Consider the following 265,613-nt stretch of genomic DNA (forward strand, 5'->3'; position numbering starts at 1 on the left):
AGCCTCCCTCGCAGATGAGAAGAGCCAAGAGGGAGCTCGAGAGCACTGTGATGTGTGCTTCAGAGCTCAAATGGTTTGATGAGTTTCTACATCTTATCAAGCTGCTGAAATGAATTTCAGCTTTCATTTTTTAGTCATTTAAGAGAAAAAAGTGTAATTCTCCCTTGTTGAACGAACAGAACAGCTAGGGCAGAGCAACCTTTGCTTTCACTTTTTGAGCATGGGTTGAGATGGAAAGCTATCATCGGAGGCCTTCCAGATTTCCAAGGCACAAAAGAAAGACTCCAGAAGGCTATCGAATCAGTCCATATTCTAAAAAGCAAGAAGGAATAACTAGAGAAGCCTGTTAGAGAGACCTTTGTCATTTCCACATCAGGGGATATTCTAACTTATGAAACTTGCTGTGGGAAGAACTGTTAGAGCTCTCTGGACTGACCTGTGCTAGCGTCCCGCTCAGGAGACGGAAGCCCAGGCATGTGGCCTTGGTTGTAGTTAAGTGTGAGGCTGGGCTTCAGGGTGAAGCCTGTGCCAGGAAGTCAGGGCAAGGAAGAGACCTAGAGAGTCTCAGACACCTGAGAGGACACGTGTGCTCAGGGTAGTCAAGGTGTCCCCTTCCTGAGTGCACAGCTACTTCCACCGAGTACAAAGTACCCATGGGCGCTGTTAAGAGTGCCCCAAAATCCTTCCGTCAACTTTTGTTCTTCTGGGATGGTCTAACACTACCTATCCCCAGAATATTGCTTATATTTTCCTAACAGACTAGTGAACTGTTTGATAGTATGGAAATAAACTTTAATTTGTCCCTTCCTGTACAATTCTAAATTAAAGGGGGATTCCTAGATTCACAAAATAGGTGTCATCAAATTTCCTCATAGTTTTCTTTTGCACTTGCTATATAAAATGGTATAATCACCGTGATTCCCGTATTTACTATTTTAGGCACAGGTGTGGAATTAATGTGATTTTTAACATTAGTTTAAAGCAAGTTTACTATGCATTTGTATTTGATCTTCAGTTTAAAACGTAGCTTCCACTTACGCAAATAGCAAGATGAATGCCTAGATTTTAGTAAAAATAATATGAAAAAAAACCCCAATTTAAAGTAGATAGGAATTTAATCTCTTCAATTTAAAATCTCTTAGCTTGAATCCCTCATTAGAAGGGCTTCATAAAAACAAGCTGTAAACATTCTCAATAATGAAGCATAAATATATGATCTATGATAAAGCTTGGCCCTGAAGCCATATATATTTAAATATACAAAATCCTACTTTAACTTGATTCCCTCTTGTTATTTTATTAGCATCATCCTCCAGTGAAATGCATTTGTGTGCCTAATTATCTTGTGCCTATGCCTCGACCACAGACCATATTAAAAAATGTATCTTCCCATAAACTGTGAAGTATTCATTGATAAGCCACAGGGAACTTACACTATACATGTTCTTACCAATTAATGCTGTTGACTTGGTTTATGAGGATTGAATTATTCATCAGAATCTTTTTATATCCTGTCCCTGCAGGCTAAGACTCCGAGATGTTAGAGCACCAACAGGATGAAGAAAACAGAATGATCTTACTTAAAAACCAGTCACCTCTGTTAGATCGCTGTACTTTCCATACTCCAAATGATGATTTGTTCCAAGCCCCACCATGTACAAACACGGAGGAGTAGTTATGACCCCCCCAAAATGTCCCAATTAAACTGCGGTTTTGTGAGGTAGGGAAAAACCCTGCTTTGGGAGTCACAAGGTGTGGGTTTCAGTTGGTTCTACTTTTGTTACTAACTAGGACTGTGACCGTCAGCAAGATCCTTAGCCTCTGTGGCATTGCTCCTATAAATTCTAAAACGAGGGGCTTGGCTTAGTGGAGGATTCACACTTGTTTGGTTATAAAATTTCATTAGGACTCTGTAGTGTTTGTTAAGAAAGTACAAAGACAACAGCTGGTCTATTTTGATGCACGCTAGAAATAACAAGTAAAAAAGGCATATGACTTGAAATATTCAGGGAAATGAATAATGTGCAATCCTCTCTCCCCACCTCCAAAGCCCTTTGGTTCTATCAGGTTTGGTATATGAAATTTTGATCACTTAAAACAGTTGCAGTTTGGGATTAGAACAAGCATCTGCCAGAGGGGTAAGCAGATAGAATAAATAAGATGGAAGCATTTCACGTGTGCTTTTTAAAAACATGGTTGGCGTCTGGTAAGATGTAGGAATTTTCATCACTACCCACTTGGGATGTCATGAAATTCGTCATTTAGGTAATATTTTTACAGTGTTTTTCTTTACTTCGTATTAAAAGTAGAATTAACTATAATTAGAATGTTCTATATCATGTCTTATTATAGAAAAATTTCATATACAGTGTCCTCAAACACTGTTCTGACTAAAACTGAGTACTTCCTAACTCCTCCCTCTCCTATCTGTCTTCTAAGAGGAAGGGGTGGGGGTTACCTGAGCACCGCTCAGGGACCGCTCATATCCACAGTGGCTGACTTTCAATTACCTTCAAGAATTTTGCTTTCCTTTACTGAGGAATGGCAGAGGTAACTGGAACTAAGCCTAGCCTTCATGGGTTTTTTTCTTCTCTTAGCAAGTTCCTTAGTTCCCTCGGTTCTTGATTCTAAGTCAGCAGGGTGGTTATAAGGGCGGTGATTTTAAGGTGACGGAAGACAGAGGCTGAATTCCTTACTTTTCAAGAAGCATGATTTAGGATCTCAGAAGAAGGCTTAGATCCTCCTCTGAGCCCGGGGTGAGTTCCCACATGACCCTGGACCTAGGAAGAGGGGGCGGGCTTTGGGACCGTGTGTGAGGATGTGTGCACACATGATGAGATGAGCAGAGCGGAGGACTAAGCAGCCCCTCTTTAACCCCATTCTACCACCATGGCTAAGAGAAGGAGTCGGCTTGCACTCTGTTCAGAGAAAGACAAGTAAAATATATATTTAGCTGACAATCAAGATATAATTTCAAGGGAGAAAAAAAAAAAGAGAGGTGGTTGAAGAAAGCTGAGAATAATGAAGGCAAAGAAAGTATTGTTCTTGTCTTTCTGGGAAAACATTTGGTTTTCCTATGTAAGGGGAATGATGTAAATGTCAACAGTGGTAATACCATAATCCCACCGGAGCACATCTTATGTCACAGTGAAATATATGTCTGAGAGCTGTCCAATGAGTAACTGTCATTTTTAAGAAAGCTATCATCCACACAAAGAAAACAGGCACTGACAAAAGATTGCCTTCTCAAACATGCGGACTCCATAGAGAATGGAGTATTTTACAACCTGAATTGAAATACAAGAATGTAATCCAGAAATCACTCAACAGGTTTGGAAGTTTCAATGTTATAAATGGTTATTTTCAAACAAGGGTCATTTAATAAAATGCAGCCCAAGTAAATAATAGCTGGTGCTGGGCTTTACACCCCCTGCCACCATCTCTCTCTCTCTACAGCCTGACGACACAGAATGTTCCATGGGATTTGTCAGTTCACTTTTAACAAAGTGCTCAATCAGAATGGAATTACAGTTTTCATACAATATTTAATGGGACTATACTGAACATTTAGTCACCTTTAATATAATTATTTAAGAGCCTCGTAGATGAAATTGCATTTCACAGAAACAAGGATAAGTTGAGATGGAGACACAAGTATGTGTTCTGAAGCAGTGGGAAGCACTTGCTCACTGTAATAAAGATGGCCCAAGGTTTCCGACCTGGTTAAAAATAAGGACTCATATAAGAAATGGCTTTATTAGAAAAAACGTAGTGTACACGTGGCTAATTTTTATCATCAACAGACCTCGTGGCTACTTTATAATTAAAATCTGATCGAGGGTTTAAACTTCTTTAGAAGTTAGTGGCATTTCTTCCTATTCTGATATGTGACTTAGGTAAGGTATGTGACAGATACCCTTTATTTCTTTCCATAATTACAATTAATCAATCAGTAGTTTAGCACTGGCACAAAACATAGAGGACATCATTCGGGTAGTGCTTTATGGTAAGCTACCCACACTTCCAGTCCCAGAACCAGGCACGGGTGTGCCGTTTTATAGTCTTTCGATCCCCTGCAATCCCTCCGGTCCCGCGTTATTATTACCTAGTAGTCATGAAATGAACGCGATCATCTGTAACCTAACAACACCGCTGAGTGAAGTTTCTCTCTTCTCCTTTTTTCCTCCTGTTAGGTGTGCAACTCCAAGCAAATGTGCAGTACGACTGCCAGTCCCTCTTTCAACTCCTTCATGTCTGCGCTATTACACCGAGACAACCACATCAAGATAGAGTCTGTCATATGATTCCCTGAAGCACAGAATGAGGAGGAGACTGAGCAAACACGACCCGGGAAGGCACCAGTTGAACCAAGACAACTCTGGAAGACAAAAACATGCAACTGTAAGCATTCAGATGTCAGCAGCAGAACCACCTGTAAAAATCTATTCCTCCAAAGGTGGAGGCGGGGGGAATCAATCACCTTTAGATGTTTGTTCGCTATTTTTAAATGCCCTCTATCACTATCACTCTTGTCTCTGTTTAGAAATATCTGACAGTTTAGAAAGACAAGTAAGAAAAGCACCTGAATTTGGAGACAACACTTTTAGATTTTCTTGGATAGAAATATCTAGTTCTCAGCAAGCAGTCATCACTGTAAAACATGTTAGAAAATACATTTAAAAAACCGAAGTGAAATATAACAAATTAATCCTAATTCTACCCTCAGAGAAACTGCTGTGAATATTTTGGTTTATTTCTTTCTAGTTGTCTTTTCTTCCCCCACTAGCATAAATGTACGTATGATGCCAATTATCCAAAAACCTACAGGAATTATCTAAACAGGCAATTCTGTCATTACTCAGTTTAATGGTATCAAGAACATGCTTTTTCAAAAATGCTGGCTCATGAACTCAGGGCTGGCCCACAGGCCAGCCCCAGCCTCATGCTACCAAGACACGTCAGTTTCCTGTGGCCACCTGCCTCCAGTGGCCCTGGGGCCGTGCATCTCTTCTACCTCCTTCGACCAGTCCTCCTTGCCAGGCAATCCTGAAGCTCTGGGTGCAAAGTGAGCAGCATCTTAGCATGAAGGGGCTGTGTTGTTGGGGGGAGGGGATAATTTCCCTAGTTTAATATCCATTAAGCAATTTCCATTAAACAAACAACGGAATGCCTGGGTGGCTCAATCAGTTAAGCGTCTGCCTCTAGCTGGGGTCATGATCCCAGGGTCCTGGGATCAGCCCTGTGGCGGGCTCCCTGCTCATCAAGGAGTCTGCTTCTCCCTCTGCCCACCACAACCCCAGCCCCATGACTTGTGCTGTCTCTCAAATTAACAAATAAAATCTTAAAAAAACAAATGAGGGAGAAAAAAATGAGGGGGAAAAGCTCCCTTGTACATTTTCTTTCCTTTGGGCACCGCTATAGGTTTATATTTTCTTTTTGTACTCCTATAGAATACTAATACTGGCTTAATCTTCAAAAATCATCCTAAAGATTTCTACACTGCTGCTTTAGTTCAATCCATAATTCATATGGTTAAAAGAGCAATTTATGCTCTGAAATGGAAATCAGAAAACCAAGTGGTAAGAAAAGGTGCTGAAAGACCTTTTTTCTGTAATATGCTTACAAAAGCAGCCTCCCCACATCTCAATTTTACATTTTAGAAGTCAGACATGCTATTCTATAGCATATAACAAAGACATATATTTCAGTGGTATTTCTCTGCAAAGCTGTTTTCTGTGCTTTACTTGGATTGACTATAATCTAAACACCCAGGAAGGCTGTGCCCCTAGAAGCTTGTCTTCATTCCGACATTCCCTGAAATGACACACCAGAATTGTCAGCTTTTGTATTAACCATACAGCTTCTGGATTTCAGATAATAATTTAACCAGGCAAAAAGAAGCAATAAAATAAAATAAAATAAAATAAATAAGCAGAGAAAAGACAGTAAAATAGAACAGCATACTATTTGTATTTAAAGTGAGCATTTTGACTTTAAGGTCAAATTTTAAGCAATAGCTAAAAAAAAAAGTATGGCTTGACAAAGTGCTCTACAAGAAGGACATTTTCTAAATCTCAAAGAGATTGTATTTTATGGGGGGTTAGAGCAACATACATGTAGCAACATCCAACTTGTCCTTGCTCCCCTGAAACCCAGAAATTTACCAAACATTGCCAAAGAGACCTTTTATTTCATCAGTTATAAAATCATTCCTTCTCCCTGGGTTCAGATGAAAAGGGTTATGGTTTACAGGCTGGTTTTTACTATTGTGCCCCACTCTGAGAAGTCAAATTCACCTTTCAGTTAAGTTCACTTGGCTCAAGCAACTACAACTGTTCTTTGAAATTACTGGCCTTTTCAGAGGGCAAAAAGATACACATCTCTACATTTTCCCCCTGCAAACCATTCACATCATTCACAGCTTAGGTGCTCTAATAAGCAGGAAATGGCTTGCTTAAACATTTCATATGATTTTACAGTAGCAAAGTCACCTGCTGTCCTTTATGAGCCTGGTGTCCTATGACATAATTGAACCAACAGGGTTCTGACTCAATGAAACTTTCTTATTCTTAACCATTTTACGCTTTTCTTTTTTTTAAGATTTTATTTCTTTATTTGGGCGAGAGAGAGCGAGTGAGTGTGCGGCCCCTGAATCTTTTGAGCCACCATGCAGCCTCAAATTCATGGTCAGCTACTTAAAAGTGAAAGGCCTGAGGTGTAAAAAACCTTTAGTGCATTTAACCAAAACCTTCTAGAACAAAAAATAGCGAACAATACAAACTTCAGAACAAGTTACAAACAAAAAAGAGAACATTAGAATATATTTCACAAGCAGAGGGAGTGTCAGGCAAGAGGGAGAAGTAGGACTCCCACTCAGCAGGGAGTCCAACATGGGACTCGATCCCAGGAGCCCAGGATCATGACCCTAGCCAAAAGCAGATGCTTAACTGACTGAGCCACCCAGGTGCCCCAACCGTTATACCTTTTTAAAGAGGGCATGGTTTTCTAATATTCCTTTTTTTTTTTTGGTCTTTCACTAGAGAAATTACAAATCCATACTTTAAATCTGCCCCTCTCTCTACTTCTACTGGTTCTTTGTCATTTATTATATATAGTGCATCCAGAATAGTCTTTGCTAATTTGGACAAGCACTGTGTCTTACTTGGTGAAGCAGACTCTGCACCAAATGGTGCTCCTTTGGGTCTTTTGGGACTGAACTAATCAGGATTTGACTCATCCTCTTACCTTTTTCTTCTAGAAGTACTCTTACACTTTTTAACCTCATCTTTCTCTTTAATGATGCCATGCTTTCAGTTTCTACCACCTTCAAGTACTTGTCTGGTCTCAGATACCACCCTCCAGGACCGACCTTCTACCTTCTTTGGGGATTTAACCAGAATTAGGATGATTTAACAAAACTGTCTCCATTTTCATTCAAAAGGAGCCGCATGACCTCATGATTTCATGGTGTAATGCCCTGCTTCCTTCACTCCCATTAACTACCCAACAGATCTGACCATAACATTGTGTAATTAATTATTCCCTACTTACAAAATTACTCCTTACTAGTCCACATCTGGGGAACATGTTCTGGTAACCAACAGACAAAGCCTTACTCTTCAGCCAGGCCCCTGAATCTTTTGAGCCACCATGCAGCCTCAAATTCATGGTCAGCTACTTAAAAGTGAAAGGCCTGAGGTGTAAAAAACCTTTAGTGCATTTAGCCAAAACCTTCTAGAACAAAAAATAGCGAACAATACAAACTTCAGAACAAGTTACAAACAAAAAAGAGAACATTAGAATATATTTCAGAGCATATAAAGAAAATAACAGCATCTTCAAACTGATTTTATATGTGAAATTATTAGGATAGAGTATCACTGTACTGCCTAGAATAACTCAGAGATTCTCCAAGCAAACATTACTGGAAGCAACTCAGTTTTACAAACAAGCTTGTATTAGGGAGCAAGTAACAGTTTGTGTGTGTGTGTATGTGTGTGTGTGTTTTAAAGTAACCTTGAAAAACCCAAGACAGAAAAACTCTAAGAAACTTCTGATACTGTTCTGATACTCCAAACAGAAAGAGAACAGGACATGGGGGATCCTGCGTCCAAGAAGCCAGCAGCACTGGCATCGAAGCCGGTGTGATGTCTACCATCCATGATGGCAACGGCCATAATCTGCAAGCAAATCACCAGTGGAGGCTTTCTTGCTAGGCAAGTCATTCTAATGGGGTCATTTTGGGGCTAGTCTGTACAGCCCTGAGAAATTATCTCTTGACAGTCACCCACTAAGAAGCACACTGTGGGGAAATAAATGCTAGTCCGGAAGATTAGTACTTTTTTGAGAAGTGACCCACGAAACCACAGATCTTCATGATAATTAAAAAGCAGACCTTCTAATCATGTAACTGACAGAATTGAATCCTGACACATAACTAACTTCTGGGTGAGTTTTTCACGTTCTAGCATGACCAAATTATGGTGTTTGAATACTGGCTGTAATGGAAGGGAATTCCATTTATCCCAAGAAATGTTTAGGGTACTAGGTCGTGGAGCTAAAAGTTATTTTTAGGAAATAAGTTTGCAGAATTTTCAGATGTCGCCTGTCCTCAAACCTCAGTCACAAGGTGTGAGGGCTTCTGCTGAAGGACTTTTGAGGCAGGATCATTGGGGCAAGGGTAAATCATTTCTACATGAAAGAGCCTCAACAAGGTTGTCATTGTTCTGGTAATCTTGGCCTTAGAGAGATGTGGGCATAGTTGTGTGCAATTTATTACACACATTCACACATAAACAGGTAAAAGCATCCCCTTAAAGTAGAAGCCTAGATATTTAAATTCCTACTAGAAGGAGCAAATTATCTAGAAGGAAACAAGACAAACATTTTGTGAGTGCCAGGGACGACCTGGCCTCGGCTCTTTCACACAAACCTTCTGATTAACTCTCTAAAATGTCAAAATGTACTGGGATATTTTTTTTTTTTCCTGAAAATCACCTTGCTGGATTAAAATTAATTATTAAAGCTTCATTTTCCACAATAATCATGGAGATAAGGCAAAAGCCTTTAACATGGACACAGATATGTATATATACAAACACGTGATCGGAATCCAACAAAAAAGAGGGAAGCTTTTTTTCCCCCAGCTAGATAGATCCTTGATTATATCAGTGAGATAGGAATTAGCAGAAATACTGCCACGTGTTTGTTCTGCTACCTATGCCAGAGAAACAAAAACATCTGCTTGTATCTGGTCACTAGGAATCTGCAAAATTGGCGGGGGGAGGTGGTGAACACTGATTGATGCTTCACCCCAGACTCATCTCTGTTGAACAGATTGAAAGCTGCGGGTGGACCAGCGGAGGGACACAGACACTCTACTGGCCAAGCAAAATGATTAGGAGTACACTGGGCTCTTCAACACTCAGACAGTGGAGGGGTACTCTCTGCCTTAAATGGATTAATAAATATATGATATATTTTAGAGACCACATGCAAGAGGTTTATTTATTGGGGAATAACATTATCTGGCCTCTACTGCTTTTATATACTGGGAAAACAAAACTCTATTTCCAGCAGACAGAAAAAAACACACTCTAGCCAGGCTGCAGGGATCACTTAGCAAAGCTGTGCCCATGAGCTGGAAAATTGTTTCTACCACCTGAAGAGGCAACGCTGCCATCCGCACACTTTACCATGCAGATATAGAGAGGCACTGAGCCTCTTAATTTCAAATGTGACATACGGAAGTGGATTAAAGCTCATGTGTAGTAACTGTTTATTCTATTTAGAGTTATTTGTTCTGTTTTAGAAAACACATTGGAAGCAAAGACCTTATTCCAACACCTCTTGATGGCATTTTCCCTGATGGGAACACATGTTTCCAGGAGGACTGTAACCATGGGCTGACTTCATTAATCTCTGTCCTTCCTATGTAAAAAACTCAACTCAGACCAAGTTTAGGAAGGTTAGAACCTACAATACCTGCATTACTGATTGATGGAAATAATCTAATCTGTTGTTAGATTGTTAAGAAGTTAATACATCATTCAGATCCCTTTTGCTGTTAAGTGAAAATGCTATGTCCGAAGTTGTTCAAAACCTAGGCCAGACTGTTTTATCAGCTTTGGAAAGTTTCAAAAATTTACTTTCCAGTCAAGGTAATTATCATGGCTATTATTTCTATTATAAAACCTGTCGGAAAGTTTCCTATAAACTTAGATTGTCACATTTTAGAATGTTTCTTACATTTGAATCTTATAAATTAGATTCTTCCAGGTACAAATTATCTGAATTTACTGGTATTTTGATAAGCAGTTAAGAGAACAGCAAATAGGAAAAAAAGGTAGTAATAATGAATTAAGATGAGGAAATAAAATAGGATCCAAGCCTAGTAGAAATTAATAAAAGTTTTACATTCAAGAATCCCAAGTATAAGTACTTATTTTAATATGCAAAAAAAGAATACCAGAAAATTATACTCAAATTTTCCAAAACAGTAAGACAGATTTTGGGCAGGAGAAGAAAGAATATCAGAGAAAACCAAACAACCATGCAAAACGGAGTCACTACAAACCCAGGGACCCCAGCATGAGACAGGCCTGCCTTCGACCTGCCCAGCAACTTTTCCAGCTGTTCCCATAGCATCTCTTTCCACTCCGCAAAGATAATTTTAATGCTCCATTCTCTCTGTAAGCCCTTTCTCCACTATCTTCCCACCAGCTCTTAACAGATTAGCTTGTAAACAGAAGTTGGTGCCATCAAAGAGCTCCTTCATTGATCTTCCTGGGAAACATGTCTGCTTTTCTGCCCACGCACGCTGCTTCCTCTCCTAATTCCTTTTGTCCAAGGCTAACTCCTCCAGCTGAGTTCGGGACCCCATCCTCTCTCTTGCCCCTTTTCTTCACATGTGTACTCTTGGGTTCTCACTTCAACCTTCTCTTACTCTCCCCATGCTACTAATTCACTAGCCACTAGCCACATGTAGCTATTTAAACTTAATTAAAATGAAATTTGAAAAATCCAATTCCTTATTTGCACTAGTTTCATGTGGCTAGCAAAACTGTATGGGATAGTACAGATAAAGAGCACTGCCATCATCATAAAAAGTTTCATTGGACAGAGCTGTTCTATACATTCTACACACTCCTTAGGCGACCTCACTCATCTTTAAGGCTTTACACTACAAATATACCCTAGACATTAATTTATATCTTATGTTAAGACAGTAGATTCTAAGCACCTTTTAAAAAGCAACAGCCCAGTGGTTCTGAAGGAAACTGCATATTAGAATCACCTGAGGGACTTTTAAAAATACAAATGCAGGGCCCAGTCCAGGTTAATGAAACCAGAACCTCTAGGGAGCGAGGGTGCACTAGACAAGGCTCAGAATGCATTTCAAGAAAAACAACTGAGGATTTTTTTTTTTTTAAACCAGCACATGAAAGCTCAAAGTAATTTGCTTTGCTAAGAATTCTCCATATAAATTCCCTATACATCAGCACCACAAACCTCTCTCATAACACATTTAGCTAGGAGATAAAAAGTCAAATTTCTTACCTGTGTGATAAAATGTGAGAAAAAATAAAAGTACTCCCATGAACATATTACTTAGGAAAGTGACAACTCCACAAGTAATTCCTTCTGGAACTGGGTAGACAGTTTCCACAAAAAGCTCAAAAAATATAGGTATACTGCTATTCAGGAACACTCCCAGGAGAATGCAGGAGGCATACAATGTCACTAAAATAAAAACACAAACATTTTAGTTTCATGGCAGCAGCAGGGAGTCCTAGCGGATAGATCTTCTGGGTATTCTCTTTCATAAGTAGTAACTCTGGAATTTCACATATTTTCAATGGCAGCTGATAAAGTTTGACAAAGTATCATTATCTGTCAGCTCTTTGCTCAGGTTTTGTGGAGTGATAGGAGAAAGTTCTGTTGCTGGATGATAGATAACCAGTTTATTTGCTTTGTCTTTTTGGTATGGATTATTCCAAAGCATGGAAAAAATTTTGCCACTATAATAATAATTAAAAGGATTCTTCTCCCTTAGTCACACTCCTGGCTGATAGATGCTTAGATAAAATATAGCAACTTAATTTGAAATCTAAACTCATTCTACAATTTTAAAGAGAACTTAAAATCTAAGAGTAAGTGTAAGATACATTAAGTGTTATGGAAAATTACATACTTAAAAGGACTAGTTAGGAATCTCCCTCAACTAAAAAATAAAAATATCTAGTATGTAATTCCTGGAGACGCACTTAAAATAGAGTTAATCTTCATTTTGGAGTGAATTTTATGTCAACAGTTTAAAAAATATATATATTAAGTTTCTTGGAACACAAAAAAATTTCACCCAGAGATGTAATCAATAGTGGTTAGGATCTCAGGTTAGCAATAAAAAGCCCATTAACTGGATTCTATAGTGAAATCTTCGAATAAGGACATTATTCTTATTCTTAGAAGAATGTCTAGGGAAATGTACCCCACTCCAAATAGCTATGTCACAGCTACTGCCTGCATACAAACCTTCATTACCTTAAATTTAAGGTGAAAAAAAACCAATGAGGGAAAAAAATGATATCCTACAGAAAATTAAAACACATCCCTTATAGACTAATACGTATATCATATCCACAGATATAATAAAGAGTAGAATTTATTCTAAGCCTAAGGTTATTGAGAAAATGTTTATTTTTTGTTTTTAAAAATTCTGAAGATCTAAGGTTATTGAGAAAATATTTATTTTTTATTTTTAAAAATTCTGAAAATCCAATTAGCTTTATTTAACGGTTCAGGAACTGAGCAGCATCTCATCTAGCATGTAGAGGGAAATTCCCAGGAAAATACTTATTTTTTATTTTTTCTCAGAAGAATATTTTAAATAAAAATACCTGTTAAGGAAAAAAGTTTCTGTATAGTAACCTCAACTCCCATTTCTTTTTCCAAATATACTATTCTTCCAGGATTATAAAATATTTAATAATTCTATAACACAAATGGTGGTGATCATATTTTTTCTTTGACTAGAAAGTACACATGAAGAGAGAGAACAAAAGGATGACAGAGAATAGAGAACACACAGCAGGCTAAAGCAGTGACCCAACTATTCACAGAATTAAATGGGAAGCATCTGCTAGTTAAAGTAAGTACCACTTACAATATGTAGTAATTTTCAAGATTCTTAAAAACAGAACCCCTCATGCTCACTATGTACTTGCCAGACATAGATCCCATAAATCAGTCAACACACTCCCCTTTACACGTGACTCATCAGTGGCACATGAGGAAATGGAGGGATGGAATGTCTCTGGCAGCTTTGATAGCATAATCTCCCTACAAAACACTTGATAATAATTTATCAGTCAGTCAGTGGTGGCTACTGACCCAAACACGGATGGGTCCAGGAATCTGAAATATGAAAATATTGAAAAAAATAACAGTAAAAATCAAACTCTTAAGACCCGGGACATGCTACTTCGAAGGATTCACAACCCACAAACAGAATAAATGAGCTGTTTTTAGGGAACATGTCTGGAAAGAATCCTTTTGACATTTTTCTTTCTGAAAGAGATGAACTCTCACATGTAATTTGTAAGCAGGCAAGTTAAAATAACTGAAAAATTACCATAATCTGTATGGTATATTTGCATGTGGTAAAAGAAGGAAGAGTGATACTATAATGATGAGGACATACAGAAAGAGGACTATCAGTCTGAAGACTTGAAAGGAGAGGTTTGGTTTTACTGTTTTTTAATCAAGCATGGTACTGAGACAGAGAGTGAGCGAGCGAGCGAGCGCGAGAGACAGGATGTCTCAGAAAAGTAAGAGCCTGGTGAGACAGGCGGCCCTGTCTGAAAACCCCTAACACCACTCCACTCCCTTGGCTTCACTGCATGCTCATTAAAAATCTTCTGATTTTGGTCTCCTAGGTATCTGATTTCAGGGAAGGGAAGAGGAAATCTTTATCATGGGAAAGACACAATTTCTGTTGTAAATTAAACCTTGTTGATGGAACTGTAAAGAGCTGATCTTCTGACAGGTCATTTGAAAATGCCTATCAAAATAAATAATGCACTTACTCTTCAACCCAGCAATTCCACTTCCAGGTATTTACCCTATAGCCATTAAGGTATAAGAATATAGAGAACACTCACTGCAATATTGTTTGTAGTATGAAACGATAAAAAACAAGTTAAATGTCCACCAATAGGGGGGTTGGTCATTTGAAAATTTATCAAACACCCAAAGGTGTATTATTGCAACCATTCAAATTGGCAGTAACTCTGTTTATAGTGATATTAATGACATCTAAGGTACGTAAGTGAGAAAGGTGTGGGACAGTGTGTTATTTCTTTATAAAGGACAGACACATGGACACACACACACAAACACACACAGACACCCATTTGTAAATTTATAGAATTCTCTGGGAAAATACCCATGAAACGGACATTCAGGGTTACACCTAAAGAGAAAAACTGGAAGCCACAGGAGGGTAGACATTTTTTATCGTATACCTTTTCACTACTAATTGAATTTGGATTATTTATTTTGTGCACATCTTACCCATTTAACAACAAAGAGAACTTGATTGTAAGCTAATGATACAGCGGTTGATCCAACTCCCCTCATGCAAATTTCTTAGCTCACAGATTCAAAAATGGTTATCACTGGGTGGTCTGACCCACAGACTTCCCCCCAACCCCCTGGGAGCCACGTAATCCAGCCCCTGCGCAGAAACCTTGACACAAATATTCCCACTTCATTTTGTATTACACATAAGATAATGGAGCTGAGATGCATGAAATAACTTCACAGGCTAGTAAACAAAAAGCTTGTATTTTCATTCAATTCATTCAATTCTCTCACTCTTGGGGTTTGTTTTTTGTATTATATAGAAATGATGACCAAGACGGTGTTTTACACTGGATGAACGTACTGCAATCACCTGTTATTCCATAAAGAATCAAAATCATTTATACAGGAAAGGGTTAAATTAGGATCATAATCAGAATGGGAAAAGCAGCTGTGTTAGGACTGATTTCATAGGCTCTGCGGAGCTCTGGGACACGCATACATAAAGCAGAGGCTGATTTGAATTTCACTTCCATTTGAGTTTTCAGTTTAGAGGCTGATATAGTATCTTTATACACTGGTTTGGCAGATCCAGTGGGTGAATGTCATCTATTAAAAGTCAGGCAGACAAGATAATTTCCTGCTCATCAGAGAGGGTTCAAACTACATGATTGTTAAATATTTCTTTGGCTTTTCTATAGTGCTGATACTAAAATTATAATAAACTGCCTTTCAATTAAAAAGTCAAGGTAATTTAGCAGAACAAACACAATGCTGATGCAGGGTTTTTTTCAGAGAAGTTAATAAAATTTCATGGGCCCACAATTTAAACTGTGAAAAATAAAGTCTTGTGTAGTACAAAATGCAGTTACAATGGATATATTTCAAGAACATGAATTGGGTCATAACACTGAAAGTACTACTTATCCCATTCTTGCTCCCAATGATGAACTAAATTAGTAAACTTTAGGGAAATAAACTAAGTTTAAAATACATTTTTATTAACCCAAACACTTGAACCTTAGATGTTACAAAACAAATGACAAAATTTCAAATTAAGAACTATTTCATTCAGGGGCACCTGGGTGGCTCAGTCGGTGAAGTCTCCGCCTTTGGCTTACTCAGGCCATGATCTCTGGGTCCTAGCATCAAGCCCTGCGATAGTCTCCTTGCTCCCTAGGGAGTCTGTTTCTCCCTCTGCCCCTCTCCCCACTCATGTTCAAACTCTCTCTCTTTCAAATAAATAAATAAATAAATAAATAAATAAGATCTTTAAAAAAAACCTATTTCATTCAGCATTTAATGAGATTCTCAATATATCATTAATAACAAAACAACTTCCAAACTTGGATGTATATAATTTTTAAAACACTTAAAAAACTGCTTTCAAATATATTTTCATATTTGATCATCCTACTGACTCTTTGAAGCAGGTAAGGCATTTTATAGATGAAGTGACCAAAGTTCTGAAAGTCAAAATGACTTATTTAAAAACAATGTAAATTAGCGTTGCTAAAAACAACATATTTGGGGCACCTGGGTGGCTCAGTGGGTTAAGCTTGCCTTCGGCTCAGGTCATGATCTCAGGGCCATGGGATCGAGCCCCGCATTGGGCTCTCTGCTCAGCAGGGAGCCTGCTTCCTCCTCTCTCTCTCTGCCTGCCTCTCTGCCTACTTGTGATCTCTCTCTGTCAAATAAATAAATAAAATCTTAAAAATAAAAATAAAATAAAAATAAAAACAATATATTTAAAGTTTACAGAATCTAGTGGGTTTTCAGCCACTGTGTCAGATTGAAAAAAAAAAAAAAAAACAACAAGACTTGATATTTCTTTTATTCATTGGTATTGACACAAAAGGCACACTTCCCAAATCTGTCTTGAGCACAAAAGCTGGAAGTCATTGCACATTAAGACAGATGACAAAATAAAAAATAGAGCACCAAAAAGTTACAAACAAGATGATGAACTTTAGTCACGATAAATGTAAAGTGGGTTCAAAAATTAGTGTTTAGGTACGTGATAGGGAAAACATAAGCTTTTCTTCAAAATCATTTATCAGGCACCTACTATACGTAAGCTGCTATGCTGGAACCATAAATAGGACATATTACTCCTCATCAGTTTATCTCTGTGGATAAACTTTATATGCTCTTGCATACCTAAAAGCTCTTGCTCATCTAAAACAACATGATCCACATCTATGGTTTAGCAGCCATCTACCTGCACAGTGCTAAGAAGATAATTAGACTTCATTCTTTTTTTTTTTTTTTTAAATCTATGTCTAGTCAAGAGCAATAATAGCCTCCAGTATTAGGTACTGAGTACAGCAGGAAAAGTATGCTAAATTCTAACAGAAACAGGTTTTCAGGAAATCCCCAACAAGCTATAGTAGGTTTGAAGAGGCTGACTTGGGGCACCTGGATGGCTCAGTTGGTTAAGCATCTCCCTTTAGCTCAGGTCATGATCCCGGGATCTTGGAATCAAGTCCTACATCTGGCTCCTTGCTCAGCGGTGAGCCCGCTTCTCCCTCTCCCTCTCCTGCCTGCCATTCCCTGTGCTTGTGTGCATGCTTTCTCTCTCTCTACCCCCGTGACAAATAAAGAAATAAAATCTTTAAAAAAAAAAAATAGAAGAGGCTGACTGTGCTGGCCAGTGCTGGGAATCCATGTCTGATGAGGACAGCTTGTGAGAACCGATGGATGCTGAGATTAAGGCAAAGGACAGATATGACAGGACTAATATTTTGAGAATGTCAGTGGAAGAGGGAGGGAGCTGACTTGCCCTGTAAGCTGTGTTGCTCCAAATCCATGATCTCAATAGGAGGAAGAATTTCCCAGGACCCAGAACCGACAAACAATGGGACAGGGAATAGCTTCCTCTCTGAGGCAGTATTCCAGTTGCAGTCAGATGGACATACATCTGGATTGTAATGGAAGAGATTCATTTACTGAAGAGATAAGTATCAGATGATAACTAAGGTTCATTCAAAGATCAATAACAAATACATTTAGGTAGAGACCTTAACTAGGATATTTTAAGATTTTATTTTTATTTATTTGCCAGAGAGAGAGAGAGAGCACAAGTAGGTAGAGCAGCAGGCAGAGGAAGAGGCAGAGGGGGGAAGCAGGCTCCCCACTGAGCAGAGAGCCAGATGTGGGACTCGATCTCAGGACCCTGAGACCATGATCGGAGTCAAACGCAGTCATTTAACCAAGTGAGCCACCCAGGTGCTCTTAACTAGGATATTAAAAACAAAAATTTTAAAGGTGTCTCTAGGTAGGTGTCTCTAGGTAATCTCTAGGTTTCTTTCTGTATGTTAAGACTTACAGAGAATTTATTTACAGTTTTATTAAGACGTATGACACGTAAGAAATAAGGATTATAAAATAGTACAATAAATGTTTACCATGAAAAGTTTAAAGGATTAGAATCGAGTTGGTTTATAATATTAATATACTTTATTGGATAAATTTTATTATTATGCATGCTGGCTGAATTTTATTTTATGATAAAGTGAGGAAAGATAACTAGGAATTATTAGATTAGACCTTTATTAAAAAATATTTCTACAATCTGAGTTAAACTTGATATTGCAAATGAAAATGCTCCTTCAGGAAATAAAGACACATGTAAAAAAGAGAAACTGTAAACATTCACAGTGTTTGTTAACAGCAATTTTTTCCATCGGTTCTGGGTGTGCCAAATATATTGGATACAATTCTATACTTCTGAGCTGTGCTTCTCCTCTCAGCCTCACATTTTCTCCTTAAAAATATTTGCTGTGGCCTTCATGATCTGCTGCTGATTAAAATATGCTACTGCATATTTCATGTACTCATAAAATATGAGGTCCAAAAGAGGATAGCGTGTATTTTGCTGCAATAATCATTAATGGTGCTGATTTTCTTTCTGCATGTTATTATTTTGCGGATATCCTTTGTTTAGCTGCTTTGTTGGCTCAGTTTAGTCCTATAAAGGCTGACAGTTAGGTTCAGAGTCTCTTCTGGCTAGAAGGCCAAGTGGTTGTATCTCACAGAAATTTGAAATGTTGGGCCCAGAGTTGAGATGGATTGTGCTATCAGATATCACAGGTATAGGTTTATCAGTGACTTTTAAGTTCCCCAAAAATTACTCATGGTTCTGTATAAGGCAATACATGGTTATATCATAGAACACTGACTGATCACCTGGTCAAGCCCTCCATCTTCCAGAACCAGGGTCTGCTTAGAGACTTGTTCCTCTTCTTGAAAATCTCTGTGGATAAACTTGATATGCTCTTGCCCAATAGGCCCTATCAACATTTCAGGATTCTTACATTTAAGATTTTTCACAAATCCATTCCCTTCTTTTAATCCACATTCTATTTTTAACTTCTTGATCTGACAGTCACGAATGTAAGTAACAGTCATGTCCATTCATAAAGGTGGAAAGAATAATGAAGTCACTTAGCTTTCTTTCCTTAAATCCCTTATTTCCTTAAAAGTGTGCACATCTTTGGGGTGGCTAGGTGGCTCAGTCAGTTAAGCATCTGACTCGATCTCAGCTCAGGTCTTGATCTCAGGGTTGTGAGTTCAAGCCCCACGCTGGGCTCCATGCTGGGCATGGAGTCCACTTAAAAAAAAAAAAAAAAAGTGTGCATATCTTTAATCATGCTCATCATCTCCTTCTGGATTTTCTCATTCCTATTAAGAGGATCACCCTCTAGCTTATACATGTCACATGCCTCTCAATACAACCGAATATGTTTTCTTCCCTCAAATGCCTCTTGACGTCAGCTTGTAGTCACCTATCACTCTCATGGGGCTCACGTCTAGCTTATCTGCCCCCCCTTACTCCCCACTCACTATCTGTTTCTGACCTTGCTGCTGTGGTCTTCCAGTAACTTGAGTTAGATGAAGAACCTCCCAAGGCAACTTCCGCTAAAACCCAAATTATATTGTTTTAGCAAACTCAACACCAAAGTGCTAACATTTTTCAAAATGCCATTTTCAAAGCGTTTTTATCTGTTCAGTGAAAAATGACTGTGTGAGTTGTGGCTAACAGGACTAGATACCTACTTTTCAGATAAGGTGAAAAATGTCTTTTCATAATTTTGTATATAGAATAAGCTTCAAGATTTTGAAACTCACATTATCTAGTCATGAATTAATTTATCTGCCATATTGAAGACACCTGAATTAATAAAGACATAATGCAATTTTAAATTCTGAGTTTCCTCAAAGAAATAAAAGCATACTACTGATATCCTCCAAGGGGATGTATATAGGCAAGTACGTGTATCAAAACAGTCCACCTCTAGATAGAATGGAATGATCCTGTTTTTTTTTTTTCCATAGAGATGGCAACAATAATATCAAGATCAGCAGATCACAAAAAATACTGCAACAGATGGTTTTAATAGTACCAGCACTTATAACACATGGTTAACAAAATTAACTAGCTTTTACTTTATTATGTCAACAATTATAATTAATGCATATATTTTCATATTCTTCATGTAGATTCTTCCGTTATTTAAAAGTAACAACAGGAATACTAAATTTACTAGAAATGGGAAAAAGACTAGATATTTTCCTCCTTAAAAAAAGAAGAATGACTCTGGTAAAAAAGAAATACGAATCTGCCGTTACTGGCTTTAAATATCAGTCTAAAGGTCTAGATTTGTCTATAATTAGATTTTGTTGTAAGTTCCCTTTCATGAAACCTCTTTTACTTAAAAGGAATTAGGTCAGATTTTTATAAAGGCAGTAAGAGTATCTGTGACAGATTTATTCAAATTCTCCATTGGTTCCATTAAAATGTGCCCTTTTGCCTGCATACAGCTAGTGCTGAGTAACAGAGTGACCACGGTTGCTATTACTTGCAATAAGTCCTATCTACTGAGATTCAAAATGGAGATAATATACACTTCGTTCATTCATTATTCACGGCTTGTGCTAAGTAGTAGGGCGAGAGCTGGGGTCAGAACTGATAAGGCACAAGTCCATGCTCCAGATTTTCAGATTGGCAGGGGAAATAAGACGCACTCGAGTAAGAGTTAGGTGGTAAGTATCAGGAAAGAGAAAAAAAATACCCACCATGATCATTCAGGAAAGAAATGTGAAAATCTAGTTTTTAAAGCAGTATAAGTTAAAAAAGTATCTACCAGGAGTTTCTTTTTTTTTCTTTCTTTCAGGAGTTTCTAAGTGACATTCAAAAACTGACCTGCAATTGGAAAGAACAGTAGAATTATAAATTCAGTGGTAGTGAAGATGGCTACATCAGATTCAACCTTTCGGTTCTGGCCTTAATTTAATTTAGAATCCTGCTTTCCTTTCTGTCCAACATAATTATTTTCAAGGACAGACTGGAAAAACATAGTCCTGACCAGGGTCACCTATATCAATTTTCCTTTAAGATTTAAAAAGATGTATACTCAAACATAGTGATCCGAAGGGGCATGTGCACCCGAATGTTTATAGCAGCAATGTCCACAATAGCCAAACTATGGAAAGAACCTAGATGTCCATCAACAGATGAATGGATAAAGAAGATGTGGTATATATACACATACACACACACACACACACACACACACACACACACACACACACACAATGGAATACTATGCAGCCATCAAAAGAAATGAAATCTTGCCATTTGCGATGATGTGGATGGAACTAGAGGGTATTATGCTTAGCGAAATAAGTCAATTGGAGAAAGACAACTATCATATGATCTCCCTGATATGAGGAAGTAGAGATGCAACGTGTGGGGTTTGAGGGGTAGGAAAAGAATAAATGGAACAAGATGGGATCGGGAGAGAGACAAACCAGAAGAGACGCTGAATCTCACTAAACAAACTGAGGGTTGCCAGGGGGAGGGGGGGAGGCAAAGGGGGGTGGGGTTATGGACATTGGGGAGGGTATGTGCTATGGTGAGTGCTGTGAAGTGTATAAACCTGGCAATTCACAGACCTGTACCCCTGGGGCTAATAATACATTATATGTTTATTAAAAAATTTTAAAAATTATTTAAAAAATAAATAAAAAAGATGTATACTTTTCAACATATTTTTTTCTGATTATACAAGTAAAACATAAAAGAAACAAGTAAAAGTAACACACTCATTATTACAGATCTAGACAAAAAAGGAGGTAAAAAATAAATTTTCTTGATGCCCCCAACCAGAGATAAAACTGTTACTTTTCTCATAGCAAATAGAAAACACATAAAATTTCATGAACGTAATGTCATGAACGTAATTCAAGGGCAAATATATGTTCATTATGTACTCACAACTTTGTTCTTGTAGAATCTAACAGATATGTACTTGACATACAGTATAGAATCTAACAGATATGTACTTGACATACAGTAACACACACACACACACACACACACACACAAACACATCCGAGTGTAACGCACTCAAAGGGCTGCAAACTAAAACTATTCCAACAGAATGTTGTGCAACTGCTAAATTATGAAATCATACCCGAATAAAAATAAAATAAAACAAAAAATTCTGGCTCAGAATACTTGCCAAAATTGTTCCAAAACCATAATGTAGGAATGTTAGAATATAAAAAGTACACATTATCCAAAAGCTATTACTCTGGACGACTGGGCTTTACAGGCAAAGCAATAAAAATTAAAGAGAGGGATTCCTGGCAGGATGGTACAGGGTAGAAATTTCCAAACCTGCCTTTATAGCACACTTAGTGCCTCAGTATGTCCAAGGCCAAGAGAAATAAGTAACCATTCTGTTAATTACATAGTTGGGGCCAAACCATTTAATAAATGTGTATGTCCCAACAATTTAGTGGCCATTTAAAAAATAATACCCATATATTGAAAGAAATATATTTTCATTGCATTCTCAAATAACCACAATCACTTACTAATGAGGTATGGGCAATCTGATGGGCACTGCATGACTTCTCAAATCTTGGAATCAAACCTGAGAATCAGACTGACACCCACCCTTATATCCTGTTCCTGATTTTTGTGCAGTATTTACTTTTTATCACAGCCACTGCAGGAAACCAAACTTTTCAAAGATATGATGTTATCAAAAAGAATGTAGCAGGGATCTAATGAGGAGACTGGACACTCTCTCGAGCTAGAGGTTCACAAAGGGTCTGACAGATAGGGAATATCCCTGTGTTTCCTTCAGAAATTTAAAATAAGCCATGATGCCCTTGTGAATTTGCTGTGGTATTCCAGGGCAGATGGATATCTAAAATAAAGGTTATCTTTGAAAAATTTGATACATAAATTGATATATAAACTGATATATAAATTGCTGGTCATTTTATTACAGAGCACATATATGCAAATTGGGATACTATGACAGATCATTTTATAGACCAAGAGAGCTCTGTTATTGCTTTTCCCTTTCCTTTCCTTTAACAAAAGGAATTCTGCTAAAGATGCTGATTTTTTAATCCATCTGCAAGTAATAGCCACCTATGGGATTATGTGTTTAATTATGGCTTTATTTGTTATAAGGGTAGACTGGAGGACTGTAGGATTATTTGTTGTAACAAGCACTTGCATGGATAAGAGTACATGAGAGTCTGAAAGTAGCTCTACAGGGACCAAGTGCCCAGTGGCATGTATGTTTTATGGGGACTCCATAGGAGGAAGGTCCCTTTAGTCTATGTATGAGTAAGACCGCAGATGGAATTAAGATTGCTAGTCACTTGACCTTAAAATGCGGAGATTATCTTGGATTATCTGGGAGCACTCAAGGTAATCACATGGATCCTTAAAAGTGGAAGGCAGGGCAGAAGATGAGAGCTCAGAGGAAGATGTGACTTGGAGGAAAGGTGCTGGTGTGTTGTATGAGAAGAACTTGACCCACGGCTGACTTTACAGATGGAGGAATGGTGCCACGAACCCAGGAATGTCGGCAGCCTCTGGAATTTAGAAAAGGCAAGGACGTGGATTCTTCCCTGGAGGTTGACTCTTGCCTAGTGAGACTCAGGTTGGACTTCTAACCGACAAATGTAAGACAACCTAAAAATTTGTGTCATTTTAGGCCACTATATTTGTGGTAACTTGTTGCAGCAGCCATAGAAAGCTAATGCAGACTCCCAAAATGATACTATTAATAACAGTACAATAGCAACTATAAATATTTCAGGTCAATCAGATGAGCTAAGTAAGCTGCCTATAATATACTTCTAATAGGTATTTGCCAGTAAGTTTTGTTTTATATTAATGATATAAGAAGACTGAATAACCTATAGGTGTTGGTGGAAGAAATTTTACTGGTATATACTTCAAACATCAAAGCTTTATGCCTTTACTCATTTTCCTTATTTCTTAACAATGATGTAATGGCTATAAAGAAGATAAAAATCTCTGTATTATGCTCTGATATGAATTTTAAAAGAATATAGGCTTTTCTATGCTATATATAAGTTTAGACTAAAGATTATACTTCTTTTCCATAGGTAAAATACCAGTGAAAGTATTTTTCATTATTTCTTGAACTCTTTTTATTTTTAAGATTTTATTTATTTATTTGACAGAGAGAGATCACAAGTAGGCAGAGAGGCAGGCAGAGAGAGAGGAGGAAGCAGGCTCCCTGCTGAGCAGAAAGTCTGACGTGGGGATCGATCCCAGGATCCTGAGACCATGACCTGAGCCGAAGGCAGAGGCTTAACCCACTGAGTCACCTAGGTGGTCCTTGAACTCTTTTTAGTTAGGAAGATAGTTTGATGCCTGGACTTGGGAAATATTTTTTTACATTTATTAGTTTTATAATTTTTATAGTTTTATAACTATAATTACTTATTCTATTTCTATAGAATAGAAAACAAGAAAAATTCCTACTTTTGGGTTATATATATTTTCATGAACTGAAAATATCTATTCAAAGTTCAAAATAGTCTCTGTTTACCTGTGGTTAAAGGCAGGTGAGTAATGCTGTTCAAACAGGTCAGGGTGAACCACGTGGATGAGAGGGTAGCTCCAGAAAACAGGAGGAGAAGAATTAGTTTCAGCATACCCCTGATAAAATCTGCAAACCTGAAAAGAAACAACATTCTATTATAAGCCTACCCAGATTTTGAAGATACTATTTAAATTAATGACACACTTTCATTAAACAATGCTTTCTTGAAAAAATTTCTATGAGTTCTTTTTAAAGCAAGTAACAAAACTTTTTTTAACTGGTACCTTTTATTTTGTATGTATGTGATAAATGTTACTTTGTGGCAGGTATTTTTTTTCCTCTTACAAAACACACAAAATGTGATCTCTGCTCAAGATCTGTAACTGACAGGATGGATTCTGTGTTTTTATTATTTATTTACTTATTTATTTAAAGATTTATTTATTTATTTGCCAAAGGGAGAGATCACAAGTAGGTAGAGAGGCAGGCCAGAGAGGGGCGGGAAGCAGGCTCCCTGCTGAGCAGAGAGCCTGATGCAGGCTCAATCCTAGGACTCTGAGATCATGACCTGAGCTGAAGGCAGAGGCTTAACCCACTAAGCCACCCAGGTACCCCTGGATTCTGTGTTTTTAAATGCTACTTTTACTTTCCTCAAATATTTTTCTATACTTCCCAAAATTCTATAACGAGCACCTACTATTCTAGTTTTAGAAAACAGTCTAACCTGTTGACACAAACTGGCAAAGATGGCTCTCCCCAAATTCAAACTCAGAGAATACAAATGCTTACCCCTAGAGCCCCTTGGGCTCCTATATAATCTGGTCTCTGCCTCCATTCTCCCTCCACCTAACTATTCTCCAGTTGGACAGCCCTGTTTCTGTTTCTTGTACAAGCGAGGGTTGTTTCCCACAGCAAGATGTAGCTTTTGCCTTTGTCCTGTTTGCCTGGAATGCTGGTTCCTCCCATTCCTGATGTGACTCACTCCGGCTTACTCCACAGGTCGTTCAGGTCTCAGTAAGTTCAATAAGACTCTCCATGCTCATGGAAGAAGTCCTCACCATTCATCCCATCTCCATACCCTGTTTCTTCACAGCATTTATCTCTATTGGCATTTCTCTTGTTTTGGCATGTGTATATTTTTTGTCTTCCGATTAGACTGTAAGCTTTTGAAAGCAAGAATGTAGCTCTGGAGTAACAAATACTATCCTATAAAGGTTGTAACTTATGTTTCATAGCATTTTAAGTTTTCAAAATTCCTGCTTTTCTCTGAATTAACATGAAATAAAAAGGCAAACGGTAGAGATGCTTATTATTTAGTTAAGACCCACAACTTTTCTATTTGCCGACCACTTTTCCTCACCTATAGTTGTTGGCTGTACAGGCACAATTCTCTGGCTGTGCCAACATACAACTTACTCTGTCCTTGAGAATTGTTTCTATTGTAGAAAAAGCGATTCTATCCCAAATATAACACCTACCATGTTTCCTCTACTTTGAAGCTTTAAAATTGATCTTAATTTTTATTGTAATTACATTAGTGTCCCTCTTAGAATTTTCAATACTATCTTTTGTGTTTCATGCTTATTTGATGTGACAAGGTTAATCATGTTTGTAAGCCTTATCTAGGCTAAAATAGCTTCCTATGACAGCTGATGCCATCTTTTGGTGGAAAAAATTGATGCATCTTTGCCCAATGACTTAGGTTTGTTCTCGACTATGAAAGTTCACTAGCAGAAAATTCTTAAGTACTCTGAAAAAGGTTCTACAGCGTGGTAGAAATTTCCCTCAAGAAAATCCAAAAACTGTTATAATTTCACGCCCACCAAACACTTTTTTGATTTATGTTTTGGTATGCTGCAAGAATGTACTTGTCTCACAGGCAGATGGCGAGGTATGAGAGAATAAAATAGTTTTCTGGTACAATCAGAACCGAAAAAAGTTGAGCAGTGAGGACATTGACAGGGCCAGATCACACAAGAATAAGCTAACCACTGTGATCTTATCTATTTTTGTAAACCTAGTCCTTTCTTTTTTTTTGTTTTGTTTTAATTTTAAAATTTTTTATTTTTTATAAACATATAATTTTATCCCCAGGGGTATAGGTCCATGAATCGCCAGGTCCACACACCCCACAGCACACCCCACAATGTCCATAACCCCACTCCCCTTCTCCCAACCTAGTCCTTTCAAATGGGTTAATACCATTTGAACAGTGTAACTATTAGGACATTTGCTAGTGACCTTTAGTACCATAATTACAAAAAAAATCACCTAAGCACTAATGTCTTTAAGGAGATTCTGTTCTAGGGATCCCCCAAATGGTGTTATGAACATAACTTTAAAATTGATTCTAGGCCTAGCAAATAGCTACAATTGATTTCAGATCCCAAAGTAAGGGTAGTATTTTTTAAAGAACTTCCATTTCAACAAATTAAAAACAGAAATGTCCTCACTCTCAGTTTCTCCTCTAGCTCTATTTCTATATAGATAAAATAAAGGGTTTACAGAAAAAATATAAAGTGAAAGGTACACGTGAGATGTCATTTTTGATACATCTTAGTTCCCTCTTTGACCTATGTGGTGTTCAGAATAGGATTTGGTTAATGATGACTCACTATAATTGGCTTGGAGATTTAATTAGAAAAATTAGGTAAGATTCTGTCAAATGTGACAGGTCAATGTATTTCAGTATCCATGTAGTGATTTCCCACAAATGCTCCCTGCCTATTCCTCTTCTTTAGCTTTTAGATTTTATTCTTATATTTCCCTAACTTGTAAAAACCTTAGAGTGATTTAGAAATTACAGTGTCAATTTATTCTTTCATTATCCCAGAAACACTATGTAAACTGTAAGGTCTAGCTATAATATTATCCTGTGTCAATTATGTTTAAGTATTTAGAAATTGAGATGATTTACATATCTTATTTGATCTCCCCCAATATGTAATTAGATTCTTCTCTTTCTGGTAAAGTTGATTGCCTAATTTTGTTTTTGATGAAACAAGGTAAATGATTTGGGAAGTGAATGAGTATTATCTCCTTGGAAACACCAAGAATAGTTTTACAGGCAGTCATCTGGATAAGTGATATTTCCATTCTTTTTTTTTTTTTTTAGAAAGAAATGAGACTTTTTCCTTCTTCTGACTCATTCTAAAAATGTGTTGTCATAATGGGTTAAGATCAAAGGGAGTTTGGTGAAACCGGAAGTCTTTATGTGCATTTTTCAGCAAAAGGGAATAAACAGGGATGTACCTGCCAAAAAAGACTGAAAATAAATTTCTGCTAATCAGATCCTCCCTTTTCATGGAAAGTTCTAGAGATGCTCTTACAAATAGTTCATTTCAATTCTTCTCTATTCTCAATTAAGTAATCAATTTGTTGTTATTATTGTAATGCTTTTCTCTGGGTTCCACTTGTAGATCCTGTTCTCCAATAATGTGGGAGTAAGGCAGCTTACACTGGAAATACATCTCCATCCTCCAAAAACATTTTAGGACAGATTACTCCTGAGAAAGGTTTCTTGTAGCAGGAAAATTCTTACTGCATATGAATTTTCTTATAGTCTGAACAAGTGCCCTTCTCTGACCTTTGCCTGTTTTATTTTTCCCTGAATCTTAACATTTATCAAAAGCAGTCATTTTTCTGGTTTTTGGTTTTGGTTCAGCCCACTCACAGGGTTAACGTAAAATATTCTCACCTTGCCATAGCTATTCCAACAACACAGCCTCCAACTATGGACCAAAATCCAATCCAGCCAGCATCTACCTGTGGAGAAAGTGGCAGACACATTTAATATAAGACTATAAGGCTGCAATTAAGAAAGCATGAAAAAAAGATCTTCTCTAATCAATACATAATTCAATATATATGTATGCATTTCTATATACATGCATAATTCAATATTTTATCAATAACTAAATGGCAACAAATCTCGGAAATACTATTTAAAAAAATGAATAAAATAAAAGGATTAATGTGTGACTAATCTAATTTATTTAAGTAAGTATATTCTTGATTAACTTTTATCGGAATATTTAAATCAACAAAATAATCAGTTTCACAAATAAATGTTTTCAAGTATGTACTACTTTGTACTAGAACCCTTAAGAAAACAGGAAAAGGACAGAAGACAGTCACTGACCCAAGAGTTTTAAATATAACCAACATACAGGAAACTACTGGGAAATAATCAGGTGCTCAAACATCTGGCAACAATTAAAGATGTACCAAGAGTCACAGAAGAGAGAACTCACAGAAGAGAAAGCAAGTGAGAGCATGAGAAATGGGGGTTAAGCACCTAGGGAGACTACTGAAAGACAATTTGAGGTGGTTTCAAATATATAGCTCATTGCACTCGTGGGAAAACATTTCCAACCCTGCCATTTAGCAGCTTTATGACCCTGGACAAATTATGTCTTCTTACCCATAGAATGGACTAAATGAGATAATTTGTGTACAGGACTTAAATCAGTGGTCAGTGTACAGGAAGTGCTCAGTAAAGGCTGTTACTACCACCTGATGATGATTCTCCATCTATCTAATAATGTCTTTAAGTCTTTCCTCCGCTCATGGCCAAACTTTCTCGAGCTATCTACAAATACTGCCTAGATTCACCCATCACTCACGTATTTTTAACTCCTCCTATGACTTGGCTTCTGTCCCAATTCATACTCTTAAGTCTCAGTTTCCTCATTATTATAATGAGGATAACAAGGGTTCTTTTTTTTTTTTTTTGAGACTTAAATAAGCTAACATGTTCAATACATGTTACTGGTTACCATTGGAATTCCACGTATCCCTAATAGTATCAGTGCATTTTGTCTCCTCTTTCCCTTCCCATGGCCACCATGCTTGCTTATTACCTTATTTCTTACTTCTAGATTCCTGTAATAGCTTCTTAAATGGTCTCCACAATCTATTCTGCCCACTATTGCCAGAATAATTATCCCAATCATCCCACTTTCCTGCTCAGAAATAGTTACTGGCTTTCATTGTGGTTACAGGGCCAAGTCCAAACTTGACCTGTTAATTGAGAGCTGCCCAAACTAAATTCTACCATTTATTATTTTCCTAGTCATATTTCTCATTACACCTCTTCACCAAAATGTTCCCTAGGTAGAACCTAGGCACTCAGGTGGACTGTATGTCTTAGCGGTCATTCAAACACATGGGACTATGCGCACAAGTTCTCAATGGAAGTGGGCAGAATGAAAGTGTGCCACCACCAAGCAAGAGCCTGGAAGACGGCTGTAAGCTCCTCCGGGATTCCTTTCTCTTTCCAACCACTAGAATCGGGATGTAGTCACCAGCCTAAACCATGCATACAATGACAGGGTCATAGGCGACAGGATTGTTGCAGAGTGGAAGCAGCCTGGGTCTCTAAATCAGTGGGAGCAAAAGAGCTATCCGAACTGTGGACAAATGTCCTAGATTGTTATGCAAACCGTCCTAGATTATGATGTAAATGAGAACTAAATTCCTTAAGCCTCAGAATTCTGGGATTCTACTTCTCATAGCAGCTTAGCCTACTCTAAGTAATACAATTACTTAACAGTGTTTGGTGCCAGAACAAAGATAAGTACTCTCTGGAGAAAGAGAACAGCCTGAAGCTTAATTTAGCTCCACATTTTTTTTTTTCATCATTGGCATTTGGGGCCAGAGAATTCTCTGTTCTGCAGAACTGCCCCCTCTCCCTGCAGAGCATCTAGTATCCATATATAATAATATATTATATTATATCCATATATAATAAATGAAAAAAATGAAAAAATGAAAAAAATAAATAGGGCTATTAGGCCCTCCCGAACATTTCCATCTATCCCCTGGGTGAGGGGGGCCCTGTGTCAGGCGAAGAACCACTGTGCATCCAACTGTAGGAATCCTGGTCCTTTTAGGCCAGTGGTGCTTTTCTGCTTCCTTTGTTCATGACATTTGCTTTAATTAATAATATTCTACCCACTAAATTATTACAATTTTTCTTTAATTCTTAAATAAGATGTATTTTAGAGAGAGTGAGTGCAGAGGTGGGGGGCAAGGGAAAGGGAGAGACAGAATCTTAAGCAGACTCCCTACTGAGTGCAGAGCCTTGCTCAGGGCTCGATCCCAGGACTCCAGGAACATGACCCTCAGCTGAAACTGAGAGTTGGTCTCTTAACTGATTCATCCAAGTGCTTCATTCTTCCTCATTTAATTTTAAATTTCACTTTATTTAATACCTGGTGTGACTCCTCATGTCTCTCTGAGTGTTTATACAGAGAAAGACACTTGAAAGGGTGTCTTGAGATTTATAATGAAAAGCATAAAATCTGCAAAATCAGAATTTTTAAATGGGTGCTACAATAGGGAACATAGCCAATGGTACTATAATAGTGTGGTATGGTGACAGACGGGAGCTACGCTTGTGGTGAGCAGAGCATCATGTACAGACTTGTTGAATCACTATGTTGTACACCTGAAGCTAATGTAACATTGTGTGTCAACTATACTTCCCCAAAAATGGATAAATAATAAAATTTTTAAACAGAGGGCTGAATAAATATATAACAAATGAAAAAAATAAATAAATGAGTGCTACACTCTTCTTTCTTGGAACTGAGCATGCTTGGAATACCTGCCTCGGAAGGAAAAAAAAAAAATTGACTTCAGGGCCTATTGTAGGATGGGTGGCCTTGTAAAAAAAAAAAAAACCCAATCTTTATTTTTATTTTTTTTAAGATTTATTTATTTATTTACTTGACAGAGAGAGTGCATGAGAGCACAAGCAGTGGGAGCAGCAGAGAGAGAGGGTGAAGCAGGCTCCCCGCTCTGCAGGGAGCCTGACGTGGATGTGGGATCATGACCTGAGGCAAAGGCAGACACTTAACTGACTGGGCCACCCAGGTGCCCCAAAACCTCAGCCTTTAGATGGTGACTTTGAAGGGCTATTACCTAAGATACCACACACTCAAAATAGAATAGTATTTTGTGGGACTGAAATGCAGTTACCTCAATTCCTAAAACTGGATTCCTGGATTCCTGTAAGAAAAAACCTAGTTCTTTCTCAGGTTAAATAACATCATCTTGATGCTTAAGTGAGCTCTACAATTTTTTATATACTATGTCTGGCACTCAGTCAAAAATAAAGGCACACCTCATAAAGCGATAAGAAAACATAAATGGATACCACAAATATAAAGAGACCCACAGGGGATCCAGATCAAGAAATTATGAGACTTTAAGCAACTATTTTTAATAATTCAAAAAAGTTAAAGATTGAGTACTTCTATAGAAATTTGTAAACTATGAAAAAGATTCAAATAAAAATGTTATAACTTCAGAATACAAGTGAAATTAACAACTTAGAGAGGAGTTTAACAAAAATATTAGAGCTGAAAACTGAAACAGTGAGTTGAAAGAAAGGCTAGATGAAACAGCGAGTCTGAACCAGAGAAAGGCAAAAGGACAGAAAATTCAGAAAAGGGATTAAGAGACATAGGGCATATATAAAGTGAAAGTATAACATACAGAGTCCCCAAAGGAAATTAGAGAAAATAGAACCTAAGAAGGTTAATTTTTATTTTATTTCATCAACTAATTGAAATTTCTTTTTTTAAAAAAGATTTTATTTATTTATTTGAGAGAGAGAGAGAGAGCACAAGCAGGGGAGGGGCAGAGGGAGAAGCAGATTCCCCACTGAGCAGGGACCACAACATGGGGCTCGATTCTAGGACCCTGGGATCATGACCTGAGCTGAAGGCAGATGCTTAACTGATTGAGCCAGCCAGGTGCCCCACAACTAATTTAAATTTCAAATTAAATAGACACAAGTGGGCCAGTAGCCATTTTACTAGACAATGTAGTTGTAGAAGTTAACATAGGGGAATTTATTAATAAATGTAGTATATGGCTCACAAAGAAATTAATTACAAAGAAGTTAATTCTTGAACTGATTTTGGAGATTCAAAAATTTCTAGCCAAAATCTCAATAAAGGGGTGTATTTATTCTATAAAATACCGGTTTATTATAACACTAAAATACTTGAGACATATGGGTAGATAAAAGTGATAAAAGATAGGCAAATAGACTGGAGGGAAAAAAGTTGTTTAAAAACGCATCTGTGGGGGCGCCTGGGTGGCTCAGTGGGTTAAGCTGCTGCCTTCGGCTCAGGTCATGATCCCAGGGTCCTGGGATCGAGCCCCGCATCGGGCTCTCTGCTCAGCAGGGAGCCTGCTTCCTCCTCTCTCTCTGCCTGCCTCTCTGCCTGCCTGTGATCTCTCTCTGTCAAATAAATAAATAAAATCTTTAAAAAAAAAAAAAACGCATCTGTGGGGCGCCTGGGTGGCTCAGTGGGTTAAAGCCTCTGCCTTCCGCTCAGGTCACGATCCCTCGAGCCCTGCATCAGGCTCTCTGCTTGGCAGGGAGCCTGCTTCGCTTCCTCTCTTTCTCTGCCTGCCTCTCTGCCTACTTGTAACCTCTGTCTATCAAATAAATAAATAAAATATTAAAAATAAACGCATCTGTGCATATAAGGGCACTTCAATATGACAAAGATGACACTAGAGAGCAAAGAGAAAAGCACGATCTTTTAAAACTGATACCAGGTTAATGGATACCTATATGGGGAAAAAAAGAAACTGAACTCCTACCTTATAACAAGCACAAAATTCAATTCTAGGTTTAAATGTGAAAGGAATAATGATAAACCTATCCAATGGTGCGTTCTATGATGACAGAAATGTTCTGATCTGCACTGTCCAATATGGTATGTATGGTATATTTATTATATATATAAATAAACTTCAAGCAAGCAAAGATAGTTCTCTTTCCTGCATTTCTGTGCTACATTCAACATGTACCTCTGAGTTGGTTTCTATTCAGTACTTCCTCTTTATAAATTCGGGTCACATTTTCCTGTTTGTCTAATTTTTTTTTTCTTTTAACAGTAGGGTACATGCCGTGGATGACATAATATAAAGATTCTGGATCCTTTTATCTTTCTCTAAAATGGTTCATTTTTGCATTTTGTATTAGTCTGCAGTTCAATTAATAACTGATCACCTTGAACTTGTACAGGCTTAATTTTGTGTTTTATTAAGGTATGTAAGTAGAAACCACAGTGTTTCCCGAGCTCCCCTGACTTGGTAGGACTCAATCTCCAAATTGTCTCCTCAGCCGATTTTTTTCAGGGCTTGCGTACTGTGGGTCTAAGTAGAACAGGCCTTATTTTATCTAGAGTATGGTTCTTGATTCTAAATTCTGGCCTAGATTCTTGTGTCTCAGAAGAAGCCCAAATATATTAACAAGGTATTAATGAGGACTTACCATTCCAGCGGAGCGAGAATCTAAGAGCCCAGCACTGCTTGCCCTCTACTCTATTCGTTCTGCTTTACACCTCCTGGCCATCTTTCCGTTAAGCCTCTGGGAGCTCTACCCTTTATATGTGCAGTCCATCTCTCAGCCAAGGCTTGCTGAGGACCCCACATAGTCATAGCCTTCTGGGGAGGCCCCTTCTGCACAGCTCTCTTCTTTATAATCAGTAAGAAAAAGGCAGCCCAAGAGTGGGCAAGAGACTTGAACAAGTGTGTCACAAGAAAGGATATTCAAATGTTCAACACTTAAAAAGATACCACTACAATGACATTTAACTGCAGAGCCATTAGCATTTCTAACTTTAAAAAAGACTAACACTGCCAAGGGTTGGTGAAGATGTGGAGCAATGAGAAACTTCACGTAGGACTATAAACTGATACAACCACTTTGGGGAAGTTTGGCATCATCTATTAAACTGGGCATATACCATCACCAGTAATTCTATTCCTAGCTAGATATCCAAACAGAAATATATATAGAGGTGCCTCAAGAGCGTATGAGAATATTCCTACACCTTGTTTGTGACAGTCAAAAACCATACACAATCCAAATGTTCATCATAAGCAGAATGAGCAGATCATTTCTCATTCATACAGTGGGACGGCATGCCCGTGTGCTGGACTTCTTCCATTTGCCCCTTCGAAGCCCTCTGTGCCCTTCTACCATGCTACCTAGAAATGAGGAGAAGGAATATATGGCCTGAAGCATATAGGTGAAATAATTTTAAAGAAATGAGATTACTTTTAAAGAAATGAGATTCTGAGACTAGAGAGATAGTGAGAAATTAAAAAGACAAAGTAGCCATATATATGACAATGGGATCGTGAATCTTTATAAACTGTGAAGCAAGATTAGGATGCAGTCAACAAATGAAGTTTTCCTCCTCTATTCTTCTGTTTATTAACATCATTAACAGCAGCCAATAAATGTAGATAAAGTTCATGGCTGTTAACAAAATCCAGGAAGAAAATCAGTATTATTTTTAACTATCTCCTAAGGATTTTGCTTTTGCAAATATGGTATCAGATAATGTTTTACCCAGGTCTTGAAGTTTAAACCAAGACATACAGACAATATTTATAATTTAAATGAACTAAAAATACCTACAACATATAAAGAAATAAAATGTTTACCTGGCTGACATGCACTGGTGTTAAAATTAAGTCCAGAACTCCAGACCAACCAGCAAATACACCAAGTGGTATGGCATACGCTAAAGCAATCATCAAAAATCTCATGTTGCTGTAAGAGAAGTAAAAGAAAATATTATTACAGATTCAAAATCTTGATTTTAAATTCTTAACTCATGAAAAATGTAAGTCCTTTGGAAACTAGAATACCAGAATCACAAATAGAAAATATTTGTCAATTTCTTAATAAATTTAAAGTTCTTTAAATTTTTTTTTACAAAAATCCTTTTCATTTATATTGTTTAAAGTTGTCAGTATTTATTATATAAATGAATTACCAACATTATTTCATAGAGTAAATAGGTAGGTATAGTTAAAAAAAGCTTTTACTTGAAAGGATAAATTATTCTCCTTTGAATAAGGTGGAGGGGAAAAAAAATCAAAGCTTAAAAGAAATATATAATTTGCTAGTTTTATTATTTTCAGAGAGCAGTTTTAATTTTTATTTTATTGCTATTAAAGTCTGAATTAGTCAATGATTTTTAATAGGCAATACACTGCAAATGGCTCAAAACCAAAAAGTATAAAAATATGGGGAAAACATGTCCCTCTTACCCCATTCCTCTCTTCCCACAATTATTAGCATTAGCATCAGAAACAGAAATATACAAGCTTATATATATACACAAATGTGTATATTATATATTATATAAATTTATATATTATATTCTTTTTTTTAAAGATTTTATTTATTTACCTGACAGACAGAGATCACAAGTAGGCAGAGAGGTAGGTAGAGGGAGAGGAGGAAGCAGGCTCCCACTGAGCAGAGAGCCCAATGTGGGGCTCGATCCCAGGACCCTAACGTCATGACCTAAGCCGAAGGCAGAGGCCCCAACCCACTGAGCCACCCAGGCGCCCCTATATATTATATTCTTATATAAGAGTTTATATATTATCATAAATTTGTACTTACATAGAATTTATTATATATAAAATTTTGTATACTCTTTATATAAATTCGTATATATATTATAGATATGTACATATTAATATATATATTCTCAACTGTGTGTGTGTGTATATATATTCTTTCCCCAATCTTTCTATATAAATGGTAGCATATTGCAACCATTTGCTGAATTTTACTTTTTAAAAAAATTTTTGTTTTTTCAGTGTTCCAAGATTCATTGTTTCTGCACCACACCCACTGCTCCATGCAATACATGCCCTCCTTAATAGCCACCACCAGGCTCACCCAACCCCCACCTGCACCCCTCCAAAACCCTCAGTTTAACTTAATAAGTCTTAGAACTCTTCCATAGTCAATAAAGAGTTTCCTTCTCTTTCAGAGCTGCGTAGTCCTCTACTATGTTGCTAAATCACAATTTATTTAACCAGCACTCACTGAGAGATCTGTATTTTATTACACATATAATATATAAAGATATTACACACACACACATATAATTTTTTTCCTTTGCTCTTAACAGTCATTTCACATGTGCACTAGTACATATGGGCAACTGCCACATCAGAAGAATATGCGTATTTGTAACTTCAATAGATAATGCCAACTGCCCTCTACAGAGACTGTACTTTTCTACATAACTATCAAAATGGTTAAAACAAAAACCAAGTGATAACACTAAAGTCTGGTAAAGATGCACAGAAACTAGATGACTTGTGTATTGCTTACAGTAATGAAAAATGATATAGCTGTTCTGGAAAATAGGCTGGCAGGCTTTAAAAAAAAAAACCAAAAAACTAAATATGCAACCACCACATAATCCAGCAATTGCACTCCTGGGCATTTATCCCAGAGAAATGAAAACTTATGTCCCCACAAAAAACCGCATATGAATGTTTATTTGTAATTGCCAAAACACCCCTAGAATCAACACAGATGTCCTTCAACAGGTGAACAGTTAAACTGTACATCCACACCATAGTATTAGGCAAGAAAAAGGAGTAACACAAAACAACCTAGTTGACTCTCCAGAGAAACAGGCTTTTTAAAAAGTTTTTACTTAAATTCCAGTTAGTTAACAGTGTAATACTAGTTTCCGATGTAGAGTTTAGTGATTCATCACTTACACACAACACTCAGCGCTCATCACTAAAAGTGCCCTCCTTAACCCATCACCCATTTTATCCATTCCCTGCATGCTTCCCTTCCAGCAACCCTCAGTTTGTTCTCTGCAGTTAAAAGTCAGTTTTCTGGTTTGCCTCTCTCTCTCTCTCGTTTTAAAAGCCAATTCCCAAATTTATGTACTATATTATTCCATTTATATAACATTCTTTTTCCTTTGTTCAAGATTTTATCTATTTATTCATAAGAGACAGAGAGAGAGAGGCAGAGGGAGACACAGGCTCCCCACTGAGCAACAAGCCTGATGTGGGACTCGATCCCAGGACTCCGGGACCATGACCTGAGCCCAAGGCAGATGTTTAACCATCTGAGCCACCCAGGCGCCCATGTATAACGTTCTTGAAGCAACATTATAGTAATGGAGAACAAATCCGTGTTTGTCTGTAGAGCGGAAGGGATGTAGACGTGGCTACAAAAGGACAAAAAAACGGGATCCTTGTGATGATGGAAATGTTCTTTATTGTGACTACCAATGTTAATTTTCTAGCTGTGATACTGTACAACAGTTTTTAAAGTTGTTATCACTGGAGGAAACAGCATAAAGAGCCCATGTCATCTGTATTATTTCCTACAACTGCATGTGAATCTACAATTATTCAGGCATCCTTTGAAGGGCCAGAGAAAATTACATTGATAGGCTCGGGCGGGGAGCATGGCAGGTCCAAAGAACTCCCCTAGAGAGGCTTCCCCTAGGGGCAATTCTGAAGACAAATAATGGAAGAAATGAAGGAAAGTTAGGCATTGGTGAAAAGGGTGTTTTATAGAGAGGAAAGATCTTATACTCTATGGTTTTAACAGAGAATAGTGATCTTGACTCTAGAGTAATTAGAAGCAAACACAGGGCATTTACTGTGGTCAGAGTGATAATTTTATGTTGTTTTTCCTTGTCAGAACAATTTTTTACAGAACTCATTCTTCAGTGACTTCTCATTTTCCACAGACTAGTCCAAATTACTAGCCTGGCATAGTATGACCTAATCTACCTTTCCTGATTGCTATCTAAACTCTGGTGCTGTGCAGGGAAGAACTTAAATAGCATTAAATTAAAAAAAAAACAACTATCATTTTGAACAATCACATGTATGTGCCACTGGTCACCATCCAATTTAACAAACATTTTTATTTGCCTATTATGTGGAAGGCAATATTCTACATGCTACAGAGATGTGATTTTTAAAACCTTTTTTTTTTTTTAAGATTTTTATTTATTTATTTGACAGACAGAGATCACAAGCAGGCAGAGAGGCAGGCAGAGAGAGAGAGGAAGGGAAGCAGGCTCCCTGCCGAGCAGAGAGCCCGACACGGGGCTCGATCCCAGCACCCTGAGATCATGACCTGAGCCAAAAGCAGAGGCTTTAACCCACCGAGCCACCCAGGTGCCCCAGATTTTTAAAAACTTTTTGCTGTATTCCAAAGTAGTATATTTTTACATTGTGATCTCCCCACATATACATAAATACATACATTCTGAAACAAAAACTATGTACCCTTACTACATGTGATACAATATTTCCATTCTAGATTATTTCATTCTACCCTTTTTTTTATTTTTTAAGATGGTCTACCTACTGAATTAGGTGGCTGTGAACCAAAGTTTCAAAAATAGTGTTACCTAGCTATTCTAACTTGGTAGGCACCAGCCACATGTGGCTTTTGAACATTTGAAATGTGGCTAGTACAATGGAGAAACTGAATTTTTCATTTTATTTCATTGTAATTAATTTAAACCAAATTTTAAAACAGAAGCGGTGAAAAGTACTTCCCTATTAACCACAACTTTATTTTTTTGTAGGACTACATTTCACTTTAACTGCTGCATCAGGTAAGATTTTATTGTAATGTGCCGGCTGTAGCATGTGTTGTTTCTAGTATTATAACCAGTCACTGATCTTGATGTCAATGAACTGACTCAGTTCTCATTACTTTTTTTCTACACAGATATAACTTTGTAATTTGCTTATTTGAATATTTATGAAGAAAAAATTAGAGAGTAGAAGAAAATTGCAAATTTTACAATGAATGGCAACTGCAATTTGTTGCAGCAGAGCAAAATGAATGCTGTGTAAAAAAATTTTTTTAGACAATTAAGTGGACAATATTAAGGGATATGTTCAACAAATACATAGTAAATTTTATAGGAGGTTTCTTCTTATCAGCCTTACCCAAAATCAGAATTAAATAAACATTAAAAATTTTTTTTTTTCCCACAGACCTGAGTTATCACTTTGGCCAGCAATGAAGTGGTTTGGATTACTCTACAAAAAGAAAACAATTTTTTTATTAAAAAAATTTTTTTTAGTTTTTATTTATTAATTTGAGAGAGAGTGTAAGCATGAGCAGGGTGGGGGGCAGAAGGAGAGGGAGAAGCAGACTCCCCACTGAGCAAAGAGCCCAAAGCAAGGTGGGGCTTGATCCCAGGAGCCTGGGATCATGACCCGAACCAAAGGCAGATGCTTAACTGACTGAGCCACCCAGACGCCCTTGTTATTGGTGATTTTTAAAAATAGATATCTGATAGGGGTGCCTGAGTGGCTCAATCAGTTAAGCATCTGACTCTTGATTTTGGCTCAGGTCATGATCTCATGGGTCTTGAGATCTAGCCCCACAGTGGGCTCCACATTCTGCCTGGAGTTGGCTTGGGAATTCTTTCTCTCCCTCTCCCTCCACCCCACCCCCACCATGCACGCGTGTGTGCTTTCTCTCTCTCTCAAATAAATAAATATTAAAAATAGATTTCTGATAGGAAACCCCTCTAAAATATATTTAATCAGTATTTTATCGGTTATTTGTAACCTGATTAATGGGTTGCTGAAAAATTATCACTCTAAATTATCTTAAATAAATGTGAAATTATCTTGAAGATAGTAGTCAAAACCACTCAGCAATTCAAAGTATAGTTACCTTAATAATCTACAAAAGCTCCGCCGATAACTCAGCCGCTGGCTAGCTGCAGCAACACTGGGAGGAAGTGGAGGCCGGGGTGGGAAATAAGCTAGTGTTGCAGAAAATAGTAAGCAGACAACTCCAAATTCTGGGGACAGGGGAGGGAAAAAAAAAAGAATAAAATGTTAACCAGACAACATAAAAGTTCAATGTTTCAAGTATTTATTTATCTAACAAATCGTTACCCAAGATGTAGGCACAAAAAGATAAGCAAAATATAGTACCTAGCAAAATTAGTTGTCTTGTGAAAAAAAAATAGATATTTAAAGATATAAATTTCAGCAGGTCACAGGCAAGAAGTTATACTACGCTGCATTACGTAGATGAGAAGTTCGAGGAAGAAACAAATGTTATTCTCTGGAAAAAAAACCACGAGAAACCAACAAAATTGTAGTATCAGATTTTGAAATGGATCTAAGATGATTGTCTAGTAAGTATGGTATTCAGAAAGAAAGTATGATACAGAAACTATAGTAACAGGATAGAAGAAGGTTTATTTAATCAATGACTGGATATTCCAAAACATATTTCCAAAGATAATCCATCAAAAAAATGGGATATTCCAAAACACAGTGCAGGACAGACTCAATTTACAGGCTATATGGGGAATCTGAACACAACAGGAAAGCATCCAAAAACAAGAAACCAAGAAGCAGAAAGCAAAATTTAATGAATAAAAAGACTAACTATTGTAAAATACTAAACAATTACAAGTAAAATGACCATCCACAACCTTAATTTGGTACCATTAATAAGAAAAAGATCCTAGGAATCCTGATCATTCCCTCCAGAGTTCTGACACTTCTCAGTCCCAGCTTTTGTTGTATCCAATTTAATAGAAAAGTGTGACTCCCAAAAGAAAAGTTAGGAAACTTGGAGTGAAGACTGCCTATGCCATTAATTAATTTTTAATTTGAATGAATCCTTTATTCTTTGCTGTCCATAAAGGGATTAGACTGAGTGATTTCTTGAGTCTGCTCAGTTGGATAATATTAATTATAATTCTAGGGCTATATTCTTAACAAAAGGTATAATATTCCTATAAGACACTTAACCATAGATAATGTCTTTGTTCTTTGTCAGTCTGAGGAGCAATAAGAAGTTAATGAACTGTTTTAATTTACAGATCTTCTAATTAACAACAATGAATGAGCACCTTCCATATACTTATCAGCCATTTGTATCTCTTCTTCTGGGATTGCCTTGTCTGTACTCTCTCTACTGGCACTTTTGCAAACAGCTTCAGAGAGATAATTTGCACAACACAGTACTCACACACTTAAAGTGCACAATTCAGTGATTTTAGTATATTCACAGAATTGTGCAACCATCACCACAATAAATTTTAGGACTTTCTCATCCTCTCCAAAAAACCCTCTGTACCTATTACCCACCCCCCCCCCCCATCCCAAATTCTCCCAACCCCAAGCAACCATGCCTTCGTCTTTCAGTCTCCCTGGACTGGAGTGTAATGGACATCTCACATAAATGGAATCACACGTGGTCTTTTTGACCTGCATCTTTCATTTAACATGTTTTCAAGGTTCAACCATGTTGGAGCATGTATCAATACTTTTATTCTTTTCTGTTGCCAAATGATATTCCATGTAATGGATAAAGCACATTTTTTATCCACTTAAACTGATAGATATTTGGATTATTTCTACTTTTTGGCTATTATGAATGATGCTACTATGGACATTTGCATACAAATTTTGCATGGATGTGTTTTTACTGCATTTGGGTATATACCTAGAAATGCAGTTGCTAGGTCATATGATAATATATGTTTTAACACTTTGAAGAACCAAAGTGGTTATGCCATTTTACTTTCCTACCAGCAATATATGAAGATTCCAAGTTCTCCACTTGTTCACCAACATTTATTTCCCATTTTTTAAAAAAGATTTTTACTTTTTAAAAATTTATGTACTTGAAAGAGAGAGAGAGAGGAGAGAGAGAGAGAGAGAGAGAGAGCACGAGTAGGGGGAGGGGAAGAGGGAGACAGAAAGGAAGAGAGAATCTCCAGCAGACTCTGCTCCCGTGCAGAACCCAGTGTAGGGCTCAATCGTATAACCCAGCAATCATGAACTGAGCTGAAACCAAGAGTCAGATGCTTAACTGACTGAGCCACCCAGGTGCCCCCTGAAAGATTTTATTTTCTTAAGTAATCTCTATATCCAGTGTGGGGCTTGAACTCATGACCGAGTTCAAGAGTCACATGTTCTACCAACCAAGCCAGCCAGGCAACTCATCCTGTTTTATTGATGACAGCCATCCTACTGGATGTGAACTGTATAGCATTATGGTTTTAATTTGTATTTCCCTAATGACTAATGATGACAAGCATCTTTCATGGGCTTCTCGGCCATACGTATATCTTCTATGGAAAAATTTGAGTCCCTTGCCCATTTTCTAATATGGTTATCTTTTTGTTGAGCTATGAGAGTTCTTTATATATTCTAGGTATAAGTCCTTTATCAGATAATGATTTGCAACTATTTTCTCCCATTCCCAAAGTGGGTTGTCTTTTCCCTTTGTTGATGGGTATCCTTTGATACACAAAAGTTTTTCATTTTGATGAAATCCAGTTTATCTGTTTTTTTTTTTTTTCTTTTGCCCCTTGTGCTTTTAAGATTTCAGACCTAATCCAAGGTCACAAAGATTTACTCTTATGCTTTCTTCTAAGAGTTTTTAGTTTTTGCTCTTATGTTAGGATTATAATCCATTTTGCATTCATTTTTATGTATGATGTAAGGAAGGGGTTCAAAAGGATTCCTTTATATATGGACATCTAGTTATTCCAACAACATTTGTTGAAAATACTATTCTTTCCCCATTGAATTGTCTTCTTACTCATTTTTTTTTTTTTAAGTTTATCTCTACATCCCATATGGGGCTTGAACTCATGACACCAGGATCAAGATTTGCATGTTCTTCTAAGAGCCAGCGAGGTGCCCTGAATTGTCTTGGTACTCTTATGAAAAGTTAGTTGACCATAAATATAATGGTTCATTTTTCGGAATCTCACTTCTGTTCCATTGACTTCTGTCTATCCTTATGCCAATACCCTGCTGTCTTAATCAGTGAAGCTGAGTTTGTAGTAAGTTCTAAAATTGGGAAGTGTGAGTTCTCCTGCTCTATTCTTTTTCAAGACTGCTCTGGCTATTCTGAGTCCCTTGCATTTCCATATAAATTTTGGGATCAGCTTTATCAATTTCTGCAACAAAGGTAGATGGATTATACTGAATGTAAAGATCAATTTGGGGAATAGTACCCATATTCACAATATTAAACTTCTCCACTCACGAATATGGGATGTCTCCATTTCTTAAGTCTTTCTGTAATTTCTTTCAACAGTGTTTCACAGTCTTCAGAAAGCAAGTTTTATATTTATTTTGTCAGTTATTCCTAAATATTGTATTCTTTTTGAGGCTATTGTAAATTGAATTGTCTTCCTAATTTCATGTTCGGATTGCTCACTGCTAATGTATAGAAAGAAATACAAACACATTTTCTTGCACCTAAAATCTGTGATTTTAGGATGAACTTGTTCATTCTTGCTGAACTTGTTAGATCTGGTAGTTTTATAGTGGATTTCAGAGGATTTTCTATTATGATCAAGCTGTTTTCAACAGAAATCATCTTACTTCTTCTTTTGGAATCTATAGGCTTCTTCTTTCTTTTTCTTACTTAGTGACCCTGATTAAAACCTCCAGCATAATGTTTACACAGGGCAAGAGTAGACATACTTGTCTTATTCCTGATCTCAGGGGAAATGCCTACAGTCTTTGACCACTAAATATGCTCTTCTCTGTGGGTTTTTCATAGATCCCATCTGTTAGGTTGAGGGAGCTCCTACTGACTAATTTGTTGAATGTTTTTATCTTGAGAGGGTATTGGATTTGTCAAATGCTTCCCCCTCCCCCTATTTTTTCCTCCTTTATTCTACTGATATATACATTAGTTGAATCTTAAATATTAAACCAACCTTGCATTCTAGGAATAAATCTCGTTTGGCCATAGTATATAATCCTTTTTAAATATGTTATTAGAATTGGTTTGCCAGCATTTTGCTCAGGAGCTGTGGGTCTGTAGTTTACTTTTCTTATGATGCCTTCTAAATAATTTAGAGTCATTAATCTTTTAATGTGGCAATTCTAGCAAAATGTTTTTAATGGAATGAAGGGTCATGGGACAATATCTCAGGAAAACAGGTTGGCAAATATGAAAGCACTAAAGCAATAATTGGGAAGCTCTGAGTAGAGGCTTCGGCTTCACTGGAACCATGAACCAGAAGGATGTACAGCATTAATACCTGCCCAATAATGCCTAAAATCCAGTCATTTAAAAGACACTATTATTGTATAAGTTTTCAATAAAAAGAACAATGTAACCAAAATAAAGTTTAAAATTTATGTGACACTGCTTTCAGTTTTACTTATTTACATTTAAATTTCATTTTTTCTTTATTTTTTAAACAAAGAAAAATTTCTTTATTTTATATTTTTAAGTATTTTATTTTTAAGTAATCTCTACATCCCATGTGGGGCTTCAACTCACAACACCAAGATCAAGAGTTGCACACTCCACCAACTGAGTTCAGTGAGGTGTCCCTCAATTTTTTCTCTTTAAAAGGAGTTGTTTGGTGGGGGCAGTGCGGTTTAAAAGCTTTATATATGCCACAGCCTCTGCTTTTGCTTCATTCCCTCTAAAACATATTCTGAAATGTAAATCTCTTGTATAATTCTCTGGTGTAAAATTCTTCAGAGTATGGCCTTTGCCTGCAATCTAATCAATTTCAAACCCATCAGCTCAAACCCATCATACAAGAATGCTTGTATGGTCTGGCTTACCTCTCTAGCTAATTATCTGTCATGACTCTCACCAAGCTGAAGCCACTGTGGGCTCTGAATTGCTTGAATATGCCAAGCTCTCATCCCTTACAAGGCTTCTTCTCCTCCATGGCTCCCTCTCTTTTCAGTATGTTCTGTATTTGGCTAACTTCCTCTCATCCCTCAGGCTCCACCATAGATGCTGCATCTCCAGGAAGTTCTACTTGGCCTCCAAAATCTAAGTGAGCTTCCTCCTCCTGAGGTCTCAGAGCAACTGTCAGCCTTTGGCTACAGCAATTACCACCCTGTTTTACAACTATTTTCCTGTCTGCTGTTTTACAACTATTTTCCTATAAGTTCTGTGAGAGCAGGAACCATGTCTACCTCGGTGCCTTGCACGGGGACAGATACACAGGAGGTCAAAATATATGTGTTCGATGAATAAGTGAATAAATTAATACAAAGTTCATCGTAATATGGTCCCGTTTCTCTCCAGCCTCATTTTCGGCCACTTGTCACCTACACCCAAGCACACATATTTACACTACTTCAGCCATATGAAATTGTGTACAGTTCTTTGGACATACTGAGCTCTCTCATACCGTATCTGCCCCTGAAGTGGCTATTCCTTCTATACAGAATGCCCTATCTCATTTGAACACTTGCTGAAGTCCTATGAAATTCTTAACTTTAATGATCACATCCTTGATGAAGCCTTCCACACCTCCTCAACTTTTCTCCAAACTCAGGCAAATTAGGTCTCTCAAACTCTGTATATCCATTTGTATTGCAACGGTCTTCTCAGTGATCTCACCAACTCCCAGTGCTTAGCACAGTGCTTAGTATATATATAAACTTACAAAGAGTTTTCTGAATGCAGAAGGAAATAACAAACAGGCATAGAGGGTCAGGGAGTGTGTAAGAGACTGTAATGTAAGTGTGGAGTAGGGCTTAAACCTAGAAATAAAGGGAAAGGACCAAGAAAATGGAAGGGTCTATCCCTTATTAATAGGCTAGAGAGGATAAGAAATGAAGAGAAGAGTAAACTGTGCATGACCAGGGTTTACCAGGTCAGAGAGGAGTGGGGAAATTGCAAGGGCGAAAATGGGTTTAAAGGCTACCAATAGATGGTTGACAAATATTTACTGTGAACCATGATATTTAGTTTTCTGTTCTCATAAGATATCAAAAAAGACACTAGACATTGTGTTCTACAGTGCTTAGTTGTAAACGGATGGGAAGAGTAAAATTAAGAAATAAACTTCCTCTGCCTGGCTCTCTGCCTACTTGTGATGTCTGTCAGGTAAATAAATAAAATCTAAAAAAAAAAAAAGAAATAAACTTCCATGCAGCGATGATACATTTTAAACTTAATAACTTCCTGAAAAGGGTAAGTTTTAAAAAGGCATTTTCATATTGCATCACAAGAAAAGCACACACGTGCATATGTACCCATTGGTCCTCGTAAGTATTTCATAAGAAGGGATCTGGCATATAGGGTTGAGTAAAGAGGACTGGGATAAAGACAAAGTAGAGCAGGAAGAAAATAAACTGCAAAATACCTGCATACAATACAGTCTCTATGAGATCTTTAATGTGGGTCCTGCTCATCTCCGAAGCAAGAAGAGGTGACGTCCCATTGGGGGCTGGAACAACAAGGGGCCCCACTAAAAACGCGCATGCTCCACCAAGATAGCTGAGCATGGATGCGATGGCTGTGGCAGTGGCCCGTTCGTCGGCAGAAAACCACGTCGTAGAGAGGAACGGAGCTGCATTCATCACCGTTGGGCCTGCCAATCCATTCAACAACTGTCCTCCGTGGATTAGCCTGGAATTTAAAAAATTGGAAGGCTGTGAAGCGGCTGAAGCAGACATTTCTATACAAGAAGAAGCTAGCCAAACTGCAGTTTAACTCTGGCATTAAGGACACATATCTGTAAAAAACAGGACACGTCTGCAGGTGAAGCATGTCGACTCCCCATGAGGGAGACCAAACACAGTAATAGTTACCCCTTATTCATTTCACAAATATTTACTGAAACCTCTGGCTTATGTCACACTCCAAACCAAACACGCCAAATAACCTTGTTTCATTTGTTACAACTACCCTATGTGGTAGCTATTATTAGCTTTATTTGTTGAGATGTTAAAGTCTCTGTTTAGAAAAATTAAGGTACTTGCCCAAGTGCTACTGGGCAAAGTGGAGATTTGGACCCAGGTTGACTCCAATATCCGTATTCTTTCTACTAGACTGCCACTCATAAACAGACCTAGTAAGTGCCACCAGCCACTCACATAAATAATAAGGTTGAGCTCAAAATGTTTTAAAATAAAATGGTATTTTAAAAAGTACAATGAAACAGCATTCAGCCATAAAAGGAATGAATGAAATATTATCATTTGCAATGACATGGGTAGAGTTAGACAGTATTATGCTAAGTGAAATAAGTTAAGTCAGTCAGAGAAAGACAAATACCATATGATAACACTCATATGTGGAAACAAATGAGCAAAGGGAGGGGTTAAAAAGAGAGACAAACCAAGAAACAGACTTTTAGCTATAGAGAACAAACTGATGGTTACCAGAGGGAAGAAGAATGGAGGGTGGGGGAAATATGTGATGGGGATTAAGGAGTGCAATCGTCAGGATGAAACAAATAATAATAAAATGAGATAAAACATTTCATGCCTACTCTGTGCCAGGTGATGGGAATTTTAAAAAGAATTAAAAAAAGAAAACCATCATTATTGTATCTTCTAGTAGAAAAGGAAGTGGTTGAGGAATTGGAGTACTTGGGCTCTGGTCCAGTTCTGCAACTAACTAGTTGAATGGTTCTGGGCACTAGATCTTTGTGGGATTCCATTTCTTCTCCTGCAAAATGGGGTATGTCTACATTCAATACCCACTTATTGAGTATCTGTTAGGTTAAACTACTATAATTACAGGAGCACTGCATTCCTTCCAGTCCTAATACTTTGTGGCTTTAATTGCAATGGTTAGTGAAGAGTAGTTTCTTGCTTCTATTCCAGTAGTTCTCTTGCTCATCTCTTCTCAGTATCCTGTTTAGTGCTCTATCCTGTTCCTTGCCAACCAAACCCTCTTCTCCCCTTGCTCCTTCTACCTCCAACATACACATTCTCACTCAAGAGAACCCTGAAGGGGAAGAGAAACCAGAAGTCCAAAAATCATATCCAAGAAAGGGAGGCAAGTCAACCTCTCCTGCTCGGAGGCAGAGGGAAGGAACGGTGTATGTGACACATATGTGACACTACTTTTTCCCCCATTTTGCTATTCAATTACCATGAGGTCAACCCCCCCCCCCACCTTTTAAATAACTGCCACCTTAAGAGACTCAGAAAAAGTTTTTTAGGCATATGAGGAGAGGTATGGCCTTACTACAGAGGCATAAGTGAGTGGGAAGTGAAATATGTGAATTAGGGCCGCTCAAATCTTTGTAAATGTTGGAAAACTTATTGTGAAGGCAAAAAGAGCTCCAAGAATCATTACTACTACTAAATTAAGACCGAAGACATTTCAAAATCTTCTTGTGAAAGGGGAACCATTTTCTAGATGACAAAAACAATTTAAACTGTTTATGAAACCAAATTCCTACTCCAAATCCCAGTAGAGCCCAAGCTGTAACAGAGTGTTTCATCACAGAAATACTCTTCCATTTTCACCGAGGGGTTTTACTCATGATTTGTGATGGCACAACAGACTGCATGATGGCATGTAGAGTAACTGCTTTGATATTTAATACCTTTAGTGAGGTGTTCCTGAAAGACTCATCTCATCTAGGAGGAGAAGCACTGGAATCAGTAAATTTTATTATGCCTAAAAATGTTAAGAGTAGAGAGTGAACACAGAAGAAACAAACTATCAACAAAACAAAACACGATAAAACATTATGAATCCTTTTTTTATTTATTAGAGAGAGAGAGAGAGAGCAAGAGAGCACCAGCAGGGGGACTGGCAAGCAGAGGGAGAAGCAGGCTCCACGCTGAGCAAGGAGCCTCATGAGGTAGTACTCGATCCCAGAACCCTGGGATCATGACCTGAGGGGAAGGCAGACGCTCAACGCTCAACCAACTGAGCCACCCATGCACCCCGAAGAGACTGTTTTTTAAGCAGCAAATGTGAGTTACAGAATGTGTGAGATTATGATAAAAATAGTATCTGAAGTAGGTATATAAGCACTAGAGACATTTCAGATGGGTTCTAAGTCCACAAGATCACTGAACTTGGGCGGCCAACCTAAAACATGAATTACCATAGTGAAGTCAGCTAGTGAATTAAAACATGCTGATTTGGTATTTAAAATTATTCTAATGATTGTGTGCATTTTATATTAAAAGTCATCATGCACAAACACAATGCTCACAAATGAACTCAGTAGTGCAACTGGACTCATAGGATCTTGGGGTTCCCCTCTGAATTCATGGGAAACCTGGCAGGGAAACCCAGTCCCTGCTCTTCCCAGCATCTCTACATTTTCCAGATAGCCTTGCTCTTTGTCATACTTGTATTCCAGAGTCCCTCAGGATGTGGCAGTTATTTTATCTTATTTTTAAAAAGATTTTATTTATTTATTTGTCAGAGAGAGTGAGCACAGGCAGACAGAGAGGCAGGCAGAGGCAGAGGGAGAAGCAGGCTCCCTGCTGAGAAAGGAGCCCGATATGGGACTCGATCCCAGGGCCCTGGGATCATGACCTGAGCTGAAGGCAGCCGCTTAACCAACTGAGCCACCCAGGCATCCCAGGATGTGGCAGTTATTAATATAACTAGTTATAAGAACTACTGTCCTGCTATATCAAGATTTTCATGTTTGCCTGACCCTGTTTTCTGTGACCTACCGTTAACTTACCCTATTTTATGAAATTAGTTTGTAAAAATATATTTAAAAATAAAATTCAGTTTTATATCTAAAATCTAGTTTTCCCATTTAATGATAATACAAAATTAGAGGGGTTTTTTTTCTGGAAAAAAAAGGGCAGTCATGAGACTAAAATCATATAAATATTACAATAAACTATAATGACAATAAAGGAAATGGAATAGTTATAAATGGTTCAATACAAGCTGTGTTATTTAACTTATTTGACAAACATGTACTAAGTACGTGTATTGGGTAGGCATTGTGATAGGCGTAAGCATATGGGAATATAAAATTAAAGCCCTTGCCCTTAAAGTCCTTACGGGTAGTTGAACCATCGCCTATCAGCATGTACCAGGAATATAAAGAAAAATAAGGTAACAATTAGTCCTGCCCTTAATGCTTGTGGAGCCAGTGATAAGAGTAGTAATGGAGGACCTTGTATATCCTCCTTCTCTTCTGACTTCTGGCTCTGGTTTACAACACTGTCACATATATGCATGGGGACCTGAAGGTCTTTCTTCCAAACAGCTGCCCCTTGGTGACTCCTTGAGCCTGGGGAGTACACACCAGGAATGAGGTCTACTCATAGAAGAGATTTAGAAAAAGGCCTGTTGCAGGGACATCCAAAGTCCTGTGTAGCTAGAACATGATGAGCAGGCTGGGCATATCTCCTTGGCCCTACACATTCCTCAGCACATAGGAAACAGTAAAGCTGAAGGAAAGCCAGAGTGGGATACTCTCAGGCATGAGTCCAGGACAAAGACCCTATGGCAGTATTGGCAAGAGCAATAGTGGAGATATGGAACAAGGGATGGTTTGGAAGACTGTTCTTAGCCATACAATAGATATGGCTAGGTGAATGACTGCATATTGGGAAGGCATCCATTACTCCGTAAAAAAGTAAAGTAAGTAGTTGAATATAGATCAGAAGCTAAACAAAGAGGTCTGAACTAAGCAACATATTGGGGATGGGGGAAAAAAAAAACACTGGAAAATAACACTATTTTTTAAATAGAGGAAGAGGAGTTTAGAAAGACAGCTGAGAAGGAGCAATTACAGAGGCAAAAATGAATGAATGAATGAGCAAAGACTGGAACCACAGCAGAGAGAAGCGTTTTGAGGAGAGGAGAGTGAATGGCTGATAGTGTCAAGTCATATAGAAAGATCATCTGGGGGGCGCCTGGGTGGCTCAGTGGGTTAAAGCCTCTGCCTTTAGCTCAGGTCATGATCCCAGGGTCCTGGGATCGAGCCCCGCATTGGGCTCTCTGCTCAGCAGGGAGCCTGCTTCCTCCTCTCTCTCTTCCTGCCTCTCTGCCTACTTGTGATCTCTCTCTGTCAAATAAATAAATAAAATATTAAAAAAAAAAAAGAAAGATCATCTGGTAACTAAAACGTAACCACCGGATTCAGCAACAAGGAGGGTCATTCCTGATTTGAGAAGAAGGAGTTTCAGCAGAATTCTGAAGATGAAGTTAAGACTCGTGAGGAAATGGAAATTGGGATTTAGACTATATTAGTAGTTAGAAACAGATGCTAGAACAAAAATTAGGTATATAAGCTTGGCAGTGTGACAAGAAAAAACACCCAGCCTAAACGAATTGTCTGGATGGAAAAGTGTTGCCTTCGCATACTGAAAGTTAAATGCCACTCATTGTGATTGTCCTAATGCTTTCTTAGCACTGGAAAGAAGCTGGCTTTCAAAAATTAACACCTATTGATCTGGGCTGACTGTCAAGAAGAGTGATTCACATTTTCAGTAAAGGGAAGTAGATCCCATAACTTAATGTCAATTTTTCTGCATCATCATTATATGTTTCAATTTTGTTTTGCAAGTAAAAGTTCATTGCAGATAAGGGAAATGGCTTCTAAATTCTCCAGTGTCTCACGAAGTGTGGATGCTCTCTAGTGCCCAGAACACAGACTGATTCAAGCAAAGCGGTGTTGCTGAAATACACAACTAACACTATAAAACTCTCAGTTACCAACAAAACAAAACAACTCTCAGTTATCTAAACACATACATCAGCTTCATTTACAAATTTTATTTTATTTATTTTTAAAAAGATTTTCTTTGAGAGAGAAACTGAGAGAACGAGCAGTGGGGAGGAACTAAGGTGGGAGGGATGTAGACTCCCTGCCCAGCAAGAAGTCCAACACAGGGCTCGATCCCAGGACCCTGGGATCAAGACTGGAGCTGAAGGGAGATGTTTAACTGAGTCACCCAGGTGCCCCCATTTATAAATTTTAAAAAGCCTAAATTCAGTGATACAAAAACCAATGTCATTAATAAATATTCCAGAAATAAAGCTTTTAAAACAAGCAAACAAACAAGTCAACATTGAGGGTGGTCCAAGCATGGCCAGAGCTTTATTCACTTTATTCCCATCTTGAGCCAGTGGCCCCGGGAAGGGTGGGCAGTAGTTAGGAACAAAGGCAGCCCCTGGGCAATAAGCCCTGCAGCAGAAAGGAGGCTCTCTGGAAAGTGGACTTGTTAACTCCAGGGCTCTAACTCCTGCTTCAAACGCCTGATGATGTCCAGTACATGTTCACAGTAAGGGGACTGTAAATTTCCAGCTTTGCAGGCCAAGCTGTGACAGATCTGCCAGGGGGCCGCTGTGCTGCCCTCTTTCTTCATCCCAGTCTCCTCTCCTTGCGTCCTTGATTGACTCCCTCTCTCCTTCGCCCTCTGGTCTTTTCCCCTTTTCATTTTTAACTCCTACCTACCTCCTCCCTACTTCTGTGTTTGTACCATTCCCACAGGCCAGGTGGGAAAATGGGCAAGATTGTAATTTCCCGAGCTGGCTGAGAAGATAGTAAAGACCCGGAGCTTCTCCGTAGCCGAGATGGGAGAGCCGAAGACCCGGTGCTGCCCACTAGCACTGTGGGGTGGGGTGCGGGGTTGTTAGCCTTCTGCAGGCCTGGCAGGAGGAGGGGAGGGGGGGATGGGGACTAGACATGACAGACTGATGGAAACTTCATGAAGTCCTGCCCTCCCTGTGCCCCTTCACCTTCAGCCCTCAGTTAGTACCCTGCCTCTCGCCCCCACCCCAATGGCTGAGGCCTCAGCGGCATGTGGTATGGCATTTGGGCACAGCTGCATTCCATTTCATATCACTCCATATACTATCGCTTTTCAAACAAATGCCAATAGCTAAAGTTCACACTGAAGATCTACAGTTCATGGTTTTCTAATGTACTTGACATTTTAGTTTGTATTTAATGATATTCCAGTATCCTAACCTTTTGCTTTCTGACATCCTGGAACAAATACCTATGATTCCTCAACTATTTTCTACTTGGAATAGGTTTTAGAATTAGAATTTTTATAGCTGGAAGAGACGTCAAACCTCACCTAGATAACCCACCTCTGCATTTTACAGATATGAAAATTGAGTTCCAGAAAGGCCAATATTACATTTAAAATCACACTTATAATTTTATAACTTTCTTTTCTCCAAAAAGTAAGGGCGGAGCGGGGGGAGCTCCAAAGTCATATAATTTAGCTGATGTCTACACCAGGACTGGAAATCAAAATCAGGGCTTATTTAATTGGTTTACAAATCTCTCTACTCTTCCAACATGGTCTCATTCTGAAGGTTCTCTGTTGATAGTATAAATAAAAATCATTGACTGTTAAGATAACTCAAGGTTCACAGATCCAGAGGCATGCAAGTAGCTGGAATATTGTGATTCCCTTTAGAAACCTTTAGTTTATTATGACTAGCATTGGTGACAACATTAGAAAACTGGTTTAGAAACTGAGCAGATACTTCCTCACTGTAAGTTCAGCATTCTTTTTTAAATGATTTTATTTATTTATTTGACAGACAGAGATCACAAGTAGGCAGAGAGGCAGGCAGAGAGAGAGGGGAGGAAGCAGGCTCCCTGCAGAGCAGAGAGCCAGATGCAGGGCTCGATCCCAGGACTCTGGGATCATGACCTGAGCTGAAGGCAGAGGCTTTAACCCACTGAGCCACCCAGGCACCCCAAGTCCAGCATTCTTAACTTAAATTCTATGTATTTTTAATATGATGTAATTTGGAATCCAAAAAAAATACTTATCTCTAATATTCAATATGCCAATGGTTCACAAACATTTCCCAATTCCTAATTATCCTGCATCAGAATAAACTGGTATGTTACACCATTTCCTGGGTATTGAAAATGGCAGTGTTAAAAATAGTTTTCCTTTATTTAGTCCAAGAAAATATAGGGCAAAAAAAGGGTCAGAGATACTATGAATTAATTATAGGAAAAAGAAAGTTAGGAAGGAAGAAACAGAGATAGTAGTAGAAAGGAAGAAACCTTTTAGGGACTGTTGCTATAGTCTGTTTTTTTAAAGAAACTCGATTTCACTTCTTTATCCTTTAATAATCTGGGCTAATTATGATTTGACTAGAAATATCTGTTCAATGTCTACTATGGTCAAGGAAACTATAGCTAGACACTAAAGGGAATATAAAGATGAATATTATAGTCTTGGCACTAAATAAACTCATAATAACATCAAGTACCAGTTACAGAGAGCACATAAAAAAACACAGTGAAGAGTATTAGATTAGGTATCAGAAAACTCAGTTTCTAGTCTGAGCTAAATTTATTAACTGTGTAATCTTTGGTGAATCGTTTATTCTCTTGCTGTTTCAATTTCTCCAAAGGTACTTTATGTCACAGGGTTTTTATTAAGGCCAAATGCAATCATCTCTTGGGCAGGAAGAGGGGAAAAAATAGATGTCTGCCTCCCCCCAATTTGTCTCATAGGTTTTTTTGTCTTATAACTTTTATTTTGTTCTTTTAGTTTAAAAATATATATACTCATACTAGAAAAATGCATACAGAAAATAGCCATAAATTCAATAATTCAATTAAATAACCCAACCACTACTACTGTATTTTTTAGCTTTTTTTCCAATGCATATTGAGAGATGCATGTTTGCCTGTTTTATGATTATTTTCCTTTTTTACATTGGAGATTCTTTCCTGCTTCGTCGAAGATTAGTTGATTGTAGAGTTGAGGGTCTATTTCTGGGCTCTCTATTCTGTTCCATTTATCTATGTGTCTGTTTTTGTGCCAGTAGCATGCTGTCTTGATGATGACAGCTTTGTAATAGAGCTTGAAGTCCGGAATTGTGATGCCACCAACGTTGGCTTTCTTTTTCAATATCCCTTTGGCTATTCGAGGTCTTTTCTGGTTCCATATAAATTTCAGCATTATTTGTTCCATTTCTTTGAAAAAGATGGATGGTACTTTGATAGGAATTGCATTAAATGTGTAGATTGCTTTAGGTAGCATAGACATTTTCACAATATTTATTCTTCCAATCCAGGAGCATGGAAACATAGGTAACTAGATACCATATTGAATATAGTTTTATGCACTAAATTATTTTAACTTTATAGCCTGTAATAAGCATTTTTCTCATTAAAGATTCTTTATAATCATAATTGTTATGGCTCTGTGACAGTCTACTGTATAAATGTATAAAAACTTATTTAACCATTTTCCTAATGTTTGCTATTTATTTGCTAATATAATAATCCTGCTGTGATAATCTTTCTAACATAAATATTTGCTATTTTCCAGGTTACTTCTTTAGGGTCAAAGGATACTAACATTTTAGGCTTTAGGAAAACTACTCTCACATTGTTTTCAGAAGGATTTGTAGTAATTTCTATTCCTGTCAGTGATCGACAGTGCCTGTCTCACCAGTACTGTCATTATTTTAAAAAATACTCAAACACATGCACTCAAAAACTTGGCATTTAGTTTTCTATTGCTTTTATAATGAATTATCACAGAACTAATGGCTTTAAAACAACACAAATTTATTATCTCACAGTTCTGTAAACCAGAAGTCCCTGGGTCTCAATGAGCCAAAATCAAAGTGTCAGCATGGCAATGCTCCTTTCTAGAGGCTCTAGAAGAATCCACGTCCTTGCCTTTTTCTAATTTCTAGGGGCCACCTGCAAACCTTGCTCATCGTCCCCTTCCTCCCCTTCCTGTCTTCAAAGTTGGTAAGAGATGAGAGTCCTAGCATGCCACATCTCTCTGATTTCCTTTTCTGTTTCTCTTTTAAGGACTTTTGTGATTACACTGGGACCACCTGGATAAACCAGGATAATCTCCTTATGGTCAGCTGATTAGCAAGTTTAATTCCACCTGCAACCAAAGTTCTCCCTCACCATGTAATGTAACAAATTTACAGGTTCCAGAGATTAAGACATGGATATCCTTTGGTGATGGGAGCATTCTTATTTCTCCTTTGGTTACTGGTCTTTCTTATTGGTGTACTGCAATTTTTCTCTTTTTGAATGAATGCTTTATATATTTGTCTACATTATCTATCTGAGTTTTAATTGGGTACATGGCTGCTGAGCTACATTTCCAGCCTCTTACAGACAGCATGGCCATGTGACTACGTCTGCACAGGTGGATCTGAGGACAGATGACATATACAACCTCTTAGTCATCACTGAACGATGTAGTCATTGCCCTACACATTCACCTTCCCCTTCCCGTGGGCTAGAATGAGAGTAGGATTATGAGCCAGCTTTGACCACTTGGACAAGGAATCACCCTACGAGATCTTAAAGCAACAGAAAAGAAACTTGGGTCCTTGGAGGGCCTTGTGAAACAGAGCTGCCTATAAGCAATCCACTATCTGCTAGGCTTTTTTCAGAGAAAAATAAACTTCTTTCTCATTGAGCCCACGTATCTTTGTATCTTCATTACATAGCTTAACCTATACCTTACTAATACATGGGCTGTCAAATCAATGTTGACCGTTGAATTATGAATTTAAAGGATGAAATCTGGAAACCAACATTCGTTATTTATGTCTACTATACCCAGTTTTCCATTCACTTTCCTAAATTCCTTATATAGTTTTATATTATTTTATCCATTATCTATCATACATGCAACACATTTTTCCCAGTTCATGTTTTGACTTTGACTTGTTTTGAAGCCTAAAGGTTCAAATGTTTATGGAGTCAAACCTATCAGCTTTTCCCTTGGTGATGTCTTTCATTATTTTTATGCTGGGAAAAAGGTAATCTCTTTAGGGATAAGAATAATTTTCTCTTATATGGTCTCATTTTTTAAATGCACAGCTCATCAATCCATCTGGAATATATTTTGATGCATGTAAAGCAACCAAATAGCTAAATGATTTTCCCAAACACATATTAGATAAACCTATTTAATAAAATATGATTTAATAGTCCTACTAACCTAAGTGTTTTTCATTACATTAAATTATTATCAACATCTACTTCTAGCCTATTTTGTATGATGATTTTGATGCAGATAAAATAAGGTTTTAATTGTTTCTTCTTTTTGGTATTAAGAGAAAAAAAATCTAGAGTAAATCTTTATTCGGGAGAAAAAGAGATTTACGATACACTTTGAATGTATTCTTCCTAACTTCCTAACTTTCCTAACTTCCTAACTTTCAACTCCATCTACTTCAAAAACCCTATCAACATGTGTGATTATAATTATGTACAGTAGGGAAGGAGAGGGGTATGATGAGGGAAGGACCCATGGGGAGTTCTAGAATTCTAAATTGGGTAATGGGTACATGTTTGCCTGCTTTATGACTATTTTCCTAAAGTATATGTATATGTTTATGTACTTTCTATATGAATATAATATTTAATCTAAACAATGTAAATAAAAACATTCATATAGCTACTGCATGGGCCCTTGGAAGAAATGTCTCAGAAATAACTATATCCTAAGGACAACCAAAAAGGGAAAAAAGTATTTTCTATACCTCTCTACTCCCTTTTTTCACTCTGTTTAATGCTAATCAAGATGAGTTATCCCCGCTACCAATCTTTCTCATGTGAAGCCCATATTACCACCATGCAGAAATAGTTGTGAAACTTGACCCCTGACATTTAAGAGTCAAATTAGGGCAAATAAAATTATTGAATAAAGGCTAAATCTTAATCTTGCTTTAAGACATTAAGTATATTATATGATTATACTGTAGGATGGGCAAGCACAATGCAATTTGCTTAATCAGTTACCATTTAAAGTTAGGATACTAGTACTTAGGGCAGTAGTTCTCCAACTTAAACAAGCATAAAATTAACTAAAGGAGCTTGTTAAGATTGTTGATTCTGGGGATTCATTCCAGAGACTACATGAGTGGAACTGTGGGGCGGGGAAGGGGGGGTGCCTGGGATCTGTATTTTTAATAAGTAGGTAGTGTGCAGACCATACTTTAAAAAAACATTGACCTAGGAAAATCTGAATCTTAATGTATTTTACAAAGAAGAGTCTTGGTTTTGAAATCTACCAACTGTTCACTTTTACATCATAAGCTTTCTATTTCTACACTGGGGAAATCTGCGTATAACCCTTGCCTTTCCTTCTCTTGTTCTCATTACTGAAACTCTCACATGATCATTTTAGTTTCACTTAACTAATGTCTTCAGTAAAAAAGGTAATATATGCACACAGTAAAAATATTCCCAAGAGTAGGAAAGAGCACAAAATAAAAAGTAAATCTCCTTCCCACCCCAGACTTCTAGTTCCCCAGACCTCAGAAACAACTAATGGTAATGGTTTCTTTCAGAAACAGTCCTTACCATATACTGGAACATACATAGATCCCTCCTACTTTTTCTTTGAATAGGAACATTTTAAATATAACATGTTACATTATATGTAAACTGCCTTCTTATAAAACCGGACAATATCCTGGAGATATTTCCATTCAGCATGTACAGAACTTTTACTTCCTTTTCATAGCTGCATACTATTTCACTAACATTCTGCCATGACCAGTCCACTGTTGAAGACACTGGCCTTCTTCCTTTGTTTTTTTTTTTTTTTTTTTTAAGTTTATTTATTTATTTGAGAGAAAGAAAGAAAGAGAGAATGAGAATGGGGGGGGGGAGGGGAGAGGGAGAGAGAATCTTCAAGCAGACTCCCCACTGAATGCAGAGCCTTCCAGAGGGCTCCATCTCAGGACCCATGGGATCACGACCTGAGCCGAAATCAAGAGTCAGATGCTTAACCAACTGAGCCATCCAGACGTCCCAAAGACACTGGCCTTCTGACAATAGCCTTCTACTATTACAAGCAAGGCTGCATAAACATGGTTATCCCTGCAAACTGGTAGAACTTCACATATGGGCTAATTTACTGGGTTAAAGCATACTGCATTTTGAATCTAATAAATACTGCCAAAATGTCCTCCAAATAGGAATACCCCAAACTACTCACACATCAGTGGACCTGTATTCCTACCCCAAGCAACATATGTTATCACACTTTCTTATCTTTGCCAATAAAGACAGCTACATACTATTTTCATTTTCATTTCTTTAATTATGACAGAGTTGAGCATCTTTCCCTAAGCTTATGACATATGTATTTTAATTTCTGTAATTACTTGCTCATATCTGTCACTCATTTTCCTACTAAGTTGCTTTTTTAATTGCTTTGAAGAAATTCTTTTCAACTAAGGAAATTACCCATTTGTTTTACTGCTGCAAATATTTCCCAGCTTTTAACTTGTCTTTTGACTTTGTTTTATAGTATATTTAATCATGCAGATATTCTAAATTTTTATTTACTTAAATGTATGAAGCCTTTCTTTAATAGCTTCTGGGACTTATCTTTTAGTAGGAAGATTTTAGTAGGAATCTTTTCTGGTATTGTCATTTTTTAAATTAATTAATTAATTTAAAAAGATTTTATTTCAGGAGTTCTACACCCAACATGAGGCTCAAACCCACAACCATGAGATGAAGAGTTGCATGTTCCATTGACTGCACTAGCCAGGCCCCCCTGGTATGGTTGGTCATTTTAAATGTAATTTTGTCAGCTGCAAGCTTTTCAAAGTGAAATATATCTCTTAAAAAAAAAAAACTATGTTTACTAGAACCATCCTATTTAACTATATAGCACATTAGTAAATGTTACCTATTATTTATATTAATGAAAATTAATTAATTAAAAGATAACATGACATGTGTTACAGGGATCACTGACTACATCTACAATTAAAGCAGATAAAACTTACTGCAAGTTCACCTTCCAGAAATCTTTAAATGGTTTGTTTACTGGACATGCAATATCATACTTCATGCTACAGAGCCATGTCATCCAGTGCTATATACAGCAATGCCATCTGAAATACTTTTGGTATGATTTGTTTCTTGATCATAGAAGAAATGCCTTATGGTGCATTAGTCTAAGTTCCTGATTCATCCATGATGTCACTAGAAGTAGAAAATAATTTTCCTGGGGCGCCTGGGTGGCTCAGTTGGTTAAGCGGCTGACTTTGGCTCAGGTCATGATCCCAGGGTCCTGGGATCAAGTCCTACATCGGCCTCCCTACTCAGTGGGGACCCTGCTTTTCCCTCTCCCTCTGCCTGCTGCCCCCACTATTTGTGGGCTCTCTCTCTCTGTCAAATAAATAAAAATCTGAAAAGAAAAGAAAAGAACTGAATTTTCCTGAATTTTTACTGGTACTATGCAGGTAAAAGAAATACTGATACTATGCAGTGATAGAACACCATTAAGAGGTGGTGAAAAGAGTCTTGGTTGAGGAAAGAGCCCATCAGAAGCTGCTTTTCTCACGTCTGGAGACCTACTGAAGCTAAAATACAGGAAGCCAAGGGTGCAGGGACACTATTCTAGAAGCTGGGTCTGAGGCTCAAAAAGTGCCAAGCAAAACAGGGGCACAAAAACGCAGATTGCCAAATACTTTTCAGTGCTGGCCAAATGGATGTTACAGGTCTTTACCCCTTCCCGCTGAGTATCAGATGGAGATGGAAGCTTAAAAGTGGTGATCTACTGAACCTACTAGTCAAAAACACAGATTTTAATTGTAGCATTTTCATTTTAACAGCTGCATATGCATTGTTAATACTACTGCTTAAAAGAGATACTGCATGGACATAAAACAAAGCCTCATTTTAAAGGGCTAATATTCCTACATTCTTTATAGCTGAACACGCAATGACTGAAAATTCAATTTATACTCTCTTTTTATCAAAGATCCAATCTCTCTGAACTCTTTATTTTAGCAATTCTCTTTCATCTCCTCTATCTTTGTTTACATTTCTTTATGAGCTCTATTTCTTTTCCATATCACCTTCTTCACTAAGATGGAGACTCAATTCTTTAGTACTGTTGGAGTTTTATATCTGGAAAGGATATAAAGGGAAATAAGACTAGAGAGAAGAGTATGGATGGCTCAAAACAGAAGAAGAGCTAATAAAAACATTAATGGGCTTTTTAAAGGAATGCATTATTAAAATTAAGATTACTGAAATTTGTATCTTAAAACTGGTTGCCATATGTTTGAAAAATTAAGAACATCTCAAACACAATAATGAAACTTACCTGTTAAAACCTCACTCAAAAGGATAGGAGATGAAGACTAGCTTTCCAGAAACCATCATCTCTCACTTGATTTATTGCAATAGCTCCCCAACTGGTCTTCTTACTCCTGCCCTTGACCTCCATCTTCAATCTGTTCTCCACAAAGCAGCTTGTGACAGGGTTCTCCTCAGCTCAAAATCACCAGTGGTTTCCTAGCTCAGAAATAGCTAAGGTCTTCAAGGATCTTGTCTCACACTCCCACCACCACCCTATAACTGTGCTGATCTCATTTCCTATCACCCTTCCCACGAAGCCTCTCATGTCTCACTTGGCTCCAGGCGCACCAGCCTGCCTGCCAGGAGAGCTCTTTCCTTCTAGCACTTTACATTTGCTGTTCTGCCGGAATGCTTGGCCCCCAGATAATGCATGGTCCACTCCTCTGGGTTCTTACCACCGAAAGTTATCTTCCAAGTAAGGTGTTTTTTGTTTTGGTTGGTTTGTTCATTTTTGGCCATTCTTTCTGAAATTTCACCCTCCTTCCCCTGACAGTTCAGATCTTTCTTTCTTATTTTATTTTTTCCTCCATTACACAGTACATATTTTATTTATTTATCTAGTTTAGTGCCAGTCTCCCCAGGCAGAATGGAAACTCCAAGAGGCAAGGATCTGTCTTTGGTATTCTCTGCTGTGTTCCCCATGTCCAGAAGAGAGCTTGGCACACAATAGGAGCTCAGTGAATTTCGTTGAGCAAGTGAACTGATAAATGAATAAACAGAAAATGATTCCAGTCTGGGCTCTCACTTCTTTCCTGGTCTCCTCCCAGCTACCTCCACCTTCTGTAATCAATCCCACATACCTCAAATCAGTAATTTACCCAACACAGGTTAGATCCTATTGCTGCTGTGAGCCACTTAAAAATTAATTTTAATTAAAAATTTTAATAAAAATTTTATTAAAATAAAAATTTTAATAAAAAATTAATTTTAATTTTTAAGTGGCTCACAACTACCCTGTGAGGAAAACACAATTCTACATCAAGATAGATGCAGAATCACAATTCTACATCTTAATGGCATCAAGATCCCTCATAATCTGGATAACCTTTTCTAAACTCATCTATTTACATCCCATTTTTATACCTTAACCTATAGATGAGTGTCTCCCAAACTTGAATAATTTATGGGTCCTTTTAAAAGAGGAAAAACTTTTCAATGACCTTCAAGATCACATCCAAGGACCCCAGTTTGAGAAACACTAATGTAAGAAAATGACATTCTGGTCAATAAAAGTATCTTTTAATTACAGATTATTAGTGGTAAAATGATTTTTTTTTATAAAGATTTTTATTTATTTATTTGACAGACAGAGATCACAAGTAGGCAGAGAGGCGGGCAGAGAGAGAGAGGAGGAAGCAGGCTCCCTGCTGAGCAGAGAGCCCGATGCGGGACTCGATCCCAGGACCCTGAGATCATGACCTGAGCCGAAGGCAGCGGCTTAACCCACTGAGCCACCCAGGCGCCCCTAAAATGATTTTTAATATTCTAACCGAAAGGAAAACAAAACTTTAAAATCTTTGTATACCTCGTAGCCTCTGAGAATAAATCCACAGACCCAGGAGCAGACATGCTGCTGTACACAACTGCAGCTAGCAAACCATCCCGAAGAGGCCTATGCTTACCCGGCTCCATGTCTTTGTTCCTGTTATTCCTCTACTCTGCAATATTCTTTCCCTATCGTTATCAAATTCCAGGTCTATTCTTCCTTCAATGCCTACTTTAATTATCACCTCCTTCATGAACTCTTTTTGATACTCCGCCAAAACTTCTCTCAGTCTCTCGGGACAATTTTATACCTCTTCTGCTGCATTAGCTACATTCTTCCTTATGTTATACCATTATTTTCCTGTGGTTATTACAGCTCCTATATAGCATAAAGATTAACTTGCTCACTTTTTATTTACACAAAAACCAATGCAGTCATCTTCCATATGACAATTAAGAAATGTCCACTGAACTAATCATGTAGGGAAAAAATAAATGCTAATATAACTATGACCTTCTACTGATCCTCTTAAAAATGGAACCACTTAGGGGCACCTGGGTGGCTCAGTCAGCTGAGCGTCTGCCTTTGGCTCAGATCATGGTCTCAGGGTCCCAGGATCCAGCACCGTGTCAGACTCCCTGCTCAGCCAGGAGCCTGCTCTCCCCTCTCCTGTTTGTGTGCTCTCTTTCTCTTTCTCAAATAAATAAAATCTTTAAAAATATTATTTAAAAAATAGAACCGTTTACTAAAAGCTTATAACCAAACATATATTTTCATAACAAAAGAAGAAAAATGTGGGGAAAAATATAAGTTATTTATAGGATTTACCTTCTTTTAAGCATTAAGTCTGATACAGGTATGCATCTTAGACCAGTTCCCAAAACCATAAGGAAGGATGTCAGAAGCACAGTTACCCGAAGACCTAGAAGGAAACAAAAAAATATCTGGGTAATTTTTATATTCTTTTCATGTGAAGTCCAGTGTTAAGAGCAAAGATTTTTTACTCAATTACAGATATGCTGTATTCTAATATTTTAACTTTTTGCTAAAAATCCACACATAGGGAAAAAAATTCTCCATGCTGAAAATGAAATGATTCTAACATTAATAGAAAACTTGAATGATCACATCAAGGAAGAAGCTCCATTAGGTACAGTTTTTCAAATGAAAGGCTACAATGTTTTGTTCACATATAACAGTAAAAAATACAAAAAATAATTTTAAAGGACTAGGTATTTTAGTTTAATACTTCCAATATGAAATTTCCAATTTTCAAATGCAAGCTGTAAAAACTCTAAACTGCCCCTAAATAGTTTAAGGTAGAAAGGTCACGGCTTTAAATTTTCTTGAAAAATGACAATTGGCCAATTTTGTATTTTATCTAATAATCAGGACAAGCTAATGCTTGTTATATGAGGTGGTCCTTTAGAAACCTTTGATTATGAATACAACAATGGTCTTTTAATTTTTCTTGACTTACCAGATGGCTTTCAATTTATAAAATGATACTGTTAAAAAAAAAAAAAGGCATGGCTTAGGACTATATAATATGGATCAAGTAGCATTCCCCTTCTATCCCAAATATAATCAATTATTTTAAAAATGTGTGCCAGTGGAATTGCATGGAGCACTGGGTGTGGTGCAAAAACAATGAATACTGTTATGCTGAAAATAAATTTTAAAAATGTGTGCCAGGGGTTGGTCACATGGATAACAAGGTAAAAAGCAATATTAAAATAAGGTAATCAAAAATAGACACAATATTCTAGCTATGGCAGAGTAATACAATGGGATTATACACTCTTACTTGCTGGAACGCCACGCTCTGTCACTACTACACTAATGCCATCTATTTGCGGCAGTCACATCACACAGGTGGCTCATGCTGAGCATGTGGGGAAAGCGCCAACATTTCTTCCAGTTTCTCCCAAATTCAATGCCTCCTTGAAACCATTTCATAGTGAATAGACTGAATGCAAATTTTTAAATCTAAATTATTATTTTTTCCCCAGGGCTCTTTTTGACAGAGGGGAGATAGTTAAGCATTTTGGTTTTCAAAGGGCTTTTTTACTTGAAGGTGTTAAAATGAGACAACAGACCCAAAATGGAGTTGCTCATGCTAAGCTTCATGCCACCAAACTGCCTTGACTTAATGACAGGTTTGGTTCTCCCAGAAATGGAACACTATTCTAATCAATCAGTGCTAGTGAGGCGATCTGCTTGACAGACCCCCTCCAAGCCCCTAAAGGAAAATGACTTTGCCACAACAGTCTACTTTTTGCTAGTATAACATGCTTGTTCCCAGTCCCTTCTGCTTGTAAAAGTCTTTCATTCTGTACAGCCCTTGGAACTCCTTTCTTTTTCTTTTTCTTTTTTTTTATAAAGATTTTATTTATTTATTTGACAGAGATGACAAGCAGGCACAGAGGCAGGCGGGGGCGGGGGGAGAGGGAAGCAGGCTCCCTGCTGAGCAGAGAGCCTGATGTGGGGCTCAATCCCAGAACCCTGGGATCATGACCTGAGCCGAAGGCAGAGGCTTTAACCCACTGAGCCACCCAGGCGCCCCAGAACTCCTTTCTTTATGCTAGAGGAGATCCTGCCCGATTTGTGAACCGTTGAATAAAGCCAGTAAGATCTTTAAATTCACTCAGCTGAATTCTGTTTCTTAACCAAGGAAACTGAAAGTCAACAAAACTGTAATTATGCAGATTAAACATAGCAAGGAAAATAAACTCGAGATCTGGATCAGGCACAAACATGCCACATTGAGGGTAATTTGTGATATGAACTGAGTTAGCTTTATAATATTCTTATATGATTTGAATATGATTAATAGAATTTGGCAGAAGGAATATCACAGAAAATTGTGCTTCCCAGTAAGAAGTAATACATACATACTGCTCATTTACTGCTTCTACTAACAGAATACAAATTGTAAACCCACATTATAGCCATGGGAAATAGAGTATAATTAATAAAAAGTATACTCCATGGTCATAAATATGCTAAACTTGCGAAATGTTATTCTTATAAGGGTGTATGGGGCGTCTTATGAGATACTGATTAAAATGTTACAGATTTGGGACTATAAGGCTTTACCTTCTACATGGTATTTATTTTTTTCCTAAGTATTTGGTTTATAATTAAGGTAAGCAATCACCAAGTAAGCAGTGAGGCATTGTTTATGGCCATATAGTCCAAATAACCCAGTTTCCTATTATTACTGCTTAAGGCTGGCACACTTTTCTATGCAATTATAGTTCTTATCAAATAAATGGTAATATAACAGCTAAATATATACATTTCATTATAAAGAAGTTCTGAAAAGCTGATTATTAAAGCACCTCACAGTTAGAGCTTGTGGCTTTCTTGCTTATTTTTAATTGTTGCCAATTATTACTTAGCCCACCCCAGATGATGCTCAATTCTAAATAAAATGTTTTATCTCATTTGAATCTCAACAAGGCAGGACTCTCTAATTTCATGTAATCAAAATAACATCAACTGACTTTAGGAAGGAGGTATAGGAGGACTCCAGGAAAATAAGCCTATGAGACATCTAGTACTTTTATGTAAATAAATAGATCCCAAGTGATTACAGTATTAGGATGTGAGTGCAAAAAAACATCTAATGAAAGGTATTAGAACAATTTCAGAAAACCAAACATATTGAAAATAAAAATAAATTCTATTCAAATAAGGCACGGACACTGCAGGAAGCTTCCTTCCCGTGGATGAAATAATTCCTTTTGCTGGGAACTGATTTGGCACAGGAATGGCATCTCTACAACAGGTTTGTCTAAAAAATCAGGATACAATGTTAACTGGAACACACACACACACAAATCCATACTGGATGTATAGGAAATTAATTATAGCTGTAAAGTTCATCTGGTAAGACTGTTCTCAGACTCTATACTTTCATCAACCGGAGAGAAGACGAGCTCTTATTTGTTCTTGGTGAGGAGAGCTCTAGTCTCCATTTCCCCAAAAGCCACAGCCCTGCCACCCCAAACTGCTTTGGAAACCATCAGGCGCCTGGGTGGCTCAGTGGATTAAGCCGCTGCCTTCGGCTCAGATCATGATCTCAGGGTCCTGGGATGGAGCCCCGCATTGGGCTCTCTGCTTAGCAGGAAGCCTGCTTCCTCCTCTCTCTCTGCCTGCCACTTCCTCCTCTCTCTCTGCCTGCTTGTCATCTCTCTCTGTCAAATAAATAAATGAAATCTTTAAAAAGAAAAGAAAAGAAAAGAAAAGAAAAGAAAAGAAAAGAAAAGAAAAGAAAAGAAAAGAAAAGAAAAGAAAAGAAACCATCAGAAACAATAACACTGTGCCTGTTTTTCCCGTCTACATCAGTCCTGGGAGACCCAAGATTCACAGGTCATCCCTGTACAAATGTGGCTTCATATGTCCCCTAATCTGAACTCATCTCTACAGCTTCCCCAACTCCTGAAACCTTGCCACTGTGCCTTCTGGAAGGCTCACAATCAGTGAATCAGTGGAATCCCTACATTCTCAAGCCCTTCTCCAAAAGTTCTCTTCACCTTCTTAATCCCACCAAAACCTCTCCCCCCATGACCCTGCTTCCCCAGCATTTTCGGATCACTATTGCTCTCTGCTCCCTTGGTCTCTTTTCTCAGCACTTTTAAGATTTTCTCTGGTTTTAAGCAATATGGTTATGATGTGCTTCAGTGTAGTTTTCTTCATGTTTCTTCTGCTAGAATTCTTTTTTTTTTTTTTTAAAAGATTTTATTTATTATTTATTTGACACAGAGATCACAAGTAGGCAGAGAGGCAGGCAGAGAGAGAGAGGAGGAAGCAGGCTCCCTGCTGAGCAGAGAGCCCGATGCGGGACTCGATCCCAGGACCCCGAGATCATGACCTGAGCCGAAGGCAGCGGCTTAACCCACTGAGCCACCCAGGCGCCCAGAATTCTTGTATTTCTTAAAGTTGTGGGTTTATAGATACAGATTTTTTTTGCCATTATGTCTCCAATTTGAGGAACCCACCCTCATCTTACTCTATGCCCTTCCCTTTTCTCTTCTCTTCTAGATTCCTAATTACATGTATATTAGGTCACTTAAAACGGTCCCACAGCTCACTGATGCTGGTGGAGTTTTTGTTTATCTTTGTAGTCTTTTTTACCCACTCGCCTCCATTCTGGATAGTATTTATTGCTGTCTTCAAGTTCACTAATCTCTTCTTCTGCAATGTCTGATCTGCTATTAAATCCTGTCCAGTACACTTTTTTTTTCTTTTGTCATATTGCATTTCCATCTATAGAAATGTAATGTTGGTCTTTTAATGTTTGTCTTTTTATGTTTCCTGTGTCTCTCCTTAATATGTTCATGCTTTCATCTATCTTCTTGAACATACATAGAATATCTAAAGTAGTTGTTTTCATGTTCCTGTCTACTAACTTACCATTTGTGTCATTTTGGGATCTGTTTCTATTCATTGTTTTTTCTCCTCTTTATAAGTTGTATTTACCTGCTTCTTTGCATGCTTGGTAAATTTTTATTTCAATGTCAGGAATTCTGAATTTTACCTCTTTGGATGATGGTTTTTTTTTTTTTTTTTTTTTTGCACTTTTTCAAACGTTTGTGAATGATATTGTGAGATATAGCTGAGTTACTTTTGATCTTTCTGAGGCATAGTTTCACACTTTATTAGGTGAAACCAAAGCATTCTTTAGTTTAGGGTTCTTTTGTCTTTAAAACTGAGGCAATGCCCCTATGAGTATTCAACCCAACCTCTTATGCATTTTGAGGTTTCTCCCTTCCTGGTCTTGGGATTGTGAACTATTCCAAGCCTTGTGTGAACTTTGGGAATTGTTCCACCTGTTCTATTTTGCTCACAAGTATCTGCCGACCAGTTATCGGCTGAAGACTCAAGAGAAACTCTGTATAGATCCAGAGCTTTCTGTAAAGCTTTTTTCCTCTCTGGTATTCCACCCTAAGTATTCTAGTTAAGTTGGTCTCTTGCAATTCTTAAAATGTCTCCTCAACCTACCTGCAATACTCAGTCTAGGCTTCCCATCTCTACATTGATACCTGGAAATTCTCTCCAGGTAGTTGGCTGAAACATTCATAGGGATCACCAACCTATCCTGCCTGTTATCCAATGTCTGAAAACGTTGTTTCATATACTTTAATTTTTTGTTTTTAGTTGAAAATTACACTGAAACCCAGTTCCCAATATTCCATCATGGCCAGAACAGCCATCAATCTAATTATATTTAATTTTCATACTCGAAAATCCTTGCTGCAGCTGTCTAGAAACTACCACACACCTGTCTCCAGGGTATTCACCCTCACCATTTGCAAATGTCGTGGCTCGTTATTCCACCCTATGACACTACTTTTTCATAAACCTGGTGATTTTGATATCCACTAGATGATCAGTTCAACATCCCTACCTCCCAGTCCTGACTTCTTGTTCTATAATCATGTCCTCTACTCTATACCTCAGTAGTCTGTTCTCTTGTTTATAGTCTGACCTTGTCTTTACTATGACTGCATCCATGACAATCTCAATTTCAAGCATTCCATTCTTCAATCATGACCTCCTCTCTTTCTCTCTTGCCTGTTTTATAGTCCTACATAGTATTTATCACCATCTGACATACTAAATATTTAATTTTGTTTGTTGCCTAGATCTCCTCATTAGTATATAGGTTCTGTGAAATCTATTTTCTCAGTACTTAGTACACATTTAGGTACTATTTCCCTGAAACTTTCTTCACTTGGCTTCTAGGGCTCACTTGCTCTTGGCTCTCCTATTATCTCACTAGCTAGTTTTTTTTTTTTTTTTTTTTTTAATCTCTGCTGAAAAATGAAAATGGGTAAGAGGGCACAAAACCCATCTTAGGAAAATAACCAGTCTTCTATGCTAAGCTGGCTGGGACCCATGACAGCAGGAAGACCAGACAATGATCTACCCTCTGGGGAGCAAGATCTTTTAGAATGTTGGAACTTACTTTCTATGTATGCAGACAGGACATCTGCAGCAGGACAGCCAATATATGAAAGTATATTAGTTTTCTCCTATTAAAAAGGAAACCACTTCTTAAAAGAGAATTTTAGAATTTCTTTTCCTTTGCTTCAACTAATGGTGAATATAAAATTGAATTCTCTATCTGGTTACAGGAGCTATTGAAGAACTCCTAAAGTAACTTATTTAATAAAGTGAACAGGTAGTCCCTAATTTAGCCAAACAATTATACAATTATAATAAAAAAGGTAAAAATTAACATTCTTCTACCATAAAAACAAGGTTGGTTAAATTTAGAAAATAATATTGGAAAATGCTCCTGGCAAAAATGTAAATAAAAAGAAAGAACAAAATAACATTTTCCCCTAAATTTAGCCAACTTTGTAAGGAATGACAGAGGAACTGTAACAGACTGGAGATTAAGTAGAAATCATAGTAGAAATCATAACTAAATGCAGTTTGGAACCCTAGATTGAATCCTGGAATGGGGGAGGGGGAAAGATGTTAGTGGAAAAACTGGTGAAATCCAAATACCATCTATAATTCAGCTTAAAAGCAAACAAAAAACCTCCAATCTGGGGGCTTCTGGGTGGCTCAGACAGTTAACCAGTTGCCTTCTGCTCAGGTCATGATCCCTGGTTTCTGGGTTGGAGCCAGCACAGAGTCTGCTTCTCCCTCTCCCTCTGCCTCTACCCCTGCCTTTCCCTCTGTTCATGCTCTCTCTCTTGCTCTGTCTCAAATAAATAAATAAATAAATAAAGTTAAAAAAATTGAAGAAAAAAAAAGAAAGAAAAGAAAACTTCCATTCAGTACAAGAAAACTTTCCTCAGCATCTAGCACACATCTTCTGCAAAAGTACTTACTCTATCTGGAAGTTCTATGCCAGTTGAGACATACCTTCACGGCTTGACACCTTTTTGTTCTTAGAAGGTTCTTCCTTTATTGCTTTGAGTTACATCCTTTTGTAGCTTCACTCAATTTAGTTCTTCCTTCTAGAACTACACACAGTAAGTCTAATTCCTCTTTTACTCGACCTTCGCATATTTCATATTCTGCCTCAAGTCTCTTTGTGAAGGTTGACACACAGTTTCCCTTAATCTTATACATTATGATTTTTACATCATTATTCCTGTCACACAACTTTTAATGTGCTCTGGCTCATCAATGGTTTTAAAATTGATGCTCAGACTAAACACTAGAGTATATCAAACTCTTTCTGGTTGATGCTGTACTTCTATGCCTCAGACCGTCCTCCTTTTTCAGCAGCTACATCACAGTGATCATGAATCATTTACCCATACCTGTGTGATACACTTCAATGCCTTATCATTTAGTTGTGTGACCTCTTTTTTTTCTCCTAACAGAATCGCACTGGCAAGTGGTAAAGTGAGAAACGTCTGCCCACATTATTCCTCAGAGAGTCTTCATTCACCTGGCATGCTTTATCTGAGAGTCATAAATCTCAACGGACACAACGTCCTAGTCACAAACACACACTCTAAAGCTGCCATGCACCATTTTAGAGAAATTAAATCACTCAGATGTAGTTTCCCCAAAAGCCCTGGGCTGGAGTCATCTATTATGCAAAGCCAACTCAATACTTCCTCATATCTGGGCATCATCAGTCTATTTTCTGACCTTTCACCCTCAACACCTCCAAATCCCTCTGAAGTCAAAGCATCAGTCATTTTGGTCAGGTGTAGAAATCATAAATAGCACGTGCACGGGAATGCTCTCACGTCCACATCGTGCAAAAACATGAGCATTTAGAGATCACTTAATCTCTGCTGTTGCATAATGGGTAACAGTGATGTAAACATAAGTACAGTATCTGCAAAGAAGCCTCCCCATGTCTGTCGCTTTGGGGACGGAGGGTTCCTGGTGTGGAATGGGATACCAGCAACACTCGGTCACCTCACATAACCCTTAAGACGAAGCCGAGGGCGGCGGCTGGCGGGCTCTGGCTCGCCCGGGGAGTGACCGCACCGGCCGGCACTGCCCGGAGCCTCTCACCTCTCTTGTCCAGGAGCCACATGAACGCGAAGCACGGCAGGAAGCCGATGGGTCCCCACAGCACGAGTAGCGCGATGTCCCAGCTGGAGAAGCCATAGGCCTGGCGCGCCGAGTTCTGGATGGGGCCCCAGGTGTTCCAGACCAGGCCCTGCGCAAAACCCAGCAACGAAAAGAGCAGCAGCACCAGCCAGCGGCGCCCGTACACCCGCCCGGGACCCGGGGCCGCCGCGGGCAGCGCCGCCGCCGCCGCCTCCCGGCTTCTCCAGACAGCTCCCGGCGCAGGCCCGAGCCCGGGCCCCAGCAGGGGCTGCCGCTCCTCCTCGCTGCTCCAGCCCGCGCCCATGGCGACGCGCGGCCCGCGGGGCCTCTGCCCAGCGCGGTCTCGGTGACCGCCGACTAGCCCCGCGCGGATACGGTCGCAGGAGGCGGAGGCAGAAGCTGCTGAGGTCTGGCTCGGCCTCAGGGCCGCGGGCGGTGCGCCTGCGCCGCGCGAGCCAGCCCGGGGCTGGAAGGCGGGGCAGGTGCCGCGAGCTGGGAGGAGGCTGGGGTACCGCACTAGGGCACCCACCTCGCGGGTAATGGAGAGGAAACTGAGGCAGGAGACCCCCGGTCTCTGAGGGAGGACGAAGAGGAACCAAAAAGGAGGGAGGAGCGCGACTAAGCCCTGGAAAAGGAAACTCCCAAAAGGGCTGTGCTAAGAGGAGGTTGGGATTGCTGGAGGAAGTGCCTAAGTTTACATCACGTGTCCATCCAATAAACAACTCGGATACCTCTGGTCACTTGAGCTGTTCCTTGCTTCTATATTGCATTTATTATTTTTGTTGGGTTGATAACTTTAGAAACTAAAGGGGGTGATAGGATAAGATTGAGTTGTTGGATTTGCCCCTTGAAAATAATTTATTCTTCACAGATAGTGAGTACTGCCTAGTTTTATTAGCTATCTTTTGTCTTAAATACCCAATGAGATTATAAACTAGTCAATGACATTCGTATGTATATAAAAAAAGATATAGCTATCTTTCTACCCCCTGCCTGTCATTAATAGGCATATGTTAATATATTAATACGTTAAGGCTAAAAGATTTCTGCCCCTAACGACTTAGATCCATCTCCGGTCATTACAATTTTGACCAGACGAAAAGTAAGTGAGAAGGGTGGGGGCTGTTGGCCTCTTGATCAGGCAGCCAGTTGTTTATTTCATTATATAAATCCAGACGCCTGACAGCTGTCGGTTACTGTCCTTGAAACCATAGGTCAAAAGATTTGGCTGTGTGGGTCGCGAAATGAGTCACAGAGAACGCAGTTAAAGGACGTTTGCTTAAAGTTCGTATTCCCCAGAAGCCACAAAAACCAGATGGAGTCAGGTTGCTGCCAGAAGGGCAAGAAGGGTGGAAGAGAAGCCCGAGCTCTCCTTGTAAGCGCGGCTGCAGAGTTAGCGGAGGCAGAGCCCCATTCCACAGCCCCGCAGAATGCAAACCATCCCCTAAAACTCCAATATTGTTGGGTGTAGGAAAGTGGCAAGACAGAGAAGAACGACCTGCCTGCAAAAAGACGGGGAGCAGAAACTAATCCTAGAAAAGACCACGATGAAAGAAGGTTAAAGTCTGGAGGAGATACAAAGCACTACAGCCGACACCACGTGCTGACATTTCAACAACCGGGGAATCAAAACAAACCTGCGTGGCCCCGCCCGGCGTCCGTCACGTGACCGCCGGGCGCGTGGCGCTTCCGGGGGAGAGCCGGCGTTGCTACCGCGGCTGCTTCCTGCCCTGCGACTCCAAAGTCGGGGTTTTGGCGGTCCTCTGAACCCACTCCCACTCCACTCCCCTTTTGGGTTGGGGCGGAGCTAGGCATGGCAGCCACCCGGGGGGCGACCACTGAAACGGCCCCTGCGGCTGGAGCTGGAGAGGTGGAAGGTAGGCGCCAGGCTGAAGTCAGACCACGAGTACAACCCTGTGCTAGTTCATTCCTGGCAACTCCTGAGGCCATTTGGTCTAGCTCTTATTTCACGTCTTATCTGCACTGCATAAAACTGTGAGGAAAATTGTTATTTTTTAGTGAACGTGGCTTTTCTCAAATTGGGGCAGCCAGGTTTCCAGTCATCGTTCAGGCCCTGTAACCTCCCATCCTACCGGGGCTGATTAACGCAAGAGGGTGGTTTGAATGGGTTGAAATTAAATTTGTGAAGGTGGAGGGAGCCCACTCTTGAGGTAAATGGAAGTATCTGGAGCTTTTATGAACGGAGATTATGAGCTTTTGTTAGATTCTGGTGGAATCCTGCCTTACGTGACCAGTGAGGTTGGGTGGCCCAGGTACGAGAGACCTCAGCATTTATTGAGTGATTGCTCCGTGCCTGGCACAGTATTCTGGGTACTACTGCCAGAGATCTAGAGACTTTTGAATGTTTATAATAATGCCTTTTTCCAGTTGCGCAAAGGGGCCTAGAAAGGAAAAGAATGGCTAATACCTGGTAGCATGAATAATACCAGCAGTACAGGTTGAGTGAGGGCTGTCACCAGGAGATCAGATCCCCCTGGGGAAAACATAAATGCTTCAAAGAAGGAGTAGTTGGCGGTGAGCCTTTAAGACTGAATGAGTCCCTGAGGAACTTAGGTGATAGTGCTGGGAGGTTATGAGAAGACAAGGAGCAGAAAAACAGGATGGCTGTGGTTGGAGATCAAATAGTCATGTTTGTCTAGAGCAGGAAGTGACCAATCCCAATTGAAGAAACAATTATAACTTGGTCCTGTCTGACCACAGTCTCTCGTCTTTATAAACTCCCTTATGAACCCCAAGGATACAATTCTTGAACTTCATCTATACCTCCGATCCGTGGAGTCTTACATTTTCTGTCCATCTGTACCCTCTTGTCCAGTTTATAATGCATGTTCTATTTTATGGTCTCTCCCTTGAAGATGCACCATTTCCTTGTCCCTCCCTGCCTTTTATTCTTCTGGCAGAACTCATACCCTTGATGGACCCAACCTTTTGTCCCCTTTGCACCTGCACTTATATGGCTGAATTTTGCTGGAAAAAGTCCTGGGCAAGTTGATGACAGTATAAAATGAAAATGATCAACCTCTTGAATATTCAGTCAGCATGGGCTTGAGATCCTCTGAATCTGTTTCCTTGGTAAGCTTACTTCCTTCAGTGACAGTTCTCTAAACTCTGTATATCCTCTCTTCATCTCTTTCTCACTTTCAGTGGATGACTTGCAAGTCAGCTCAATTCTGCATCTAATTTGTCTACTTTTTCCCTCCTTAACTATCAGGCCCTTGTCCAAATCATCCACATTTCTCCGCTAAACCACTGCTATATCTTTAGGCCATGCAATCCTGCTTTTATCTTGTGGCCCTCCAATCCCTTCTCTATTAGCAAAAATTGACACTCCCTTACTTAAAATGCTTCAGTGAATTCCATTGCACTTAGTATAAAATCCAAACTCTTAACCATAGCCTGTAGAAATCCTTGGGCTCTGCTGATGTCCCCAGGAGCATCTGTTGTCACTCACTTCCCTCTCCTCTTATCTATTTTTAGCATACTTGGTTTCTTAATCTTCAGCTTTCACAGTATGTCCCCACCTCAGTTCTTACCAGACCAACAACTAAAACTCATTTTAGTTTTCCCCTGACTCCTTACCAGAGATATTCCTGCTTCCTTCATTTCACTTATTGCAAAATCTGAAATTACTTGTTTATTTTTGTTTCCTCCACTTGAACTTAAGTACTGTGAGGGCAGGACTTATATCTGTTTTGTTCACCACATGTGCCCAAGCAGCAAGTAGAATGCCCAGGCACAACGTGGACACTTAATACAAATTTTTGAGTGAATGAATAAGGGAATTATGCCAATTCAAAGGCAGGAGGAGAAAGAGCATGGCATCATCCAGGGGCCCAAAGAAGCTGGTGTTAGAAGTGGTGAGGGAAGTGGGATTGTGAAGGGGACTTTATACCAAGCTAAGGAGTCTGGACTTATGACAGTAGGAGGCCTTTAAAGAGCTTTAGGTATGGGAGTAATATGATCAGATTTATTTTAGGAGGATCACTGCCTGAAGGGTAGAGGATAGATGGGAGGGAGAAAGACTAAAGAACAGGTACCCTTTAAGCTTCGCTTTTTGTCCTCTGTAAAATGTATGATGATTGTGAGAGTTAAAGGTAATTGTGGATCATCTAGCATAGTGTCTGGAATGAATTTCATGTTCATTAGTGGAAACCATTTTTATTATGAATACAAAGGGTGGCATTGGTGACCGATGGATATTGAAACTGAGAGAAAAAACAATTAGAAAGAACTTTGGAATTTTCCAGCCTGAGAAACTACATGTAAATTAGGAACCTAAAAAAAAGGAGGTGGTTCAGAGTAATATATGAATGCGTAAAGTTTAGGTAGGGAAATACGATGCAAAAGATATCAAGCATGCAGTTGGGTAAGAGGAGGGTTTTTTAGATTTAGTATTCACTTTCCATAAATTCAGCCTTTTAATGAATACAATTCATTGGTTTTTAGTATGTTCACAGAATTGTGTAGCCATTACCACTATAAATCCAGAGCATTTTCATCACACTGAGAAACCTGGTATCTATGAGTAGTCACCTCCAATTAGACCCTCTCCCCAGCCTCTGGCAGTCACTAATCTACTCTCTGTCTCTGTGGATATTTGCCTACTCTGGATGTTCCACATAAATGGAATCATATGATATGGGGCTTTTTATGTCTGGCTTCTTTCAAGCTGCATAATATTTCCTTCCTCCTTTTCTTCCTTCCTTCCTTCCAACAGAGGGAGACACAGTGAGGGAACACAAGCAGTGGGAGTGGGAGAGGGAGAAGCAGGCTCCCCCCTGAGCAGGAAGCCCGATGTGGGTCTCAGTCCCAGGACCCTGGGATCATGACCTGAGCCGAAAGCAGATGCTTGATGACTGAGCCACCCAGGCTCCCCTGCATAACACTTTTCAAGGTTCATCTGTGTTTTAGCATGTATCAGTACTTCAATCCTTCTTATGACCTAGTGCTATCCCATGGTATAGTAATACCACATTTGTTTATCCATTTATCAGTTGATGGCATTTGAGTTGTTTGGTACTTTTTGGCTATAATGCTGCTGTGAATATTCATATGCACATTTCTGTGTTAGCATGTTTTCAGTTTTCTTGGGCATGTATCTAAAATTGGAATTTCTAGGTCGTAAGATAATTCTCTAACTTTTTGAAGAAACTGGTGAAATTTTTTTTTTTTTTTTTTAAAGAGAACACAAGCATGGGTGAGGGGGGTGGAGAGGGCGAGAGAAAGAATCTTAAGCAGGCTCCTTGCCCAACACAGAGCCCCATGCAGAGCTCAAGCTCATGACCCAATCCAAAATCAAGAGTTGGGCACTTAACCTGACTGAAGCCACCCAGAGGCCCCAGGGGAAACTGGTGATTCTTAATCTTGAAGTCCTAAGGAGGGAAAAAAATCTGATGAAAATGTGGATTTGCTCCCCTGAAAAATTCAGCATGCATATACATTTTTGCAGGTGACTTTGTATTTTTCTATTAGATTCTCAGTATCCTATCTGTGGAACTTTCAATCACATTTTAAGCTGTCATCCTCCCCAGAATCACCAGTTTGGGGTGACTGTTTATTACCATTACAAAGTAAGTTAAATAGAGAAAATCCTACCAGAAGAGAAGGCTTTGCTTTAAATTACATAAGGCTTATGTGAACAAAGGGTAGAAAAAAAAAGTGCGTACATTAAATACATGATGTGAAAGGGTCAGTATATTCAGGATAATGATGAATATTGTGGGAGTCATAGGAAAGTTAATTTTTTTTAAGAGTTTCATTTATTTATTTATTTGACAGACAGATCACAAGTAGGCAGAGAGAGAGAGGAGGAAGTGGGGTCCCTGCTGAGCAGAGAGCCTGATGCAGGGCTCGATCCCAGAACCCCGAGACCATGACCCGAGCTGAAGGCAGAGGCTTTAACCCACTGAGCCACCCAGGGGCCCCAGGAAAGTTAATTTTTGAGCAAACTTATTACCATTCCATTATCAAAAAATATTGGAATGTATTTTAGAAACAGAAGACTATTTTATACAATGAGCAAATAGCTCTTGCCTTAAAATAGCTTGTAAATACAGTTTACAATATAGTTTGGGGGGGAAGATATAGACAAAGAGTTATAGTATAAGACATAACCACAAGCAGGAAGAAATTAATTGGAAAGTAAATATTACACACCTTCACTTTTAGGGCTGAGAGAAGAAAGAACTAATGAAAATTGAATTGGTCTGTACTTCCTGGAGTAATTTGAAATTGTGGTATAGTTTGAACATGGAAATGAATGGAAGAAGCCATTTCTGGCCGTCAAGGCTCGGAGTAGAAGTGAATGGAGAAAAGCCTGCGTCACAAAAGGGCCAGAAGGCGCAGAGGAAGGTGAGGACACAGACTGGTTCCACTAGAGTAGAATTGGTAGCAGAGAATGCAGATGAAAAGAAGGAAGATGGTGTCCTTTGAAAAACTAAACAAGAGCAGGGTCAACCAGAAATGAAGTGAAGAAGAGGGAAATCATGGGTTTTAGATTTCTAAGAAAAATAGAGTAAGGCCACCTCAAAGAGTGAGGAAGTGGAGAGAGGTACTGGGGATTTGAGACTGAAGAAGCTTTAGAATGGTTGCTGTAGGGGCAAGGGTGATTAGGAATCAACCGGTGATAACTAACGTGCTGGAAGTAAGAAAGGGACTGGTAGAGGTGAGCAGAAAACTGTGGACCTTTGTTCCTTTATGGATTCCTTTGTCTTGAGATGGTTTCTGATTTTGCTCAAGTGCATATTATGCAGAAGTAGCAAAAGCAAGTGGTTAGTTTTAATAAAGCTTCAATATTTTGTATATATTGCTAAAAATGAGGTATGAATTCAGAAGACACTTATTTAACATCATTTTATGCCAAACATTGTGCTAAGCTCTAGGGATAGAAAAGTAATTATCTTGCCTTCAAGAATGTGGTATTTTTTGTTTGAAGTAACAGCTTGAAAGTTATTAAAAGCAAAACATGATCATATTGATAATCAAATATATTAGAATCCTTATTTGAAAATAAAGTGGACCTAGAGGTTCCTGGGTGGCTCTAATGGTTAAGTGCCTGCCTTTGGCTTAGGTCATGATTCCAGGGTCTGGGATTGAGCCTTTTGTAGGGGCTCTCTGCTCAGCAGGGAATCAACCTCTCCTTTTCTCTCTGCTCCTCCCTCTGCTTTCTTACTCCCTCTCTCTCTCAAATAAATAAAATCTTTTTAAAAAAGTACTTATTAAAAAAAAAAGGAAAAAAACAGGACCTTAAAAATGCAAAATAAACCATGTTACTGCTATTACAGCTTAGAGTTCATTATATTTTATTATTTAATAAAGATGCTCTGTTTCCTTGGCACTGGGGTGGCTCAGTCAGTTGAGCATCTGGTTATTGATTTCGGCTCAGGTCCTGATTAGTAGTTAGAGCACAGAGAATTTTTAGGGCAATGAAAATACTCTGTATGATATAATGATGGACCTATGTCATTATATTTTGGTCCAAATCCGTAGAATGTACAACATTAATACTGAACTCTAAGATAAACAATGGACTAGGGTGAGTATGATGTGTCAATTTAGGTTTATCCTGGTTAAAAAAAGAAAAAGTTTCATTCTGGTGAATGACATTGATAATGGGTGAGCCTTTGCATATGTGGGAAGGGGAAATCTTTACCTTCTCATTTTTTTTTTAAAGATTTTATTTATTTATTTGACAGAGAGAAATCACAAGTAGACAGAGAGGCAGGCAGAGAGAGAGAGAGGGAAGCAGGCCCCCTGCTGAGCAGAGAGCCCGATGCGGGACTCGATCCCAGGACCCTGAGATCATGACCTGAGCCGAAGGCAGCGGCTTAACCCACTGAGCCACCCAGGCGCCCCTCATTTTTGTTATAAACTTAGAACTACTCTAAAACTTAAAAAACCAAACCAGCAAACATGAAACTACTTAATGTTAAGAATCAACTTAAATTCTGAGTGTGAGATGTTAGAGGATCACACATTGTTTGAAGCTTGTCAGTGAAATTAAAAGTTGCAATTCTTTGAATCTGATTCTGCCTTTCAGACTGAGATTGTATTTCTTTATCTTGGGCTCTGGTTTTAATTGTAACCAGGTTTATGTCTTTATGAAGAGAAGAAGTCACTCTTAGTGACTCTTCTTCTAGTCTTTCTTGAAATGAGTGAACATTATCATCAGCATGAAGAAGGCCAATAAAAAGTAACTTGGTAAAGGAGGACAGTTTTCTTGTAGGAATTTATCTCCTACTTTTAAGAGAAGGGGGGTGGGGTTATGGACATTGGGGAAGGTATGTGCTATGGTGAGTGCTGTGAAGTGTGTAAACCTGGCGATTCACAGACCTGTACCCCTGGGGATAAAAGGATATTATATATTTATAAAAAATAAAAAATTAAAAGAAATTTTTAAAAAAGAGAGAGAAGGAAGCTCCCACCCTGCCCCAGTAACAACGTACTAACCACCCCTTGCAGCCGATGAGAAACCGCCACAACTTCCAGCTCTTGTTTTTTTCCAATGAACTTTTGTTTAAAACTTCCCAATTCCCTCCTAACATCAGTATGGTTGTCCTGAATTGTAATTACCCTGCTACTCCCAAATAAGTGCATTTTGGTGGTAATATAACTGGCTGCTTTAAGGTTGACATTCCTAAGGGAAAAAAAATCTCATCCCAGAGTTGTAGGGACTTGAGTTTCGTAAAGAGCTGACATTTCTATATGACTGGATTTACTCCTCCTCAGTTGGAGACACCATACTCTATATGTCATTTTTTTTCCCCATTTAAAAAAAAAAATGGCAAAAGGAGGCAGGGGAGTTTAAATAAAAGCAAAAGCCTGTATAAACAATTTCCATGTTAGAGTGTATATTTAATTCATGTATAGCTAAATACTTTGTATTTGATAAGGACAAATAACAGAAAAACTATACTGTTGAATTTTTTTAACTGCAGTAAAAACCAAGTAATGTAAAATTTATCATCTTAACCATTTTTAAGAGTACTCAGTAGTTGGCTCAGTGGGTTGGAACTCTGCCTTCGGCCCAGGTCATGGTCTCAGGTCATGGTCTCTGAGATGGAGCCCTGGTGGGGCTCTCTGTGCAGCAGGGAGCCTACTTCCCCCCATCTCTCTGCCTGCCACTCGCCTACTTGTGATCTTCTCCCTGTCAAATAAATAAAATCTTAAAAAAAAAAAAAAAAAAGCACTCAGTAGTGTTCAGTATATTCACATTGTTGTGAAAAAGATTTCTAGAACTTTTTCATCTTGCAAATCTGAAACTCTGTACTCAGTAAACAACACTTCTTTTCTCTCTCTCCTCATCCCCTGGTAACTGCCATCCTACTTCGTTTCTATGAATTCAGCTATTTTAGATACGTCCTGCAAGTGGAATAATACAGTATATGTCTTCATGTGACTGCCTTTTTTCACTTAGCATAATGTCTTCAAGATTCATTCATGTTGTAGCATATGACAGGATTTCCTTCCTTTTTAAGGCTGAATGATATTCCATTGTATGATGTCAGTGGACATTTGGCTTGCTTCCATTTTTGGCTATTATAAATGTGTGGCTATGAATATGAGTGTGCAAATATCTTTTTTAAGACTGCTGTTGAATTTTTTTGATGAATGGTTAGATTAAATAGCCATTTTATTTTGAAATACAGAAAATTTTCCTAGTGGAATTCTGAAGAGCTAGATGGAAACGTTTTGGTAGAAATTTTGAAGATACTTTGGAGCCTTAATTTTAAAGAACTTTAGTCTTTAAGACACTATTCTTTCTAGTAGTTTTTTTGTAAATATTTTATTTGAGAGAGAGAGAGTGAGAGAGAGAATGAGAGGGGTGAGGGGGAGAGGGAGAAGGAGACTCCCTGCTAAGCAGGAAGCCCAATGCAGGGCTTGATCCCAGGACTGAGGGATCATGACCTGAGCTGGAGGCAGACGACCAAATGACTGAACCCCCCAGACACCGCTATTCTTTCTAGGGTTAACTTGACTTGAAATATAGATTACTTTTCTTTACTTTAAGTTTAGGACCAGTATTTCTTTTGAACTAAGTACTATAAGTACTGTAAGTACTATTTATGAGTTCTGGTATGAATAGATTAAACTGAGGAGGAGAAGATAATTTTCTGGCTTAACTGGGAAAGGGTTAAAAATGTAAGAAGATGGGAAGAAGAGGACGTGAAGTGTCTAGCACATAGCTGTCTCCTGTTCCGAATCTGAACCTGCTTAGGTGTTCACTATCGCTCAAGCGTTGGTATTGGAAAGATTATGTCATAACAGCCTCAACACTTCTGTTTATGGTTTTGTCAGTCACACCACCTCTCACACCTTCAAATTCAAAGGGTTTATGACTAATTATTGTTTTACTTAAGCATTATATTAACTTTCAGAGGAATTTTCTTGGTGGATATTGACTTTTTTTTAAACAATGAGTATAAAATGAAAATATCATTGGTGTAAGTTTTACCACTCAGTCTTCAGTATGAATATAGTCGTTTTGTTAAGTAGGACTTGCATAGTTCCATCAGTGTTTTCCTGATATGGCCCAGATGTTCATTATTTTTAACCCTAATATCTATCATTCCAGAAGTTTGGTTTTTTTTTTCCCCAGCTCTAACTGGCTTTATTTTTATTTTAAAAAAATTTTTAAAATTTTTTAATAAACATATAATGTATTAGCCCAGGGGTACAGGTCTGTGAATCGCCAGGTTTACACACTTCACAGCACTCACCATAGCACATACCCTCCCCAATGTCCATAACCCCACCACCCACTCCCTCCCCCTCCCCACCTCTGCCACCCTCAGTTTGTTTTGTGACATTAACAGTCTCTTATGGTTTGTCCATTCCAGAAGTTTTTAAATTTCTTTTATGTGTATATAGAGTTGTTAAGATTGATGAAACCACCATAGGCTTACATGTATATATTTAGAAATAATTTAGCTTACCATGTGACCTGCTCTTCTGTCCCCTTCAAAAAACTTTTAAATAAGATTTTAATAAAATTAGTGAAATTTAATTGAAATTTTATACTTATTAATATTTCTATTAAAATTATACCTGACATGCAAGATGAGTTATTTTCAGTTTCAGGATCATTGTTGTATTCTATCAGTATTAGGAATGAATTCTGGAAACTTAGTAAGTTTTTCTTATTATTATCTTGAATTCTAAATCTCAAATACAAATCCAAGCCAGGTATTAATTGACAGAAGGCATATTGCGAACAAATTCAGAGAAATTAGGTTTCAAATTATCTTGTAGCTTGCATCAATTAAAAAAAAAAAAAAACTTGCAGAGAAAAAGGCAGTTTGCTTTTAATCATGTTTCACAATTTCCAAAGAATTAGTTGAAACCAAAGCCGGTAATAAATTGTGTGAATAACATCCTACATTTAGAGAGAGAAAAGACTATTTTGCAACACCTAGATCACTAATCTTTTTTTTTTTTCAGCAGTTTCTAAGTCATTTCATTAGAAATTGTTGCTTGCTGCGAGTTTAGACCTAAATAAATACATTTATCCTTTAAAGGCTGTCAAGGTTGCTTCAGAATTTTTATAGCTCTTTGCAGACATTCCTGGCTTGGAGTGACTGAGTGCTTCCTTAGGCTATTTAATTAATACAATGTAGATTGCATTCTTCTTTAAAGAAAGTTGTAACACTTAAATTTGTTAATTTAATGGCCCAGTTCATTGTTGATTAAGCTATCAGAAACCAAATTACTTTTATCTCACAACCAGCTGATTGTTTTATTTCACTGGTAGGTATGAGATTCTGTAAATATGCTAATTTGTTTTATGGTAGCATCCTGCAGCTCTCTTCTGCATATACTTTATAGTACTTTTTATTCATTTAGCAAATGTTTAAGCATTTACTATATCCCAGTCACTGGGCCAGGTGCTTTCTCAGCAAATTTTAGTTTTTAGGGTCTCTTATTAAATAATTTCTGGGATGTCTGGGATTTTTAAATTAGATCATTAAATACATTTTTAAAAGGCATCATGTTAGAGGAAAAAATATTTCTTTGAAGCTATTCGAAAAGTAGTGTCAAAACACTACCCATGTGTTACTAATGACCATGTATTTATTTATGGAAGGGTGGCAAGATATATTTTCCCCAAGTATGAGAATTCTTTGGGGAACGTTCAAAGCCAGTTCTATTGGCTCTGATTAAAATAAGCAGAATAAATAAATCCCTACCGCAGAAGGACTGGTGCTTCTCTTATTTTCTGCCGTTTAAAATTCTAGAAACAAAGTTTTCAAAGCTTGGATATCTTACAACTATAGAACTGAAAGAGTGCTGCAAGGTCAGACCAGCCATGATTCATTCAATGTAAGTCACAGATATTTATAGAGATAATATAGTAGTCCTTGAAAACAATAGCCTCAGAATGCCAGGTGTTAAAGCAGTTATGAACTAGTACCAGTCTTGACTCTAAGAATTAATTTTATATGTGAAGGTCTTTAGGAGGTAGAATTTTGCTGATATTGGTTTAGTGGCACAAAGATGGACATTTTTGCATTCTTTCACCCGAGGTTTGCGATTTCCTGGGCCTTTTTTTTTTTTTTTTTTTAAACACAATGTGGGGCTTGAACTCATGACTCCAAGATCAAGGGTTAAATGCTCTACCCTCTGAGCCATCCAGGCATCCCCTGGGCCTTTCTTTGATCTTGCAAGGTGACTAGCCATTATGTCTGTTTTCCAGACAAACGAAGGAGAGAAGGCTAAGGGCAAAAAGGCTGACTGGGCAACTTCCGGATATATCTCTGTCCACTCTGTCTGCACAGGAGGCTAGGAATTGTAATTATCAGCCACACGCACTGTGCAGAGTTCTGTAAGTAAGAAGGAGAGAGTGGGTATGGGCTAGGGTTGGTAATTAGAAGTCTGTACTACAGGTATTATCCCACGACCCACTGCCCACAGAGGCACAAAGCAAAACATTCCTCTCTCCCTGACTGCGCACATGGACTTCTTATCCATGAATCGGGTCTCCAGCTTTCCAAAACCAATTTCTCTTTTCAGATTATACTCTCCCCGAATTTGCAGTGTTTGTGTAGGTCCCCCAGTTTGAATTCTCTGGAAGCAGGATGGTACAGTGGAAAGAGCGCTGCATTTAGAATCAGGGAACCTGACCTAGTAGCTGAGTTCATCACTGGTGTGTTGGACTTCGATATCTGAGCTTCCTATTGTTCCTTTGGATAATGGAAACAAAATGCCTTTTCTGCCTGTGTTTTGTAGGTTTCTTAGAGGATCAGATGAGCAGTTTTAATGTATACAAAAATACAGGGCAAATAGTAAAGCAACATATGAGGAAATGTATTATTATGGTGATGATGTTGAAAACCAAACTCTTCATCTTCTCACCAGAATGAGCTGCTGCTCCTTACTTTTTTTTTAAATGTCAAGTCACAACATCTGGAAACCCCAGTCTCCTTTATGGCTGCATATACCTCCCACCCCACGTCTTTGGTTGTAATAGTCTTTGATATTATTCTCTTAGTATTTCTATATCTCTGTCATCTCTGTCCTCCTTACTGCCCCCACCTTGTTGCTCAGGGCCTTACTCTGACACTTCTTACTGGGCTAGTACAGTAGCTCTCTGAGTCAATTCTAGTTTCTACATCTCTACACATTTCTGCATAGCCCTCATTTTTGTTGCTAATGGATATAATGTACCATGGGAAAAATTTACATAATATTTAGTAATAGTCAATAAATATTTTTCTACTTTTAGACATTAGGTTGTTTATATTTTCAGTTTTATATTATGGTAGTAGATATTTTACGTGTATGTGTATACATATATAATATATATGAATATGCATATAGCTGGTGATTACTTTGTTAAAAACAAATTCCTGTAATATGAGTTACTAGGTTAATGGGTGGTTGTTTGAGACTTCTGCTTCATTTTTACAGTTGTTTGCCAAAGGATAGTACTAATTTATGTGCCACAAACAACAGAGGATTATCATGAAGGTATTGCACCTTCTCACTGTCTAGCAAAACTTTAAAGATATATAATAAAAAAACTCAGCTTGTCCATTTTTCATGTACACAGAATCTGGGCACTCCAAATCTAGGAAGATTTGGTGGGTTGTGATCCAGGTAACCTTGTACTTCTATTTATAGGCGAGAATGGGTCAATACCCCTAATGTGAATTTATCAAACAAGTGGAAAGTAAGAATCTCAAGGAAAGATAGAAAGTTTTGTTCCTGGTCCTGTTTCCCTTATAGGCTCTTCAGCACTTAAAGATGAGCTTGGGGCTTTGTTTACTTGGAGATACCCAAGGGTGCCTTCTCTCTCCCTGCCTGCACACAGCCCCCAGCTCTTCTACTGCCTTTCCCCTCTGAGTGTCCCCCCTTGTCTGCTCACTTGGGAGCCCTGACTGTGTAGACAGTGACAGGCTGGCCTCACATGTCTTGCTTACTTTCATCAAGGGTTTATGGAATGATTCTGAGTGTTTGCCCTTGTTTGAGCAAAGGAGCTAAATTGACTTAAATTTTCATTTCTTTAAAAACAAGCCTTATGGGGCACCTGGGTGGCTGAGTGGGGTAAAGCCTCTGCTTTCAGCTCGGGTCATGATCCCAGGGTTCTGGGATCGAGCCCCGCATCGGGTTCTCTGCTCAGCGGGGAGCCTGTTTCCCTACCTCTCTCTCTGCCTGCCCCTCTGCCTACTTGTGATCTCTGTCTTTCAAATAAATTAAAAACAAACAAACAAACAAAAAAACAAGGGTTACATTCAGACAAGTACAAATTACTCAGGTTCCTTGATGGCACCCTCCCCATCCCTCTTCCTTTTATCAAAAAGTTTAGAAGAAAGTTGGATGATGGAAGAATTTGGATTATTTATGAGCTTTTATTTTTTTTGAATTAAGTGTAATCATAAAACAGATAATGAATTAGAAGGTTTAGCTGACTATTCTAGAGAATCAAATCGAGAGAATCATGAATATTTGCTGATGATATACATATATATCTGGATTCAGAGTATGAAGCATTTTTTGACTTTCCCAAAAAACTTTCATGTTAAGATGTCTTTAAGGAGAAACTTACCTGTTCTTTTATTTAGCACGTACTTATCATTACCATCCTATCCAGGATTTATAGTCTATGATTTCTGTGAAATTTATTGAAATAATCAGTCAATCACAGTTTTTGTATATATCCCATATCTCTTATACTGTTTGTAATGCAATTGAAGTCAAGGATTAACACTGATACCCACCCTAGTACATCTTTTACCTTTTAAAATCTTGAAATGAAAATAATCCCCCCTTTACCCCTTTGACTGATGTATGAATTCAGTAGTCTTCTTGGGTAAACACATGATATGGCAAGTGGAATTATTCCTGACTCCGGCAACTCTAGTTCTAGAGTAGTTCCCATCAGTATTTCATATATAACCCTCTATTTAGGAAATATAATTTTCAAAAAATTGTGTCTTTTAATATTTAAATATAGTTGGAACGCTTTTTTTAAAAGAATTTTTTGAAGTTGAAATTTGTAAATATTTTCCAACATTTAAAATATTATATGAGAAAAATCACTTAAGAATTATGGTTGTTGAGGTCAAATATTTATGTAAATAGTAGTAAATGAAGTGTAAAAGGTAGTATCATTGCATAGAAAGATTTATTGTAATAGAAATGATATTGGCTATTCTTCCTTCATGTTATATGAAATAACTTTATAGTTCTCTCTCTCTCTCTTTCCCTAGGTGAACGTGTCAAACCTTTTACGCCAGAGAAAGCAAAAGAAATTCTAATGTCTTTACAACAACCTGCAGTCTTCTGTAACATGGCTTTCGATTGGCCAGCCCAACACTGGACTGTTAAACACCTTTCTGAAGTCCTTCCTGGCAAGCAGATACGATTCAGGATGGGAATGAAAAGAACAGATACAGGTTAGGACTAAAAGTAATTATCATAATGTGTCTTCAGTAGCATTCCCATGTTCTTAGCAGTAGTTTCTTTAACTCTAGAGAACCCTTTGTTTCTAATACTGTTTTGACCATTTGCAGATGGGAAAGTTTTATTGGAAGTTTTAGAAGGACAGTCTGTGTTAAGATTCTTTTTCAGACTAAACCTATAGTTGATAACCTTCTATAGTTGTTGATAACCTTTAAATTGTATTTGTTTAGGTATCATGGTTCACTGAATGTGGTAGATACTTAATATTTGTGAGTGTGTTATTATCTATGTTCCCCTGGGACTGAGAAAGATGATCACTAAGTTTATGGTCCCTTCTACTTTTGACTCATGTAGAATGTGTCCTTTTGTTTGTGGCTTGAGGCACTATATTTATAGTGTTTACTCTTGGTTGTAATTTTATCTCTCTTCTCTATCAGCTGCCTGACCTCTGTGGTACTGCATAAATATCAAAATGTGTAAAGCTCTTTCTTATCCTCTTAAGCAGTTAGATTTTGCCAGCCTCTTCTTCTTCCCTGGAGACTTATAACATTTTGATATTTTGCCTTGTAGTCAGATAATGTAGTTACTGTTAACTCTAAATATAATTAATTTAAAAGAAAGAAACAGTGCTGTTTTGATCTGAGGGGGTCTATAACTATTGTCTAGCTTTAGAATGTGTTTAACTTCTATTTTGTAATTTGGTGTCTAGAGTTTGGTAGTCTAGAATTTCATAATGTTTGAAGCATTGCTGTGAAGTGGCTCTGTGAGTATCTATTAATAACTCAGAAGGAACTAGAAAATTACCCCATTTCCCTACTAGGTTCTCTAAACTTTTTCTCATGTTGACCTTCTTGTACATTTTTCAGGAGTTACGTGGTTTTTGGTGTCTAGAACCCCCTTATACTCACGGCAGGTAGAGGAGGCTTAATACCTAGCACTCTTTAGCATCTCATTCTAATCACAGACCAAAATGTTTACTGTACCTTAAAATTAAGTGCTAGATGAGCAAAAGGCACGTAAAAGTTTAGCTTGTGCCTTTTCTTTCTTAGTTTTAGTCAAATAAATCTCCCATCCTCTGAGGTTATTAGACAATTTGGAGTTAAAGAGGAACTGTAATTTTTTTCATACACCTGCTTAGACTCCAAATACAACATGACCCCTAATTGCTAACAGTTACTGAGAGCTTTTGTGTTAGGCACTCTTCTGAGTGCTTTATACATATTAGTTCTCTTAATCTTCTTCAAACCCTCTTTGAATGATACTATTATAAGCCTATTTTGTAGATGAGGCACAGTGATTTGACACATTCAAGCTAATACTTAAGCATTAAAGATAAAGTGAAAGGTCTCTGCAGTTGTGAGCAACAGCTCTGTTTTTACTGATTTTTAAAAAAAATTTAGATACAATTCACATAACATTAAATTTATCATTTTAAAGTATACAGTTCAGTGGTTTTAACATATGCACGATGTTGTTCAACCATCATTACTGTCTAATTCCAGACATTTTTATCATTTCCTAAGGAAGCCGAGTACTCTTTAAGCAGTCAGGTCACTTCCCATTCTACTTTACCCCAGCCCCTGGCAACCACTAGTCTGCTGTTTTTATGGATTTGCCTATTTGGGACGTTTCAGTAAATAAATGGTATTATTTATATATCATATAGTTATATATCATTTATTCATTAAATAGATGGTCTCAATAAGTAAATGGAATAATTCAATACATAGCCTTTTGTGTCTAGCTTCTTTCTGGTAGCATGTTTTCAAGATTCATCGAGGTTGTGGCGTATATTTCATTTCTTTTTCTTTTTTTTGCTGAATAGATTCCATTATACATATATACCACATTTTGTTTATCCGTGTATCCGTTGATGGACATTTGGGTTGTTTCCACTTTTTGGCTATTATGAATAATGCTGCTATGAACATTTATGTACAAGTTTTTATGTGGGTATATGTTTTCATTGCTTTTGAGTCTATACCTAGAAAGGGAATTGCTGAGTCATATGGTAACTCTGTGTTTAACATTTTGAGGAACTGCCAAAACACTTTCCAAAGCAGCTGAACCATTTTATGTTCCTATCCCACTGTATGAGGGTTTTAATTTCTCTACATCTTTGTCAGTATTTACCCTATTTTTTATTCCAGCCGTCCTGGTGGAGTGTGAAGTGTTATCTCATTATGGTTTTTATATGCATTTCCCTAATGACTAATAATGTTGAGTATCTTTTCATGCATTGATTGACCATTTGGATCTTTTTTTGAAAAAGGTCTATTCAACTCCTTTGCCCATTTTCTAAGATTTTATTTATTTATTTTTGTGAGAAAGAGAGAGAGAGCAGAGAGAGCACAAGCACATAAGTGGAGGGGGAGGAGGAGAGAGAAAAGCAGACTCCCTGCTGAGCAGGGAGACCCATACCAGATATGATCCCAGGATGCTGGGATCATGACCTGAGCCGAAGGTAGAGGCTTAACCAACTGAGCCACCCAGGTGCCCTGCCCGTTTTCTAATTGAGGTGTTTTTTGGTTTGTGGGGGAGGGTAGGTTTGGTCTTGCTGTTGTGGAATGTTTTGGGTTTTTTGTTGTTGTTGTTGCTGTTATTCTTTTTTATTATGTTATGTTAGTCACCATACAATACATCATTAGTTTTTGATGTAGTGTTCTAAGAGTCATTGTTATGTAGTTTAAAAGAGATCTTTACAGGTCTTTCTCTACTAATGATATCCCTATAAACCCATCATAAGTTGAAAATATCTCAAACTAAAACTGCATTTAATACACCTAACTGGACACATGGGTGGCTTAGTTGGTTAAACGTCTGCCTTGGGCTTAGGTCATGATTACAGCGTCCTGGGATGGAGCCCCACGTTGGGCTCCCTGCTCAGCAGGGAGTTTCCTTCTCCCTCTGCCCCCCTCCCACCCCCGCTCAAGCTCTCTCTCTCTAATAAATAAATAAAATCTAAAATAAAAGGATACATCTAGTTTACCAAACATTATAGCTTGGCCAGCCTACCTTACATGTGCTCCGAACACTTACAGCTTACAGTTGAGCAAAATCATCTAACACAAAGCCTTTTTTTTATGATAAAGTATTGGATGACTCACGTAATTTATTGAATATGGTAGTAAAAGTGAAAAACAGAATGATGATATGGGTACAGAATTGTTGTAGGTTTATCTGTTGTTTATCCTTCTAATGGTCTGGCTGGGAGCTAGCTGTTGCTTGTTGCCACAGTCCAGCATCATCAGAGAGTATCAGTATATATCACTAGCCAGGGAAATGGTCAAAATTCAAAATCTGAAGAATGGTTTCTATGGAATATGTATCACTTTCACTCCATCATAAAGTCGAGAAAGTGTTACGTTGAACCACTGTAAGTAGGAGACTGTATATATTCTGGATATTAGATGCTTATTAGACTTAGGACTTTTAAATATTTTCTTCTATTTTGTGGGTATCTTAATTGTTCTTTTTTTTTTTTTTTTAAGATTTTATTTATCCATTTGACAGAGAGAAATCACAAGTAGACAGTCAGGCAGAGAGAGAGAGAGGGAAGCAGACTCCCTCTGAGCAGAGAGCCTGATGTGGACTCGATCCCAGGACCCTGAGATCATGACCTGAGCCGAAGGCAGTGGCTTAACCCACTGAGCCACCCAGGCACCCCTTAATTGTTCTTTTTAAATTTATTTCTTTCAGTATAAATGCAGTACTTCCACAAGCAGTAGAGGGTGGTTGTATAAGAGTACTAACTCCTGAATCAGCTTGCCTGGGTTCATATTTTGGCTTATCATGTGACTTTGGGCAAGTTACTTTACTTCTCTGTATCTTAGAAATGTTTTCAAGATTAAGTATGTTTGTATGCATAAAACATGTAGGACAGTGCCTAGCACATTGTAAATGCTTAACAAATATTATTTAGAAATAGCAATAATTAAGAAATAAAAGTATGACTTCCTCATTGTAGAGAACGTTAAAAAAATGGGAAGATCCAAATAAATTTAAAAACACTTTCTCCTATTACCAAGAGAAGACCACCAGTTACACAGGCTTTTTTGTATTTTATAAATACACTAGTTACACAGGCTTTTTGTATTTAAAAAATAAAGTTATATTAATTTTCACAGCCTGCTTTTTTATTCCCTTCACATGTCCTGAGCAGTTTCTCTTCATGTTAAATGTGATTTTTAAATGGCTAATACTCTGTTGTATGCCAGTATCATAATGAATTTGAATTTTTTTCCTGTTTTGATTATTTAGATTGCTTAGAAACTTCAAATTTATAAATAAGTCTGTAGTGAGCATCATTGAAAACAAATCTTATTCAGGTTTCTGATTATTTCCCAGGGATAGATTCCTAGAAGAAGAATGACTGCGTCAAAGGGTATGAATGTTATCACGAGTAGCAGCACTACGCTTGAACCTGCTTACCCAGAAACCTCTGAGGCATCTGATTGCCCCTCCAAGTAGTGTCTGGTGACCCTGTGACTTAACCCTAAGTATGTAGCACATCCACCTGCTTCTCTCATGCCACATGGCCATCCTTTAGGCAGGGTTGCCCTGCTCTCTCTCACCAACATAGCTGCAGTAGTCTCATCCCTGGTCCCTCTGTCCCCCTTCCAGCCCATTTTTTCGTATTGAAACCAGAGACAGGTTTTTAAAAACACAAGTCTCATCCTGTTTTTCTGCTTAAAACCCTTAGGTGGCTTAACCCTTACGCTAAAGGCCAAAATTTTTGTGTGGTGTAGAAGTCTCTCTTTGCTTCATTTCCAGAAGTTTGCTTCTCCTTTGTTCAAGGCCTTTGCATATAGAGTCCAGCCATTCTTTTCTCCTTTCCCTTTTCCCCTTACTGCAGCTTTCCCTAGTTAACTCCTCTTCCTCCTTCAGAGCTTAGCTCAAATGTCATTTCCTGGAAGTCTCTCCCGATCACACAGCACCTCTACCTCCCAAATCAGGGGCAGCCACTCAGTTGTTTCCCAGCACCTTGTATTTCCCAGCAGCACTTAGCTTAGAATCACGTGGTTAATCTGTAAGTAATTAACTCTTTCAAGTCTCTCCTCCCCCCAAGAAAGCCACCTTCGTGAGGGTCAAGGTCAGCCCTCACCATGGGCTGAGCACCAGATGGACACTCAGGTATTTGTGGAATAAAAGAATGAAAGGCCTTTGGTGCATATGGCAAAGTGCTTCGCAGAAATGTGGTTTATATGTACTCCCCTGTCAAAACATGTGAGGGTGCCTGTTTTGCCACTTCTTTCCCCAAACTTAGATTCATCGTTTGGGGGGGGAAAAAAAAGGACTGGTATCTATATATAGTCCATTCTCATTAACATTTTATTTTTATTTTGTTTACTTAGAAATCCTTTCTATTCTAATATTTTCTCCTAATAGCTTGATTTCCCCTTTACATTTAATCTTTATCCTTTCCATGTTTATTTTGTTGTATAGTATTCACTGACTGACTTTTTTAGGTTAAGTTGGAAATAACAATACCTTTTATTTCAGTTCCATATACTGAATAATTCTTTTTTTTCCCCTACTGAGTTTGAAATCGTCTTTATTATATTACTATATTCTTACGGATTCCAACATCTGTTTTTCGACCATGTATTGAGCTATCAGTTTGGAAGCCAGTAAAACGTTATTTAAATACTATTTTAGCAACTGATACGTATTTTAATATTTGAAAGACGACTCATCCTCCCTAATTACCCTTCTTTCTCAGTATTTTCTTGAATGTTATTGAATTTTATTCCTCTAAATGAATTTTAGAGTTAAATAATGTACTCATATTAAACAAATCCTGTTGGGATTTTAAGTGAAAATTCAATAAGTGCTGTTTTAAGTTAATTCAGAAAGAATCTCCCTTGTGATAATACTGTTATCTGCCTATGCTAGAACCTGTCATTATCACCTAGAAAGTCCATTTCATCTCTCAATGAAAATATTTGGGGTTTTCATATTTCAGATTTCTTAAAATATTAATTATAAATATAAACTTTTTTTAGCTGGTATAAAGGAAAATATTTTTACCTATTATATTTTTCTAACTAGTTGTGATGACTAGATTTTTAAAAGCCAATTTTTGTATGTTTATTTTTTATCCCACTATTTATTAGTATATGTAATTTTTTAGTTTATTCTTGTGGGTTTTCTAGGAAGACAGGCATCTGATCTTAAAATTAGTTATAACCTTGTTTCCTTCCTATTGAATGTATTTCTTATTTTTGTTTTATATCTTAGCTTGATTTTTTCTAGAATGCTTGAGATAATAGTATTAGTAATTATACTGTTTGAGTTATATGTATCTCTTAGTTTATTTTTATAAGCAGATAACAACATCTCACAGCTCTTTGAAATGATTCTGGATCAAATTCATTTGGATTATATGGGCCCAGGGACATGGCAGTAATTTGGGAAAAACAGTGGTAGACATAACTCAAAGCATTTGTAGATGGGGGTGCAAGGATGGTCAAAAGTACACCTGCCTTCCATACAGTGTTTCTTGCTTGTAAAATGAAGTCTAGGGTTACCTGGGTGGCTCAGTCGGTTTAGCGGCTGCCTTTGGTTCAGGTCATGTTCCCCGGGTCCTGGGATAGAGTCCCACATCCGGCTCCCTGCTCAGTAGAGAGCCTGCTTCTTTCTCTGCCTGCTGCTCCCCCTGTTTGTACTCTCTCTCTGTCAAATAAATAAATAAAATCTTTAAAAAATTAAAATAAAATAAAATGATGAAGTCTAACAAAATGGAGAAATATTTGTTTCCCTACTCTGGAAAACCCATTTTAGGACTCCCTTTTATGAGAGTTAGAAGCAAACTCAACTTATATATTACTTCCAAATCCTGAGCTCGGTTGAGCTTCTTCTTACCTAACACTTTGACAGTAAGTGGGATAAAAATTGTAGCTGCCTAGGCTACTTCAATGTTAAATGAAAGAACAATAATAATAAAGTTAGAAAGGAATAATTGCATTGCAAGAAATAAACTAAGAACAACTGTACTACCCAGAAAGAAATTGTCATGATAACAGAATGAAAACAGTACCTTTGGTGCTGCTACTTCCAGGAAGGAAAAATTCAAGATTCTATTTTGAAATAACTATGTAAATGTAAAGAAGTCTGTCATTTCCATTCATTCCATTCATTGTAATTTTCTCCTGACAGTTAAAGTTCTCACATGTAATTTTTGCCCTTTTAGATTTTCATTTTTTTAAAGTACAGAACTTGCTGTGACAGAATACAAAGTCTCCTGATAAGGCTGCAATGCAGACATGCCTGTGAAAACTGGCCTACTACTGTACCCCCCAGGGACAAATGTCTCAAGTAATGGCTTTGGTATTCAGTTCGATCAGTTGGATTGAATTTTATGAAGAGAAAACTCTTAAGACAGTGTAATGACTTCAGGCTTCCATTGGAGCTTACTGAAATGACTATGAAATGACTCCTGTTTCCCAGAACCATGCAGCTTTCTTGCCACATGGGTTTTTGTTTGTTAAAAAAAAAAAACAAAAAAACAAAAAAAACTGTGTATTCCTATATTGTTGGGGTAAATTCTTTTTTTTTTTCCCCTAAGATTTTATTTATTTGAGAGAGGGTCCAAGTGGAGGGGAGCGACAAAGGCAGAGGGAGAAGCAGGCTGCCTGCTGAGCAGGGAGCCCAACGCAGGGCTCGATCCTTGGGTCCCAGGATCATGACCTGAGCCGAAGGCAGACATTGAACCAACTGAACCACCCAGGTGCCCCTGTTGGTGGGGTAAATTCTTAACGATGATGTTGATAATATTAAGAATATATATATATATATAGAATATATATATAGATAGATAGATATATAGATGGGTTACTAAGTGGCAGGCACTGTTCTGAGTGCTTCTCAAAAATTGTCAAATTTAAATCGTTTTTAAATACTGCAGATTTTTATCTTTTAGATAAATGTACTCCTATAAAATCTTCCTGCTTCTCAAAGTCAGATGACAAGTTGATGAAGTAGATGAGTTAGGATGACTCTCTGGCATACACCCTCCCCTCTGTTACTTCTCTGCCATTTTGAGTTACAGGAAAAAGAGAGGAGTGGGGGGAAAGATGGTCAAGATAATCCTAGGCAGTTCAGGCAGAAATGGAGGGAAAAGATAGAAGCTGTTGAAAGAAGAGTTTGAATACCTTTCTCCTCTTGCTACTAACTCAACTAACTTTTAAAGTTAATGTAAGGATTAGAATTAGTGCCTAATTGTTATTGAGCATCTTCTGTGTATCAGCTATTGTGCTGATTTACATGCAGAACATCTATATCTCTTAAAAGGATTTCATGCTGATCATAATCAGAATTCTTGAATATTAACCTCCCAGTGAGTGTGCATTGAAAATATTCTGCTTTTTACCAAAAAAAATTCATTTTATCACTATTGGAAGAATAATTCTTATATACATGAGTCATGCCCATAGTAACGAACCATTCTGGATAGTCTTCTCTCTAAGCTTTCCTGATCAACCCTCTTCTTTGGGTCTTTGCCTTTCCTATGTGTCTGTGGCACAAGATTTTGCATTTAATTAAGTAATGCCTCAAATTTCCCATTATTCTAGCTAAAGCTTTATCTTTGTCTAAATATGTTCTCGATCCTAGAGTCTTACATCTCTGTTATGTTCCTACAAGCCTGAGCACAGTGCTAGTTACCAGTTAAGTACTTTATAAACAATTCTGAAATAAATGAGTTAATGAATAAATGAACAGACTTTAGGGGCGCCTGGGTGGCTCAGTCATTATGTGTCTGCCTTCGGCTCAGGTCGTGGTCCCTGGACCCTGGGATCGAGCCCTGCATCATGGTCCTTGCTCAGCAGGAAGCCTGCTTCTCCCTCTCCCACTCCCCTTGGTTGTGTTCCCTCTCTCGCTGTCTCTCTTTCTCTGTCAAATAAATAAGTAAATAAAATCTTTTTAAAAAATGAACAGACTTTAAGTTGCCATTGGCCACTTAATGATTCTGAGGAGCTTTTATGGTATGTGTGCAATATAAAGTCAGAAAATTTTCAAAAGAGGTCTTTGCTTTTTTTCCTTCTTAATCTGAAGAAGTAGCTCTCAAAATTTTTATCTCAGGATCCTTTTGCACTTAAAAATTATTGAGTTCCCAGTACAAAGGAGACTAGCATGGCTCCTGCACAGGGATGACATACAACTTTATGCAGCTTTCCATATTTTCTGTAGTATTTGGAAATGCAATAAATGCTATACCTTTAAAAAAATTATTGAGTTTCCCAATGAGCTTTTGTCAGTGTGGAGTCTATCTAGCGATGCTTACCATATTGTAAATTAAAACTGAGACATCATTAAAATACAAGTACATAAATACGTATTCTACTAGCAGTCACAGCAGTGACATCAACTAATGTCATGTAGCTTCTGGTAAACTCCGCTGTACACTCATAGGGGAATGAGAATGAAAAACATGAAAGTATGATTGTGAAAACAGTTTAGATCTCACAGACCTCTGAAAATGTCTTGGAAAATTAATTATCTAAAGTATACCACTGGGGCACCTGGGTGGCTCAGACAATTAAGCATCTGCCTTCAGCTCAGGTCATGATCTCAGGGTCCTGGGATGGAGTCCCATGTCTTGCTCTGTTCAGCGGAGAGTCTGCTTCCCCCTCTCTCTCTATCCCTCTCCATACTTGTGCTCTCTGTCTCTCTCTCTCTGTCAAATGAATAAATAAAATCTTTTAAAAAAGTTGAATATACTGCTGGATTACTGAATCAGGATATACTAAGGGTACTGTTTAATTGTCAAGTTAAAACCTTGTTTTTTACCTTTATGTTAAATCATTTTGTATTGTGAGTGTTGTAGACGGTTCTAATTATATAGCAAGCACAAAATTAATTTTTAATTTATGTTAAATGATAGTGAACATCTTTTTGGTTGAAATTATCTTCATTTAAAAAAAACAATAGTATCTGGAAATTGTGTTCAGTGTACATTTAAAATTGGGTTCTTCTCCATTGCAGTTCCGCAGTTTGAAACGGCATGTAATTATGTGGAAGCTACACTTGAAGAGTTCCTGACCTGGAACTGTGGCCAGCCTGCTATGTCTGGACCATTTAGAGATTATGATCATTCCAAATTCTGGGCTTATGCCGACTACAAATATTTTGTCAGCCTATTTGACAACAAGGCAGATATTTTCCAGGTAAGTCAATGCATTCCTTTTAACCATGGTAGTAATTTATTCTTGAGAAAAGATCACAAATTAGAACTTCTCTGGTACCTTATTCTTTCACTGTCATCTTCTCTCAAAAGTAGTCACTGTGTGTCTTAAGTATTTTATCCATTCAAGCTAAAAGATTTGCCCAGGTGAAGTGTAATGTTTGGCTCACCCGGATGAGCAGCTTTGTCACTGTTTTCCTACTCACAAACTTCTTCCATACTCCCTCGTTCACCTTTAAACAGTGCCCGGCTTGTTGTATATGAATATGGAAGCGTAGATTGTGTATAGAACTTTATTTCCCCCTGACCTACATAAATGTTTTTATTCTGTTAGTGAGGCAGATGGAAGTACAGCACTGATTATTACTTGAAGAAGCATTGGCGAAATCCTGGAAGCATTCCAGGCTGCTGCTGCCATCCCTTCCTGCTCTGAGGGGTTAGTACAGGTTAATGGCCTGGGGCAGAGAGTGCTGGGCTCCTGGTGTTTGATTGCAGAAGTCCTGCAGAAGTATGGGAGTGCTTGCAGAAGTAAGAATGTGGAAACTCTTTGTCATGTGTTGACACAACTGACAGCAGAGTTTGCATACCACCATATCCTTTTTTAAATATTTTCTACCCCAAACTGCCAGCTTATTTTGTGGGGTGATTTCGCAAACTCCCTGTTCTGTTTTCTGTGTGTGTCTTGGGCATGAGGCAGGAATGGGAGTAGTTCCAGGAAGCTGTTTGGATGACTCTGCCTTACCCACAATCAGGTCAGGGCTCCAGAGTCCTTTATCCTGCCCCTGATCCTTTGTCCAGAGAAGTATTCCGCCATCACTGCAGGCCGTTGTGCTGTCAGAACCGAGCCCCCTGGACTGCTCTCCTCCTGCTCGTCACCATCACCCCCTTGCTGGACTTCCCTCTCACATAGGCTGCCAGTCCAAAAAACTTGTTTTTAAGTTTGTATTTAAATTCCAGTTTGTTAACATGCATTGTAATGTTTCAGGTGTACAACATAGTGATTCCGCATCCCATAGATCACCCCCTGCCCAGCACTCCTTAATCCACATCACCCATTTCCTCTTCCATTCAGCCTGTGTTTTTCTGTTTTCACTTCAAGTCAAGGTGTAGATGCTGAGGTTACGTAGTTATATAATACAGTGATCAATAATTTGTAGCTTTAAAATTTTTTTTAAATGCTTACTTAAATTTTGCTTTTTATTTAAAAAGGGAAAATGTATCACTTGTCTCAGAATTGTTAGTTGAATATATATTCTTCTTATAACTATGAAAGAATGCATCAGTTTTGAAAACATTCTGTAGATGCTTTCTGAATCCAAAGTCTATACCAAACCTATTTACACATTTTTAAATGATACTTTTGAGATAATTTTTTTTCTTATAACATTATCTGTGACCACTTTATGAGTCTTTAACCCTGGAACTTGTAGATATCATAGTTAACTTTTAGAGTCTTTTATTATATTTCTTGTACTCTCACCTATCCTGTAGATTAGACTAGTACTTTTATATTCCATGTTTCAGGTAAAACATTGTGTAATAGTCATATTTATTGAGTACTTCTTATCCTTGGTATTTTTCTAAGTGTTTTACATTTATAATCATCAAGTAACCATATAATATAATAATTATCCCTGTTGGAAGAGAAAAGAGGCACAAAGAAGTAAACCTTTTCTGAAAATCTGCAGCTAAGAAAAGAGTGACCCAAGCAGTCTGTCCTGTGAGCTTTATCTGCCGCACTGTATGCATACACAGGGTCTGAAGACATCCAGTTTTTTAGGGACCCCACAGCGGGGTAAGGACTTCCATGTCAGCTGAGTCTGGGCTTGCTCTGCCTTGCTTGAATCTCCCATATGACTCCCTGACTCTCAGTCACTTCATCTCAGCCCAGGCATGAAGCCCAGGGCAGGTATGTGTCCTGTCCAGTAAGTGCCTTTTGGTAGTGTGCCGGAATTCTAATTGAGCTCTTATACAACCTGGTGTTTTCATTTGAAATGAGGTTTTCTGTCAGCTCACATTATGGTGATTAATCCACTGGATTAGAACAGGGAAATCTGCTATGAATAACAAAATTTATTATGATTATATCATTTTTTATCTCAGAGATTTCTGAGCACCAAGTCTTACATCACAGGTATATAAGATGTTTTCCTTTCATCACCATAATTCATTCATTCACTTAGTCTTATTACTTTACTGTTTTAAGCTTTCTTCCATCTGATATAAAATGGTGGGCAGTTAAACGTTAAAACAGATGAATTTTTATTAATTCATTTATTTTTGTTTTGTTTTTGTTTTTCATTTCATTTTATTTTCTTTCCAGTGCTCCAAAATTCATTGTTTATACACCACACCCAGTGCTCCATGCAATATGTGCCCTCCACAATACCCACCACCAGGCTCAATAAAATCATTATTATGTGAACATAACATTTTTATGAAAATAACTATAATCAAATTTTTTTAAAATTTGTTTTGAGAGGACTGGCATTGTTTTTACATTTTTGCAAGACTTGTTAATGTCTGCCTTCATAGAATACAGCTATATTCTGCTTCCTTGTATAGTCTTAAAATTTGTTGGTTTGTTTGAAGTATATGAGGAATATGTTGCTCACACACATATGCAGCTGAAAAAAATAGGACTATTTTAGAAACTTTTTAAGATAATTGTGAATTTTTTTTAATACTCCACCAAACTTGGGATGCCTAAGTGGCTCAGTTGGTTAAGCAACTGCCTTTGGCTCAGGTCATGATCTTGGAGTCCAGTGATCAAGTCCTGCATCAGGGAGTCTGCTTCTTCCTCTGCCCCTCCCCCGCTCATGTTCTTGCTCTCTCATTCTCTCTCTTTCAAATAAATAAAATCTTTAAAAAAGTAATACTCCGCCAAATTTGACAAGAGGTAGTTTCTTAAAGGTTTATTTGTTGCAATACAGAATCTGAATGCATAATCAATGAACTCTTTATACTTTTACAATAAAATCCATTGGTCCATCTTGCATAGAATGGCTCTTTTGTAATGCCTCTCATTGGCCATTTGGAAAATACTGGTTTGCTGAGTTATATAGATCTTCCAAATGTTGACACATTTCCATATACTTCATTTTTTAAAAAGTGACATTTGTTAATGTCACCTTTCTCATTAGGGAAGTATTTTAAGTATTAAGAAGCTTTCAGGTTCTTGTGTTTCTTGATACCAATATCCAAAATAATTTTCATTCTGTTCAAATATTTTCTAATTCCCCTTGTGATGTGTTGTTTGACTTATGGATTATTTAGAAGTATAATGTTTAGTTTCCAAATATTTGGGGATTTTCCAGCTATCTTCTGTTGTTAGTTTCTGTTAAATTAAATCCACTGTGGTCAGAGAACATATTTTATATGATTCCAGCCCTTTGAAATTTATTGTTTACAGTCCAGAATATAGTCATTCTTTTTTTCCCCCAGAATATAGTCATTCCGATGAATGTTCCAGGTGTACTTGAAAGTAATACATATGCTTCTGTTGTTGCGTTTTAAAAACGTCACTAAAGTCAATGGTTTAAGTCTCTTGCATTCCTACTAATTTTCTGTGTGCTTGTTCTGCCCATCGTTTAGAGAAAGGTATGGAAATTTCCCAATTATAATTGTATATATGTTTCTTTTTCAGCTTAGGTTGGTCAGTTTTTGTATCATGTATTTTGAAACTGTTATTAGGTTCATATACATTTTGGATTATTATGTCCTCTTCATCAATCAATCTTATATCATGATGAAATGATCCTCTTTCTCCTGGGTTTTTCCTTGTTCTGAAGTCTACTTTGTTTAGGTTGTCTCTGGTTAGTGTTAGCATGAAAAAGGAATACTTACTATATGATTCCATTTATATAAAATTGTAGACTTGTAAATAAATTTATAGTGACCAAAAGATATCAAGACGGAGACGGGTTACTAAGGATCACAGGGAAACTTGGACATGATCAAAATGTTGCCATCTTGGGGGCACCTGGGTGGCTCAGTGGGTTAAAGCCTCTGCCTTTGGCTCGGGTCATGATCCCAGGGTCCTGGGATGGAGCCCCGCATCGGGCTCTCAGCTCAGCGGGGAGCCTGCTTCCTCTCTCTCTCTCTGCCTGCCTCTCTGCCTGCTTGTGATCTGTGTCTGTCAAATAAATAAATGAAATCTTAAAAAAAAAAAAGTTGCCATCTTGATTATAGTGATAGTTTCTCCCATGTCCATATATGTAAAAAATTCACCAAAATTGTACACTTTAAATATATGCTGTTTATTATATATCAGTTATACCTCAATAAAGCTGTTTTCACAAAAGAATACAATGCTGCCTGGTACATTTTGGTTCCAGCATCTTGACACCAGCGGTTTCATTCACCACTTTTTTTGTGCCATCAATGTAAATGTTAACACAGTAAAATAGGCAAATATCATCTTAATAGTATTATGAACATAATTTCAACCTTGCAGATCCTTTGAAAGGGTCTCATTGACTCCCAGGGGGGTCCACGGACCACCTTGAGAACTTCTGGTTTACAACATCACTTCTATATTACTCTCTATTTCTCTAGTTCTGACTCCTCCTTCAATCAATTCTAAAACAGTTTCTCATGAAGATACATGCTAAGTCATGCTACAAATTAAATTTTGAAATATATTAATCATGTTCACTAAAATTTCATGACTTAAAATTGTATAAGAATAGCATTTAAAACTCTCCCCAATATGACTGATGTGACCTGTCCCCTAGGCATATGTCCCTGTTGTCTCCTTGCTGTGGGCTGGACCACTTTGTCCTATGTCATCTTCTGACTTTTGCTCCTGCTCTTCCCAACTTCTGTCTCTTAAAATTCTACTTCTTAGGGTCCGGCTCAGATTCAGTCTTGGCTATGAAGCCTTCTCAACCACCGTACCCATGGCTATCCATCCCTTGCCTTCATGCCTGTATGTTTTATTTGAATTGTTATTTAAATGATGCGTGGCATAGAATATATGTGTCTTGTTTCTCTAACAATGTTAGCTCCTTGGGAACAGGGACTATGTTTTATAACTTTTTATTCTCCTAAACTGCTAACATGGTGCTGAATACATAATAGGTACTTGAATGATTACAGAAGAGAATTTTTGTTTTATCTTACCATTTCTTGTTTTGATAGTTCTTTGGTTCTTAGCATCATTCAAGGAATGCTTTAATTTATACCCCTAGTTTCACCTTTGTCAAATTTTCTGTGGCTTTTAGTTAATCATAGCATTTGTCAATCTTGATAAGAATTTCTTAGCTCTCTTCAGGTTTCTACTAGTTTTATAAGTTTTTTACTTATAAACTCTAAAATTTCCATCTATTAACCCTTTTCTTCCACAAATTAAAATTATCTACTGAAAAATATATAAGATTTATATATACTGGTAAATACACTAATGCATATACTGATATGATTGAAAAATATCCTAGAGTCTTAGAGGGGGCCAACAGTTGTGATTTTGACACTTAACTGGCTTTCATGTTTGGCAAATGAAATTAGTCCCATTCTTTTTTAGTTGTCTATCACATCATTGAAAATCTAAATAAAACTTAATTTGGAACATTTTGTTCTCTACTTCCCAAGAAAGGTAGGGTATTTGTGACAATATCACATAAAATTTCTTTCACTCATTAGATGAGAATAATAGGTCTTATCTTTTGTAATTATCAATAAGAATCATCATAATTGAAGCTATTCGAATCAACCTATATCAAAAATGATTTTGCCCTGAGAATGTTTCCCAGATAGGTTCCATTTAGTGTTGTGATTGAGATTGGCTGCTGTGAGTCTGGAGCCATGTTAAGTCACCAGGACACAGAATTGCACAAAATGCAATACTTGGAAGAATAGTTCTGACCTGTCTTGGACTTTATAACGTAGTTACGAGAGTATCTTGAAATTCAGCCAGGTGGTTTAGTAATGATTAAAAGGGTTTGATGGTTAGTGATGCTTTCTGATGAGGCAAATTGGAGTGTAAGAATTTGAGTTTTTATTCAAGCCTATGTGTGTAGAAAGCTAACTATCTCTTTCCTGTTTATGTTACCTATGGTTGTTTCCTAAGGAAGAAAGAGCCTAAGTACTTGGTAATTTATAATGTACATTTAAGGGTCTGTTTAAAACTTAAACTGAAGTATTTATCCTTTAAAAGTTTTATTGTAATTATAATTGTATTGTTTTAAAGTTTCATTTTTGTTGTTTTAACCAATATCGCGCCTTTTTTTAAGGCAAAAAGACTCATTATGGAATTATGTATAATCAGTTTTTCTATATTTTTTGATCTAGGCATGGAGAATTAGTAGAATGAGACAAGTTTTTATGTGACAAATAGAATCAAATTAACCATGACTATGAATCACCCAAACAGTATTTATAGGTAAAAGAAAAAATAGTTTTGAGTTGGAGTGTTCTCAGAGCCTAGAGCTTACACTAACTAGCTCATACTGAATCTGGGCTCTGAGAGTACCCTAACTCAAAATATACCTTGTAGAATGAAATGGTTTAAGAATAGATTATTTTTTGGCAGTGTTTACATGGTAAGCTTTAAAAAAAAAAAAAAAGCCGCTATTCTGTGTTATAAGCATTTACTAGTTTTCTTCAGTTCTTTGATTAAAGCTAAAATTATGGCAGACTTGGTTACTTGTACAACATTTTCAAGATGGTGTTTGATCCTGGAATAATTATTTAACTTGTTAATTGAAACAGATTTAGGAGTTACTCAAGTTCAGCATAAAAATAGATCTAGTTACCTAGATCAGTAACTCAGAAAAATTTTTTTAACAAAGACTTTATTTATTTGACAGAGTAGGACCCAGCGAGAGAGGGAACACAAGCTAGGGGAGTGGGAGAGGGAGACGCAGGCTTCCTGCTGAGCAGGGAGCCTGGTGCAGAGCTCAGTGCGGGGCTTGATGTGGGGCTGCATGTGGGGCTTGATGTGGGACTCAATCCCAGAACCCTGGGATCGTGACCTGAGCTGAAGGCAGACGCTTAACGACTGAGCTACCAAGGCACCCCAGTAACTCAGCAATTTTTGAGCATTTGTTGTACTCATTGTGTGAGGCCCTGAAGACACTAACCTAAATAAAATAAGACTGGCCTCCCATGGGACTTTGAAGTAGAATGCAGAAATCGAACCTTAGGATTGAACAGTATAAAATGTGCTATTAGAATTCAGTATTGTTCCTAACATTATATTATCACTTAAACATACTAATAGTTTTAGAATATTATGCATAATCTAGAATATTGAAGTGTAGACATTTTGAATTTTTTTTTTAAATTCAAGCAGAGCTTTAAAGCCTCCTATTTAAAGTGTTGGGAACATTTTTAATTAAACAATTTTCAAAACGGATCCCCATTGCTGTTATATTTACATCACAAGGCAGGGCCACCTGAAGGAAAGAGAATAAAGTACCTGCCCTACTTTTGTGTTATAAACAAAGTTCATTTTTGTTGGTCAGCCAGTTTTCAACTACGAGTGAACAATAAATTTTGCTTATAATGCTCATTCTCTACAGAAGCTGTGCTACATTTATTCTTATCCTGAAACACTATAATGTGTTATTTCCACCTGTTTCTCTTAAGGCATCTCTTAACTGCCAATAAACTTCCTAGATAGGTTCTGAGAAGCAGCTGGGAATCGGGGCTGATTACCTGGGGTTGGAGGAGGATAAAAAAGCAAGACTGGATTCCTGGTTAACTTCTTTAAGTGCTGGAGTAAAACGTGATATGATTTTCTTCTAGAATTGACCCTCCCCACTAGAGTATCTAACAAACTACCAAATTATAACAGGCCTATATTAGCACTTCTGTAGTAAATCTAATCTTCCTCTTTAATTAAAGAGTTGATGATCTAGACCTTTTGACTCTTTGTTTTATTGTCTTTTGTCATTTTCATTGCTTATGATCTATGCATTTTACTTGTATATCAATTATTTGGACTGAGAACATTTTTTTTTTTTTTCTCTTTTTCCCTGGAGAAATGATGCTGATCTTGGCGGTTAGCTCTCCAGGCCAGCCTGGGGAAGCCTACTAAATTCATAATCTACTCAAAGCAGTTTGTAGAACTCTCCCTACTCCCACCCCAAAATGTCTTTAAGAGTATGCTTCTGGGATACATTTCTGTGATACGGGGTTTAGGACTAGCCAACTATAAACCTGGGAAAAAGTCTCTTACAGAATGGGATTATTGGGGAAAGACAGGTTTCATGGACTAACCTCTTGAATAAATTTGGATTAGGCCCATTAAAAAAACAAAATACAACCCAGTAAATTTGAAGATCTAACTGGACTTTATTAAACAATTCATGAATCAGGCAACCTCCCATCTAGCAAGTAGAAGGAAACTCCACTGAGCTGAACAAATTTTTAAAGGCAGAGAGAGGGTATTAAAAGAAGAAGAAGAAGAAGGAAGAAATGTATTAGCAAAGAATGCATTGTTTAGGAAAGGTTGCCCTCCTAAGGGGAGTTTAAGAGGTCTGTTAGTAAATTTTCTACTCTTAACCAGAAATTCCATGTTGACTGGTTAAAGGTTACAGTTGTGGCAGGGAGGGGGATGAAATGCCATTAGGTTAGGTTTTAAGTCTTGTTTTACTGATTTAGGGCCTTAACCTCAGTGATGGCCATTTTGAGCCTGTGGTTGTTTGGGGGTTTTGTTGTTGTCTTTAGCAGACTTCATGGCATATAACAGATAACCCTGAATAGAAGTTGCCTAACTAAATGCATACAGGTGATTTTTTTTTCCCCCTCATGTAAGGAGAGTTCAGAGCTGCAGTAGCTTGGGCTGTAATGGAGGCTATGTTATACCAAAGAACCCAAGTTTTAATTCTTTCTGTTTTATCCTTCTAAGCATGTGGCTTCCATCCTCAGGGCTTTGGAATACATCCTTGCATTCCAGGATAGCCATCATAACTATATCGCTGAAAGGAGGAAGGAAGGACAGAAGTCTGCTCTCAGCTCTCTGTCTCACTTTTGGGGAACTTTCGCAGAAGTCCCCCTAACAACTTCTCTTTAATGCTTAGAATTTAATCTCATAGCCCCACTGAACCACAGGGGAGGCTAGAAAATGGGTGTCTCTTAGCGGACATCTCCCTGAACACAGTTGGAAGATACAAAGGAATATGGGCAGTTTCTGCCACATCCTGCTCATGGAACAGCATGAAAAATTAAAGCAACATTTATTTAAATAAGAAAGTATAGTTATTACAGGGTATCTGCATGGAGCAAGCAAGTGTAGAGTCTGGGAGAATTGTATCATTTTAAAGGGAGAGTTCCAAGATGAATCCTGCCCTCTGTACCATCATTCTTTTGTGCATTGCTCAAGATGCTCAGGGCTAATGCCTGTGTAGCAGGGGAAAGAGGCTTTTGAAGTTGGTGGAAGAGCAGTTCTCAGGAAGCCACAGGTCTGCAGTTTCAAGGGGAGCTCCTATGGCCAGATGCCTGGGGCAAGATTATTGACAGTCATTTATTTCATGGCTAAATCCATAGGTTAGCAATCTGCTGTATTTCTCACTGGAGCAGAGGAAGGGAAAAGAGACTGAGAAGGGTGAAAGCCAAATTCAATTGTTCTTGACCTCTTAATTTATTGAACCATTGTGTGATAGTGATAGACATTGCCTGTGGCTTTTTTTTTTTTTTGGTTATTTATATTGTTTCAAGTTGATATCTCCAACTACATTGTAAAGTTTTAATATGATAATAGAGATGTTTATGTCTCACAGTCTCCATCCTTGATTAGCATATCCCATGTTATCAGTCAGTTATGTTGATTTAAGTAGATTTGGTGTGGTCCTGATTCTCAACTCCCTCAGCTCCTGCATTCCATTTATGATCCTGAAATACAACTTGTAGATGACATAGTTACCTTCGCATGTAATTTTAAAAAATTGTTAAAAATACCTTACTTGTGACAGAAAGGAACATTTTAAAGGAAGTAATTTAAAATAAAACAGCATATATTTTGGTGTGTTCATGCCCAGTGACTACACTAGAAGACATAATGAAGTAGTCAGTCCAGGTATGTGATTAAGTAAATCACCTCCAAAACCATATGCCATCCTTTTGAATGGATACCACATTCCATTTACTCCAGAAACCAGGGCCAACACTGATGCACACTGGTCTGCAATGCTCTTTTTCTGATATTGCAGACTGTGAAGGAGCTTGCTAAGTTCTAGGTGAGGCTGTCCCAAATGACTGTTGTCATTTGCTTTGTGTTAGAATTGTTTAGACTTGGGCACTGGCCTGGAATGATGAAAGAATCCCAGAACCATACCTACTAGATTTATATTTGCCCAAGGAGAAAAAAAAAAAGGATTCCAGAGCAAAACAGAGTAATTAAGTGCGCCAGCCAGTAAAAAACATTAAAGGTAAGGTAAGGTAAGGATAGATAAATGTGGTAAGGATAGATAAATGTGGAAACTAGATTTAAGCTCTGCTATGTTAGACTCTGCCAGTTGCTGAAACTAGTGAGGTATGTAAGTGATGAAAAGACAGAAAAAGACTGTAAAATGTGAGTGTTTATTCATTCTACAAATGCCTGTTTTTCGGGTACTGTGCTAGGCTAGATAGTCGCAGAGCCCTGGTCCCCTTTCCTCAGGGAGCTCATATTCTAGTGGAGAAGACAGACCAGTGACTCTAACCAGTAATGGCCAATTGTCCTAAGTGTTATGAAGTAAACAAAAATGGGCCCAAATTAAGAACAACAGGAGAGGGACTTCCTTTACATAGGGTAAGTTGGGAAGCTTTCTCCAAGGATATGATAAATTTAAGCTGATTCCTAAAAAATGAGAAGCTAGCCATGTGAAGGGAGGGTCAGGAGCCTTCTAAACAGAGTGAATAGCATATGCAAAGCCCTTGAAGAAGGGAAAATTTACCCTTTTGGGGGCAAAAAAAAAGCCATTGTGACTAAAGCCTGGCCAATGAGATATGCAGAGGGTTAGAAGGCATCAGAAAGGTAAGAGGGCCCTCGTCATACAGGCCCATGACTGAGGCATTTGGACCTAATTCTAAATGTAAAGCAAGGGAGTGACAGGTCTTAAAATTTTTAAAAGATTGCTCTTGCTGTAGTGAGGAGACTGGGTCAGAGGCAAAAAGAGTCAAAGTTCTTCAGAAGGAAGAGACCAAGAGAGAATGACGCGGTTGCATGAGGGGGAGTGGAAACATTTAAAGAAGTGGCATTTACACTGGGTCTTCAAAGAGAAATGTGAACTGGGGTGTGGGAGAGCTGCTGGCAGAGGGAACAGCAGAAGCAAAAGCAGGGAGGTGTGTGGTCTATACCAGAAGAGCTGTAGAGATGGTGGGGCAGGGGTCTCCTACCAGAGCCTGCGTCCCCTTCACTATTCCGGAATGCCATTTGCGGCATTTCACACATACCTTCACACATAATTTTTAAAAACAATTGAAATGCCCCTGCTATAAAATACAGGAGAATTTAAGCAGAAATATGTGATTTAATGTATATTTATTCAAACCTGACTATATTAGGAGTCATAATGAACTAATCAGATACCTGTACCTACTTGTGACCTACAAGGAAAGGTTCAATTTTTAAGAATTAAGATGAAGTCCCACAGAGTATTTCCAAAATTGTATACTTAACATTTTTAAATGAGGCTAAATAAGTATATTTGTATCTATACTTGTAGAGTTATTACTATGAGATAATATAGGCACAGACTGATCTTGGTGGATATATTGCTGGTCCAAAAGCTATGCGTTGCAGTGCTGTTGGTGGTCTGCTTTTCAAAATAGTGAGCAACTCCTGGTAAAGCTGCACAGAATACAAAGCATAGTCCTCTCTTGACTTACTGAGTATTTTTGTTTCGGGAAAACTCAGTATATATGAAAACCATGCCAAAGATCTTCTGATGTTATGTGAAGTGGAGTTGGAGTCCTACTTTCAGGGAATTAGAATCACATTTTTCAGCAGTATGAAAATTGTGCAAGATACAGAACCTTTCTTTGTTGTGTTGAGCTGCCTCCTGACCTCTGTACACTGAATACCAGTAGCACTCTCCTCCCACTTGTTATGACAGACAAGAATGTATGCGTGTTTTGTTTCTTTTTTTTTTTAACAGTACTGTCAAAAGGACAGTTGCATCCCTTGGGTTCCACATAGAAAAATGAGTTAAATGGGTATATCGACCTTCAATCTCATAAGGATTAAGAGAGATAATACACATGAAATGTTAGTACTGGGGTCTGGCCTGCTATAAAAATTCAATAACCAGGTGGTGATAACCTGTTAGCAATTGAAATGGTGGGTCTGGCCTTAAATAGGAGAGAAGTTAGGACTTGAGATAAGGCTTGGGAGTCTTGTAGACAAGTTGATTTAAACATTGTAAAATGCCAGGCAGAAATGAAATAAGATTTAATTTAAGAGGGATAAATGTAGAATCCCATGGCTTTTTCCTACGATCTGTTAGTAAGTCAAGGCTGAAGAGATATAGGCTAGTATAGCTAGGCCACCATTCCTAAGAAAAAGGCAGGCAAGCCAAGATGAGCTATGGCATAATTCTGTTGCTGAAACTGTCTGATAGTACATGAATGGTATAATGTCCAGGTCATTCAGTGCTGTCCATAGACAGGGTTTCATGTAGGCTGTGTCTGGGGTTGGGGAGTCAGGCTTAAGAGTGCTGTTGACGAAGGTAGTTGAGAAGATAACAACTGGAGGGGAAAGTTAATGCTACTGAGTTTAGGTGTTAAAAAAAAGAAGAGGCATGACAGTTTTTCAGATAATTTAAAAACAGCAATTTTTGGCAGAAGAGAAAATAAATTTGTCTGTAGAAGGCAAATCTACAACCTTCTGTGAGTTACATGAAAGCAGATATTTTATTGTGAGCAGTTGTTTAAAAAATTCAACCAAGTAGATTCAAAGAGCCCATTGGCTTTGTTGAAGAAATCAAGACAGCATCCCATCTAGCAAGTGGGGAGAGCTAGAAGATGGAAGGTTTTTATAGAAAGAAGGCTGGGACAAGAAGTTATTAGCAAAGGTTAAAAAAGGGTTGATTCAGGTAAGAACACCTTCCTTAGTGGGAAGGGCACATGGAGTTTTATCAAGCAGATTACCTCAGCTTCCTGTGCGGGTGGGTGTGGAGATGGCCCATGCGATGGATTACCTCATTGGTGCTGACCAGAAAATTCCTGATCTACTATTTAAGACCCCATTTCTGGGAGAGGTTGAACTACAGTTAAATATTAAGGCCTGGTTTGGTGACTTGGCCTATCACTTATGCAAGTAACTCCATCCTTAGTCTGCAGTTTTCTTTTTAACACAGTCAACCAGACACTTGATTGTTCTTTTTAGCGATGGTGTCAAATAGAATTTTATGGATATAGATGATTTCTAGACTTTTCCAACTGTTGAGGTGGATGTGGGAATAGACTCCAGGGTAGATCACCCCACCAATCACCTTTATTCATTTCACTGTTTCCAGCAAGACTCAAGGTAGATTCCTTCTGTACCCACTTTGATTTCAGACATTTGACTCTTTAAGTAGCTGAACACAATTGGCAGAAAAGCCTCAGCTCTTAAGAGTCTGGGAGTGGGGGCACAAAATAGGTACACTAAATGCTATTTTCTGACAAATTTCCTTTTTTTTCAGCCTTTGGTTTTCCCGACCAATCTGCAGCTGAATTTTAGGTAGTTTAGGTCACCCTGATCTAATCATTCCCAAATAATTTTTCCTTTTTTGTCATTGCTGTCAGTCAAAGCCTCTTGCCAATTTCTCATATAACCCCTATCCCCCATAGGTAAATCTTCTTCTGTGATTCTTTCTAAAGCAGTGCTCTAGAGTGGAGTTTCTCACAGGGGGTCTTCCAAGTGACTCCCTTAGTATATGTGAATTGTGTATATGTGTGAATTTCTCTGAGGAGAGGGGTGTTACCACTCATTAGTTTCCTAAAGGAGTTTATCTCTAAGATTAAGAATCACTTCCACAAGGCTCTTCTTAGGTAAGGCAAATCTCTGTTTTTTTTTTTTTGTTGTTGTTGTTGTTGTTTGTTTCTACATTGCAAGTCTTCCTGCTACCTTTAGTTAAATTCCACACTGAGGCGTGGTGGATTGTTCAGCAAGGACCAGAATTAATTGGAAGCCTCTTCTAAGTTCCCTGCATGGACCAAGAGCCTTTCATTAGTGACTGTAGAGCACCTTCTGCTCACTTCTGTCAGAGCACTTGCCACATTATATGAGTTGATTTATGGGACTGTCTTCTATTACTAGATTTGAAAGATAGCCCTGTGTTGTGTTAGTTTATGTATTCTGAACACTGAACACCATACCAAGACCAGAACCATTTACCCATAATAAGCCAACAGATTCTTCTTTCCATGCCAAGGAACAAATGTTTTAAGCACTTACTCTGAGACAGGTATTATGTTAGGCATGGGGAATACAGAGGTGAGCTCCCTGTGCCGAGCTTATGGACCCTATCAAGAGGGCCAGGATCTTTGCCACTCCTTGGAGCAGCTGTGTGGGAGTCGTATGTGAACGCATTTACAACAGCACTGACCTTATAAGAACTCCCCCTCTATAACAGACATTAGTAATATGCCCGTCATCCACTACTTTCATTACTCAAAACAAAAATGAAAATGCTTTTTCTTGTCTTCCTCAAAACCACCCATTAAAGGTCCCTCTAAAATCCTCTTTCTCTTTGACTAAGGCTGTTAATGGTTTGTCTCTAAAAGTAGAAGAGGTAGATGGAAGATACTGATAAAAGAAGTGTCAGCATTTAGGCCCAGGTCCTGCACATGGAAGTTTTTTGTTTTGTTTTATTTTTTAAAACTCAATAGGAAAAATTCATGATTTTAAAAAAACAAATAGGGATGCCTTGGTGGCTCAGGTCATGATCTCAGGGTCCTGGGATCAAGCCCTGCATCACATCAGGCTCCTTGCTCAGCATGGAGTCTGCTTCTCGCTTTGGCTGGCCCTCCCCCGTGTTCTCTCTCCCTCTCTCTTTCTCTCAAATGAATAAGTAAAATCTTAAAACAACAACAACAACAAACGAGCAGTTAGCCCCTTATTCCAACCTAAAGAAGAACAGAGCAGTTTGTTGAAAGCAAGAAGCTTTGCTGCTACCTCCTGGCCCCTACGGGGATGCAAAGGATCTAGGTTTGAGAACTGTTGGTCTAGATGGTATTTATAGGTCAGTAGTTGACTAGGGCATGATTTGTCCACAGAACCAGGCATAAGGAGAGCCAAGTTGGGAGCACTGTGCTGTCTATTTTAAAGTTCATTTCTCTTAAGGAGTTCATGATTTGGGGGAGCATAGCAAAAGTCATCTATGGATATGTATTTCAAAAGATATGCAGACCCTACCTGGAGGCTCTGGTTTAGTAGGTGTGAAATAAGGTTCCAGCATCTATAGTTTTAAATAACTCCATTAACCTAGGAGAAGGCTTAATGTCACTAGAGTGTAAAAAGTTAATACACTAGTTACACCTAGAAATATCTGCACTGCTTTGAGAAAGTATGGCTTTCCAGCTTCCTGAGTTGAGCTTCAGAAACTTAAACATTTATATTTTTATTTTTTTACATCTTTTTAAGTTTTTATTTGAATTCTAGTTAGGTAACATACCGTGTAATATTAGCTTCAAGTGTACGATATATAGTGCTTTAGTAATTCCATACATCCCCGGAAGCTCATGCAAGTGCACTCCTTAATGAGTTACATTTTAACTTTTAGAATACATGACATAACATTCTATTTTTGTCATCAGAGACTTCAAAAAACTTCTGTTTCATTGCATTGCTGTTCCTGCTGCCTGAGTGAAACATTCTTCCTCTAGATATAGGCATAATTATGTCTGTTGTTTATTTTCTCTCTCCAACCTCTAAAATGTAAGCTTCGCTTGGCTGGACATACTTGTCTTTCTTATGCACTGATTCATCACAAGGTTCTAGAACAGTCAGTATTTGTTGGAAAAACTACTCATGGTGAGGTACTTCTATTGGTTTAAATCTATTGCTTTAAAAGATTTCTTGGATTGCTCTGGAAGCCTAACCTCCTCTGTCTATAGCATTTTCTATAAAAGAGTATTCCAACTGCCAAAAACCGAATGTGCAAGTACAAATATGTAACACTACCATACAGTACATTTGGTTGGTTCTTGACGGACTGTAACTTTATTTTCAAAACAGGATGTGATATGGTCTGACTTCGGGTTTCCTGGAAGAAATGGACGGGAAAGTACATTGTGGATCGGCTCCATGGGGGCCCATACACCCTGTCATCTGGACTCCTATGGTTGCAACTTAGTATTCCAGGTCCAAGGAAGGTAATGCACAGGTGAATGCGTGCGTGTGTGTGTGTGTGTGTGTGTGTGTGTGTGTGTGTTGCACAGGAAGAAGAATGAGGATCAGGCAGGTGGCAGACCCCAAGGTTTAGTCCCAGCTCCACCCTGTCAGCCTGCCTCATGACCAAGACCCATCTGTTGGCCTCTGGTTCAGTTTCCTCCCTTTTGAAGTAAGGGGGACAGGTCAAATGATGGTTTCCATGTGTGTCTCAATTCTGATCAGGATTACCTTCAGAGTCCTGATCCTAGAGCTCCAGGATTCCACTCTCAGAACAGCTAGACAACTGTCTGCTTAGCTCTGTTATGTAAGAGTCTGTCTGCATTTGTAGTGTTCAAAATTCTATTTAAAAGTAGGAAGACTCTTTTTTCAAATCTAAATAAACAAGAGTGGAGCAGGTTGCTAAAAGAAAGAGGCTTTGCTGCTACCTTCAGGCAGCAAAGGAGATGCTAGGGGGCCTGATTTGGGAACCACTGAATGAGATGATATTTATGGCCCCTTTCAAGTCTAAATTTTAGTCTGTGCCTACATGTTGACACAATGCAGTATGTTCTTACTTTAGGTAAGTTCTTCTCCATCTGTCAGGCATACTTCTGATAGTCCCTGGTTCCAGGATTTCCGTGAGAATTTACATGTTTCTGCTAGTTGGAGGATCCACTCAGAATGTTATAGCGTAGCTTATTTTCTCCCAATTAGTGATGCTCGAGTCTCCTTTCCTGGTCTTTTGGAACATTTATAGGACAGTACAGAGGGAAAAAGAGAAATGGCCATTTCTAAGTTCTCAGACCCTTGAGACATGAAAAAGATTATCAGTGGATCCAAAAGAAACAGTGAATAAGTATGTGAATAGATTTCATAGGTGACGTATTTTGAAAACTATAAAATAGTGTAAGACAGTCCACTTCTGGATTCATTAAGTCCTTCTTAAAGGATCTAGGACATTTCAGGTATATTATTATGTGTTGTGGATGCTGCAGTGATCCACGAGTACCTGGTCCTTGCCCTTAGGAAGTTGATAGTCTGAACCTTAAACTTGGTAAGAGAGGTATCATTGCAAGCAGCTGTTTCCCATGTGTTCTGAATTGGGAAAGAAATTCAGTTGGGAAAACATTATCAATGGGGTGCCAGGGTGGCTCAGTGGATTAAGCCACTGCCTTTGGCTCAGGTCACCATCTCAGTGTCCTGGGATCGAGCCCTGCATCAGGCTCTCTGCTCAGCAGGGAGCCTGCTTCCCCCTCTGTCTCTGCCTGCCTCTCTGCCTACTTGTGATCTCTCTCTCTGTCAAATAAAATAAATAAAATCTTTAAAAAGAAATACCTGGGTTCTTTCTGTACCATAAAATCAATATAACTTTATTTTAACTTTATAATAGAACATATTTTCTGGTTTCATAAGCTCTGGAATAGTAAAATAACTCCTCAGTAAATACTCATGGAGTAGGCACCATGTGTTACAGAGGGAATGGAGTTGAATGAGTAAGACACTTCTCTGCCTGGAGGGAGTTTAAAGTTAGAGTACAGGCAAGCCCACAGGCAGTGTGATAGAAGGCAGAATGAACATGCTCTTGAGGAAGGTTTCATAGAGCTGTGGGACTGAAAACTAGGAGAGATATCGTTTCTGCTAGAAAGATTAAGGAAGATTTCAGAGAGGAGCTGTCATTTGTGATGGGCTTTGAAAGATGGGTGAATGGTCAAGACATGGGAGAGCAGAGCCCTAGAAAAGGATGTGGTATATAGAGAAAGAACCCTGTGAATTGTCCAGTATAAGTTGTGCATTGGAAACAAAGGGTTTAGGTAGGAAAGGGAGGTTGGAGTCAGAAGTTTACTATCAGGCAAATAACCTCTTACTCTCTTTTCAGCAAGCAGGACAATGAAACGTTTTTTGATCAAGGGATGACCTTGTGATTGACCACCTTTTCTGATTAATAAGACAAGGATGCATATGCAGTTGACCCTTGAGTAATGAGGGGGTTAGGAGTACTGACCCCCGCACTGTTGAAAATCTGCATATAACTTTTGGTTCCCTAAGAACTTAACCACTAATAGCCTACTGTTGACTGGAAGCCTTACCAATAGCATAAACAGTCAATTAACACATATTCTGTATGTCATATGTATTATATACTGTATTGTTACAATAAAGGAAGTGAGAGGCTCCTAGGTGGCTTAGTCGGTTGAGCATCTGACTCTTGGTTTGGCTCAGGTCGTGGTCTCAGGGTCATGGAACCCAGCCCTGCATCAGACTCGGTGCTCAGCCCAGAGTCTGCTTGAGATTCTTTCCTCTCCCCCTCCTTCTGCTCCTCCGTCTGTTCACATGCTCACTTATTCTCTCTCTCTCTCAAATAAATAAATAAACGAAATCCTAAAAGAGAAAAAGTAAGCTAGAGATAAGAAAATGTTATTAAGAAAATCATAAGAAATCTAATACAGTACTGTATTGTATTTATGAAAAAACATCTGCACGACGTGGACCCATGCAATTCAAACCCCTTGTTGTTGAAGGGTTGACTGTATATTTTAAGTGGAGCAAAACAAATTGTATGCGATTGTTATCTTCATGGCTATTCCTCTAGGAACACAGCCATGAGGCAGAGGTAGGAAGTGGGATCTGAAGAGGTCAGGAGCTCTGCAACCTAGTTCTGGGCCCACCACCAACACTAGTCCAGTGAATGACACTGAACCAGCACTGGGTCCCTTTCCCACTACTTTGGAGGTAGAATTAGCCTGATGATCTCTTGAGAGTTCTTCCAGCTCTGACATTCTAAACACAGTAAATGCCAAGAATTCTCCCAAACTGGTCATAACTATGGTGGAATGGAGCAGCTTTTATCTCTAAGGCAAAGTAAGACTTTAGTGTCTACTTCTTCGTTTGAAAATTGCAGCCAACTGAAAGGCACACAGTGGTCCCGCTGTAACTGCAAGGGGTCACGGGAGAGCTTTAAGCCTTTCCTCAGAACTAGTTCTCTCCCTCTCCCTTTCCCTGCCCCGTTCTTCTCCCTGTCCCCCTCTCTCTTTCTCTCTCTCTCTCCACTTGCCCAGCTGTGTATTTTTGTCTGCGTGTCTTCCTTTTTCACATTTCCCCTTCCTTGCCTCAGATGTCCCCGCTCTTGACTTGAAGTATGGGTGTGTCTGGTGTCTTGTGGTTTAAGATTTATCCACCTCAAGTTTTCAAAAAATTTTAAGTACTGAAACATTTATAGTTTTCTCTTTTTGAAAATTCTAATATTTTACCACTTTTTAGTTGGGTGGCATCATTTGGGCCTCTTTCTTCCTTGTGGATTAACTTAACACAAGGTTGACTTAAGGAATTTACAATCCAAACTGGGAGAAGAGTCTGGAAACTCTTTGATGGCTAGCAGTATGGGTGGCTGCTCTGCAGAAGATAAGAACACAGATATTTGAAAGGGAAGGATCATTCAGGATAGCCCTAGAATCAGGGACAGAAACAACTTATGAGAGGTAGACTTTGACTTGAGTTAAGAAAGAATGATCGGATGGGGCACCTGCATCCCAGTGTTTATGGCAGCAATGTCCACAACAGCCGAACTATGGAAAGAGCCCAGATGTCCACAGGAGGGAAAAATAAAATAAGATGAAATTAGAGAGGGGAGACAAACTGTAAGAGACTCTTAACCATAGGAAACAAACTGAGGGTTGCTGGAGTGGAGGGACGGGTGCAGGGATGGGGTAACTGGGTGATGGACATTAAGGAGCACTGGCTGTTATACACAACAGGTGCATAGCTGTACTCTACATTAGAAACTAATGATACACTATATGTTAACTAATTGAATTTAACTAAAATACATTTTTTTAAAAATGATCTTACGAACCATATCCTGTCCCAGCAATAAGGTTGCCTCAGGGCATTAGGAGATAATCCACTGGCTGCCGCCTTATCTCCACCGGGTGTCTGCCCAGGAGATTCTGCTACTGAGAGATGGGCCAAGTGACCCCTGAGATTTCCCCTGTATTCCTTTATGGACTGAATGAAAATGGAGACTTAGCTCCTGCCTTCTTAGATGTTTTGTCTCAAGTTCAGAGTACTAACTCTTACCTTTTTTTTTTTTTTTTTTAACTAGGAAAAGATGGCATCTCTTTCCTCCTGAAGACACTCCTTTCCTTTATCCAACTAGAATCCCTTATGAAGAATCTAGTGTGTTCAGTAAAATCAATGTTGTCAATCCTGATTTAAAACGTTTTCCTCAGTTCCGCAAAGCTCGAAGACATATGGTTACACTAAACCCAGGACAGGTAATGGCAGCCTTAAAACACTGATTGCCTGTCAGTGCGTGCCCCAGCTAGAACTTCTTTCATGTCCTTATACCATATTGCCTCCCCACCAACACAAATTAAAATGATTTTTTTCCCTGCTGCTCTCTGCTGTTAGTTAGAAGGCTTCGGAACAAACTTCTCAGCTTCACAGGTCATGGAACTATGGGAAGAGGGAATATAGCTCTTTTTACTGGTGAAGAGGAGAATAACTTTGGAGGAAAACAAGGACTTACAATCTTTTTTTTTTTTTTTTTAAGATTTTATTTATTTATTTGAGAGAGAGTGCTAGAGAGAGCATGAGCCAGTGGCAGGTGTGGCCGGGCATAGGAGACAAGCAGACTCCCCGCTGAGCAGGGATCCCAGACACGGCCAGATCCCTGAAATCATGACCTGAGCCAAAGGCAGACACTTAATTGCCTGAGCCACCCAGACGCCCTTCACAGTCATTTTTAACAAGGTTAAGAGACAGTGTCAAGGCATGGGTACTTGAACACCCCTGGAACGTCTATTCACAGTTACTATCTTTTCAACTATACCAGAACCCAGACACATAAAATGCAGTTGGGAATGCATCCAGGTGGTGAGACAACAAAGGCAGAATGAACTGAGATTGATTTGCTTTAAACAAGCATGGATGGTCCTTTTATAAAGAACTGTGTCTGAAACATTTCCAAAGATTTTGTTCTTAGTGCTGCTGTCCAGTAGGGAAAACCACCTCTACAACATTGGCATTTGCTATCTGATATTTTATTAATGACATGAAAGGTTTTCTTAGTCTCTTAAGGAGATTTTCTTCCCTCAATTATTCCCTGCCTATTTTCCTTTACCCCCTTCTCACTGGCCCTTTTCTGACTCCCTTCCCGTGTGAATACTCCAACTCAAATCATTTGACTTGAGCAACTTGCTTCAACCTATTAGCTGTTGCTCCCCAGGCACCTGTCCCCCAGCCTCTGACAACCCCTCATCTATTTTATATCTCAATAGATTTACCTAATCTGGACACTTCACTTACATGCAGTCATACAAGTGGCCTTCTGTATCCGCCTTCTTTCACATAATATAATCCTACAGAATAGTATCAGTACTTCATTCCTTCTTATGGCTGAACATATTACATTGTTACACATATATTTTTGCTTATCCATTCATCTGTTGATAGACATTTGAATTGTTTCTACTTTTTAGCTATTAATGAAGAATGTTGCTGTAGACATTGGAGAACCAGTTTTTGGGTGAAGGTATATTTTCAGCTCCCTTGGTTATATTCCTAGGAGTGAAATTGCTGGGTCCTGTGGTAACTCTGTGTTTAACTTTTTGAGGAATTGCCCAGCTGTTTTCCATGGCAGCTACACCATTTTACATTCCCACGAAGTAATGTGTGAAGGCTCTGATTTCTTCACCTCCTCACCAACACTTGTTCTTTTCCATTATTCCTGTTATTATCATAGCCATTCTGGTGGATGTGACATGCTTGGTAATTAATTTTTTCTTCTATTTTAATAGCCAGATTTAAACACGTGGTTCTGTCTGTGGTATCAGTGTTCCTTACACCCTGCTTGTTCTTTAATCTACCAACAACTGGGTCTGTCTCTTACCACTGTCTTATCAGATGAAACATACATGAACTAATGATTTAAGTGCAGTGCCCTTCTTAAGAGCTCCGTTCTCCTAAAAGGTGCTCTCTTCCTATCTCCTAGCTTCACCTTGCTCAAAGCTAGTGCCACCCATTTTCCAAATCTGAAGCCCCAAACCCTTGGATCAGCCTGTCTGCTCTGCTCAAACTTCCATGGGTACTAATTTCATACTGAGTCTGGACAAATGCAGTCCTTCTTGACTCTGGCTGTTGCTTTTGTTTTCTATACCCTCCTGTTTAGATCTCTAGATCTTACTAGTTGGGCCACTGTAAGAATCTCCTGTCCTACCCAGACTCTCCCATGATACTGCTATTTTAACTATCCCCCTACTAAAAATTTCTTAGTGAGGCACCTCGGTCATTCAGTCAATTAAGCATCTGAGTCTTGATTTCAGCTCAGGTCATGATATCAGGTTCGAGAGATTGCCCCCTGTATCAGGTTTTATGCTGAGTGGGGAGTCTGCTTAAGATTCTCTCTCTCCCTCTGCACCCCCCCCAAAATTCCTTAATACTTACAGAATAAAAAGGAGATTCTTTATTCTGAGTTAAGGGCCCTCCTCTGGCCCTAACCTAACCCTCTCAATTTATCTCCCATTGCCCTGTCTGCCACAGTGAGACCGACCTACTTGCTCTCCCTCAGCAGTCCAACCTCCCTTGTTGGCACTACCTCTCCCTCCTGGCATGTCCTAATTCTTTGCTGTCTCTACATGGTCCCCTAACCCTGGTTCAGACCACATTTCATGCATGCCAGGCTGCTCCTGCCATCCATGGTTCATGCCGATGTCTCCCTCTTCTGAGGCTCCCTGGCACCAGTGTTGGCTCCTTTGAGTCATCTACCTAGTGCCCCCTTTCAACGTGCTGTTTCTTCAGTGGCTAGATTTTACACTGTGAGAAGACAGAAACTACTTCCTCTAGTTTTCCCTATACCCTTTCTCAGAATGCATGCAGCTGTTTTGCAGTGGAAAGGAGGAAAAATTAGAATCTGTGTCCTTTACTAAGATTTAGTTGCAGGCAGTGCAGGCCCAGGATTAAGGAGAGTAGAAGTTGGGGAAGCTGGCAATAACATCCTTTATGGAACATATGAACTCGCTGGTTAAAAAAAGAAAGGGGTTGTGAGGTTTTTTTCCTTGTTTTCCTTTCCAACAGAAATACTGCTATGAATTCATATTGATTCCTAGCTTTGTCAATTAGGGTCTAATTCTGACATTAAAACAAAATGTGCTGTTCTTGTGCTAACTTACTTTTTGTTTGTTCGCTTTTCAGGTTCTGTTTGTTCCCAGACACTGGTGGCATTACGTAGAATCCATTGATCCTGTCACTGTCAGTATAAACTCATGGATTGAGCTGGTACTTTTTTTTTTTTTAAATAAATGTAATCCCTGCTTTTAAGATATATATATATATATATATATATATATATATATATATATATATGGCCTAACTATAAAACTTAGTGATTAAATTTAACCAACCAATACTACTTTGGTTTGATATGCTACAATTTCTGTATTCAGTGCTCTGTTAATGGGTATTTAAGTCGGAATTAGGGTTTTCAGTGATGAATTATTCTCTTTCTTTTAAGGGCGCACAGTGGGCCCTGATGCTGGTGTGCAGTCTTCTCCTTAGCTGGTGGTGTTAGGAAAGCGGTGTGGGGCTGTCAGGATTTGCCATGTCTGTCCCACATTACGGGTTCTGTCCACATCCAGATGGGCTGGAGATAACTGCTTCTTGGCTCAGGGCCCTTGTTACTAATTGCACAATTCTCAGTCCTGGCTTCTGCCTTTTCTCAAAGAAGAGTCTTTGAATGCTAGGATTTTATTGTTTCATTTCTGCTGGGAAATGAAGGAGGCATTTTCCCTACAATACACTTTGTGTGACCCTGGTTGCCTGCTCTACTTGACAATTAACATGGCTGTCCCGTGAGGCTGAACCAAGGCTTTCTCTGCACCTGTGCCTCTTTAACCAGAGGCTTTGAAGCCTCTGCTTCAGTGGCATCTTACTGTCCTGTACCCAAATCCTGATTGCATCTCTCTTCTCCGTGTGGCTGCTGCCTCCTCCCCTCAGGCTCTCCTTATCCATGGGTACTGGGGAGGGCTTTGGCATAGGTGGAGCCTCAGGGAGACTCTGACAGGAAGCTGCACTGTCTGGGCTTAGAAAAGAGATGTGGCCTTTGTGGGTTAGATGAGCGGTGTGGTGGGAGATCAGTGGACTCAGCTGGTTAGTTACTTAGCTGCTGGTAGCATGCTGAATTACAGTCAGAGCAAATGTCAAGATACAGTCCAGTCCAAGTCCAGAGTCACATCTGCTAGTACTGACAGTAGTACTGACAGTACTTAGCTTCTCAAGGTGGCTCTTTTCATTGTTAGATTCACCTGCCTGCTTGTAACTATACCCATTATTTCTGAAACTCTACAGAATGTTTTTTGTTTTGTTTTGTTTTTTAAATATTTGATGATACCTGCCATGTGTCCCTTTAAACTTTTCTTTCCCAGACTCAAAGCCTCTGTTTGCTTTGGTTTCGTTTGGTTTGGTTTGGTTTGGTTTGGTTTGGTTTTTTTGACAGAGAGAGGGATCACAAGTAGGCAGAGCAGCAGGCAGAAAGAGAGAGAGGGAGAAGCAGGCTCCCTGTTGAGCAGAGAGCCCAATTTGGGGCTTGATCCCAGGACCCTGAGACCATGACCTGAGCCGAAGGCAGAGGCTTAACCCCCTGAGCCACCCAGGTGCCCCAAAACCTTCAGTTTCTTTAATAAGTTTTTTATATGACTTCTTAAAAATTTTTTCAGACTTTTCACCATTTTGATCATAGACTTCAGAACTAAATGCAGGTTTAAGTTATAGGTCTGCCTTTGTTAGCTGTGTAACCTGGATGATCAGTTCATCTCATCTAGCCCAGGTCTCTGCACCTGGGGAACAGGGATTATAATCACACACACTCCAGAGGCATTTAATCCAGCGCCTGCCACATGAGAAGTGTTTAAAAACGGAAACTACTATGAAGAGGAAGAACTATTATGTCGAGAACAGCCCTCTTAATGTATAAATACCAGGAGGTCTCAGTTCACGGAATCAAGGTTTCTCCCTCGCATGACTTAGATCCTCAATTTCTTTTTGCTGCTTATAATATTGCAGTAGCTTTTTTTAGGGATCTGATCTCGCTTTGGGCTCATACTCAGCTCAAGAGTATCCCTGCTTTTTTCCACCCAGTCAGCTCCCGTGTCAGGTTGCCCTCCATCGTAAAGCTGTTAAAGCTGGTTCTTTAAACCCACATCCCACACTTCACACTCCCCTCCCTCAGCTTGTACTGTGTTCTTTGGGGTGAGCATTCCAGCTTGCCAAGGTCATTCTGAATTTGATTCTCTTCTGTGTTTTTGGTAAACTCCTTCAAGTGGGCCTGTGCCCTTTTGGTACGTCGTCATTTGTCTTGGAATGTATCCTTGCTCTCTGGTACAAGAGGATACCCCAGGATTGCCTTGGACTTTACCTGTCTCCAACTTGGAAGCTGATAATTTCTCCAAGTGGTCATTGTTCCTTTTAGTGGAGAATGGTATTTAGAAACTGAGATTGGGGCTCTAAAGCTGTTGTTCATTGCTATTGGCATGTTGCTGTTTCTAGACCTTTAAATAATAAAACCAGAATGTGATATAGATAGATAGGTAGATAGATAGATAGATAGATATAGGTATATTTATAATTCTAATTTAAGGTTAAATATAGATATTTTCTTATTTGTTTCCATATTTTTATCTCTTCTCTTACACTGAAAATCAGGATCAATCCTAACAGTAACATCTACTTATTTGATACATATTTATGTATCTATATCTATATATATACACACATATATAAATACACACACACACACACACAAATATATATAAACATATATATATATTTTACCCCTGCCTTGGATGGGAGGGCAGAGAGTGAGAGAGAATCGTAAGCAGGCTCCATGCCCAGTACGGAACCTGTCATGGGGCTCAGTCTCATAACCCTGAGATCATGACATGAGCTGAAATCAAGAGTTGAATGCTTAACCAACTGATCCACCCAGGTGCCCCACCCACTTATTTTTTTCCTTTTTAATTTTTAAATTTTTTAATTAACATATAATGTATTATTAGCCCCAGAGGTACAGGTCTGTGAATCAAACCAGGCTTACACACTTCACAACACTCACCATAGCAGATACCTTCCCCAGTGTCCATAACTCAACCACCTTCTCCCTAGCCCCCTACTCCCAGCAACTCTCAGTTTGTTTTATGAGATTAAGACTCTCTTACAGTTTGTCTCCCTCTTGATCCCATATTGTTTCATTAATTCCCTTCCTACCCCCCAAACCCTCCACGCTGCCTCTCCACTTCCTCATATCAAGGAGATCATATGATAATTGTCTTTCTCTGATTAACTTATTTCACTAAGCATAATACCGTCTAGTTCATCCATGTTGTCACAAATGGCAAGATTTCATTTATTTTGATTGCTGCATAGTATTTCATATATATATATATATATATCACATCTCCTCTATCCATTTATCTGTTGATGGACATTGAGGTTCTTTCCATAGTTTGGCTGTTGTAGACATTGCTGCTATAAACATTTGTCCACCCATACATTTATTTATTTATTTATTTATTTGACAGAGATCACAAGTAGGCAGAGAGGCAGGCAGAGAGAGAGGAGGAAGCAGGCTCCCTGCTGAGCAGAGAGCCTGATGCGGGACTCGATCCCAGGACCCTGAGATCACGACCTGAGCCGAAGGCAGCAGCCTAACCCACTGAGCCACCCAGGTGCCCCACCCATATATTTTTTTAAGATGTTATATTTATAATTTCAAAATTCCAATATTATTATTACTAATAATAAAACTTGCAAATAAAATTTAGGATTTCTTTTTAATCCTTTTTATCATTAGACTATATCCCACTAAGGAGCTACAAAGTACTACTGCATTCAGAATTCATTGTGAATGGATTCTTTTCATTTGTGGCTATGTTACTTAAATTTTAGGTAGGTTTGTTTTGTTTCAGTTTGTTTTCAGCATTAGGATTTACTTTTTTTCATAATTTGACTTTATTTAATATTTTGAATATGTAAAACATTAAATTGTTAAAATGATATTAAAACTCTCCTTTATATAGGGAAGTTTTCTCTTCCTCTGTGTCCCCTCCACTCCATCCCTCTCTCCCCACTAACCCCCACCACAGGGCTCTGTTTCTGTTCTTTTAGTTCATCATTCTAGTGTGTCTTCTTTGTAAACATATATGTAAATAATTAAGTAAATGAATAAATATATTTATGCATGACTTTATATGTGAATAAGAATAGAAACTTTTTTATGTTTCATGTGCTTATTCACACATACTCATATTCCTCTCCTTTCTTACACAGAAAGTAATAAACTAGTGTTCCGCACCCTGCTTTTTTCACATTACAATACTATTCTGAATTTGGTGAATCATAGTATGGAGCAATTTTCACTTTCTTTCCAACAGCTGTGTAGTATCCCACTGTATGTGGGTGCACCATCGTTCACTTCCTGGTTCCGATGTGGATGGATGTTTGCGTTCTTTCCAGTCTTTTATAATTAGAAATAATGCCAGTGATTAATATTGTGCATATGTTGCTTTATATTTGCTGGAAGAGTGTCTTTGAGGAGAGTCTTAAAAGTGAGTCAGCTTTGTTAGGCTTTGCCAAATTTTGCCAAATTTGACAGTGATTGTGCCATTTTGCCTTTCTATCAGTAGCATCTGAGGAAGCTTCTTTTCTCCACAGCCTCACCAACAGGATGTACAGTTGAATTTTTTTGCTTCTGATTTTTGAATCATAGCTGGAAAAAACCTTTCCCTCTTCCAGGTCGTAAAGGAATTCACCAATGCTTTCTTTTAGTTTGGATTGTTTCATTTTTTTACATTTGGGTCTCTCATCCATTTCAAGGTTTTTACTAGTGTATGGTGTAAGGTTGAGATCTATTATTTATTACCAAATGACAATAGAATTGTCAGGGACATCATTTATTTTAAAGTCTGTCTTTTCTGTGATGATTTGAAATATTACCTTAATCATATACCAGATATCTCTGTGTACTTGAGTCTGTTTCTTCCACTGGCCTTTCTTCACATTGTTTCAATGCTTCTACCCTTTTTTACTTAGAGTGGTCTTACAGGATGTTTTTAGTATCTGTAGGGCCAGAAACCTTTTCTTTTGCAGTGTTTTGCTGGCTCTTCTTAAATTTTTTTTTTTTTTTAGCATGATCTTTAGAATACATCCACTTTCAGGGAGAAAACAATTGATATTTTTATTCCATTTATATGAAATTTAATATGAGCTGTATGGTGTTGAATTGTCCTAACCAGTAATGAGATACCTTTCTTTTTGTCCAAGTCTAGTTGTCTTTGTTCCAGGAGTGTTTTAAAGTTTTCCTCACACTGGATTTGGACATTTCTTTAAAAAAAGGTTTATTCCCGGGCATTTCCTCTTTTTTTGGCTGCTGTGGTTAAGTGAGGTGGGTCTTCTCTTCCGTTATATCATCTGAGTAGATATTGTTTGTATATATGAAGGCTATTGATTTTTGTGTTAATTTGAATTATTTTCTTGAATGTGGTGATTTTTTATTGACTTCCTTGGTTTTTCAGGTTTCTCTCCTATTATCTGAAAATTAAGATACTTTTACCTCTTCCTTTCCAATTTATTTTCCTGTATCTTATTTTCCCTTGTCTAATTACATTAGCTAATACTTCTAAATCAATAATAAATAATAATGGAGATAGTGGGCATCTTTGTCTTTTTCTGATTTTAGAGAGAATTCTCTAGTGATTTTTTTAAAAGTAAAATACTGGATTTGGGGGTGAATTGTGTATATATTTTACCATGTTAAGTATCTTTCAATTCATTACTTTTTTGTTTTTTATTTTGTTTTTTAATCCAGAAAAGATGTTAAATATTATTGAAAGCCTTTTAAGCACTAATGGAGATGATCATATAATATTCCTCTTTAGTAAATATCTGGTATTTGAGTAAATTAAATCAGTGGATTTCTTAGTATTGATTGAACCATCCTTAATTTCTGGAACAAATCCCATTTGGTTATGATATATCATTTCTTTTTTTTTTAAGATTTTATTTATTTATTTGACAGACAGAGATCACAAGTAGGCAGAGCAGCAGGCAGAAAGAGAGAGAGGGAGAAGCAGGCTCCCTGTTGAGCAGAGAGCCCAATGTGGGGCTTGATCCCAGGACCCTGGGATCATGACCTGAGCTGAAGGCAGAGGCTTTAACCCATTGAGCCACCCAGGCGCCCCGATATATCATTTCTTAATGTACTGTAGAATGCCACTTGTTCATATTTTATTTAGATTTGAATTCACCTGGCCTCAAGAGTCTGAAAGCCTTCACTATGGTCTTATTAGAAGCTTGTTTTATACCATTTGTTCAGCTGATTCTCACAGAATTTTCCAAAGGATTGGTGTCAATGAGTATAAACAAGTCATGAGATAGTACTTACAAGTTTGGTGCCCAAGGACTTGATGCTGACTTAAGGTGGATGATTTCTGTCCTTCACCAAACCAGGACTCTCATTCCTCCTTTAACTTCGGCGTACATCACAGTTTGAAAACATTCATTCTTCCTTAAATAACTGGAATGCGGACTAGGATCTAAATGACTATATTTTCCTCTGTCACATGTTGCTTTGATTCTTGTCTCTTCAAGTACTGAACCGTAATTTTTTCTTGTTGCCAAATTTAACTCCAAAACCCCTTAGGTTTTAAAACCAACCATATTCCACATAATAACTCAAGCTAAATCCTGACTGTAGTATTCTTGTCACAAGTCACATAGATTTGGGAAAAAAGTAGAAATTCTAGTTCTGTCCAGCTGGCACAATATTCATCTCTTCTCTTTTTCTCTGTTAAAGTGGTATTCTATCTTAATGTATTCCAAAGGATAAAGTATATTCTCAGTTCTTCTCAATTGTGCCTTTTTTTTTTAAGATTTTATTTATTTATTTATTTGACAGAGAGAGATCACAGTAGGAGAGAGGAAGGGAAGAGATCACAGAGAGAGGAAGGGAAGCAGGCCCCCTGCTGATCAGAGAGCCCGATGTGGGACTCCATCCCAGGACCCTGAGATCATGACCTGAGCCGAAGGCAGCGGCTTAACCACCTGAGCTACCCAGGCGCCCCTGTGCCTTTTTTTTTTTTTTAATTTTATTTATTTATTTGACAGAGATCACAAGTAGGCAGAGAGGCTGGCAGAGAGGGAGAGAGAGAGAGAGAGAGGAGGAAGCAGGCTCCCTGCTGAGCAGAGAGCCCGATGCGGGGCTTGATCCCTGGGATCATGACCCGAGCCAAAGGCAGAGGCCTTAACCCACAGAGCCACTCAGGCACCCCTCAATTGTGCCTTTTTTAATCCTTTTCTTTTAGTATTCCTCCTTATTCTTGTTGTATTGAAATGCATTTATTTTATTGGTACTTTTTCCAAACTTAAAACAATTTTTTCTGTTAATTTTTAAAGGCTTTCCTTTTGCTCTAATAATTTTTCCATTATTATGTCTTTCATTGTATTTATACCTATAAAATAATATGTAGGTAACATATTTGTAGTGGTGTAATTTTGCTCACCCCCTCTCCTTTCTGGATGCAGGGGAGTGGGAGGTACAGCCTTCCAGTTACAGAATGAGTAAGTCACGGGGATGACAGGTGCAGCGTGGGGAATCTAGTCAGAGGTGTTGCAGGAATGTTGGATGGTGACAGATGGTACCTATGCTTGTGAGCACAGCAAAGCCTATAGAGCTGTTGAATCCTGATGTCATACACCTGAAACGAATGTAACACTGTGTTGATTATACTTCAATTAAAAAAAATTCTTAGAGGTTCTGAGAGCTTCTAGGAGTTTTACTTCTTTAAAATTTCACTTGCTTTAAACAAATGCAGCTTTCTAAAACCCTGTTAAGAAGAAAATGGACTTTAGTTTCCCAAATAAATACATTTGAATACTCAGTGGAAAAACAGTAAAGTGTACAGTTCAGAAATTTTATGTATAGTCAAGAATTATGCAATACTACCATAATCAATTTTTGAACATATTCATCAACCTAAAAAGAAACCCTATATATATGAGTATTTGCTCTCTGATTTTCCTCTGTAACCGTAAGTGGTCACCAACCTATTTTCTGTCTCTCTAGATTTGCCAATTCCGGAATCATGTAATACATGGTTTTTTTGTGGCCAGCATCTTTCATTTAGTATTACATGTTTTCAGGATTCATCTATGTTATAGCATGTATCAGTACTTGATTCCTTTTTATGGCTAAATAATATTCCATTGAATGGATATACACATTTTGTTTATCTACTCATCAGCTGGTGGACATGTGGGTTGTGTCTACTTTTTGCAGTTACAAACAATGCTATTACTAACATTTATGTACAAGTTTTTATGTGACCATATGTTTTCATTATCTTGCATGTACATTTAGGAGTGGAATTTCTGGATCCTTTGGTATAATGGATCGTAAAGACTCTGGTCTGAGTTTCAGTCTGGAGTCTGAAATCTGTAGGATGGCTAACAGACTAGAAACCCACTCATTCAGGATTTCTGTTAGAATCCTGAGGCACAATACCTTATTCTCTAGGAAACCTTAGTTTTTGCCTCAGGCCTTCACCTGAGGTCTACCTACATTATTGAAGATAATTTCCTTTACCTAAAGTCAACTGATTTTAAAAGTTAATCATCTTCAAAGTATTTTCACAGCAACATTTAGACTAGGGTTTGACCAAACAACTAGCCTAACCAAGTTAGCTGATAAAATTAACCACCACATTTGGCAACTCTGTGTTTAGCCTTTTGAGGAACTGCCAGGCTGTTTCTAAAGCCATTTACATTCTGACCAGCAATGTGTGACTATTCTGATTTCTCCACATCCTCACCAACACTTGTTATTATCTGTCTTTTTTATGATAGTCATACTAGTGTGGAGTGGTGTCTTATCATGGAAATTTCATTCATTTTCACTGTGGTATGATATTCTCTTATATAAGTGTACCCCATTTTATTGGTTCTCTGTTCTGTTGATGGATAATTGAGTTGTTTCCAATCTTTTGCTTTTATAAATAGGATATTCTTGTACACATGTACAAGAGTTTCTCTAAAGAATATATATTTCTTGCGCATGTGGGTAGCTCAGTTGGATGAGTGACTGCCTTCGCCTCAGGTCGTGATCCTGGAGTCTTGGGATCAAGTCCCACATCAGGCTCCCTCTTCGGCAGGGAGTCTGCTTCTCACTCTGACCTCTTTCCTCTCATGCTCTCTCTCTCAAGCTCTCTCTCTCTCTCTCCCCCAAATAAATTAATAAAATCTTTTTTAAAAAGTATGTTATTTTTCTGGGTGCAGAAATTCTGGTCTGCAGGGGGTACAATACCCAAGTTCACAAGATAACACCAACATGTTTTCCAGATGGCCATACCAGTTTGCACTCCCACCATCAGTGAATCCGTCAATGCACATTTTTCTACCACTTGGAATTATCAGACTCTCTTTTGCCAATTTCACCAGTTTCTCGATTTGCATTTCCCTGATTATTCATGAGGTCAAACATATTTTCATGGGTTTTTTAAAAAGATTTTTATTTATTTATTTGACAGACAGAGATCACAAGCTGGTAGAGAGGCAGGCAGAGAGAGAGAGAGGAAGGGAAGCAGGCTCCTTGCTGAGCAGAGAGCCCAATGTGGTGCTCAATTCCAGGACCCTGGGATCATGACCTGAGCCGAAGGCAGAGGCCTTAACCCACTGAGCCACCCAGGCTCAGTTTATTAAAGGTTTATTAAAACCTTTCACGTTTTAATAAATATCTGATTGCTCTTTTTTTGAAATGCTTGTCTTCATGCCTCTTGCCTATTTTTAAAAATTGGATTATTTGTTTGATGTGTATAGATTCTTTATATATCCTGGATATTAACCTTTATCAGTTTTATGTATTACACATATCTGGTTTGCTTTTTTTTCCTTTTGTTGCCTTTTGATGAACAGAAGTCGTTGATTTTAATGTAATTTATCCTTAATGCTCTGATTTATGCTTATTATGTCTTTAAAAAACCATATTTGGATTTTTAGCCATTTCATTCTTGTGGCCAAGCATGTTTATTATAATTTTTGATGAACAGAAGTCGTTGATTTTAATGTAATTTATCCTTAATGCTCTGATTTATGCTTATTATGTCTTTAAAAAACCATATTTGGATTTTTAGCCATTTCATTCTTGTGGCCAAGCATGTTTATTATAATTTTTCTTCCATTAAGAAAGTTTTTAAAATTCTTAAGTATTATTTCTCTGTATGTAGTGCCTTTTTTAAAAAATATTTTAAACTTGTCAACAAATGAAAGAGATTGGAAGAAACATCACAAAGTAGTTCATTCTTAAAGGCTATGTCTTATAGACAGGATAAAACTTCAATGTGGTCGGTGAAATATTTTACAACTCTTCTAGATGTCAGGTGATAGTGAATACAGAAAAGTTGTGATCTGCCAAAACATGTTCCTTCCTTCTCTAAAAAAGCTTATATTAATGAGCGAACAGGGCCCACAATTAATAGAGACTCTACTCTGTTTTAAGCCATGAGACAAAGTGACAGATGAAAACAATGTGCTTTTTAAATCTTGCCTCAGGAAGAGGACCACCAAGCCCGAGTAGAAGAGGCAATCACACGCATGCTTGTGTGTGCCCTGAAGACCGCAGAGGATCCAACCAATACCAGAGCTTGGTTAAACCCAACTGAGGTAGGCTGTTCATCGTGGCAGTTAGTTTCCTGTGATTAATCAACCCTTGCTAGAACATTTGTTTTCTAATTTATGTAAGTGCATATAGCCATTCTAAGGAGTTTTACTTTTTCCCTAGGTTGAGGAAACATCCCACGAAGTCAATTGTCGCTACTTAAATAGAGCTGTTTCTGCCCTTTTTGATCATTACAGAACATCTAAGGTCATAGAAATCCAAGCCCTGAGAACAAATAGAGAGGACATGAAACAGGAGGGCTTGAATGTGCACAATCGCATGGCGGTGGAACAAACAGGTGGCCAGGACGTAATCCTGGGAACAGGAAAATGGGAGGCAGCAAGTCCCTTTGGCCCTGATCTGGTTCCTGTAATACTGAGTTCTGAAGAACTACCCTCAGAGAGAGGAGGCATATTTGAAGGTGATGGTAAAGACTTTGTAGGCAAAGATGGAGAACACTCTGGAAAACTGCATTGTACCAAGAGGCAACGAATGACGAGTAAAAGTGAGGATGCAGTTGTGGAACAAATTGCTTCAAATAGTAGTATGGCTCCTTCTCAAACATTCATTTCTACAGATGATTTGCTGGACTGCTTGGTGAATCCACAAGTAACCAGGATAGTGGCACAACTTCTGATACAAGGAAGAAGTTTGTAGTTCTAAGGAAATGACTTTTAAAATAATACTTTAAAAATATTTTTAAGTAGTTTGATCATTAAATAAAAAAATGGCAGAGCACAAAATTAATTTGTAGGCCAGCGTGCTTGTAAATGCACTTGTTCTTTAGACCTAATTGTGTTTCAGTCTCTTGCCACCTTCATTCACGAACATCGCTCTCTGAGCCAGCCGGCTCTTTGTTACTTGTTAGGCCTTCTTTCTTCAGTGACTTTGCCTTTCCTCTCACATCTGGTCCTTTTAGCTGATCTCAAATGTAAGCCCCAGGTGTTCTTAACAGAAAGTAATACCTCTTCAGCAGTCTCAAGGCGAAGTCGGCCTGCTGCTTGTTTTTGTAAATAAAGGTTTACTGGAGCACAGCCATGCCATTCATTACATATTGCTGATGGCAGCTTTAGAGTTACAGTGTCAGACTTGAGCAGTGACCAAGCCAGTGTGGCCCGCAAGACTGAAAATACTGTCTATCCCCTCAGAGAGAAAGTTTGCCAACCCCTGGCCAAATGCATCCATTGGGTGGCTTCTAGCCTTGATCCAAAGTGATTGATTACACCTATGACACCTGCAGAATTTTCACTGGCTAATCCCTGTCACCCAGAGCAGGATACCAATCAGGAAAAAAGTCGGCGGGGTCCAATATAAGGCTTCATTATGGAAGGGACTGGGACATCTAGGAACACTAGTCCTGGGAAGGAAAAGCACTGGACTCCTGCAATGGACTAAAGGTTTGGTCTAGTGGGATTGAGCCTTCTCTCATTACATTTGCAAGAAGATCTGGGAATAATTATTACCATTACTGTCTAACTAAGACTTTAGAAATTAGGGCACGTGGGTGGCTTAGTCAGTTAAGCATCTGCCTTCAGCTCAGGTCATGATCCCACGTCCTGGGATCGAGTCCTGAATCAGGCTTCAGGGGGTCTGCTTCTCCCTCTACCCCTCTCTCTGCTCCTGATCTCGAGCTCTCTCTCCCTCTCTCTCTCTCATATAAATAAAATCTAAAAAAAAAAAAAAAAAGAATTTAGAAATTAGAAAAGCGTATGGATCTCTGAGTAACCATTTGTGAAACAAATATATAACAAAAGGTAAGCAAATAAATCTTTTAAGATGAAGTAACTACTGGCTCCATCCTTGTCAGTCTTCAGATTCAGGGTATCAAGTACATCCAAAGAAAACATATGCCTTCTAGCAGTGAGGGAAGTGTTATATGAACATGTCCAGGAAAAGAAGGGTCTGGAAGAGACCTGTCTGTAGCACTTACTATGATTGACCATTGTATACCTATTTATTTTCTTCCCCAATCAGAATGTCACTCCATGGGGTATGGACTTTGTTTTGATTATTATGGAGTCACAGAGCATTGATCAGAGTGCCCAGCATAGGGTAGGGGCTTGTTCAGTATTTGGCTGAGTGGTTATAAAAGGAAGAACTTGTTGGCAACACTCCATCAAACACATTGTGGTAGAGGGTGTTGTGGCCAAGGATAAGATGTCTGTTCCCCTTAGTAGGTAGATCCTTATTGCAGAACTAGACATACTGTTTTCTTCAGATATTTTATTTTTGATGTTTGCTACTCCTTTGACTACTGTTTTTCAAATTGCAGGTTGTGGCCCATTAGTAAGTAATAAAATCGATATAGTGGGCAAGACCAGCATTTTTTTTTAAATATTTTATTTATTTATTTGACAGACAGAGATCACAAGTAGGCAGAGATAGGAGGAAGCAGGCTCCTGCTGAGCAGAGAGCCCGACGTGGGGCTCGATCCCAGGACCCTGGGATCACGACCCGAGCCAAAGGCAGAGGCTTCAACCCACTGAGCCACCCAGGCGCCCCAAGACCAGCATTTTTTAAAAGTTAAATAGAATAGGTTATTTCAGTGAATTCATTAGTAAGTATAAATATTATTTCATGAAATTTCCCAGGAAAAGTATTTTTTTTTTGGATAAATATATTTCATATAACTTTTCAGTTGTATCTGTGCATGAACTGGGCCTGATATAAATTGTTTTTCTTCATGTCCTCCTGTAGGTTGGGGTCACAAAAGTTTGAAGGAGATTCTGAAACAAAGCACTTGATGCAGTTGGAGGTAACAGTCTTTGACATGCAGAGAGCTGGAAAGAGAGTTAAGACATTAGTATGAAGGGATTTCTAAGTATAAATGGGTGATGGGAGATAGTTTCCTGATTTTATCAAGATAGAGATCTTGGCTATCTGTGAAGGAGAGTATGTCAGTGAGGAAAGATAGTCAAACGGGGGGACCATTGGGTGCTCAGGGAGCTGGGTCCCATTTCATCCTGCATTTCTTGTATAAGTAAGCATGTGTGAGTGAAATTATTAGATAAATATATTGACCCTGCAGAGGCCAGAGGCCTTAAAGACTACAGGCTCATCCCCTGCTCCCAGGACCGGGCCACTCCTGGGTGGGGCAACAGGTTCCAGCTCATCTCACTGAGTCTCACTGAGACTGTAAGAACTACAAACAAAAGTTCTATTAAGAGTATAGCTGAGCAACAGCAAAGGAAACAGTCAACAAAACAAAGAGGCAACTCACAGAATGGGAGAAGATATTCACAAATGACTCTCTAGACAAAGGGCTGATATCCAAGATGTATAAAGAACTCCTCAAACTCAACACTCACAAAACACATAATCACGTCAAAAAATGGGCAGAAGACATGAACAGACACTTCTCCAAAGAAGACATACAAATGGCTAACAGACACATGAAAAAATATTCATCATCATTAGCCATTAGGGAGATTCAATTCAAAACCACATTGAGATACCACCTTACACCAGTTAGAATGGCCAAAATTAACAAGACAAGAAACAAGTGTTGGAGAGAATGTAGAGAAAGGGGAACCCTCTTACACTGGTGGTGGGAATGCAAGTTGGTGCAGCCACTTTGGAAACCAGTGTGGAGATTCCTTGAGAAATTAAAAATAGAGCTTCTCTATGACCCTGCAATTACACTACTGGGTATTTACCCCAAAGATACAAATGTAGTGAAAAGAAGGGCCATCTGTACCCCAGTGTTCATAGCAGCAATGGCCACAGTTGCCAAACTGTGGAAAGAGCTAAGATGCTCTTCAACAGACGAATGAATAAAGAAGATAAGGTCCATATATACAATGGAGTATTATACCTCCATCAGAAAAGATGAATATACAACTTTTGTATCAACGTGGACAGGACTAGAGGAGATTATGCTGAGTGAAATAAGTCAAGCAGAGAGAGTCAATTATCATATGATTTCACTTACTTGTGGAGCATAAAGAATAACATGGAGGACATTAGGAGAAGGAAAGGAAGGGTGAATTGGGGGAAATTGGAGGGGGAGATGAACCATGAGAGACTGTGGACTCTGAGAAACAAACTGAGGGTTTTGGAGGGGAGGGTAGAGGGATAGGTGAGCCTTGTGGTGGGTACTAAGGAGGGCAGGTATTGCATGGAGCATTGGGTGTGGTGCATAAACAATGAATCTTGGAACACTGAAAAAATAATTTTTTTTTAAAGTTAAAAAAAAGTGCGGCTCAGCGTTGCACCTAACATGTCCAGGCATCAGTAAGGCTAACCTGTCCAGTTGGCACAGTGGCTAAGACCCATGAGCTTTTCATGGCCCCAAAATGTTTTAGTTTCTTTTTAATTTTTTAAAAAAACCCATATAATCTAGTTTTCATTGCATTCATGTTTGTATCAGTGCAGTTGGAAAATGTAATTGTTAATACTTTTTCACTTTTTATGGAGTAAGGGGCCCATGAAGGCAGAAGTCTCTGGAGCCATGAAAGTCATAGGCAGTTCGAGTATCAGGATTATCAGAATCGTTTGAGGTGTTTGCTGAAAATGCAGATATCTAGGCACCTCTCTAGAGCTACAGAACGTGACTCCTTTGGGGTGGGCCAGGACTTGCTAGCTCAGCAAACACTTAAGGACCTAAGATGATACCTAAGGACCTAAACACTAAGGACCTAAGAATACCAAAAATGTTTAAAAATCTCTGACCCTAGAGGAATCCCCTAAGACCCATCACAGTCTTGAATTGAGCTTGGTTTAGCAGGAGCTTCCTGTGGGAGTCCATCTGCCCTTCAGATTTACTGAACTAAACCTGTACTGCGCTCTTACTGTCATTTTCAGCTGAATATTATTAACACTCTGGGCACCCCCTGATGCTCTCATGGTTTCTTGTAGTCTTTTATCAACAGTGGCCTGTGTTTATCATTCAGCTTTCCTGTATCTAGATGCCCTTAAGGATAAAGAGGTTTACCACCAGATAGTTTCCAAGTATTTTATTCAAAAAGGAGGTACATGACATTTCTTTAGATTGAGGATAACTATAACATTTACTGACTGGATGAGCTGAGCTCAGAGGCCAGTGGCTGGGAAGCCATGCCCAAGCAATAATGAGTCAAGCCACTTAACAAACTAACAGCAACAGGGGCACTTGTGATGAAGTCCCAGAACCTAAGTCATGTTTGGTGGGGTGAGGTTCGGAGCTGACGACTAAAGAAAGAATTCTTAAGACATCTTTGGTGCAAAATGGTGGTTTATTAAAGGACAGGACCCGTGGGCAGACGGAGATGCTGCTGCCCCGGGTTGTGAGGAGTGGCTTGTCACACATATTACCAAGGGGAGTAGGTGGAGAGGGGGTGCAAGGTGCCAGCCCCTGCTCCGTTCTCAGCCAGCCTCCTGCTCCCTCATCACTTGGGTGGCTCAGGCAGGTAAGCATCTGATGCTTGATTTCAGCTCAGGTCAGATAGGGCCCCGTGTCCGGCTCTGCACTCAGCAGGGAGTCTGCTTGAGATTCTCTCCCTTTCTCTCTCTCTCTCTCTCAAAATAAATAAATCTTAAAAAACAAAGCAAAACAAAAACCAGCAAGAAAAACTTCAAGATGTCCGTTAATGAAGTAGAACTCCGGTCCCCTCAACTTCCTGTACTTGAGGCAAGTAGTTCACAGCAGCCAAGGAAGAGCTCCTTTCCCCTCCTCGCAACACCCCCTAGTGTCAGAGCGCACCACCTGCACAGGGCATCAGCTCTAGCCTCTTGGCCTACAGAGCTTCAAATGAAGACTCTAACAGAAACCAAAGCCAGAAGGAAAAAGCCAAGGAAATATGAGGGTCATTCATAGATTACCTGAGATGCTCCCGAAATGGTAACATTAATCTAAAGGCTATGCTCTGTAGTGGTGTAGTGGTAACACAGGAATCGGGACTGGGTTTCTGTCTCTAAGGGCTACCACCTAGGTGACCCCAGGCGAGGAAGCTTCTTATACTCTGAGCGTCAGTTTCCCCAACTTTAAGATGGGGATACAATTCTTACCTGACAGGATTGTTTGGAGGAATAAGATAAATACTATAAAGCACATATTATATTACCTGGTACGATCTAGGCACTCAATAAACAGTATCTGAATCTGAAATTTATCTGGGGAAAATTTTTTTAAAAACCAACACTACTATTTAATAGATACTGAGCTAGCAAATTAGCAATATGGCTGCTTAATTCCTCTGGTTTATTTAAAGTCTTTAAAATCATCAAAAGCTAGACTGCCAAGGAAAATATTAATAATACTGGAACTCACTTAATCTTAACATAGTAGAAGGGTTTCACCCTGAAAGTATCCCACTGTTGTCACTGTCATCTAATTTCTGTCACCAACAGAAGTTAGATGAAGGCAGATTTGGGGTCAACATGGAAAAGGACCACTCGGAGCCAGAACTGCTGTGTTGCACAAGTCCATGGGACCCAGTTCCCATGGGCCACAAGCTAGACCACGGCCCCTCAACTGTACAGGACACAGAAGCCAGGCTGGAGTTGTCCCACATGTCCCACTGCACATGGTGCAGTTTGTGAAGAACAGAATTACCTGTCACAGAATCTGTTCAATTTAAGGCAAAGTGACAAGTCAAGGATATTAAAGAGATGGCTCCTACTTTGGTTGGAGTCTAACTAATTTTTTTCTTTCTTAGTTGGTTTATGGAATGTTCTGGAGCATCTATTTACATCAGGCACAGATCTCAGCCCAGGAATTAAAAAAAGAGAGAGAGACAACATCCCTGGCCGCCTGGAAATGAGCAGTCCTCCCCACTCAGTAATACTGTGCTTCTCACAGGAATATGGCATCCCGACATGATATACAGCTGTCTCCTTTGCAGCAGCGCTGAAATTGCATAGCTGTGCTCTCTGCCTTTAAGGTGAACTCATTCTCTCCTTCCCAAGACTACAACCCTGTTCTTTCCTTCTGCAGATTTGATGTCCATGGTTGTGGATACACAATTGTAACTCAGTTATGTGATTTAAATTCTCAAATGTATTGCTGTTAAGATAGGTTCATTCCAGGTATGAAGGAGAAGTTGAAGAAAGTCTGATTTCAGTGACAAGGATCCTTTGATCTTACAAAATGCTGTTAAGAGGGAAAAAAATCTAAAACTTGTTTTACAACTTGGCATGTATAGACGAGCAATGTCTTCTGGGAAGGATACTCAGATGTTAATTGGTAAAAGTAATGAGGTACTCTGGGTAAGCCTGGTAGTCATAAAATACCACAAATAAGTGGGGATTCTGCACACAATCTGTGACAGTGTCATACAGGTCAGTAGGGTTTTCAGGGCTCTTTGGAGGAGGCACAATTAGTGAGTGATTTCCACGTGTGTAGTTTCCAGTAAGTACTCGCACATAGTACATATGCTTTCTCCCACGGCTGTCTGGTCTGGAGTATATATCATTAGCAGAATAACGGGCATCAACAGCAAAATAGGTTCCCTTTCCATATGCCACAGCTGTGAAGAGAAAAAACATTTTTAAGAGGTTCAGTTTACATTGGGTATTTACCTCCAAAGATACAAATGTAGTGAAAAGAAGGGTCATCTGTACCCCAATGTTCATAGCAGCAATGGCCACAGTCGCCAAACTGTGGAAAGAACTAAGATGTCCTTCAACAGACGAATGGATAAGGAAGATGTGGTCCATATACACTATGGAGTATTATGCCTCCATCAGAAAGCATGAATACCCAACTTTTATATCAACATGATGGGACTGGAAGAGATGCTGAGTGAAGTAAGTCAAGCAGAAAGAGTCAATTATCACACGGTTTCACTTACTTGTGGAGCATAAGGAATAACACGGAGGACATTGGGAGATGGAGAGAAGTGAGTAGGGGGAAATCAGAGGGGGAGATGGACCATGAGAGACTGTGGACTCTGAGAAACAAACTGAGGATTTTAGAGGGGTGGGGGTGGGAGATGGGTGAGCCAGGTGGTGGTTTAAGGAGGGAATGTATTGCATGGAGCACTGGGTGTGGTGCATAAACAATGAATCTTAGAACACTGAAAAAACAAAAAAACAAGTTCAGTTTAGTCTATAATCTTATGTGTTGACCCAATACGTCAAATAAGGTTAAAATAATGTTCAGTTCTTCTCTCCAAAGCCTCCTAAAAATTTTTTTTCATGTGTTTTTAATTTTTAAATGTGATTCCTCCATCCCAGAGGTCCAGGCAGTCCTGGAGTGAAACTCTGGCCACAGCATGGCCGCCAACCACGAAGGGACACAATGCAATCAGTCCACACTGTCCCTCGCCAGTTTGGGTTCTCACAGCTGACACCCCATTCAGAGCAGCCAGATTACTTGCTTTCTTACCGTTCTTTCCAGCATAACTGCGGTTAAAGCCATTTCGGTTGACATGTGGCACGGAGTCAGCATCTGTCCCATGGAAGAGCTGCTTCTCATTGTTTTTATGCCCGTTCTTGGTATCCATGGTTTTCTTCCTTGTTTGGTAGCAATTCCAGAGATGTGGATTCTGGATCCTCTCAATCTGCAAATCAACAAGGAGCAATATTCTGTCGGTGCCAAGAGTCTTTGGCAAGATACAGATATGACCATTATTTTTCATAAATAAAAATTAAAATAAGTTCAATGCCAGATGGCACCATTCTACATTCAGAAATCTTTTTAGATCCAGTGTTTCACAAAAGCAGACCTTGGGAAGAAATTTAATTTCAGTTTTTAACATCTTGTACTGCACTACATGAGAGCAAACAGTGTTTAGGATTTGACCAAGCCTCCCCAACTCCTGCTTTTTATCTTCAGTTCAATGACTGCTCTGGTTGCTGTCTACTTCACTCGGTCCCTTGGCCTCTCTCCTCCTCAGTCCTTTTGGGACACTGGTTCACCTGGTTAGCCACGTTCTACTAATGGGAGAAGCACTAGAGGATCTAGTCCAGAAGAAGTTAATTGATGAAAATTAATCTCTGATCCGGTTGGAAGAGTGGGGCATGAGTCCTGGTGGGGTGAGATCTGGTTGCAGATCATAGTGTCCATGATTTGACCATCACTTTTGGGAAGTGGCCTCCATTGTGTGGTGGAAATGCCTTGTGTCCTGGATAGCAGGACCCAGGAGGAATCAGACAGATCTTGACTCTATAAGCAAACTTGCTTGAGTTCTTAAAAAAAAAGAAAAGAAAATCTAGACAAGACAGAGTCAGAATATAGGACATTCTATAACACAACTGGCTTAAACTCTTTTAAAAATTCAGTATTATGAAAAATTATTTTTTAAAATGTAAGAGTGCCATTCTAGATCAGAAGAGACAGAGGAGACAGAATGACCAAAGGCCTACTGGAGAGGGGAGAGTGATAAGAAAGTAAGCAGTTGGGGAAATCTGAATATGGATTCTATTAGATATTACCGAACTACTGTACATTTTTAAATATGGGATAGCAGTGTTGTTATTTAGGAGACTGTCTTTATTCACAGGAGATATGCACTAAAATATTCAGGAGTGTCATGATATCTGCAACTTACTTTCAAATGCTTCAGCAAAAACCCAAAGAGAGAGAAAGGCAAGTGTGGCAAAATTATTCCATCAATGTGGAAGTTTACGGATGTTAAAAATCTTAGTCACAGGCCCTAACTGTCATGGAGGATAATAACCACCTATTTTTAGTGTTTTCACACTGTTAGGGATTTCTGCAGAGGTACCATAAGTAGCTTTACGTCTATCTATTTCACACACTGGACTTTCACATAGGATTTTATTTGAGAGAAGGATCCACTAAAAAGAAACCCAAAAAAACAGTGAAATAATTTCTCTGGCCATTCCCTAACACATGGCAAGCCTCCAGGGCCCCCTGCAGACATTGGTGGTCCACTGGACTGTCCTTTTCTGTCTGGACTTGGCATCTCATCAAAATGGGCCAATCAGCCACTACCAGATAGATGACTGTGCTTGGTATCTGAAATGAAACTTACTTGTTTCTCAGAACCAGCCCATGAGAGTGTTGCATACCTGAACCACATTGTTTTGGTACCTCAGAATTGTTTTGCTTGAAGGGATTAAAAATAAAAGCAATGGTATAAAATATGATACTGAATATATTGTGAGGTTGATTTTGGAGATATTCTCCAGCACCTGTTCATAGGCCAAATCTCTCAAGTAGTGTCAGCACTGTGAAAAGCTGAGAGTCTCCCGAGCACATGGTTTTCTTTCTGATTGACAGAAATGGTGACTCTTGAGGCTGGGTGTTTACTTCTTCACTTTGTCTACTAGGAAGCTCAGAAACCATCCTGTGAACCTCTCGTAACTATCCAGGAACTCGTGTATTTTTGTAAATAGATAATACCTCTATATTACTTTATTTTTCCTTCCCTCTTTTTTTGTCCATTTTCTTCATTTATTTATTTTATCTGAAGGTATGATGCATATATTTGTAATAAATGCCAAGTCTTCTTGAGTTATTATGTGCTTAAGTACATGAATAAAGAGTGGTGTCAGAAATAGAGAGTAAGAAAAATTTGCAAAGAGAGAAAACGCAGGGCTTACTGGCAAACTCGTTATGATGGATGAAGGGAAGGCACCCAAAGACATCTAGCTTTACTCAGAAAGTGGTGGACCAAGGACAGAAGTGAGAAAGGAAAAGGAAATAGTGAGATGATGGGTTAGGTTGAGAGAAACTGATTTGCAGCTACATAGGCAAGCAGAGATTTTATATAGGTCACTGGAATACGTTGTAAAGCTTGATCAAAGGTCCAGGTTGGTGAGATTGATTGGGAGCTACCAACATTGAAATAACAGCTGAAGCCAAGAAGGGAAAAACTTTTCCTGGAGAAGTACAGAGACAGAAGACCAAAATATAAGTAATGTGGGTAAAGCTAGGATTAGAGGTTTGGAGGAGAAATAGATAACCGGGATAACGAAAAGAAAATAAGTTAAAGAAGAAAGCATTAATATCAGATTGCCACAGATCAAATGGGAACATAATTTCAAAGAGCAATAGTGATGTTTGAAAGTGGAATGTTCCAGGGGCGCCTGCGTGGCTCAGCTGATTTAGTGTCCACTTTTGACTTCGCCTCAGGTCATGATCTCAGGGTTGTGGGATCCAGCCCTGCGTCAGCCTCTGTGCTCAGCTGGGGGGTCTGCTTGAGATTGTCTCTCTTTCTGCTCCTCCCCCAACTCGTGTGTGCTCTCACTCTCTCAAATAAATCTTTTTTTTTTTTTTTTTTAAGTGGAAGTTGCCAAAATAAGGGAGATGAAAAGGAAAGGACTATTGGATTTATCCTGGAAGCGTGCACTGCTGATCTGTGAATGGCAGGGCAGGAGCATACGATCCTGATCTGAGGGCCTCTGCGTGACTCTTTGTGGTGTCTGCTAGTTGCCAAATCAATCCTGAAGCTCTGTCTTTGTTTTTTTTAATTACGTGGCTTCAGGGATTCTTGTGATTTCGCTTTATAGGGTTGGGTGGGGGAATGTCCATTTTAATCCTCCTGGGCTAACTTTTGGAACTTTTCCTTTTCTTGGAGCCGCTGGTCTTGCTTCCAGCAGCCTCCACACGTCCACTACTGAGTGGCTTCTCCTCGGGAGGAAGAGACTTTCCTTTTTTCTTGGGGACCTTCCCCTTTCTTTCCTCTTTAGAGTCACTCACTGGTTCTTCCTCTGGGGAAAGATTTCTTCCTCTTGGGAAGACTTCTACCAGCTGTCTCTTCAAGATCACTACTAACCAGCTCCTTCCTAAGTCAACACCTGGTTTTAGTATTCTAATATCATATGGCAATCTAATATTATATTGTAATACCTGACAGGATCTCCATTTTAACGTGTCTGTAATAATGGTAATAGGAGTAGAATCTACAACCTAAAATCTGATTACCATAGAATATTCTAATTCTGAGCCAAAAAAAGGGGGGGTGGTAAATTAATGCAAATGTATTTATATATTTATCCAGGACCACTCATTTCCATCATTAAGAAAATTCCATGTCAGCAGAAGGCTTACCTTCTCTATGCACAAGTGTGAGCAGGTCTGATTAAACTTGCTTGCCACCGTGTTATATTCTGCATGCCCAGGCTGGAGTTCTACCACACAGAAATCCTGCTGCTTCATATCATCCCAGTGCTCGGGGGTCTTAACTGTAAAGAGGACATTTGAGAACTCCCACACACCGGGGAAGGCCCATCCGCACATTCCTGGTCTACTCTGAAGAACTGAGTATCATCTGTGTTCTTACTTTACAATCCCCTAACTCCATGTGTTCAAGAAGTTCCTTGTCTTTCTAGGAGAATGTTTCTCAAAGTGTGGCCCTTGGACAACTGACAGCAGAAGCAGCCATAATGTTTGTTAAGAAAAAAACCCAAAGATCTATGACTCAAACTCTCAGAGCAGTGGAGCCTGGGTACCTGCATCTTAGTAAGTTTCAATCACGCTTACATTTGAGAATTGTGTAGTGTAACTCAGCTGCATATTCTGTTCAGTCTCTAATATGTCATAATTTAATAACAGGAAATTATTTCCCTATGATGGTCTTGTTGCAACAGGGTGGATTTTTGTCAGAACTCCTCACCCTCACAAGGCCCTCCACATCTATTCTGTCATTATTCTTCCCTGCATCCTTAAGGGTTAGGTGGACGGCAGGTTTGACTCTGTGGCAGGTGATGACAGTTCTGCCTTCCCTTCTGCTGAACAGAATGGTATACTTGATTTGTCCTTTCCCTGGGGTTGCTCAGAGTCTGAAGAATTCACTCACACGGATCTCACAAGACACGAACATTCTGTACTGGAAGCCAACTTACTAGTCTCCCTTGGAGGACCTGTGTGGTTCATAGGCAGGCAAGGCTATCTACATAGCACAAGCATTCCCTTCATGGGGGGCAGATCTAGTCAGAGAATCTGAAGTCTTTTTCCTGGTGTGTGCCTTAAGGAAACCTTATGTTCAGGGCAGGGGAGGAAGTAAATTCTGGGAGGAGATCCCACAGGCTCCCAATCCTCCCTGGGTTATCAGTCACGGACACAGCGAGTGCCCACTCTGACCAGGCTGTCTTCTTTTGTTCTAGAAAACCTTAGGCCACTCTTCTTTAAAGCCCATGGCTTTCCATCTCCTGACTGAAGCAGCCATTACCTCCACAGCAGAACTGACTCTGGGAAGCATGTAAACTGTAGAGACAGGAACAAATGCAAGGTTTGGGTCTGGTCACCATTAAGAAGGTCGTCCTAGGGCTGTTGAGTGCACCTATGCCACATCTCCCTGTCCATGACATAAGCTCCTTAGCTTAGAGACCAAGTTTTCTATTTCATTCCATAGGGGTTGCTTCAATTTTATCTACGTGAATACAATTTCAACATATGTACAGAATGGTGTTAAATCCAAAGGAGGTGTAAAATAATGGATAGCAAGCCCACAGTCCGACTCACCTTCTGATTTCATGAGGCGCTGAACAGGTAAACTGTGTCCTTTTGCATCTGTAGCCGTGTGTGTAGTCAGGTCCACTGTGTAGCTCTGATGATTAATTTTGACAACAGTTTTCCTTTTCTTTGCCTTCCATGCAGTCTCCAATTGCAGATTGGTTATTTTGTCAAAACTCTGAAAAGTACTATTTTTGCAATATTGCCATTCTATAAATTCACTGATTAACTCTGCCTGGGATTTCTGTTCCTTGGCCAATCTCATTCCTTTGATCATTTCCTCAATTGCATTTCTAGCCTGTGTCAGATCTTTGCCAATTCCAAAAACTTCAATCAAGGGTCTTTTGTAGTCCAAGCAAATGGCAATATTTAAGTTTTCCTGTAGCTCATTCAATTTCTGATATTCTTTCTCATTAAAATCTTTGATATACTCATCTTCATAGGTGTAAGGACATAGTTCCTTTGTGATCAAATCCTGTATCCAGGAGACAACGTTTTTTATACATTTTTCACTTTCACCACACACCTGAAAACTTGCTGATTCTGTTTTCTTTTTCAAAACCAAGGGATTCTGCTTTTGTGGAAATGGACTTGGGGATTTCATAAATGCTAAAAAAAGAAAAGAAAGGAAGATTAGCTATTGTTTTCTCTCCCTCCCTCTCTTTGTCACCATGCTACACATGACATCTCCATGGCTTACTTATCTTATATCCACAAGTTTGTACCTTTTGACCCCTTTATTTGTTTCACCCATCCTCATCTCCCACCCCACCCCTGCTCTCTCTGGCAACCTGGCAACCACCTATCTCTTCTCTGTGTCTATGAGTTTGTTTGTTTTTTAAGATTCCACATATAAGTGAGATCAGACAGTATCTGTCCTTCTCTGTCTTGTTTCACTTAGCACAGTACCCTCTAGGTCCATTCATGTTACCACAAATGGCTGATTTCCTTCTTTTTTAGGGCTGAATGATATTCCATTGTGTGCATGTGTGTAATATACACATACATGCTACATAGGCATGTGTATATAGATCCAGATAAATATATATGCCACATTTTCTTTATCCATTCATTTGTTGGTGGGCACTTGGGTTTTCCCATGTCTTGGTTTTGTAAATACTACTGCAACGAACATGGGGGTGCAGATATCTTTTTGGAAATAGTTTCTTTTATTGTCACCTTAAGATAAATACCCAGAAATGGAATTTTCTGGATCATATGGTAGTTCTATTTCTAATTTCTTGAGGAACCTTCATACTGTTTTCAACAGTGGGTGTACCAGTTTACATTCCCACCAACAGTGCACAAGAGTTCCTTTTCTCTACATCCTCACCAACACTTGTTTTTTGTCTTTTTCCTAATAGCCATTCTATCAGGTGAGGTGTATCTCTTTATGGTTTTGATTTGCATTTCCCCAATGATGAGTGATGTTGAGCACCTTTTGATGTGTCTGTTGGACATCTGTATATTTCTTCCTTGGAAAAATGTCTATTCAGAGCCTCTGCCCATTTTTTAAAAAAGATTTTGTTCATTTATTTGACAGAGAGACACAGCAGGAGAGGGAACACGAGTAGGGGGAGTGGGAGAGGGAGAAACAGGCTTCCCGCTGAACAGAGAGCCCAACAAGAGGCTTGATCTTAGGACCCTGGGATCAAGACCTGAGCCCAAGGCAGATGCTTAACGACTGAGCCACCCAGGTGCCCCTGCCCATTTTAAAATCAGATTATTTGTTTATTGATTATGTATCTCCTATTGAGCTATATGAGATCTTTATATATTAATCCCTTTGTTTATTGACCCCTATCAGATATATTAGTTATAAATATCTTCTCCCATCCCATAGGTTGCCTTTCATTTTGTTGATTTTCTTTGCCATGCAAAAGCTTTTTAGTTTGAGGTAGTCCCGTATGTTTATTTTGCTTCTGCCATTTGTGCTTTGGTGTCAAATAAAAAAAAAAAAATCATTGCCAAGCCTGATGTATAGAAGCTTCCCCCCCCCCATGTTTTCTTCTAGAATTGTTATGGTTTCAGATCTTTAATCCATTTTGAGTGGATTTTTGTGTATGGTATAGGACAGTAATCCTGTTTCATTCTTTTGCATGTGCCTATCCAGTTGTCCCAGCACTGTTTATTTCAGTATATGTGCTGCTGAAGCAAGCATCCAAATACTATTTATTGAAGAGACTATCCTTTCCCCCATTGTATATTCTTGGCTCCTCTATAATAAGTGAATTTATTCCACAGAGATGGTCCCCAATTTACAATGGTTCAACTTATGATTTTTTGACTTTATGATAATATGAAAATTATACACATTCAGTAGAAACTGCACTTTGAATTTTGAATTTAGATCTTTCCAGGAGCTATTAATATATGGTGCCACACACTCTTGTGATGGTGGACAGTGGCAGTGAGCCACAGCTCCCAGCCAGCCAAGCAATCATGAAGATAGACAACCAACACACTCACAACTATTCTGTACCCACAAAGCCATTCTGTTTTCACTTCCATTACAGTGTTCAATAAAGTACATGAGACAGTCAACATTTTGTTATAAAACAGGCTATTATAAAATAGGCTAATGTGTTATGAGTATGTTTAAGGTAGGCTAGGCTAATCAACAGATGAATGGATAAAGAAGATGTGGTATATACATATACAATGGAATACTATGCAGCCATCAAAAGAAATGAAATCTTGCCCTTTGTGATGACATGGATGGAACTAAAGGGTATTATGCTTAGTGAACTAAGTCAATCAGAGAAAGACAATTATCATATGATCTCCCTGATATGAGGAAGTTGAGAGGCAACATGGGGGGTTTCAGGGGTAGGAAAGGAATAAATGAAACAAGATGGGATCTGGAGGGAGACAAACCATAAGAGACTCTTAATCTCACAAAACCAACTGAGGTTTGCTGGGAGAGAGGGGTGGGAGAGGGTGTTTGGGTTATGGACACTGGGGAAGGTATGTGCTATGGTGAGTGCTGTGAAGTGTGTAAACCTGGCGATTCAAAGACCTGTACCCTTGGGGCTAATAATACATTATGTTAATAAAAAAAATTTTTTTTTAAAGAGGTAGGCTAGGTTAAACTATGATGTTCTATAGGTGAGATGTATTAAATGCATTTTTGACTTAAGACATTTTCAACTTACAGTAGGTTTATCAGATATTACCCCATTGTAAGTGAAGGTATATTCATAGATTTATTTCTGGGTTCTCTGTACTGTCCCATTAATCTATTTGTTTTTATGCCAATACCATACTGTTTTGATTACTATAGTTTTGTAATGTAGTTTGAAATCAGGAAGTGTGATGCCTCTAGCTTTGTTCTTCTTTCTCCAAGATTGCTTTGGTTATTAGGGGTCTTTTGTGGGTCCATATATTTAAGATTCTTTGTTCTAGTTCTGTGAAAAATGCCATTGGAATTTTGATAGGGATTGTACTGAATCTAGACTGCTTGGGTTAACACAGACATTTTAACAATACTAATTCTTACAACCCATAAGCATGGTGTATTTTTCCATTTGTGTGATCTTCAACTTCTTTCATTAGCGTCCCATAGTTTTCAGAGTGCAGGTCTTTTATCTTCTTGGTTAAATTTATTCGTAGGTATTTCATTCTTTTTGATATAATTGTAAATGGGATTGTTTTCTTAATTTCTCTGACAGTTTGTTAAAGATTAGTTATTTCTCATATGACATCAATATTAGGAACAGGCATTTCATTAAAAAATGGTCAACTCACATGTCAATTTAGACCTCAAAGATGGCTGGAGAGAAGCCAGAGATGCCTCTCTTTTTTTCATGCTGTCACAAAACACATCCAGTAGGTGAGGCAGAAAGATAACAACTTTAACTTTTTTCACAGACTGGAGCATTCCATTCTGGATAGAGTCTTCGATGGCATCAATCATGGCATTAGCAACCTCCTCTGGATCTTTTTGGGCATTTCCTGGAAAGGCAGATAATAAAAACTGGGGTGAGGGAGACCCAACTGGGAAGGCTGAGAAATAATTTGGGGATTTGAGTCCTCACAGAATGAATGCCCACTGCCCAACTCATTCATCGTCACAGGATGGCCTTTCTAGCAATGCATGAGCAAACACTTTTGAAGCCCTAGATGCACCAGGGAGCTGCTATTCCAGGATGTCAGGAAGCCAATAGCCCAACAATGAACAAAGGACCCAGGATATCTAGCTTTTGATATCTGATGTTCCTATCTCCTCTGTTGAGTTGACACTCGCTCACTGTGTTCCTCTGTGTTACAAAGCACAATTAACATTTTTGGACTCATTTGTATCCTCAAGGGTCTATAAAAAGCAAAAAATGCAAATATATGTTGAAATCTCATGCTCTTTTTTTTTTTTAATATCACGCTCTTTAAAAAGAACAATAATTTTTCTTCTTTGCTCATATCACCTGACTAGATGCATGTATCCTTATTCTTCCAGATGTTTTGGGGGACCTCATTCAAGCTAAGCTGATTTTTGTAAGACACTTGGAACTCTAAATTATCTGTTATAATCTATAATTCTTTGTACACCAATTATCCACAAACTTCTAGGAAGTCTTTTCTAGCATACTCAGTGAGATTTTAGCTTATTTGCTGGGTTCAAGGTGGTCACCACAGCAAGTCTTTTTCTTTTCCCAGCATGTTCCATATCTTGTTTCTCAAGTCTACTGCCTAGGTAAGATCATGAAAACTCCCATGTAAAGCCATGGAAGCAGTCACATACAAATAAATGGCAGCTGGCAAATGACAATGGAGAGCAATACCAAAGTCCCCTAGCCAACCCAGTATGATAGACTAACAGCCCACTTGGAATTTCCCTTTTGATGGCATCCACAGTTGTTGCCAAAATCAGAGTAGACCACTTTGGCCTGGCTATGTAGACACTTGTGTGAAAGTAGATAAATCCCATACAGGACTGAGCAAGAGGGTTCCTTCAGTTTTTTGGATTAGATGATCATGAAAAGAAAAATTCTCCTTTGCAAAGCTATGATTATCTCACGATTTTTGGAAGAATTTAAATGGGAGAGTTCAGATACATTCATTCACTCTCAACATTTACTATGTCCCATCATGGGCTCACTCTCATCTAGTCACTTAGAACACAAAGGGTGTGATATTTGGACATGAAGAGGTAGTCAGCAATCAAGTATGAGAAACTGAGGAAAAGGCTATGGCAGACAGAACTATGTAACAGGGGTGTGGTATGTTCAGTCTGGTGTGTTCAGGGCAAAAGATCTGTTTTTGAGATCCTTTTTTTTTTTTTTTTTCCAAGGCAAATTCAGGGGTGAGGTATGTGGAGGAGAAACTGGGGCAGGGAGCCCAGGTCTAGATAGGAGGCTACAATAAAACTTTAGGCAAAAGACAAGAGCCAAACAAAGAGAAGAGGGCAGAATGAAAAGTCTGGTACAGGGACTATGAAGATAGTTGGGAAGTGAAGTCACCAGGACCTAGTGGCCACCTGGGTTTAACTTCAACCCTTGGTTCCCCCTTTTTTGCCACACACACACCTTGCTGTGTACACCCTGAGTCGTGCTGTACTGCAGTTGTTTACATATCTGTCTCTCACAGTAGGCTAGGTGCTCCTTGGGGACTAGACCCTTTTCTTAGCTTTCTGTCCCCAGTGCCTAAGCACAGTGCCTGGCACATGGCAGCCACTTGGGAAATAGTTAATCAAATTAGTTAATAAGCCAATGGACATAGGAGTGATCAAGAGGATAGAATCAAGGATTCTAGGTAGAAAGTGATGTTTTTAACATGACCAGAGATATAAGAGGAAGGACAAGGCAATGAATTGGAGTTCACAGTCTGCTTTGAACTTGGAGTTCACAGTCTACTTTGAACTTGAAGTGCTGGCAAGTATCACTGATCACCCACTCTCTCCCCCTAGGCAGGTATGTGTAAGGTAGGAAGGAGAGGGCTTCTTTGATTGCCAGAAGCCATCTCAATCGCAGTTCACCTCAACTCATAAACACCACTAAAGGAGAAAGTTCCCCCATCCGTTAGTCTAAGGAGCAGCTCAAGTGGTGATAGAGATTAGTAAAGATGACAAACAAGGAGAATCTGCTAATCTTGATGTATTTGTGCAGACCAGCAATGCAGCCAGGTCAGTGAAAGAAACAACAGGTTTGCAGTAACCCAGAAATACTCAATCACATATGCATGCAAAACTAAAACATCCTCATTTCCTTGTTTTTCTTAGGAAGGGCTGGGTCACCCTTGGGTTGTCTGATTTCTTGGCCCAGATAAAGTTTATGTAGGAACACAAGACCAGAGCTTAGGAAAAAAAATCAATGGAGACAGACTGGTGAGTCATTAGAGGGTGTCCATAAAAGACAGAGAGGAGAGAGACAGACAGACAAACAGGCAGACAGACATGCTGGCTAAACTGCCAATCTGGATAATACCACAAGGGGCATGAAAACATAAAGGAACTATAAATTATACTTTCAGAAATATAAAAGTAATAACATAGATGTAGCATTCCATGTGGGGACATTAAGAGGAATGGTAGAGAATTACAGAAATTAAAATAACAGAAGACTAGAAGAAAGCTGAGGTGACAAGGTTGGTTAAAAGTACCAAGGCTAAGTTTTCGGAGGACCTAGCATGTGAGCGTGAGACGCTCAAAGAGATTCCTGCGCAGTGGAATCACTAATCCAGTGCAGAGTACTGTCTTTCTGGGACCAGTCAGCTACATTCCACTTCAAGTCTGAGAGTTATCTGCTCCCTTGACCAGCTCTCTGAGGGGAAACCAACCAGAAATTCATAATCAACACCCATGACTCCGATTCCTGGGGAAAGAGCTCAAAGAGCATCACCTTACTCATGATAAAACCGCAGCGCCATCCTTATATATGAAGACTTAACACAACTGTTATGTTGTCTGAGGAAAATAAAAGAGGCAAGTAGGCTGGAAAGAAGACAGTTGGAGTTGTATTTCTGACCCATTAGAACCAGAACCCATTAGACTCTGGGGACTGAGAGGCTTCTGTGCAGAGATGTCCTAAGGCCAACTCACACAGCTGACTGTGTAAGAGGTGTGAGGAGAGGGCCAGGAATACTTATCTCAGAGTACTGGGAGGTACAAGCTGATGCTCTGATGATCTCCATGGAGAAGGGATGGAGGAGGGAGTTAAAGACTAAATAATGTAGGGGACTGGGAAAAAAAGAAACAGAGGAATAAGAAGGAGAGATGATGGGCTTTCTTTCTTTCTCTTCCTTCCCTTCTTCTCTCTTCCCTCCCATAGTACAGAGCAAATGGACTCTAATATTCAACACTATCCTCAGTTTTCATTTTCTCCTCTTCCTTAAACCACCCACAGTCCTTGCTTATTCTCTTAGGGGCTGCCTTGGGGTGAGGAGCCCCCTTGACTCAGACTCTGCATTGACTATATTGACTGTATTAATAGCACCAGAGCGAAGGAAAGGGGGATGCCTTGACAGCCAGAGGTTACAAACCTGTCCCAATGGCTGGGAGGCAAACTGATGAGTATTTCCGTTTTTCACACTCTTGCAAAACAAAGAAGATTGATTGCTTGACGTCACTTCCGCCAATGACGTGAACAATGTTCTTGCACCTCAATAATCCACCTTCGGTAACTATGTAATCACTGTTGCCCTTTTCAGCTGGGAGACGCGAGACAGAGAGATGCAAAATCAGATACCGAATCCATTCTTTGATTATTTAGAAAGCAAAATGTTTGGTTTGCCATATAAAGCATTTTATGTGAAAAGAGACTCCTAAGATAATGGTCTTTGAGGAATCTTTCTTATCTTTTCTTTTTAAGTGTGAGATTACTTTTCACTTCTAATTGTCTATGATTAGAATTCTTTGGTCAAATGTATGATTTTAAGATTCATATGTTGTCTCCCCAATCCCAAGACTCTCCTCAGCCTCTCCAAAGCCTCCCATAGTCAGCCTACTACTTATAATTTTGGACCAAAAAACAGTATGGTGCCTTACCTAGGCGAGAACATGCCATTTCCACATTTTGTCCAGCACATTCTAGAATTGCTCTGGATACCCCTATAGGAGAAAAGCAAGAGGCTTACAAACATGAATTGAAAAAAATCAGAATAGTACATCTGGATCAGAATGATTGCTTTATTATCTAAAAAAGCTTTCCTAATCATCAAAGGAATCCTATAACCTGGGTATTTCTGATAAGAAAGAAGAAAAATTATAAATTACATGTTACCAATTATTAGAGACCATGTCTAAATAATCTTAAAATTATTACTATTAATGAGCCAAAGTTGGGGAAACCAGTTTGGCTATAGCATCTATAGGACAGTTGACTATTAACACTACTCAGATCCTACAAGTAAAGTACCTGCTTTGAGATTAAATGCTTTTGATGTTGAATTTACAATCACATCAGCCTCTTCTTTAGTGATATCTCCAAAGGCCACCTGGAAGGTGACGGGACCAATTTTCATTTCATGCACATCTACATTAGAGCTAGGCATAGTCCCACGGAAACCTGAGAAGAAAGAAAATGGAGTCCCTAAACAAGTTGGTAACAGCAAGAATGACTCAGATCTCACACTCTACAGATGCATTTCTCTCATACTTCCTCCCCTCCGATCTCCAGCCCTTAACCAGCCCTGACTCTGAACCCCAGTGATGGTCAGTTTCTGAGAAAGGATTATAAAATAGAGTATCAAATGTGGACTTCTGCTGCTGGCCAAGGTAATGTCAGGCCCCCTCGCACCTATCCCACTCAAGAATTACAACGAAAAATGCAGGATAAATACAAAGAAGCCACTAACCAAGACCTGAAAAGTAAACAAACAGACTGGAATGAGGGAGTCAGAAGAAGAAGGAGTTGAAGAAGTCACCGGTAAGGGGCTGGAAGAGTTTCTCATTTTATTTTGTCTTGAAATTTTTCCTCTTTTTCTCTCAGCACTGCCCCAAGGTGGCCCCAGTTGCAGAACTGTGCCATAAGAATCCCTATCTTTGCAGCCAGAGGATTAGAAAAAGGGTCCCTGTGAACTGAAGAGTATGAGAAGGAATCCTCATTACTGTCCAGATTTTTCCTTTTTTTAACTCAGGCCTTGCCTCAGGATGAGCCCAGTTGCAGAGCTCCATGGTGGCACCACAGGGAGCCAAAATTCTGAGAGGCATTCTGTCTTTCTGTCTGGAAGAATGAAAAGAAAGGGCTCTTATGCTCTGAAAAGCATGTATGTGGGGACACCTGGGTGACTCAGTCGGTTTGGTGTCTTACTCTTGATTTTGGCTCAGGTGATGATCTCCTGGTGGCCAGACCAAGCCCCACATGGGCCTCCATGCTCAGCAGGGAGTCTGCTTGAGATTCTCTCTCTCTCTCCCTCTGCCCCTTCCCCAGTTCCTGTGTGCACATGTACTTTCTCTCTCTCTGAGTTAAAAATATTTTTTTTCTTAAAAAAAAAAAAAAGCTGTTTAACTATTGGGTATTTATCCTAAAGATAAAAATGTGGTGATCCTAAGGGGCATGTATACCTGAATGTTTATAGCAGCACTGTCCACAATAGCCAAACTCTGGAAAGAACCTAGATGTCCATCAACAGATGAATGGATAAAGAAGATGTGGTGTATATATATATACAATGGAATACTATGCAGCCATCAAAAGAAATGAACGCTTGCCATTTGCAATGATGTGGATGGAACTAGAGGGTATTATGTTGAAAGACGTAAGTCAGTCAGAGAAAGACAATTATCATATGATCTCTCTGATATGAGGAAGTTGAGAGGCAGGGCAGGGGACTGTGGGACATAGGGAGGGAAAAAATGAAACAAGATGGGACCGGGGAGGGAGACAAACCCTAAGAGACTCTTAATCTCATGAAACAAAATGAGGGTTGCTGGGAGGTGGGGGGTGTAGGGAGAGGGTGGTTGGGTAATGGACATTGGGGAGGGTATGTGCTATGGTGAGTGCTGTGAAATGTGTAAGCCTGACGATTCACAGACCTGTACCCCTGGGGCAAATAATACATTATAAGTTCATTTTTTTAAAAAGGGTATTCACATAATAAGAAAGTCATAGTGCTTACATGAGTATACATCAGTCTATTTATTAATATGCTTATATAATGGTAAATTACACAAAATTTTATTTATGATAATCTCTATTTCTTAAGAAAAGATAGAGGCTTATTATAGAAAAATATGCTTCATAACTACTGATTTCAATATCTGTGATTTAAGCATTCTTCTATGTGATATATTTCACAGCATTAAATATTCTTTTTTAAAAAAGTTGTATGTGTGTGCATGGGCCATACCTGTGGCTCTCTCTCTCTCTCCCTCTTTGTCTCTCCACTTTGCCCATAAGGGCAACTCTTACCCGCAAAATTATGAGGCAGATGAACAGGCAGCTTAAGCTCCCAGAGAACCCTGTGTTTCTGGCCAGAGGACCTAGAAAATGGGCTCCCTTGAGCAGAGAGTATAGGAGTCCCAGACAGGTGAGAGCTGGAGAAGGTAGCCCCTATTCTGTGTACAGATACAGAGCTGGAGCTGCAAGTGTGGGGACAGACCCACGCTGCATGGCAAAGACCTTGAGAACTAAATTAACATTGGAATTGCTGCCCACCCAGAAGGTGAGACAGAGTGCTTAGAATTAACTTAATTGACTGACCACCTGCTAAAACAAACAAAACGATCACCATTTTCCAGAAGATTTTAATAGGACCCAAGTTTCACAACCTAATATTTAAAATGCCCAGTCTATAACCCAGAATGGTTTGTCCTGTAAGGAACCAGGAAAACGTGACCAGTTCTCAAGAATCAAGACACTCAATTACAGACGCTAATCTCAAGATGATCCAGCTGTTGGAATTACTTGACAAAGACTTTAAAGCATCTGTTATAACTGAAGTCAAGGCAAACAAGAGTGCCTGAAAATGATCTGGAATGAATGGAAAAAGAGGACGCTCTGCAGTTTACAGTTTATAAACCATAAAGAAAGGAACCAAATGGACACTTTAGAGTTTAAAAATACAGTATCTGAAGTAAAAAAAAAAAATCACTGGATTTTTCTCTGTCCAGTAGACAGAGAAAAGAGTCCACGAACTTGGAGGTGGGTCAATAGAAATTGACCAACATGATGAACAGAGAGAAAAGAGACGAAAAAAGGAGAGGAAGAAAAAAAGAGAGATCCCAGGGTCCATGGAATGCTATCAAAACACTTCACATTCATGTTATTGGGGCACTGGAGAGAGACTAGTGTGGTAAACTAATTAAAGAATGACTGAGGGGTGCCTGGGTGGCTCAGTAGGTTAAGCCTCTGCCTTCGGCTCTGGTCATGATCCCAGGGTCCTGGGATCAAGCCCCGAATCAGGCTCTCTGCTTCCCCTTTCTGCCTGCCTCTCTGCCTACTTATGATCTGTCAAATAAATAAATAATTTTTTTTTTAAATTAAAAAAAAAAGAATGACAGAAATCCCCAACTTCGATGGGATACATACACATTCCGATTCAAGAAGCCTCAGCAGACTCTAAGCAGGAGTTTGGATAAAGTCAAATCTAGCATCAGCAGCTCTGATGCAGCAGAAGCATTTGGTTAGTGTTGTCTCTCTAAATGTACCCGTTCCTGCAAACACCTGTCACATCATCCTTAGACACTGGTAGCCACGTCACTACTCACAAGCCCACTGTAGAGATGTGTAATTTACCCGTCTGCTCTTTCCCTTCAGACCACATGAGCCTAGCCAATGCTTTACATACTCAGGGGTATGGAATATAATTTAATATCTTCTTTTTCACTAGCTGATTCTTTCATTAGAATCATCACCATCGTCTTTCACTGAACGGTTATTCAGCAACTAGAAATAATTTCTCATCTCACAGCTTTACTGAACCTTGTGTATCTTCAGCCTTGGGCACTTTGGCACTGACAAAATTTCCATTCGTCCTTCTGGCAAATTCATCTGAAAATGCCTGGAAATACAAAGACAGTTTTGACCACTACAGTCCTCCGTAGATGAATAAATCTGATTCATCAGGGATTTTGATCTTACGTGAACACATCCTTAGGAGAGAACAACTCTCAAAGTGTTACTCTCAAAGAAATCATGAAAATACTACATATAATTCTGTTTTTACAAATGTGTTCTAGGAAAACTATTAAATAGGTGATGAAAGTTATAAATATAAGCATGTTCATTACACACTATTTGTAACAGAGAAAAAACAAAACAGTTTAAAAATCCAACAGGGAAATGGTTAAGTAAATTTTGGTATATCTGTGTGTTGAAATGTTTAGCGGCCATTAAGAATTCCATTTTCAAAGAATAGTTTTAGTGGAATAGAGAAATTCTCTTTTTATACTATTAAATTTTAAAAAAGAATGATATGAAATTGCACTATATAATCCCACTTCTAAAGGTGCACATGTATAAAAGAAGATTACAATGAAACGCGATAAAAAAATGTACGCATTTTGTAAGGTTCAAAATTTCCACAGTGAAGTATTGGCTTCATAATCAATAAAAGCAAGTATCTTGCCAGTTGTAAAAAACACAGTAGTTAAGAGAAGGACAGTCACAATGACAGCAACCACTTCCATTTTTTTACTTCTTATTTGTCCCAGGAGAGGAATCTCTTGGGGACTAGTATTCTCTGAAGTAAGAGGCTGGTGTATGTATTCTAGGGTTAATGAACCTGTGAATTCCATTTCTTTGCCTGGTGGGAACATCCTCAAATCATTACTTTCTTCCTCCTTTAAACAAGCAAGAGAGATTTGGGGTGGGGGGTGGGGATAAGTAACGTCTCTCCTAAAAGATTGATCTAATAATGGGAGGGGGATGTGGGGAGACTACAGAGCCAGGATCCCAGGCTCACAGGACTCCAGGGGTGGCCAGGCTGGCTGGCAAGCAGTCAAGCTCCGTGGGTAAAGGTGGACTGTTGGTTGATGGACTCTCTAGAGCAGAAGATGGTGCTGGTATTTCTAGTCCCAACTCTCCTACTCCCATGGGGATGTGCTGAGTTCATTCTAACTACACCTTTCAATTGAATCTCATCCTGACATTCTCCTAACATTATTTACAGGACCATAACCATTCTTCCTCTTACTTAGAGGACTACAACTTTTATATTATGTACTAAACTTTCTATGTTCACATGGAAGGGAATCCTATAGATTAAAGGAGGATTGAGGGATGTCAGCTCCACTGTGATGTACAGGCCTTATTTGAATTGTGATTCAAACAAACAAGCTATAAAAACAAAATAAGGCAGGAGCACCTGGGTAGCTTGGTTAGTTGAGTGTTGGGTTCTTGGTTTCCACTTGGTCATGATCTCAGGGTGATGAGATCAGACCCAGCCCATGGGGTGGGGGAGCCTCTGCACTCAGGGGGTCAACTTGAGATTCTCTCTCTCCCTCTCCCACCGCCCCTCCCCCTGGTGCAAGTGCACGCACACATGCATGCACTCTTGCTATCTCAAATAAATAAATAAATCTAAAAAAAAAAAAGACAAAACAAGGCATTTGTGAGACAGTGGAAATTTGAACATTGACTTGATAATTGAGGAAATAGGGAGTGATTTTCAGTTTATTTTAAGTGTGAAATAGTATTGTGGTCATGTTACTTTTTAAAAAGAATCCTATTGCTTAAAATAAATACTGAATTGTTTATGGGTAATGTATTTCTAGGATTTGTTTGGAAATAATATAGGAAGGAGGGAAATAAATAGAGATAGAGATGAAACATACTGGCCATGGGTCGATAATTATGAAGGCGAGTAATGGGTACAAGGGAGTTCATTCTACCATGGTCTATTTTTATTTATGTTTGGAGTTCTCCTTAATAAGAAGTTAATTTTTTTCTATATCCATAAATTTGCTTGATATTTCCCATGCTACAACTAGCCTATACTACTCCTTCACTTTCCTATACGGGAAATACATGGAAGAAACAACCAAATAGACAAACAAACAAGACATTTGAAAACGTTAGCTCTCGGCTGCCAAAATAACCAGAAATGAGTGAGACTGTACCTTAATAGTTTCGTGATCACTTGGGTGCAGCAGAAACTGAACCTCTTGTAAAGCTGTCAGTTGAATCTTGCTACTAAAGTTTAATACTTCTGAAGTTATTAATTCAGCAAAAACAGTTTTAGGAAACCCCAGATTTCCGGTTCCTATTGCTGGAAATGCAATTGATCTTAAGAACAAGTTCTCAGTGATTTCCAGACATTTCCTGATTATGTCTCTCATGACCTGTAAAGCACAAAGCACATCTTTATACATCTCTCCTAGAAATGGGAGTTAGAACAAAAAGGACAAGAATTTAGCAACTTTGACTGTGATCTCTGTCTGCTCTTCTCCTCTCAAAAGAGGTTAAGGGCTGTCAAAAAAGGAAAGAAAAGCACACAGCAGACAAGGAAGAGGGAACATCAGAGACCCTCTAAAAAGATTCAAACTCACTCAACAAGGAAAGAAAGACGCAAAGCAACTACTGTTCTAATCCTTCGTTCTCTTCCATTCTTCATGCCCTCACCTTCCTATCCTCACTGCAGCTGTGTCATCTTCAATAACTCTTCCCTGTGCCCCAATAATGATTGAGCGATGTAATCAATTTATATCATTAACTAGTCTTCAGGCGAAGTCAGCTATGGCTGAAAGAAATGGCCATCGTCGTAGAACCCGTTGATACTGAGACAGACAGAAGCCCCCCTACTTTATATGGAGAGGAGGGTCCCAAGGGTGACCCAGTTTCCCAGAGAACCTAGAACTTGGCCGCACCTTGTGTGAAGACGTGCACCCATCTCTCCACTGCGGAGCCACTACATGAAGCACATTCCGGCAGTGCAGATTGTGTCCACTGGTTCGGAGAACTGTGCCCATGCCAACAACCACTGCTTGGCCGACTCTGTCCAATTCCTCCTGGAGCTTTGGCCCTGCTTTTGTCAAAAGGGCCTGAGAAAGGAGCCCTGTATTGAGCCTGAGATTCATGGGAATGGAGTTGACAAGAACATCAACCTTGAAGACAAAACCAATTTGTTTCAGATACTAACAAAGAACATTCACCAAAGGATCTCTATATTTGAGCCCCTGGGTTTGACACTAGAGGTGGGGAAGCAATGACGATTAATTTCAGAGATTGAAATGCCACCTGAGGCAAAGGGTTACAAGATGACTTATTTAAATAACACTCCAGGATGACAGAGAGCTGTCAAAAAGCAAGATATAAACAGCACAGGGTTTCTGAAAGAGTGCAGAGGCCGCTGCCTCTTATGGGCTCTGGGAAACAGGAATCAGGGCAGCAAGCAAAGAGAGCAGGGCAGTCATATAGGAGGGGATACACCGGGGAGGTTGGAGCTGTGAGCAGACTGGTTTGATCGGACAGAGCTTTTCTAAATTGGGAACACCAAGAACACCAAGAAAAGAGAAGAGAAGGAATGTGAAAAGTGATATTCAAAGCTGCACGGCCTGGGTCACCAAGGAGGACTACAGTTCACCCTGGTTCGGCGTCATTGACAAGATTCCTGTCTCTGCCCACATCAAATGCTCTAAGTTTTTGGTATCTGCCCTCCACAAATGAGACAGGAAATTAACCTTAGATTTGCCAAAATGTGACAGGTATAAAGGCACTGAAAAAGTATACATGTAAAAAGGTAAGATAGTATCGTGGGGTTTTGCATTTACTGGCAACCTCATGATCTGAGTACACTTGCAGTTCCCCCAATCGACTGGCCGGTCTCTGTGGGTCAGTGCCTCAGCAAAGCCTCCCAGTCTTTGAGGAAACCACTTCCGAGGCTGGGAGAGCAGGGGTTCTTCCCCTGGGTCCTAGTCTGCCTTGGGCTATAGGCTAGCTGGAATTGCGGGGGCTCTACAGGCAGGGACAGAAGGGACACTCACAGTAGCATTCTGCACATCTCCTTCCACCAGCAGGAGCCTCAAGTTTCCCTGGGACAATGAAATCTGTCTGTTTCCAGGAACGTTTGTCAAGACTGGCTGAACTGCCTGTGATAAACCGGGCAGAGGACCTGTCGGAGACGGGACACTCTCAAATACAGTTTTCACAGTTTCCGCAAAAGCCTGGACAGTCTTCTCAGCTGTATCCACAAGGTAGATCTCTTTCAAGGTGTGTCCGTCCTGCTTACACTGGAAGTTTTTCTTGATAGCCAAAATAATCACCTTCACACACCGGGCTAAGGGAAAGCCCCCAGCTCCGGAGCTGATGGCCGGGATGGCTATGGACTGGCACTGGTGTGTCTCAGCCAAACGGAGAGTTTCTTCTACAGCTCTCTTTAACAGGAGCATGCACTTCAGGTCCTCGTCGTCCTTCCACTCGGGCCCCACGGCATGGATCACGTGGCGGTACGGGAGCTTTCCTGCTTTTGAGATGACGGCACTGCCTGGGGGGATCTTGCCCCTTGTCTTCACTATCTGGTCGCAGGCCTCTTGGAGCTCGGGGCCAGCTGCTTTTGAAAGAGCTGCTGCCAGGCTGCTGCAGAGCTGCAGGTCCTCCTTGGCGGTGCTCACCACCACCTCGACAGGAAACCGGGTCAAGTCGCCCTGCTGCACCATCAGCCAGACTCCAGGGGCCAGCTCCACCCGAGACAAGCTGCTCTGCGGCATGGTCAGTGAGACTCCCGGGGCCAGCTCCACCTGGGACGAGCTGCTCTGCCCATCCCTGCCCCCTCCCTCCCCCTCTCCTCCATTCTCCTGTAGGTCAATGGAACATCCAAACAACCGTTTGACCTCTCTTTTATAATACTGTGCTTTCTCCTGGAAGAACTGGCTGACCAATGGCCTATCAATATGGACGTTTTCAATACAGATGGAATCCACAGCTTGCCTGACGATGTTCACCCCCTCCAGGACTTTGGCCTTTGGCCCAATTAGCAAAATGCCCTTTTGTTTATTTTCAAGATTGAAAATTACCTGAACATTTGTTGTCTTTATCTTTTGCCAGAATGGCTTTTTTTCTATCCTTAAATAATCAATGATTACGGGAGGATTTATTCTAATCAATCTCTCTATTTTCGTGTGTTTTTCCACAAAGTCAAAAAGTGAGCTATAGGATTCATTCACTTCTCTCACACAGCCCGCGATGATGACCTCCGCTTTGGTTTCTGAAGTTAATTCATCGATTATTACAGTCTTTGAGGAGGAATTGTGTCTCTTATGCAAGCTGTGAGTGAGCGCTTTCCATTTCTTGCCATTTAGAACTTCCCGGTCGTCAATGTTGATGCGCTTGTAACTGAAGGCACTGACTATTTGCTTTTCGGCATCTAACAGGACTTTAGGGGAATAGCCGATTAAGAGAACAGTTTTACCCTCTAGCTCACAAACGGCAAGAATTTTCTGTGCCATGAAAAGAGACTTCGAGAATTCTGTACAGTCTCCTTTTTGCAAAAACTGGAAAATCTCAGGGGGAAGCTGGATGCTTTTTTGAACCATGGTGCACATCTCTTTCTGTATTTCACACTTGGCTTTATACACGTCTGTGTAGAGGCCTTTGAAACACACATGTTGAGAGTCTTCATCATAACAAATCTCCATTTCTGGGCACTCGGTGCGGAGACGCCCGAGGACATCTCTGTGACACAAAAGAAAATACCTTCCTGGAGAAATGGCCACTTTCTCCTTTAGACTTTGCTCTTCTCTTTTAAGTTTTTGAGTGGTACTTTCTATTAATTCCTTGACTTGTGGCTCAATGTTCTGTACATCCTCTGATCTCCCCACTAAGGTTCCAATACCCTTCAGGGTATCAAATTCAATCAAAATCCTGTCGTCTCCTACATTATTTTTTATGGTGTCCCACACTACGGGATCCACTTTAAAGGGGGTAACTTTATATTTAGACCTGATGCTAGAGAATGCTGTGGAAACATCTTCCTTCCAGTTCCTGATTCTCAGTCTACCTAGACAGAATAATGTGGTTGCAGGTCTGATGGTAACTTCACATCTGAGTTCGGACCATATTAGATCACTGTGACAACGTATCGCTTCCTCATTTATCTCATCAATCAGATGCCTCTTTTTCTGTAGGAACCTCCATAAGGAAAGATCTAATGATTCTCTGAATGGTGCTGGAAGCTTGATCAGAGGTTTCTCCTTTCCATACAAGGCTGTGCCCAAAGAGGTGTAGTATGGAAACACAAAGAGTGGCATATTATCGAGGTCAAGTTTCTTGGTCATGATGGTGTGTAACGCTTAAAAGGAAAGAAATAAAGTAATCCCAGTGTTAACATGTTTCAAGTGAAAAAAAAAACAACAACAACACTTTTCTCCTAGGGAAAAAAACTCTAATGATTGTAAAATTATGATGTTATAACATGCTATTAAAAAGCACCACTACTCTTAAAGTGCTCAGATATAAACTGATTTTTATTAATCCTACATAGCTATCCCTTGCTTAATGGAGCACTTTCCAACCAAGATCACTCTATGTTGAAATTCTGTTAAGTAAATTCTATTTTCTGTTTTCTGGTAACACCAATATATCACCACCAGGTTAATAAATAGATAAAAATGTGTTCACAATATGGGGGTAATGTTTGCCCCAGTGCAAAGAATATTCTGGTGCCCAAAGCAAAGCTCATGTAAGAATCAAGCCATTTTGCTGTTTTCTGTACAGTCTCACCGTTTTACGCTTCCTAGCTGATTTAGATTCCTTTAATACCTGTAACAGGAGGAGCATAACAATAATTATCAGAGCTGACCATGTGTCAGAACCATTCTAAGTGCTTTCCATATATTTATTTATTTCAGCGTCCTAGAAGCCCTCTGAGAGGCAGGATTATTATCATCCCTATTTACAAATGATAAAACTGAGGCTAGGGAAGGTTAGGTAACTCAGGGTGATGTAAAGGACAAATAACTGAGCTCAGATTTGAGCCAGGATCTGTCTAAACCCAAAGCCCACGCTCTTGCCCCTTTTACCAGGGATTCCAAACAAGATCACCTCAAAGCCATTGGAGAGCCCAGCCCCTGGGACCTCAGATTCAGTAAGTCCTGTACCTCCCCCTTGTCCTTGCTATAATCGCTCTCCTGCCACTTCCATGGGAGCAGTCCCTACAGTGGGATGTGTGTGTGTGTGTGTGTGTGTGTGTGTGTGTGTGTGGCGCGGGGGAGGGCATACTCTTCTTCCTCTTGTATTAGTTATGAGACAGGTACAGGGAGTCTAAGAAGGAAGAGAATTAGAATGAATTCCAATAACAACTTGGATTAAAATAACATCCTTGCAGAGAGATGTTAAAAATAACTTTACCTTGTACATGATTGTCTCCTAGGCCTGGAGCCAGATGTCATCAAAAGAACATGGCCTTCAGAGGCCAAGACCCACAGCCTGAACTTCCCAACGTGGCTCTGTAAAGGCTCCAAGCCTAGGCAGGACCTGGGACCATTAATGTGTACTTAGGACCCACGATGTGCCAAGCACATTGCAGGCATAATTTCATTTGATCCTCACAAATTCCTCTGAGGCCAGTAGTAATGTGGGCCCTATTTTACAGATAAGAAAACAGGCTTTGCTGGGTTCAAGTAACTTGCCCAACAGTGGACCTGAATAGGCATTTTTCCAAAGAGGACATGCAGATGGCCAATAGACCTGCATGAAAACGTGCTCAGCACCACTAGTCATTAGGGAAATACAAATCAAAACTACGGTGAGGTATCACTTCACACCAATCAGAGTGTCTAGTATCAAAAAGACAAGAAGTAACAAGTGTCAGCGAGGATGTGGAGAAAAAGGAGCCCTCAGGCACTATTGGTCGAATGTAAATTGGTGCAGCCACTGTGATGCATGGATAACGAGGACAGGGAGATACAGGCTTTTAGCTATGGAACACATAAGTCAGAGAGAGGAAAGGGACAGCATAGGGAATAGAATCAGTGATACTGTGATCACGCTGTAGGGTGACAGATGGTGGCTACACTTGTGGGCAGAACATATGGAGTTGTTGAATCACTGTGCTGTCCACCTGAAACCAATGTAACCTTGTGTGTGGACTATACTTCCATAAAAACAAGCATGGGGTGCCTGGGTGGCATAGTCAGTTAAGCGTCCAATTCTTGGTTTCAGCTCAAGTCACGACCTTGGGATTGTGAGCTCAAGCCCCACATCAGGTTCTGCACTCAGTGTGGCATCTGCTTAAGGCTCCCTCTCTCATTCTCTGCCCCTCCACCTGTGCTCTCTTTCTCTAAACTATATATATGTATGTATATACATGTATATACATATATATATATACACACACATATACATCTATCTATCGATCGATCGATAATTATCGATAAATTATCGATCGATCGATAGATAGTAGATAGATGGATGTATATGTACAAAGTAAAGTAATCAAGTAAGTTGCCCAAGATCACAAAACTAGTAAGCACCAAAGCCAGGATTTGAACTCTGATCTGTCTGACTCAAGGACCATCACAGATGTCACCTTACTGTGACTTAACTTCTCCATCCTGTTTCCTCATCTTCAAGAAAAAGTTACAATACGCATGGCATTACTAGGATTCAGTGAGCTACTGTAGCAGAAAACACAGCAAAAGATCTAACCTAGAGTAGGTATTAGATAAGAGTTCTTTTCCTTAAGATTCTGTGAATCAGATTTTGTAAAACTGAACAAAACTAATTCCAGAGTAAGTGCTCAACTTATTCCTCTCAAATAATCTACATAAAATGTAGACTGCTAAGTAAACTGTGTTTTTAATCCAGCTTTAACTACAGTTGGCCTCCTTACTAATAATCCATCGTAAAAGGTGAGACAGCCTGTAAGAACCCTTAATGGTATAGGTGAGCAAATGACTGGCAAAGAATGGAGAGTTTAAGAGCATAGGTTAGCCAGACTAGCCAGGTTCAAATAATGGCTCTGTCACTTACTAGCTGTGTAAACTTAGTCAAGTTATTTGCCCTTTTTTGTGCCTGTTTCTCATGCGTAGAACAGGGATTATAGTCACAGACCAGGGTCTGCGAATGCACTTTGCAGCACCCTGCAGAGCTATGCAAACATAATCATAATTATAAGAAGGAGCGGCCAAAGAAAGAAAGGGAAAATCGGTGTATCTCAGATCAGAGAGAACAGAGTTATGAGCTTAGATGAGGAAGCATGGTCGGCGTAGTCGGATGATGCAAAGAGGTCAGGATGAAAGGGAGCCTTTGAGAGTGCCCTACTGCTCACATGTGTGGCTCGGCATAAAACCACCCCAATTAAATAGTTCCTATTATTAGTCCTACGTGGGTAATGTAGACATTCCGAGGACACATCCGACTGCCCCTAGCCTTCAAAAGGTCCGAAGCCCCACCATAAATGGGAGGCTCACTTCTAGAGTAGGCAGCTTTATGGAGCTCCCTGCCTGGGCCCAAGCCCAAGCTCTGGGAGATTTAAAGAAATTGTGACAGAAGCTCCTCTTTTGTCCCCTTGCCCAAGGAAAACTAGGACTTTCATTCCATTTTAAGCCAAAGCATACCTTCACCCCAGTTTCCCCAACTCTTCAAAGCCAAAGGGAGTGTCCTCCACGGATCCTCCACGGATCCCCCACGGAGCAGTTTATCTCAGTGGGTGGAATACCACGTGATGTGTCTTATGCTCCCCCTGTTGGTCCCAGACCCACTGTTCCTTCTCTTCCTAAGGAGGCTGGCCCCCTAATTCCCACTCCTCAGCCTTCACCTCTGAACATCAAGTGGAATCTCCAACCTGACATTGTACGTGCCTCAGAGAACTGGCAATCTAGTGGCAATCAAGTATCGACAAAACCCTCAGAAGTGTTTCCCTAAGGTTCAGCTGAACATGGTTTTCACAGGGGTGCCACGAAGAACAATCCAGCGGACATCCACTGGACCACCCCTATTAATTTCTGAATGATGACACTGACAGGTGAAGGGGAAGTAGTGACACATTAAAGGAAGTGTATGTGTTTCTGAGTATTTCTTTACCCAACCTTATTGGAATTAACTTGAGAATTTCTACCAAGTATACAGCTAAAACACAGATCATCTTTTTTTAAATACAGTATTTCAAAGATTGTAAGAATTATGGGGTTTTCACTATAGGCAGAGACTCATGAGAGAATCTCCTTGTATCTTTCAAAACTGGGCCCTGCTTCTCTAAAGTTGAAATCACTGGACTCATTAACTATCATATCCCAGATGAACATGATTACTAATTGGATTTCCAGTGAAATTTATGAATTAAAAAATAAAATGCATCAGGACTCAACTGATAACTGTTAAGATCTGCTAAAATGGCTGAGTCTGTGAGGTAGGTTCACAAAATCAGGCTCATAGACATTACCTTTTTTGTCAAAAAACTCAATCAGAGCTGAATTCTCTTCAGGCAAACACTCAATACTGGCAATTCTCCCTCCTCCATTTTGAGGATTTTCAAATAAACTTTTCAGATTATAGTCATCAACACCAGGTGGCAGGTTTTCAACTCTGATAGTTCTTGTCACTTCCAGAAGTCTCGGAGAAAGCTGGAGTTGTTTCACGAAGGGGTGCCTGACACAATTGTCAACAAATTTCACAGCATCTACAAATCAAAATCAATCAGTCAATCCATCCATCCATCAGAAAATTATGATCATACTTTTATGTTATACAGAAGAAACTGTCTGAATATTAACTGAGATAAAGGAGATAGCTAAGTGCTCAATTTTTAGAGGCAAGGTCTTCATTTCTATATGAGAATTTACACACTTACAACTCCTGGTCTGAAGAGTAACACACATGTAAATGTTTTACCTGGTGTACTGCCGCTGAGCTGTGTCCCTCCTACAGGCACAGCTCTCTCCCACCCACCTTGACGTCCTACTGAGTGTTCTCTGTGCAATATAAATCTCTCACTCTCCTCCTTTCTCAAGACCTATGATGGCTCCCTTAGCTAGCCTTAAAATGCCCTTGGTTGGCTATCTGACTCCAAACTAATTTCCAAACATCACCTCTGGTTACCCTCTGCCATTCCTTTTATTTTCTTTATTGCCACAAAAACTAGTCATTATTTTGAAAACCTTATTCTCTTTTGCCTTGCTATATATAACCACCTGTACCTGAAATGCCCTTCTTGGATTTTTTAAAATCCTGTCCTATTCCTCTTTCAGGACTGACCCTGTTTATCTCTTTCAAATTAATAAATATCGATAGTGGGCTCACAATGAGCCAGGCACTGTGCTAGGATCTGGGGATAGAGAAATGAATATGATAAGTCCTTGAAAATTTACCATCTAGGAAGGGGTGGGGGTCTTGAAAGCACACAAATGGCCTATTGTGGGGTCAGATGTGGCAGGAAGACAAATAGTGGGAATCCCACAAGGATTGCCAGAGTTAAGTGGCTGCTGATCTGAGTTTTAAAGGATAAAGAGGAGTTTAGCAGATAGATTAGGGGAGGAAACTTTTCCTGCAGAGAGAAGAACAGTGGCAGGAAACAACAGTGTATTGGGGACCTGGGAGACTAGGGCCACTAGAGTATAAACCAAGCCACCTTGTTTGGGTCCCCTTTCCTCTCATTCCCCACAGCCTGCCACTTACGTGGAAGCAGGCAGCTTCTTCTCTTGCGTCTTCATTTTTCATTTACATATGGGTCTCCAGCTCCATAGGCATTCCTCAAGAGCAGGGACCAAGAATTATTCATCCCTGTACTCACAGCACCTCAACAAGTGCCTGGCACATTGTAGGCGTTCAAGATTTTCGATTAATGAACAAAAGCAAGTCCACTTAGTTTTTCCTTTATAAGAAATACTTATGGATTTGACATAAGAATAGCTCCCTTCGTTGAGTCTTTACCATGTGTCAGGAGATATACTAAGAGCTTTGCACACATTGTCTCATCTAATCCTCTTAGAAGCTGTATCAGGTAGGTCATTTTTCCTCCACTCTATTGAGGACAGAAGTCAAGCACAGAGGGGAGTAACTGGGATAAGCTCTGAGAAGTAGTCAAATGGCAGAGCTAGAATTCTGATTTCACGACCATCCTCCTGCCGCGGCCATGGCATAGCGAGGGCTCAGATTGGAAAACTCCGTGGTCCTCCTGAACATGACTCCTCACACACACCTTGAAGAGCCCTCATTCCCTGCATCACGTACACTTCCTCTCCTGCATGCAGGATGACCATGAAAGGACTAAGATAAATACACAGGAAAGGACGTAAGGGAAGAGGCTATGTAGAGGTGGGCAATGGGGTTCAAATCCAGGAATTTATTAGCATCTCTGCACCTCTGTCTCCTCAACTGTAAAATGGCGAGTAGTAACAATGTCAAAAGGTTGTTAAAAGGAACCAATGAGTTAACACATGCAATGAGCTTCGTGTAGTGCCTGGCTTACAGTGTCTCTAGATGAGTGTCTGCCATTATCAGCATTATTGCATTCCAGTAAGTCCAGCCTGGTAACATAGATCAGTGTTTACTTCTCCCAGTGAGATAATGCATGTGAAAATGCTGATTCTTCTGCTTGAATCACTTCTATAAGTTTAGACTTTAGATTTCTTTTTGGGTGTGTTATCTCTGTTTCTCTTTCTCTCTGTCTCTCTGTCTATCTCTCTCTCTCTCTCTCTCTCACACACACACACACACACACACTCATACGATGAAGTCTGATTTACTGAACATACCAGAATTTAGTTTTAAAACAAATTTGCTTCTCTTTCAAAATAAAAAAGCACCTATATTAACCTATATTAATTTCTTATTAACAAATTAAGAGAAAAAGTCAAGCTTTCAGAGACATTGAATTAGCTAGCTGGGTGTCTCAAATCCCAAAGTGGGACGCAAAGAAGATTGGCAAATGCGTGATCACTTGATCTTACCCACATGCGTTGGAAAGGTAACTACAGCAACGTCAAAATCCTGTAATACTTCCACTTGAAAAGCATCACTGGACAGGCCACTTACATTCTCCACTATCAAAATTAACATTATATCGGTTACATTTGCCTTGAGATTTTCAAATGCAACCGAAGATGAAGTATTTTCACATTCTTCTGAGGTATCTTCCATTTTCTCCCATCTTCTACTGGGAGAAAGTTCTGTACTCACTTCTTCTGACACATCTGATTTTAGAAGAACAAAAGAGGTACAAGATGTTATATTTGTCTGACATGGTCTTAGCAAATTATCATAAGACACTGTCCTCTTTCTTTTTCAATCTCTTGGCTAAGTCAAATAAAAAAAGATCTGAGAAGGCTTTTCGCTTAATTTAGTTAAAAATAAAATGTAGCACTTAACCATCTATTATTGTTAAGTTTGGTTTTTATTATGGCCTTTTCTGCCTCGTCTCTCTGAGGAAACAGTCTTTCATCACCTTTACATAGGCTTCCAACAAGCACTTAATTTTAGTTATGGAACTCAGTTTCTCCAAAGCAAGGGACATGTTTATTCATCCCTGTATTGCTGGCACCTGGCCCATACTTGAGGCTCAATAGGGTTTGCTGACTTACAGCTTGGGCCACTGGAGGAGAGCGAGACTATCTGATGATGTAACACCTGAGGCTCCAAAAAGTAGTATGTTTTCCTCGCTGAAGAAGAAGAAAGGATACTCACTGAATGACTAAGGAACACACATAGAAAATAAAATGGTCTGGAGAGCTGTATGCATACATCAAGCTCACAGATCAGGAATCCTCCCAGCCAGTCTGTTCCCCTCCATTGCTGGCCCTACGTTGAGTTCCATCTATGCATCAAGTCAATCCCACACTAGGCTTGCCCAGTGCACCAGGATGCATATGATATAATCTTCAGACATTTTGTAAGTGACTGTTCAACTAGGGCTCTTATTATGTTCAAGGCACTGGAGGTGTGGAGAGGGGTGCATACAAAAAACATCACATAAGAAACTTACAGATTTTCTAATGGAGGTATACAAGAAAAATGATGAAAGGATCTGACATTTTGTAAATGTTTATCATGACAGAGTAAAATGCTACATGCTCACCAAATCCATTTTGTTTTCTTTCCGAGCAACAGTTGCCAGACTTCCCACAGCCAAGTTCATGTGGCTAATGGAATATGGGTGGAAGCATGAATTGCGCGTCCATGCCTGGCAAGTACAAATCTCCTTTATGTGAATTTCCACTCTCCTTGGCAGTAACTTTGGAGGCCGCATATCAAAAGTAATCTTGTCAAAAGATGGAAGGAACCTGGGATTCCTGAAGCAGTCTAGACTCCCCGCTTCCCCAGCTGCTGACCCCACTGACCTCTGATGTGGAGGGGTGTTTGTTATAGCAGTTAGGTGACCCTGACACATACTCCTGTTTTGTGCAGATGTAACATCATGCACTCATGCCAAATAAAAAATAATTTAAGGTCAATAAAAACACAGCATTCCATGAGACAGGTGTGACAAAGCTGAAGGACTGCTGAGCTGATGGTGAGGTTGTCTGAGTTCAACCCCTGACTCAGCCACTCTTTAGCCATGTGACCTCAGGCATGTCTCTTTACAAGAGAGTCCTGGATGAACGGAATGGTAACAGCCTTTCCAGCAACATAGTTTTATAACTTTATGACTAGTAGGGGCTTCATCACAAGAGAGGCTTGCTTAACTGCCAAATAAAGGGAAGCATCAATCCAGCCAGGAGTCCGAGAGACATAGAAGGGGACAGGGCTGCCCTGGAAAGGATTCAGGAAAAGGAGAAGCTGAGCAGATCTTGAAAGCTCTCTAGAGTTTAGATATAGAGAAGTGGGATAGAGGGGATTGTGGACCCCAGAAGTACAGGCAGAGTGCCATGACTGCGCCAGACTCCTTAGGAAATTGTGATCTGACCGATGCAACTCAAGGAGCACTTGTGTGTAGATGTAAGAAATTAGGTCAGAAAAGTTGGCTCCATCCAGGACTTGGTGTGAACTTTATGTTGTGGTCAGGAGTAAGGGTGAATTATAGAAGGTTTCTGTGATAAGAAGGACAGGATATTTAGCAGTATAAAAAGGGCTGGTCAGACTTAAGGAGAAGGACATCAAATACAGAGAGACCAAGCAGGGTGTTCCTGCCATGTTGGATTTGTTAGGTAATAATGGCAGCCTGGCACGAGGGAGGGACAGATGATGAAAACCTAAAAAATAAAAAAAAATAAATAAAAAAAAAAGATTAAGTCTCTGTGACTAACAGATGTGAAGGCTAAAAGAAGAGAGATGACCGAAGTTTCCAGTAGGTGATGGGCAGACGGTTGTATACTTCAAGAGAAATAAGGAAGCCAGAAAGGGTACTGGTTTGAGGAAGAAGATGAGACAGGTGGCTTTGACATGGTGGCTCTAACATAATTTCCAACAGTAAGGTCAGACACAAGGTCTGGAATTTAGAAGAGAGTCCAGGGTGGAAATGTAGAGTTGAAAAAGCCAGAATATGCTGACCACAAGTGACCAGTATCTCTCTGCTCTTGCATGTCTCTCTTCAATGGGTTCTTCCAATTGTTGGTTTCCACCTTGCAGACCCAGCCCAACTCAGCTTAGCCTGGAACAGGACGTTAGCTCAGTGCTCACATCCTCTGGTGTTGGTTTGTGGCTTGACTGACCTGTCCTTCCTCTGACTACTGCTTGCCCATCTTCAACTTTACACCCAGGGTTTCAGGCATGCCTGGTGCACTCAGCGTGCTGTATTCTATATTCTTCTCACCCCTGAAATGTGGGACCTATTAGGGAAACAACCTCTACCCTGATTTTGCTTGGTTGTGAAAACTGTCTACACCATTCCAATTAACTTCAAGAGTCCTAGCCTTAGGATCACAGTCAGGATTCAGTGTAGAGCAACCAAGCGACAAGGGACCTCCTCTTACATCTCTGAAAGGAGCCAATGACACACTTTGTTAAAGACTGCCCATCTTCCTGGCTGTGTACTATCATTGGAGTCTGAGTCATGTAAAAACAGGGCAGCAAATGAGTCTAAAGTCTCAGGACAATGAAAAGTCCATTGGTGGGGTGGGGCTGGATGGCTCTTCCTGAGAATATCCTTGATGTTGTAAGCATATCTGAAACAGTGCTGACAAATCACTTAAGTCAGAGTTAGGGTAAAATCTATGAATCCATAAGAAACACAGACTTGATTAAAGTCTAGACCCAGGAAATAGTACAGATATAAATGTACCAATATAAAACCACATTGGTCTAAAATTGAGCTTGAGGGTACAGCACATAAGGCATTTTCCAAGAATAGATAAGGATTTAGGGAGACAGAAGCAAGATGGTAGAGGAGTAGCAGTCTGAAATGACATCAGATCCCAGGAGTTCAGCTAAATAGTTATCAAACCATTCTGAACACCTACAAACTCTAAACAGGAGATAGAAGAGAAGAAGAGCAGCAATTCTAGGAACAGAAAATCAACCACTTTCTGAAAGGTAGGACGAGCAAAGAAATGAATCCAAAGCAAAAGGAAGATAGACCGTGGGGGGAGGGGATGGCTCCTGGCAAGCAGTGAAGCAGTGGAGCACAAAATCAGAACTTTAAGAAGTCTGCTCCACTGAGGGACGTCGCTCCAGAGGCTAAGCGGAGGTGGAGCCCGTATGGAGACAGTGTGGTCTCAGGTCCTGCAGGGTCACAGAAAGATCGGGGAAAAAAGCTGTGTCTGTGTGTGGCACAGCTGCCAGGTACCAGAGCGGGGGAAGTCGACTATAGAGACAGAGCTGAAGAGTGAGATTTCAGATCAGGGTAACCTTAAACCATGATCCAAAGCACATTCACGCCACTGTTCTTCAAGCAGGAACCCCACAAATGGTACATCCAGGGAGGCACACCTTGCTGCTCTGGGAGAAGCAGCGTGGCAGGAATCTGCTGGCTGTGGAGACCCCAAACAGGGCTGCGCACCAGAGATAAAAATGCCTGGCCACAGGCTGGATGAGCAGGAAGCGTGGCCAGAGACCAAGAAGACAGAGGGGATTGACTGCTTTTCTCTGAGGGTGCACTAAGGAGTGGAGCCTCGAGTGCTTGACTCCTCTGGACCAGAGAATGGGAGGCTTCCATTGTCATTCCAGTCCTCCAAAGCTCTATGGAAAACATTTAGGGAACAAAAGCTCCAAGAGTGAACACAAGCAGATTACTTAGCCTGGCCCCTGGCATGGGTGATGCAATTCGCCTTGGGCAAAGACATTTGAGAATCATTACAACAGGCCCATCTGGAAGAAGAACAGCAAGAACATCCAGCCAAGACCAAGTTCACAACTCAAGGAGAAAAGCAGAACTCCAGAGCTAGGGGAAAGTAACATATAGCATTCATGGCCTTTTCCCCATGATCCATTAGTCTTGCAAAGTTAAACTTTTTTTAATTTTATTTTTTTCTTATTCTATTTTTTTTAACTTTTCCCTCTTTCTTCTTTTAATGTTTTTAAACTAGTTTTTCTTAACAATACATTTCTTTAAAAAAATTTTTTTTCTAAACCTTCATTGTTATAGTCATATTTTATCCCTTCATTGTATTTAACCTTATTTTTTTGTATACATATAGGGTTTTTTTTCCCTAAAAAATTTTGGGATATAATTTCTTCTAATAGCTCAAAATATACCTAACCTAGCACATGGCTTTGTTTTAGTTCCCAGACTGAGCACATTCCCTCCTTCTTTTTTCTTTTTCCAACCAACTTATCTGATCAATTCCTTTCCTGGAATTTTTAAAATTTTTTTCATCTTTATGGTCATATTTCATTCCTTAATTGTGTTTACCCATATATATATATATATATATATATATATATATATATATATATATAAGTTTTTCTTTCTTTAACATTTTGGGAGGTAGTTTCTTCTAAGAGACCAAAATATACCTAAAATCAAGTGGGTGGCTCTGTTCTGTTCTATTCAGATGAATAGATGTTCTATTCATCTATAAATAATACAATTATATATATATATATGTATATATGTATATACACATATATATATAATTCTTTATTTTTATTTCTTTTTTCCCCCCATTCTTCTCCCCCTGGTTTTGGGCCTCTTCTGATTTGGTTAGTGTACTTTTTTCTGAGGTCTTTGCCACCCTTTTAGTACTTTATTCCCTTGTTCATATATTCCTATCTGGATAAAATGACAAGGCCAAAAATTTCACCACAAAAAAAAAAAAAAAAAAAAGAGGAAGTACCAATGGCTAGGGACCTAATCAATATGGACATTGGTAATATGTCAGAACTAGAGTTCAGAATGACAATTCTCAAGGTGTTAGCTGGGCTCAAAAAAGGCATGGAAGATATTAGAGAAACCCTTTCTGGAGAAATAAAAGAACTAAAATCTAACCAAGTTGAAATTTTTTTAAAAAGCTATTAATGAGGTGCAATAAAAAAAGGAGACTTTTTCTGCTAGGATAAATGAGGCAGAAGAGAGAATTAATGATATAGAATACCAAATGACAGAGAACAAAGAAGCTGAGCAAAAGAGAGACAAACAACTACTGGGAGAATTCGAGAGATAAGTGATACCATAAAATAAAACAATATTAGAATAATTGGGATTCCAGAAAAAGAAGAAAGAGAGAGGGGGGCGGAAGGTATATTGGAGCAAATTCTAGTAGATTATTTTATTATAGTAGAGAATTTCCCTAAAGGGAACATCAAAATCCAGGAAACACAGAGAACCCCCCCTTAAAATCAATAAAAATAGGTCCATGCCCTGTCATCTAATAATAAAACTTACAAGTCTTAGTGACAAAGATAAAATCCTGAAAGCAGCTTGGGACAAGAAGTCTGTAACATACAATGGTAGAAACATTAGATTGGCAGAAGACTTATCCACAGAGACCTGGCAGGCCAGAAAGACCTGGCATGATATATTCAGAGCACTAAATGAGAAAAATATGCAGCCAATAACACTATATCCAGCTAGGCTTTCGCTGAAAATAGAAGGAGAGATAAAAGGCTTCCAGGACAACAAAAATTAAAAGAATTTGCAAACACCAAACCAGCCCTACAGGAAATATTGAAAGGGGTCCTGTAAGCAAAGAGAGAGCCTAAAAGTAGTAGACCAGAAAGGAACAGAGACAATATACAGTAACAGTCACCTTACAGGCAATACAATAGCACTAAATTCATATCTTTCAATAGTTCCCCTGAATGTAAATGGGCTAAATGCCCCAATCAAAAGACACAATGTATCAGAATGGATTAAAAAAACAAAACCTGGGGCACCTGGGTGGCTTAGTGGGTTAAAGCCTCTGCCTTCGGCTCAGGTAATGATCCCAGGGTCTTGGGATTGAGCCCCTCATCGGGCTCTCTGCTCAGTAGGAAGCCTTCTTCCCTTCCTCTCTCTGCCTGCCTCTCTGCCTACTTGTGATCTGTGTCTGTCAAATAAATAAATAAATAAATAATCTTTCAAGGAAAAACAAAACAAAACCCATCAATATGCTGTCAAAAAGAAACTCATTTTAGACCCAAAGACACCTCCAGATTTAAAGTGAGGGGGTGGAAAACAATTTACCATGCTAGGGACATCAAAAGAAAGCTGTGGTGGCAATCCTCATATCAGATAAATTAGATTTTAAGCCAAAGACTCTAATAGGAGATGAGGAAGGACACTATATCATACTTAAAGGGTCTGTCCAACAAGAAGATCTAACAATTTTAAATATCTATGCCCCTAACATAGGAGCAGTCAACTATATAAACCAATTAATAACAAAATCAAAACACATCAACAATAATACAATAATAGTAGGGGACTTTAACAACCCCCCTTCACTGAAATGGACAGATCACCCAAGCAAAAGATCAATAAGGAAATAAAGGTCTTAAATGACACACTGGACCAGATGGACATCACAGATATATTCAGAACATTCTATCCAAAACAAAACAAAAAAAACAGAATACACATTCTTCTCTAGTGCACATGGAACATCCTCCAGAATAGATCACATCCTGGGTCACAAATCAGGTCATAGCCAGTACCAAAAAGTTGGGATCATTCCCTGCCTTTTTTCAGACCACAATGCTCTGAAGCTAGCACTCAATCACAAGAGGAAAGTTGGAAAGAACTCAAATACATGGAGGCTAAAAAAATTCTACTAAAGAATGAATGGGTCAACTAGGAAATTACAGAAGAATTGAAAAAATTCTTGGAAACAAATGAAAATGAAAACACAACTGTTTAAAAGATGTGGGACACAGCAAAGGCGGTCCTGAGAGGAAAGTATATAGTGATACAAGCCTTTCTCAAGAAACAAGAAAGGTCTCAAATACACACCAACCCTACACCTAAAGGAGCTAGAGAAAGAACAGTAAAGAAAGCCTAAACCCAGCAGGAGAAGAGAAATAATAAAGATCAGAGCAGAAATCAACAAAATCAAAACCAAAAGAACAGTAGAACAAATCAACAAAACTAGGAGCTGGTTCTTTGAAAGAATTAATAAGATTGATAAACCCCTGGCCAGACTTATCAAAAAGAAAAGAGAAAGGATCCACATTAATAAAATAATGAATGTAGGAGGAGCAATCACAACCAACACCAAAGAAATACAAATAATCATAAGAACACATTATGAGCAACTATATGCCAGCAAATTTGACAATCTGGAAGAAATGGATGCATTCCTAGAGACGTATAAACTACCAAAACCAAACCAGGAATACATAAAAAAAACTTGAACAGACCCATGACCAGTAAAGAGATTGAAGCAGCCATCAAAAATCTCCCAACAAACAAGAACCCAGGGCCAGACGGCTTCCCAGGGGAATTCTACCAAACATTTAAAGAAGAATTTATTCCTATTCTCTTGAAACTGTTCCCAAAAATAGAAATGGAAGGAAAACTTCCAAACTCATTTTATGAGGCCAGCATTACCTTGATCCCAAAACCAGACAAAGACCCCATCCAAAAGAATTACAGACCAATACCCTTGATGAACACAGAGGTGAAAATTCTCACCAAAATACTAGCCAACAGGAACCAATAGTACATTAAAAGGATCATTCACCACAGCCAAGCGGGATTTATTCCTGGGCTGCAAGGCTGGTTCAACATCTGCAAATCAATCAATGTGATACAATACATTAATAATAGAAAGAGCAAGAACTATATGATACTCTCAATAGATGCTGAACAAGCATTTGACAAAGTACAGCATCCATTCTTGATCAAAACTCTGCAAAATGTAGGGACAGAGGGTACATGTGTCAATATCATCAAAGCCATCTATGAAAAACCCACAGCAAACATCATTCTTAATGGGGAAAAACTGAGAGCTTTTCCCCTAAGGTCAGGAACACAGCAGAGATATCCACTATCACCACTGCTATTCAACATAGTACTAGAAGTCCTAGTCTCAACAATCAGACAACAAAAAGAAATAAAAGGCATCCAAATTGGCAAAGAAGTCAAACTCTCACTCTTTGCAGGTGATATGATACTTTATGTGATACTTCCACTTTATGTGGAAGTTAAAAGACTCCACTCCCAAACTGGTAGAACTCATACAGAAATTCAGTAAAGTGTCAGGATATAAAATCAATGCACAGAAATCAGTTGCATTTTTACATACCAATATCAAGACTGAAGAAAGGGAAATTAAGAAGTCAATCCCATTTAAATTGCACCCAAAACCATAAGATACCTAGGAATAAACCTAACCAAAGAGGCAAAGAATCTGTACTCAGAAAGCTATAAAGTATTCATGGAAGAAATTGAGGAAGACATGAAGAAATGGAAAAACATTTCATGCTCATGGATTGGAAGAACAAATATTGTGAAAATGTCTATGTTACCTAGAGCAATCTACACATTTAAAGCAATCCCTATCAAAATACCATCAATTTTTTTCAAAGAAATGGAACAAATAATCCTAAAATTTATATGGAGCCAAAAAAGATCCCAAATAGCTAGAGGAATGTTGAAAAAGAAAGTCAAAGTTGGTGGCATCAAAATTCCAGACCTCAAGCTCTATTACAAAGCTATAATCATCAAAACAGTATGGTACTGGCACAGAAACAGACACATAGATCAATGGAACAGAACAGAGAGCCCAAAAATAGACCCTCAACTCTATGGTCAACTAATCTTTGACAAAGCAGGAAGGAATGTCCAATGGAAAAAAGACAAGTCTCTTCAACAAACGGTGTTGGGAAAACTAGACAGCCACATGCAGAAGAATGAAACTTACATTTCCTTACACCACACACAAAAACAGACTCAAAATGGACGAAAAACCTCAATGTGAGACACGAATCCGTGAAAATCCTTGAGGAGTATATAGGCAGTAACCTCTTCAACCTCAGCCACAGCAACTTCTTCCTAGAAACATCACCAAACGCAACAGAAGCAAGGATAAAAATGTGAACTATTGGGACTTCATCAAGATCAAAGCTTTTGCACAGCAAAGGAAACAGTCAACAAAAGCAAAAGACAACTGACAGAAGATATTTGCAAATGACATACCAGATAAAAGGCTAGTATCCAAAATCTATAAAGAACTTATCAAACTCAACACTGAAAGAACAAATAACCCAATCAAGAAATGGGCAGAGAACATGAACAGACATTTCTGCAAAGAAGACATCCAGATGGCCAACAGACACATGAAAAAGTGCTCCACATCACTCAGCATCAGGGAAATACAAATCAAAACCACAATGAGATACCACCTCACACGTCAGAATGGCTAAAATTAACACATCAGGAAACGACAGATGCTGGCAAGGATGCAGAGAAAGGGCAACCCTCTTACACTGTTGGTGGGAACGCAAGCTGGTGCAGCCACTCTGGAAAATAACATGGAGGTTCCTCAAAAAGTTGAAAATAGGGCTACCCTAAGACCCAGCAATCGCACTACTGGGTATTTACCCTAAAGATACAAATGTAGTGATCTGACGGGGCATGTGCATCCCAATGTTTATAGCAGCAATGTCCACAATAGCCAAACTATGGAAAGAACCTAGATGTCCATCAACAGATGAATGGATAAAGAAGATGTGGCATATATATACAATGGAATACTATGCAGCCATCAAAAGAAATGAAATCTTGCCATTTGCAATGACGTGAATGGAACTAGAGGTATTAAGCTAAGCAAAATAAGTTAATCAGAGAAAGACAATTATCATATGATCTCCCTGATATGAGGAAGTTGAGAGGCTGAGTTGGGGGGGGGGGGGTTAGGGAAGGAAAAAATGAAACAAGATGGGATTGGGAGGGAGACAAACCATAACAGACTCTTAGTCTCACAAAACAAACTGAGGGCTGCTGGGGGGAGAGGGATTGTGGAGATGGTGATTGGGTTATGGACACTGGGGAGGGTACATGATATGGTGAATGCTGTGAAGTGTGTAAGCTGGACAAGTCACAAACCTGTACCCCTGGGGCAAATAATACATTATATGTTAATTTAAAAATTTTTTTGTAAAGAATAGCTAAGGATTCAGGGGGGTCCCCATGAACACTGGGAGTTACGTGAGCCTGTTCCATATCTGAAGAACAGAAAGCAGGAGTTATTCCAAACAGACAAAATACTCTTATAACAATCATGAGCTTTCTTTTTTCCTTCTAGATTTATTTATTTGTCATAGAGGGAGAGAGAGAAAACAAGCAGGGGAGCAGCAGGCAGAGGGAGAAGCAGGCTCCCCGCTGAGCAGGGAGCCTGATGCAGGGACTCAATCCCACGACCCTGGGATCATAGCCTAAGCCAAAGGAAGACGCTTAACTGACTGAGCCACCCAGGTGTCCTGAATCATGGAATCATGAGCTTAAGAAAACCACACATCCTATATTCTACAGCTGAATAGTGCCTCCATGTTAGGTAAAAACAATCCATGCATCCCTGTCCAGTCAGTTTGCCAAGTAAAGGCAGCTCTCAGCCAACTGCCATTTTGAAAAGAGAAAGTTGCAAAAATCGAAACATGTTCTCAAGACAGTGTCAATTTTAGAAAATAATAATTTACACATTTTTTTTTTGAAATTCCTTTTCCCTAAGATTTGGATATACATAATCACTTCATCTCTGTTGCCCGGCCATTCAGCCCAGGTCACCATCTTCCCCAACCCCCTTACAAGAGGATGCTTAGCCAGGAAAACAAGCTGCTTCTTCGGGAAGTGGCAGTTGGTACTATAGGCCAACACCCAGACACTAGGGAAGCAGCAGAGGCCACAAGAGTTGCGAGGTGGCAGGCTGTTTCCTACAGCAGATGGGATGAGAGGAGCTGCTGCACCCACATCCTCCACTCAGCACTTAGAAGCTTTTGCCCACCCTCCAGTTGTGGTCCCGGAGGACGGCACCCTCCAGACCCAGTGCTCAGAAACTGACTGAGCCACACAGGACACACACTGACACAATACGTCCTTGCTTTTCGATGGCTGACTGGGCAAAGGTGGGCAATACGAGTCAATTTATTCTCGTTTCCCAGACACCTCTTTGCCTCCCTTCAATTGCAAGGTGTCCCCAGTACCCACAGAGAGAGCTGTTCCCATCCTTTGGACCTGAGCCTGAAGATCTCAGGGGGCTCCCCACATGCTCACCCTCAGCACAGCTGGCTGCGAGGACACAGATGGCATCTCTAGGCTGAGCACACGCTGCTTTGTGAAGTCAAGAACAGAACTATGAGCCCTGCAAGTGCTATCTTTAATGAAAGCAAAACTGCTGGCGAAGGTCAGCCATATTGTTTCTTTCCCCTTACCTGGTTCTTGGATGTGTGCTTTGGTCTCCGATTCCTGAAATCCAATAAACAACAGAGTAGTATCAAGAAATGACTGATAATTTCTTTACATTGAGAAGCTGTCCCTGGGATGGACCTGGAGACATCAGGTCCACAGAAACAATCATCAAGAGCTCTGGCACTTATGCTACTGAACGCACCTCACATGGAGTCGCATCTACTTTGCCCAAGAATCATGGGTAAAAACAAGTCACAAATAAATTAAACCCCAATTAACACCAAGTGCCTGGGGGATGGGATAAGACCTAAATCTTTTCCCCATTTAACATTTATTGTTTACTATTAACAAGCACCGTGCCTTCTGCTTTACAGAGATTGTCTCATTTAATCCTCACAACGATCGACCACCCAATGAGGGTTGGATTACTGACCCATTTTACAGTCGAGGAGACAACACAGGTAGTATGGGTCGCTGTCCCCTCAAAATGATGTACAAATAAAACAGAGTGAGTTCCAGGTTAAAATCACCCAAACCCAAAAATTTACATCTCAAACCACCCTTATTATAACCTGTAAATTCAGACTTTTCAGATCGTATCTAAAATCAAACAAAAAGTGCCCCCCTACTTGATTATCCCATATTTTCCTCATGACTGCTTTCATGCCCTCCACATCTGTCAGGTGATTGCTATTCCAATTTGATTTATACTTCTCATCCCACTATCTTCTCCATATTGTGATTTCCTTCCCACACACCCTGGCAGAATACCCTGCTGCCCTTTACTCATGCCTTCACTTACCTTTGCTGGAATGTCCCCGTCTAAGACATCCTGGACTTCCTCTGTGGCTGTGGGCAACTGGACAGTTAACTGGAATGTTCCTATTCCTGGCCATAGTAACTCATGGTTCTTAGTCTCCAGAACTCTTTGCCGAACTAAAACAAAAGAAAGAAAGAAAGAAAGAAAGAAAGAAAGAAAGAAAGAAAGAAGAAAGAAAGAAACTAACTAACTGTCAAGCAATCTTTATTCACCAAATTACTCCATGATTTCCATAGGGCTTCATCATTTTCAATCAATGGCTTGGTCAGTTTCCCAAGCAAGTCCTTACATGGTGAAAAGCTAAAAAGTTTAGCAAGCAGACATGGGTTTCAACCCCATCTTTACCCTTACTATTATTATTTTTTTAACCCTTGGGAATGTTCCTTAATAAGTCTTATTTGCAAAGCCTCAGTCTTCTTGTCTATTAGCAAATAATTAATGAACACTGTCTTACATAGGTGTTACATCAATTAAATTGACAAACATTATAAAGGACTTCGTACCATACATAATGCTCGGTAGGTACTAAGAAAAGTAACAATATTTATTCTACAAGTGAAGAGAAATAATCAAAGCATGGCTAATGATGAACAGTGAAGACTGGGTGCTGGGAAAAGGCATGATGAAAGCTGTGTTTCAGGGGCTTAGCTGTGTTTCTGGGTGGCTCAGTCAGTTAAGCGTCTGCCTTCGGCTCAGGTCATGATCCCAGGATCGTGGGATCAAGCCCTGGATCGGAGTCCCTGCTCCACAGGAAGCCTGCTTCTCCCTCTGCCACTCCCCCTGCTTGTGTTCCCTCTCTCACTGTGTCTCTCTCTGTCAAATAAATAAATAAAATCTTAAAAAAAAAAAAAAGCTGAGTTTTAGGAAGGTGATTTGAGTGACCATGAGCACAATGGCTTGGGACCTAGTGAAAAAGGTATTTCGTTCAGTTCTTTAACCTAGTATGGTAAGAACCAGTCATCCAATAATCAATGGAGTAGAAAAGAAGGGATGGGAGAGATTTAAAAAAAATAAAGAAAGAAAGAATTAGCAAAGCAGGCAGCTGGGTTGTAGTGAAAAAACTGAACAATGAACATAAGAGTCCAAAGACTGGGATTTGAATTCCAACTCTGCCAAAAAGCTAGATGAGTGACATTGAGAAACTACCTTAACCTCTTGAGTCAGTTTCCTCCCTTAAAAGGTGTCTGCTCCCTTAAAAGGTGTTTTATAACACCCACAAGGGCTATGCAAATGTAAATTTATAATTTTAAGCTGGAGCAGCCAGAGAGAGAAAAGGAAAATCAGTGTATCCCAGGCCATGGAGAAGCGGTGGTGAGTAAATTTAGAGGAGGAAGCATGGTCAACACAGAGGGTGCGAAGGTTCCGGGTGAAGGCGAACATTTGAGAGTGCCCAGCTGCTCCCAGACGTGGCTCTGACGTGAATGTTGGGCTCCGTGCTGCACTCCGGTGCGGGTGGGTGGTCTGAGAGGTGGAGGAGATAGGGAATCTTCCCTAAGAAGGAGTTGGAAGAGCTTTCCCACCTCACTCACCCATGAAAGGGTAGAAGTGAGGTCTTCACCAGATGCTAACTTAGAAACAGGCCCCAGAAACAATATGAGAAGGAACACCAGTCCGTTTTCACACAGACTCCTGCGGGGCTGGCCTAAGCTAGTGAAAGGACTGAGGATTGGATTAAGACCCCTAAAGCCTGAGAACCAGCCAAGTTTTGTAAGCCAACTTGTCTAGAGCCGTGGGCTTCTGTGATGCATTCCTTTTATAATCCCCCTAGACTTTGGGAGAGTCTTATCCAGGCATCCAAATGCAAAAGATCTGGGATCGTGCACAATCACGCAGGGCACCAGGATTTCGAGAGAGCAGACAGTAGCAATAGGGGTTAAGTGACCTGCAACCAAGACAAGGTGAATCTGGAAGGAAAAAGAGCTGAAACTCTGACGTCCAGTCACCCCTCCCCATGTGGACAGTCTCCCTTTCGCACCAACCTCAGACCACTGACATTCCACACCAACCTCAGACCACTGACATTCAACTTTACCTAAAGAGGAGATGGATTCCCTTTCCCCAAAGAGACGGACAATCAACAGAAGCCAAGTTATGACCCAAAAGGAGGAGAAAAGCACACATCTAAAACAGGGCTTAACGTCTTCTAAGTCAATGTACACTGGACTTCAAAGAAGTTGAGTGAACTATTTAAGAGAGCTTCCAAATACTTCTGCTTGCCATACACTAATTTCTTTTCTTTTTCTTTTTTTTTTTTTGAAGATTTTATTTATTTTTTGAGAAGGAGAGAGAGCATGAACAGTGGAAGGCAGAGAAAGAAAGAGAGAAGCAGGCTCCCTGCTGAGCAGAGAGTCCATTTGGAGCTGGATCCCAGAACCCCAGGATCATGCCCTGAGCCGAAGGCAGACGCTTAACCAATTGAGCCACCCAGGCGGCCCAGCTATACACTTATTTCTACACAGCAGTGCTGCTGGGCTCATTCTAACTACATGAATCATATGAAAAACGCACTACACGGTGGCCCACCTGGTAAAGCCACTTCCTTGTGGGAGGGGGTCGGGGGAGGGAATCCCTGCTGGAGAACGAGGATCACGGTCAGCAAATTTCTGGCCACATTGTGCTGGGGCAATAGCTTCTCTGGTAGGAAACTGAAACTGAATAGGCACTTCCTGCCACCCCCCCCCCATCCCAGGGCCCTTGTCCATAAAACGTTTTGAGTTGTTCTAAGTCTGAGTCATCTGTGCTGGGGTACCATAACAGAGGTCCTGGAGCAGCCTGGGGATGGAGGTAGAGGGAGGTGGGCTGGGCCATGAGAGGAAGGAACAACCATTTCTGCGTTCGGGGCTAGAACAGAAGGACGTCATCGACACAAAAGTGTACTTTGCACTGCTGGTATTTTTATGCTGTTTGTATTTTCTATTGATTATTTCCCTTTCCTTTTTCACTCAGTGTTGGCAACAAACAACAGGGCTTCCCAAACTTTAGCACACCAGAATCACCATGGTGCTGGTTAAACGCATGGATTCCCACTCACCTGCACCTGGGGTTCCAAAATCTCTGAGGCTGCCGGGAATGGGTCTGATTAGTCTGTTGTGAGTCAGATACAGAGGTCTGTGTCCCCAATTTGAGAACTACTGGGGAGGATGATGGGATTCTAAAGAAGAAGTAAGTGTCCCTAAGGGCCAAGTCTATATGATGTTGACGGCTGGCAATCAAAGTGGTAAAACTCCTTGAAGAAAATGAAATCGAGGGGAAATGGCTGACATTGCACAGCAGCCCTTCTGAGCATTCCTCAGTGAAATTAGTCCTTGGAAAACCCGGTACTTTGTTTTCATAAGGGCTCTGAGCCTAGTAAGTCTCCTGTCCCCAACTGGCCTCCCCTTCAACACACTTAGCTGTGGACCCTTCTCCTCCCTGGGTTTCATTCTTTCCCTTCTGGATCTCTGCCTAGAGCATTCCAGTTTCTCTCAGGTTAGCCGCATTGCCTCTCCTTTGGCTCAAATGCTTCTCTAAATCCTGCGGCAGGAAGGTAGGATCAGGGGTTGTCCACATCCTTTCCTATGAGATTCCAAAGGAAAAAGGACACCCTCTGGGAACAGCAGCTCACAGGCCTCTCAGTACAGATCTGGCAGTGTCTGGACCCAGCAGATCATAACTGGGTGGGTACTTATCTTCCCTCTCCTAAAGGCAACAGCAAGGAGGGTGGGGAACTCAGCCGCTCAACCGCCTGCAAGGCGGGGGCTCAAAACTCCAAACCCACATCAACTCAGAATGTCACCCCTGTCTCCAGTCCGAGAACCACCCTGACACTGAGGGAAGAGGTACCCGCACACCCCCAGCAAAGATTCCGGGTGTTCATCAACAGCACACAGCCCTCCAGTAACCTTCTATATTTACACCCACTGTGCTTTTAGGCAGCAATTTTGTACCTCCTCCAAGTGACCCCAGAAACATGAAGAATCTCAGGACCTGTGGGAAAATCCCCGTAACTCCTCACATTCCTTAATACCTTTTGTCTCCCACCAAAAAAATAACTGAAGGAAAGGGGGCCTCTCCCTCTCCCTACCTCTCTGTCCCTCTCTCTCTGAGCATTGACCTCAGTTACCAAATCCACGAATATGTACACGAATATGTATCTTCCAGCCCCACGCTGATTTTCATTGCTCAAGGATTCAATTGTCCTCACCTAGAACATTACATGAATCTCCTGAAAGTTGTGATTTCCAGGGTCTCTTCCAACAGAAGTCCAGGTACTTCTTTTCAACCAGTTTTATCTCCCTAAGATGTACTGGTGTACTTGGACATGTTTCCCCTCTGCCTATTCGGGAAGGGGGGGGGGGTAGTTCATAGTCCTTATGGTGTCATTCAAGGCCCTCTACCATCTCAACCCAACTTTTTCTTAGCGTTAACTTCCTCCCCAGCACTTCACAAGAAGGAGGTTTAATAAGAGTGCCTAAGATTTTTAAAATATAGGCGTCCCCCGCCCCTCTTGACCTTTTGAAATTTCCCAGGCCCCCGTCGACAGATCTTGCTTGTACAGAGATTAGCAAAGTCATCACTCAACCCAAACCTCCCCGAGGGCGCCCTGCGTGTTGCTGAAGATGCCCGGTGCTCTCCTGGCCCCAGCACCTGTTCAGGAGGAGTCCGCCCGCATATTCCGCCCCGATTGGCCCTCAGCAATCAGTTGAGATGTGACTGTCCCTGGAAACTTCCTCTTCCCTTACAACGGTGAGGGAACCTTTGGAGTTCAACCTTTGGAGTTCTGAACAGCTGCTTTAACAGAATGAAAAACAACTGCGATGGAACAGCTCGGCCCCTAAGGCTCCAGGCTGGCAGCCATGTAAAAGGGGGTGAGGCAAGCAGCCAATCAGCTCCTTTCCGCCCGCCGCGGGGTCAGCGTCAGAACTCACTTGCGCGGTTCTGCCGCCACCTCCCGGCAGCACCTGGGAGTGCTTCTCGCCCCTCGCGCGCCCTCCCTCCCCCAAGGCTGCAGCAGGAGCAAGTTACCCCGCGGGAAGCCCACGGTTGTCCCTCTCACCCCCACCCTTGCACCCCTCACCGGCGTCTAGATGGAAGAACGCCAGGAAGCGGGTCGCGGTGCCCGGCTCCTGGCGGACCTCACACTCCCCGCCTCCGGATCTCCTCGCGCTCTGGAAGTACATCTGCAACTTGGTGCTCAAGTTCTTCGGAGGGTAGGAGCCCCAGGACCCTTCGACCCGCAGGGGGAAGGAGCCGGGCGCAGCCATCCTCAGCTCCGCTCCCCTGCCCCCGCTGCTCCTCCCGCCCCACTTGAGTGCGGCCGACGTTGTCCCTTTAAGTTTCAGTTTCACTTTCCTAGAAAACTCCTCCCCTGGCATTAGTTTCTGCCAACAGCTGTTAATAGCTGTGTGGGCCTCGAACTAGTCACCCCGCACTCCCACCCCGCAGTTCCTCGCCTTCAGCTCTGGCCCACGGCCAGGGCTGGTCGCCACTCCAAGCAACTGGTCTTGCACTCGCTGTTTTCTAAACTTGGGTCCCTAAGCTCGGGCACCGCGTGCCACCTCGTCCCCCAAATGACAGCTGAAATCAGCGTATTTGACGTCGCACAACACCTGCTGCAAACACAAAGACAACTTCACTTTTGCCGCAGGGCAACGTTTTACAAGAAAATAACAAGGCTTGGCAAACTGATTCTTTACAATGTAGAAAGAGGTCCCCGAGTAATGATCAGAATTGTATCTGACCTTTTTTTTTTTTCTTTTGCATTTTGTTCCTGATCTGTTACTATTATACGTCCAAAAATATGGGGGGGGGGGGGTAATTCACAGTTCTTTATGGAATATTTACTAGGTTCCCTGTGCCTGTTATGGATTCAACAAACAGAGTTTCTGCCCTCATTGAGCTCCCAACGCTGTGGGGACACGGTGGAGTAAGTGCTCTTGGAGGGAATATACAGGTGGTCCTGGAACAAATCAGGAGGACTTGGGTGTTCAAGCTCAGGGAGAATTATGGGGAGGTGACATGTAACCTGACCCGCTAAAGATGATGGGGATGTTGGCGCTAAACGTAAAAGTCAGCTATTTTACCAGCAAAATGGGTTTCTTTGGGACTAGCAGAGAATTGCAATTTCGGACAAGTAGCAAACTACTGTAAAAAAAAAAAAAAAAAATCAGTCCAACAAAGCTGAGCGCTAGCAGGAGGAAGTTGGGAGGGGTTGTTTTCAACGCAATTCTATTGGAGAAAACCGAGAGTTCTGGGTGATGGCAGTTTCTCATTGGCTGAGTCTAGGGTTCCTTCCTCTTTGGGCTTGTCGCTGATGACACTCTCCACCTGAAGATTCTTCTGTTGGGGTCGATAATAGTCGATTCTTCCTGTGATTGACATGGAGGGGTTTGGCATGAGCGCTCTACCTTCTGGCCTCCCGGTTCCATTTAGTGAGGTTTCCCTTTATGAATTTAGACAGAGGATAATCTTGGAGGGCTGAGAAGAGGAAGCGGTTTCCATAATGTAACTGACTGGTACAGAATCACTCTGGTTGCTGTGTAGTAGCTAGAGCAGAGGAGGGAGATCAGCCATGTGGCTACTGTAGTGTCCCCAGTGGCTGAGACCAGAGGAGAACCTTCTGAGAATGAGTGAGATTCCAAATCGGCACTGAAGGCAGAGCTGCAGGACTTGCTGAAAGATGTGGACAGGGAGCCAAGATGCTCAAGCATGCCTCCATGGTTATCCATGAACGATCGGAGCGACTGGCTCAGTAACAGTGGCATCCACCAGATGGGAGAACCGAGATGTGGCCAGAAAGGTGGGAGAGGCTAGGAATGTATGTGTCTTTGACCTGTCATAAAAGAGTGTTTCAAGTTGGAAGGAGCGACTTTCGTTCAAACACTACCAATACATCATGTGAGAGAAGGTGTCTCAGGCTTCGGACCCGCAAGCACTGTCTCCCTGTGGGGAGGGAGGAGAAGGACCTGGCAGTGGACGGAGGTCTGGAAGGAAGGGAAGGAAGTGGAGGCAGGCAAGCATAGTCAGCTCTTTCCAGAAGCGTGACTGTGAAGGGGCAGAAGGAGTTGGGCAGCAGTGTTTGGGGTTATAGGATCAGGGAGCTGTTGTTTCTGTTTTCTGGCTTTTAAGATATTCTTAGGATGTAAGAGTCTGAGGCATGTTTGAATACTGGGGGAACGAAGTGAAGGGCAGAGGGAAGGTGCAGGTTGTGGGAGGAGGTGGGAGGGCTTTCTGGAGGCATGAACCCTTGGGGGAGAACAGCTGTCCCACTGCCATGGAAATGAGGCGGAGATGGAGAGCAAAAGCAGGTGATTCTGAATGACCGCTGTTGGGAAGTTATGGGACTTCTCTCTGATGGCTTCTGTTTGCTCCGTGAAGGAGGTGATGTGGTCTCAGACGCAGCCTAAATTAGGGCTGCTTTCCCTAGGCTTTACTTCGGCTCAGTAATACTGCGGAACGCAGGTATTTCCCCCTGACGCCAGCTTTCTACCTGCAGGTGGCGCGTATCATTCAGCCCAAACCACCCCCCACCTCGCCCCCCCCCCCCCCAGGGAGGACACGGAAGGGCCAGCCACAGCTCTCAGCCACACAGTGGTGGCCCATGGCCCCAGGGAGTCTCACCCCAAGCCACAGCTAATATCAGCACCCTCCTTTCCCCAGAGTTTGAGATTCCAGAACTGAGCAGTTTATCTTTTTCCTCACATTATCATTTTCCAAGAAATAGAGGAAAACAGAAATCATTTATTTATAGTGGAAGTTTTATCTGGCCATTTTTTTATTTCTTTCAAGAATTTACTTAATTATCAGCAATGTGTGAGAGCTGCTCAGCCTGTTCTTCAACCCTGCGAGCACTGGGAAGGAGTTACCTGGGGATAAGGATGGCAGGTCTTGAAAACCAAGCAAAGAAAGTTCTAGAAAAAGCTAATTGCTGCTTGTCATCAGCCCCTGAAGTACTTGAATACTTGTCTTTTCTCCTAAATGGTTTTGTCACCATTCGCTTGCTGAACCGGTACCCTACCCCCTCTCACTGTGTGCTTATTCTCTCTCAATTCTCCATCTGCAATGGGTGTCTGCCTCCTGAACTCCATTTCCTTCCAGCAAAGCAAATGTCCACTCAGGGCCTGGGGACTGGCCGGGTCCACTGTGAAAGATGAAATGAAATGGTGTCATTTATGTCAGGGGTTTTTAAATGGAACCGGACGGCCATTTAGGAAGTGGGCCTTATGCACGTTCTCTCCCGCTGGAACCGTGAACTTCTGAACTAAGCCATACAGCAAACGCTCTAAGGATTCTGCATTAACACCTATAACTTCCTACATAACTGACTTCTGCTGAGAGAGGACCTTAGCAACCAATTATGTTTAACGAAGATTAGTTTTCTGCCACCAACACCAACCAAAATTCTTTGTAAACAACATATACAACCCTTCACATTTTGTCTTTAAAACCCCCCAGAGCTTCACTCCCTAGAAAGACAATATTTGGGTCGCTGCCCAAAACCGTGTACCTAGAATTTGAAATTCTAAGACCCCAAATAATTGCTTTTGTTTTCATCCTGTCCTGCCTCTTTTCCTCGTCAACACCCCCACATAACCACAGCTGATCTTGATATAACAACTCCCAACTGCATTTTTGGGCTGAACTTCCCTTTCTCTACTTCTTCTAAATTTCTCTGTTCAGCTTCTCTACAAACTTCTATAACCTAGCATCAGGCTGCTTTCAACTTCTCTACAAACCAGGATTTCTCCCATTTGAAGTGGGGTTTTTTGGTTGTTTTTTGAGGGGGAAGGGAAGGGTAGCTTTCCCATTTGTCTTGAATCCATTAATTCTGAGGACCTCATGCCCACCTTTCCACTTTGCTCTGGAACTCCTGGCCCGGTCCCCTAAAATAGGATGTGACTTCAGAAGTAAGGCAAACCACCCTCAGTGGTAACACTCTGCTACCACTCCAAGTTCAGTTCTCTGGTGGAGTCACCTGATGGACACACCCCATTTCTGGCCTTCTTCCCTGTGTTCAGGTCCCTTTCAGGAGCTGTCTGTTCTTCTTCTTCTTCTTTTTTTTTTTTTTTTAATTTTATTTATTTGACATGGAGACACAGCGAGAGAGGGAACACAAGCAGGGGGAGTGGAAGAGGGAGAAGCAAGCTCTCCGCTGAGCAGGAAGCCCAGGGAACTTGATGTGGGACTGGATCCCAGGAGGCTGACATCATGACCTGAGCCCAAGGCAGATGCTTAACGACTGAGCCACCCAGGCACCTCATGGAGCTGTATGTTCTTCAAGCTTCCATGGGGTAAATCTCTAATACCTTCACTCCTCCACCAGCATAGGGATCCTTCATGGTCCATTTTCCCAAACAGGAGCCATTTGGACTCACTAATACTATCATTGGGTGGGAAGTGGAGGGAGGATTCTGCAGTAGAGTCCAGAGTAGTCTAGATCTTTCCAAGTTTGGGAGAGGTAAAGAATAAAATAAAGTAACAATCCTTCCTGGCCACTGAATCAGACACACATGCCTGTGTCTCAAGACAGGCATTAACGCTCAGAGAAGTATAATCTAGTTCATATTTACAAAGAAGAACATACAATATTTTACTCCCATATCATACCACACATGATCACCACGAGTGACATGCTATTAAATATTGAGCAATCAGCTCTCTGAAGAAAAAAGTTGCGTATGTGTTTTTGTTTATTATACGTTTTCTGGGTATAAAAGTTGTATAGCACAAAATTTGCAAATGATGAAATATACAATACTTTTTATTGTAAATTTCAAAGAACCAACTGATCCTCACAGAATGTTTCAAAGATTTTTGTCCAACTCATATTTGTAGCCAAACTATGGTTGCAATCATGAATGAGTCTAATTCTTGCATAAATGCTAGTTATTTACATTAAGTGGGATGAAAATGAAACAATAAAGACATATATCAGAGCTCCTCTGATTGTCACTGACATGAGCTCCTTCTTTGCTGAATTGGATAATGGTTTTCAAATGCTGGAAGAATACTTCTTCATTTGTGTTCTTTAAAATGTAATGGCTGCAGACATGACACACATTTAAATTTAATCTGCCTTATTAAGATATTCTCCGCTGGTTTCTGAAGTCTAGACAATTAACAAAGCAATAAATCAAGCCCTGATGTGCAGTGTTTATCAATTCCATGGTGTAAATATCCCCATGATGGCTGACTTGTGTTCCCGATGTGACATCTCTGAATGCAGAATTGAACAGAGATGAACAGTAACACCATTATACAGTCCTTCACCATATGGATACAATAGACAGAAAGAACTCAATATAGACAATAATAAAATGTAATAAAATAATTAGGAAGTGATGAATTTTCAGTATTTATTATTTTTAAAAAATATAATCTATTTTTACAGGTGACCTTTGAACAACATGGGTTTCAGCTGTGTGGGTCTACTTAGACACGGATTTTTTTGATACAGTATAGTATTGTAAATGTACTTTCTCTTACGGTTTTCTTTCTTTTTTTTTTTTTTAAGATTTTATTTATTTATTTATTTAAGCAGGCAGAGAGAGAGGAGGAAGCAGGTTCCCTGCAGAGCTGAGAGCCCGATGCGGGGCTTGATCTCAGGACCCTGGGATCATGACCTGAGCCGAAGGCAGAGGCTTTAACCCACTGAGCCACCCAGGTGCCCCTTTCTTAGGGTTTTCTTAACATCTTTTTTTCTCTAGCTTACTTTACTGTAAGAATATATTATATAACACATCTAATATACAAAATGTATGTTAATCAACTATTTATATTATCCATAAGCAGGCTATTAGTTAAGTTTTTGGGAGTCATAATTTATATGTGGATTTTTTAAAGATTTTACTTATTTGTCAGAGAGAGAAAGACGACACAAGCAGAGGGAGAAGCAGATTCCCTGCTAAGCAAGGAGCCCAGACTTGATCCCAGGACCCTGGGGTCATGACCTGAGCCATCCAGGTGTCCCATATGTGGATTTTTCACAAAAGATCAAAGAGATGTTGGCACCTCTAATCCCTGTATTGTTCAAGGGTCAACTGTAATTCTGAATAATGGTGGTTAATAAGTCTTCACAAACTTCTGAAAATTTAGCAATTAGTTCTGGTGAGCCAGTATGAGCTGTTTCTGGCACAAGACTGTACTCTCTCCCAAAAGAGGTATTATTTAAGAATAAAGCAGTCAGGATACTCTTCCACATTCAGTCCCCCTCAACCCAGCACCAAACAGACACCTCAGTATAATTATTATGCTGATGGTCCTTTAAAAAGTCAAATAGATTTTAAAGCTGATTGCTTCCCTTCATTCCTACAGCCAATTAATCACCCACACAAACTTTCATTAATCTACTCATTACTTTTGAAAAATTGCCTCTGGAAGAAATAAAAGCAATAACTGAAATCACAAAACAGTGACAAATGTAGTAAAAAAAAAAATTAAGGTGTAACAATTAATACAACAAACTTTAAGAAAATTAGTATCAACTCCATTTTACTGTGAGGAGACTGAGGCACAGAAAGGTTGAATATACGCCCCAAATTTACAGCTAGTAAATGGTGGAGCTGGGATACGAACCCAGGCTAAAGACAGGATGCTATACCTGTGTAGGGATTTTCTGCTGAGATCCCTTCTTCAGGGCCACAGACCCATTGTCCGGCTGCTGGCGGTGCTGGCTGCCCACAGCTCACAGCGGTATCCCTCACTGGCCTTGCCCTTCCTCATTTCACCCACCTAGAGTTTCCTCTTGGCAGAGACTATTTCTGTCTCCTACATCTAAGTCCGGTTCTAGCCCAGGCTGAGCTAACAGCGTGTCTGTGTGATCTCAGTAACAAAGCCAAGGTAGTGAGGGTGTGGGGAAACGGGGTCTCTCACATGTGATGGATGATTTGTCCATTTCTCCTTGTAATTTTGCCACTTTTTGCTTATCTTCCTTTGCTTTTGCTTAATTTAAGGCCATATAGGTTCAAGGTGTTTGTATCACCCAAGTGAAGTGTTCCTTTTCTTCATGGTATGCCTCTCTTCTTTATTGATTTTCATTGCCTTAAAGTCCATTTTGTGTTATACTGATACTATTACTATGTTAATTGGGTTAGTCCTTGCAGAGTGTGACAGACATTTTGAGTGGGTTAGTTAATTACTCAAAGACAATCACTCCTTCCTTGTTAGGAGAACTTCAGTTTTTTTCAGATGCTCAGCAGCAAAGTGCTCAGGTAAAGTAGAGGATCTTTCAGACCCAAACTTGACTCGTGGTTGGGATAAGCCAGTTTTAGTCATCTCGTTACCTTCTAGGAGGATTGGTTTAAAGATGGCCATGTGACCCAGTTCAGCCAAGAGATATAAGGGGAAGTACGCGGTCTGTCCTACAAAATGCTTCCTCCATAAAGAGACACTTAGGAGAAATCCTTTTTCCCTCATTTTTGAGATGTTGTCACGTGGGATGTGATCCTGGGAGATGCTGCAGCCATTTTGTAACCATGAAGGCCAATATCTTAGAAACATTGAGAATGGCATACTGGAGAGATAGAAAGAGCCTAAGGTCTTGATGGCATCATTTACCTACAGAACGAGCTCTAGAACTACCTACCTCCATGTCCTTAGTTTAATTATATCTCTCATTACCAGAATATAGCTGCATTGTTTTTAATCCTATTTCTTCTAATTAGTAAATATAAATGTAGAGACATTGTAAATAAGTAATACAGCGGGTCTTATTCCTACCATTTTATTTTACAAGTTTTTAATTACTTGTGTTTTATTCCTTGCTTTTCATTCTTTCTTATTTCATATTAGATTGATAGTTTTTCTTCCTTTCCACTCTCCATTTGGTTTGAATTTACAAATTCTACACCTATTCTTTTGCAGGTCTCAGTCTTAACAGTCTCAAGTTAATCAATATATCTTCTCAACCCTTGGAAAAACTTATCCCTATCTTGCTATATTTTTGTTATTATTTACTGTTTTTTCTAAAGTTTATTTATTTTTTAAAAGATTTTATTTAGGGGTACCTGGGTGGTTCAGTAAAATACATACATACATACAAATATACATACATAAAATAAAATAAAATCTTTTAACAAATTAAAAAATTAAAAAAATAAAAATTTTATTTATTTATTTGTCAGAGAGAGAGAGAGCACAAGCAGGGGGAGCAGCAGAGACAGAGGGAGAAGCAGACTCCCCACAGAACAAGGATCCCGATGTGGGACTGGATCCCTGAACCCTGGGATCATGACCTGAGTCCAAGGCAGACACTTAACAGACTGAGCTGGCCAGGCATCCCTAAAAGATTAAATTAATCTTTTTAAAACTAGTCAATATTAATTTAGAGCGAACAACATGTTTAATGATTTCTTTGTCTTTGAAGCCCTCTCCTTTCTTTTTCATTCAATTTTCTTCTTCCTAAAGTAGACACTTACCTTTTACAATACTCTTTTCAAAAGTGAATGGTGAACTTTCTCATGAAAATGTTGCCTGAAAATGTTACATCTTAAAGGTATTTTTTATTTTGAAATAATTTTTACCTTACCAAAAAATTGTAAGAGTAGTACAAAGAACATTTTTTTTTCTGAACAATTTGAAAGTAAGTACACATGATTATTTCCCATAATGTATAATGGGGTTAACTTGTACAGTTGTTACTTAATTTTATTAAGAGAAGCTAACCCGGGGCACCTGTGTGGCTCAGTCAATTAAACATCTGACTCTTTATTTTTTGGGTTAGGTCATGATGTCAGAATCGAGATCCAGCCCCAGAGAGTGACCCCCTTGTTCAGCACAGAGTCAGCTTGGGATGCTCTCTCTCTCTCCTTCTGCCCTTCCCCCTATGTGGGCTCTAAGTAAATAAATAAATAAATAAAATCTGAAAAGAGGAGCTAACCACAATATGAGATTTAATTTGGTTCCCTGGAAGCAAACTCAGACTGAGGGTTGAATGTAAAGATTTATTAAGGAGCACCCTAGGGAAACAGATCTGCAAAGAACTGGGGAAGGCAGATCTGGGCACAGGGAGAAACTAACTTGCAATATAGTTGCAACTAAAGCCTCAAACAATCCTATGAAGAATTCTGGAACTAAGAGAGGTTTTGTAATTGTTTCAAATGGAGGAAAGAAGTCATTCCTTTGAATCTGCGCATTATCCAGTCCTGGGAGAGGCAAGTCTCCACAGGCTTAGATCAGTTTCCAATGAGGGATGCAGCTGTGACCTGTCAGCAGCAGATACTCCTAGCAGCTGGGAAAAAAAACTTAGTCATTACTAAAATGGGGATCAGGATGGACACCCCGAATCATCTTCCGGGTATTAGGAGTTAGGGTGGTATGATAGTTAAGATCTAGGTCAGACAACTTGGGTTCAAGACTAATTCTGGATTTTACCAGCTTATGTGACCTTGGGCAAATTGACCAAAATCTATAAACCTTATATTGCTCATCTTTAAAAATAGGTATAACATTACTTAACAGGATACCTTGTTTTCTGGATTATGTAAGATAAAAAGATAAGTATATAAACAGCATTATATAGTTCCTGACTCATAAGTTTGAGTTATACTGTAATTTTTTTAAAGATTATAATTATTTAGTTATTTGAGAAAGACAGAGAGCATAAGCAGCAGGGAGAAGGCAGAGGGAGAAGGAGAAGCAGGCTCCCTGCTGAGCAAGGAGCCCAATGTGGGGCTCAATCCCAGAACCCCAAGATCATGACCTAAGTCAAAGGCAAGATGCTTAACCGACTGAACCACCCAGGCGCCTTCTGCTGTTATATTTAGTTTTTTTGCTAAGAGGTCTGTTAGAGGTCTATAAATTTATTAATATTTTTTAAAAACTAGCTTTCAGATTTGTTGATTTTTTTTTCTCTACTCTTTTTGTTGCACTGATTTATGCTCTCCTCTTTATTATTTCCTTTCTTTGACTTGTTTTGAGTTTAATTTGCTCTTCTTTTGCTATTTTTTTAAAGACAAAGTTTATACCACTGACTTAAAGTCTCTTTAGAAAAAAAATGTAAGCATCTAATGTTATAATGTTACATTGCTTGGGCTGTATCCCACCCTTTGTTTGGGGTGGAGGGCAGGGAAGGGTGATGAGGAGTGGTGAGGTGAAGCTGTCTTCCTGGATCTCCTTAGAAAACATACTGGAGGGGTGCATGGGTGGCTCAGTGGGTTAAAGCCTCTTCCTTCTGCTTAGGTCAGGATCCCAGGGTCCCAGGATCAAGCCCCACAGCGGGGGGGTGGGGGGGGGTGGGGGGGTGTCTCTGCTCAGCAGGGAGCCTACTCCCCCCCCCCCCGTCTGCCTCTCTGCCTACTTGTAATCTCTGCCTGTCAAATAAAATAAATAAAATCTTTAAAAATAAAAGAAAAAGAAAACATACTGGAATTCTTGGTTAGAGATTCTTGGTTCCAGTTTGTATCAGCTCTATGGAAATGGCTAATAGTAGATATAGTAACTTCCATAGTTAGCCCTTAAAATCTAACCTTTGTCTTCTGTATTAACCACAGAACCTTCATTCATCTAATTTTGTGAGTAAATATGTATATTTCTGGCTTTCATGAAGGAAAAAGTATAATTGAGAACTACGATTTATATGTGTAAACTTTCAGACAGAAATACGACGTAAGGGCATGTAGGGTAACATTGTGTTGGAGATCCCCAAAACCAACCCATTTGTGCAGTAATTCTCTCAGAGGACTCAGCAGACTCAGCATGTGGTCATACTCACAGCTGGGATTTACTACAGAGAAAGGGTACTAACCAAAACTGGCGGAGGGGAAAGATACATGGGAAAAAGTTTAAGGAAACCAGCCTAGAGCTTCCAAGGGTCTTCTCCCAAACAGGTCACACAGGATATGCTTAATTCTTCAAGCAATGAATTGTGAAAATGCATATGAAATGTTGTCTACTAAAGAAGCTCATTGGAGACTCAGTGCCCTAGGTTTTTGGGGAAGCTGTTCATGTAGTTGTTGGGCTGGCAGGAAAGGGCTACTTAAGATGGCGAAAGTTCCGGCCACTAGACCTATATCGGACAGGAGAAAAAAGGCCCAAGCAGGAATCTGAGACCCTCCCACTCCGGGTTCCCATGGACCAATGGGACCCTGACAAGCAGGAATCTGAGACCCCTGCCCCGGGCTCCTGTGGACCAATGGGACCCTGACGAGCAGGCGAAATATCCAAATAAAAGAAACTTCCAAAAGACCCCTGAGCTTCCTCCGAGACCCCTTAAAAGCCCCCTCCTCCCTGCCTTGGGCGTGACTTCCGCCACTCTGCTTGCCAGAATCGTAGAACCTAGCCCTAGGGTGCCCACCTCCTCCCGGCGCAACTTTCCTGGCTCCCCTTCTCCTGAGCCCTGAAACTTCGCTGGAGAGCGTTTTTAATAAATCTTGCCTTGCACCCACTTTGCCTGGCGTTGTGTTTATCTCACCGGAAAAAACTTTAAATTTGGTGCCGAAACCCGGAAGGAGATTGAGCTCCCACTCCAGTGGGGAGGCTCTCTCCTTTCCCTGGCCTGACCCGACCTGCCTTTTCGAACGCCACTTCTGAAGCTGTGGTGAGTTTCCCCTGATTCCGTGCCTCCTTCGGGAAAGCCCTGCCCTAATCGCAGCCGCATCAGGGCGGACCCTGCCGGTCACCAGGTGACCTCTGTGACTCCGAGAGGCTGGGAGACGTCCTAACCTCTGTGGCAGTCGACACAGTTTTTCCGCAACCCAGTGGTGGATGAGGGGACGCCTTCCTCCAGCCCTCGGGTTGCCCGGCAACGAATCGTGGGGACCTCCCAGTCCAAATTCGACCTTAAAACATCCCCGGGGTGTTTTAGGCCTGCTGGCCAATCTTAAAACCCTGGAACTGGACCAGGACCTGTGAAAACGACATTACTGTATTGTCGCTTGGCCACAATACCGATTAGACAATCAGTCCCAGTGGCCTCCGGAAGGCACGTTTAACTATTAGATTTTCATGGACCTAAATAACCTCGGCAGACACCAAGGCAGATGGGCCAAGGTCCCTTATGTTCAGGCTTTCTGGACTCTGCGCTCTTGCCCCTCCCTCTGCTCTCACTGCTCCACCTTTCAGGTCCTCTTGGCCCGCTCCCCTCCCCCTACCCTGCCACCCACTGCTCCCAAAGACTCGGACCTCTCCTCCCTGTCTCCTCTCTCTGAACCCCCGGAGAGCTTCACCCACCCACTGACAAGAGGGCTCCTGGTTCCTCCTCACCGCGATCCCTTATCCCAAGGTCCCTTAAGTTCAGGATTTCTGAACAAGCACCCTCGTCTACCTCTCCTCCTCCCCCTCCCCACTCCTATCCGAACTCCTGACAAATTTATCCGCAGTAAACGGGGAACTCCAATCAAAGTTTACTGAAGGTCAAATAGGCTCTTGTTATTTGTTAAAATCTGCTAGCAAAGAGATGACTAGAACTGCTGGTTAATTGTGTGTCTCGGAGTTTTAATGGGTCATTCTTAAGGTAGCTTTCAAAGTCTTTGGTAACCTTTAACAGAATGGGATAAAATACCAGAGCGCTGGTCGCTGGAACTAGGTTTACGCTTTTGAAATCTGTTCGTAAACATCTTTTGTGCTTAATTGAATTCTGTTTTTAACAGCCGCAGGGCTACTGTTTGAGCTAGATCCTTTTGTAAAGAATGGAAGGGGAGACTGATCACCTCCCATTAGCCAGGGATACCCAAAGGGGAGGGTGTCCAATCTGTTTGAATCTGAAGAGTGCCTGACTGCGTGAAAGTGTCTGTATGGCTCCACCCGCACTAGGGCTCGAAAGCAGTCCCCTGATTTAGTCTGCCCCCTAAGGGAGGTTGCTGGAGTTGAGGGAGTTGTTTGAGTTGATGTGCCTTTCTCTCTACAAGACCTTTCCCAAATTGAGAAACGTTTGGGCTCTTTTTCTGCCAATCCTGATAACTATATCAAAGAATTCCAATATCTGGCCCAAGCCTATGACCTCACCTGGCATGATTTACATGTGGTCCAGACCACCACCCTCACCACAGAGGAGAGGGAACGCATCCAGGCTGCTGCCTGGGAGCACGCACATCAGGTCCAGCTCACTGATGCTGCCATGCCAGTTGGAGCCTGGGTGGTCCCAGCTGTAGAACCAGGTTGGGATTATCAGGATGGCCAAGATGGCCACTGGCGCCTCGACCGCATGGTCCAATGTCTCATAGCCGGCATGCGGGCAACCTCTAATAAGGCCGTTAATTATGACAAGATTAGGGAGATTGTCTAGGCCCCTATGAGAACCCCACCATGTTTCTTAACCAATTGACTGAGGCTTTAACCCAGGACACTCACTTGGACCCCACCTCTCCTGCAGGGGCCACGGTACTTGCTACTCATTTTATCTCTCCATCGGCACGGATATACGGAGAAAGTTAAAGAAGGCTGAGGAGGACCCTCAGACCCCCATTTCTGACTTGGTGAAAATGGCATTTAAGGTCTTTAATTCCCGTGAGGAGGCGGCTGAGCTTAAACGACAAGCCAGACTCCAGAAAAAGGTTCAGTTGCAGACCCAAGCCTTGGTAGCAGCCCTGTGGCCGGCCGGCTCCGGGATTGAGCAGAGAGGGGCAACCAATCGCACCCACCCCAGGGGCCTGTTTCAAATGCGGGGCCGAGGGACATTGGGCTCGCCAGTGCCCCAATCCAAAGCCGCCAACTCAGCCTTGCCCTCAATGCCATTTGATGGACCACTGGAAATCCGACTGCCCTAACCTTGGGGTATCTTTGGTGCCTCAACATGGGGGACCCCCGAGACAGTAAGGCCGGCCTTTCAACTGCTTGGATTGGAGGATGACTGACAAGCCCAGACTTGGCCACCCCTCTCACCCAGGCCGAGCCCAGGGTTACGCTCCAGGTAGTGGGTAAATCCATCTCTTTTTTGCTGGACACGGGGGCTACCTACTCTGTTCTGCCTTCCTACTCAGGACTTACTCGAACCTCACCAATTACTGTTATGGGGATCGATGGGACCTCCTCCAATCCTAGGGTGACTCTTCCCCTTACCTGTAGCCTGGATGGGTTCCCCTTCTCCCACTCATTCCTAGTGATTCCTTCCTGCCTGGTCCCTCTACTGGGGAGGGACATTACATTCTCCAGAAACTGAGGGCAACTGTCTGCCTCTCTCCTTCCTCCCCTCTATCCACCTCAACCCGTCTCATCCTACACCTCTCCACTCCCTCGACCCTCACTCCAGATGACCTACCTACTGTAGATCCTCAGGTATGGGACATCTCAGAGCCCATCATTGCTTCCCACCTTACCCTGATTAAAGTACAGCTTAAGGATAACTCTAAGTTTCCTTCAAGCTCAGTTCCGTATTTCCTTAGCCCACCGCTGGGGCCTGAAACCTATCATAGAACGGCTTTAATGCCAGGGACTCCTGATCCCCACCATTTCCCCCTGTAACACTCCATCCTCCCAGTATGCAAGCCCTCAGGGGCTTATCGACTGGTACAAGACCTTAGGCTTATCAACGAGGCCGTGGTCCCCCTCCACCCAGTCATTCCTAACCCTACTGTCTCGTGTTCCCCCAAACACTTCTCACTTGACTGTACTGGACCTAAAGGACGCCTTTTTCACCGTCCCCTTGCACCGTGATTCCTATTTTCTTTTTGCCTTCACCTGGGAGGATCCTGACACGCATGCTTCTGGACAACTAACTTGGACTGTTCTACCCCAGAGGTTCAGGGACAGCCCTCACATTTTCAGCCAGGCCTTGACTACAGACTTACAGCAGTGTGTCCTTAAGGCCAGTACTCTACTACAATATGTGGATGACCTCCTCCTCTGTAGCCCCTCCCTCTCGGTCTCCCAGGACAACACCTCCACCCTACTTAACTTTCTGGGGGCCAAGGGATATCAAGTCACCCCCTCTAAGGCCCTCAACGTGACCTTAGGGCAGCCCATCACGGTCTATTCTCTCGCCGAATCACAGACCTTAGCCACCCATCCCTGGCCCATCTGACTCCTCCTCGTCTCCAGCTATTCCATCTGCTATTCCTAGAAAACCCGCATCTCTCTCTCTCTACCTCCCCCCCCCCCCCCCCCCCCCCCCCCCGCTTAAACCCTGCAGCTTTACTGCCTATACCCTTGCCAGATAAGGGGTGGATCTACATCCAGGACAGGATTGCCCTGCCAGGCAATCTGGCGCACACCTTGATTACTGACATCCACTGATCCCTCCATAGTGGCCCATAGGCTCTCCACCAATTTCTTCAGCCATTGTTCTATCATCCTTCCTTATCTAAGGTAATCAAAGTTGTCCACAGGGCTTGCAAAACCTGTTCCTCCATGAATTCACAAGGAGGAATCCACAGACAAGGGCCTAACCATCAGCTCTGAGGTCATCAGCCAGGGGAAGACTGGCAACTGGACTTCACTCAGATGCCTCACCATAAAACCTTTCGCCACCTATTAACCTTGGTTGATACATTCACAGGCTGGATCAAGGCATACCCCACGGCTCGGGAAACAGTGGACTTGGTGACTACAATACTCATCGAGCGCATCATCCCGAGGTTCGGATTGCCCCAGACCCTCCAGTCGGACAACGGACCCGCCTTCATCTTCAGTGTAACCCAACAGGTAGCTGAGAGCCTCAACATAACCTGGAAACTTCACATCCCATACCACCCACAGTCATCGGGTAAGGTAGAGAAGGCCAATGGGCTGCTCAAAGCCCAACTCACCAAACTTACCCTAGAGACCTGTCTTTCCTGGCCCACACTTCTGCCCCTGGCTACGCCCCTCGGGCCTTCGGGCTTAAGGCCATTCGAATTACTATTCAGCCGGCCCTTTCTTATAAATCATAGCCTTCCAGCCATTTCCCTGCCTATTTTATCCTATCTACCTTACCTCACTCTACATTGTAGGGATATCCCTCCCTATTGACTGGCCACTCCCCAACTTCAGGGCCACAAATAGTACGGTTCATATGGGCCCCTGGGGAAAACATACCTATTATTAATGTGTCCTCCCCCCTTACCACCGCAGCTGCCATATCACTAACTCCTCCCTCCTGTACTGTACTCCCTCGGGAATATTTCTCTCGTGCCCTCAGGGAACCTATCGCTGCCTGACCACTAATGACTCCCTGGGATGTATATTCATTCGACTATTTCCTACCACCATGTACTCTGAATCCCAGCTGCTATCCATCCTATTCCCCCAACACCATGGAGGAAGGGCTGCCTTCCTCCCATTCATAACAGGGGCAGGAATAGCCACAGGGATGGCAACTGGAACAGCGGGGACAGGGACTTCCATAGACTTTCATGACAAACTCTCCCAAGCCCTGAATGATGACATGGAACGGGTTGCTGACTCCCTCACAGCCCTACAGACGCAAGTCACCAGCCTGGCAGCCTTAGCTCTACAGAACCGACGGGCCTTAGACCTTCTGACCGCTGAAAAAGGGGGGACCTGCCTATTCTTAAATGAAGAATTTTGTTACTTTGTTAACCAATCAGGTATAGTTACCTCCAGGATCAAAGAACTCAGGGATCGGATCCAAGCACAGCAGTGAGACACGTCCTCCTGGGGCCTGGACCCCTACAACTGGGTAACCTGGCTGCTCCCTCTGGCGAGACCTGTATGCATAATCCTCCTTCTAATCTCAGTTGCTCCCTGTCTTTTCCGGTACTTGCAGGGTCGCCTACAAGAACTTGCCGAGTATCTGTCAATCAACTCCTCCAGCCCTACTCTCGCCTGACCACTTCTGACTACCCCTATGACTACGCCCCCTGTCAGCAGGAAGTAGCCAGAACGAAGTGGACGCCCCTGACACCATTATATTAAGCAAAAGGTCGGAATGTTGGGCTGGCAGGAAAGGGCTACTTAAGATGGCGAAAGTTCCCACCACAAGACCTAAGCTCTGACAGGAGAACAAAGGCCCAAGCAGGAATCTGAGACCCCTGTCCCGGGCTCCTGTGGACCAATGGGACCCTGACGAGCAGGCGAAATATCCAAATAAAAGAAACTTCCAAAAGACCCCTGAGCTTCCTCGGAGACCCCTTAAAAGCCCCCTCCTCCCTGCCTTGGGCGTGACTTCCGCCAGTTGCGGAACCTAGCCCGAGGGTGCCCAACCTCCTCCCGGTGCAACTTTCCTGGCTCCCCTTCTCCTGAGCCCTGAAACTTTGTCGGAGAGCGTTTTTAATAAATCTTGCCTTGCACCCACTTTGCCTGGTGTTGTGTTTATCTCGCCGGAAAAAAACTTTACAGTAGTCACCTTCTGCCAAGCCTGCACCAAAATTCCAAATACCTTGAAGGAGAGCAGATGTTCAGCAAAAGCCGTGAAGTTTGTACAGTTCAGACACTCCACGAGCCAATTTTCTTATCAGTGAGGAATTGGGGAAGCCCTCCCTGAATCTAACTTCTGAGGCCAGCCAGGACCACCCTTGCAAGCAGACCTTTCTGAGAATAGCAGGATACCTCTTTTCTACACAAGCATGTTCCTGTCAAATCAATTAGACTAAACCATATTCTTCAAAGTATACTTGAAATATAACATGATCACCTGGGATTACAAGCTTCTTATAGTTAAATCACAAGACACAGAAAAAATGGCTTTTGACAACACAACATCCAAATCTTTTTTTAATTAAATCCTGTGTCCTTAGTAATTTTACTTAAAATTTTTTTCAAGTCCAGTGACCAGTGTGAGATATCAAATCGAAACTCAGCCAAATAAAAAGTCATGGATATGCAGTTCACAGCCAGACCTCCAAATACACTCATAGCCTTGAGTTGACACAAACTTTGCCTAGAATTTGACCACATACCTAGAAACTTTAGAATAATTCAGATGTTCATTAAATCCTCCTGAAACTCCATGGAAGACTTTGTCATCTTCTTGAATCTCCTTTTCTCAAAGATGAGACAGTTCCACTTGAACTCATTGCCCTGGTTGGGCTTACTGTGAGCTAGTCATTACTCTCAGTTACCAAGTCCTTTATTCTGTTTGAATTATTCTTCACTTAATAACCAAGTAAAATATCCTAATTCCCCATCCAGTGTACTGCAGGAAGGTCCAGAACCCTGCCCAATGTATCGTTTTCCAAAGGGCTGCATTTTTCCAGAGAAAGTCCACATTGAAATCTGCTTCTTGGTTCCTGTTTCCACACTGTAGAAACCATTTTTAGCTTGCAGGGGGTGGGCTGGATCTGGTTTGCAGGACAAAGTTTACCAACTCCTTTGACGGGGGTGGGAACTCCATATAAGGTACTTTCCTAAAAACAATGAACCATGGATTTTACTGCTGCTTTGGAAGCCAGAAGTCAGTGGCAGCCAGTTTTTTGTTTTAGTTAGTGTTTCCTGTAAGGACCTATTTAGAATCTGTCCCTGCTCCCCTTTCCCCAGGGGATTTACTTGGAGACAAATCCCTGAAACCAGCTTCAGGTAACAAAGCCCAGATACAAAGGTCGTTCAGGCCAGGTGGAGACATCCAATCAGTAGGGGGACGCATACTGTCTCCTTGGTTACCAAGGAGTATGGGCCCCGCCCTTTGGGAGCCTTTTTGGCACCAATCCCAATCAAGGTGTAATGGGCTGGTTCAAATGTCTACTAGGGTAACTTGTTACTCAACTGGTCACCTAGCATCACTGTGGCTTTTCCTGTGTGTGTTACAATCTCATTGGCCACCTATGCGTGGCCAGGCCCTACCGCATGGCCTTTGCCCTTAAAATCTAGTCTGCGAAACAATGAAGGGTCGCCATCTCTTGTAAGAGGCCCGTCCCCAAACATTCGGTTAGATTCTTGATGCTTGGCACGAAATAAAGCTTTGCTTGACCTTCGCTTTATATCAGTCTCGCTGCTTTAATCACGGACCCATTATTGGGTTATAACATTTCCACCAGACTATACGTATTTAGTCCCTGTCTCGATTTCCCAGGGCTACTGTAAGAAAGTGCCACAACTAAACTTAGAACAACAGAAATTTATTCTTTCAGAGTCCTAGAGCCGGAAGTCTGAAGTCAAGGTGTCAGCAGGGTTGGCTCCTACTGGCGGCTCTGAGGGAGAACCTTCCTGTGCCTCTCTCCAAGCTTCTGGTGTTTGCCCCCAGGCCTTGGCATTCCTTGGCTTGCAGCTGCATCATTCCCATCTCTGCCTCCATGGTCCTATCACGTTCGCCCAGTATCTGCCTGTGCCCACAGTCCCGTCTTCTTTTCTTCTTTTTTTTTTTTTTTAAGGTTTGTTTATTTGAGACAGAGAGCGAGAGAGAGAAAGAAAGAGAGCATGCACAAGATGGGGGAGGGGTAGAGGGAGAGAATCTCAAGCAGAAGCCCTGCTGAGCACAGAGTTCAATACGGGGCTGGATGTGGGGCTCCATCCCATGACCCATGAGATTATGACCTGAGCCAAAACCAAGAGTCAGATGCTTAACTCCCTGAGCCACCTAGGCACCCACACCCACCCACCCCCCATCATCTGATTAGGACACCAGTCATCAGGTTAGGGCTTACTGTAATCCAATATGAATTCATTTTAGCTCGATTACATCTGCAAAGACCCTGTATCCAAATGTCACATTCACAGATATGTTGGTTAGGACTTCAACATATTTTTTTCAGGGGACACAATTCTATCCACTGCAGTTCCACTTCTCAAATTATTTTCTGACAGTGGCTAGGACCTAACAGTTCCTCACTAACTAGAAAGCAGTCCTTTTTGCTAGCATTCTCAGCTGTAGGTGAAGGGTAGCAGAACATGCCACTCCAAAATAGGACTAGGAATTCAGGACACACCACCCTGTATACTAATGCCCTGTCTGGCACAGCCTGGGTCAAGACATCCCAAACGACACCCAGACAGCTGGCCCCTCTCTGCATTCACCTTATCTACCTAAAGACAGATCCTCCTAAAGGAACTCAGTTGTCATAAACCTCTTCCCAACAGTGTCATCAACCAGGGAAGATTGACTTCACAGGAGAAGAACTAGAAGTCACCACCACACCCAGACAAACTTTGCCACAATCTATCATACCTCCCATCTGTTCTTCTAAGGGCCCATTCATTGTTTCTAAATAAGTCATTTACTCTCTTCTAGGAGATCTGCATTCCCCAACCCCTTTCCCTATTCATGATTATTTAAATTTGAATTCTGAGCCACCTGGGGCACTTATTCATGCTCCCTTCTTATCTCCCACATATACATGACATATACACATTAATAACGGTCTGTTTGCTTTTCTCATGCTCATCTTTTTTTTTTTTAAGATTTTATTTATTTGACAGACAGAGATCACAAGTAGGCAGAGAGGCAGGCAGAGAGACAGGAGGAAGCAGGCTCCCCGCTGAGCAGAGAGCCAGATGTGGGACTCAATCCCAGGACCCTGGGATCATGACCTGAGCCTAAGGCAGAGGCTTTAACCCACTGAGCCACCCAGGCACCCCTCTCGTTGCAGGGGTCTCAGCTAAGAACTCAGAAGGGTAGAGGGAAAATTATTTTTCCCCCATTATAGAACATTTTCCTGAAGTGGGGTTACCCATTCTGACCAGCATTTACCTCTGACCCTTTATCTATGGAAACATAACTTCAGTAAGTTTCACATAACTAAGTGGAAAAACCATTTTCCTTCCATCCACGTAGTCAAACAGGCAGCAAATTCCTGTATTTCTACAAGCTCATGAAATGTCCTGCAAAGAAAATCTTTCTCTCATTATAAAAATTGAAATTATTTAAAAATCTAGTTTTAACAACCTTACAGAATAATTCACTAGAAGTCTGTTGATCTGAACCCAACTAGAAACGTTCCCTATTCTGTCCTTTTGCCTCATTTACCTATACATATTCATGGTCATATGACAGTTATGACAGGTACGTGTACACAATTTGGTATTCATCCTTTTACATAATGTGATTTAACCAAAATTTCTCTACTTCCTGTATCATCTTCATATTTAACATTTTTAGTGTGTTGCTAGAGTACAGCATCTTGATATACCACAACCAACCTCTACATTTCTGTATTGCTGGGATCTTCCCTTTCTTCCAGTATTTTATTATCATAAAATAAACATTGTATATGTGTACTTTTTGTTTTTATTAAACATTATTTCCTCAGGATAAATTCTATCACTTGGTGAGAGGTTAGGCATACTTATGATTCTTTCAATAAAGTAGCATTTTGCCCCTCAGAAAAATGGAACCCATTTGCATTGCTATCATTTATATGTGAGCGTATCTGCTTTCTCAAAGCCTTGCAGGCTTGGGGTCTGTCACTTCTCAAAAGTGTTTCTTACTCTTTTTCAGGTACAATATGCAACTTCACAGTAGGTTTAATTTGCAGGTATTTTACCAACAAGGTTGACTGAATATTTCAAAAATCATGGATAAATTCATGTTTCTTCTTGTATGAACTGTCTTTTAATCATTTGTATAATGGACAGCTGGTATTTTTACCCACTTATATGAGCTCTTCATACTTTTTAGTTATTAAACTTCTGTGTTTATGGGCAAACATTGTCTCCATTCTTCTGAATTTTTAAATCTCAGCTTTATTGGTATTCCTGCCATCAAAGCTAAAACTATCTAGGTAACGAAACTGTCCATCTTTTTTTCTATTCCATCAATGGTCAGAAAGTGATTTCTCCTAGTGCTAGTCTGTTCACATACATGAGAGTGTGTTTATTTTGACTTTTAAGTATTCAACTTCCAATCTGCTTGGAATTTTTTGGAGAATTAAATTTTTTGGAGAGAAAGTGTGGGTCTTTTTTGTTTTTTAAAGATTGATTGATTAATTGATTGATTGAAGAAGAGAGAAAGCATGGGGCGGAGGGGCAGAGGGAAAGAGAGAGAGAGAATCCCAAGCAGACTCCCCATTGAGCACAGAGTCCAACATGGGCAGATCTCACAACCTCAGCATCAGGACCTGGCTGGTCACCTGAATCCAATAACATACCATGTTGAGTTGAGGCATGAGTCTGTGCCTCATGAATGTCACACGGGAGTGTCCCCAGAGATGAGTTACTCAAAGGTTTGGTTAGAATTTGAGTTTATACAGCATCTTAGCAAAGGAATGATAAATTTTTAATTTATTAAAAATAAGACAAAGGAAAAAGACTCTTGAGTATCTATAAATAGAAAATCATAGGAAGGCAAATATATGGGAAACTAATGGTAGCTAAAGACTAGTTAGTAAAATTTGTTGTGTAGATGTCTCTAATGCTGGCTCCAGGCTGAGAAGGGTCTAAAATTGTCTCCAATGATTAAGTTTTCTTATTCCTGGTAGAGAGGGGAGGGTTAACCTTGGTTAATTTATATCCTGTTTTTAGGCAAATAGGGAAGAAAGTGGAGAGTTTCTTGTACTTGTTGCTGCTCAATTGCCTTCAGCTCAGATAATTCTTATGTCAAAGGGCATATTTTGGATGACATTTTGGTTTCCTTCATTACTCAGGAAAGCCTGCCCTGACTTCTCAGACTCAGTTAAAGCTTCAGTTAAGTACATATTATAGCACCCTTTATTTCTCCTCTAATACTTATTGCAATTTTGACTAATTAATTCTGTAATTATTTCCTTAATGTCTCTCTCAACTGCTAGACTATGTGCTCCCTGGAGGTAGGAACTTTATCTGTCTTGTTTATTGTTAGATTCCCCAGTGCCTAAAATAATGTCAGAGATATGGTCAATAATTGTTGAGTGAATCAATGAATATCATTTGTTGAATGAATGAATGATGTTCAAATCATTTAAAAATAGTTTTACTTCTTTCAATTTCTTCATGCATTTTTGGATTGTTTCTTCTATTTTATTACCTTATGTTTTTGTTATAAATTTAAACTTTTTATTATTTCCTTTGCTATATATATTTAGTAATCATTAGAGATCTAGTTTACTGGTTTGGTTTTTTTTTAACTTAAAATATATTTGTACTTGATTGCTATACTTTAACTTTTAAATTCCCCAGTACAGACCACCAAAGCATACCCAGTGAAACCCAAAATTGATAAGCCCCATTCACTAGTTCATAGCTTCCCATAGCTTTTTAGACTTCTGAGAATAGACAAACAAGGTTTCTTAGACATTTAAGGAAAACTTCTAACTCAATATAAAACTTAAAGAAAAAGAACTATTATTGGAAAGAAAATTCTGTTACAAGGAATATTTTGAAATATATATTTATTTATTATTTGAGAGAGAGAGAGAGAGAGAACGTGTGCATGAGGAGGACAGGGGGAGGGGGGCAGCAGAAAAGAATCTCGAGCAGACTCCTCACTGAACACAGAGCCTGATGCAGGGCTTGGTGTCATGACAATGAGAGTCAGTCCTGAGCTCATGACCTGAGCCAAAATCAAGAGCTGAATGCTGAACCAACTCTCGAGCCACCCAGAAGCCCACATAGAACTTTTTTTTTTTTTTGAGATATTTATTTATTTATTTGACACAGAGAGAGCACAAGCACAAGCAGAGGGAGTAGCAGGCAGAGGGAGAGACAGGCTCCCTGCTGAGCAAGGAGCCTGATATGAGACTCAATTCTAGGACCCTAAGATCATGATCCGAGCTGAAGTCAGATGCTTAACTGACTGAGCCACCCAGGTTCCCCTAGGAACATTTAAGAAACAAATAAGAGGGGCGCCTGGGTGGCTCAGTGGGTTAAGCCACTGCCTTCGGCTCGGGTCATGATCTCAGGGTCCTGGGATCGAGTCCTACATCGGGCTCTCTGCTCAGCAGGAAGCCTGCTTCCTCCTCTCTCTCTCTGCCTGCCTCTCTGCCTACTTGTGATCTCTCTCTGTCAAAATAAATAAATAAAATCTTTAAAAAAAAAAAAAAAGAAACAAATAAGAGGTCTTCGAATTAAAAGAGGTCTCGAAATTAAAAAGTCTAACAGCAGAAATGAAAAATAGAGAATTTCTGCTGTCAGTATCTGTAGGGTAAACTTTCCTCTCGACAATAACAGGTGCAAAGTAGAAATGTCCGATTCTTGTCTGAAGAGTAAAAGTCTGGCTGCTGCTGTTTGGGGAGTCCAATATGGAAAGGTGGCATTGGGAGGGACGTCCCCTCAGGATTTAGTATTTGACCACTAACTCCTCTGTTTTTGCTATGACACCTAAGACCTCATCTGTGCCTGGTGTCCTGCTTGGAGATTCTCTCTTTTACCATCTGCAGAAAATAGCCTCCAGATTGGGGTAGGTAAGAGGTAGTCACCCTGGGCAAGGAGGGTGGGGAGAATATCTGGGGATTTAAGTGTTTTCTGAACGGCTTTCCTCCTGTTCTTATTTTAGCATCTGCTCTTCTCAGCTTCACTATAGCTCCAGAGGCTCAGATGTTGCAAGTTCCTGAGCTTTTCAAGGGTAAAGCAGATGGGTCTCAGCTTTCCTCCCACTTCTAGCTTCAGGTTGAGCTGTCTATAGTCATTAACAGAGATCTATCTGCTTTTTAGCTTCTAAAATGCTTTTTGCTATCATCTCCTATTCTCCCTGTTCTTTAGGACTTATGTGTCCTTTAAATCCCTTCACTGAGGCTTTCTTAGGGTTTGAGAAAGAAGCAAAATTAGGTGCATATATTCAATCTTAACCTTGAACCCCAATTTTATTTATTTATTTATTAAAGGTTTTATTATTTTAAAAAAATAATCTGTATACCCGGTGTGGGGCTTGAACTCACAACCCTGAGAGCAAGAGTCACACGTTCCACAGACTGAGCCAGCCAGAGGACCCAAACTTGAACCTCAATTTTTAAAGTGTTAATGAAATGAATCATATTTACTTTGCTTCTATAGTTTGTACTAGTTGTGTCTTGCCTTCCAATTTTTAGTTTAAAACTGTAAGATCTATTTTTTCAGCATAATTTTGGCATTATCTTATTTAACCCTGGAAAGTGGCAAGGCAGGTGCTATTATCTTAACATGTCTTAGATTCTAAAATTCCTTTTGGAGGGGGCTCTTTTTTCATTTATACAGAAAATTTTGATTTTTTTTTTTTATTGACCCCCAGATTTGTTCAATTTTTGTGATTGATTTTGTGTTGGTGAGTACTTTCCTTATTTCGGGTACTTTGATTGGTGTTTTAGTGGAGTTAGTGTGAAAGAAACCCCATCCTGCACTATAAACTACAAAGGCCTTCAGAGAAGCATTTTCATTCTTTTTTCAATCTTTTGCAGAAAGTTTGTTCTGGCCCTGTAAAAATCCTTGCCAGTGTATTCTATCTGACTATGTGCAATGTGAACAAGGTGTTGTGAGGTGAAGGGGATGCTGGGTTTGGGTGTGGAGAAACCGGAGCACATTAGGCACATAAAAGGGCACATAAAAGGTTTGGATTGAAGAGGTGGGGGTGGATGTTGTAGAAGTCAAAATTACTTATTCAACAGGTTTTTATTATAAAATTGTAATTGTAGGCAACAAGAGGCTTTGGAGACATAAATTATTATGTTGAAAATGTCCTTTTTAACGAGTTAAGAAAAAGAAATTTAGAAGTTATTTATACCCTGGTGACCACAAAGGTAATACAAACAGAGAGGGAGGCGAAGCAGAGGTCTTTTAAAATTAAGTCACTAGACGTTCCAGCATGGGGAATTATAGTCCATGGTAATGTGATGGTGTTGTTGTATGGTGACAGGCGGTAACTACACTCGTGATAAGCTCAGCATAACGTATAGAGTAGTCCAGTCAGTACGTGTACACCCAAAACTAATGTAACATTCTCTGTCAACTGTACTTCAATTACTATTAAAATCATTATCACTCTGAGAGTTTAATTACAAGATTTCCTTCGTATGTTTACTAAAAGTGGCAGAAAAGTCCAAAGCTTGTGTGAGATAATAAAAAATATTATGTTTTATATCTTTATTATTTTTATATCTTGGCTTCTATCCCCGGTTCCTGGCTCAGAGCCATTAGAAGCATCTTTTGTTCTCAAATTTGGTCTTTGACCTTACTTCCTGACACAGAGTTCCTAAATACCTTGGAATTTCTTGGGTGTGTATCTTTGGTTCTAATGAAATGACTTTTGCTGGTTTCCTGGATGGGAACCAGTCACGAAAAAGACCAAGCCACGATTAGAAGGCTTGGAGCTCCATCCCCTATTCTCCAAGCAAGGGCAGAGGGTCTGGAAATTGAGTTAATGATCATTCATTGCCTGCGTGTTGAAATCTCCACAAAAATCCCAAAGGTATGAGCTACAGGGAGCTTCCAAGTTGAAGAACAGGTGAAAGTGCTGGGAGAGTGACATGCCCTGAGAAAACATGACCCTTCCTATGTGCCTTCTTATGTGACCCTTCCTATGTGCCTTGCCCAATGTAACTCTCCATCTGCACCCTTCATCATAGCCTTTCAGAATAAACAAGTGAATGTAAGTGTTTCCCTGAGTTCTGTGAGCCATTGTAGCAAATGAATCAAGCCCAAGGAGGGGGTGGTGGGAACAAGGGTTCATAGCCTTGACTCACAGTCAGTCAGAAGTACAGAGAACCACCCCGGGTTCGCTGTTGGCATTTGTAGTACAGGAAGAGGTGAGACAGACAGTCTGGTGGGGCTGAGCCCTTAACCCGTGGGATCTGACGTTATTTTCAAGCAGATAGTGTCAGAATTGAGTGAAACTAGACTCCCAGCTAGTACTGCAGAGGATGGCTTAGAGCTGGGGAAAACTGCAGACATTTGCTGTCAGAAGTGTTGTGAGTATGGAAAGGAGAGTAAAGGAGAAACAGACAGCAAGTTTTTCCTACACAGCTTGTAAGCGGAATAATTTAATCAATTAAGCTCATAAAGCCTATTTACTATAAGAAACTGCATTTGTTCAAATAAACTATTGAGCTGTAAATGATCTTACCAGCACTGTGATAATTAACCCACTACCTGTAAATGAATTCACAGACCCCGTGTTCAATTAACACAAATAACACATTTTATTTCTCTACCATAGATGAAGAAAAAAATTTAAAAATGTTTCCTCTGATTCATCCAAGCAGCACGTGTGTCCTCATTCCTCCACAAGTGAAGGGAAGGACTGGAGGTGAAAGAAAGGAATGAGAAGGGGAAAATGCTAAGAGAAGTAAAGAGAGAGGGGGAGAGAAGATACATGGGACAGTAAGCCATCTGACTGCCGGTCCGAGCTGTGCCTCAGGATCTCTGGTCTCAGATCAGTCAGGTACCATCAGCCAGAACTCTGGAAATCCATACAAAAGAACCCCATTTGGAAAGTAATTAGCGAAGTTAAAGATTTCTAATTTGCGTTAACCTGAAATGGTGGGTTATTAGGAAAGCAGTCAAGAACATTCTAATAATATGGATGGAGAATGCCAAGCAAACAGGGAGGGAGATAGACATAAAGGAGGGAAAGGCATTTAGCTTCAGACTAATGGAAGGTGGAATTTATAATAGCGGTATAATGATCAGTTGGCGGGGGGCACCTGGTTGGCTTAGTCGGTTAAGCGTCTGCCTTTGGCTCAGATCACAATCTCAGGGATCAAGTCCTGCATCAGGCTCCCTACTCAGGAAGGAGTCGGCTTCTTCCTCTCTCGCTCCCCCTGCTTGTGCTCTCTCTCTCTGTCAAATAAATAAATTAAATCAATCAACAAATCAATAAGTAAAATTACTATCAACTGCCTTAATTTTGTTCCTCAAGAAACCATCACAACTTTAATAACATGGATGTACTATACTCAAGACTTCCATGTCATATAGTGAAGTAGGAGTGCAGCAAAATAAATTGGGGGGTTTTTGAGTAACAGCATTGGAGGAGATAGAAGACAGCAGTTTACATTGCAACTAAAAGCCTACCTAACCTAAGTAAAAAGGGTCCTTTTATGTTCTAACCTGGCTCACTAGGATTCTACACTGGAGTTGGGAGCCAAAGCCCATGTACAAACAGAGAATTATTTAGACTTGCTTTGCTCTCTAGGACTGTATTTTCTCTCAAGAAGTTCAGGCTGTGGTGTCTCACTGAAAGTAGATTATGCTCTTTGGATCTCATAATCCAACCATACATTTATCTAGCGTTATAGGGCACCCTACTTTGACATGACATTTACAGTAAAATGCTATATGTACAGTGAAATGCTATGCAACCATCAAAATGATAGATAAGATATTTAATGACATGGGGCAAATAACACAGATATGTTACAAAAGAAAATTGGATTATTAAACTATAAGGAAAGATGATGACATTTTTTAAAACTTTACATTTTATATATATACATAAAAGGAAAATATACAGTGGAATAACTTGACCATTAAGATGATGTTTACAGGAAAAATTAATAACATGAGAGTAACACTTATAATGTTAAACGAAAAAGGTAGATATAATATTGTGTAATTAAGTAAGTGAATAAAGTGTGACTTTGACTTTGTTAAAGGTGGATGTAGAAGAAAGGAGAAGGGAGAAGAGAACATAAGAATTTTGCCAGTGGGGGACACCTGGGTGGCCCAGTAGGTTAAAGCCTCTGCCTTCGGCTCAGGTCATGATCCCAGGGTCCCAGGGTTGAGCCCCGCATCGGGCTCTCTGCTCAGCAGGAAGCCTGCTTCCCTCTCTCTCTCTCTCTCTCTGCCTGCCTCTCTGCCTACTTGTGATCTGTCTGTCAAACAAATAAATAAAATATTTTAAAAAAAGAATGTTGGCAGTGGTTTCCTCTGAAATGTTCCTCTGAATGTTGCAATTATGAGTGATACAGTATGGTGAAGGGAGTTATTTTCTTTAAACTTCCCTATACTCCTTTTAATGTGCATCTGCTTATTTATGATGATGTAAACACTTCTTAAATGTCTTCAACTCCTGATAAGTAATGCTTCAGGATAAGCTGCTAAGTATTTCAAGAATTTACCTAACTCTAGTATAATAGAGGGAAGAGATGAATCTGAAGGGCCACCATCTGTAAAAAGAATGATAAATGCTCAGTGCCCTCCAGAAGGTGAGACAGAGACCAGCAGGCAATAGACACAGAAGAAGAGATTTCAACTCATGTGTAAACAAGAGTTTTCCAATAGTTACAGTTGTCTTGGGATGGAATAAGTTATCCTTAAGATGAAGAAGTGGTCAAGCAGAGACTCGAGGGCTTTTTGCCCTGGGAGTACGGATGGGTGAGGAGAAAATTGAGAGGACAGTGAGCTTAGATGACCTCTAGAGTCCTTTTCACTGCTAACATTTCATCAATGTATCAGTCCTTCACTCATCTATACAGCTTCTAAGATGGTCCCCGACAATCTCTGTCCACTGGTGTCCAGGTCCTGCGTAATTCCTGTTTACACTGAAAGAGCTGATCTGTGGAACCAACAGGATGCTGTGGAAAAGGTGGAGTATGACTCAGAAGCTAGGTCATAAAAGACATCATGGCTTCAGCCTGTCTCTCTCCTGAATTACTGGCTGTGGAATACCACATCATGAGCAATGTAAGCAGCCTGGAGACGACTATGGGGAGAAAAACTGAGGACTTCTGCCAACCAGCAAAAACTCTGTAGCTATCTGAGTGATTTATCTTGAAAGCAGATCTTCCAGCTCTAATCAAGCCACTGCAGAACACTGCATCCCCTGCTGACATCTTTATTCAACTTTAGGAGAAACCCTAAGTCAGAATGACCCAGCTAAGCCACACCTGAATTCCTTATCCACTAAGCCCTTAAATTTTGTAGTAAGTTGTCATGTAGCATCAGATAGTGGTACAACACATTTTTACCTGATTTACTCCATAACAGATTTGATTCAGTCATTCTAGCTGAACTATAGCTACTAAGTACTTCTTCAGGGGAGCAAAATTCTTAGTGCTTACAGATACACATTAGCAGCCTATTCATTTAACAGTACAGTTGAGCCCAGCACAGTTTAATGTCTTAACATGCTCTATTAGAACAATGACATCTTGGCTTTAAAGAGATTCGTCTTATTTCTTCTCTACTAGACAAAAGTAATGTGTTCTTTGTTCTTTGACACATTTGGTATCTGTAAATAGTTGTAGCTATAATTATGTCACCCACATTTCTTAGCTTCCACCCATCAGTATGCTCAGAAAAGAGGTATGCTACAAATTGCAATAGAGCGTTCTTGAAAGGCTGTTTTCAGCATTTTAGCACCTAACAGAGACATTTTTATCTACATAAACAAGCCAAAGGCAAAAACAAAAATTCTATAAATTTGTTCTTATAAATAGACAACTAAACAATCTCTTAGAGGTTAAAAAAAAAAACATTTTTTAACACTTAAAAGTTATAAGATATTCTGGGTAAGCTTGATTATCAGAGAATACCACAAATAGACTTGGATGTTGTGTATCATCTGTGACAGAGTCAAAGAGATCTGTGGGATTGTGAGGATTCTTTGACGGAGGGGTAACTAATCTTGCATGTCCGCATGTGTAGACTCCTGTAAGCACTCGTACAACATAAACATGCTTTCTCCCATTGCTGTCTGGTGTGGAGTATTTATCATTAGCAGAATATTTGGCATTAACAGCAAAATAGGTTCCTTGTCCATAAGCTGCTCCTATAAAGAGAAAGACAAAAAGTCTTCCTAAAAACAGAAAATTATCACAGTATGTAGAACCATGCCCAAACCTGACACATTTTTTTAATGTCGTTCTTGCCCACCCAAGCCAGTTTTCCTCTACAATTCACTCCCTCTAGCCTTAGAAGGTTGCCAGCCTCCTTTCTGGTGAAACACAAAGAACTCGACCCTGATAATGACAAGATGGCTGCCGTCTATGGTTCTACACTGCTTGGGTGTGAACAGTCAACACTAGAGTTCTCATTCATCTCATTCTAGTCAGCCAGATTACTTGCTTCCTTACCATTCTTCCCAGCATAACTGCGATTAAAGCCATGCTCATTGACATATGGCACTGAGTCTGCATCTGTCCCATGGAACAGGATTCTCTCATTATCTGTATGGCCATTCTTCATGTCCATGTGGTTTTTCTTTATCTGGTAGCTCTGCCAGATGCATACATTCTGTATCCTTTCAATCTACAAATGACAAAAAGCAAAATATTTTGAAAATGACTTTAGAGCTCAGTGTATTGTGTTTGTTGTGGATTTAAAATAGCAAGTTAGAGGAGGAGGAGGACTGGAGGAGGGGAAAAAGGAAAAAGAAAAGAAAATGCAAATCAACAGCCAATTAATTCAGAGAATAGGTAACTTTCTGCTTTTATTTTTTTAAATATTTTATTCATTTATTTGCCAGAGAATGAGAGAGAGAGAGAAAGAGCGCACAAGCAGGGAATGGCAGGCAGCCGGAGAAGCAGGCTCCCTCTTGAGCAAGGAGCCCAATGCAGGACTCAATCCCAGGACCTCGAGACATGACCTGAACTGAAGGCAGACACTTAACTGACTGAACCATCCAGGCATCTCTGCTTTCTGCCCTTAGGAAAAGGCTAGGTTAAGAGTATCTATACTTTGTAATAGTGCTTATTATAATCTATTTTATATAATAGAATTTATGTTATATAAAAACATTTGCCTATAGATATTATCCTGAATTCCTGGAGATTCATTCACATTCAAATTCTTATTCAAGGGGCGCCTGAGTGGCTCGGTTGGTTAAGTGTCTAACTCTTGATTTTGGCATAGATTGTGATCTTAGGCTTATGATAGAATCCCATGTTAGGCTCTACACTGGGCTTGGAGCCTGTTTAAGATTCTTTGTCTCTCCCTCTCTCTCTCCTCCCCCATTTCTCTCTCTCTCTTTCCCCTTTATAAATAAATAAATAAATAAATAAGGGGTGCCTGAGTGGTTCAGTCAGTTAAGCATCTCACTCCTTTTTTTTTAATTTTAAGATTTATTTATCTATTTGAGAGAGAGAGAGAGACAGAGACAGAGACACAGAGTACAAGCAGGAAGGGCAGAGGCAGAAGGAGAGAGTATCTCAAGTAGACTCCACGCTGAGCCTGGAGCCAGAGGTTGGGCTCAATCTTATGACCATAAGACAAAACCAAGTGTCAGATAGTCACTGACACTTGATCTCAGGTCAGGTCTTGATCTCACAGTTGTGAGTTCAAGCCCAGTATTAGACTCTATGCTGGGCGTGGAGCTTACTTAAATAATAATAATAATCTAAATAAATTAAAAGAAAATAAAAACAAATTCCTACTCAAAAATTTGTAGTCATTTGGTAATTATTTCCTTAAGTTCTTCTGATCTCTAAAACCATTCCATTGGCTTCTTCCAAGAACAGTTCTCCTCCATTGCTCTAATTATGGTCACAAATCACCTCATAACTCTAATGACTATTTCTTTCTAGACTCTCAATAGCATTTCAAACCATGAATCATCCCCTCCTTGAAATTTTGTCTTCCTTTAACTTTTTTTTTCAATATATCATTCTCTACTGGCTCTCCTTCCTTCTAGAAAATGAATCTAATATATACTCAGTAATCATCTATTCAAGATATTCTAGATATTCAGTAGATGATTACTGAGTATATCTACTATGAATGAAGCATGTGTTGGATCTCTGAAAGAAACTTTCAGTGTAGTGGGGGAGAAAGACAAGTAAAAAAATTTCTGCCTCTCAGAGTGATAAGGGGTTGGTAAGGAGAACACAACACAGAGTATGAAAGCAAAAGAAAAGGATCCAGGTAATCTAAGTCTAGGGAAAGAGGAAAAAATCTGAAAGCATGATGTCCTAGAAACAAAAGAAGAGAGTTCAAGGAGAACTGTGTGCACCCCCATGTTCACTGCAGCATTATTCATAATAGCTAAGATAGATGAATGGGTAATGAAAATGTCACACACACACACACACACACACTACTATCCGGATATGAAAAAGCAAAAAATCTTGCCATGGACATTGAGGGCATTATGCTAAGTGAAATAAGTCAGACAGAGAAGGACAATTACCATATGAGAAGAATGGAGCAGTTACCTATAGCAGGTGTTGAGGAGAAGTCAAGTAATAAAAGCAGGAAGGAAAGTTGTTTTGAGACAGATGAAGATCTCAAGTAGAGTGTTGAAATTCTGCAAAGGGGAATGCATGAAGGAGTTTACTGGAAGAAGCAATAAAGGATTCCAGCACCTGGAGAGTCCAGCAGAGGTTGGCAACCAGGAATTAATAATGATTTTATCTAGGGGCAGCAAGAGAGAAAGTATATTATGGAATTAATCCAAAAGTGAGGTGTTTCAACATGGGTATAATAGAAGAATAAGAGCCAAGAAAGTTGGCCAGATATTGGGTAAACACAATTGAACAAGGTTCTTATACTCTCAACAGCTTTTAATATCAATGAAGCATCTCCTCCTTTAAATTCTGTCCTTTCTGGGGAACCTGAGTGGCTCAGTGGGTTAAGCCTCTGCCTTCGGCTCAGGTCATGATCCCAGGGTCCTGGGATCGAGCCCCACATTGGGCTCTCTGCTCTGCAGGGAGCCTGCTTCCTCCTCTCTCTCTGCTTGCCTCTCTGTCTACTTGTGATCTCTGTCAGATAAATTAAAAAATATATATATATCACCATAAGTTAACTAAAATGTTCTATTCTCTGAAGTTTCCTAAGCCACTGGCACATTAATTGAATGTCAGAAGGGAAGGGACCTTAAAAATCATCTAGTTTAAAAAAAAAAAAAAAAAGAAAAGATAAATTCTGTCCTTTCTGCAGGAGTCTCTCTCTTTGGATTCTCTTTCTTTCTCAGGAAGAAAGTTCATTCTGTAGGTATTGTGTCCTACTATATGCTAGGCCCCAGGATAGGTAATGGGAATGCAACTCCTACTTTAAGAACCCCATTGTCTAATGGGGGAGTCAGGCACATGAAAGCTTATGAAAGCACAATTTCTTAAATGCTATAATGTGGTTGAGTACACAGTTTTATGGAAGTAGCAGCCAGATTTTTAAATGACTAGGATGCCACACCCTGCTCTGATAACAGGGTATGATAATGACCTTCTAATAAACTCCTGTACTTTGCTGGCTAAAATTTTTATGCAGCATGGTGAACATTGTTAGAATCCCTGAACATCCATTCTAATTCATTCCCATTGTACAGCAACTGCTGGTCTGGGTGGAGTTGGACTCACTACAGTTCTCCACTTAAGAGGAGAATTAGGCAGAGCCTAAGTGGGTCTAACCAATCAGGGTAATCTCATGATGGGATTGTACAATGATGGCATTTGATAGCCCAGGTCCAAGCCAATCAGCAAATAGCACTCTTGGGACATAGACTGGTTGGAGTGCTCTGCTCAACTCAAAGCCTGGGACTCTAGTCCAGTGGTTGTGTCCCTTCCATGGGTTGTGAATGGAGGAAGCAGAGACCCTGATTGCCACACACAGCCATCCTACAATTATGAAGAGAGTCCAGCCTCTACATGAAGCTGACCCTGTGGATGGCAAAGCCAGAGAAACTGGATCCAGCTATTCCAAAGACCATCCTACTTCTGGACATTTCTAATACATTTCTCCTTGTTTAATCAGTTTGAATGGGTTTGTTTGTAAATTGTAAGTGAAAGTATCCAAACATATAAATGTCACTTTGGGGAATATTCTTCATTACTGTTAATGAATGAACCATTAGATTTGAAATCTATGGAGGTTGAGTTAGTCTAATTAAAATAAATATAGTAAGGTACAAAGGAAGGGGGAGTGTTATTTTTAAAAAGATGGCTTTCATGTTAGTAGTTCTTTGATAGTTAAAAGAAGTAATTTTTTAAAAAGAAGTAATTTTTAAATAAAATATTACCTTCTCTATTTCGTAGGCAGGACAAGTCTCAGAGAACTTGTCCTTTACGGTGTCATATTCTGAATGTCCGGGGAGTAGCTCAATCACACGGGATAGCTGCTGATTCATGTCAGCCCAGTGTTCAGGAAGATTACCTGAAAAGTCAACATTTGGTGAAAACACAATATCCATTTCCAGGGATCTCTGAAAATCAGGGTACTTCCTATGCTCTTATTTCACATTCATCTAATCCTGGTCTTTTGGATAAGAAAAAACAAAACAAAACAAAACAAAAAACAAGAAAGCTACACATTTCAGTTGCTGCTTTTATCCATTCTCAGTTGGTAAACACAGATGGAATGAACGGTTCTGATGTTAATATAACATATATTAACTAATGCCCTAGCTCAAGTATTTAGGTATAATTTCATTCACTATAGCTTGAAATTATAATTTCCCCAGAAAGCTCTATGGAATTAATTCCATAAGAATTAAGTAACTGATGTGTTGGGGTTCCTAGGTGGCTCAATTGGTTGAGCATCCAACTCTGGATATTAGTGGGGTCAGTCTCATGGTCATGAGTTCAAGCCCCACTGTGGGCTCCATAGTGGGTATGAAGCCCACTTTAAAAAAAGTTTTTTTAAAAAACCTGATGTGTAAACATGAAAGCCAATTCATCAATGTTTTCATGTTTATCAGTTTTATTTATTGTGGTTATTATTTTTCTTTTGAAATGTGATTACCTTGTTAAAGATATTTAAAGACATTGTTCTATAGCCTACCTTCTATTTCCAAACTAGAGAAAGCACCATATAAAGAAAACAGCGGAAATACTAAGTAAACACTTTCACATAAGGTGATGATGCTCAAAATTTTCCTTTGCTTTCCAATGGCCTCCAGAACCTTCTAATACATTGAGGCTACACACCAAGTTGCTGAGATGGCATGACAAGTAGAACTATGGACAGACTGTGTTAGAGAAGGAAATGCCAGAAAATGGCAAAACACCACAGGTAAAGGCCAAAGGATTTCTCCTTACAAAGCAAGCCAGAATTTACTCATTTTTAGTGCAAGATATCCAGGGCTGGGAGAGCAACCAGGTACTCTCTTCCTGTTTAGCAAGTCCATCCAGGGAATGAAGTTCTGTTCACAAAGGCAAGCATCAAAGCCTAATCTGGAAGCGGTCTTCAAATTCTACTTTAAGAGTTTTTCCTGGAGAAGTTTCCCACAGCAGGATGTGTAGTGTGTGCAATTAAATTCTTTCCATTCTCCCACTGTCCACTCCCTCCAAAGCTTTGGCCTAGTAATGTGAAGTCCTAGGTCTTAGAGTCTCCTCAAACCTGCTACTTTCTTTTCTCCAAATACAGAGGCAAGCCTGAGAAGCAAGTCAAGTTTTTCTTTGGGCTCTCTCTTCCTTTCATGTCATGAGGTTGCAGAGCAGAAAATACCAGGGCTTGGAATCAGAAGACCTGCTCAGCCTCAACCTGTGCCCAGCCACAGGGTATGGAACAAGTAGTATCAAGTTTGAGTGAGTTTTCATTTTCTCTTTTGTAAAATGGAACTGATAGAATCTGCTCTATTTGTCACCTCATGGGATTGTTTCAAGTTTAAAATACAATAAAGGTTGTAAAAACGCTTTTAGGGAATCCTTTACAAACATAGTTATTATTCTTAAAAAAATAATTAAACTTGATATTTTCTATATCCTAGAGGCATTTGCATTTAAAGAAGGAGTAAGGAGCACCTAGGTGGCTCAGTCAGTTGGGCGTCCAACTCTTGATTTCAGCTCAGGTCATGGGATCGAGGTCAGTGGCAGGCTCTGTGCTCAGTGCAGTCTGCTTCAGATTTTCTCTCTTTTCCTCTGCCCTTCCCCACCCTTCCACTCTGGCACTCTCTCTTTCTCTCATTTTCCTCTCAAAACTAAAATAAAGAATCTTTAAAAAATAAAAATAAACATAAAAAGGGAGAAAAGTTTAAAGACAAGGGTATTTTCTTGAGATGAACAACTCAAATCACTCCCTTAAACCACACCAAACTACGCTACTTATTCTGCTTGTGGACAGAAGGTGTCCCTGGACAATTTAGAGATGAGAAAGCTGAGCTCCAGGAAGGCTGAGTACTCACATATCCAATGTTACGTGGAAGGCCACCATCCAAGGAAGGAAAGGATTGTGTTCTAGTGACGCTCAGCCCAGTGCTTTATCGGTGGTAATATGATGGCTACCTTTTTTTAAGTGTTTACCAGGTATCAGGTACTTTCCTGAGTGCTTTTCCTATAAATCTCTTTTAAAAGATAAAGCTCAATCTACTTTTCCATTCCCGATGTTTGGGGTAAATGCCCTCCTACACCTCTCCTTGTGCAGCCTGCCTCAGGCTCCTCTCCACAGGTAGGGGTGGGACGACACACCAAGAATCCTGGCTCTGCCTTCAGCTTCGTTCTCTCCACCTTCACAGTCTCCATGGATAGTTGGAGCCACACTCCATGACTTCAACTCCCACCTATTTACATGACTCCCAAATCTGTGTCTCTAGGGTGTGATATTTAATTCGTGCCCAGTAACAGTGCTCTGAATCAATGAATAGCTTAAATGTGCTTTGGAAAAGCAATTGTGTATCATTTGCTCAAATGAAACTCCAAGTGGTCCTCTGTAAGTTCTCTTTAAAGAAGTCTACAAGATGAAAAAAAAAATCCACATGATAAATTCTTACTAAAATCCAAGTTTATCTCTGCCAACAAACTTGTTTTTATCTGACATTTTATCTGTATTATTCCTTTCATCTAACAACTGTAAGGCAGTTTTGTTGTTGTTTGGTTTTGCCCCAAGTGCCATTCATTGGGTCACTGGTCTGCTCATTTTACTTATCTTTTGTTTGCTTGTCTCTTATTCTTTCTTTTCTTTCCTTTTTTTTTTTTTTTTTTTTTTTTAAGAGAGAGAAATGAGCAGGGAGAGCAGAGGGAGAGAAGGAGAGAGAATCTTAAGCAGGCTCCATGCCCAGGGCAGAGCCCAACCTGGGGCTCCATCTCATGACCCTGAGACCACATCCTGAGGGAAAATCAAGACTGGAACATTTAACCCACTGAGACACCCAGGTACCCCTTTCTGTTTTTTAAATTTCAGAAGTCATTTTAAATTCTTGGTGTAAGCAGGGAGTGGATGAACCAGTTAATTTGTATTTAAATACAAATTTTCTTCTGCAAGGACCGAAGGGGGAAATGTTAATTTATATATCCCTTGGTACTCTAGTAGGTAGATGTTATTTTTAACCATCCAGCAGCCTCTTCCCCTTCTTCTGTTAAAAGCATCTTGAATTTCCTTTGGTAAACAACTCTTCCTCATTGCTTCGGAGTGATCCCCTTCAGTTCAAGAATAGAGCATGTGACTCTGGGTTGGCTGATTTGTATAATTCCAGTTCCCTAGCTGCAATGATGACCTAAGCTGATTCAGTCAGAAGGAATTTCTGCCTTATGTGAACAGCTCTGTTCCCAGGCATCACATTCCTCTGATGAGTATATATTACCCCCGGATATACCTTTTCCTATTGGATCTGACTGTGTAGGCATATGGTCCTGAAACTGTTAGCTGTTATCTTTAACCATGTAAAACCTGAGAATAAAGACAACACAGCTGACAAGAGAGTGAGAGATGAAGAAATTCAGATGAAGAAGAGAGATGAAGAAATATATATATAGATTATATAATATGAGCACCTGGATCAAACTGGCCCTGAAGCCAGGTATGCCTGGACTTTAATAATCATGTGAGTCAATTAATTTCATTTTTCCATAAACCAGTTTAAATTGGATTTTCTTGCTATTTTCTTGCTATTGCAAGAACATTAATAGACCCAACTGCTATTTTCATTTTTATTTACTTTGTGTGTGTGTGTGTGTGTGTGTGTGTGTGTGTGTGTGTGTGTGTGTGTGTAGCTCTTACATGTGTTATATGTGAAGGCACATTGAATAGTTATCAGTAGGTTAAGTATAGAGAGAACTGAAATTCTTACTGGCAGGGTCAGGCAATAATTTCCAGTTTAGAGACAGCTGCTGATGACAGGTGTGCTTCATCACTAGTAAAACCCACACTGCTCTATGAGTGAGTGCCCAAAATGGGCAAAAACCGTGATTGCAAGAGGAAGCTGCTTTTCTAGTTATTTTCACAGCAGTACAGAAGCCTCAAAATGGGGAAAGAGGAGCAGGTCAATAGATACTTAAACATTATGCATAAACACCCATCTTACAGAGAAGAAACTAGGAATCTGCCTGCTCAGGAAGTAGTACAACCAAATGGCCCTGACCACTCCCTTCTTCAATCTGCTTCCATTGTCAGGCTAACTTGTCTAGTGGTGGATAATCAATAAATGAGTATCGGTCAGCTGGTTCATAGCTACAAGGAGCACTGAGGGTTGATAATAATCCATAATTAAATAATGAGGTAACTGGCTTAGGATTTTCAAAGTCCATCCCGCTCTTCTGCTTTCTCATTTCTATTCTCTTCCTGTTCCTTTGCTATTCCTGCTTCCCAGGAGTGATTCTGCCCTCAGAATAATTGGCAGATAGGAGGCTGCATTCCATAGTTCTTGTATTTTCCCACATATTATAGGAGGCTATCTGTAGAATCCTAAAACTGATAAAACAATGAGCATTAATAGCTACACATTTGCTAAGGGATAGGAGAGATAACCCCATGATTTTCTGAAGAAGATCATTTACATGCAGTCTCGAAGCGTGTGGGCTGAAGGACAGGTGACGTGGACTTCTCTCTCTTTTTCATGTTGTCATAGAATACATGTAGCAATTCCAATAGAAAGATGACAACTTTAACTCTCCGTAATGATGGGATGGGATGTTTCCGTGCGAAGTCTATAACAGCACTGATCATATCATCAGCAACTGTGGCTGGGTTTTTTCCAGCATTTCCTGAAAAAGAAACATTTTTTTAAGTGACCAAAAGAAGCTTTAGCTGGTGTTAGTCAAGTGATGAAATCTGGCAAACATGGGTTTTGGTGTTGAGACAGAAGCAAGCAGCCCGACAGCAGAAATGGGTCTGGCACTCCTAGCTGGGTGTTCGCGTCCTCTGGCTGAACACAAACAATTTCATAGAATATCATCTGATGTAACCACTCTGTGGCTGTGATCAATTTAGCCCAGCACAACCACTGAATAATCATGTCTGACCACAGGCAAAAACATGAACACTATCCAAACCACAAAAATGGCCAAACATTCCCCATCTTCACTAGTAGGAGCAAGTGCTGCTTCATTAATAATCACAACTTTGGCCATTTTCTTTGCCTCTTCCAGGTAAGATATCCAATCATAGAACCATGCCTGCTTCCTCAAAGAATCCAATCCAGAGCAAAACCCCATGTACTTGAGACTACCACAAAGTTACCCAGCACAAGCTCAGATCTACTAATAGTCCTTAATGACCTCTTGGTGAGATGCTGCATGGTTCCTCATAGTGTGTGCTCCTGGTGGTCTTGAACTGTAGGGCACTGGCAGCACAGATTACAGACCATGTGATCCGGGTGCAGAAAAACTGGGTTCATGTCCTGGCTCTCCAGTGATTAGCTGTGGGATCTTGGCTAAGTCATTCAATTCCTCTCATACCAGTTGGCTAGGGATGATAACAAACTGCCGTAATTGGTGGCTTAGGCAACACAAATGTATTTTCTCACAATTCTGGAGGCTAGAAGTCTGATATTGAGGTTTTGGAAAGACTGATTTGAGTTCTCTGAGACTTGTAGATGGCTGTCTTCTCCTATGTCTTCATATGGTCTTCTCTCTGTATCCGTGGATGTTCTAATCTCCCAACTAACAAGGACTCTGGTCATATTGGATTAGGGACCACCCTCATGACCTCATTTTAACTTAATTATCTCTTGAAAGAATCTCTCATCAAATATAGTTACATTCTGAGGTACTGGGAATCACAGCTTCAACATACGAATTTGGCAGGGAGAACATAACTCAGCCCACAACACCTCCAAACTTCAATTTACTCAATTTTATACAATTGCGGTGATAATAGAAGTAATCGCTCATAGAGATAAGAATGTGGCAGCTAACAGTATCGTAATTAAGAGCATAATGGTAATAAAAAAAAAAAGTGTAACATAAAAGAACAATGTAAAGTTTGAAATGTACAGACCATGCTGCCTGGGTTTGATCCTCGCTATGTTGCTGACTAGCTATGTGACCTTGTACACTAAAACTTCACACTCTTATCTGCAAAATGGGGAAACTAAGAGTCATGGGTGGGTCTAGGTTTTAAAGGGTTTAAAATTTATACATCTCAGAAAAAGATGGACAAACAGATGGCTGTTTGTAAGGAATGATGACGAAAATAAAAACATAAAGCTATACATGAAAGGGACTATTTATAATCAAAAAAGAAATCACAATAAAGTATAAATTTTGAAATTTTGAAAAACCGTATTCCTACATCAACTTTCCTTAGCTATATTCCAAAAATGCTTGCAGCCTTTCCAATGCTCAGTGTCAGCAAAAGTCTGAGAAGTCAAAGTGAGAAGAAACAGTGATGCTGACCCACAGAGGTTAAAAAATCTTACTTTTGAAGCTTTATGAATCATATGATCATGTGATGGCATTGTTAGGGCCCTCCCAGGCCCTTTTAAAAAGCTTGCGCGACTGAGCATGAATGAATCAGGGAACTGGTCATTAGCATCACCTTCAACTAAGAGCAACTTCTTGTATGCTATGATAGAGATGAGGAGGAAAAGTTTTCCTAGAAACTGGAAGTAGGATGGACCCGAGCTTCTTGCTTAAGGAAAGCAACTGCACCCTACTCATGGCTTTATGCCTTGGAACTTGCAGCAGGCCTGGGAAACAGCCTTTCAATCTAATAAATGCATGAATGAGAGCCAGTAGGCGATGCTGCAGTCAACCCAATAGCGGACATATTAAAGGTTTGGAAACCAGAAGCAAGGCTGACACTGAATAACCCCTGGGAGAAGACTAAGTAGAATGTGCTGACTGTGGGGTCTGGGGGCACAAAGAAGCAAGCCGGCAGGATAGCCAGAGCATCGTGGTACCACCGAAGGAGGAGATCAGAAAATGGGACAACTCAGGAAAGGTGGCTGTTTGTAAGGGATGATGAGGATGAGTTTGGATTCTGCCATAAAGTCTCTGGTAACAGAAATCTACCAGAGGAGATCCGGGGGAAGGAGAAATGCTGATCCGAAAGTCAGTGCAAAAAGGGTAACAGATACAGTAAGAGCAAACAAATCACCCAAAGGAAAAACATGAACAGTAAGAACACCATGGCGTTAAGGGCCAAACATGCAAAGATACCTGGCGAACATGCAATAAAGAATAAAGATGTATTAAAGAGGCATAGGCCCCAGAGATGGCCCTCCGGGTCTGCAAGTTGGTGGACTCTCTGATTTACATCACTATCGCTGCCTGGACTCAGCAATGAATTCACTAACAGTGAGGCAAAGTCTAAAGGAATGTGGATGATTCAGAATCTTGGATTGATGAGAGGCTACAAACCTGTTCCGATGGCCGGAAGGGAAACAGAAGTGTACTTCCTCTGCTCACACTCTTCTAGAACAGTGGAGACCGTTTTCCTGACATCATTTTCCCCAAGAACATGGATTATTATCTTGCACATCAAGTTTCCACCTTGTGTAACTATAAAATCTCTGTGAGGCTGTGCAGCTTGAACAGGGAAGAAAAGGAAACACACAGCAGTTACTTACAGGAAGCGGCAAGAGGATCACCGAGCCATGAAAGCAGCTGCCGTTGTAGAAAGCTGTGATGATTTCTGAACAAGTCCAGCCTCCCTCCATCTAGCTAGTTTCACTTGCTGGGACTGTGCCGGGCTCATTTTCTGTACAATCAGGATTCTTTAACTCAACAATGACATTGTTGAATATGTGGGGTGCTATTCAAAACCACTCTACCTCCTTTGGTCTACTCAATCCTCAAAACAAGGCTATTGGTACTATTTTGTCCATTTCACAGATTCAACAGAAGCTCAGAAAGGTAAGGTCCACAGCAAAGATTGCCTGGGATTTGAACCCAAGCAGTCAATGTCCAGACCTCTTAACCCCCAAATTGTTGTCCAGAAGAGCAATGGCTATGCTTATTCGGCTAGATTCGTTTTTCAAGGAGAGAAAAGCAATGCATTTGGTGGTGTACAAGAATTGGAGAATTGAAAAAAAAAAAAAAGAATTGGAGAATTGGTGTCCAAGAACACCTCAGACCCACCCAGGTTCCACCCTGACTCATGTCAGGTAGACGATGTCCTATCACAAGTAGAACAAGGTTGAGGAAAGAGAAAGATGACTTATATAGCACTTTAGGCAACTTGTCCTGTTCCTTGTCCTGATGCTCACACCCACCTGCGGGGAAACCATTACCATACCCCTGCCTGGTTAATAGAACCCAGAACCAGCTCACAGATAAGAGAAAAAAAGCTCTTATAGGTCAGATGGCAGGCTCAGGATCCCTCAGTAAGTGGTGGAGACTGGACTACTAGGAGCCAGGCCTAGGCTCTCTGTTTAATAGTTAGGAAAAGACAGGTGGGATGGTGAAAGGGAGGATTACTTCCCAAAGCCATAGAGTCACACCCCCTGGATCTGCTCTCCCAGAGAATCCACCTCTTTCCAATGTGCTCACCACTTACTCCTTCTGTAGGTCCTATTACAGCCTTCTCAGCCCTCTAATCTCCTAGGGGTTATAACCAAAAGTAACATGTAACCATACCTAGTACAACACATTCATTTTCCACAGCTGGTCCGGCACCTTCTAAAATTGCTTTTGACACCCCTAAGTAAGAAAAAAACATTAAGTTAAAATTAATTAAAATAAATTAAACTTATTTTAAGTTAATTAAATGTAATATTTAATTAATGAAATTAAAATAAATTTAAATTAGTTAAAATAAAAAGCATTAGTTCAAATGCAATGCATGATTATAGCTTTTGTACATTAGACTTTTGTCCAGCTCACCCCTTTGTGCATAATTCATTGATGGTCCCCACAGAAAAAACCACCATTTCCATAGCAACTTTCATTCAGGCTGAGTAATAAACACTCTGAACTACAGCGTGAGGGAACTGCCCAATAGTGGACAGTCCCCTGTGTCTGGAGCTCTACAGGCTCTATCTGTACAGGGATATTTTTGCAGTTATTTGAAATTTTTTGCATTCTACCCTTATTATTTCATAAAGTTGAAAAACATAAAAATGAAAGTTCAGATACTAATGAGAAGCATGGAGCTCAAAACTGAAACACCACTGAGCATTTCACAGAAGTTCTGTGGTTTTTGTGTTATTTTTTCACAGGTAGACACACAGCTGGCTGCCTTCAGTCCTGTGAATCTTCCGGTCGAGGCTGGAGCTTCACCACCTGGTTATTGCTGGTGACGGCAGGGTTGAGCGGTCGAAAGCACAGCCGATGCATGTGACAACCTAAGTTAGGGTGGCCTCTGCCACTTACTGGCTAACATGGGCCTAGTCAGTTCTGCAACTATTATAGAGTCTGGCACACTACTCCCATACCATGGGTTATTTGAACATTGAAAGAGACAATGGATAAAAGATGCTTCGTGCAGAATCTGGCCCACTCAAAGCATTGAATAATTTTTAGTTATTTAATCATTATAAAGATCAATCTATCCTCTATCTATTTATCTACCTATCATCTATCTAGGTCTCCTTGATTATATATGTATGTTATGAATTGTCTCTCCTTTTTTTAAGATTTTATTTATTTATTTGACAGAGATCACAAGTAGGCAGAGAGGCAAGCAGAGAGAGAGAGAGGAGGAAGCAGGCTCCCTGCCGAGCAGAGAGCCCGGTGTGGGACTCGATCCCAGGACCCTGAGATCATGACCTGAACTGAAGGCAGAGGCTTAACCCACTGAGCCACTGAATTGTCTCTTTTTAAGAAATACCTTTTTGGGGGGCGCCTGGGTGGCTCAGTGGGTTAAGCCGCTGCCTTCGGCTCAGGTCATGATCTCAGGGTGCTGGGATCGAGTCCCGCGTCGGGCTCTCTGCTCAGCGGGGAGCCTGCTTACCTCTGTCTCTCTCTGCCTGCCTCTCCATCTACTTGTAATTTCTCTCTGTCAAATAAATAAATAAATAAAATCTTTAAAAAAAAAAAATTCTCTTTAAAAAAAAAAAAAAGAAATACCTTTTTGGGGGCATTTGTTTTGGTCTCTGACTTTGCAAGAATGGAGATTTTCCTCAATTATCAGGGGACACTCACCAGTCCATTCCTATTCAGAGTGAGTGTGGGAGCACCCTGAAAGGAGGCTTGCTGACCAGGAGGCTTTCGTGTAAGGTAAGCAGGTGGTAAATCCTAGACTTCAGGGAAGCTGGTTTCTCTCCAGAAGGATCCTCCAATCTCAGAGGGTATAAACCCGTCTGCCATTCCGGGAGCTGCACGGGGACGGGGCTGGACCTCACTGCTCAGTACGGAAGCTTTCACTTGAGCACTGTCTAGCTCCCACTCTCATCTCACCTGCTGTTCTAAGTCCAGAATCTCTCTGGTTGGTTTCCCTACAGAATAAACCTCCCATCTCTGGCCAGGGAAGACCAAGGGAAATTACTGGGGCACCAGATGGATGGAGAATAGAATAAATGGGTCTAAGTGTTGCTCATACAGAATTGCATCTGATTCTGTTTCCATATTTTCCTTGTCCCCTGCCTTCCCAGGTACCTGATGCTCCAACTTCTGTGTCTCTAGGGACTACCATTCTCTCCTGCATATTCTAAGTTTTCACCACTGGCTAGCTTCTTCTCATATTCTAAAAATACACTGCTGTGTCTTGTTCATTATTGGTTTTCCTCCAGCTCTCTTTTTCCTCTTGGGTTTACACCCTTTTATTTCCTTTACTGTTGCTTTCATGGAATTTTAAAAGAAGGCAGGTAAAAATGCCTATGTTCAATCTGTCACATTTTACATAATTGAATGTCCTTTATGTCTGCATTTGTGAATGACCAATACATTGGATGGAGAGTCTACATAGTCACTTTCTACATAGTAAATGCTATAGTATTTTGCAGCTTAGAAAATACTGAAACTTCTCTTTCTACTTATGTTTTATCTTACCCTTTTAATTTAAAATTTAATACTTTGTAATAAAAATATATTCGCATGAGAGTACATGTATGCAAGTTATACACAAACAGACACGTGGGGAGGACATGCTCAAAGACGCTCCTTCACTGGAGGCGCTCAGACATTCCAGCAAAAATCAAGAAAAAGGGGTTGAATTTCATTTCTGGGTCAGTGTAACATAAGGAAGATTATAAGAAGTGAGATATGAGTGCCAACTCAGTTATATAGAAAGGGAAATAAAAATAAAACAAACTTATTATTAGAGAGGAGAAGGGAGTTGGGGGAAATTGGAAGGGGAGGTGAATCATGAGAGACTATGGACTCTGAAAAACAATCTGAGGGGTTTGAAGTGGCGGGGTGGGGGTGGGAGATTGGGGTACCAGGTGGTGGGTATTATAGAGGGCACAGATTGCCTGGAGCACTGGGTGTGGTGCAAATAATGAATACTGTTATGCTGAAAATAAGTAAAAAAAAGTAAAAAAATAAAAATAAAAGATGGAATCTAAAAATAAATAAATAAATAAAAATAAAACAGACTTATTAAATTAGAAGTGTGGAATTTTGATGGTTCAGAGCTAGAAAGGGGATAAGAGCTAACCTAGACTAAGTCCAGTGAATGGCTCCCACCTCATCTTCACATTGCTGTGCTCCATCTAATCCTCTGGGAAATCAACATTTGACAGGCAGAGAAACTGAGGCTCAGAGGGGATAAAGTGAGTGTCCCGAAGCCACACAATGATAAGTGGCAGAGCTGGGATTCAAACCCAGGTCTTTCTGATTCCAGGGCCTACATATGTCTGGCAACACTCTTCTACTCGGGCAACATTAGCAACAATTTCCTTCCTACACATGAGTCATGTTAATAGTTACAATCGCGTACATGGCTTAAATAAAATACCTGATTTCAGATTAAATGTTCTTGTCGTTGAGTTTACAATCACATCTGCCTTTTCTTTGCTAATATCTCCAGTAGCAATCTGGAAAGTAATTGCACCAATTTTTATTCCATATGAAATGATTCCAGGGCTGGAGATAGGGCTGAAGGCCCCTGAAAAAAAAGCAAGCAAACGAAAGAGTAGCTGGAGAATGAACAACAAGGGGCCACTGTTCTCTTCCCAGTCTTCTTTCTTTCCACCTACATAAACCCAAACTGTACCATGCCTGGTTGGGTTTTCTTTTTTAAGGAAATTAAAAAATAAAGCTTCGTGGCAGGAGGAGGATCAATTTCTCAGTTAAAGAGGTTGAAGCAGGAACACCTGACTGGACCGTCAGCTTGTCTGCAAAAGTTGCTGCCGCCTCATGAGAAAGGCATGAGGAAGGACAGAGGGCCAAGTATCCCCTCATGTCATGCTCATGTCTCTGAGAAACTTTTTTTCAAGCTTTTTTGAGCTACGACAAATAAGAAATGTAAATATTTAAGGTGTACAATGTGACTCTCGAGTGAACGTACGCTGTGAAATGATTGTCCAGTTGGGCTCACAGCACACCCATTTCCCACAGTTACCATTTTGTGTAGGGAGTGTGTGTGTGCGCGCGCGTGCACGTGTGAGTAGTGAGAACGCCCGGGATCTGCTCTCTTAGTGAGCTTCGAAAATACAGAACATTATTATTAACTCCAGCTCTATGCTGTGCATTTAGTCTCCAGAATTTACTTGTCTTATGACAGAAAGTATGTCCCTTCAGGTGATTCTTTTATATCCATTTTGCAGAAAAGGGAAATGGTCTCGGTGTGGAGGTCATTTGTTCAATTATTTGGGGGAAGATTTATTTTTGTTTATTTGAGATAGAGAGAGAGAGCACATATGCACATGTTGGAGCAGGGCAGGGGGCCAGGGGCGGGGTGCAGAGGGAAAGGATTTCAAGCAGACTCTGCACCAGCATGGAGTCCAACACAGGGCTCGACCTCACAACCCTGAGATCATGACCTGAGCTGAAATCAGGAGTCAGATGCTCCGCCAACTGAGCCACCCAGGCACCCCGATCCAAGGTTAAATAACAGCTCACTAACTTCACATAGGAGCTCTCCTGTGGCTTCGCATCTTGCTGGCATAACAGGATCAAGGCTGCTCTGAGGAAATCAGCCTTACCGTGTTGGCATAATGTTACTGTCCGCTCTGAGGCTTTATACCTTAGCTGTGCCTTTTCTATTTGTCCCTTTCAGTCTCCTTTTCCATGTGATGCAGTGGCAAGAGAATCACCCACCCAGGAGGCCACTGTATAGATTAAATTATATATATAGAAAAGCAATCAGAGAAGTTTAGTGTGCATCCACATTTTAGTTATCTGTGTGTGGGTGTGTGGTTCTTCAGGACCTTTACTGGATGGTTCCCTCAGAGCGGGAGGACACATGCCCAGGAGGCTGTGGGGGGGGCACTGCTCTCAGCTACCCACCCCTCTGTGGAATGAACTCTGGGCAAGACCCAGCTGCCCGTGGTCAGCGTGGTGGACAGGCTCCAGCACCGTCACCTCTGCAGGGTCACAGCTTCTTGATCATAAGCACGTGAGCCAATGGCATGTGGAGGCAACAGCAGTGCTTCAGACCCAGCCTGTCCAGGGAGTCCCCCTCTGTGCACTCAGCCCACAGCAGCCCCAGGTAGGCCTTCACTTCGTGCTAGAATCTTGCTGCAGGTGAAGCAGCACACAGGGGATGGTCACCGCTCTCACCCCAGGCCACTGCCCCCCTCCTCCATCCTCAGTTATCTTTCATTATCATATCTTAGAAACTCTGGCCTCATTACCAGATTTGGTTCACATCTGGTACGGTACACGTTGGATTGCTAGTTTGTGCAAGCATACCCCAAAGGCCCCCGTTAATCACGGTCTTGAAAGTAGAGATCCCGTCCTCCCTCTATATTCCCACCAAGCAGAACATGCAGAAAAGCGTGTCGTTCAGTGTTCAAAGTCAGGGGCTGGGTATGGGGGGAGGTGACCAGCCCTGGACATCCCTCTTATAACGATGACCGTCCAAGAGGCAGGCCTTGATCTCCTTGGAAACGCTGGCCGTGCAAGGAGGGGGACGGGCCCTTGACAGTTGTTAGAGTGAGTAGCTAAGATATAAAAACTTGCTTTGTGTAGATCCTGGCAGTGGAGGCTGTATCCAGTCGGCCACTCCGGACTCCCTGCACATAGTTCCGCTAGTAGACCTGTATCGCCATTGGTGCCTCTGGGTCTTTTCTCTGGACTCACTGGACATGACCCACCCTAGGCTTAGAGTCTGCGGGGTGTGCAGCACGTATCCATATAACTTATTCTTTGTGTGCTCAGACAGTGGAACATGCTCTAACATCTCCTTCATCACTGATCTGTCCCGCATGTGAATTAGCTTTGTCTCCTTCTATTGATGTCAGCTACCACTGAAGAACCACTAGGCAGAGCAAAATATTTTCTGAGCAGAACAACTTTGCCAGACCTTGGTTACCTTCAGTTGTGAGAATCCTGTCCTTGTTGGGATTTCCAGATAACCCTTTAGTGAATTCATCTAAAAATGCCTGGAAATAGAAAGAAATATAGTTACTGATTACAACAATGTTCTGCAAATATATTAACCCAATTCTTTGTAGTACTGATCACCAGACATCAATTAGAAACAATAGTTCTCCCTAGATTTCCTCTTACCCAGAGACTTTTTCATTACAGGATTGCCATAGAACCTAGGCATTTTCTCAATAAATACCAGTGCTGATTTCTTTTATTTCATGGGAAGACCACAATTCTATCCCAGATGCCTGAGAGTAACTAAGAATTCAGAAAAGAACCTTATATTTGCTATCTTTTTAAAGTGCTAATGTTCATAATTTGTAACAATAGCCCTTAAAGTCAGATAACAAAAGGGTAGTAACTACTACTTCTTTTTTTTTAATGTTTTATTTATTTATTTGACAGACAGAGATCAGAAGTGGGCAGAGAAAAAAAAGGGGGGGGGGCTCCTGGGTGGCTCAGTTGGTTGGACGACTGCCTTCGGCTCAGGTCATGATCCTGGAGTCCCGGGATCGAGTCCCACATCGGGCTCCCAGCTCCATGGGGAGTCTGCTTCTCCCTCTGACCTTCTCCTCGCTCATGTTCTCTCTCACTGTCTCTCTCTCAAATAAATAAATAAAATCTTTAAAAAAAAAAAAAAGAAGTGGGCAGAGAAGCAGGCAGAGAGAGAGAGGAGGAAGCAGGCTCCCCGCTAAGCAGAGAGCCCAATGTGGGGCTTGATCCCAGGATCCCGAGATCATGACCTGAGTCGAAGGCAGCGGCTCAATCCACTGAGCCACCCAAGTGCCCTGGTAGTAACTACTTCTGCAACCAGATTTAAGCTATGCTACATGCTAGACACCACACAAAACATGTCAAATACATCTTTTCTTAGTTTCAACATCGAGTTTGAGAGATGTTCTTGCCACATTCACTTGACACACAATAAAACCGAAATTCGGAGAGGTGGCCTCCCTCAGCCTTTAAGTGGCAAAACCAGAATTTAAACCTAGCTGTACCTTTCTTCTTTGCACTTCTATATTGTTTGCATTTTTGCTATAACTATGCACAATTTATAAAATCAATATAACTTTTCAAGAATGAGAACCAGATTTTGGTACTCAGACTGGGCCAACCAGCTCTAGGTCAACATTTACAAGGCTGGTGTAGGGGGCTCAGTGCTTAGTTCATGTGCTTTGACTGCCTCTCTGCTACTGAATACTGTACTGTTATTTCTAGCTTTAGACCCTCACAGACTTCTACAGACGAGCTGTGCTCTATCCATAAAACCCTTAAATTCTTGAGGTTTTTCTTATTTGGTCTTTTCCCTATAAACAGACCCATAACTTGGGCTTCATTCAGTCAGTGTTAAAATGTCTGGGCCACTTTCATGCCAATGACTTTCTGCTTCCTCCTAGGAATTTAAGTACAATTATCTTGTGTCTTGTTAACCTGTCTAGGAAGGACTGTGTGAGTTATCAGCATTATCTCATAAAGTCTTATGACAACCCCTCCACAGCAACCAACACTTATGGACAGGGAAGTGAAAACATTATTATTTACAGATCCACAAAGACATCTGGTTGCACTTAGGTTCACTTGTCAGAATGATGAGAAGAGATATGTAACCATACCTGTTGGATTTCATCATCACCTAGATGTACCAGCAAGTAAACTTTTTGTAAGGCTTTCCGCCAGCTTCTGCTACTAAATTCGAACAATTCCGAAAGGATTAGGTTAGCAAAAATAGCTTTGGGAAATCTCAAATTTCCTGTTCCAATCATGGGAAATACGATGGATGAAAAAGATAACTCTTCTACAGTTGCCAAACATTTCTTGATTATATTTGCCATGATCTGAAATGTACAAAAACATTCATCTAAGTTAGGGCTTAAGCTGGCAGAAAGGAGAAAGAGTTATGGCTCTAACAACTGTGACTAGGTCTCTTCCGCTATTCCTGGCTTTGTCTGGGTCTAGGGAGTCAGAAAGGAGAGAGGATATTCCAGAGAAATTGCAATTCATGCAGGAAGGAGGCTCCAATAGTATGGGAATGGCTACATAAACAATGGTGTCTTGTTGCAATTAAAAGCAATGTTTATGGACATTGGATAAATGTTTGTTAATTTTTTAAAAAGCAGGATTAAAAAAAATGTCTGGAAGGGAATCCCAACTAAAAAATATAAAATTACCCTGAAGAGAATACAATAAAATGTTAACCACATTCATTTCCAGATGACTGGATTATAATTTTTGTTTTCATCTTTGTACTTTCTGTATTTCCTGCAATATACTTGTATTACTTTCATATTCTAAAAAAAGAAAGTTGGGAGTAAAGGTGAGAAGTCATCAAAAGAAGAGCAATGACCCCTCATTCTTCACCACAGCTTTGGCTGCATCTTGTTGTCATACTGAAGGATGATTACACTAATCTTCAGATATCATTCCTGGGGAACCCCAGGATGGTTACTACTTTCAAGGGTCAATTATTCTGAAATCACTGGTAGCTATGATGGACTGTTTAGAGAACATAATAAAGATGTCAATAAATGGACAAGGTCCAATCAATACTAGGGCTTCTCAACCTTGTCCAGAAAAGTTTGCGTTGTGGAAGCCGATGTATACATTGTAGGACATTTAGCCACATCCTTGGCCCCCGCTTCCCAGTGATCAGTAACCAATGTAACAAGCCAAAGGTCCCCTGGGGAATACATTCACTTTGCTTGAGAACCACAGATCTCTACAGTGCCAGAAGACTACCAAAGCTACCAATGAAGTAGAGAATGAAGGATTTTCTCTACCTGCTGAGAGCGCCCTGCTGCATTATCCCAAGTTGGTGCCACGACATGGAAGACAGCTTGGCAGTTCAGATTACAGCCACTTGTTATGAATATGCTACCTATTTTCTCCACTGCTCCCTGCTTGACAGCATACAACTCTTCCTGGAGCTTTGGACCAGCTTTCTGCAAAATAGCCCGGGATAGTGGTCCATTTCCAAGTTGAAGTGTCTGGGAAACAGTGTTGACAATCACATGGGCCTTAAGAAAAACAGCAACATTTTGTTAGAGATTGAATCAGTAATTATTAAGCACCTACGACTTGCCGAGTATTGTGGAATAATGCACAAGACATGTTTTGTCTGTCATACTGACCTGTCAACCCTACCCTGGGGGGCTCACAATCTATTGTTACCATAATGAGTTGAGCCCCAAAACTTAGAAATAAAGGAAATGCATCACCCACCAATGTCAAGTCAACATGTGATGAATCAGAGTAGGGCTATGAAAATGAGCAAACCAAAGACCATAGACTAAGGAGAATCTGAATGAAAGGTAGATGCAGGAAGAGGAAGACAGTGAGACAGACAGAGACAAAAACACAGAATGTTGAGAGAGACCTTGGAAGAAAGAGTTGCTTTAAGGCAGGTAGGAACTGAGAGTAATTGTTCTGACTTTATTAACATACTTAAAGAAAGAATGGGTCTGTCTGAAGGGTAATGGGGTGGGGTCTGATCAGCCCTGAAGGCCTAGATAAAGGAAAGTCGTTGAGGTGAGGGTAGGCAGTGTCCCCTCAAGCCTGTCCAGGGGTATCAAGAGTTCTCCAATGCCTGCTGAGGCTATCCCTTTGGTGAGATGGGGTCATGACCTGATGCCAATAGCTATTAAGTATTCAATTCATTCAACTCCATTTATTCTGATTTCATATTCAAATTTGGAGGGGAGAATGCTTTGATCATGTGGATTTTAAGTATTTTGGTTCCTTGGGGAGCACTTCTTCATTGTAAATTAAAAGGTTTTTATGTCTCTGGGCCACTTAATAGTTTCATTTCTCACTCTCATGGGTCCACCTCCATCTTATATGAGGTTACTTAACATAAACTAATCTTAGGACCTGAGAAGTTCCCTGCAGGGACAAAAGTCAATGAGCTTGAAAAAAAAAAAAAAAAACCAAGATCCAGCCCACCTTCACCCCACTCTCTGTTTACTGATTCCTACACAGTTTGGGGAAGTAATATATTAACATGTAAAACAGTAAAATATTCTTAATGTTTAAATCAGTTCAAGATAATCGAAAGAAACTCTGTGTTAAAAAATACAATTAGTAATTGCTATAGAACTTCAAATACGGCAGGAATCCTTTAGACTGGACTGCTCAGTAAAGTCTTTACAAAGAGGATAAGGGATGGGGCACCTGGGTGCTCAGTCAGTTGAGCGTCTTCTTTCCACTCAGGTCATGATCTTCAGGTCCCACACTGGGCTCCCTGCTCAGGGGAGTCTGCTTCTCCCTCTCCCTCTGCCTCTTCCCCTGCTTGTGCTTTCTCTGTCTCTGTCTCTTGTTTGTGTGTCTCCCTCTCCCTCTCTCAAATGAATAAATAAAATCTTAGGGAAAAAAAAAGATAAGGAAGGAAGCTTGGACAGGGAGAAAGAAAGCAGTAAGGATTCTGGGTGGGTGAATGTTTGAGAAAACACATGAAAAAGGTCAGAAAGTAGTCCAGTTTAGCTAACAGAGAGTGCTAATGGTGAGAGACAGGGCTGGAAAGAGATTTGGGGCCAGACCGTGGAAGACTCTGAGAGCTCTTATTTTTTGGATTTTCTGATACAGGCAGGGGGAAGCACTTGATGAACATACATCAAACAGCTAGGGAGAGGGCAGGCTGGAGGGTAAGAGAGGCGACTAGGGATGCTGAAGGACAATGAAAATGAAAGGGAATACACAAGAGAGAGGGTGTGAGGAGGCTGGGAAACTGGTTGGATAGAGAAAGGAACTCAAAGAGTTAGAGGACTCCAAAGTTTATATGGCACCATCCAATCGTGAGACTAGGTACCCTGACAGGGATGAAAGAGTTTAATAATCAACTTAACAAACTACGTAGTGAAAAGACCTCAGTTTCCTCGTTTCTAAGATAAGGATATGGAATTTTATCTCAACTAGATTGTACCACAAACTGGGTGAGATAAAATTCAAAGTGGTCTGTTGTGACCTTAAGTCATAGAATGAGTGAATCAGACCCCAGTGTTTCTTGTTGGATTTACTGAATAGCGCCACTTACCTGGAAATTAGTAACATTTCCAGCCATTAATACGAGGTTTAGACCTTCTGTGGTTTGGGCTGAGGCTATCACATTTCCGTCTGGAAGACAGTTTTTCCCGCTGACTTGGTCTTTTGACTGTGGAGAAAACAGTAAAAATAATGACCAGGCAATGCTATCTGTAGACTTTCCTCTTAGGTTTCCAAACAGAAAATAGCTATTAGATTCCACACCTAACTCAACTCATAGTCCAACCTTAAGATTCAAAAGCAAATAATTTGTTACCACAATTTTTTTAGTATCAACTGTATTTAATACTCCAGTTGCCTGTGAGCTCTTTTACTTATTCCCCAATTCTAGCTTAGCAGACCCTGCTCATGCCCCCTGGCTTACAATTTAAGGGCACTCTGGTCGTATTTCCAGCTGTCTTTATTTCTATCCTTTTTTTTTTTTTTTTTTTTTTAGAAATAGAGAGAGAAGAAACAGGAGAAGAAAGAAAATTTTAAGCAGGCTCCGGGTTCAGTGCTAAGCCCAATTTGGGGCTTAATCCCATGACCCTGAGATCATGACCTGAGCTGAAATCAAGAGTCTGACGCTCAACCAACGATCCACCCAGGCACCCCTCCCATTGTTATTTCTTCTCTGAAGACTTTCTGTAGTGCCAAAGCCTGCTTTCCTTGCAGGCTCAACAGAGAGAAATTGCAGATAAATTAAGCCACCCTCCCACTGGCTCAAGCCCTCATCCAATGATTGACAGTTCGTTTAAAACCAGGGAGCAACCTTGCCTCCCAGGTAAGACTCACTCTGAGTTTTCCCAGTGAGATCAAGTGGTAACTGATTTGGTAACACACCCTATCAGTATCTTTTACTTCCCTATTTAGATCATTTGCACTTGAATCCTGTTTCAGGTTCTCTTGGAGGGCGGGGGGAACCCAAACTAAGACACACCCCTCAGTTCTATGCATAATACATTTATAGTTTTGACTACTAGACAGCCAGTTTTATTTATTTATTTTTTAAAGATTTTATTTATTTATTTGACAGATCACAAGTAGGCAGAGAGGCAGGCAGAGAGAGAGAGAGAGGAGGAAGCAGGCTCCCTGCTTAACGGAGAGCCCACTGCAGGGCTTGATTCCAGGACCCTGGGATCATGATCTGAGCCGAAGGCAGAGGCATTAACCCACTGAGCCACCCAGGAGCCCCTAGACATCCAGTTTTAGAATTTAAAGGATCATCACAGATCATCCAGTACAGAAACTTCATTCTCCTGGAGGAAAGAGAAAATCCAGTGTACAGAGATGAAACCATTTACTCAAAGTCAATCTAGTAGCTGATGAAGGCACAATCCTTTAATCTGCTCTTCAGAGAAACTATGAAGAGGAGCTGATCTATCTGACTGTATTTTCACACTTACCTATGGTAAAAACATGGTGCACATCACCTCCCTATCCCCCTATACCTCATCATCCACACGTGTGACAGATGTTAATTGGTATCAACACTCTTTTTCAATCATCCAGATAGTTTCAGAGTCTTAGTCAACACAGAGCCCCAGACAACAACTGTCTCTCAGTGCTAAGTAACCCATGAAATGAAATGTACTTTTCATGCCTGATCTAACTCAAAAAGGTTATGAGTTTTCTTTGCTTAAAACAAAACAATGTTAGAGAATTTTCCACACTCTACTTTCTATAAAAAACAGAAAACCCCAGAAGAACTGGGAATGCACTTCTTGAGCAGTCCTTTTCGCTCGCTCAGGAATTTTATTCTTTGTATTCTCCTGCATGGACTCTGGTATGTTTGGTGCAAGCATGATTAATGAACTCCCACCCCAAGAATTCCTTTGGTACAGATTCTTTCAAAGCACTGATATGAAAACCAGAAAAAGAACCAGCCACATTCCCTGTCAAATTTTGTTTTTTCCTTCTCAGTGTTAATGGCTGATGTCTTTAATTGTTGTGAATTCTTTTCACCTCCTCCAAACAACCTGTTATCATGATCTTCTCCTTGAATATATCACACTCAATCCAAATCCCATCATTCTCTGCTGTTTTTTATGTCTTCCCATAGCATTGACTTCACATTCAACTTGGTGACTTGATATTTAGAAATGATATGGCAGAAGTTTTCAGATATATCCTCATTCCAGGTCTTGATTATATTGATCTTTGTTCTTCCTTGAGTTCAATGGCCACAGATCTGAATGATACCTCTAACTCCTTAACAGCTGACTTGGGGCCATGTTACCTCACAGGGACACTGTCCCTTTATAATTTATGTTTCAATCAGGTGATGCTTCTTCTTCAAGATCTTCATATGAGAGGATCCAGAGCCACCAGAAATGGTGCTGGCAACTTTCTCAGTGGCTTCTCTTTTTCATACAAGGCTACGACCAAAGTCACATCATATGGGAAACAGAGATGGGCCTTTCACTGAAAACAGGCTCTTAGCCCACGCAGGTGTCCACCACTAAAAAATAAAAATCAAAAGGCAGGTATTTAGACAAAATCTTTGGCATAAAAAGAAATCCTGATATTGGCGTGCCTGGGTGGCTCTGTCACTGGGCATCTGCCTATGGCTCAGGTCATGATCCCAGGGTCCTGGGATCAAGCCCCGCTTTGGGCTCCCTGCTCAGCAGGAAGCCTACTTCTCCTTCTGTCACTTCCCCTGCTTGTGTTCCCTCTCTCACTGTGTCTCTCTGTCAAATAAATAAACAAAAATCCTTAATAAAGAAAAAAGAAAGAAATCCTGATACTAATGAGACTCTGAAATATAGTATGTCTACCTAAAATGGTACCACTGTCAGACAGCTCAGTGAAAAATGTGGTATTCATGAATGCAATAGAGCTAATCGTCACCTAATGGAATAGATCTATTCCATTAATAATTACTTTGCAGTGAAGGTTTGTACAATTAATCTGATTTTCCCACTGACATTCCTTATAATATTGGAGAGGTGATTTTTTTTTCTGGAAAAAAAAACAAACAAACCCTGGCTCTTAAAGATTCAATAAATACACAAAATAATGCATGATTAGTTAAAAATGAACTGTTAAGGAGTGCCTGGGTGGCTCAGTTAGTTAAGCATCTGCCTTGGGCTCAGGTCATGATCCCAGGGATCTGGGATCTAGCCTCCCATCTGGCTCCCTGCTCAGCAAAGGGTTTGCTTCTCCCTCTGTCCCTGCACCCTCTCTCTCTCTCTCTCTCAAATAAATAAATAAAATCTTTTAAAAAATGAACTTTTAGAAGTAAATGCAATATTGAGGGACTGGGGTGGCTCAGTTGTTTGAGCATCCAACTCTTGCCTTCCACTCAGGTCATGATCTCAGGGCTGTGAAATTGAGCCCTGCCATGGGCTCCACGTTCAACAAGGAAGCTGCTTGAGATTCTTTCCCTCTGTCCCACCCTCTGCCTGGGTGCTCTCTCTCTCTCTCAAAATAAATAAATCTTTTTTAAAAAGAAGCAAATACAATACTATTCTTTAATAGTTACAATAGTTAAAAACATCAAAAACAGTTGTGTGCAGTGATAATTTAAAAAAGTAATAAAATTAGGTCTGATTCCCTAGGTGCAGAGCCTGTGACGAGGATTCATGTGCAGTTGAATTATTAAAGTTGTACCCTCAGGAAAAACATGTAGAAAGTGAGAGATAAAGACAGAGAATGTGGTTTAAGTAAAACTAGTTTCTGCCTGATCCTGCAAGGACTCTGGAGTATATAAATTACATCATGGTGTTGTCCCAACCTTGAGACAGGGAGCTGTTTTTGCACCTGCATACCAATCAGTTCATTGTCTATGGGTCATCCTGGTTGGGTGATGAATGTAAACTCCCAGGCACTCCAGACTCCAGACCTTTAGTCTGCTAAAGGCAATCCCTCTGGAGAAGATTGTAAGTGTGAGTCCTTCACAGCAATATATATATATATATATATATATATATATATATAGCAGCTGACTGTGAGTGAACCTAATAAGTAAAAGAGACTCTGGAACATCTGGAAAAGCATCAAAAGGAAGGAAAAGCATCAAAAGGAAGGAAAAGCACTAAGCGAGGTCCAAGGAGTAACTGCACAAGAATGTGGCTTAGCACCTAAGTCATACAAAAATATCTAAGGGATTTTGATTGATGACAAATTCTATATAAATCAACAGTGATGTAGCTGTATTTAAGCAGAAAAAAAAGTCACCAAATGCTGGGAAGAACACGGAGCAACAGGAACTCTAATTCTGCAACATGGTACAGCCATTTCAGAAGACAGTCTGGCAGTTTCTTACAAAACTAAACATACTCTTACCATAGGATCCAGCATTTGTGTTTTGTGGTATTTACCTAAATGATTTGCAAACATATGCCCACACAAACCTGCACATGAGCTTTATTCATTATTGCCAAAACTTAGAAGCAACCAAGATGTCCTTCAATAAATGAATGGATAAATAATGGACATGATGCCTCCATAAAACAGAATATTATTCAGAGAAAAAGAAAAGAGCCATTAAGCTACCAAACGACATGGAAGAAATATAATGCCTATTGTTAAGCAAAGGAGCCCATCTGAAAGGCTAAATATCATATAATTCCAGCTATATGACATTTTGGAAAAGGCAAAACTGTGGAGACATTAAAAATATCAGTGGCTGGTGCACCTGGGTGGCTCAATGGGTTAAGCCTCTGCCTTTGGCTCAGATCATGATCTCAGGGTCCTGGGATCGAGCCCTGCGGGCTTTCTGCTCAGCAGGGAGCCTGCTTTCCCCCCCCTCTCTCTGCCTATTTGTGATCCCTCTCTGTCAAATAAATAAATAAAATCTTTAAAAAATAAATATCAGTGGCTGCCTGCAATTTGAAATTATTCCATATGAAATTATTCCATATGAAACTGAAATTATTCCATATGAAACTGTTACTGAGGACACAGGACACTGTGTATTTGTCAAAACCCAGAGAATCATCCAACACAAGGAGTGAACTCTAATATAATGGACTTTAGTTAATAATAATGTAGCAATACTTTTCAATTGTTAACAAAAGTATCATTAATCCAATACCTTAATATTAGGGAAACTGGGGGCAGGAAGAATTATCCTTACTTTCTGTTTAAATGTTCGTTAAACCTAAAACTGCTCTAAAAATAAAAGCCATTCATTTAAAAATGAGTAGTGATGAGATTTGGGGCTATAATAAGAAAAACATAGTAAGAAGAATAGGTATGGTGAAACATAATCCTATTCTTCTCACTGGTAAAAACGGGCAATGCCTGGGGTATTGTATTTTGTTCAAGGTGCTAAACTTTGCAAAGGGTTTATGAAAACTAGCTATGGTGTTCAGAAGAGGGAAACTGGGGACGCCTGGGTGGCTCAGTTGGTTAAGCAGCTGCCTTCGGCTCAGGTCATGATCCCAGCGTCCTGGGATCGAGTCCCACATCGGGCTCCTTGCTCTGCAGGGAGCCTGCTTCTCCCTCTGACTCTGCCTTCCACTCTGTCTGCCTATGCTCGCTCTCGCTCGTTCTCTCTCTGAAAAATAAATAAATAAAATCTTAAAAAAAAAAAAAAAAAGAAGAGGGAAACTGATGCTGTAAAAGGATTCAAAACCATATCACATGAGGGTATAAAAAAAGAACTGAATATATTTAACTTGCAGAAGTACAGATTTTAGGTAGGATGGGAGCCACACATAATAGTTACCCTTAAACATCTGAAGGACTATCTTATAAAGGATTTATTTCTACAACCCTAAAAGGAAGAGCAAGGATAGTAAGTAAAATATGTTTGGGCTTCATACAATGCTATTTTTATTTTTTTTCTTTTTCTTTATTATTTATTTATTTATTTATTTATTTATTTTTGGTGATTAGTACTGTTCTAAGGTAGGATGAGTCAACTCGGGGAACAGTGAGTTTGCAGCCAAGCAGAAGAGGGACAATCACCTAGTGGTCTGATTTTACATCTGAACTATTTTGTGTTTTCAGAGGTGCAGGGGGCATTTTTTTCTAAATGAAATTCACGAGTCTATTTCCAGTGCATGTTACCTAGTAGAAATAGTTTGTTACAGTACTTTTTTGTCGGAAGTCATAACAACATCAAAACAAAGGACACCACTTAGTAATAATACTTGACCCTGTAGCAGCTGAGACATATAGCTATCTAAAGCACAATTCATATCAATCATTTCTCATCAAATTAATAACTTGTGTTTTCCATTCTTTCCTACTTTGATAGTTATAATATCTTTATCGATTGAATACCTGTTATGTGTCAGTTAACAAATATTATCCTACTTAATTTAATCTTCACAGTGACCCTGTGAGATAGATTTTATCTCCACTTTTTAAATGAGGAAACAGAGACTAAGGAAGTAATGTTGCCATTGTTATCCAGCTAATTACAGAAGGATTTAAATATATACCCTTGGGGGTCCCTGGGTGGCTCAGTCAGTTAAGCTTCTGGCTCTTTATTTCACCTCAGGTCATGATCTTGGGCTCACAAGATTGAGCTCCACATTGGGCTCTATGCTCAATGCAGAGCCTGCTTAAGAGTCTCCCTCTCCCTCTCTCTCTGCCCCTCCCCATCTCTGTTTCTCTCCCTCTCTCTCTCTCTCTCATAAATAAGCGATAAATAAATAAATAAAATCTTTTTAAAAAATAAGAAATGAAAAATAAATAAATATATATCTTTGGGATTCTAAAGGCCAGTGGTGCTCTATTGTGATAGAGAAGACTGTGTAAGTAAGCCTTCTTGGACTGTGTAAGTAAGATGGCACCCAGTGATCCCTACCACTTGGTAATCATGCCTTTGAATAGTTTCCTTCCATATTGTATCAGAGTTGGTCTTTGTAACCAACAGAATATGGCACAAGTGATGCTATATCCCTTCAGAGGCTTGATTACAAAAGGCACTTAGAGCCCTCCACACCCCCTCATGGGAGCAGCCAGCTGCCATGTCATGAACACCCACGGGGGCAGGCCCTAGTGGCAAGGAGCTGAAGCCACTGGCAGCAGTTGTGTAAGCAAAGGTAGAAGAAACCCTCCAGTCCTCATCAAGCATTCTGATGATTGCAGCCCTGATGAACAGGTTGATCTCATGAGAGATCTTCCACCAGGATTACCCAATTAAGCCTCCCCCAAATTCCTGGCCTTCAGAAAGTATAAGACAATAAGTGCTTGCTATGTAAAGCCACTAACTTTGGTATGCAGCAATAAAAAATTAACACAGACTGCATGCTTATTTAGGATGGCTTGAAGAGGCTGGCTAGTGGAGATAGCAGGGATAAGGTTAAAACCTCTCCTCCCTCACCCTTTGTGTCAGAGTCATTGCTGAAAGTCAACCTCTAATGACTATACCAGCAATATGAATGTTTAAGGATCTTACAAAAAATTAAAAACAAAAAACAAAACAAAACTCAAAACCCGACCAAGCAAAAACAAAACAAAATAGAATAGAAAATAGAGTACATCAGTTCTTTAGCAAGAAATGCATGTTGTAGCAGAAATTTTTTCCAAATTCCAACAAATGTTTTTATTTGCAAAACAGATATGGGTTGGGATATAAACTATATATATCTATTTAGGGTGCACTGTGGTTTCCGAGAAGTTTGTAAACTGTTGCACTATACTCTGTATCACTCTGCCTCCCCTGCTGGCTTCTTCAGCTCACAATGGCTGGAGTGCAGACTGAGGCTCTCAACTAACCCTGTTAACTCCAGAGGTGCTGAATATGCTTAGATATTAACCATTTACTAGTATACCCATAAAAAACTGTTAAAAAAAAAAAAGCTCTTCAGATGTCAATACTCTTCAGGTTCAGGTGGCAAGTATGTGGAGAGAGATGGGCCTTCATATTTTGCATCTTTGGGAGGTTAGTACAAGTCCCAAGAATGAAACAGTTTTAAATGTAGAAGTCTGCTAAGTGAAGGATACCAAATGTTTGTCTTTTCACAAAGTACCAACTAAAAATGTCCAATGGTATCAATTTCTTGCTGTATAAAGAATCAGATATTATTTTAGTCTGGTCCTAAGACTATTAGCTTCTTAACCCATTATTGAAAGTTGAGCTTCTTTTCTCTCCAGAGAGCATCTCAATTTCTGGCTTTCCTGACTGACTGGTTTCCTTCAAAGCTATGTGAGGAAGATCCTAATTTCTGCTTCTCTTCTCTTGACCTCATTCATTCCCTAGCATTCCCTACCCCCCAACAAGTCTTCTATCCCCACCTGTAATTTCAGGGATACTTCTTGGCTTCACCAACTCTTCCTAAAGATCATAGTTGGGAGGGGGTGTGCCGGTGAAGTATGGCCATTAAAAATGGTATTTATTTCATCTTATTATCTAAAATATAAACTGTTTTGTGGCTTAAGTTCTTTGGGAGATTACTACCTTTAAAATGGTTCATTTTAATTTTCTTAATTCTTACTGTCTTCCTTAAGGAATGATCAGATTCTGAATACATCTCAAAGGTAAAGTGAACAGGGTTTCCTAAAGAACTGAGAATGGGATATGAGAGACTCCCAGGTTTTGGTCTGAGCAACTAGAATGAAGTTGCTATCAACTGAAATAGGGAAGCCTGTGGATAATGTAGGTTGGTAGCGTAGAGTGAGGAGGATGGGGAGTTTTGTCTTGGACATGTTATATTTGTATCATATACTTTTAGACAACCAGGTGAAGAAGTCTAGTATGCAGTGAGTGTAGGCATTGGAGTTCATGAGAGAGTATTGACTGCAGATATGAACTGGGAGTCATGGATATGTAGACAGTATTTAAAGCCATTAAACCTCCCAGGAACTGAGTGAAGACAAAAAGAAAAAAGGAGCTGAGCTCTATCTTCAGAGTTGAAGAAAAGAAGGTAAATGAGGAAAAAATGAGAATGAAGAGCACCTGGGTGGCTTAGTCAGTAAAGCATCTTCTCTGGTCATGATCCCAGGGTCCTGGGATGGACTCCCTCATCAGGCTCCCTGCTCTGCGGAGAGCCTGCTTGTCCTCTCCTCTGCCTGCTGCCCCTCCTGCTTATGTGTGCGTGCATGTGCTCTCTCTCTCTCTCTCTCTCTCTATCAAAGAAATAAAATAAAACCTTAAAAAAAAAAAAAAGAATGAGAATGAACAGCTACAGAGGTACAAAACAAAAATAAAAACAAAAACAAAAAAAAACCCAAAGTGTGGCATCCTAGCAGCAAGTGGAGAAAATGCATTTGGAAGGAGCTATTGAATATTGAGTCGAATGTTATTAAGAGATCAAGTAAAATGAGGACTGCTAAGTGGCTAGTGAATTTAGCAATAAATGATTCTTGTCACTGGCAAAAATAATTTTGGTGGAATGATGGGGTAAAAGCCTTTTTTAGAATGGATTTAAGAAAGAATAAGAGGGGAGGAAATGGGGATGAGTAATGACAAATTCAATTGAGAAATTTTCCTGCAAAGGGAAACAAAGAAAAGAAGCAGCTAACTACCAAAAAATTGAGGTTAAGAGAAGTTTTGCTGTCTGTTTTTTGTTACTGCACAAAAAACAATTCTTTCAGCTAGGTTTTCACAGAGAACTGTTCAAAGCCCGAGTTAATTCCAGTAAGAATGGGTGTCTTTGATGGGTTTCCTAAGCACTTGTGTGGCCTCTAATCTGACTTCATTTGTCTATGAAATGGGTAATAATAACTGTAAAGATCAAGAAAGAAGAGAAATTGATTACCTTTGTAGTCAGAAAACTCAACCAGGGCTGAACTCTCCTCTGGGAAAAGCTGCACGTTGGTTACTCCTTCTCCTCCATTGCTATTAACTATTATTAATTTGAGGTGGCAGATTTTCAACCCTAATGGTTCTTGTCAGTTCCAGAAGTCTTGGGAAAATCTCAAATTGCTGAACTCTATTGTGTCTGACACAAGCATTAACAGATGTCCTGACACCTACAAATAAAAATCAGTTTATTGGTACTATAATTTCATTTCATAGCAAAAGAAAACAGATTTTGAAGTGTAACTTGATTTAGAGGCTATAACTAAGAATTAAAATTTAGATACTAAATTTCTATATAAAGTTATATTTCAGTGTCAACCTCAACCTATCCCACATTGCTTACTGTGAGTGCATGAGTACATAGCTATCATTAACAGTGGCCTCCATTTAAGACCATTTTGGGAACATGGGTCGACACTTACCTTTCTAAATAAAATCAAGTATGGGCAACCATTTTGTAAGCTCATAGTAATAATGATGATGATTATAATACAATATTGTTTCCTAAATCTAATTTCCTTCCCCGCCCCCTCACTTTACCATAGCTTGGTCTCTATTTGGACATGTCATTGTCATAAAAATAAGCTCCTATAACTATTAAGTTCATGGGAAATTTGAGGGTATATTCACAATGGTTAAGAAAATACACTCAGAAGTCAGAATGTTTAATTTGGAATTCTGATTCAAATACTTACTAGCTTTGTGCCTAAGAACAAGTCATTTAACTTTCTTGAAACCTAGACTTCTTCATCTATAGAATGGAAAAAATAATGTACCTATCTCATAGTGCTATATGTTTTGAGAGTGAAGTAAGTAAAAGCTTAGCACAGTGCTTAGCCTAGAGCAAGGCACCTGATAAATGCTAGTTATGGGTAGTACCAGAAGTGATAATATGTTATCCCTTGCAATCATCTTACTGGGAGTTAGAAAGAGCACAACTTTTAAACAAAACCCATTGTGGGATGCCTGGAATCTCAAAATAGGATACAACCACTATTTGCAAATGAAAGGTTAAAAGTCATTGTCTGCCTTACCAGTATTTTTGAGAAAAGTCATGACAGCAACTTCAATATTGGGTATTACTTCCACACTGAAGTCACCATTGGCTTCTGACAGGCCACTAATCAACTCCATAAGCACAGAGAGCACATTCTCTATAATGGTGCCTTGGATATTGTGAAATGCAACCAAAAGGGAGGCTCGTGAATGGTCTTTTGAAAATTCATCTGTTTCATCCACTTTCAATTCATCCGTTTTGTCCACTCTTCTGAAAAGCATTGCTTTTGCATGAGGTCTTCCAACTTAGCAATTTTTAGAGAGACAGAAACACTTAAGATGTTAGTTTTACATCTGATTTGAGATCTGAAAGGATTTGGCCTGTATCTTACTTTCTGATGTTTTCAATGCTTTGGAAGAAAATAGATTTCACTCATTGCAGAAGGAAGGAAGAAAGGAAGGAGAAGGAAAGGAAGGAAGGAAGAAAGAAAATAGTAATTCTGGCTAAATGATTGCATAAAGTAATACCTTATTCTTTGTAAAATCAGTTTTACTCACCAAATCACAGGGAAAAAAAATAATAACCATGACAATAAATGATGACGCTCATCCACTGACATAGATTATTAGTGCTACAATTCATTACTGAAAAGAAAGAAGTTTCTGTTACTGCATAATGAAAGGGCAATCTACAGATAACCAAAATAAAAATGTTGCATGGTCATAAAGAAGATTGGGTATGGGGTAGCTATTTATGAGGAGAACAGAGATTATTACTTCAATTTTTCATTGTTTTTAACCCTTGAAAGAGAAATAAAGGAACTTTTAGTATGATAAAGAGACTTACTCTGAACTCAGAAGTTAATAGTATTCACAGTGAAGAAACAGGACAAGTCTTTGTGTTAAATACCCAGTAGTGCAACTGCAGGGTCATAGTGTAGCTCTATTTTTAATTCTGAGGAATCCCCACACTGTTTTCCAAAGTGGTTGCACCAATTTGCATTCCCACCAACAGTGTAAGAGGGTTCCCCTTCCTCCACATCCTCTCCAACATTTGTTGCTTCCTGCCAACTGGAAGGGATTATGCTGAGTGAAATAAGTCAAGCAAAGAAAGCCAATTCTCATATGGTTTCACTTACTTGATAAGGAATAACATGGAGGACATCAGGACAAGGAAAGGAAAAGTGAATTGGGGGAAATCAGAGGGGAAGATGAACCATGAGAGACTGTGGACTCTGAGAAACAAACTTAGGATTTTGGAAGGGAGGGGGTGGGGGATGAGTGAGCCTGGTGGTGGGTATTAAGGAGGACACATATTGCATGCAGCACTGGGTGTTGTACATAAACAATGAATCTTGAAACACTGCATCAAAAACTAATGATGTATTTTATGGTGACTAATATAACACAATTTTTTTAAAAAAAGGAAACAGGACAGCCACTCTCCTTAAAAGTAGAGGAAATAAAACAAAAACTAAAAATGTACTCTGGTACCACTCCTATTTAATATATTTTTCAGAATACTTCCTAGTCATCAAAATAAGGTGGTGAAAAGAAATAAAAATAAATATAAAAATGGAAAAGATAACAAAAACATTCTTCACAAATACCATAGTCACATACTGTGAAAAAATTTTTAAATCATCAACACCATCAAGAAAGTGAAAAGACAACTCATAGAAAGGGAGAAAGGATTTGCAAAGCATAGTTGATAAAGGGCATGTAATCTAAATAAAGAACACTTAAAACTGAACAATAAAAAAAACAAATAATCCAATTTTAAAATAGGCAAAGGATTTGAATAGACACCTCTCCAAGGATGACATACACATGGTCAATAAGGACATAACAAAATGTTGAACATTATTCATCATTAAGAAAATGCAAATCAAAACCACAATGAGCTAACACTTTACATGTACTGGAATAACTAAAATTTTAAAAGATGGACAATAACAAGTGTTGACAAGGATGCAAAGAAACTGGAAACATACCTTGCTGGAATAGAAAAGGTACAACCACTTAGGAATACAGTTTCACAATGGAGTTACTATATAATCCAGGTGTTCTACACTCAGACAGGAATATACCATAGAGGTGAAACATATGTCCACACAAAAACTATTTCACAAATGCTATGGACAGAATGTTTGTGTGTCCCCCAAATTCAGGTTTTAAGTCCTAATCCTCAATGTGATTGACGGTATTTGGAGATGGGGTCAGATGGGAAGTGATTAGGTTTAGATGATGTCATGAAAGTGGAACCCCCATGAAAGGACTAGTGTCCTTATAAGAAGAGGAGACAACTAGAGCTCCCTTTCTGCCATCTGAGAAAATAACAAGAGGGGGTCATCTGCAAATCAGGAAAAGGGTTCTCATCAAGAACTCTATCATGCTGATTTCCTGACCTCAGACTTCCAGCCTCCAGACTATGGGAAATCAGTGCTGTTTAAGCCACCAAGTCTATGGTATTTGTTCTAGCAGTCCAAGTTGACTGAGACAACAAATGTTCACAGCAGCATTATTCACAATAGTCAAAAGGTGGAAATAACCAAATGTCCATCAATTAATGAATGGATAAATAAAAAATGGTATATCTGTACAATGGCATATTATTTGGCCATAAAAACTAACAAAGTTTTGATATATTCTGCAACATTAATGAACCCTGAAAATCTGCTAAATGAAAGAAGTCAGTGGCAAAAAAAAAAACCCACATACTAAATTATCTTATTTATCTGAAATGTCCAAAATACATAGATTCACAAAGACTGAAGTATATTAGTGGTTACTAGTCTGTGGGGAGGAGGGAAAGGGGAATGATTGCAAACGCACTTGGAGTTTCTTTGGGGTGATGAAAATTTCTAAAAATAGACAGTGGTGAACACTGTGAACATACTAAAAACCACTGAATTGTACACTTTTAAAGAGTGAATTTTGTGGCATGTAAGTTATATCTCAACAAAACTGTTATTTAAAAATAAGAATCTGGTTGCCTGGATGGCTCAGTGGGTTAAGCCTCTGCCTTTGGCTCAGGTCATGATCTCAGGGTCTTGGGATCAAGACCCGCAATGGGCTCTCTGCTCAGTGGGGAGTCTGCTTCCCCTTCTCTACCTGCCTCTCTGCCTACTTGTGATCTCTTTCTGTCAAATAAATAAATAAAATCTTTTTAAAAAAATAAGAATCAATAAATTAATCCTTAGAGAAAATATAGATAAAGACATATGAGATCACTTTAAGAGAGTATCTAAATATTAATGGCAAAAATAGTCTCAATAGTCTCCAGCCTTGCATAAATATATTACAAATGATAATACTCTCCAAATTACAGATTATAATATATGAAATCCCTTAATTCAAGTCCAGTTAAGTGGTAATTTATAAAATTTGATAAAATGAAAGCAAACTGTGTTTTAAAAAACAAAACAATATCAAATGAAATGATGAGGGACTCAGCATGCTACACCTTAAAATTCATTTTCCACAGACTGGAAGAAAATATTTGCAAAAGACATAACTAATAAAAAGCTGTTACCCAAAATATAAAGGACCTTTGGGATTCAACAATAAGAAAACAACCTAATTTTAAACCAGGCAAAAGACCTCAATGTAGGGACCTACTTAGCCAGAGTGACTCCATCTCAGTTAAACAGCCATTTTGTCGTTTGTGCAGTAAAACTTAAACTGACCTTGCCCCCCACTCCCAAGAGGAACTTACTTAAAAGCAAGTTGGTCGACCAATATGGTCAACAGTCCCTGATAACAGAGCTCAAATACCAGGATGGGTCAGGTCAGGTGGAGATAACAGAGCCCAGAATGCAAAAATGAGTCAGGCCAGGTGGAGACAATCTCATTGGCCAGGCTCAACCACATGGTCTTTGCTCTATAAAAGCTAGTCTGTGAAGCTGGGGGTGGTCGCTCTCTCCCTAAGAGATGGCCCCAGCCAGTCGGTTTGATTCTCCGTGTTGGCATGAAATAAAGCTTTGCTTGACCTTTGCTTTGTATCTGTCTCGCTCCTTTGATCACGGACCCCATCACTCAATAGATGCTTCACCAAAGAAGATAGACAAATGGCAAATAAGCATATGAAAAGATGCCTAACATTATATGTCACTGGGGAAATGCAAATTAGAAAAATAAGGAGATCCCACTGAACACCTAGTGGAATGGTGATAATACCAAACGCAGGCAAAGGATGTGGAGCAATAGGAACTCTCATATCATACATAGTTGGTGGGGATGAAAATGGTATTCACTTTGCAAGACAGTTTGATAGTTTCTTACAAAACTGTACATATTCTTCCCACACAATCCAGTAATCATGCTGCTGGTAGTTACCCAAAAGAGTTAAAAATTTATGTCTACAGGGGTGCCTTGGTGACACTTAGTTGGCTAAGTGTCAGCCTTTGGCTCAGGTCATGATCCCAGAGTCCTGGGTTTGATCCCCTCACGGACCCCTGTATGGAACCCTGCATGGAGCCCCACATCCGGCTCCTTGCTCAGCAAGGAGTCTGCTTCTCCCTCTCCCTCTGCCTGCTGCTCCCTCACTTGTGTTCTCTTGCTCTGTCAAATAAATAAATAAAATCTTTTTTAAAAAATTATGTCTACACAAAAACCTACAATAGATGATTATAGCAGTTTTATTAATAATTGCCAAAACTTGGAGGAAACTAAGATGTTCTGCAATAAGCAAATGGATAAATAAACCTTGGTATATCCAGACAATGGAATATTATTCAGCACCAAAAACAAATGAGCTCTCAAGCCATGAAAAAACATGGTGGAAACTTAAATATGCATTACTAAGTAAAACAAACCAACCTAAAAAGGTTAACATATGATTCCAACTATATAATATTTTGGAAAAGGCAAAACTATGGAGACAGTAAAAAGATCAGTGGGTGCCAGGGATTAGAGTAGTGGGAAGGATAGACAGCAGAGTACAGAGGATTTCTATGGTAGTGAAACTATTTTGTATGATACTGTAAAGGTGGATATATGTTATTAAACATTTGTCAAAACTCAAAGAATGTACAACAGCAAGAGTCAATGCTAATGTAAACTAGGAACTTTAAGTGATAATAATGGGTAAATGTAGATTCACCAATGACAACAAATGTACCACTCTTGTGTGAGATGTTGATAATGGAGGAGTTGGGGGTGACAGGTGGTATATGGGAACTTTCTATATCCTCCACTCAATTAAAAAAAATCTTTAAGTAGTAATTATAAAGCTAAATAGTTCTAAATTAAAAATAAATGATATGACAAGAAGTAAAATAGAAGTTCCAGATATAAACCTTAATGTATCAAAAAGTTTAACATAAGTATTAAGAGGAATAAGAAAGTAAAGAGATGAATCATAATTTAATAAATATTGTTCAGAATGTTAATTTTCATTATGAAGAAAATAAAATTAGATATAAATTCATACTTCACAGTCAACACCTAACCACAGTAGATTAGCCCCTGATAGGTTAAAAATGTTAACTTTAAACACTCCAAAAGTAAGGACACCTGAGTGGCTCAGTGAGTTAAGTGTCCATCTCCTGATTTCCACTGTGGAATTAAATTAGAAAGAAAGAGCAAATTAGCAATAGGTCCAACGACATGGATGAAACTCAATTGTATTATGCTAAGTGAAAGCAGCAAGGCTCAAAAGACCATGTGCGGCATGGTCTACAGGGACCAAAATCTGACCACTATTTGCCAAGGACTCACCTTGAGTGCAGAAGTTGATTACAAAGGAACCAGTGGGAATTCGGGGAGTGATGAAACTCTTTTTTATACCTTTATATCTTTGTATATCTTATATCTTGTGGTTATCCCATGATTGTATGCATTTGTCAAAACTCAAAGAACTGTACACTAAAAAGTATGAATTTGCTGTATGTAAATTATACCTTAAATTTTTAAATGAAAGGAAGTCAATAGCATTCATATACACAGAAGATACAGTGAATGAAACACCTCATGTAAAATAGCAAAATAAATAAATGAATAAAATATTTAGAAACAAACTTAACAAGAAATATTCTATATAAGAAAATGTTAAATATTTTTTTAATTTGAATTCAATTAGTTAATATATAGTGTATTATTAGTTTCAGAGGTAGTGGTCAGTGACTCATCAGTCTTATATAACATCCAGAGTTTATTACATCACATGCCCTCCTTAATGTCCATCATCCAGTTTCTTCAATTTTGTTATTAATTGGTTTATATAATTGGCTGCTCCCATGTTAAGGGTATAAATATTTACAATTGTTAGATTGTCTTGTTGGATAGACCCTTTAATTACGATATAGTGTCCTTCCTCATCTCTTAATACAGTCTTTGGTTTAAAAATCTAATTTGTCTGATATAAGGATTGCTACCCAACTTTCTTTTGATGTCCATTAGCATGATAAATGGTATCCACCGCCTCACTTTAAATCTTGGGGTGTCTTTGGATCTAAAATGAATCTCTTGGAATGCCTGGGTGGCTCAGTAGGTTGGGCGTCTGCCTTTGGCTTGGATTGTGATCCTGGGGTGCTGGGATCAAGTCCTGCATTGGGCTCCTTGTTCAGTGGGGAGGCTGCTTTTCTTTCTGCCTGCTGCTCCCTCTGTTTGTGCTCTCTCTCTCTCTCTCTGACAAATAAATAAAATAAAATCTTTAAAAGAATAAATAAATAAAATGAGTCTCTTGCAGACAGCATATCAATGGGTCTTATTTTGTTTTGTTTTTTATCCAATCAGATACTCTGGGTCTTTTGATTGGGGCATTCAGCCCATTTACATTCAGAGTAACTGTTGAAAATATGAATTTAGTGCCATTGTATTACCTGTAAAGTCACTGTTTCTGTGTATTGTTTCTGTTTCTTTCTGGTCTGTGTTACTTCTGGGCTATCTCTTCACTTAAAGGATCCCCTTTAATATTTCTTGCAGGGCTGGTTTAATGACCACAAATTCTTTTAATTTCTGCTTGTCCTGGAACCTTTTTATCTCTCCTATTCTGAATGACAGATTTGCTGGATAAAGTACTCTTGGGTGCATATTTTTCTCATTTAGCACCCTGAGTATATCATGCTACTCCTTTCTGGCCTCCCAGGTCTGTGAATAGTCTAATGTTTCTACCCTTGTAGGTCAAAGATCTCTTGTCCAGAGCTGCTGTCAGGATTTTCTCTGTTTCTGAGATTTGCAAGCTTCATTATTATATGTCAAGGTGTAGACTATTTTTATTGATTTTGAGGGTGGTTCTCCGTACCTCCTGGAATTGAATGCCTGTTCCCTTCCCCAGATTAGGAAAGTTCTCAGCTATAATTTGCTCCAATATACCTTCTGCCCCATCCCTCTCTCTCCTCTTCTTCCAGGATCCCAATTATTCTAATATTGTTTCACTTTACAGTATCACTTATCTCTTGAATTCTACCCCCTGTGATCCAGTAGTTATTTATCTCTCTTTTCCTCAGCTTCTTTATTCTCCATCTGTTTGGTCTTCTATATCACTAAATCTCTCTTCTGCTGCATTTATCCTAGCAATTAAAGCCTCCATTTTTTTATTGCATTGCATTAATAGCCTTTTCAATTTCAACTTGATCAGATTTTAGTTCTCTATTATTCCAGAAAGAGATCCTCTAGTGTCTTCTATGCTTTTTTCAAGCCCAGCTAGTATCTTTATAATCATTATTCTGAAGTCTAGTTCTGACAACTGATTTATATCCAAACTGATTAGGTCTCTGGCAGTCAGTACTGCCTTTTGTTCTCTTTTCTCTTTTTTGAGGTGAGTTTTTCTGTCTTATCATTCTATCCAGAGAACAGATGAACAAGAGAACAAAATACTAAAATGACAACAATGAGCCCACAGAAATATACACTAAATAAATCAGAAGAGACCTGAAACTGAAAAAAATTAAATGAAAAATTTTTAAAAAATAGAGAGAGAGGATATAATGGTACAGGTGAAAAGAATAGAACAATACACTATATCCTGGGTTTATTTTGGTGTCTTTGTTAGAAGACACCACATGTGTAACCTTAGATTAGGCAATAGTTTTTTTTTTTTTATCTATGAAACCAAACATACAAGTGACAAAAGAAAAAAAAAAAAAGGAATATTGGACTTCACCAAAATGGAAAAGTTTTATATTATCCAGCCTTAAAAAGGAAGGAAATCCTAACACATGTTACAACATGAATGCATTTTGGAGACATGAAGTCAAGTGAAATAACCCCATCACAGAAGAACTGCATATTGTATGATTCCATCTATATGAGATACCTAGAGTAGTCGAATTCATAGAGTCAGAAAGTAAAAGGGTGGTTGCCAGGGACTTGGGGGGTGGGGAGAATATGGAGTTAGTGTTTAGGAATTAGAGTACTTTCCAAACTTCAGTTGGGGAAGATGAAGTTCTGGAGATGGTGGTGGTGATGATTGCATATCACTGTGAATGCACTTAATGCCATACAATTATACATTTAGAAATGGTTAAAATGGTAACTTTTATGTTGTATATATTTTACCACAGTTAAAAAAAAATTATCTCTTGTACTTCAAAAAAAAAAAAGAAAAAGAAAAAGAAAGAAACTACATCCCAAAATTGTAAAGAAAAATCTATCTCTATATACAAATAAATAAAATTAAATATAATGAAAGGATAGAATATAACTCTCAAGATGAAAATTTTAAAAAGACCTGTTTTAAAAAGCTGATAAAATAATAAATCATTTCAAAAGGAAAGAGAAAAAAATTAAAATGTAAAAACTAAAAAATCATGAGGGGAAAAAAAATCCATGAATTTTATATACTATTTTCCCCTAGTGCTGGAGTTTTGCAATTCTGTGTAATTGGTAAACTTGGTCTTAGCTAGAAGTTCTCCTGATCTTTGACCGTTGTACTAAATCTTATGCCCTTTGCTCTGGGTGGAATTGTACTATCCTTGCCGTGGCCAGGTTAAGCTTATCGGCTCCCATTTGGTCTCTGCAGGACTTTTGTTCCCTGAAGGCTTTCCGCCAGCTTTGGAGGATGAGAATGAAAATGGTGGCCTCCCAATCTCCAGTCCCAGATCCAAGAGCTCAGGGTCCCACTCTTCAGTGAGCCTTCAGAGAAAAGCAGTCACTCATTCCTGTCTCCCTGGTCTCCGGCTTCACTCCATGCTCACCCAGCCTATAACAGAATGTTTCTATCTCAGGCACGTGACCCTGCTTTGAGTCTCCAAACCCACTCCTGTGGCTTTCCCCACAATGCTGCTAGCGGGGGTGGGGGCAGCATCTTGCTGTGGTGCTGCCACTTTCTGGGCCCCTGCTTGGAAATCGGTTGCTGGACTGTGTCATGGTTTGCAGATTACGGAAACCCCAAGCTGAGAGCTCCACTCCCGGGCTCACTGTTAGTAGCTGGCTTTCCTGTGCCAATACCTGGAAGCCATGTCATCCTCGGGCACCCCGGGTCTTTCTGTGACCCCAGGGATCCTGCGACTCACTGTCCCACCCAGGATCACACCCGCTTTACCCCCTGAGCAGTTTGAAGACAGGGATGTCCTTCACCAGAGCAGACTGCTTAAAGTTCCAATTTTGTGCTCCACTCCTATATCACTTGCTTGGGAGCCACCTTATGGAGGCTCTTGCCCCCCAAGGTCTATCTTCGGATATACTGCCTGGAATTCACTTCTCTGCACTTCTACCTTGCAGAAAGTTGTTGTTTTTCTATTTGTAGAATTATAGCAATTCTTTTCTTGGATCAGCAATTGAATTCACAGGTATTTGGAATGATTTGATAGCTATCTAGTTGAATAACTGGGACCAGATGAAAACTAAGGTCTCTTACTCCTCCACTACCTTGGAAAGACCTCTTTAAACACTCCTTAAAGACACGAAAGTAAACCTGAACAAAGAAATGACATCCTTGGGGTGCCTGGGTGGCTCAATTGGTTAAGCATTTGCCTTTGGCCCAGGTCATGGTCCCTTCCTGGGATCATGCCCAGTATCAGGCTCCTTGCTCAGTGGGGAGCCTGCTTCTCCCTCTGCCTGCCACACTCCCTGCTTGTGTTCTCTCCCTCTCTCTCTGACAAATAAAGAAATATTTTAAAAATTTTAAAAAAGGAAATGGCATCCTTTGTTCTTGGTTAGAACATCTCAACACCATCTCAAGATGTCAGCTATCTGTAATTTAAAAATTTAATGCAAATCCAGTATAAACCTCAGTGAGCTTTTTATGCCACTGATCATAAATCAGAAGTCAGTCCCAGGGGCGCCTGGGTGGCTCAGTGGGTTAAAACCTCTGCCTTCAGCTCAGGTCATGATCCCAGGGTCCTGGGATCGAGCACCGCATCGAGCTCTCTGCTCAGCAGGGAGCCTGCATCCTCCTTTCTCTCTGCCTGCCTCTCAGCCTACTTGTGATCTCTGCCTGTCAAATAAATAAATAAAATCTTAAAAAAAAAAAAGAAAAAAAAAAAGTCAGTCCCAAAGTTCATAAGTAAAGATAAGCAGACAAGAACAGCTAGGAAAACAGCAGGAAGGAAGAGCTCTTACGGGAACTAGCCCTGACATTAGAATATATAATAAAGTCTCTGCAGCAGATGAATAAACATGTCAATAGAACGTAAGTTCCAGAAACAGTCAAAATACATGTAAAAATCTAGTAAGTGATAAAGGTGGTATCTTGGGCAGTGCTAATCTTTTTAATAAACAGTGTTGGGACAACTGGATACCCATTTGGAAAAAAGATAAAATTTGATCCATGCTTCAAATCATAAACAAAAATAAACTCCAAATGTATCAAAGATCTAAATGTGAAAAATAAACCATTACAAATAAAATGGGTGACCATAACCCAGGTGATAGGGAAAGTTATTAAAATATGACCAAAATTCCAAATGCAATAAAATAAAAAATTAGTAAATTAAAAAAAGGGGGGGGGGCACCTGGGTGACTCAGTGGGTTAAGCGTTTGGTCATGTGATCTCAGGGTCCTGGAACTGAGCCTCCCTGCTCAGCTGGAAGTCTGCTTCTCACTCTGCCTCTGCCCCCGCCTCCTTCATGCTTTCTCTTTCTCTCTCAAATTAATGAATAAAATCTTTTAAAAAAAGTTTTTACCATAAAAATAAAAACTGTTTGTATGGGAGAAAAAGCCACCATAAGCAAACTCAGAAGACAAATGACAGACTGAAAGGAAGTAGCCATAACATATATCACAGATAAAAGATGACTATCCCTAATGTATGAAGAACTTCTAAAAGTGAAGGGGAAAGAGACCAAAGATTCCATGGGAAATGACGCCCTGCACTCTATTCTCTACCGGGACAAGTCAGGCTGGTAAGCTCCTCCCCAGAGACAGGGGGTTAGAGGGCTGTGCGGTCTCCCCCAGCCCAGTCCTGAAGTGTCCCATGCCGCCCTCCGCACTCCCGCCCATGGCGCTGCTCACCATTCCTCTAAGCATGAACACCAGCCAGCCGGACATGCTGCCCAGTTGAGGCGGACCTCACGCTCTAGGCCTCCGGATCTCCTAGGCTCTGTACACAGTGGCACAGCCACCAGTTCCTGAGCAAGTTCTTCGAGTGTGGGGTGTCAGGCTTCCGGCATCTGGGCCCGGGGAGCAGGGTGTAGTCCTCCCCAGCTCCACTCCTCCACGCATGAGGCCCCAGCCCCACCCAACTGGCCCGTGCCTTTCCTTTCACTTTCTTTTCTCTGCAAATCACTGTTCCCTAGGTTTTGGTTTTCAGACCTCAAAAACAGCTGCCTCAAGATTCTATCACCCAGAGGCTCCTGGGTGGCTCAGAAGTTTCAGCCTTCAGCTCAGGTCGGGGTCCCAGGGTCCTGGGATTGAGTCCAGCATCGCCTGCTCAGGGGAAAGCCTGCTTCTCCCTCTTTCACTCCCCCTGCTCCTGTTCTCTCTCTCCCTCTGTCTCTGTGTCAAATAAATAAATAGATAATTAAATCTTAAAAAAAAAAAAAAAAAGATTATCTCATCCATTTGAGACAGACGTTGCTGTCAAATTTGGGGTGCAAATTCTGGGCTCTGAGATTCTTCAGACGTGTAACCCCAGTCAATGAAATCTGTCACTGGGCATAGATACCTTGTATTATCATGGGGATTAAATGAGGCAAAGTCTGAAATACTCTTTGGGTTTCTTTCCCTAAATGAAAACAGGTACTCATGGAGGTCTGGCAGAAAAGCAAAGTGGCAGTAAAGGCGAACTTTTGAAAAGGAGTTTGGGCAACCTGTATACTCAACGTGGGTAACTGATGAGAGTTTAATAAAGGAATTACCTTTGTAAATGGAGGCAAAGGGCTAAGAGAAACCTGCGAGAAATAGTGAAGCAGCCCCTCTCCCCTTCCTCCTCCCCTTCTCACTTCCCCTTTTCCCCTTTCCCCTCCCCTTCTCTTCTCCACTTTCCCCACCTTTTCCCCTCCCTTTCCTCCTCCCCTTTCCCCTCCCTTCCCTTCTAGGTTAAAGGGGAAAGGGAAGAGTGTGTACTGAACCTTTTATCTGAGGGCAAGTTCAGCTGTTGGAAAGGAGTATGAGCTTTATTCAGGAGGCCAGCCTCCGGGGGAGAAGGCTGACTCTTGCCCAAAAATCAACTTAGAGGTTTCTTTATTAAGAAGATTTCTGGCAGTTAATGAGTAAAAAGGGGAGCATAGTGGTTTGTAGCACTGCTTGATTGCATGCAGACTCAATGGTGCCAACTATAGACATTATCAAGGTGTTCCAAAGCTGTGTATGGGGGGTGGCTGGTGCAGGAGGTTGTGCAAGAGGATTTGGTTCCAAGTCTTTCTAGGAAACAATGCATTATCTATAGACACACAAAAGAAGTTTTAGTTAATCATGTGGCTTAAAGGTGCTAAAGGTTAGGCTACTAAATTGGCCAGAGGGGCGTAGGTGGTGGCTTCAAACCTGGCAAGAGCCATTTACCCATAGGAGAGGAAGGGACATGAGGTGAACAAAATAGAATGAGAAATGCCTAATGGCCATACTGTGTCATTTGAACTTTATGTTCAGGCCTGTGGTCCTGAAAATGTGGTGCCCAGACCACCAGCATCAGCATCACCAGGAACTTATCAGAAATGCAAATTCTGGGCCCAATCTCACATCTACAGGGTTAGAAACTGGTGGGGGTAGGGAGTGGGGCATGGATCTTAGCATTCTGTGTTTTATTGAGCTCTCCAGTGATTCTGACCCAAGATCAAGTTTGCTCTAGGTATCAGGGAGTGACTGAAGGCATATTTCAGAGAAACGATGAGATTGGAGCTATTGTTTCTCTTATTTTTTAAAATATATTTTTAAATTTTATTTATTTATTTTAGAGAGAGAAAGAGGGGTGGAGGGAGAGGGAGAGAGACTATGAAGCAGCACAGAGCCCGACATGGGGCTCGATCACACGACCCTG

At 40.0% G+C, this 265,613-nt stretch overlaps 4 protein-coding genes across 21 annotated transcripts; 1 reads left to right on the forward strand and 3 right to left on the reverse strand.

Annotated features, from left to right (window-relative positions):
• Positions 1-211: 211 nt before the first annotated feature.
• Positions 212-72,325, reverse strand: SLC49A4 (solute carrier family 49 member 4). The gene is made up of 9 exons (XM_082740692.1): positions 71,652-72,325; positions 63,477-63,570; positions 46,442-46,707; positions 40,003-40,132; positions 34,953-35,061; positions 28,168-28,235; positions 24,477-24,604; positions 11,560-11,742; positions 212-4,378 (listed from the first exon to the last, which is right to left on the reverse strand). The coding sequence occupies exons 1-9, from the start codon at positions 71,992-71,994 to the stop codon at positions 4,263-4,265; spliced, it is 1,437 nt and encodes a 478-aa protein (XP_082596818.1). The 5' UTR covers positions 71,995-72,325; the 3' UTR covers positions 212-4,262.
• Positions 72,326-73,363: 1,038 nt separating this feature from the next.
• HSPBAP1 (HSPB1 associated protein 1) lies at positions 73,364-132,555 on the forward strand. Of its 2 annotated transcripts, XM_082740647.1 has the most exons (9): positions 73,382-73,567; positions 77,880-78,062; positions 87,419-87,604; positions 97,596-97,777; positions 113,942-114,078; positions 118,176-118,347; positions 121,265-121,348; positions 131,666-131,776; positions 131,895-132,555. In XM_082740647.1, the coding sequence occupies exons 3-9, from the start codon at positions 87,466-87,468 to the stop codon at positions 132,426-132,428; spliced, it is 1,359 nt and encodes a 452-aa protein (XP_082596773.1). In that variant the 5' UTR covers positions 73,382-73,567; positions 77,880-78,062; positions 87,419-87,465; the 3' UTR covers positions 132,429-132,555. The 2 variants fall into 2 exon arrangements, with proteins under 2 accessions (XP_082596772.1, XP_082596773.1); XM_082740646.1 differs by lacking the exon at positions 77,880-78,062 and having other exon boundaries at positions 73,364-73,567.
• A 1,539-nt stretch (positions 132,556-134,094) lies between these two features.
• PARP14 (poly(ADP-ribose) polymerase family member 14) lies at positions 134,095-188,001 on the reverse strand. 2 transcript variants are annotated; one of them, XM_082740273.1, is made up of 18 exons: positions 187,494-188,001; positions 182,420-182,553; positions 181,641-181,674; positions 169,871-170,113; positions 167,365-167,601; positions 160,970-163,272; positions 159,854-160,090; positions 159,107-159,328; positions 156,969-157,047; positions 153,462-153,611; positions 153,092-153,154; positions 152,587-152,754; positions 148,861-149,067; positions 145,123-145,722; positions 143,710-143,843; positions 140,077-140,251; positions 137,142-139,216; positions 136,712-136,880 (listed from the first exon to the last, which is right to left on the reverse strand). In XM_082740273.1, exons 1-17 carry the CDS (start codon positions 187,789-187,791, stop codon positions 138,927-138,929), a joined length of 5,574 nt encoding a protein of 1,857 aa, XP_082596399.1. In that variant the 5' UTR covers positions 187,792-188,001; the 3' UTR covers positions 136,712-136,880; positions 137,142-138,926. The 2 variants fall into 2 exon arrangements, with proteins under 2 accessions (XP_082596400.1, XP_082596399.1); XM_082740274.1 differs by lacking the exons at positions 136,712-136,880; positions 137,142-139,216 and adding an exon at positions 134,095-134,551.
• A 27,408-nt stretch (positions 188,002-215,409) lies between these two features.
• Positions 215,410-263,904, reverse strand: PARP15 (poly(ADP-ribose) polymerase family member 15). Of its 16 annotated transcripts, none has more exons than XM_082740385.1 (15): positions 263,651-263,881; positions 252,292-252,558; positions 251,214-251,427; positions 242,961-244,015; positions 241,568-241,684; positions 239,319-239,555; positions 238,155-238,376; positions 236,483-236,552; positions 233,963-234,112; positions 230,704-230,766; positions 229,486-229,653; positions 226,681-226,887; positions 221,991-222,124; positions 218,116-218,290; positions 215,410-217,811 (listed from the first exon to the last, which is right to left on the reverse strand). In XM_082740385.1, the coding sequence occupies exons 5-15, from the start codon at positions 241,592-241,594 to the stop codon at positions 217,522-217,524; spliced, it is 1,743 nt and encodes a 580-aa protein (XP_082596511.1). In that variant the 5' UTR covers positions 241,595-241,684; positions 242,961-244,015; positions 251,214-251,427; positions 252,292-252,558; positions 263,651-263,881; the 3' UTR covers positions 215,410-217,521. The 16 variants fall into 16 exon arrangements, with proteins under 16 accessions (XP_082596511.1, XP_082596520.1, XP_082596515.1 ...); XM_082740394.1 differs by having other exon boundaries at positions 236,474-236,552; positions 263,651-263,787; XM_082740389.1 differs by having other exon boundaries at positions 243,534-244,015; positions 263,651-263,781.
• Positions 263,905-265,613: the final 1,709 nt, after the last annotated feature.

This window comes from Mustela nivalis, assembly GCF_964662115.1.
Source record: "Mustela nivalis genome assembly, chromosome: 1".
Lineage (NCBI taxonomy): Eukaryota > Metazoa > Chordata > Mammalia > Carnivora > Mustelidae > Mustela > Mustela nivalis.

Excerpts from the sequence above, each read along its gene's own strand:
- SLC49A4 (XM_082740692.1), bottom strand. The coding sequence starts at position 71,994 with ATGGGCGCGGGCTGGAGCAGCGAGGAGGAGCGGCAGCCCCTGCTGGGG. Across the intron at positions 40,133-46,441 it reads AGAGACTGTATTGTATGCAG|AATTTGGAGTTGTCTGCTTA; the intron begins GTATTTTGCAGT and ends CCCTGTCCCCAG. Across the intron at positions 35,062-40,002 it reads AGCTTTTGTAGATTATTAAG|CAACATGAGATTTTTGATGA; the intron begins GTAACTATACTT and ends CTTCTCTTACAG.
- HSPBAP1 (XM_082740646.1), top strand. The coding sequence starts at position 73,504 with ATGGCAGCCACCCGGGGGGCGACCACTGAAACGGCCCCTGCGGCTGGA. Across the intron at positions 97,778-113,941 it reads ACAAGGCAGATATTTTCCAG|GATGTGATATGGTCTGACTT; the intron begins GTAAGTCAATGC and ends TTTTCAAAACAG. Across the intron at positions 131,777-131,894 it reads CTTGGTTAAACCCAACTGAG|GTTGAGGAAACATCCCACGA; the intron begins GTAGGCTGTTCA and ends CTTTTTCCCTAG.
- PARP14 (XM_082740273.1), bottom strand. The coding sequence starts at position 187,791 with ATGCCAGGGGAGGAGTTTTCTAGGAAAGTGAAACTGAAACTTAAAGGG. Across the intron at positions 159,329-159,853 it reads GGTGCACGTCTTCACACAAG|GTCATGAGAGACATAATCAG; the intron begins GTGCGGCCAAGT and ends TGTGCTTTACAG. Across the intron at positions 153,612-156,968 it reads CAAGGCTGAAGATACACAAG|GTTTCCGTGGGACTATGCCT; the intron begins GTTCAGTAAAGC and ends CTTTCTTCTCAG.
- PARP15 (XM_082740384.1), bottom strand. The coding sequence starts at position 263,686 with ATGTCCGGCTGGCTGGTGTTCATGCTTAGAGGAATG. Across the intron at positions 238,377-239,318 it reads CAGCAGGGCGCTCTCAGCAG|ATCATGGCAAATATAATCAA; the intron begins GTAGAGAAAATC and ends TGTACATTTCAG. Across the intron at positions 234,113-236,473 it reads CACAACTGAAGGTAACCAAG|GGGCCTTCAGCCCTATCTCC; the intron begins GTCTGGCAAAGT and ends CTTTTTTTTCAG.